General features: G+C 44.6%; 4 protein-coding genes across 8 annotated transcripts; 3 read left to right on the top strand and 1 right to left on the bottom strand.

The window, feature by feature from the left end:
- The first annotated feature begins 25,881 nt into the window (after nt 1-25,881).
- Nucleotides 25,882-36,361, top strand: ATF3 (activating transcription factor 3). The gene is made up of 4 exons (XM_073671977.1): nt 25,882-26,105; nt 30,322-30,566; nt 30,790-30,897; nt 32,687-36,361. The coding sequence occupies exons 2-4, from the start codon at nt 30,327-30,329 to the stop codon at nt 32,903-32,905; spliced, it is 567 nt and encodes a 188-aa protein (XP_073528078.1). The 5' UTR covers nt 25,882-26,105; nt 30,322-30,326; the 3' UTR covers nt 32,906-36,361.
- A 99,473-nt stretch (nt 36,362-135,834) lies between these two features.
- NSL1 (NSL1 component of MIS12 kinetochore complex) lies at nt 135,835-212,802 on the bottom strand. Its single transcript, XM_073671976.1, has 9 exons — nt 212,236-212,802; nt 210,344-210,817; nt 208,415-208,490; nt 204,635-204,765; nt 201,860-201,914; nt 200,770-200,837; nt 195,926-196,203; nt 150,159-150,263; nt 135,835-135,976 (listed from the first exon to the last, which is right to left on the bottom strand). Exons 1-9 carry the CDS (start codon nt 212,632-212,634, stop codon nt 135,940-135,942), a joined length of 1,623 nt encoding a protein of 540 aa, XP_073528077.1. The 5' UTR covers nt 212,635-212,802; the 3' UTR covers nt 135,835-135,939.
- Nucleotides 212,803-213,030: 228 nt separating this feature from the next.
- Nucleotides 213,031-224,251, top strand: LOC141257441 (putative deoxyribonuclease tatdn3-B). 3 transcript variants are annotated; one of them, XM_073671975.1, is made up of 10 exons: nt 213,031-213,160; nt 214,026-214,058; nt 214,502-214,575; nt 214,661-214,745; nt 217,491-217,553; nt 218,478-218,587; nt 219,580-219,635; nt 221,595-221,707; nt 222,440-222,514; nt 224,089-224,251. In XM_073671975.1, exons 1-10 carry the CDS (start codon nt 213,098-213,100, stop codon nt 224,230-224,232), a joined length of 816 nt encoding a protein of 271 aa, XP_073528076.1. In that variant the 5' UTR covers nt 213,031-213,097; the 3' UTR covers nt 224,233-224,251. The 3 variants fall into 3 exon arrangements, with proteins under 3 accessions (XP_073528076.1, XP_073528074.1, XP_073528073.1); XM_073671973.1 differs by having other exon boundaries at nt 222,437-222,514; XM_073671972.1 differs by having other exon boundaries at nt 222,434-222,514.
- A 4,288-nt stretch (nt 224,252-228,539) lies between these two features.
- LOC141257439 (putative deoxyribonuclease tatdn3-A) lies at nt 228,540-278,361 on the top strand. 3 transcript variants are annotated; one of them, XM_073671971.1, is made up of 10 exons: nt 228,540-228,671; nt 238,310-238,342; nt 240,729-240,802; nt 246,032-246,113; nt 246,277-246,339; nt 247,025-247,134; nt 247,647-247,702; nt 249,844-249,956; nt 250,240-250,320; nt 277,526-278,361. In XM_073671971.1, exons 1-10 carry the CDS (start codon nt 228,600-228,602, stop codon nt 277,532-277,534), a joined length of 693 nt encoding a protein of 230 aa, XP_073528072.1. In that variant the 5' UTR covers nt 228,540-228,599; the 3' UTR covers nt 277,535-278,361. The 3 variants fall into 3 exon arrangements, with proteins under 3 accessions (XP_073528072.1, XP_073528070.1, XP_073528071.1); XM_073671969.1 differs by lacking the exon at nt 277,526-278,361 and adding an exon at nt 261,546-264,006; XM_073671970.1 differs by lacking the exons at nt 228,540-228,671; nt 238,310-238,342; nt 277,526-278,361 and adding exons at nt 240,974-241,110; nt 261,546-264,011.
- The last annotated feature ends 9,997 nt before the right edge of the window (nt 278,362-288,358 follow it).

Genomic DNA, 288,358 nt, shown 5'->3' with positions numbered 1-288,358 from the left:
TCAAAATTGCAAGTGACGCGCCCCCTGGGCTGTGGGGTACTCGGTGCCGGGCCGGTTGTTGCTAGGGGAGATGTCACAGTGGCAGTGACCCGGTCCGTGACCCAGGGTGGTCAATAAAAGGGGGATATTTACAGGGGATTTATAGTTCTTATAAACAGTTTGTGACGCCACCTGTGGTATGCGGCTAAAGGGAGCCGCCGCTCAAGGTCCTCTGGAGCTGGTGTGAATGCTGCAGAGTTGGTTCTGCTCTCCACAGGTAGAGCTTAGCTCCAGGGCAGTGTAGATGTTGCTGTTATGAAGTAGCACTGGTGTTGCAGTGTAGTGCAGGAGCGATGGCGCAGCAGCAATAACTGACAGAGACGGTGGGGTGCAGTCTTCAGGGTTTTACTCACGGTTTTCAGACTCCAAGTTACCAGGGCCAGGGTAACTTCCCACGTCGTCCTGTGCTTACTGTGCGGTTCAGCCAACCCTCAGGTACCTCCAGAGTACATAGCGGGACCCCCTTCTGTGTGTTCCTTCTGCCCGTCTCCCTGCACCTCACACCTAGTGTCCCAATCCAGTGACTACGGGCCTTGTCGGGTGACTTCTTCTCTGTCCCCTGGGTCCTCTATGGCTACCTTCTTGGTGAGACAGATGTGGATTGTGGCTGCAGTACCTGAAATACTGCAGCATCCGGTTTCCTAGTTGAGGCTTAAAGAACTCTGCTAGTTTAGGGACCGGACCCCTCTGTGTGACCTGACCCCTCCACCGCCTGGCAGATTCGGGCGTATGGGTGGTCTCCAAGCACTTCCCGTACCCCTGGGGTCCCTTCTACGTTCCTGGAGCCTCTCCTGCTCCTCTCTCCCTCAGTCTGTCCTGGGCCTCTCCTCAGGCCCTCCTCCTGAGCAGAGCTCCTACAGAGCTCCTGCTCCTGACTCTTCCTCTCACTGAAGACCCTTCTATATTGTTCCACCCTCTTTTTATATCACTCCTTTCAATGCTCCCCTGATTTACTTCCTCCACCCACACCTGCTACATGGTTCCCCCTACTTTCGTTCCCCCCACTCCAGCCAGGGACGGGGCTCAGCAGGGAAGCGATGCATCTTGCCCCTCCTGCTGGTCTGGAGTAGTGTAGTGTTGGATGCAGGTGTTAGAGTCCTGGGCTGTACTCCTTCCTTACCTGAGAGTGAGATACCACACCTCTGGGTGAGATGCAGTACCTCTGTGGCGACTGAACCCTCAGGGGCGCCACACAAGCATTTATATTCTGACATCGGGAAAAAAAATGTCAAACATTTTTAAAAAATACTTTTCAGTCAAAAACTTGATTTAAACAATAGGTAATTTTCTGGTGACAAATTTCCTTTACGTTCTGTTTTTATGTTTAAAAAAAATTTTTGTAACATTTTAGCATTTGTAATATTGCAACTATTAATATTAGGCTGACACTTATGCTATAAAGAGATCACTTCTCAGCAGTTATTGTATTATTATAACAGGCTGAAGCTGTAGGTAGATAATACAGGGTCCACCATTGACAATATACAGTGGTGGCCAAAAGTATTGGCACCCCTGCAATTCTGTCAGATAATACTCAGTTTCTTCCTGAAAATGATTGCAATCACAAATTCTTTGGTATTATTATCTTCATTTAATTTGTCTTCAATGAACAAACACAAAAAGAATTGTCCTAAAGCCAAATTGGATATAATTCCACACCAAACCTAAAAAAGGGGGTGGACAAAAGTATTGGCACTGTTTGAAAAATCATGTAATGCTTCTCTAATTCGTGTAATTAGCAGCACCTGTAACTTACCTGTGGCACCTAACAAGTGTTGGCAATAACTAAATCACACTTGCAGCCAGTTAACATGGATTAAAGTTGACTCAACCTCTGTCCTGTGTCCTTGTGTGTACCACATTGAGCATGGAGAAAAGAAAGAAGACCAAAGAACTGTCTGAGGACTTGAGAAACCAAATTGTGAGGAAGCATGAGCAATCTGAAGGCTACAAGTCCATCTCCAAAGACCTGAATGTTCCTGTGTCTTCCGTGTGCAGTGTCATCAAGAAGTTTAAAGCCCATGGCACTGTGGCTAACCTCCCTAGACGGAAAAGAAAAATTGACGAGAGATTTCAACGCAAGATTGTGCGGATGGTGGATAAAGAACCTCGACTAACATCCAAACAAGTTCAAGCTGCCCTGCAGTCCGAGGGTACAACAGTGTCAACCCGTACTATCTGTCGGCGTCTGAATGAAAAGGGACTGTATGGTAGGATACCCAGGAAGACCCCACTTCTTACCCCGAGACATAAAAAAGCCAGGCTGGAGTTTGCCAAAACTTACCTGAGAAAGCCTAAAATGTTTTGGAAGAATGTTCTCTGGTCAGATGAGACAAAAGTAGAGCTTTTTGGGAAAAAGCATCAACATAGAGTGTACAGGAAAAAAAAAGAGGCATTCAAAGAAAAGAACACGGTCCCTACAGTCAAACATGGCGGAGGTTCCCTGATGTTTTGGGGTTGCTTTGCTGCCTCTGGCACTGGACTGCTTGACCGTGTGCATGGCATTATGAAGTCTGAAGACTACCAACAAATTTTGCAGCATAATGTAGGGCTCAGTGTGAGAAAGCTGGGTCTCCCTCAGAGGTCATGGGTCTTCCAGCAGGACAATGACCCAAAACACACTTCCAAAAGCACTATAAAATGGTTTGAGAGAAAGCACTGGAGACTTCTAAGGTGGCCAGCAATGAGTCCAGACCTGAATCCCATAGAACACCTGTGGAGAGATCACAAAATGGCAGTTTGGAGAAGGCACCCTTCAAATATCAGGGACCTGGAGCAGTTTGCCAAAGAAGAATGGTCTACAATTCCAGCAGAGCATTGTAAGAAACTCATTGATGGTTACCGGAAGCGGTTGTTCGCAGTTATTTTGGCTAAAGGTTGTGCAACCAAGTATTAGGCTGAGGGTGCCAATACTTTTGTCTGGCCCTTTTTTGGAGTTTTGTGTGAAATGATCAATGTTTTGATTTTTGCTTCATTCTCTTTTGTGTTTTTTCCTTGCAAGCAAATTAAATGAAGATAATAATACCAAAGAATTTGTGATTGCAATCATTTTCAGGAAGAAACTGAGTATTATCTGACAGAATTGCAGGGGTGCCAATACTTTTGGCCACCACTGTACATACTTGCCAGCTTTCCTGAAATATGGGAGGCTCCCAGAAAAAGGGGAAACCTCTAAGACTCCTGGAAGAGTTCAAAAATCTTTTAGTTGACACAGAAGCTTCGTGGAAAGCAATGCTTCTGGAAGTTTTCTTCTACTTTAAACTAGGATGCTCCGTCATTAGATGGAGTCCAAGCATCTAAATGTACTTTCAGGAGATAGTTAACAAGTAAGAGGGGCATTGATAAGTGGCTTTAAAAACTTTATGTGCCATACTGAACATCTGTCACAAGGAGGTTTTCTCAAATATCACTAACTGTCATGGCGGCATCAGGGTCTGTGGATTCCACAGATTCAGACACTCCTCCTTGTGACTCCATAGATAACTATGGTCAGCACAGAGTGACTCGGGTGTCAACTTCTAGATCTGCAGATCCTAGGCAGGTTAGAATCTTTGCTGGACTTAGCTTGTTGATTGACTGTGATCACATTCTGCAGGAAAATCAGTCATGTCTGCTCTTTACGTATTTAAGCTGGTTCCACTGCTCAGGTAATGCTGGCAATAGTTCTCTATCCTGGTCTGGAGAGTTGGACACACCCTGGTTATTAGTGGTTATTTTGTACAGTATGCAGAGACCAGGAAAGGCTATCACTGTACGTTCTTTTGCACGCTGTTTTCAGTATTACTTTGTTGCCTCTCGGGCTATAATCACTTTATATTCCTGTGTGTATTTCCCTGAGAGACTGTTGTGTGATTGTACTTCTGTTTCTGCCCTGTCTGTCTTGTTTTGTATTTCCCCATACACTGCACAGACTAATGCTACTTAGGAAGGAACGAGGCTCAGGCATCTCCACCTTCAGGGGTAATCCTGGGACAGGGATAGCTAGGGACCCGTAGCCTGAGGGTCAGTATAGGTGCACATCTATTATCCCATAGTCTCACCGAGACAACATCCTCCCTGGCACCTGACTCAAAAAATTAAAAAGTTGACAAGTATGAGAATAGAATATGTCACAGATCTCCTCTTCTCCCTTCCTGCACAATGACCTCTGCACAGGTCACAGAGCATGCCCACATCACTCTCCCATAGAAGTAAATGAGTTGCCTCCAGTCTTCAAATTTGAGCACCTCAAGCTAGATGTCCGCGTTCCTAATCACATATAGAAAATAACATACAAAATCGAAAAAAAAAAAAACTGCTTAGAATAAATGATTGTGTCAGTAGCTGGTTTTGGTTAGTAAGAAAAACATAGGTGATACATTCCCTTTAAGATTCTGCAATAAACCATGAACATATGCTGCTTTTCTCCTGTGTCTGATGTATAGAAAGTGAGCACTGATGACCTTTTTCCTTACTGAAGTTAAAGGGGTTGTCCAGGCTTGAGGTTCAAGTCTGCAGTCACTCTATGTGACTAGAAACTTGTGAATCCTCACAGCGCAGAGTGTGCGTGCTGTCAGGATTCTCCTGCGGTAATGACACTGGGAGCGTGCGGGCATGTGAGCAATTTGCATACATGCGGTCACATGCCAACTAGACATGCGTAGCCTCGCTAAATAGAAGTGAATTGAGCGAGGTTGGACAAGTCTAGTCAGAATGTAGCCGGAAGAATGAAAATCTCAGTGTCGGAGAATCCTGACAGCATGTATTGTGCGAGCAGTGAGGATTCATATAAAGTGATTGCAGACTTGAGCCTGAAACCTGGATAACCCCTTTAAATGTACTTGACTGCTAATCTCCTTTAGCACAGTAAAGGCAGATGTGGTAATCTACTGTATTTTTGGCAAAGAAAACTATTGTTTCTCAGAAGTTCATTATGATAAGAAGGTGGGGAGACTTGATGTTAATCATATTGTGGTTAGCTTCTAATTTCCATAGAAATACACCCAGATTTAAATGTGTATCATTCACCATCCTTCTCAAAGCTTTCTGTCTTTGGTTGTGTCATGGCAGCTAGACAGGAGCACAGTGTGCGTTACCACCCGAATCTGGGACAAGGCAAGTATTTTGCATGACCTAACCTATGGTCTGTTGGCATTCCCTGAGTCCCTTCCACTAATCAACTAATGATCCTCTTATTGCACCAAGAAATGTATTATATTTTAAGAAAGTAATGATGGAATTAATTAGGTTACCCTTTTGTCCCTCTATGTTTTATTCTTTTTGCATACAGTTTTAAAAAGAAAAAGTTATACATTGTTATTTTTTCCACTTTTTATATTTATTATTACATTTCTATTTTTTTTTTACTCTAACCCTAGCCCTAGTTAGGGTTAAGAAAAAATAACATTATAATAAATTTGATGGCTTTACACACTTTTTCTAACTCTAACTAGCTGTAGGGTCAGTATAGAAACAATAGAAATGTGATAAAAAAATAAAAAGCAGAAAAAAAATTATAGCAAAAAAATAAAAAAATAACAATTGGACACTTTTTAAAATGTGTCACAGCAGGTTTCTGTTTCTCCTCTCACACTGCAGCACATGTGCCCAAAATTCTGCTCCCCCCACCCCAATAGAACTTGGTGCCAGGGACTACGGGTCTCTGTGCCCCTTTTCCAACGATACGCAACTGCTGCTAAGCACCAAAGAAGCAAGAAAAGTGGATGGTTTACATTAAATAGCTTTACCCATATGGACAGAGTAGTCCCATAGGTCTGGATCCCTCCATGTATTTTCTGCTTGTTCCCCAAATACATAATGACCACTCACTTTCTGCTAAATGTTTCCATATCTAACTGCATTTTCAGACTTTTTAATTGTTACAAAGACCCATTGATTGCTAAACTAGAAGGGCATTGGTCCATGACTGAAGACGGTCTTATTAGAAAGTCAAGAACCAGGAGAAGAGCAACACAAGGTTGAATGCTTCCTTTGTTTTAGCACCTTTTCCCCAATAGATCAAAACCTCTGACATGTCTTTATTACATTTCAAAACTTTATCTGAAAGGACAGTAACTTAAAAGTGAATCTTCATCTTTTATCATCCTGTTACTTTTAGGTCCACAATTTTATGCTTAATTTTTTTTTTAAATATCATGCAACCACCACTAGAGGGAGCTTAGGAGCTCACTGCATACTGTCTTCTATTGAGTGCAATGTACAGGGTGGGCCATTTATATGGAAATTAAATGGGAATGGTTGGTGATATCAACTTCCTGTTTGTGGCACATTAGTATATGGGAGGGGGAAAACTTTCCCAGATGGGTGGTGACCGTGGCGGCCATTTTGAAGTCGGCCATTTTGGATCCAACTTTATTTTTTTCAAATGGGAAGAGGGTCATGTGACACATGAAACTTATTGAGAATTTCATAAGAAAAACAATTGTGTGCTTGGTTTTAACGTAACTTTATTCTTTCATGAGTTTTTTTACAAGTGTATGACCACTTATAAAATGTGTTCAAAGTGCTGCCCATTGTGTTGGATTGTCAATGCAACCCTCTTCTCCCACTCTTGACACACTGATAGCAACACCGCAGAAGAAACGCTAGCACAGGCTTCCAGTATCCGTTGTCGTATCTTCACAGCATAGACAATTGCCTTCAGATGACCCCAAAGATAAAAGTGTAAGGGGGTCAGATCGGGAGACCTTGGTGGCCATTCAACTGGCCCACGCCGACCAATCCACTTTCCAGGAAACTGTTCATGTAGGAATGCTCGGACCTGACACCCATAATGTGGTGTGCACCATCTTGTTGGAAAAACTCAGGGAACGTGCCATCTACAGTGCATAAAGAGGGCAACACATCATCATAGAGCAATTTCAGATATCCAGTGGCATTGAGGTTTCCATTGATGAAGAATGGCCCCACTATCTTTGTACTCCATATACCATACCTTCAAGATACGAGACGTGCAGCATCTACAGAAAAGTAATGTATGTACTGAGGATTTGGAGCTCTTCATCTTGCTACCCGATCGCTATAAAGATATATCAGTAAATTGTTGATCCAGAATTTATTTTAAACCTAAATAGTTAAAACATAATGGTATTCACTTTAAGGGTATGTACGCACATTTCATACGATATGGCCCTTTTTGTTGTCACATTTTAACATGTTTTTGCAGCGTTTTTGCTTGCATTTTTTATCTTTTAATGTAATGGGTATTTTAGATAGTGTGTATCTTAGGGCTTTACTGCATTGTACAGTAGGTGCCGTTGAGAGATTTATACTTTTACTTTGTACTTTTATCTGCTCTATTAGTTCATTGTAAACTAATATGGTGCTCAATATGGCCCACATTTATCAAAAACAGGACCAATTTAGTAAAGTTAAAGGTATTCGCTAGGGTAATGATGAAATATCATCAGGGTATGCCATCACTTAATCCCTTCATGCTCCACGATCTACATATATAGAGTTGAAACCAGAAGTTTACATACACAATATAAAAAGACACATATGCATGCAGAATAAACCTTTCCCATTTTAGGACAGTTAGGATTACTATAATTTTTAATATTTGCCAAATGCCAGAATAATGAGAGAGAGAGAGAATGTTTTAACTGACCATCAGTTCCAAACACAAAACAGGTGTGTACAGGTGCTTACTAAGAGTAGCCATCTCCACATATAGCTAACAAATGAAGTAGCACTCTGTAGCGCTATAGTATGCAAACATGAAATATGACATTTGAATTGTATTACTGCTGTAAAAAAATAGGAAAAATTAAGAATACTTAGCGCGAATTTAAAATCGGACATGTGCACGGCCCCATAACATGGTCCGATGTTTTGTTGGATGGCACTTGGACTTAGAATACACTGGTGTGCTCGAGCCCTTATACTTAGTGGTTAGTCTGAAAATGGTAAGATTTTATTTTTTCAATATAGATAGGGATGTTGAAAATTGGAAAAAAAAAATACTTTACTACTAGTAGTTGTTAAGTACTTTAACAAAAAGTCAATTTCTAATGACTAAATCCCTTACCATATCCCCTTTCCGGCGAGGTCCATGTTGTAATATTTATGCTTTATTCATCAGTTAATTTTTAATGGAAATATAAAAATAATAATAAAAGAACTGTTAACCTGAAGTCAGGAACAAGTCCATATAAATATAGTAAGAAATACGAATACATAACTATCTGACTCCCCAGCCTGTGCCCAGCATTGGGGTTATTTCATCAATATCAAGCAGGAACATTCACAGCAGGAGCATCACAAAGTCAGTCAGTGTACATCAATTTACTCTCTCCACATAACATTTCTTAAGTGGTCTTTTAAATATATAGAAATGTTCCAGACAGTTTGATTACTGGTAACCAACAGTCAGGAATAGTACAGGGTGGGCCATTTATATGGATACACCTAAATTAAATGGGAAATGGTTGGTGATATCAACTTCTTGTTTGTGGCACATTAGTATATGGGAGGGGGAAAACTTTTCCAGGTGGGTGGTGACCATGGCGGCCATTTTGAAGTTGGCCATTTTGGATACAACTTTATTTTTTTCAATGGGAAGAGGGTCATGTGACACATCAAACTTATTGATAATTTCATAAGAAAAACAATGGTGTGCTTGTTTTTAACATACCTTTATTCTTTCATGAGTTTTTTACAAGTTTATGACCACTTATAAAATGTGTTCAAAGTGCTGCCCATTGTGTTGGATTGTCAATGCAACCCTCTTCTCCCACACTAGACACACTGATAGCAACACCGCAGAAGAAATGCTAGCACAGGCTTCCAGTATCTGTTGTTTCAGATGCTGCACATCTTGTATCTTGATGGTATGGTATGGTATATGGGGTACAAAGATACTAGGGCCATTCTTCATCAATGGAAACCTCAATGCCACTGGATATCTGAAATTGCTACATGATGATGTGTTGCCATCTTTATGCACTGAAGATGGCACGTTCCCTGACTTTTTCCAACAAGATGGTGCACCACCACATTATGGTGTCAGGTCTGAGCATTCCTACATGAACAGTTTTCTGGAAAGTGGATTGGTCGGCGTGGGCCAGTTGAATGGCCACCAAGGTCTCGCGATCTGACCCCCTTAGACTTTTATCTTTGGGGTCATCTGAAGGCAATTGTCTATGCTGGGAAGATACGAGATGTGCAGCATCTGAAACAATGGATACTGGAAGCCTGTGCTAGCATTTATTCTGCGGTGTTGCTATCAGTGTGTCAAGAGTGGGAGAAGAGGGTTGCACTGACAATCGAACACAATGGGCAGCTCTTTGAACACATTTTATAAGTGGTCATAAACTTGTAAAAAATTCATGAAGGAATAAAATGACGTTAAAACAAAGCACACCATTGTTTTTCTTATGAAATTCTCAACAAGTTTGATGTGTCACATGACCCTCTTCCCATTGAAAAAAATAAAGTTGGATCCAAAATGGCCACCTTCAAAATGGCCACCATGGTCACCACCCATCTGGAAAAGTTTTCCCCCTCCCATATAATAATGTGCCACAAACAGGAAGTTGATATCACCAACCATTCCCATTTAATTTAGGTGTATCCATATAAATGGCCCACCCTGTACATATTATACCGTCTTCTCCAGGTCCGGAAAAAAAAAATACAAGAAAAAATATAGAGATATTATTAACCCTTTTGGGAACCAGGCTATTTTTCTGTTTTTTCGCTTCTGTTTTTAGCTTCCCTTCTTCCAAGAGCTATAACTTTTTTCATTGTCATTCGACATAGCATAGGGCTTGTATTTTGCAAGAGAAGTTGTAGTTTAGGTTTACACCATTCATTTTACCAAATAATATTCTGAAAAATAGGGAAAAAAATCCCAAGTGTGCTGACATCATCAAAAAAAACAATGGCGGAATTGTGTTTTTCTTTTTCATTTCCTATTTATGGAGTTCATGGTACCATAAAAATGATCTGGTGAAATTATTCTCCAGATCATTATGGCTATGGAGATACCAAAATTATAAAAGTTTCCTTTTTATATTTTAGTGATTAAAAAAAAATTTGGTTTGCGCTGCAGTTTTCTGAAACCCGTAACTTTTTTATTTTTCTGTCGGTGAACTTGTTACTTGCGTCACAAATTTTAGTTTTTATTGGTATCATTTTGGGACACATCAGACACTTTGATAGTTTTTTTTTTACTGTATATTTTGGAGGAGATGCAGTAACCAAAATCCTGTGATTATTTGATCACTTGTACTATGTACTTGAAAACTTCTGTATTGCAGGACTTAGTAAAAATAATAAGCTCCTGGCTGGACTTCATAGGAGTACCAAGATGGCGGCAATGGGGGTATTGTGTTACCCCCAGTTACTCCCCGGTTATGTGTTATCCTCGGTCAGACCCTGGTTATATATTTTATCCCCAGCTATGTGAAATTCCCGGTTAGTCCCCGATTATGTGTTATCCCCTGCTATTGGCAATTCCCATTTTGTCCCTGGTTATGTGTTATCCTCGGTTAGTCCCTGGTTATATGTTATTCCCGGCTATGTGTAATTCACGGTTAGTACCCGGTTATGTGTTATCCTTGGTTAGTCCCTGGTTATGTGTTATCTTTGGTTAGTCCCCGGTTATGGGTTATCCCCGGTTATGTGTTATCCCAGGTTATGTGTTATCCTCGGTTAGTCCCCGGCTATGTGTTTTTTCCCGGTTATGTGATATCCTCGGTTAGTCCCCGGTTATATGTTATCCTCGGTTAGTCCCCGGTTATGTGTTATCCTCGGTTAGTCCCGGTTATATGTTATCCCCGGTTATGTGTTATCCTCGGTTAGTCCCCGGTTATGTGTTATCCTCGGTTAGTCCCCGGTTATGTGTTATCCCCGGTTATGTGTTATCCTCGGTTATGTGAGAATATATGTGAATCTAATGAAAATGTCCCTGTGGGTGGAGATAAGAGGAGGGGGAAAAAATAATAAATTACTGATAGGGGTTTGTTATAAGTCTCCAAAAATAATGGAAGTGTGGCGCCCCTGAGGGTTCGACCGCCACAGGAATGCTGCACTTCTTTAATGGAGTGTGGTGTTCCTCCTCTGAGGTAAGGCCGGTGTGATGGTAGTGACCTAGCCTTTTGCATCCAACACCACATTCCACCAGAGGGAGCTAGTAGGCACTAGGTGCTGCTCCCCTGGTTACTGGGAGACTGGGGAACACAAAGTGGTAGGAACCAGTTAGTGGGTGTGGGTGGAGAACAGTTAGTCAGTTACACTTCTAATTTCATATTTAATAGAATGCCATCTTTGATCTTGGTTCTTCGTTGGTCCTAGTTAGTTTTCTCTGCTGGTCCTTGTGGCTAGTGCTTGTCTAGCCTTTGCTAGTCTGTCGGCTGTGACTGTGCTGTCAAAATACTGTGTGTAATGTGACTTCCCTCTGGGAGCGCAGATCCTGTGTGGGCCTGCACCGGCATGGGACACAGCCCTCGTACCCCGATCTTTGGGACGAGAGGAAGGTTGCAGACGTAGGAATGTCTCAACCCGGCCGAGGACCAGGATCAAGAAGGCCCGGGAGCTTTAGAGTGTTGCTCCGTAGCAAATGGGTCCCGGGGAGGATGCAGACGGAGCGGAGCACGCCACCTGTCCACGTCTACCTGATCTATTCTGAGGGATTCCGGCTGCGAGAGGGGTACCGGCCCCCGACACCCGACCTTGTACTCTACGTCCAGGATGGGAAAGCCCGGTGAGGCCCTGAGGATCCTGCCGGGCTTCGGATGGAGAGGAATTGCCACCCGAGCCTTACACCTGAGAGGAGCTCAGAGGGAGACCCGGCCTATCTACACACGCACAGACGGGAAAGGGTGAAGTCTGTAGTGCAGGAACACTCTGGTGTAGTGTCGCTACCGAACACTGGACTTCCCCGGAGGTAGTCGGACCCCCGTCCCTGGTGGCCGCAGGACTCCGCGAGGAGCAGGAGTCGCCTTCCCGCTAATACATCTGAGTGAGTAAAGCCTTGGAAGTTGACCCCCTATGGCCTCCGGACTGTTCATTACGCGCCATACCACACGACGCGGTGCCCGTACTCTCCCGCGCTACTGCTACCCCCCTTCATCCTGCCTTGCCTGCCCTGAGGCCACGCTCCGCCTGTGGGGAGCAGTGAGAACTCTAGCCGCCATGACACTGGGCCTCAGTGGACTGCTAGCGGCGCTGGTGGCTCATCACCAGACACCACAGGTGGCGTAGTCGACAAATACCACTCAACCCTGAAAGCCCTTACATCCTTTTTAATGTGACGGCCCTGGGCACGGAACGGGTCCAGGCCACGGCTGCATCCCCCCCTTCAACATCTGACCCGGTTCCGAGTACCCCATCTTCCCAGGGCAGGGCTGCGAGCGTCACATCACTGGCGTAGTCGGCAGGATATCGTGCCCGCAGCAACGGAGAAGAGTGCCCATTGCTATCGGGTACTGTGTGCCTTACACCTTGAACTGTTGTTTTACACTTAAAATGGCGCCAGACCAAGAAGAACAGACGCCATAATGCTGAGAAAAGACTGTCTTTGAAAGCCTCCCATCGTGGGCTGGGCTCCCGCTTGGCGCCAAAAATGTGGACTGCCCCTTCCATCAGAGACTGTCCGCGGGGTAATGCCCGTCAAACTGGATGGGCTGAACGAAGGCGGGCCTGTCAGCATTCCGCCCAAGAACCGCCCCGAAAGAGGAGGAAGAAGAAGAAAAGCAACAAGGTGCGGCCATGTCAGTCGGAGCTTGGCAGTCAACGGAGGCAGACATGGATGCCTCTGGGGAGCAAGACCATGCAACTACTGAACCCGGTTCAGGCCCTTCACCCGGCAGAGAGCAAGGCGGCGGCGTGTTAACTCTGGGAGATATGGAGTTTCTCCACATGGAAGCTCCGGGACTCGCTAGGAGACAGAAAGAGGCCCAGGAGGCAGCCACGGCAGCATGGAAGGAGGAGATGCTGCAGCGTATCCGAGACTGCCGCGGAGGAGTAGAGGTTCCAGGACCAGTCGACTCGGAGACAGAGGTCGAGGGTGACCTCGCGGCGGGTGAGTGTGCAACCCCTGCCCCGCTGCAGAGCCAACAGAGACTATCCTGGACCTCATGGCAGAGTACATAGTCCCCCACGCGGTCACCTGGGAGCAAGCGCTAGCTCCTGCGCTGCAATCGGCAGCCGTCGGTGGGGACCTGCGATGCCGCCCAAATTCTGAAACGGAGGTGCCTGAAGCTGCGGAGGAGGCTACCGGCTCCAACCCGGACTGGTCCGCGTCAATCGAGGACTCGCAGCAACCCGTTCTCACCCTGCTACCTGCACCAGTGGTAACCTGGCCCGAGGCCGAGGAGTGGGCCTGGGAAAACCAGGGGGGCGACCTAATGGGCTTCCCGCGGGAGACCCGATCGGAAGCGCGAAGGAGGAGCCAGTGGTGCAGCGACCAGATCTTTCAACTTGCAAGGGAGCAACGTCGGCGGGAGCAGCGCTGCGAGCACCTCGAGGTCAGGACCAAGGCTGCAAAGACTTGGGCGCGTCAGGAGGAGGCGACCCGTCCCAGTCCCCGGTACGAAGGCCAGATCGTCTGATTTCACCATGAGGCGGGGTGGGGTTTATCCGGTGTCCCCTGTTCCAGGACGATGTGTTCGTCAGCCGACGGGACGTCGAGCCACGCCTTAAAAAGGGACACCCCGGCCTTTCCCAAGACGAGAGCCTGAAGTCTAAAGCAGCCCCCGGCTGCTGTTGTTGTTGTTGAAGTTTAAGTTCTATGCTGCTATTCTTGTGTTTTTTTCCTTTTTACAGAGACTTTGGTACCTGCGGACTATGGCAGGTGGCGGACTGTGCATTGTATATAGTTATGCATCTATTTAGGTGCTTCCTATTGGTTTTATGCAAAACCGTGCCTTTCTTTCTACCTGAGACCTCAGAAGCAAAACCTGTCTGGAGTGGCTTGTGTGGGGGTCCAGCTCCGGATCTTCATGCCCTGCAGCCACCCCAGGGCCCACGTAGAGGGTTTAGGGCAGGTCCCTCTTGCTACTGAACTGACCGTCGCCACTTTTTAACCAGTCTGCTGCCATTGTCTAAAGTCTCTTGTCTTAATTTATGTTTTATACTTTTATAATTTTGTACTCTATGCACTTTTATATTTTTGTACTTTTATATTATGTATCTTGTTATGCAACGTTACAAGAAATGTGTCTCCCATAAAGGGATGATAGTTTTACTTGTTATATAAAAATAAATTTTCCTGGGTGTTGCTTCCTTTGCAGCCCGCGGACGTGCTGTGTTTTACCAGGGGGGAATGTGGCGCCCCTGAGGGTTCGACCGCCACAGGAATGCTGCACTTCTTTAATGGAGTGTGGTGTTCCTCCTCTGAGGTAAGGCCGGTGTGATGGTAGTGACCTAGCCTTTTGCATCCAACACCACATTCCACCAGAGGGAGCTAGTATGCACTAGGTGCTGCTCCCCTGGTTACAGGGAGACTGGGGAACACAAAGTGGTAGGAACCAGTTAGTGGGTGTGGGTGGAGGAACAGTTAGTCAGTTACACTTCTAATTTCATATTTAATAGAATGCCATCTTTGATCTTGGTTCTTCGTTGGTCCTAGTTAGTTTTCTCTGCTGGTCCTTGTGGCTAGTGCTTGTCTAGCCTTTGCTAGTCTGTCGGCTGTGACTGTGCTGTCAAAATACTGTGTGTAATGTGACTTCCCTCCGGGAGCGCAGATCCTGTGTGGGCCTGCACCGGCATGGGACACAGCCCTCGTACCCCGATCTTTGGGACGAGAGGAAGGTTGCAGACGTAGGAATGTCTCAACCCGGCTGAGGACCAGGATCAAGAAGGCCCGGGAGCTTTAGAGTGTGGCTCCCTAGCAAATGGGTCCCGGGGAGGATGCAGACAGAGCGGAGCATGCCACCTGTCCTTGCCTACCTGATCTATTCAGAGGGATTCTGGCTGCGAGAGGAGTACCGGCCCCCGACACCCGACCTTGTACTCTACGTCCAGGACGGGAAAGCCCGGTGAGGCCCTGAGGATCCCGCCGGGCTTCGGATGGAGAGGAATTGCCACCCGAGCCCTACACCTGAGAGGAGCTCAGAGGGAGACCCGGCCTATCTACACACGCACAGACGGGAAAGGGTGAAGTCTGTAGTGCAGGAACACTCTGGTGTAGGGTCGCTACCGAACACTGGACGTCCCCGGAGGTAGTCGGACCCCCGTCCCTGGTGGCCGCAGGACTCCGCGAGGAGCGGGAGTCGCCTTCCCGCTAATACATCTGAGTGAGTAAAGCCTTGGAAGTTGACCCCTATGGCCTCCGGACTGTTCATTACGCGCCATACCACGCAACGCAGTGCCCGTACTCTCCCGCGCTACTGCTACCCCCCTTCATCCTGCCTTGCCTGCCCTGAGGCCACACTCCGCCTGTGGGGAGCAGTGAGAACTCTAGCCACCATGACACCGGGCCTCAGCGGACTGCTAGCGGTGCTGGTGGCTCATCACCGGACACCACAGGTGGCGTAGTCGACAAATACCACTCAACCCTGAAAGCCCTTACATCCTTTTTAATGTGACGGCCCTGGGCACGGAACGGGTCCAGGCCACGGCTGTATCCCCCCCTTCAACATCTGACCCGGTTCCGAGTACCCCATCTTCCCAGGGCAGGGCTGCGAGCGTCACAGAAGCAGCGGAGAATATCCTCGTAAAGCAAATAGATGAAGCAGCGACTCAAGGAGAAGTCATTATTATGGGGGACTTTAACTACCCTGAAACACATTGGAGAACAGAAACCTGTAGTTCAAGCAAAGGTAATAGGTTTTTGACAACTATGAGAGACAATTAGGGGGGCACTGCTAGACCTAATATTAACCAACAGGCCAGACCGCATATCAAATATATGATTTGGGGGTCTCTTGGGTAATAGTGATCACAAAATAATAAGTTTTCATGTATCTGACTCGCCCAGGGCGATACGGGGGAGACTCGGTACCCGGGCCTTGACGTTCTGTGGGATGTCACAGCAGTCGGCTCCCGGGCCCGTACCCTGGGGTCACTCTTTAAAAGGGGGTTTGTTAACAGGTTTTGTCTCGTGACGCCACCTGTGGTTCCCGGTAATGAGTACCGGCGCTGCTGCAGACCTCTGGAGGTGATGGGATGGCAGCTGGGATGTTTCTGCTCCCCACAGGCGGAGCGGGCCCCCAGGGCAGTGTAGTTGCAGATGGTGATGCTGGGCGTTGTAGTGCAGGCGCGGTAGCGTGGTGGAAATAACTGACAGAGACAGTGGAGTGCAGTCATCCGAGTTTTCTCACAGTTCTTTTTAGGTTTCTCGGGTACACTGTCCAGGTGTCAGACCCCCGCGTCACACTGCGTTTTCCAGGCAGGGGTTCATCACTCCTTCAGGTATATCAGAAGCACTTAACGGGACCCCCTTTCTTTATGTTCCTTCCTTGACCGACTTCCCGTGCTGGGTCTTCTCCCTCCTGCCCTGCGCTCCCCACACACAGTCCCAATCGGCAACCTGGAGTTCCCGGACTTACTTGGTGCCCCTCACGGCGGCTAGGGTGAGGCTGTGGCAACTGCACCATGGAAGTGCAGAAGCCTCTAGTTTTCCAGCGGAGACCTGGAGTAACACGGCTGGTCCAGGGACCGGTTCCCTTCTTGCGGCCTGATCCCTCTGACTCTTGGCAGATTCGGGTGTACGGGTGCCGTCATACACTCACCATACCCCCTGGGATCCCTTCTGTTCCCGGAGCATTCCTCCCTTGCTCCCCTCTCACTCCTGGGCCTCTCTTGCTAGGCCGCACTATGGAGCAGAGCTCCTGAAGAGACTTTGCTCCCCTCCTCTCCTTACTACTCACTGACTGAACGACTACCTCACAAAGATGGCTTCCCTTTTTATATCTATTTTCTAAGTCCTCCCCTGTTCTACGTCCTCCACCCACACCCACTACTGGTTCCCCCTCTCTTTGGTTTCCCCCACTCCTGCCAGGGACAGGGCAGCAGAAGAGGTGCATAATGCCCTTCCAGCCGGCCTGGAGTAGTGTAGTGTTGAGTGCAGGTGTTGGGGTCCCGGGGCAGTACTCCATCCTTACCTGAGAGGAGATGCCACACCTCTGGGTGAGGTGCAGTACCTCTGTGGCGACTGAACCCTCAGGGGCGCCACATATCCTTTAATAAGATGTGTAGTAGAGAGGTTACAAGGACACTAAACTTTAGGAAGACAAATTTCCAACGGTTGAGAGATGATCTTAGTGCAATAAACTGGGACGATATCCTGAGACCTAAAACTACACAAAGCAAATGGGAGACATTTATAAACATTCTGAATAGGACCTGTGCACAATATATACCCTATGGGAATAAACATTCTAGAAATAAGAGGAAACCACTATGGCTAAATAGAGCTGTAAGGGGCTCAATAAGTGACAAAAAGAAAGCATTTAGAGAACTAAAGCAAGTAGGTAGTGATGAGGCATTAAATAAATATAGAAAATTAAATAAATTCTGTAAAAATCAAATCAAGGCAACAAAGATTGAGACAGAGAGACTCATTGCCAGAGAAAGTAAAAATAATCCCAAAATATTCTTTAACTACATAAATAATAAAAAACGAAAAAATGATAGTGTTGGCCCCCTTAAAAATAGTCTGGGTAAAATGGTGGATGAGGATGAGGAAAAAGCCAATATGCTAAATGATTTTTTTTCAACCGTATTTACACAAGAAAATCGCATGACAGAAAACATGATTAGTGATAACAAAAATTCTCCATTAAATGTCACTTACTTAACCCAGCAGGAAGTACGGCGGCGTCTAAAAATCACTAAAGTTACCAAATCCCGGGCCTGGATGTGATACACCCGCGAGTACTGCAGGAATTAAGTAACGTCATAGATAGACCATTACTTTTTTTCATGGTTAGTACCTGGTTATGTGTTATCCTTGGTTAGTCCCCGGTTATGTGTTATCCTTGGTTAGTCCACGGTTATGTGTTATCCCCGGTTATGTGTTATCCCCGGTTATGTGTTATTCTCGGTTAGTCCCCGGTTATGTGTTATCCTCGGTTGGTCCCCGGTTATGTGTTATCCATGGTTATGTATTATCCTTGGTTATGTGTTATCCCCGTTTAGTCCTCGGTTATGTGTTATCCTCGGTTAGTCCCCGGTTATGTGTTATCCTCGGTTAGTCCCCTGTTATGTGTTATCCCCGGTTATGTGTTATCCTCGGTTATGTGTTATCCTCGGCTATGTGTTATCCTCGGTTAGTCCCCAGTTACGTGTTATCCCCGGTTATGTGTTATCCACAGTTATCTTCGGTTAGTCCCCGGTTATGTGTTATCCTCGGTTAGTCCCCAGTTATGTGTTGTCCCCGGTTATGTGTTATCCTTGGTTAGTCCCCGGCTATGTGTTATCCTCGGTTAGTCCCCGGTTATGTGTTATCCTCGGTTAGTCCCCGGTTATGTGTTATCCTCGGTTAGTCCCCTGTTATGTGTAATCCCCGGTTATGTGTTATCCTCGGTTATGTGTTATCCTCGTTTAGTCCCAAGTTATGTGTTATCCCCGGTTATGTGTTATCCTCGGTTATGTGTTATCCTCGGTTAGTCCCCAGTTATGTGTTATCCCCAGTTATTTGTTATCCTCGGTTATGTGTTATCCTCGGTTAGTCCCCAGTTATGTGCTATCCCCGGTTATGTGTTATCCTCGGTTGGTCCCCGGTTATGTGTTATCCTCGGTTAGTCCCCGGTTATGTGTTATCCTCGGTTATGTGTTATCCTCGGTTAGTCCCCGGTTATGTGTTATCCTTGGTTAGTCCCCGGTTATGTGTTATCCACGGTTATGTGTTGTCTTCGGTTAGTCCCCAGTTATGTGTTATCCCCGGTTACGTGTCATCCTCGGTTGGTCCCCGGTTATGTGTTATCCTTGGTTATGTGTTATCCTCGGTTAGTCCCCGGTTATGTGTTATCCACGGTTATGTGTTATCCTTGGTTAGTCCCCAATTATGTGTTGTCCCCGGTTATGTGTTGTCCCTGGTTATGTTTTGTCCCCGGTTATGTGTTATCCACGGTTATGTGTTATCCACGGTTAGTCCCCAGTTATGTGTTATCCTCGGTTAGTCCCCAGTTATGTGTTGTCCCCGGTTATGTGTTATCCCCGGTTATGTGTTATCCTTGGTTAGTCCCCGGCTATGTGTTATCCTCGGTTAGTCCCCGGTTATGTGTTATCCTCGGTTATGTGTTATCCTCGTTTAGTCCCCAGTTATGTGTTGTCCCCGGTTATGTGCTGTCCCCGGTTATGTGTTATCCGCAGTTATGTGTTTTCCTCAGTTAGTCCCCGGCTATGTTATCCTCAGTTAGTCCCCGGTTATGTGTTATCCTCGGTTAGTCCCCAGTTATGTGCTATCCACTGTTATGTGTTATCCTCAGTTAGTCCCAAGTTATATGGTATCCCGAGTCAGTCCCCCGCTATATGTTATATGTATATGTTATACATCCGTTATATGTTATACTCTGTTAGTTCCCGATTATGCGTTATCCCCGGCTACTGGCAATTCCCATTTTGTCCCTGGTTATGTGCTATCCTCGGTTAGTCCCTGGTTATATGTTATTCCCGGCTATGTGTAATTCACGGTTAGTCCCCGGTTATGTGTTATCCTTGGTTAGTCCCCGGTTATGTGTTATCCCCGGTTATGTGTTATTCTTGGTTAGTCCCCAGTTATGTGTTATCCTTGGTTAGTCCCCGGTTATGTGTTATGCCGGTTATGTGTTATCCTCGGTTGGTCCCCGGTTATGTGTTATCCTCGGTTAGTCCCCAGTTATGTGTTATCCTCGGTTATGTGTTATCCTCGGTTATGTGTTATCCTCGGTTATGTGTTATCCACAGTTATGTGTTATCTTCGGTTAGTCCCCGGTTATGTGTTATCCTCGGTTAGTCCCCGGTTATGTGTTATACCTGGTTAGTCCCCGCTTATGCATTATTCCCGGTCAGTCCCCACTTATGTATTATTCCCGGTCAGTCCTTGGTTATGTGTTATCCTCGGTTAGTATAAGGTTATATGGTATCTCCGGTCAGTCCCCGCTTTATGTTATATGTATATGCTATCCTCCATCCGTTATATGTTATACTCTGTTAGTCCCCAGTTATGCGTTATCCCCGGTCAGTCCCCGGTTATGTGTAATTCCCTGTCAGTCCCCCGCTATATCTTATCTTCGGTTATGTGTTATCCTCGGTTAGTCCCCGGTTATATGTTGTCCCCAGTTATGTGTTATCCTCGGTTATGTGTTATCCTCGGTTATGTGTTATCCTCGGTTATGTGTTGTCCCCGGTTATGTGTTATCCTCGGTTAGTCCCCGGTTATATGTTATCCCCGGTTATGTGTTATCCTCGGTTAGTCCCCGGTTATGTGTTATCCTCGGTTAGTCCCTGGTTATATGTTGTCCTCGGTTATATGTTATCCTCGGTCAGTCCCCGGTTATGTGTTATCCTCGGTTATGTGTTATCCTCGGTTATGTGTTATGCCCAGTTATGTGTTATCCTCGGTTATGTGTTATGCCCGGTTATGTGTTATCCTCAGTTAGTCCCCAGTTATGTGTTATCCTCAGTTAGTCCCTGGTTATATGTTGTCCTTGGTTATGTGTTATCCTCGGTCAGTCCCCGGTTATGTGTTATCCTCGGTCAGTCCCCGGTTATGTGTTATCCCCGGTTAGTCCCCGGTTATGTGTTATCCTCGGTCAGTCCCCAGTTATGTGTTATCCTCGGTCAGTCCCCGGTTATGTGTTATCCTCGGTTATGTGTTATCCTCGGTTAGTCCCCGGTTATGTGTTATCCCCGTTTAGTCCTCGGTTATGTGTTATCCTTGGTTGGTCCCCGGTTATGTGTTATCCCCGTTTAGTCCCCGGTTATGTGCTATCCCCGTTTAGTCCTCGGTTATGTGTTATCCTCGGTCAGTTCCCGGTTATGTGTTATCCTCGGTTATGTGTTGTCCCCGGTTATGTGTTATCCTCGGTTAGTCCTCGGTTATGTGTTATCCTCGGTTATGTGTTGTCCTCGGTTATGTGTTATCCTCGGTCAGTTCCCGGTTATGTGTTATCCTCGGTTATGTGTTGTCCCCGGTTATGTGTTATCCTCCGTTAGTCCTCGGTTATGTGTTATCCTCGGTTAGTCCCCGGTTATGTGTTATCCTCGGTTATGTGTTGTCCTCGGTTATGTGTTATCCTCGGTCAGTTCCCGGTTATGTGTTATCCTCGGTTATGTGTTGTCCCCGGTTATGTGTTATCCTCGGTTAGTCCCCGGTTATGTGTTATCCTCGGTTATGTGTTATCCTCGGTTAGTCCCCGCTTATGTGTTATCCTCGGTTAGTCCCCGGTTATGTGTTATCCTCGGTTATGTGTTGTCCTCGGTCAGTTCCCGGTTATGTGTTATCCTCGGTCAGTTCCCGGTTATGTGTTATCCTCGGTTAGTCCCCGGTTATGTGTTATCCTCGGTTATGTGTTATCCTCGGTTAGTCCCCGCTTATGTGTTATCCTCGGTTAGTCCCCGGTTATGTGTTATCCTCGGTTAGTCCTCGGTTATGTGTTATCCTCGGTTAGTCCCCGGTTATGTGTTATCCTCGGTTAGTCCCCGGTTATGTGTTGTCCTCGGTTATGTGTTATCCTCGCTTAGTCCCCGGTTATATGTTGTCCTCGGTTAGTCCCCGGTTATATGTTGTCCTCGGTTATGTGTTATCCTCGGTTATGTGTTATCCTCAGTTAGTCCCCGGTTATATGTTGTCCTCGGTTATGTGTTATCCTCGGTTATGTGTTATCCTCAGTTAGTCCCCGGTTATATGTTGTCCTCGGTTATGTGTTATCCTCGGTTAGTCCCCGGTTATATGTTGTCCTCGGTTAGTCCCCGGTTATGTGTTATCCTCGGTTATGTGTTATCCTCGGTTAGTCCCCGGTTATGTGTTATCCTCGGTTAGTCCCCGGTTATGTGTTATCCTCTGTTATGTGTTATCCTCGGTTAGTCCTCGGTTATGTGTTATCCTCGGTTAGTCCCCGGTTATGTGTTATCCTCGGTTATGTGTTATCCTCGGTTAGTCCCCGGTTATGTGTTATCCTCGGTTAGTCCCCGGTTATGTGTTATCCTCGGTTAGTCCCCGGTTATATGTTATCCTCGGTTATGTGTTATCCTCGGTTAGTCCCGGTTATGTGTTATCCTCGGTTAGTCCCGGTTATATGTTGTCCTCGGTTATGTGTTATCCTCGGTTAGTCCCGGTTATGTGTTATCCTCGGTTAGTCCCGGTTATATGTTGTCCTCGGTTAGTCCCCGGTTATATGTTGTCCTCGGTTATGTGTTATCCTCGGTTATGTGTTATCCTCGGTTAGTCCCGGTTATGTGTTATCCTCGGTTAGTCCCCGGTTATATGTTGTCCTCGGTTAGTCCCGGTTATGTGTTATCCTCAGTTAGTCCCCGGTTATATGTTGTCCTCGGTTATGTGTTATCCTCGGTTAGTCCCCGGTTATATGTTGTCCTCGGTTAGTTCCCGGTTATATGTTGTCCTCGGTTATGTGTTATCCTCGGTTATGTGTTATCCTCAGTTAGTCCCCGGTTATATGTTGTCCTCGGTTATGTGTTATCCTCGGTTATGTGTTATCCTCAGTTAGTCCCCGGTTATATGTTGTCCTCGGTTATGTGTTATCCTCGGTTAGTCCCCGGTTATATGTTGTCCTCGGTTAGTCCCCGGTTATATTTTGTCCTCCTCGGTTATGTGTTATCCTCGGTTATGTGTTATCCTCAGTTAGTCCCCGGTTATATGTTGTCCTCGGTTATGTGTTATCCTCGGTTATGTGTTATCCTCGGTTAGTCCCGGTTATGTGTTATCCTCGGTTAGTCCCCGGTTATATGTTGTCCTCGGTTAGTCCCGGTTATGTGTTATCCTCAGTTAGTCCCCGGTTATATGTTGTCCTCGGTTATGTGTTATCCTCGGTTAGTCCCCGGTTATATGTTGTCCTCGGTTAGTCCCCGGTTATATGTTGTCCTCGGTTATGTGTTATCCTCGGTTATGTGTTATCCTCAGTTAGTCCCCGGTTATATGTTGTCCTCGGTTATGTGTTATCCTCAGTTAGTCCCCGGTTATATGTTGTCCTCGGTTATGTGTTATCCTCGGTTAGTCCCCGGTTATATGTTATCCTCGGTTATGTGTTATCCTCGGTTAGTCCCGGTTATGTGTTATCCTCGGTTAGTCCCGGTTATATGTTGTCCTCGGTTATGTGTTATCCTCGGTTAGTCCCGGTTATGTGTTATCCTCGGTTAGTCCCGGTTATATGTTGTCCTCGGTTAGTCCCCGGTTATATGTTGTCCTCGGTTATGTGTTATCCTCGGTTATGTGTTATCCTCGGTTAGTCCCGGTTATGTGTTATCCTCGGTTAGTCCTCGGTTATATGTTGTCCTCGGTTAGTCCCGGTTATGTGTTATCCTCAGTTAGTCCCCGGTTATATGTTGTCCTCGGTTATGTGTTATCCTCGGTTAGTCCCTGGTTATATGTTGTCCTCGGTTAGTCCCCGGTTATATGTTGTCCTCGGTTATGTGTTATCCTCGGTTATGTGTTATCCTCAGTTAGTCCCCGGTTATATGTTGTCCTCGGTTATGTGTTATCCTCGGTTATGTGTTATCCTCGGTTAGTCCCGGTTATGTGTTATCCTCGGTTAGTCCCCGGTTATATGTTGTCCTCGGTTATGTGTTATCCTCGGTTAGTCCCGGTTATGTGTTATCCTCGGTTAGTCCCCGGTTATATGTTGTCCTCGGTTATGTGTTATCCTCGGTTAGTCCCTGGTTATATGTTGTCCTCGGTTAGTCCCCGGTTATATGTTGTCCTCGGTTATGTGTTATCCTCGGTTATGTGTTATCCTCAGTTAGTCCCCGGTTATATGTTGTCCTCGGTTATGTGTTATCCTCGGTTATGTGTTATCCTCGGTTAGTCCCGGTTATGTGTTATCCTCGGTTAGTCCCCGGTTATATGTTGTCCTCGGTTATGTGTTATCCTCGGTTAGTCCCGGTTATATGTTGTCCTCGGTTAGTCCCGGTTATGTGTTATCCTCAGTTAGTCCCCGGTTATATGTTGTCCTCGGTTATGTGTTATCCTCGGTTAGTCCCCGGTTATATGTTGTCCTCGGTTATGTGTTATCCTCGGTTAGTCCCGGTTATGTGTTATCCTCGGTTAGTCCCCGGTTATATGTTGTCCTCGGTTAGTCCCGGTTATGTGTTATCCTCAGTTAGTCCCCGGTTATATGTTGTCCTCGGTTATGTGTTATCCTCGGTTAGTCCCCGGTTATATGTTGTCCTCGGTTAGTTCCCGGTTATATGTTGTCCTCGGTTATGTGTTATCCTCGGTTAGTCCCCAGTTATGTGTTATCCTCAGTTAGTCCCCGGTTATATGTTGTCCTCGGTTATGTGTTATCCTCGGTTAGTCCCCAGTTATGTGTTATCCTCAGTTAGTCCCTGGTTATATGTTGTCCTCGGTTAGTCCCCGGTTATATGTTGTCCTCGGTTATGTGTTATCCTCGGTTATGTGTTATCCTCAGTTAGTCCCCGGTTATATGTTGTCCTCGGTTATGTGTTATCCTCGGTTATGTGTTATCCTCGGTTAGTCCCGGTTATGTGTTATCCTCGGTTAGTCCCCGGTTATATGTTGTCCTCGGTTATGTGTTATCCTCGGTTAGTCCCGGTTATGTGTTATCCTCGGTTAGTCCCCGGTTATATGTTGTCCTCGGTTATGTGTTATCCTCGGTTAGTCCCTGGTTATATGTTGTCCTCGGTTAGTCCCCGGTTATATGTTGTCCTCGGTTATGTGTTATCCTCGGTTATGTGTTATCCTCAGTTAGTCCCCGGTTATATGTTGTCCTCGGTTATGTGTTATCCTCGGTTATGTGTTATCCTCGGTTAGTCCCGGTTATGTGTTATCCTCGGTTAGTCCCCGGTTATATGTTGTCCTCGGTTATGTGTTATCCTCGGTTAGTCCCGGTTATATGTTGTCCTCGGTTAGTCCCGGTTATGTGTTATCCTCAGTTAGTCCCCGGTTATATGTTGTCCTCGGTTATGTGTTATCCTCGGTTAGTCCCCGGTTATATGTTGTCCTCGGTTATGTGTTATCCTCGGTTAGTCCCGGTTATGTGTTATCCTCGGTTAGTCCCCGGTTATATGTTGTCCTCGGTTAGTCCCGGTTATGTGTTATCCTCAGTTAGTCCCCGGTTATATGTTGTCCTCGGTTATGTGTTATCCTCGGTTAGTCCCCGGTTATATGTTGTCCTCGGTTAGTTCCCGGTTATATGTTGTCCTCGGTTATGTGTTATCCTCGGTTAGTCCCCAGTTATGTGTTATCCTCAGTTAGTCCCCGGTTATATGTTGTCCTCGGTTATGTGTTATCCTCGGTTATGTGTTATCCTCGGTTAGTCCCCGGTTATATGTTGTCCTCGGTTAGTTCCCGGTTATATGTTGTCCTCGGTTATGTGTTATCCTCGGTTATGTGTTATCCTCAGTTAGTCCCCGGTTATATGTTGTCCTCGGTTATGTGTTATCCCTGTCATTCCCTGTTGTGTCTTATCCCCGGTACTAAGCCGCCGCCGCTCATTGCCGGGTAACAGTGACACAAACACAATAACACGCTCAGCAGCGCCCTCTGCCTGCAGCAGCGCTCACTGTGGTGACCGCGGAATAACATATAAACACATGCCCAGCAGCGCCCCCTAGTAGCAGTAGTGGTGTACTGTGCGCTGTCCGCTCTCAGCAGCACATGCCGAGCGTGCAGCAGGAGTTAACAGCCCCAGCCCTGTTATGGAGAGAGGCTTCCCCTGTGCGCCTCCTCCGGGCTCCCTCCTCCTCCTCCTCCTCCTGGCTTGCATCACCAGCTCTCCCAGCTCACTCGTTTTGCTATTCTTGGAATGACGTCAGGCCGCATTCCTGAACTGCCCCTCCGCTCTGCTATATAAAGAGGTGATGCAACCCTGCCCGGGAGAGAGAGGCTCACACACTCAGCTCTGCCCGGCACACAGCTCTGCTGCTGCTGCTGCTGCTGCTGCACTCGGCTGCCAGCCTGCACTCAACACCAGGGACCCTCAGTGACACAATCACAGCAGGTAAGGGGCAGAGGGGCTTCTGCTACCACTCCTGGCAGCTCCGGGAACTTCTCCGCGGAACTTTTCTTTGTGCAGTTGTTTTCCCTCTTCTGGATCCTTTGTGTTTCTCAACTTTACTACTTCACTTGTGACTTTCTCATCTTCACTCATTCACTCACGGAAGTATCTATCTATCTATCTATCTATCTATCTATCTCTATCTATCTAAAAATCTCATATCTATAGATCTCTTCTTTCTCTCTCTTCTTTCGTTCTCTCTCTTCTTTCGTTCTCTCCCTTCTTTCTTTCGTTCTCTCTCTTCTTTCTTTCTTTCTTTCTTTCTCTCTCTTCTTTTGTTCTCTCTCTTCTTTTGTTCTCTCTCTTCTTTCGTTCTCTCTCTTCTTTCTTTCTCTCTCTTCTTTCGTTCTCTTTCTTTCTCTTCTTCCTTTCTCTTCTTTCTTTCATGTTTTCTATACAGGAAGAAACTTGATACATTGTTACTAATAGACAATAGAATGTTGTGTAAATATGTACAATGTGACACCAGTGATTCATTTATACGACCCTTATATATATGAATGGGAAATATACTATCCTTAACAGCTTTTATGACCCTTCTGCCACCAACTCCAGAACTTCCATAGGCAACTCCAAAAAGTTAGTCACTAGTCGGACATTTCTCAGTCACTTGGGCTACCTGGCTCCTGAGGTCTGTCCTTTCCTGATTCTTCATATAGACGCAGCGGAATAGTAATGGCACATCTATAGATAACCAATTGTTTTTATTCAATGGTTTCTTTTGTGTTTTTACCTATTATCTATACAACTATATGAGTTGTCACCTGCTCAGCTCTGCTATTTCTGTGTATAAATACTAAGTGCAGTATTGATCCTGGTACTATAGGATCAATATAAATTTTTATTAGATGCTCAATTCTGCTAATTCTGCCTATAATAATATTTGCTAGTGTATAGGAATAATTATTCTGTAGGGTTTCTATAACGCCATACTTCTGTGTATAAAGGGATAACTATACTATAGCGTTAATGTAAAACCATAATTCTGCATATTAGTTTATAGCAATGACTATAGGACTTGTATAACTATACTATATAACAATATAATTAATATAAATCCATATTAATACATTGTAACCTTTACTTTGACACCCTAAAAATAAAAGCAGCCCATGACGAGATCTCCCTTTACACCCAATACTGGAAGCTGTTCCCCTTCTTCTAATCAGACGTTGTGTAATTAATTTATTATTACTATTTTCTACAATGGCAGAGTTTCTATAGGATAATTAGTGGGGTCTTTATGTATGGGTATATAATGTACAGATATAGCAGAGGTGAGTTTCACATTCTACGTGACTCGTCCTAGTGTCCATGTGTCATAGTTGTAGTACCAGAACTTTATTATAAAGTTGATTTTATGGAATATGGTAGAGATGACTCATTGGTGGTCTCTTCTGCGCCAGTAGTGCCCGCCGTCTCTTTGTATGCGTGGCTTGGGAATGTGCGTGTAATTGAGCACAACAGGCGCACGAGGATCTCAGCCTTCTGATGAAACTGCCTGGTAATACTTTCAGTTCACTCTCTTGCTGTTCTGCTTCTTGCCTAGAGGAGGCAGTAGTGAGACATACCATGATTCACTTTCTGAGCCCTACACAGTAATGGTAGATGATGCAGTGACACGCGTATAATGAAGCACAGAAATAAAAGCGATCATATACAGTTTAGTAAATATTTTTTTTATAATAGGACTATTAAATATTCTGTACTATTGGATAACCGTAGAACTGTATAAGGGATGTGGAACGTCAGGGATCGGTCCTAACTAGGACTTGCAGTCTATTGCTCCCTTTTATCAGTTATTCCCTGCCTCCATCTCGTGTATACAATAAATGTGAATGGTAATAGGAGCTTGCCTTCTAACGCTGCTGATTTGGGGTTCACTGATATTTTAGGGAATGATCCCAGTGGTGTACCTTGAAGCTCGTCAGCCCAGTGCCCCCAACCATAATGGGTCTTTAATAATATTGGTCTTTTTATATGAGCCATAGGGACATTTTGGGCTCCCCCTAAACTGCAACCCTTGCACCCACTATAGTTCTAGGCATATTTATGATCCGCAGCGGAAGAGGTGCCAGGGGCACATACCGTAAATATGTAACCTTAGGTCAAAAACTGGAAAATCAGGGTCTCCCTACGTCTTATTTCTACCTTTCCAGGGGTGTATGGTGGTCCTATAAATAGACCTTAGGTACCTGCGGTGCCATATAGATCAAGCATCTACAACATTTGTTTTCCCCCCCCCAGCGCTGAAACTACAACTCCTATCAGGTAGAGCTTAATGTAGCCATAGAATTAAATCAAACAAATTCAGCTCTGCTACATCTGTACCTAATAAACGCCTTGCTGTACAGCGCAGCCCCTGTATTCTTGACATTTACCCCATTAAATTCACTGTAATGGCCATCACATGACCTTGTCCGAGGGGGGGGCTACATCACTTGTCACCGTCCTCACTGATGACCTCGGGCACGGTTGCAGGCGTGGGTTACACAACCACATGGCGCCTATTTCCTGGGGGAACATCACCTGTTTCCTGGTTTCATCAGAGGAAGGAGGAGATGGCGTCCTCCATGTAGAAATAGTAGTGCAATGTCAGAAAGCTCCAGGTCACTGCCAGGGCGCGAGGTTAACGATCCGGCTGACTATTTAATATTAACCCGATGTCGTCATTGCTTCTCATATGAGGAACCTGAATGATCGGATCATGTGATACCTCGCAACTCCGCTGGAGCGGACATAGAGATTGGGGGGGTAGTAGTTGTAAGGTGGAATCGTGAAAGTGTCGTATAATTAAATATCTATTTATCTATCTCCTATTTATCCTCTATCTAGCTATCGGAGACTTGTAGTCCCACAGGGACCCTGATGTGACCTATTAGTAAATTCTAACCTTTTAATTTATAATCTGAAAGTATAAATAGCGCGTGGCTCTTGTGTAATTATAAGCCACGAGATGCTATTTATATTTCTGGTTAACTTTGCACTTTGTAACATTAACTACAGCTCAGCAACATATTTGTGTTTCTGACGTATTTTATCGCTGTGTGCCGTGACAATTCTCAGTGCTTCCTCTTACAGCAGTTATCCCCATAAACCACAAATATCACCGATCCAGAGGAACGGTGACTGATAAATGGATGATCACTGGGGATCCAGCAGCCGAGACCCCCACCGATCCTAAGAAAAGGGGTCCCAAAGTCCCCTGTATGAATGTAGCAATAGTGCGCTCCATTCACTGTCTATGACTGGGGGCTGCACATCATCACTACCTCTCCATTTACACTGGAGACTTGGGCAGGGCTTGGGGGTTTATATATGTCCCCTATCCTCGGCCTCTTCCTCTAATATATGTCCCCCATCCTCGGCCACTTCCTGTTATATATGTCCCCCATCCTCGGCCACTTCCTCTTATATATGTCCCCCATCCTGGGCCCCTTCCTGTTATATATATCCCCCATCCTGGGCCTCTTCCTGTTATATATGTCCCCCATCCTCAGCCCCTTCCTGTTATATATGTCGCCCATCCTGTTATATATGTCTCTTGTATTCATATCCAGTTGAGCTGAAATATGCGCTGGCGTCAGCGATTTCCCCCCCCCCCCTTCCCGCATGGGCCCTGCCGCAGTCGCACCCTCTGCAACTGATCCTTATGCCCCTGCTTTAAGGGGCTTACTCACTTCTGCACCGGAGGTGAACCATGCCGATTGGCAGGTGTGTGGGGTCGTTACATCATCGGCACCGCTTACCTTGGATAACTCCTTTTACTTAAAAAGGCTAATCTGGAATACAAAATTATATTTTGTTTTTTTTTGTTTCTTATCCCAGAAACAGCGCCGCCCTATGGGTGTGCCTGGTACTGCAGCTCAGATTCCCATGAAGCTACAATACCTGGGCACAGCTCATAGACAAGGGTGGTGCCCTTTCCCCAGTAAAATAAAAATCTATTTTTAATTAGATCTTTTTGATTTATTTATGCATTGACTTGCCATTCAGGCATCTGGGAAAGCTGGATGACAAGTGCTTATTTGAGCTGTGGAGGTAGTTGAGCAAAACTTTCCAGCCTTTTGAATGTAGGACTATGTATACTCTTTCTTGTATGGATATAGATTACCCAGAAGTTGTGCAGGTTGATAATGTCATTGTTTTTCACTTTCAGTAAAAATGATGCTTCAGCACCCAGGTCAAGGCTCTGCAGCCGAGGTCAGCGCAACCGCCATTGTCCCATGTCTCTCGCCAACCATGGCCTTTGCCTTTGAAGACTTCACCAACTTGACTCCCCTCGTTAAAGAAGAACTCCGGTTCGCCATCCAGAGCAAGCGCCTTGCCACCCGGCCACTTTGCAGCCTGGACACTGTGGTGGTAGCAGATAGGCCAATCGAACTGACCATTGCCAAGACAGAGGTAGGTTATACAAAACCTGACATGTGACCCCTGAACATGTATTAAGAGATTGTACAGGGCTAGAAAATACGTCCTCAGGTTGTCTGGTTTTGCAGCTCCATTGAAGTGAATGAGGTTAAACTGCAATACCACTGACAACCTGTGGACAGGTGTAGCGCTGTTTTAGGAAGAAAGCAGTCATGTTTTTCTATGTACAGGTCCTTTAACCCTGTCTCCTTTTCAGTTTGTACCAGAGGAAGATGATAGGAAAAAACGGAGGAGAGAAAGGAACAAGGTTGCAGCCGCCAAATGTCGAAACAAAAAGAAAGAGAAGACAGAATGTTTACAGAAGGTAAGAGGCGACTATCTAACATGTTATACAAACTATTATTAATGTATTATTTAAAGTGGTTGTAGAGTATAACAAAAAACAAGTCTGCTTTCTTCTAAAAACAGTGCCACCCCTGTGGACAGGTTGTGTATGGTATTGTATTTCAGATCCACTGCCGTGAATATGGGTGAGCTGCAATACCACACACAACCTGTTTAACAGATGTGGCGCTGTCTTTTGGAAGTAAGCACTCCTGGATAACACCTTTTAAATAAAATAGAGGCACTTTATATAATACAGTATATTAGGGAATTGCATAAATAGCAACTTCCTAATTCGTGCGATTCCTTTTTAATATTCTTGAATGTGTCTGTAAAGGTGAAACTTTGTTTTAAACTTCTTCAGAGTTATGACTTCCTAAACAATAAAAAAAATTGTCAAAAAAACCCCTTAAAATGTGTATGTTTAAGTTCAGTGACTACACTAATGGCTTCTCCCAGCATGTGCTAGAACATATGTTAAGGCCAGATTTCCCCTTTAAATTTCCATATATGTGGTACAAGTCACATGCCCCATATAAAGACGCTCAAAGACGTCAGTCACATTTTCATTATGGCGGCCTCGACTATAGCTCCGCACTTAGTATTATCTGAGTTATCAGTTTTCTCCATCCAATATTATGATATTTATATAACTTTGCCCCTGCGAGAATAAAAGCCATATTATTCGTAAGGTTTATTTAAGGCCATGACCAAATACCTAATTTCGCCTAAATGAGTTCTTGCAGGAACCAAAAACCAGATTGTATTCATTCGTCACAGTCCAATTTAATACTAAATTCCAGAGTATATGATCCCATAGAAAACAATATAATCCAGTGCAGATAATTTGTTTCACATGTGCCAGTCAGTGCAGATGGTGGATATACTTCCATGTTGGCGGCAGTATATGATTTTACCATAGGATAATAAATATACAATGGGGCTCATAGAACACTTCTCGCCCTGAGAATTCAGTTTTTTACTTTTCTAAAATCCGCCATATGGTTCTAGAGATATGGACCTTTTTGTTAAGTGCTAATTTCTATGGTCTTTACTAAAGGGGCGTGATTCACAGGGTAATTATGCAGAGTAGCCTAAAGACACGCCCCAGAGGATCCTGTAAGCTCTGTCCCCTTGCCACTAAATAAAGGCTCATATCTCAGGAGCAGTATGGCGGATTTAAAAAAAACAAAACGGAATACTCAGGAGAGCAGTGCGAATAAAATAAGAGCTAATTTTGACTTGGTGAGAGAGGTCCTCTTTAATATTAAACATGTGCTGGTAATGGGCTTATATCTAATATGCCGCTCCAGTCCTGAGATATGGCCACCTTTTCCCTATATTAAATATATGTAGTCTTTTTTTCAGGTGGGTGTGGTCCTTAACAATTCTCTCTGGGAACGTTCTTGAGAACCACACCCACTTTGATAAAAATACTAAATCTATATGCAGGGAAGAGAGGGCCATATTTCAGCAATGGAGAGGCTCGGGAACAAAACAAAAACAACTCCAGATTCAGAAGAACAGCAGCATTTACACCGGGAGATAGATGGATATAGAAACATTACATATTTATGGCAAGTGACAGATCCTCATTAAACTCCGTAGTAGTGTCCCTAGTGGTGACAATGAGAATTACAGCCTTTAATTGACTTATTTACAGGGGTGTGCAGGTATTAGGATTCCTTTTTTCCATGTGTACCCCTCATTTGTCTGTCATCTAATGCTAGCTATACACTAAAAAAACAAATCACTTTTTGTTTTAAAAGGAGTCAGAAAAACTGGAATCGATCAATGCAGAACTGAAAGCCCAGATTGAGGAACTTAAGAATGAGAAGCAACACTTAATCTACATGCTGAACCTCCACCGACCCACCTGCATAGTCCGAGCCCAGAATGGCAGGACGCCAGAAGACGAACGCAACCTTTTCATTCAGCAAATCAAAGAAGGAACCCTGCAGAACTTAGTGACAGAGGGCGTAAACTGAGCAGCTCTCTAACGTACTATACATAAAACTTAAAAAAAAAAAAAATCCTCACTGTCGCCCTCTGGGGGCTTCATGTGTACCAGAGACACCCGAGCAGAATCCTTTGCAAGGAAAAAGCCTTTGATCTAGGTACCACCGAGTGGTTCAAGCGGAAGGATTCGGCATTGTGTTTCGAAAGCCACCACTGACATGCCGTGGTGTCGCTGCAATCTATCCACTTGCTATTAGTATTGTCTTATAGCAGCACGATAGGTTTTTACTTTACACTTTGTGCAATCTTTTTTTATATACGTTGCGGAATGCAAGAAGAAAGAAGAAGAAAAATCAGTGTTCAAGAGGCAATAAGGAGCGGCTGCACGAGCAGAAAAAGATGCTTTCTGCTGGCGCCCATCCAAAGCACCATGGACTGCCTTACCATTAATCTGAGGACGGGTCACCATTACTTTCCATTTATTTATAGTATTGTTGGCCTTGTGCTTTATTAAGAGGTCCAGTTATTAATAAGGGACACTCATTAATGAAGACCTGACACTTGCCATTGATTTTATTATTTTTACCTAATATAAAAGCCGCTGTTCTCCTGAATCCAGCGATGTTTTTCATTGGTTCCTGCGCCTCTCCGTTCCTTAGATATGCCCCCTTCTTCCTTGAAGATAAATCTAGCCTTGTTACCAAAGGGGTGTGATTTTAAGTAGACTCCTGCAGAGAAATTATGCATGTCACGCCCACTTGGCTAAGAAGACAAGATTTACTTACAGAGAAAAGAAGGCCATATTTCTGGAACGGAGAGGAGTAGGAACGAACGGAAAACAACGTCTGATTCAGGAGAACAGCAGCTTTCATGACTTTTAAAAATATTACATATTTATGGCAAGTGACAGGTCCTCACTAGGATGTAGTGAGGTGTGAGGCTCTTGATGCCTAAAACGCAATAGCATTGGGTCAATGTGTGAATGAATAAGTTCTAATTAATTAGCTCGACCTGCAAAATGGCAGCAGGTGGCACAGGAGCTTTCTAGTATAAACTGACACACTAGGCCTCATTTATCAAGTGTCTAAAAGAAGAACCAATGAGAAATCGGCTATAATTTTTAACAGCTCTGGTAAAATGAAGGCTGAGCTGTTCAAAGGAGTAGTCACCCAGATTTATGGAAAGATGGACAGACGTTTCATAAAGACACCTAAAGATTTTGTCACTGAAGCCTCCATTGTGTGTGATTAATTGTTGTTGTAGTTGCACTTTATGATTTAGCTCTGCTACATCTGCCAAAAAAAAGTATGTATAATATATATATATATATGTTGTCTTTGTTGTCCATAGCAACCAATCACAGTGCAGCTCTCATTGTACCAGAGCAAATGAAAAAATAAAAGCTGAGTTCGGATTGGTCGCCATGGGCAACAAAGACAATTCTGATAAATGAGGCCTAAAGTTAGGCCCTAATTAAGTAATGCATTATGTAAAATACTCCAACACTAAAGCTGGTCATAGACAGGAAATAATTGGCGAGCAATTAAGTTGGCAGATAACCCCCCCATTAACTCTATATTGAAATGGGTGGGGGGGGGGTTTATCTCTGCGAAACAATAAAAATCTCTACATTTCCCTATTCCCGGTCCAGAACCTCATAGACACTTCACATCCTTGCTGACTGTCTCCCTTAAACATAGCGACGGTTCCTACTTTGCTGCTCACCCTTTAACAAAACAAATGTCCTTCCCACTTCACCATCCCCTCACCTTCCCAAAAATAAGTATTAAACTAGAAGAAAAAAGTTGGTCATTTATTATTTCTGTTGTACTCCAACTCTCATCGTGTTTCATGTTATTCAGCAGACCGGGCCCTATTTAAAAGGGAAAATCCAAATCTAATTTCTAAGCACTTTTTTTTTTCACGACGCCACTTTGTCGGTATTAATGTCTTCACAGATTCTACCTAACATTTCATGTATTTTTCAACGTCGTTCACTTCACGTGTAATGACGACGAAGCCAAAATTACCTCAGAGAAGCGAACTCCACACACAAGCGCCATGTGCCGGTCTGACATGTATGACCTCTTTATATTCTGTAACAGAAATGCCGTATTAGTACATGTTAGATGGAAGTTTGTCGTTCTTTTACAATATGTCTGTCTGCGAGGGAAGGTGGGGGGTGGGGCGGGGGGAATTGCAGCGTTAAACTGGAACATTAAAATGTTAATGTTTTTTAAACATTAAAAAAAGAGCGATATTCATGCAGAATTTGTGTAACCGTATTATATATATATATATATATATATATATATATATATATATATATATATTTCTGCCTTCTGTTATAGGGGTGTAAGTAGTCATCCGGATGACCGATGAGCATTTATTGGCTCGAGTCTTAAAAGTAAAAAGTAGAGTCGTTGTAGAATAGTTTCAGGTGACTTTTATAATATCCTTAAAGGGCAATTCCATCCATTAATGAAATTGGCACTCGTCACTGTCCACTGGTTCAGACCGTGTAGTCACTATGATTTGTATCCAAAACTAGGAAAAAAACATGGCTCCTTTCTCCCCAACAACAGTGCCGCTGCTGTAATATAACTCTGCCACATTCACTTCAATAGATCCGAGTTGCAATACCAGACACAACCATTGGACAGGTGTGGCGCTGTTTCTGGAAAGAAAGCAGTTCTGTTTAGCTGCTTCTAATACACAATCTGTAGTGGACATGAATTACGGTATTTCCTAGGAGGGGGTACGAGACTTGGCATGTGATGGTAGTATTTGCAAAAATAACGAGTAAGGCAAGGTTAATATAGGGCAATAAAAAAAATAGCTCTTAAAGGGGTTTTGTAAAATTTGAATTTGAGATACCCTAATAATACAAAAATGAAAGGCGGAACTTTATTGGTTTCCATGGTGCATAAGGCACCATGTATTTTAGTTTTTGGGCGCCCTAAGCGTAAGTGCGCCCAAATTCACGTTTAATATAGGAGAATTGGATGGAGTTCTACATCCTCTGCAATCTGATTGCTATGTATCCGTATCGATGGATAGGGGAAATCTCGGGTGACGTCACCCATAAACTTGTTATTTACTGTTCTGATTCCCACTATACATATATAATGTATCCGGATGTATTACATGTGACGCAGGCGTCATGTTTATTTTTTTTTTTCTTTGGCTTTTGTTATTTCCATGCGTTTACTGGCATGTACGTTAATCATGTTAGCACTATGTATGTAAAAATATATTATTATTAATATTATTGTTTTTTCACTTTTGTGTAACATCTGCAGGTTCAATTATCGTTGTGGTACTAAGTTTTACAGCGCTCACGATATTACAGATGTGAGAGGAATTGCATGTTTTAATGTATGTTCTAATTATCAGAATACGGTACTTTATTACCATTCTTTTCTATTATGAGGTTTTTGCGTTTTGATACTTTAATAAATATGTGATTTGAAAAGAAAACAAAACAGTTTGCCTTTTCTTGTTCTTAAGAGAGCCTCTCACTTGTCATTACTACATCATATAAAAAAAAATTTTTTAACCCGGTGTAAATGCCCCTGTTCTCCTGAATCTGGCGATGTTTTTCTTCTGTTCCTACTCCCCTTCCTGAGATACTGTACGGAAAGTATTCAGAAAAAAAATGAACTTTTTAGAATTTACCAAATATCTGCAATGAAACAAAGAGTGAAAAATTTAAAGGAGTCTGAATACTTTCTGTACCCACTGTATATAGCCCCTCATCCCTGTATATAGTGTAAGTGTAGTCTTGCTAGTCAACTGGGAATTGTCCTCTTGAGGATGCCCACAGAGAAGAGTTGATGACAACGCCCACTTGGCTAAAATACAAAGTTTATATACAGGGAAGAGGGGGCTATATCTTGGGAATCTCTTGTCACATTTCGGGACACCAACAATGTCTGATATATTACGCAAAATGCTGGGTTCACCCATTAGGCCCGATTCATCAAGTGCGTTTTTTTTTTTTCTTAAAGTCCCTTTTGTTTTTTGACTTGCGGTTGTCGCTGACAATTATTACACCAAATTCATCAAAATGGTGTACGCGACTAACAAATTTTGCACAAAGCCCCAAATTGTTTTTTTTTTTTTTTTTTTTTCTGCCTATAACCGTTTTTGCGACTTTTTAGTGCAAGAAAATTTCACACTTTGCAAAAATGTCAAAAAATGTAACTTTTTAACTGGCATACATAAATTCACTCCAAGGGGAAGCAGGAGTAAAGTTGCACCAAATTTTGCAACTTTTGAAAAAAAAATTGCCTTTCATGATCAGTCTAAAACATCAGGAAGAGCAACACTGATGTAAAAATCAGAAAACTGAGGCTATGTGCCCACGTTGCATTTATGAAGCAGAAAATTTCTGCTGCATAAATGCAAGTCCTCTCCCGGGAAAAACGCATGCGGAATTCCACACGCGTTTATCGCGCATTTTACGCGCGTTTATCACGCGTTTTCCACATGCGGAATTGCCTTGCGTTTTTTATGCATTGGACAAAGGCAATTCCGCTTGCGGAAACGCAAAATTAAATGACATGCTGCGGATTTTTGAACGCGGCATAAACGCTGCGGAAAAATCTGCAGCATGTGCATAGAAGTTGCGTAAACCCATTGGGGATCATGGGGTGCGGGTTACCAAGCGTTTTACAAGCGTTTCCGCTGCGGAAATTCCGCATCAAAAACGCTTGTAAAACGCTACGTGGGCACACAGCCTTACTAAACAACAAAAGAATACTTAAAAGACGCAAATCATTTCATGAATTTGTCGCCAATCACAAAGTCACTAATTCAGAGGTATTTATTTACTCCAAATAACTGGCGTAATGCAAACATGAATTGAGCCCATTGTGTATCTGATGTGGATTTTACATCAACAAAGTGAATGAGTTTAAACTTAATCATATCTACATGCAGTTTTTGTGGGGGGTTTTTTGCACGGAAGAATGCAGAAATAGCTTTCAGCGCTTTTTTTTTTATATATATATGATGTATATCAATTACTGCTGTGAAAAAGCACCTTTTTGATGCAGATTTAATCCATCTATTTCAAAGGGGACCCTACATTTGCAGTTTAAACCTGACTTTGAAAATCTATAGAAATACACGCAAATAAATGCTAAAAATTAAGTGCGGATTTAAGTTTTGAAATCTGCATCTAAAATCCACACCAAATATGCAACATTTGGCCCAAGGCTAATAGGATCTCAAATAATCCAGCTCCTTTATTCAAGATTCCATACAGTCCAGAAAAAAAGGGGCAAATACGATGTTTTCAGTCCATTACAAGTAATCTTCAAGGAGTTAGGAGTTATAAAAGACCTTCTTGTGCTTCTCCTATACTTTGAAATTTTGGTTTACATTGGGGTCTGTTGTGTTTCGTCATGAAATCGACGATTTATAAGCTTATTCCCATCATTAAAAGTTATCTATAGAATAGGTGATAATAACTTGTCAATCAGCTGCGGGACTATCTCTGATCACTAGAACAATGCTTCAAAATGCTCCATCGCCGGGATTGAGTGGTGGCCGCGTATGTGCGCCAAAGCTTCACTCACCCCATATGGGGCTGCCAGAAATAGGCGAGAATGGTGCTGGACTATCTTTGACAGTCCCATAAAGAATAAATAGAGTGGGGGCCCTCTGCTATCTCCAGCATTGTAAGGGTATGTTCACACAGTTTTTGACCTGTTTTCCTCTGAGTCAAAAATATACAAAAAAAAGTCTCAAATATAAATTTTTTTTTGGGTGTGGGTTTTTTATACACTATCTGTATATGGGATGTTTCTTTTCTGTTTTATTCAGTAGTTGAATTTGAAGCCATTTTATAAGCATAAACAGGTCAAGAATTGACATGCTGTCTCTTTCGCTATGCTAAAAAGAACACATGCATAAAAGAAGCACCTTGTGCAAGATAGGCAGTAAGAAGCCTATTAAAGGAGTAATTTTGAGAGCTCTTTAATGTAGATTTTGAAGAAGAAATGGCTCAAATACAAGCCAAACAACTCCAAGTGAACAGAGAATAGAAAATAAATGGATTGGTGGTGCGCATGCCAGCGGTCTGACCCCCATCGATCTACAAGCTATTCTTTGGATAGGATATAACTTTTATTATTGGGAATAACTTTTTAAATAGAATAGAATTCTGATCTATTTGTTAATTTTTTTTCCCATCAAATATGATGGAATCTGCAATGGAGCTTACAAAGCCATCAATGCAGGTGTTACAGCCCCTGGCAAAAATTATGGAATCACCAGGCTCGGAGGATGTACATTCAGTTGTTTAATGTTGTTGAAAAAAAGCAGATCACAGACATGGAACAAAACGAAAGTAATTTCAAATGGCAACTTTAGGGCTTTAAGAAACACTAAAAGAAATCAAGATTAAAAATGTGGTACTCAGTAAGGGTAATTTTTTTCAGACCAAGCAGAGGGAAAAAATTATGGAATCACTCAATTCTGAGGAAAAAATTATGGAATCAACCTGTAAATTTTCATTTCCAAAACTAACACCTGCATCAAATTAGATCTGCTTGATAGTCTGCATCTAAAAAGGAGTGATCACACCTTGGAGAGCTGTTGCACCAAGTGGACTGACATGAATCATGGCTCCAACATGAGAGATATCAATTTAAACAAAGGAGAGGATTATCAAACTCTTAAAAGAAGGTAAATCATCACACAATGTTGCAAAAAATGTTGGTTGTTCACAGTCAGCTGTGTCTAAAATCTGGACCAAATACAAACAACATGGGAAGGTTGTTAAAGGCAAACATACTGGTAGACATCAAAGCGTCAAGACCAGAAACTTAAAGCAATATGTCTCCAAAACAGGAAATGCACAACAAAACAAATGAGGAACGATTGAGAGGAAACTGGAGTCAATGTCTGTGACCGAACTGTAAGAAACCGCCTAAAGGAAATGGGATTTACATACAGAAAAGCTAAACATAAGCCATCATTAACACCTAAACAGAAAAAAACAAGGTTACAATGGGCTAAGGAAAAGCAATTGTGGACTGTGGATGACTGGATGAAAGTCATATTCAGTGATGAATCGCGAATCTGCATTGGGCAAGGTGATGATGCTGGAACTTTTGCTTGGTGCCGTTCCAATGAGATTTATAAAGATGACTGCATGAAGAGAACATGCAAATTTCCACAGTCATTGATGATATGGGGCTGCATGTCAGGTAAAGGCACTGGGGAGATGGCTGTCATTACATCTTCAATAAATGCCCAAGTTTACATTGATATTTTGGACAGTTTTCTTATCCCATCAATTGAAAGGATGTTTGGGGATGATGACATCATTTTTCAAGATGATAATGCATCCTGCCATAGAGCAAAAACTGTGAAAACATTCCTTGAAAGAAGACACATAAGGTCAATGTCATGGCCTGCAAATAGCCCGTATCTCAATCCAATTGAAAATCTTTGGTGGAAGTTGAAGAAAATTGTCCATGACAAGGCTCCAACCTGCAAAGCTGATCTGGCAACATCAATCAGAGAAAGTTGGAGCCAGATTGATGAAGAGTACTGTTTGTCACTCATTAAGTCCATGCCTCAGAGACTGCAAGCTGTTAATAAAACCAGAGGTGGTGCAACAAAATACTAGTGATGTATTGGACTGTTCTTTTGTGTGTTTGTTTTTCATGATTCCATAATTTTTTCCTCAGAATTGAGTGATTCCATAATTTTTTCCCTCTGCTTGATCTGAAAAAAATTACCCTTACTGAGTACCACATTTTTAATCTTGATTTCTTTTAGTGTTTCTTAAAGCCATAAAGTTTCCATTTGAAATGACTTTAGTTTTGTGCCATGTCTGTGATCTGCTTTTTTTCAACAACATTAAACAACTGAATGAACATCCTCCGAGCCTGGTGATTCCATAATTTTTGCCAGGGGTTGTATATACATTTTATTGGTTTTGTATTTTTTTTATTACCGCCCTAGGGTCCATTAAGCCCCATAAGTATTGAATTTTAATCTATCTGCCAAAATTTAATAGATCAAACAAAAAATGATGGCATAGTGGTATAGAGTAAATTATTAAACCATATATTATAAAGTCTATACAGTACAACAGATGTATCAGTGACCCATTCACCTGTCACTTGTGTCTCAGAACATTGCCATATACAGTAGCCACATATTTACCAGTTCTGCCAGAATTTCCAGGAGGCTCCTGGAAAAAGGAGGACAACCTCCACAGCTCCAGGATTTGCTGGCAAATCTCCTGGATGTCACAGAAAGCTCACAGAAATCAGCACTCCCCTGAATGCTTTCTGTGCATTGCACCAGGATGCTACATCAATAGACTCTCATAAAGGGGGCTTAAACAAGGATTGGCATGCTAAAAAAAAAAGGTGATAATATTTTAAAATAATAATAATATTGGTGTCACGTGCTGCACTCTCAATTTTTCTGGAGGAGAATTTCCAAAAGTTGCCATTATGCAGTAAGAATATACACTGCTCAAAAAAAATAAAGAGAACACTCAAATAACACATCCTAGATCTGAATGAATGAAATATTCTCATTGAATACTTTGTTCTGTACAAAGTTGAATGTGCTGACAACAAAATCACACAAAAATCATCAATGGAAATCAAATTTATTAACCAATGGAGGCCTGGATTTGGAGTCACCCCCAAAATTCAAGTGGAAAAGCACACTACAGGCTGATCCAACTTTGATGTAATGTCCTTAAAACAAGTCAAAATGAGGCTCAGCATTGTGTGTGGCCTCCACGTGCCTGTATGACCTCCCTACAACGCCTGGGCATGCTCCTGATGAGGTTGCGGATGGTCTCCTGTGGGATCTCCTCCCAGACCTGGACTAAAGCATCCGCCAACTCCTGGACAGTCTGTGGTTCAACGTGACGTTGGTGGATGGAGCGAGACATGTTGTCCCAGATGTGCTCAATCGGATTCAGGTCTGGGGAATGGGCGGGCCAGTCCATAGCTTCAATGCCTTCATCTTGCAGGAACTGCTGACACACTCCAGCCACATGAGGTCTGGCATTGTCCTGCATTAGGAGGACCCCAGGGCCAACCGCACCAGCATATGGTCTCACAAGGGGTCTGAGGATCTCATCTCGGTACCGAATGGCAGTCAGGCTACCTCTGGCGAGCACGTGGAGGGCTGTGCGGACCTCCAAAGAAATGCCACCCACACCATTACTGACCTACTGCGAAACCGGTCATGCTGAAGGATGTTGCAGGCAGCAGATCGCTCTCCATGGCGTCTCCAGACTCTGTCATGTCTGTCACATGTGCTCAGTGTGAACCTGCTTTCATCTATGAAGAGCACAGGGCGCCAGTGGCGACTTTGCCAATCCTGGTGTTCTGTGGCAAATGCCAAGCGTCCTGCACGGTGTTGGGCTGTGAGCACAACCCCCATCTGTAGACGTCGGGCCCTCATACCACACTCGTGGAGTCGGTTTCTAACTGTTTGTGCAGACACATGCACATTTGTGGCCTGCTGGAGGTCATTTTGCAGGGCTCTGGCAGTGCTCCTCCTGTTCCTCCTTGCACAAAGGAGGAGGTAACGGTCCTGCTGCTGGGTAGTTGCCCTTCTATGGCTCCCTCCACATCTCCTGGTATCTGCTCCATGCTCTGGACACTGTGCTGACAGACACAGATACCCTTCTTGCCACAGCTCGCACTGATGTGCCATCCTGGATGAACTGCACTACCTGAGCAACTTCTGTGGGTTGTACTGTAGACACCGCCTCATGCTACTGTACCTCTAGGGGTGAGAGCAATGGCAAAATGAAAAAGTGACCAAAACAACAGCCATAAAGGATGAGAACATTGAAATGGTCTGTGGTCCCCACCTGCAGAAGCACTCCTTTATTGGGGGTATCTTGCTCATTGCTGATCATTTCTACCAGTTGTCTGCTCCATTTGCACAACAGCAGGAGAAATTGATTCACAATCAGTGTTGCTTCATAGCTGGACAGGTAGATTTCACACAAGTGTTATTGACTTTGAGTTACATTGTGTTGTTTAAGTGTTCCCTTTATTTTTTTGAGCAGTGTATAATGTGTGGACTCAATTGTAAAAGAACCAGTGTGCAATAATCAGTGATAAAGCTCTGCAGTGACACCTGCTGGTCAGATGGTAGTGAGGCTGCAAACCCTGAGCCATCAGCTTTTCTTATTTAAAAACTGGACACTTGCGCTAAGCAGCTAGTGGATGGACATGAAACAAAAAAAAGGATGTGCAATGATAAATAAATCAATAAAAATTGTTCAGATAACCCCTTCAAAAATCATGATAATTCAATTTTGCACACAGGTATTTATGATCCTATACATAGGAGCAAAGTATGGTGTTGCTGCTAACTCCGCAAATCTGGTGTTTGAGCTATAGGTCTTACATTTAGAATATAAGTAATTCACCAATTTCTTTCTATTAAAAAGTTTCAGTTTATAATGCTACAAATAGTTACCAACACAGACCTGGCATTTCAGCTAACAATCATACATGTGAAACATAAAGAGGAGTCACAAAAATAAGAACTACATTTTGCTGATATAGCGTCCTTGTGATAGTTCACTAGATATATAATAGATTATAAACAGGTTATATCTCAGGAGAACAGCGCCATTTACACCAAGTAAAAAAAAAGATATATTTATACTGTGTTCCAAATTATTATGCAAATAATATTTTCTCAGATTTTCCCAAATTACCTATATGAATTGCAGTCATTGTAATTTTCCAGTCAAATAACTATTACAGTACAATTGAAAGGTTTTTGTACAAACTGCCTATGATAACAGTATATTTTTAAAAAAATAAAAAACTCAAACTGCACTCAAAATGCATGTTCCAAATTATTATGCACAGCAGAGTTTTCAACCTTTTCATTTTAATAAAGAACAAAAAAATGGTCATTTTCGAAATTATAAGCATTAGCAGGTTATTACAAACTGAAATCAAACAGTTTTCAACTCAAAACTTTATTCTAGGTGATGTTACATTTGCACATAGGACCCCTTGTTCGAAAGGAGCTTCTGAACTCTCTCATCCATTGAATTTGTCAGGTTTTGGATGGTTTCTGCTTCAATTGTTTTGCATGAGGACAGAATACCCTCCCAGAGCTGTCGCTTACATGTGAACTGCCTCCCGCCAACATAGACACTCCTTTTGATGATGCTCCAGAGGTTCTCAATGGGGTTGAGGTCAGGGGAGCATGGGTGCCACACCATAAGTTTGTCCCCTTTTATGCCCATAGCAGCCAGAGATGCAGATGTGTTATGTGCAGCATGAGACGGGGCATTATCATGCATGAAATGATCTTGCTGCGGAATGCACGGTTCTTCTTCTTGAACCATGGAAGGAAGTGCTGTTTGAGAAACTCAACATACATTATGGAGTTCATCTTTACCCCTTCAGGGATCCTAAAAGGGCCGACAATCTCTCTCCCCATGATTCCAGCCCAAAACATTACTCCACCTCCTCCTTGTTAGCGCCGTAGCCGTGTTTGCATGGGGTGTCCATCAACCAGCCATCCTCCACTCCATCCATCTGGACCATCGAGATCATTTCATGCATGATAATGCCCCGTCTCATGCTGCACATAACACATCTGCATCTCTTGTTGATATGGGCATAAAAGGGGACAAACTTATGGTGTGGCCCCCATGCTCCCCTGACCTCAACCCCATTGAGAACTTCTGGAGCATCATCAAAAGGAGTGTCTATGATGGCGGGAGGCAGTTCACATCTAAGCAACAGCTCTGGGAGGGTATTCTGTCCTCATGCAAAACAATTAAAGCAGAAATCATCCAAAACCTGACAAATTCAATGGAAGAGAGAGTTCAGAAGCTCCTTTCGAACAAGCGGTCCTATGTGCAAATGTAGCATCACCTAGAATAAAGTTTTGAGTTGAAAACTGTTTGATCTCAGTTTGTAATAACCTGCTAATGCTTATAATTTCAAAAATGACCATTTTTTTGTTCTTTATTAAAATGAAAAGGTTGAAAACTCTGCTGTGCATAATAATTTGGAACATGCATTTTGAGTGCAGTTTGAGTTTTTTATTTTCTTTAAAAATATACTGTTATCATAGGCAGTTTGTACAAAAACCTTTCAATTGTACTGTAATAGTTATTTGACTGGAAAATTACAATGACTGCAATTCATATAGGTAATTTGGGAAAATCTGAGAAAATATTATTTGCATAATAATTTGGAACACAGTGTATAGTAAGTGACAGATTCTCTTTAAGGGGCTAGATGAGATTAGGATAGACCGTCACCCAGAAACAGCCCCACTCTTGTTTGTAGGCTGTATCTGTATTCAAGTACATATCTGCAATGCCAGTCACAGCCATTGTGCGGGAGTGGTGCTGTTTCTGGAAGAATAGTCATATGATAGCAATCTAATATGTATGTGAGACCCCTACTGCCCCCTGGTGTTTGCTGTTGGGTAACAGATTAACATGCCTGATGTATTCTCACTATGAAGATATTAGCTCAGGTCCCGCAAAGACATGACCTCTATGGCCAGATGACTTTCAGTAAAACATCCCTGTTAGGTGCCATGAATCAGCGTTTCAGAACTATCCCCATAAAAAGCCGTGAGAATTGTTAAGAAGTCGCCGTCACCTTAATTCCCCCTTGTCCTGAATTTGCCTAATAACTTATGACATGATTGTGGTCCCTGGTCAGCCTAGACGAGTCAAGTGGTCCTCATGTTTTCTCTTTCTGTTCCTCTAAAGAAGTTTTGCCTTCATTGTGTAATTCTACCTTCTCTCATTTTTAATATAAAGTATCACAGTTTCAGGAGGGAGGGGGTCACTTATTTTCTCCTATTTCTCCTCTAACTTGACTGGAAGAGACCAGCAAAAGTTGTAATGTCTTCTCTTTGGGTCACCTCTAAGATATTCCTTCCATGTGAATATTCCAGGTGGAAAATCTGTAATGTATTCGACCAAATTTACAAAAATTTGTAAAAAGAAAGAAATCCATAAAATTGCATAAACCTTCTGCTCAGAAGCTGACCCATGACGCAGAGCTTAAATCCTCGGCAATGTCAATTTATGCTGCAGGTTTTACCTTTAGCAATGCAAAATCCACAACAAATCCACATGCAAATAAAGCAGATCTGGCTGTGTAGTCTTTACGTTCAGTTTATGGCCTATGCAGACATCCCCTGAGAATACAGGGCTTTTTTTCTATATTTCTGCAGTATTTGTGCAAAAAAAGAAATCTTATTAGATGAAAGTTTCTACTTCACTTCCAAAATTGAAAGAGGTTTTCCCATAAACAGGATGGAGGATAAGTATATGATCAGTGGGAGTCTGATCACTGCAACTCCCATTATTCACGAGAACAGGGGTCCCGTGTCGCCTGTGTAAATGGAGCGGTAATGCGCATGCACGGCGGCCACTGCTCCTATAGACAGTGAATGGAGAGGTGCCTGCACCTCTAGTCACACTTGAGACCCTATTCTTGTCATCGGTCTGAGTCCCAGTGATAAGAGCATTAATTAATTACCTATAAGGTGGAAAGGTATGAATGTTTTTCGTGGGTTCCCCCCCTCATTTTTTAGTGTTGGGAAAGATAGGGGTATAATATTTATTAATTTGTTAATTCTATTTTTCATTTTACGGGGTGCTCTGATGCAGGGGTTTTCTGATTTTGGAAACCCCCCCATCGACTGGCAGCAGTTTGTTTAAAAAAAAAAAAGTGCTTTACTCACCCTCACCGGGTCCAAAACTGAGTCTCTGTCGCTGCCCCCAGTGCCTGGTATTCACTGCAGCATTGACATCATATCGACAATGCTGAAGCCGCTGAGCTCACTGATTGGTTGCAGCACTATCTATGTGACATCAGCACTGCAGATAATAACAGACACTGGGGGCAGAGAATCAGTGCTGGACCGAGGGAGGGTGAGTAAAGCTCATTTTGTTTGTTTTTACAAAACTGGAAAAGCCTTTGAATATTGAGGCACTACATATATGCACCCCTTGTAACACACTGCAAGTACACGTCCTATTGTTTGATTTTGCTTTGTTGAAACTAGTTTTGTTTTTCAACACTTTTATAGGTAGATGCACCCCTGACATGACTCTAAGGCCACGGCCCCACTATCAGTATTCGGTCAGTATTTTTTCTCAGGCGTGGGATCCAAAACCAGATGAGGAACAAACAGAGAAAAGGTATAATAGAAACAAGTCACCAAGTCTGCATTTATCACCCACTCCTGGTTTTGACTCCCACTGCTGAAAAAAAATACTGACCGAATACTGACCAAATACTGAGAGTGTGGCCATAGCCTAAGGCCAGCCCACTACCCACTGACTTTTTTGCATTTCATTAAAAGTGAAGCGGGCACATATTATAAATATGGCTTTCAGTCTGAACAACTTTTTTGTCGTGTAAAAAAGTAGCAAATTAAATAATTCATGTTTACTTAATAATTTATGACTTTTTTTTTTACTTCTCGTCACTTTTGAGATGGAAATTGAAAAAAAGTCATTAAGGTTAGCAAGGGAAAGTTAAAGTGGAGGAAATTTCAGTGCAAATCAAAAGCTGTTCCTAGCGGGCACATTTGTCATTTTCTGTTTTCGAGACAAATCAACTTTATTATCTACCATGAAGTTTTTATATTTTTATAATTCATATTTGTATCTCTATTCCGGAACTAATAGCTCGTCTATTTTTGCATATGTGCGAATACAATACAAATGGCAGTTTCTACATGTATTCTGCCGAACATACAGATAATAAAGACTTTATTAATGTAATTAGGGGAAAAAAACACCCATCCCATTCTTTTCTTTTTTGTCTTCCTTTCTGCTTTAAGACATAATCTTCTAGCCTTCTATACATTAATAGTACATGTAACCGATGTGATAATAAAAAAATAAGTGGGAGTTAAATTACTGTGTTTTCTTTAATAAAATAAAATGTATTTTATTAAAAAAAAAAAGTGAATTGTCCTTTTTTTTTATTTATACTTTTATATACAATACTTTATATTTTTGTACTTTTTTCCTTAATCCAATACATTAATAACAAATTCTAAACAAATCATAAATAACTTTCATTAAAAGTATTATTTTTAACTACCATAGAGAGGCAAATTTGTAAAATTTTTATGCCCTAATAGACTTTTACAAGAGGTACAACGTGAGGCGGATCCCAGGCTGTATTCATAGTGATGGCAGCTCCAGTACAATCTCATGATCGGAGGCTTTATTGTGGTAATGAGAGGGTTAAGTGCCGAGTTCTCCATTTGTTTCTGATCTTGGCACTAACAGCGGGCGTGTGGCCATATATTAAAATTTTGTCTTCACTGGTCGGCTCAAAAAAAAAGAAAAAAAAAAAAGCTATAAATTCTATAATATTTCCATTTCTGCATTGTAATCTATGGCGGAAGTTGGAGTAGCTTTTGATGGGAATGGATACCAGAAGAAAGGATCAAGGATTGAAAACTCCTAAAATAAGAAAAAAATATTCCCTTCACTGGGCTTAACCTTTCTGATGCTGGTAAAAATGAACCTTTAGCAAATACAGTATAATAATAGTATTCTGCCACAAGATGGCGATCTTATCAAGTAATGGTTTCTAGTATGTTCACAATTTGGGGTAATTTGGATCATAAAAACATCAATATTCAAAATTTTTGTGCTGTCGTGTAATTTATATCTAATTATTTGCAACATTAAATAGATATGCAGAAAAAAATTGATCTGTCATACAATGAACCATAGGAAGATAGCTACATGCGGCAGATTTGTTGCAGAGATTTCTGTGACTGTCAAATTTATCTGAATAGGGTTGGATGAGAAAAAATGGACCAGAAATTGTCCAATGTCTGTAGTTGCTCTTATTGCCTACAGGTTCTTCTCTTTCCTGGTGATGTACTTCTGATGTATCAGAACATTTATATTCTCGCAGTGTCTAAAGGATAATTTATATAAAAAAGTTATTTCAAAGTATAACCTCTAATATAAATAATAAATGGTGGAAGTTACAAAAATCCTGATAGCAATTCATGTAATACAGCTACTAAAACCAGAAACTGGTGCCAGAAGGGAAGAAACACATTTCTGAAACATTGCAGTTCTCACATTGGCCACTAGGTGTCAGTACATATGAACCTACAAATGAAAGAGTCGCCCAAATATTTACCTTACCCCAACTCTGTGCCATCAATTAACCCCCTTCCTTCGTTGAAATCCACCCGCTGCTGTTAACAAGTTAAATGCCAACGTCAATCACTGACAGCGGCATTTAACACGCTCCAGGTGGAAGCGAGTCACAAGACCCACCCATCAGCACCCCTGTCACGAGATCGTGGGGCGCCGATGGGTTGTCATGACAGCTGGGGGTCTACAGAAGACCCCAGTGCCTGTCATTGTGGCTGGCATTCATAGGAGCATAAGAGAAGCCCTGCTATGTGTAGTACAGGTGATCGGATGATCGCAGCTTCAAGTCTCCCAAGGAGACTATTGAAGCCAGTAAAAAAAAAGTTTTAAAAAATATTAAAAAAATAAAAAAAACACAAAGATTCAAATCAACCCCCTTCAAAATAAAACAATTTAAAAAAAGAAAAAATACACATATTTGGTAACTCCGCATTCAGAAATGTCCGATCTATCAAAATATAAAGTAAATTAATCTGGTCGGTAAACGGCGTAGCGAGAAAAAAAATAGAAACTCCACAATAACGTTTTTTTGGCCGCCACAACATTGCAATAAAATGCAATAATAGGCAATCAAAACATCATATGTACCCCAAAATGGTATCAATAAAAACGTCTGCTCAGGGCACAAAAAATAAACACTCACCCGGCCCCAGATCCCAAAAAATGGCAACATAAGCAATTTTTTTTTTCTTACAAATTTCCGATTTTTTTTTTACCTCTCACTAAAAAAAGAACCTATAGATGGTTGGTTTCTGTGTACTCGTACTGACCTGGGGAATCATAATGGTAGGTCAGTTTAAACATTTAGTGAACATGGTAAATAAAATACCCCAAAAACAATTGTGGAATTGCACTTTTTTTTGCAATTTCACCGCACTTGGATTTTTTTCCCCCTGCTTTCCAGTACACAATATGGTAAAATCAATGGTGTCATTCAAAAGTACAACTTGTCCCCCCCCCCCCAAAAAAAAGCCCTCATACAGCCATATTGGCGGAAAAATAAAAAAAAAGTTATGGCTCTTTGAAGAAGGGGAGGAAAAAAACGAAAAATGGAAAATCGCCGGGGGGTGAAGGGGTTAAAAAAAAAAATTTCGTTTGTGTCACCATTTTCCAAGACCTATAACTTTTATCGTCCCATCGATGGAGCTGTGTTAGGGCTTTGGTGTTTTTGAATGGTGAGCTGTTTTAATTATCTTTTATTTTATTTTTTGGGGAGAAAGTGCGATGACCGAAAAACGACAATTCTGGTGTTTTTAATTTGTTTTCTACATGTTTACCTAATGGGTTTAATAATTTTTTATTTTCATAGATTGGACTTCTATGAACACGGTGATAATATATATATATATATATATATATATATATATATATATTTATATTTAATTACGCTATTGTTAATAGGGGGATTACATTTTTTTATTATTTTTATTTTTTAAATCTGTTTTTACTTTTCACTTATTTTTTCAGTCCCCATGAGTTACTTGAACCTGATAATGCCATTGCCACCATATATCTCCACAACCTTTGCCTTATATGTTTTTTTTATAGAAAAAAATCTTCAATTTTGCAATATATATTACAAATCACAGTCTCCTATGAAGCCCAGCCACTGGCTGGACTTCACATAAGCACCAAGATGGCAGCGAGGTAACATAGGTGCTCCTATGAAGATGAGCCGAGGAATTTTCCTATATATTGCAACATTTGAGCATGGCAGTATAAAGAACAAACAATCAAATGATTGCAGGTTCCACTTTTGATACTTCATACACTTGATACAGTGTTTTTCAACTTGTTCAATTATGTCTTGCAGGGAAGCTAAACAATAAAGTAAAAATGAAAAAAAAAAAAAAAACATTTTAAAAAAATCTAAAAAAAAAAAGATATTAAAGTGTAAATCACTCACCTTTCCCTGGTTCAAAAATAAAGAGAAATAAATAAATAAAAAAAAATTGTTATTCTCCTGTCCATAAAAATATGATCCATCAAAATATAAAATTATTTAACGTCTTAACAACCGGGCGATTTTTTTCATTTTTTTCCTCCATTTATATCAAAAGCCATAACTTTTTTCTTTTTCCATGGACATAGCCGTATCAGAGCTTATTTATTTGTGGGACAAGTTGTAGTTTTGAATGATAGCATTGATTTTATCATATGGTGCACAGGAAAGCAGTAAAATAATTCAAAGCGTGGCGCAATAGCTAAAAAAAAAGGGAAATTCTTGAATTTTTTTTATTATTCACAGCATTGATTTTACAGTTAAACGGACCTGACAATATGATTCCGCAGGTCACTACGATTTTGCAGATATCAAACATGTACAGTTTTTGTTTTATTTAAGAGATGAAAAAAATTCAGAAATTTGTAAAAAAAAAAATTTGCTTGTGTTGCCATTTTCTGAGAGCCATAATGTTTTCAATTTTTGGGATCTGGGGCTGAGCCAATATTTTTATTTAAATCATTTTGGGGTAGATATGATGTTTTGATCACCTGTTATTACATTTTTTTCTGTTGTTGCAGCATCAAAAAACTGCAATTCTGGTGTTTTGAATTTTTTTTCACTACTCCATTTACTGATTGGATTAATTTATTTTATAGTTTTATAGATCAGACTTTTATGAACGCAGCAATACCAAACGTGTGTTTTTCTTTACAGGAGGGTGATTTAAACTTTTAGATATTTGAAGATTAAATGATCTCTAAAAGGCCTAAAGTTAAAGATGACCCATTTCCTTTTGTATTTTAGGCAAAAATAAAATATATATATTTTTTCATCTTTTACATTTTAAAAATTACAAAAAGGAAAATCGGCCAATGCAAAAGTTTGGGCACCCTGCATTCTTAGTACCTATTAGCGCCCCCTTTGGAAGGTTTCAAAGCTTGTAAACGCTTTTTGTAGCCAGACAAAAGTCTTTCAGTTCTTGTTTGAGGGATTTTCATCCATTCTTCCTTGGAGAATTCTTACAGTTCTGTGAGATTCCTGGGTCGTCTTGCATACGCTGATATTTGAGGTCTGGCCACAGATTTTCAATGATGTTCAGATCAGGGGACTGTGAGGGCCATTGTAAAACCTTCAACTTGCGCCTTTTGAGGTCGTCTATTGTGGATTTTGACGTGTGTTTAGGATCATTATCCATTTGTAGAAACCATCCTCTTTTCAACGTCAGCTTTTTTACAGATGGTGTTATGTTTGCATCAAGAATTTGTTGAAATTGCATTGAATCCATTCTTCCCTCTGCCCTTGAAATGTTCCCCATTTTATTGGCTGCAACACAACCCCAAAGCATGATTGATCCACCCCCATGTTAATGGTTGGCGAGATGTTCTTTTCCTGAAATTCTGTGTCCTTTTTTCTCCACACATACCTTTGATCATTGTGGCCAAAGAGTTCTATTTTAGCCTTATCAGTCCATTTCCAAAATGCATCAGTCTTGTTTAGATGTTCTTTTGCAGACTTCTGACGCTGAATTGTATACTGAGGACGCAGGAGAGCTTTTCTTCTGATGACTCTTCCATGAAGACCATGTTTGTGCCGGTGTCTCTGAACAGTAGAACAATGTACCACAACGCCAGAGTCTGCTAAATCTTTCTGAAGGTCTTTTGCAATCAAGCGGAGGTTCAGAGTTGCCTCTCTAGCAATCCTACGAGCAGCTCTCACTGAAATTTTGCTTGGTCTTCCAGACTTTATCTTGATCTCCACTGTTCCTGTTAACTGCCATTGCTTAATTACGTTTCAAACTGGGGAAAAAGAAAAGCGTTTTCAAGCTGCCATCTTCTTATAGCCTTCTCCTGCTTTGTGGGCCTCCACCATTTTCAGTGCCAGGCAGCTGCTTAGAAGAACCCATGGCTGCTGTTTTTTCGCACACAGTTAGAGGAGGCTGGGTTTTTATAAAGCTGGGAAATTTGCATCACCTGACTTTTCCTAATGGTGATAGTGAACAAGCCATAACCCTAACGGGCTAATTAAGGTCTGAAACCATGGTCAAAGTTATCTGACCACACAAATCTCCAAGGGTGCCCAAACTTTTGCATCGCCCTTCAGTCTCGGGCATCTGATGAATGTCCCTCACTGCCAGCGCCCCTCTGACAACTCCTCCTGCCAGGGAAGAAAGAAATATGTTGCCATTTCAGAGTTTGCTTTTGAATGCGTCTTCTGAAAAAAAAGCATGAATAAAAAAAACACTGTTGCATTTTTAAGAGCAGAATCAAAGCTTTTCAGTATTATTTAAAAAGTATTAAAAACTATGCTTCATATCTGCACCAAAATTGCATCAAATAAGGGGAAAACACATAAAAGAAGCGCAGAAACACCAATAATCAAAGAAGATTGTTACTGTGCTGTGCGGTGCAGACACCTGCAGAAAAAAAGCAGCAGAAAGAATCCAACATTTAAGCTGTGTGCACACGATACGTTTTTAATGCGTTTCTGCAGCGTTTTTGCAGCTGCGGAAATGCATTAAAAACGCATGGTAGAAGGGCAGCAATGTTCCCCAATGATAATCCGCATGTGCTGTGCACATGCTGCGGAAATTTCCGCTGCGGATTATCATTGCGGAAAAAAACGCAGCACTACCAATTATTTTGCGGAAATGCTGCGTTTTCGCCGCCATTGACTTGCATTAGAACGCGCCAATTCCGCAAGACTGCTTCTGTACTTGCGTAATTGGCGCGTTCTAATGTGCGGATGGTACCCGGGTGGAGAGGAGAGGAGAGTCTCATCCACACCCAGGTACCATTAAAAAATCTGTGAAAAAAAGAATAAAATAAAAAATAAATGTATACTTACCTTCTGGCGGCCCGCGCTGCGCTCCTCCTTGCTTCCCGGCACTTTGCAGTGGATTGAAGGACCTGCGCTGACGTCAGAGTCATGTGACGGGTCACGCGACGCTGATGTTGGCAGGTCCTTCAATCCACCGCTGCCGGCAGCCGGGACGGTGAAGCAAGACAGCGCGGGCCATCGGAGGGTAAGTATATATTTATTTTTTTATTTTTAACCACTCTCTCGGGTCACACTATATAAATCCATGCAGTTTCCATGGATTTATATAGTGTGACCTAGTTGTCACAAGCACTTTCCAAGTGATGCTAATCGCTTGGAAAGCGCTTGTCAATCCGCATGCGGAAATGTCAGTGAATAGCGCTCCATTTCCACATGTCCCTGGCAGGAAAACGCATGTACAATCTGCAAGTACAAGCCGCATGTACAATCCGCATGCGTTTTTTCTGCCAGGGAGATGCAGAAACGCTCAGGAAAAAATCCTGAGCATTTCTGCATCGTGGGCACATAGCCTTACGCTACATGTGAACATTGCCTCAGCATTACAGCTTTACTACATTTTTTATGGGTTTCATAGAGAAAAAATATCAATCATACAATATTTTTACATCATTTACCGATCCCTGTAAATAATCTGATCGCTGTGTTGTGCGGGTCGTTACGAATACAGGGACACCAAATATGTCCGTATTATTTGCCATACAAATCTTGCCCTCAGGGTGATTATATTTGGCCCCTCGATGCTGGGGACTATGTGGGCCCATTATACTGTATGGTGGACTGTGTGGAGCCCATTATAATGATGAGCGAGCATGCTCACTACTGCTCGGTGCTCACCCGAGCATCTCACTGCTTGAGATGCTCGGCGCTCCCCGAGTATTTCCGGGGTTAGTCGGCGGGAGCTCGGGTCTCTATTCTGCATGATTGGCGCTCTTTACAGAGCCAATGAACATGCAGGGATTGCCTGCCACTCACTGTAATGCCGTAGCCATGTTGGTTGTGGCATTACAGTGATTGGCTGGCCGCACAGCGTCATCAGGTGTATATAAGACCGGGTGCTGCCATGTTTGTCACAGTCACTCTTGAATCAGACAGTGTAGGGAGAGGTGCTGCTGAGCTAAGGAGAGATTTGCTTGTTTTTAGTTAGTGTAGGTATACCAAACTATATTAGAGACACATATTTGACTCGCCCCCTGGGCCGTGGGGCACTCGGAACCGGGCAATAGGGAGATGATGGGGGTAGTAGTGGCGACCCGGTCCCGTGGCTCAGGGAGGTCAGACCAGTGGCAGTCTTTTAGATGTCTTAGATAATGTCCGACTACGCCACCCGAGGATTGCGGTTATTAGGGACCGCCGCTGCAGGGCAGACTGCTGGGGCCGATGATGTATGCAACTGGGATGGTGTGACTCCCCACGGGAAGAGTGCGGCCCCAGGGCAGTGTAGTGGATGGTGGGAGTGATGGTGGTGAGAGTCCCAGTACCGGTAATGCCGGAGGAGCGAAAAAGCACACAGACAAAGTACTGCAGTCCAGGGTCTTTACTCACGGTTAATATCCAAGTCACTTCTGCAGGGAATGACTGCCCGAGCCGTGCTGCGTCCTCCAGGGGAGGGGCTCGGTCAACTCCCAGGCAGCTCAGGAGTATGGCTCAGGACCCCCTTTAATCCTTCCTCTGGCCTGCCTCACCAGTGACCCACTTTTGTCCAGCTACCGCGGACTTGTGCGGTTAAACGTGGGCCCCGTCCTCCGCTGTCCTATATGGTGCCTTCCTAGCAGGTTTGATGAGGTGTCACACCAATAAATGATCACGACGTCCGGTCTTTGGCTGAGGGTAGTTTCTCCTCCACCAACTTGGGATCCGGCACCCTTAATCTGCCTGACCCTGCACCCTGGATTCTCGTGGGTTCTTAGGGTCCCTTCCACCTTCTTGTTCCTGAGCCCTTCTGTTTCTCTGTCTCTCCTCCTTCTTTCCTGTTCCTTCTTCTCCTCCCTTCTCGTGGAGCTGGGCTGAGGTGACACCACAGCTCCCCTTCACCTCCTCCTCGGCCTCTCACTAGGCCCTCCTGGAGTAGAGCTCCTACAGAGCCTCTACTCCCTGTCTTCTCCTCTCTGGACAGGACTTCTCTCAGAGCTAAGATGGTGCCCACCTTTTATACCTCCCTCTAGCCATGAGCCCAGGTGACCAGCAACCAATGGGCTCCTACCTACGCTCAGGAACCAACCCCTATCTGCCCCTACAGCACTGGGTGTTCCACCCCCCTCCCCACTCCAGACAGGGACATAGTCGGTCGTGCCTGCACTTCTGTCTAGTGGGAACACCGTTGAGCTGTCCCTCGGAAATGGGGTGTGTGTGCTGTATGCAGCTAACTAAGCCCTGGTCCATACTCCATCCTTACCCGGGAGTGGAATATCACACCTCTGGCAGAGGTGCAATACCCCTGTAGCGGCCGAACCCTCGGGGCGCTACATTCCCCCCTGGTAAACCACAGCAAGTCCTCGGGCTGGAAAAGAGCAAAAACAGTTAATTACAGGACATGCAAAAACTTTTTCAATAACCTTTTACATTTAGAAACGGACGACACAGTTCAGTTCCCTTTATGGGACACACTTTTCTTTTCACTAAACATTATAAAAACATTTTCAATACTTCCGGAACTCTTTTGTATAAAACACCTTATAAAACTCTTGCATTATCACCTAGCGGCATATAAAACTTTCTTATGTCAAACATTTTTAAGTAAAGCACATTCTTAGATTCTTGGGTCATGGCCGCGGTGCAACTTGCGACCAGGTGTTCTTTCTTTTTAAAGGTGCAACAGTCCAGTAAACTTGTCTTGAGGTAGACGTTGCAGTCTTTTTTATAAAACCAGTAGGGGGCGCTTTAGGAAGCCAACTATATACAAGGGATTGGCCGTTCCTAGTCCTCGGCCGGTTGAAAAGGGGGAATGGCTGCTCACAGTCCTCAGCCTGTTAAAGGGAAGAGGGATGGCTGCTCTCAGTCCTCAGCCAGGTTACCTAGGGGATAGGGCAACAGTCAAACAGTCCTATATCAGTCCCAGCGGGGACCACACTCAATTTGAAACAGTCCCAAACAGTTCCTTTGTACCCTGACGGGTAACTATTTACACTGGTATGCTACTGTTTACTGGTAGCGATAACCTCCAGCCGCTCCTTGCTCCTCATAGTCTTCAGGCCCGTCCGGGCCCTCTTGGTACTCAGAGTCCGAGTAGTGCTGTTCCTCCTCCTCTACTACTCTGTGGACGTGGAGGGCGTACCATCCCTTCAATCCTTGGTGTCGGGTGTAGGACACCACGTCTCCTGGATATAGATCCCGCCATCGATGACCTTCTGGCAGGTGGCTCTCTACATCCCTCCTAGTCACGAACACGTTGCTGATGGTCTCAGGATCTTTAATGAAACCCCAGCCATGTTCCATGTGAAATTTCACGACAGTCCCGGTGACTCGGGGACCGCGGGCAGCTCGGGGATCTCGCCGGGTCTTCATCTTCTGCTCCGCACTCTGGACCTGCAGCTTCTCCTGTTTCATGCGCCGCTCCCGATGCTCCCTCTCGAACATCTCCAGCTGTTGGCGGCAGTACTCCCGTCGACGGGCGGCGTCCGGGGGCGCTAGGCCTTGCGACCGGGCCTGCGATTGTGGTCTGCTGATCATGCCCGGGGTCAGAGGGCACGGCGTGGGGCGGGGCTCGCTGGCGGTGTCGATGGCCTGGGAACCGGTTGGTAGCGGTGGAGGCACGGTGTCGATGGCGGGTTCAGGTATGTTGGGCTCCGCAACAGGGTGCAGGGGCAGGTCGGCGGCCCCAGGGTTTGGGGTAGGGGCGTCTCCGTTACCTGCCTCTGCTGTCGAGGTCTCCTCCGCGGTGTCGTCCTAGGCCTCCGCTCTGATTTCACTGCCCTCGGTGGCTGGTGTGCCGCTGGATGTCGACGGCGCCTCCTGCTGCAGGATCACGGCCCGCCGGGCCATTTCTTCTTTCCACCCGGCAATCACGTCCCACTTCGCCTGGACCATCCTCCGGTCCAGCTCCTCCAGCGCAGCCCGCACATACTCGGGGTCTTCCTTGGGGAGGTGTGCTAGCAGCTCCTTGAAGCTGCATGGGGATTCGGCCTGCAGCAGGCCACGCGCCAGGGCGCTGGAGCTGGTTCCTGTCTCTATCTTCGGGTGCGGCCTGGCCAGACGGATCCAGACCATCCCCTGCCCCGCAGTTTTCTTCTCTTTCCGCCCCCATGGGGGGTGGTCCTGGGGCATTCTGCTGACAATCACTCTCAGGGGCAGCCCCCCCACGTTGACGGACATTTCCACAGCCGTACTCATGGCTGTTGGGGGCGGACTCTTTCTTTGGCGCCATTCTGGGACCTGGCCCACGATGGGAGGTGGCTTCCTGTGGTCTTTTGGCGCGCACATTATGGCGCTCGTTCTTCTGGGGCGGGCGCCATCTTTAGTACAATGAAACAGTCTCTTTTCAGGCGCGCAGTACCCGTTGTTAGCGGGCACGAAATCCTGCCGACTACGCCAAAGCTGACTCGCCCCCTGGGCCGTGGGGCACTCGGAACCGGGCAATAGGGACACGATGGGGGTAGTAGTGGCGACCCGGTCCCGTGGCTCAGGGAGGTCAGACCAGTGGCAGTCTTTTAGATGTCTTAGATAATGTCCGACTACGCCACCCGTGGATTGCGGTTATTAGGGACCGCCGCTGCAGGGCAGACCGCTGGGGCCGATGATGTATGCAGCTGGGATGGTGTGACTCCCCACGGGAAGAGTGCGGCCCCAGGGCAGTGTAGTGGATGGTGGGAGTGATGGTGGTGAGAGTCCCAGTACCGGTAATGCGGAGGAGCAAAAAAGCACACAGACAACGTACTGCAGTCCAGGGTCTTTATCACGGTTAATATCCAAGTCACTTCTGCAGGGAATGACTGCCCGAGCCGTGCTGCGTCCACCAGGTGAGGGGCTCGGTCAACTCCCAGGCAGCTCAGGAGTATGGCTCAGGACCCCCTTTAATCCTTCCTCTGGCCTGCCTCACCAGTGACCCACTTTTGTCCAGCTACCGCGGACTTGTGCGGTTAAACGTGGGCCCCGTCCTCCGCTGTCCTATATGGTGCCTTCCTAGCAGGTTTGATGAGGTGTCGCACCAATAAATAATCACGACGTCTGGTCTTTGGCTGAGGGTAGTGTAGCACCCTGAGGATTCGGCTGCTACAGGGGTATTGCACCTCAGGCCAGAGGTGTGGTATTCCACTCCCGGGTAAGGATGGAGTGTGGAACTGAGCTCAGTAGGCTGCATGCACTACATACATCCCATTTCCGGGGGACAGACCAATGGTACTCCCACTAGAGAAATGTGCAGGTACGACAGTGTCTGTCCCTGGCTGGAGTGGGAGGGGGGTGGAACATCCCAGTAGTGTAGGGGCAGATAGGGGGAGCAGTCTGGGTAATGCTAGGAGCTCATTGGGTGCTGGTCACCTGAGCTCACACATAGAGGGAGTATATAAGGTGGGCACCATCTTAGATCAGGGTCAGTCTGTCAGAGTTGAGTAAGAGAAGCAGAGCAGCTCAGCCAGCTCCAAGGCCAAGAGAGAGAGAGAGGAGAAAGAAGGACCCAGAGGGGGAGAAGAGGGAACTCCAAGAACCCTAAATTAGACCAGAGGGTGAAGAGTTGGCACAAGGGTACCGGATCCCAAGCTGGTGGAGGGCCCTAATCCTTAGCCAGAGACCGGAGGTCGTGGGCAGGATCTGCCACGACCACCCACTAAATCCACCCGGAAGGCAAACCGTGAATAGGGTCAGGGAACCCAGAGACAAGGGTTTTACCAACAAGAGGCCCGAGGGAGCCGGACTTAGGTGGATCCCTGGTGGGGAAGGCCAGAGAGAAGGACAAGTCAGAAAGGGAGCTCAGGACCACGCTCCAGAATCACCTGGGGGTTGGCCGAGTCCAGGACCTGGTGGACGCAGCACGGCTCGGGCGGTCACTCAAGGCCGGAGTGACCAACACAAAAGCAGTAAGTAAAACCCTGAACTGCACAGCCCGACTCGGAGTCTTATTACCACTCTCACTGCACCACCACAACCACCACCCTCTACAACTGACCCCCTGAGGCTATACCCCTCCCGTTGGGGGTTATACTACCTGAGCTGCACACACACCACCAGCCTCAGCGGACCCTGCTGCAGCGGCGGCCGTAGTGACCGCAAATCAACGGGTGGCGTAGTCGACACTAAAGAACATCCAGTAATATCTGTAGGACTGCCACACACTGAGCTTGACACCCTGGGCACGGACCGGGTCACCGCCACTCGGAGACTACAACCCCCATCTGATCCGGCTCCGGGTATCCCCCAAACAACACTGGCCCAGGGGGCGCGTCAACTTTGGCGTAGTCGGCAGGATTACGTGCCCGCAACAACCGGGTACTGCGTGCCTGAAGAAAAGTTCACCGTTACCTCAAAAAGAAGTCTCCCGCCGGTTCCGGAGGGTCCCCGCCAACGGACCCCATCACAGGTCGTTTCCCGCCGGTTGTCCGCCATTTGCAGCTTTTTCCCGCCATCCATGGAGTTTCCCGCCACTGGGAGACGATTCCCGCCATTTCCAAAGATTTCCCGCCTTGGAAGAGCGGACGCCATTATGGGCGTGCCAGAGGGTGGCAAGAGGCCACCTCCCATCGTGGGCCAGGTCGAAGAATGGCGCCAAAAGCGGAAACCGCGCCCACCAACAGAGACTGTGATGCTGGAAGTGTCCATCAGCGTAAGAGAACTGCCCCTGGAACTGACAATCACAAAGTTGCCCCGGGACCACCTTCAATGTGGGCGGAGACAGAACAAGAGAACGAAGATGGGTGTCGCCTGGAGCAGTCTGGAGAGAGCGCACCCGGAGACAAGAAGTCTGGAGAGGAGTCCAGAGAAAGCCTACCCGGAGATGGAGGGAGAGTCAGGCAGCACCGACCCAGTGGTCAGGAGCCTGCTACAAGCCACAACTCCACTAGGCCTAGTGGAGGTCCTGGCACAGCTCCCCTGAGACCGGGAGTGTGCACAGACTGCGCTGGAGGGCCTCGCACGGAGGATGGCCCGGGTGCAGTGAGAGACGTTGGCGGAGTGGAGCCGAGAGATGGCCCAGCAGACCGGAACCCGTCAGCGGAGCACGCCACTCGAGACGAGGAGACAGACCGCCTCTGAGGATGGTGCAGGAGGACTCAAGGCCGGAGACGGCGCCGAGAAGGGAGCTGTACGGACGGAGGCAGGTAAAGGGGACGTCTCTACCCCGAGCCGGGAAACCGTGTACCTGCCCCAGCTCCCCGTCGCAGAGCCCGAAATTCCCCCTGCCGTGCCCGTCGCTGCATCGTCACCGCCGCAGACTAGGCCTCAACCGGAAACCGCGGCCGCGACCCCTGTGACGTCACGCGCTTCGACCCTGAGCGCGGCAAAGCAGGAAATACCATCGGCCTGGTCGCAAGGCCTAGTACCCCCGGGCGCCGCCATTCCAACAGCGCCCCCTACCTCCGCGGAGCCACCAGCCTGGTCGCAGGGCCGAGTAACCACGGGCGCCGCCGTTCTTACGGTGCCCTTTTCCTTTAGCGTGCCCCAAGCCGGGTCGCAAGGTCTGGTCAACCCGGGCGCCGCTACCACCACAGCGCCCATAACACCTAAAGTACCGCACCTGGGTGAGGACCTGTTCGCCCAGCATACGTGCCCGGATGGGCAGCCCTTCATATGGCCACCGGAGTTTCACCATCCCCGACTCCGGAAAGAAAGACCCCTAGATGAACCCCTGATTCCGGTTCCGAAGCCCGTCAGGAGGACCCAGCCCCCGCTAGAGGAGGCACAGTTTGAGTGGGACCCCACCGGAGGAGACCTCATGGGGTTCACTCAGGAGACTCGGGCGGCCGCAGCGAGCGTGCAGAGTGCTGCCGCCAGCAGCTCGAGGTCTTCGAGAAGGAGCGGAGAGAGAGGCGGGTCCGGGAACAGCAAGCACAGATAAGGAGCGCGGAGCAGAAGAGCCGGACCAGGAGGAACCCCCGTGCAGCTCATGGTCCCCGTACCACCGGGACTGTGATTAAATTCAACCTGCAGCATGGGTGGGGCTTCATAAAAGACCATCATACCCCCGGCGACGTCTTTGTCACATGCAGAGACGTAGAAAGCCATCTGCCGGAGGGACACAGAGGTCGTGACCTGTACGTAGGGGACGAGGTCACCTTCACCCGGCACAAGTGTGCCAAAGGACCCTACGCCCTCCATGTACATCGCCTGACGGAGGAGGAGCTGCGGTGTGAGGAGGAGCAAGAGGACCCGGACGGGTCTGAAGACAAAGAAGGAGCAGGAGGACGCCGTCGTTAAAGTACGGTAAAGAGACTGTAAATAGTTACCCATCGGGGTACAGTGAACTGTTGCTGCTTTAAATAAGTCCCCGTTGGGACAAGAGTGAACTGTTAACCCGTGTGTCCCTATTCCCATTACCTGGCCGAGGACTGAGAGCGGCCATATTCCCCTTGTATATAGTTGCGCTTCCTAAGGCGCCCCCTACCGGTTTTATAGTAAACTGTTGTTTTTTCTTAAAGAGACTGTCGCGCTTTTCCCGGTCACAAGTTGCACCGTGGCCGGAGGAGCAAGAGTGTTTACAAGGACGTTAATTATGAAGAGTTTTTATGAAAAGTTTTATGTGATGTTTTATATGTTTATGTTTATGAAAAAAAAAAAAAAAAATTGTATGTTTTGGATGTTTTTATATCTTACAGCCCGAGGACGTGCTGTGGTTTACCAGGGGGGAATGTAGCACCCTGAGGATTCGGCTGCTACAGGGGTATTGCACCTCAGGCCAGAGGTGTGGTATTCCACTCCCGGGTAAGGATGGAGTGTGGAACTGAGCTCAGTAGGCTGCATGCACTACATACATCCCATTTCCGGGGGACAGACCAATGGTACTCCCACTAGAGAAATGTGCAGGTACGACAGTGTCTGTCCCTGGCTGGAGTGGGAGGGGGGTGGAACATCCCAGTAGTGTAGGGGCAGATAGGGGGAGCAGTCTGGGTAATGCTAGGAGCTCATTGGGTGCTGGTCACCTGAGCTCACACATAGAGGGAGTATATAAGGTGGGCACCATCTTAGATCAGGGTCAGTCTGTCAGAGTTGAGTAAGAGAAGCAGAGCAGCTCAGCCAGCTCCAAGGCCAAGAGAGAGAGAGAGGAGAAAGAAGGACCCAGAGGGGGAGAAGAGGGAACTCCAAGAACCCTAAATTAGACCAGAGGGTGAAGAGTTGGCACAAGGGTACCGGATCCCAAGCTGGTGGAGAGCCCTAATCCTTAGCCAGAGACCGGAGGTCGTGGGCAGGATCTGCCACGACCACCCACTAAATCCACCCGGAAGGCAAACCGTGAATAGGGTCAGGGAACCCAGAGACAAGGGTTTTACCAACAAGAGGCCCGAGGGAGCCGGACTTAGGTGGATCCCTGGTGGGGAAGGCCAGAGAGAAGGACAAGTCAGAAAGGGAGCTCAGGACCACGCTCCAGAATCACCTGGGGGTTGGCCGAGTCCAGGACCTGGTGGACGCAGCACGGCTCGGGCGGTCACTCAAGGCCGGAGTGACCAACACAAAAGCAGTAAGTAAAACCCTGAACTGCACAGCCCGACTCGGAGTCTTATTACCACTCTCACTGCACCACCACAACCACCACCCTCTACAACTGACCCCCTGAGGCTATACCCCTCCCGTTGGGGGTTATACTACCTGAGCTGCACACACACCACCAGCCTCAGCGGACCCTGCTGCAGCGGCGGCCGTAGTGACCGCAAATCAACGGGTGGCGTAGTCGACACTAAAGAACATCCAGTAACATCTGTAGGACTGCCACACACTGAGCTTGACACCCTGGGCACGGACCGGGTCACCGCCACTCGGAGACTACAACCCCCATCTGATCCGGCTCCGGGTATCCCCCAAACAACACTGGCCCAGGGGGCGCGTCAGGTAGTTTCTCCTCCACCAACTTGGGATCCGGCACCCTTAATCTGCCTGACCCTGCACCCTGGATTCTCGTGGGTTCTTAGGGTCCCTTCCACCTTCTTGTTCCTGAGCCCTTCTGTTTCTCTGTCTCTCCTCCTTCTTTCCTGTTCCTTCTTCTCCTCCCTTCTCGTGGAGCTGGGCTGAGGTGACACCACAGCTCCCCTTCACCTCCTCCTCGGCCTCTCACTAGGCCCTCCTGGAGTAGAGCTCCTACAGATCCTCTACTCCCTGTCTTCTCCTCTCTGGACAGGACTTCTCTCAGAGCTAAGATGGTGCCCACCTTTTATACCTCCCTCTAGCCATGAGCCCAGGTGACCAGCAACCAATGGGCTCCTACCTACGCTCAGGAACCAACCCCTATCTGCCCCTACAGCACTGGGTGTTCCACCCCCCTCCCCACTCCAGACAGGGACATAGTCGGTCGTGCCTGCACTTCTGTCTAGTGGGAGCACCGTTGAGCTGTCCCTCGGAAATGGGGTGTGTGTGCTGTATGCGGCTAACTGAGCCCTGGTCCATACTCCATCCTTACCCGGGAGTGGAATATCACACCTCTGGCAGAGGTGCAATACCCCTGTAGCGGCCGAACCCTCGGAGCGCTACATATTCATCTCAACAAACAGTCCTTCTGAGGACTAATCCATCTCGAGATATCAGGCAGGCAGCGTATATAGGCAGACAGGATATATAGCAGACTGCAGTGTACATAGCACAAGAGGCTCCATTCCAGTTATGTCGGCTGCTGTTAGATATTTCTAGAAATAGGCCCAAGTCTCAGGGGCCAGGAATAATTTTTTTTGTCTCTTAATCCTCATTATTTGCTTAAAAAGCAATCCAGAGAACACCGTTGTTCTGTGCCATTTGCTTGTTAGCACTGCAGAATACAGCCAGGTCCTTTCAATATTACAGCGCTAAAAATCCAGCTATTTAAAACTGTGGTTTGTCCGTCACACAGATCACATATGATTGCGCTAAAAATACTGCCATTTCTGGCATCCATTAAAAATTTGTTTCAGTGTGTCAGTGAAGCAATTGACACCAGTTTGCTGTTCAAAATAGTTACCTACAGGCCAGGTATTTAAAACTGTGTTTTCTCCGTTACACGGATCACATATATGTTTTCAGAAAATACTGCGATTTCTGGCCTCCATTAAATTTTTTTTTCAGCGTGTCAGTGAAACAATTGACACCAGTTTCCTGTTCAAAATAGTTACCTACAGGCCAGGTATTTAAAACTGTGGTTTGTCCGTCACACGGATCACATATAAGTTCGCTCCAAATTCAGTCATTTGTAGTGAGCGTGGAAGATATTGTCCTCCATTTAAAATGAGCAAGGCACGTGGCAAGGGACGGGGAACTGGACATGATGGTGATGGTGCATGCAGAGGCCGAGGCCGTCAGCAAGCTGAAATTGTGCCACAACAAACACCCAAATCTTCTCGCTCGACCTTCCTATCCCAATTAATAGGGGACTGCAGAACACCACTATTGAATACAGAGCAGTGTGAAAAGGTTATTGGTTGGATAGCAGATAATGCTTCCAGTCACTTAGCCACCACCACCACCACCTTGTCTTCCACACGGTCAAGTCTCAGTATCTGTGAGTCTAGACCGCATATTCCTCACCCTGAACCTCCTTCCTCCCACCATGCCGAGTGCCAAGAGACAACTGATCCCACACTTGGACACTCCGAAGAGCTGTTCACTTTTCCATTTATAGATTCGGGCTTCTCGTCCGGTCCACTTGAAGCGAGGCAAGAGGAGATCGCGTGTAGCGATGCCCAAAGAGCAGCCACGGTCACACGAAGGCGACGGTGGGAAAGTGTCACAAGAGGTGGACATTGATGAGACACAATTGCAAGAAAGTCAGGAGGCGGACCAGAGTGCGTAAGTGGAAGACGAGGTGGTGGATGATATAGTAACTGACCCAACCTGGCAGTAGGACCTGCAGAGCGAGGAAAGCAGCACACAGGGGGAGAGAGGCAGAGCACCTCAACAGGCAGGAAGAAGTAGTGTGGTGGCCGCAGAAAGAGGGCAGGCAACCGTTCCCTGTAACACCAACACGAAGGAAGTTGCCAGTACAACTGATAGGTCTCCCCGAGTCTGGTTGTTTTTTACAGACTCTGCCGATAACCCCAAAAAGGCCATTTTCACCATCTGCCAGGCCAGCATCAGCAGAGGTGGCAAAACTAGCAGCCTGACCACCACCAGCATGATCAGGCACATGGCAGCAAAGCACCCGACTTTGTGGGCCGAACCCCAGGGTCCAGGAACTGTGTCTGCGGGTGGCACCACTGCTTCTTTCGCTGTTGTGCATGCAAGTCAATCCCCTGTCCATGGTGCATGCGAAGATGCCTCCTGCCCTGCACCTGTCATTACACACTCTCAAGTAGCAGCATCAGGAAGCACGTCCACGTCCTTGTCCCAGTGCAGCGTTCAGTTTTCCATACCTCAGTCCTTGGAACGCAAGTGACTCACCCCCTAGGCCGTGGGGCACTCGGATCCGGGCAATAGGGAGCGATGGGGGTAGTAGTGGCAACCCGATTCCGTGGCTCAGGGTGGTCAGGCCAGTGGTAGTCTGTTATGTGCTATTGATAATGTCCGACTACGCCACCCGTGGATTTGCGGTCATTAGGTACCGCCGCTGCCAGGCAGACCGCTGGGGCTGATGAGGTGTGCAGCTGAGATGGTGTGACTCCCCACGGGAAGAGTGCGGCCCCAGGGCAGTGTAGTGGATGGTGGGAGTGATGGTGGTGAGAGTCCCAGTACCGGTAGTGCTGGAGGCGCGAAGGAGCACACAGACAATAGGTTGCAGTCCAGGGTCTTTACTGAAACAGGTAAACTGACCCACAAACAGTCCCAGCTAGGAGGGGACCTGGATGTCTGAGAGCAACGGGGAAATTGGCCCTGGTCAGGGTGAGGGTGTAGGCCTACCGTGCTTTCTGCGCTCCTTCTGGCTATCTCCTCGTTATAGGGTAACAGCCCACGTTTCCGAGCTTTCCGTGTATTCTCGCCTGTATGGCCTGCGACGTGGGTTCCTTTCTGCTCCCAGCCTTGTACGGCTTTACTGGTCCCTTCGGTTGTGGCAGGGCCTCCAGGCTTCTTAGGCCAAGGAATATACAGTCCCTTGCGGACTGGTTCTCTGCTGGAGGATGTAGAATCCTCCCAGCCTCAGACACCAAAGTCTGGTAAAGTCAGTCTCTTATCTGCCAAGACAGGCTTGCTTCGCCTCTTGTCTCTGGCTTGTGGCTCTCCTCCTGCCACACTTCCTCTTAGGTGCAGTGCAACTGTCTGTCCCTGCTCTGCTCTGGGATAAGTCTCAGTGCTGAGACAGGCCATCAAGTTCTCCCTAACCCTGCCCCCAGCACCAGCTTTTATAGGGGCAGCCAGCTCCCCCTACTGGCCTGAGACAGGAGGCATTGCATGCTAATGTTCCCCTGACTAGAGAACCTCCCCCTTGCTCTCAGACACAGCTTTAATTACACTTGTGGCATCCAGGCCAGGGTGACACATTCCCCCCTAGTGAAATTTAGTACTCCGGGACTAAACAGTAAACAAAGACAATATGCATACCATAAAACATTAACAGACAGACGACGCACAGATTGAGTTCTTTAGGTCACAGTGTGGCCTGTGATCGGGTGTCCATATCACCAACACAACGGGGAGCCTTAACCAGGTGGGGGTCTGTCCTACCCCAAGTCCTTCACAGTCTTAGTTCATTCCTTGGTTAGGCTCCGAACGCAGTCCATACAAGGTCCCGGTTATAAAAAGTCCATAACCTTTGAGTCCTTACGGTAGCTGCAAGAAACTGAAACACAGAATTACCAAACATGCATGTAACTTTGCAAACAATTCAACATTTGGCAACAGGGTTATTTACAATCTAGTGCATCCTATATTCTCCAGCGAGCGGGTATCTGCCCCTTTGTGCTCCTGGTTGACCTCCTTAACCCACTGTCTGGTGGTGGACCGACTTGGCTTTCCCCACTAGCGTTAGGGGTACAGCTACCAGCTGGGTGTACAGGTAGGGCAGGCAGCTGTCTGCGGGTTCTTTGGCTTACCGCAGGCATGGCAGGCTCACTGTCAGCAGAGGGTTGACTCTCCTGGGCTGCTGGTACAGGCTCTTCTGCCTCTGGAACCGCTTGCTCCTCTTCACCTTCCGGCTCTGGTGTTGGTTGTTGCTGTGCCGGTTGCAGGAAATGCAGGATGGGTACCACTATGGCATCATTTATGCGAGTCCAGGACTGAGGGAACTCTCCGAGAATGGTGCTGATCATTTCTTCCTTGTCCTCTGCGGGTTCAAGGTCACTCTGATCCTCTTCTGCACTACGGAGTTGCTCGGGGCATCTTTTGAGGTGGTCTCTGGAGACGACACTAGTGGTTTCTCCTCCGTCCTTGGTGATTACGCACACCTTTGGGTTGTCGTGGTCAGACTGCAGTACGGTGTAGGGTTCCCTTTCCCACTGGTCGTCCAACTTATGTAGCCTTCTCTTCCGCTTCAGGACTTGCTCACCAGGTTCTAGGGGACCAGCAGGGGCGTGTTGATTGAAGAGTTTTTCTTGCCTTTTTCTCACCTGGGCCAGGCTCTTCTCCACACTCTCCTGTACCTTCTTGTACTGCAGTTGCCTTTCCGTATCCCAGTCCGCATCCGGGGAGGTGTCCTCAGGCGTTAGGACTCCCATCTCCAGGTCTACGGGCAGCTTACCTGGTCTAGCTCGCATCAGGTAAGCCGGGGTGCAGTTTGTAGCATTCACCGGGATATTGTTGTATAGGTCTATCAGGTCCGGCAGTTTTTCTGGCCACAGGCTGCGTTCCTCCAGGGGCAACGTCTTCAGGAGATCAATGACTATATTGTTCATCTTCTCACACAACCCGTTAGTTTGGGGGTGGTAAGGCGTTGTACGAATCTTCTTACAGCCATAGAGGTTGCAGAACTCCTGGAAGATTTAAGCCTCGAACGCTGGACCCTGGTCTGTCAGGACCTGTTCCGGATACCCGTGTGGACGGCAGAAATATTGCTGGAAGGCTCTGGCCGCTGTTTGGGCTGTCAAGTCCTTTACCGGGACCACCACTAGAAAACGGGAATAGTGGTCCACGATTGTCAGGGCGTAGATGTATCCGGACCGGCTTGGAGCCAATTTGACATGGTCCAGAGCTACCAGCTCAAGAGGCTGCGTGGTGACGATTGGCCTCAAGGGTGTCTTCTGGCTGGCACGGTCCTTCCTCCTTAGGTGACAAGGGCCACAGTCTCTGCACCACTTTTCTACAGCTCCTCTCATGCCGACCCAAAAGAACCTTCCTCTTAGCAGGAACTCCAGCTTCTTCCAACCGAAGTGTCCCGCTCTGTCATGGTAAGCTCCCAGGACCATAGCTGCATCCCGCCTTGGAACCACGACTTGCCAGGTCAGCTCGTGTGTCCGGTGGTTGATAATCCTTCTGCACAACTTGCCTTCGTAGAGGAACAGCTTGCTCTTCTCCTTCCATAGCTGTCTAGCTTCCTCTGGAGCATCCGGATTCATGCGGGCGTCTTCCTGGGTCAGCAGTTCTTTCACCAGATGGATGGCAGGGTCACTATCTTGGGTCTCGGCCCAGCTGTGGTGAGGTAGGGGATTGATCATCACGGTTGTTAGATCCTCCTCTTTCACGCGGTGGGAGTATTGAGCGGCTCCATACCGGTGAAACGCGGGGAGTTCTACCTCCTCCAGCTCTTCTGGGTCTTCGTCACCTTCAGGTAAGTGAGGCATCCTCGACAGGGCGTCTGCGTTGGCATTGGTTTTGCCGGCCCGGTACTTGATCACGAAGTCATAGTTGGAGAGACGGGCCATCCACCGCTGTTCTAGGGCACCCAGTCTTGCATTGTCCAGGTGTGTCAACGGGTTGTTGTCCGTGTACACGGTGAACTTTGCGGAGGCCAGGTAATGCTTGAAGTGTTCCGTCACGGCCCACACCACCGCCAAGAATTCTAGCTTGAAGGAGCTGTAATTCTCCGGGTTCCTCTCGGTGGGCCTCAGCTTCCGGCTGGCGTATGCGATCACCCTTTCTCTGCCCTGTTGGTTTTGGGACAGTACGGCTCCCAGTCCCACATTACTGGCGTCTGTGTGGAGAATAAAAGGCTGGCCATAATCAGGGTAGGCCAGGATCTCATCCCCCGTGAGGGCCATCTTCAACTGGCGGAAGGAATCCTCTTCCGGTTTATCCCACTTGAAGGGTGGCTTTTGACTTCTGGACTTAGACTGTCCGATCAGGAGGTCCTGCATAGGAGCTGCCATCTTGGTGAACCCGGGGATGAATCTTCGGTAGTAGCCTACCAACCCGAGAAACTGTCTCACCTCTTTGATGTTCGAGGGGCTTGGCCAGCTCTTGATTGCCGTGACCTTGTCAGGGTCGGGGGCCACTCCTTCCACGCTTACCACGTGCCCTAGGTACTGGACCTTTGGTTTCAGCAGGTGACACTTCGATGGTTTCACCTTCAGGCCATAGCCTGCCAGGGCTTCGAACACCTCGGCCAGGTGCTTCAGATGGTCCTCGTAGGTCTTCGAATAGACGATCACGTCGTCCAGGTAAAGGAGGACCGTCTCGAAGTTTCGGTGCCCTAGACAGCATTCCATCAGCCGCTGGAAGGTCCCTGGTGCGTTGCAGAGCCCGAAAGGCATGCAGTTGAATTCGCTCAGTCCCATCGGGGTGGTGAAAGCGGTTTTCTCCTTGTCAGCCTCTGCCACAGGAACCTGCCAGTACCCGCTAGTAAGGTCCAAAGTAGAAAAGAAGTTAGCTGATTTTAGTGCGGCTAAAGACTCTTCTATTCTAGGCAGTGGATATGCGTCTTTGTGGGTGATACGGTTGATTTGTCTATAGTCGACGCACATCCTCATGGTGCCGTCTTTCTTTTTCACCAGAACCAAGGGGGCTGCCCAGGGGCTACAGCTGTCTCTAATGACCCCAGCTTCTTTCATTTCTCTTAGCATGCCCTTGGCGTTCTGATAATGTGCAGGGGGTACAAGTCGGTGTCTTTCTTTTATTGGTGGGTGGCTCCCTGTGGGGATGTGGTGTTCTATCCCCTTTACTCTGCCGAAGTCTAGCGGGTGCTTACTAAAGACTCTCTCGTACTCCTGTACCACCCGGTAGACTCCTTGTTTTTGGTGCAGGGGAGTGGAGTCATCACCCACGTGGAGTTTCTGGCACCAGTCCTCCTTTTGTTTCTGGGAGCCATTACTCTCCGCCTGAGGAGATGGAGGCAAGGGTTCCACGGCCCTGATAGCTTTGTGTTCGACAACAAACAGTTTGGCGAGTGTAGCGTACCTGAGTAAGTGTACTTCCCTCTCCCCAATGTTGAGGATGCGGACGGGCACCCTTCCATGACAGACATCAACCACCCCCCAGGCTGTCAAAATGGTGGGCCTGCTGTCTGAGTACACGGGTTCTACCATGACTTGGTAGTCTCTACCTCTCAACCCGATTGCAGTCCGACACCAGATCATCATTTCACTTTTGGGAGGCATGGAAATGGGGAATGGGTCACTCAGTCTTACGCTACCGATCTCACCACCAGACAGTTCTACCTGCTGCCGTCTCATCAGGGCTTTTATCTCCTTGTTGAGGACTCTCTGTTGGCTGGAACTAGCATTCACCGCCACCTGTTGTAGAATTACAATTACCTCTGAAAGACAATTTTCAATTATGTTAGTACCCACAGTTATTTTAGGGTGACTTTCACGTCGGTCAATGTCCACAATAATCACTCCCTGTGCCGGTAGTTCAACTTTACCAATTTTAATGGTCATCTCCTTGAACCCCATCTGCGGCACGGATAAGCCATTACTGGCGATGATGCTCAAGTTACTGTCTGGATACCGTGTGATATCAGCATCAGTCCAATACTGCTTAAAAAGTACATAAGGGATAGTGGTTACTTGTGACCCAGTATCCAGCAAGGCGCTCATGGGGATACCGTCCAGCACCACGGGTAAAACCGAGCGCCCCCCAACGTACTTATCACGCCAATTATAGGGGCCTGGTGATCTTATGCCTGGGGGTTGGCCCTCTGCCCCAGGTTGGACCCGTTTAAATTACAGTACCTGGAAATGTGTCCGGGCTGGTTGCATCGACGGCAAATGGGCTGTCCATCCTCTGCGTAGCGGTCTGTGGGCCTCCCTCGGAATGACGGGATCCTCCTCTGTCGACGCCACGGGACATCCTCCGGACTTGAAGCCAGCTCGATGGGTCTTGCCGGGTCCACTTGCAACGCCTGGACGGTCCTGGTCAACGCAGCGACGCTCCTGGTCAGCTCCTGGACTTGGTGGTGCAGGTCTTTCAACGGGGCTTGGTTCAGGGCTTGTGCATCAGCCCCCACGGGGTCCATAGAGGAGGGCGTCCCCTCCTGGTGGTAGGTGAGAGCAGGGCGCCGGGGGTTTATAGCGCCACTGGTTGCAGATTCACGGAGCACCCTTATGGCCCTGTCATTAAATTGGGCAAAGGTCAGGTCGGGGTTCTGAAAGAACATGAGGCGCAGTTGGGCCTTGTGGGCGCTAGACAGCAGACCTTCTATGAATTGTTCTGTTAGCAGCTTATCCGTTTCCTGCACACTGCCAGGGTCAGTTTGTTGAATAACCCTCAAGGCTTCCTGCAGATTTAGGGCATAGTCTCTGATGCTGTCCTGTGCCCGCTGCTTACATCCATAGAACCTCATTTTAATCTCAGCGGAGGTACGTGTGTCAAAGGTACCCCGCAGCCGGGCCAGAATACCCTTCACAGTCCTTTTCTCCTCAGTGGGCCATGATTTTACCTCCCTTTGGGCTGCGCCAGTTAACTGCCCTGTTAGTATGCTGACCTTCTGTTCCTCTGTCAGGGGATAAACCTGGAACAAACTGTATAGCCTTTCCTTAAAGTCAGTTAGGGCATGGGGCTCCCCTGAGTACTTGGGCAGCCAGGCCGCTCCAGGGATGTAGGGCAGGGAAAAGGGCATCACCGCTGCTGCAGCCGCGTTGGTGGTAGTGGGCGCCTCTGTGTCCGACATCTTCCTCCCCCCTAGTTAAGCGTGGCCTACCTTCCGACGATCCTCTTCTGTAGGCCGCGGCTCCGCTGCTGCTGCTATGGACGAGGACCTGGCGTCGCGTCCTGATGACGTCAGCGTCGCTCTCTCTCCCTTCCAGGACCTTGCGCAGCATCAGTGCGTGGGGCGGAGCTTCGGATCTCGCGCGGTTTTGACGTCCATGCCCTTCTTCTTCCGCGCGGCGTCCTGAAGATGGCGTCCGATGGCGGGAAACAGCTGCGGATGGCGGGAAGACGGCAGAAGACGGCGGGAAATGACTCCGGACAGCGGGAAACTTCGCCATAGGTAAGTTACAAAAGTCTTTTTTCAGGCACGCAGTACCCGGTGGTTGCAGGCACGAAATCCTGCCGACTACGCCAAAGCTGACTCGCCCCCTGGGCCGTGGGGCACTAGGATCCGGGCAATAGGGAGCGATGGGGGTAGTAGTGGCAACCCGATTCCGTGGCTCAGGGTGGTCAGGCCAGTGGTAGTCCGTTATGTGCTATTGATAATGTCCGACTACGCCACCCGTGGATTTGCGGTCATTAGGTACCGCCGCTGCCAGGCAGACCGCTGGGGCTGATGAGGTGTGCAGCTGAGATGGTGTGACTCCCCACGGGAAGAGTGCGGCCCCAGGGCAGTGTAGTGGATGGTGGGAGTGATGGTGGTGAGAGTCCCAGTACCGGTAGTGCTGGAGGCGCGAAGGAGCACACAGACAATAGGTTGCAGTCCAGGGTCTTTACTGAAACAGGTAAACTGACCCACAAACAGTCCCAGCTAGGAGGGGACCTGGATGTCTGAGAGCAACGGGGAAATTGGCCCTGGTCAGGGTGAGGGTGTAGGCCTACCGTGCTTTCTGCGCTCCTTCTGGCTATCTCCTCATTATAGGGTAACAGCCCACGTTTCCGAGCTTTCCGTGTATTCTCGCCTGTATGGCCTGCGATGTGGGTTCCTTTCTGCTCCCAGCCTTGTACGGCTTTACTGGTCCCTTCGGTTGTGGCAGGGCCTCCAGGCTTCTTAGGCCAAGGAATATACAGTCCCTTGCGGACTGGTTCTCTGCTGGAGGATGTAGAATCCTCCCAGCCTCAGACACCAAAGTCTGGTAAAGTCAGTCTCTTATCTGCCAAGACAGGCTTGCTTCGCCTCTTGTCTCTGGCTTGTGGCTCTCCTCCTGCCACACTTCCTCTTAGGTGCAGTGCAACTGTCTGTCCCTGCTCTGCTCTGGGACAAGTCTCAGTGCTGAGACAGGCCATCAAGTTCTCCCTAACCCTGCCCCCAGCACCAGCTTTTATAGGGGCAGCCAGCTCCCCCTACTGGCCTGAGACAGGAGGCATTGCATGCTAATGTTCCCCTGACTAGAGAACCTCCCCCTTGCTCTCAGACACAGCTTTAATTACACTTGTGGCATCCAGGCCAGGGTGACACACAAGCGCAAATATGCAGCCAACGTCCTACAGGCCACACTACTAAATTCCTATATTTCGCGACTGCTTGCGCTAGAAATGTTGCCTTTTAGGCCCGTCGAGACAGAAGCATTCCGCAACCTGATGGCGGTGGCCGTTCCTCGGTACTCCGTCCCCAGCCGCCACTATTTCTCCCTGTGTGCCGTCCCCGCATTGCACAAGCACGTGTCCCAAAACATTAGCCGTGCCCTCAACAATGCAGTTACCGGGAAAGTCCACCTAACCAAGGACACGTGGACAAGTGCTCGCGGGCAGGGATGGTACATCTCGCTGACGGCACACTGGGTTAAAATAGTGGAAGCCGGGACCCAGTCGGACCTTGGGACGGAACACGTCCTCCCGACGCCAAGGATCTCAGGCCCTAGGTCAATCAGGGTTGCTCCCATAGTCTACAGCTCCTGCACCTCATCCTCCTCAGCCTCCTCCTCCTCTTCAGCCTCCATCTCCGAAATGACCGCATCAGTCACAAAATGAAAGCACTGCAGCACTGCCTTGGCCATGCGTCAACAGGCTGTGCTGAAGATAACATGCTTAATGCTTAGGTGATAAACCGCCCACCACTGCAGAGTTGTTGAAAGCTGTAACACAGCAGCCTGATCTCTGGCTCTCACCGCTGAACATACAGACAGGCATGGTCGTGTGTGACAATAGGCGAACCTGCTGACGGAGAAATGACAGCCGGAGTAGATACGGTTTCCCTCTATGCCAGTCCTTTCACTGAGCTAAAGAATATGGCTGTGGTGAAATACAACTTCCACTGAGAAGCTGTTTCAGATTGAAAAACATTGGGCCCACCAGAGGATTTGATTCTGAGGGCCCACCTTTCAGCTGCAAAGTTAGCACCATCTTGAACTCTCCTGATGTAGAAGCTAAGGCACACCAGAGGATTTTCTGGTGGGACCGTCCAACCCTGCCGAGAAGCAGTCTTGGCTAAGAAAACTGTGTGGGAAGGTTCACGGACACTCTATGGCTGCTTTTTTACTGAGGTGGAAACCCACGCAAACACGTGGGAGAACATATAAAATTCTTGCAGATGTTGTCCTTGCTGGGATTTGAACCCAATATCCCAGCGCTGCAAGGCTTCAGTGCTAACCACTGATCCAATGTGCTGCCGTTCACCCTCTGATATCTAACAGGCTGGAGAAACTTGCACCTACTGCCACTCTATCTTCAGCTCCTTTGTGAGAAACTAATGTATTTGGGCAGCCACTCAGTCTACCAAATAAAATTCCTGAGAAGGAAATTGGGGATGGCTTCGCTGCTGGTACTGGGGGCAGTGCTAATACCATGGCGTTGTACCATAGTCTACTGGAAATATTCCAGGCTGGTAGGAGGCAAGCAGAGTCCCACAGAAAAGTATCAGCAGCAATGTTCAGGGACCCGCGCTTGTAGAAGGCGAAGACAACACCGGGAGAAATAGTGGCGGCTGGAGACCGAGTATGGACATGAGGTTGTGAAAAGCTTCCTCCTTCTCGAGCCTAAAAAGCCACATTTCAAGTGAAAGCAGCTTTAGAGGACTTCCCAGGAGAAATGACAGCTGGAGTAGATATGGTTTCCCAAGTCCTTTCACTAAGCTAAAGAATATCGCTGTGGTGAAATACAACTCAGCAAAAAAAGCTATGGACTGGCTCCGTACCCTCCCTGGCCACATTCACTTGACCACGTGTTTTTGGTTAGGCGGTCCTTCCCAATAAGTGCACTGGGGAGGGCATGGGTAATGTTGTGGGACCCATGCTTGTGGAAGGTGGAGACGACACTAGGAGAAACAGTGGTGGCTGGGGACCGAGTATGGATACCCGGTCGCCACCACCATAAGATTGTGGACAGCTTCCGCCTCCACGAGCCTAAAAGGCCACATTTCAAGTGCAAGCAGCTGTCAAAAATTTGGCAGTATAGTATTGCAGTCTGTGGGTTGGTGGGTGGCTGGCTGCACACTTGCGCTTGCATTCCAAGGAATGAGGTAGGGACAACTGAACGCTGCACTGGGACAAGGACGTGGACGGTGATTGTTGCAAGTCTGCAACAACAGGTGCATGGCGGGAGGCATCTTCGCATGCGCCAAGGATCACTTATGATGGGCACACTTTTAGGCAGTGACCTGAGAGCCAGAAATGCTTCCAGGGGTCCTCCCCATGCTGTTCCCATGTCTTTTCAGCACTGTATGCATGTGTCTGATGATATTTCACACACCACATGGCCAGATAAGGTTGTAAAATGTTAAAATGACATTTCCTGGTGAATGCATTTGTCTTGGTGGAAAGTAATACAAAAGTGCAAAAACGCATCAAAAACGCTACGTGTGAACATAGCCCAAGGTTTGGAGGAGCATTTTTGGTTTTGGTTATTTATTTTGCCTTATATACAAGTCATTACCCTGGAAAGGATGTTCCTTAACATATTTCCCAGGAAAATCCATTTTGGATTTGTTTTTGTATGTTTTATTGTGAGTCTGTAAAAGTGGCGTAATACCTCTGACAACGTTGTTTACAGCAATGACCTGGGAGTCAGAAATGCTTCCAGGGGTCTTCCCCATGCTGTTCCCATGTCATTTGATCACTGTTCCCATCGATTTGGGCAATGTTTAGGCCCTCTGCAGAGTTTCCCATAGACTTACATTGGGCTCGTTGCTCGGGTCGAGCACCCAGGTATTCCAATGTGCTTGACCCGAGCAATGAGCACCCGAGCATTTTAGTGCTCGCTCATCACTAGCCCATTATACTGTATGGTGGATTGTGTGTGGCTCATTATACAGCATGGTGGACTGTGTGGGGCCCATTATAATGTATGGTGGACTGTGTGGGGCACATTATACTGTATGGAGGACTGTGTGGGGCCCATTATTCTGTATGGAGCCCATTATTCTGTATGGAGGACTGTGTGGGGCCCATTATAATGTATGGTGGACTGTGTGGGGCCCATTATACTGTATGGAGGATTGTGTTGGGCCCATTATACTGTATGGAGGACTGTGTGGGGCCCATTATACTGTGTGCAGATCACAGTTGGGGCATCATACTGTGATGGGTCACCATACTTTGCTGGGGGGGTACAGTAGGAATTCACTGTGGGGCTATCAGGCTATGTGCCCACGATGCAGAAATGCTGCTAATTTTTTCTGCATCTCCCTGGCAGGAAAAACGCATACGGATTTTACATGCGTTTTTCCTGCCAGGTAGAAGCGTTTGTCAAGCGTTTTTGCATGCATTTCTGCATGCGGGTTATCAAGCGCTTTTCCAAGCGATTTTAGCATCACTTGGAAAGTGCTTGACAACTTGGTCACACTGTATAAATCCATGCAACTGGCATGGATTTATATAATCTGACCAAGTAATAGTTAAAAAAAAAGAATAAAAATGGTAAAAAATAAAAATAAAGATCATACTTACCTTCCGATGGCCCCCAGTGTTTTCTCCGCTACGTCCAGTCTGTTGTATGTCTCGCGGTGGTCTGAAAGGACCTGCGCTGACGTCATTTAGTCATGTGACAGGTCACGCGACTAAAGGTCGGAAGGTAAGTATATGTTTATTTTTTATTTTAAATTCTTTTTTTAACAGATAATATGGTACCTGGGTCTGGATGAGAGTCTCCTCTTCTCCAGACGCAGGTACCATCCGCGCATTGAACCGTATGTGCCCATGCGGATATTATGCGACTCAATGCAAGTCAATGGCGGTGATTACGCTGCGTGTCCGCAAAATTAATGGACATGCTGCGTATTTTTCCGCAATGATAATCCGCAGCGGAAATTTCCGGAGCATGTGCACAGCACATGCGGATTATCATTGGGGACCATGGGGCACGTATTACCAAGTGTTTATTTAACCGTTTTCGCTGCGGAAATTCCGCGGTAAAAACAGTTGAAAAACGCATAGTGGTCACGCAGTCTCATACTGTGTTTCGGGGGCACTTCTGTTGGCATCATACTTTATTATCTGTATTATTTATTAATTCAAGGTTTTTTATCCTTTGTTAATGCATATTTAAATTAGGCCATTGGGCCAAATGCTTTTTACTGCTCTTACATAACATAACATTCCAGTATGCCCCGTTTGTGATTATGTGCTGATTGTATTCTAAGATCTATTGATAAAATGTCATTTGTTCATGGGACAAGCCCTTTAAGTTTGTTTCCATAGGAAAAGTTCTATCATTATAGTTGATGATAAGGAAAAACTTTCTCAACTGTAGATATTTTTTTAATAAATATCAAGGTTGGCCCTTGACTTTGTCCAAGTTTTTAATTTTGGCCCTCTGTGTATTTTAGTTTGACATCCCTGCTCTAGAATACAAAGACACAGAATTCCACTGCTGTGCACAATGTATCAATACAATCTGCCTGTAGTCAGAAACTGCAATACAGATCAAGTACACAAAGTTCTCCTCATGACATCACTAGAGTTTGTGGCTCTGTATCTTTAACTCCTGCCTCTAATGTTAAAGTTGTGGGTTTGAGACTTGGGTACACTTTCACAAAAATTAAAAAAAATGACATTTCTGTAATTGCTTATTATTATTTTTACTAGTTTTATAAGAACAAACAAATATCTTTTTCTTAACCTCAGTATACAGGGACCATTGAAATACAATGTTATACACAATGTATCTCTATGGACATGTATAATTCGCTTCTGGGTTCACTGACTGCAGTACATGTCAAGATTACCAAATGCTCCTAGATAGAGCTACAGCTTGTGAACATGGAAACGTGAGTTTGACTCCCGGGGAGACCTAAGCAGAGAATGCAGGAAAAGTGAATAATATAATTTAATTTATGCACTGAGCAGAGAAAAGTGTCCCTGCCCCTGAGGAGGAGGAGCTCTGTCGCGATGAGGAGAGATGTGAGTATTTAGAAGCCAGGACAATAGCTTTAACGTGCCGTGAGCCCTCAAAGCTGGACAGCCCCGCAGAATCCAGGACAGTTGGTAGCTATGGCCACTAGTACTGTTCCTTCAGATATAGCATCCACATCTACATCCACTCCTGCTACCAATCATCCAGTTTCATCATTGCCTATTGCTGCTGGTGACATTTTACAAGAGGAAATACCCCAATCTGTAACAGTAAAGGAGTTTGCAATCCAGGAGACAGATCCGGGACAATAGATTGCTGGATTCGTAGTGGGCCCTCATCATATCAGAATCATGATAACAACATTTCAAACTCGCGCAGAGTATATAAAACAGTTGGAGTAGAGAATATGAAGGTATTTAAAAATCAATGTGTTCAAACGTGACTGCGGAGTGGCAAGTGTTTTAAACACGTGAATGTCTGCTCTATTCACCATCTCATGGTAGTTTGTCCTGCTTTGTATGATGCCTATTGTCCAAGAAAGAATCTCCCTTTGCTACATCGGGGTTCAATTACTGGAAGCGCAGCAATGTTATTATAGAACATGAAAATGGACAAGAACATGGAAAGTGCATGACAGCATATTAGATAAGGCATAAAGAAAGTGGAAGTGTAGATTCTTTATTACTTGAGGAACATCACTCAGAGCAGAAATATTGGCATAAAGTGTTGACACGTGTGGTTTCTGTATTTCACTTTCTTGCCTCCAGAGGTTTGCCGTTTTGTGGAGACAATCAGATTATTGGGTCAGCAAAAAATGTCAACTATTTAGGTATACTAGAGCTGCTGAGTGAATTTGACCCTTTCTTGGAAGAACATCTCAAAAAGTATGGAAATCCTAAAAAAGGGAATCCGTCATATTGACCTGCAAATATTTGAATTTATTTATTTAATGGGTCAACAGTAGTGTTGCGCAAGCGTGCTAGGTCAACCCTTTCACTGAGCACGATCGGGTGCTGCACGAGTATTTTCAGCGTGCTCGGCATCTATGCTCAAGTCGCTGCGGCTGCTAGACAGCTGTGACACATGCAGGGATTGCCTGTTTGTTAGGAAAACCCTGCATGTGTCACAGCTGTCTAACAGCCGCGACACATGCAGCCGCGGCGGCTCAAGCATAGATGCCGAGCATACCGAAAATACTCTGGCAGCACCTGAGCGTGCTCGGTGAAAGCGTTAACCAAGCCTGCTCGCACAACATTAGTGAACAGATTTTTTTTTACTATTCTTAAAGAAGTAAAAAAGTCAAATTATTATTCAATAAGTGTAGATTCCACTTCAGACATCTCACACACAGATCAACTGACATTTACTGTCCGACACATGAAAGCCTGTGAGCTTGTGGAATGTTTCTTGATGTTTATCCCCATCTTTTCTAATGGAGCAAAAGATCTAACAGACACTGTTGTGGATTTTCTTAATGAGAACAAAATTCCACTATCAAACTTCCATGGTCAGTCATGATTATGCCTCAAATATGTCAGGACGATATATTGGATTGCAAGCACGGATTCATCAACTTAATGAGTTTACCATCTATATCCCCTGTGCTGGACACAGCCTGAATTTAGTGGGAGTAAAAGCCGCAGAGTATTGTCTGCAGACTGTAACATTTTTGACTTTGTTCAGCATCTGTATTCATTTTTTGCTGCTTCTACTCATGTCTGGAATTAATTGAAATCATCGTTAGGGCTCATACCCATATGTGTGGAAAAAAACGTTCCATTTTCTGGACTGAAAAAACGGCCGAGTGTAATGCGAGTCCTATGCGAGTGCTATGCGATTTTCACTCACCCGTCTCTTTAAAAGCCAGCAATTCATCAGCCCCGTACAGTTACAATACATCGGTACCCATCAATTTAGAATAGAAAGAATAGATCTACACACATAGAATAGATAGAAAGATGTCAGTCACATATATCATTAGTACAGTGACAGTGTTGGTTACTGTACTTGTCATTTATTGTTAAATGAAACAATTTATTGAAAAAAAAATTGGCGTGGGGTTCCTCGTAATTTTATTCTCTAGCAGAGGTTAAGCAGACAGCTGGGACAGATGTTTGAAGCCTGGGAAAGGGGTAATACCCACGAAGCTTCCCAGACTACTAATATTAGCCCCCAGCTGAATACCTAGCCTTTACTGGCTTTTAAAATGGGGGATCCCCCAAAAAAAAGACGTGGGGTCCCCATATTTTAACAGCTAGCAAAAGCTATGCAGACAGCTGGGGACTGGTAGTAATAGCCTAGGAAAGGGCCATAAATATTGGCCCCCTCCGAGGCTATAAACAGGAGCCCTCAGTCGCCCCAGAAATGGCGCATCTGTGGCACCCCAGGGGTCTGGTTTCCACAGTAATAGCCATATTACGTCTGTGAGCAGGTGGGAGGTCTCCTGGTCAGGAATCCTAAGCATACCACACCTCCTGCCCAGTCCTGGGAGGGGAAGAACTTCCCCTATATAAAGCTGGGGCTGAGGCAGGGTTAGTGAGTAGAGTAGAGTAGAGTGAGAGAACACAGACAGAGACACAGTCTGGTCTGTAGTGGAGCAGCTTTAGGGAAAGAAAGATCAGGAGCTCTGTGGGAGCTGTGCTAAAAGAGATCAGGGGCTGGAAGCTGTAGAGCTCGCCCTGATTGAAGAGTTCTGACCGGACCCGGAGTCCGAGGCTGTGGGGACGAATCCTTACCCAGCAGCAGAAACCGACCGGCAGGGGATTTCAGGTCCTCTGGCCAAGAAACCCGAAGGCACGGTCACACGCAAGGGACCAGCACCGCCGTCGTGGAGCGGAAGCTACCAGAAGGCCCCGAGTCACCGGCCATACGGGTGAGCACCACACGGTACACTCAGGGACGTGGGCTACTTTTACCCGCCTCTAGCAAGGTAGCCAGAAGAGTACGATTAGTTGGGGAGGCCTACAACTCCGCCTGGCCAGGGGAGATTCCATCTGCTCACGGACTGACCAGGCCCCGATCGCTAGCCAGTACTCCGGGAGGGTCTACCTTTGCCACCAGTAAAGACCCTGAACTACACCGCACCGTCTCTGAGTGTTTCATCATCCACGTCCGCTGCCCTGAGGCCATACCCCTCCCGTTGGGGGTTATACCATCCACGCTGAACAACCGTACCACCGGCCTCAGCGGTCTGGCCTGCAGCGGCGGTCTCATAACCGCATTCAACGGGTGGCGTAGTCGAGCAATATAACATCTTCTGACAAGCACTGCCACTTAGTTTGACTCCCTGGGCACGGACCGGGTCACCGCCACGAAACTACTACCCCTATCAGATCCGGCTCCGGGTAGGCCCCCGCGTGCGCAACGCTACTCGGCACAGGTCCAGGGGCGCGTCACATCCATAAGATGCACCAATTCTGGCAATTATCCTCGCACTGCCCACTGCCCTGTAGAGGTGGCAGTGGGGTTATAGGGTTGGGAATGATGTCAGCTTATAATACCAGCTGTCATCAAGCCCAGGTTAGTAATGGAGAGGCATTTATAAGACTCCCCCATTACTAACCCCATAGTGGAAATGATATGTGGAAAAAAGACACTCACACCGTGAATAAAATATTTTATTTAAAATAAACACAGGCATCCTTTAATCTTCTAAATTAAACCCTACTTACCATGACGCCCATTCCAGCTGAAGCCATTGTCACCTGTAATAAAAGTAAAATATTTAACCAACCTCATCCTTACCTTTCCGACGTGAAGAACAGAATCCAAGTGTCCCGCGACGGCTCCAGCTCTGCTGCATCTAGATGGAAGGCTGGATCGTAGCTGGATGCGACCATAAAGCCTGCCATCCTGCAGAGACACTGAGGAACGCAAGCAATGCTCCTCAGTGTTTCGCTGTGACGGCATCAAGATGAGCTCAGTTCATGTCAAATGAACTCAGATCACCTCATTGACGTCACCGCGAGTGTGAGAAAGTTCTCACCGCACATGCACTGACGTTATTTGCCAGCAAGGCGAGTGTTGAGATTTCTCCCATGCTCGCGGTGACGTCAATGAGGTGACCTGAGTTCATTTGACATGAACTCAGCTCATCTTGATGCCATCACAGCGAGACACTGAGGAGCACACGCATACACTCCTCAGTGTCTCTGCAGGATGGCAGGCTGGATGGTTGCATCCCGCTACGATCCAGCCTGCCATATAGATGTAGCAGAGCTGCAGCCATCGCGGGACACTTGGATTCTGTTCTTCACGTCGGAAAGGTAAGGATGAGGTTGGTTAATTATTTTACTTTTATTACAGGTGACAATGGCTTCAGCTGGAATGGGAGTCATGGTAAGTAGAGTTTAATTTAGAAGATTAAAGGGTGCCTGTGTTTACTTCAAATAAAATATTTTATTCACGGAGTGAGTGTCTTTTTCACATATCACTTGCACTATGGGGTTAGTAATTGGGGTGTCTTATAGACGCCTCTCCATTACTAACCTGGGCTTGATGTCAGCTGGCATTATAAGCTGACATCAACCCCAACCCTATAACCCCACTGCCACCGCTACAGGGCAGTGGGCAGAGCGAGGATAAGTGCCAGAATTGGCGCATCCTGAGTAGAGATGAGCGGTGTTCGACTAGAACTGTTCGCCAATCTCAAATTCGAGCTGTTTTGGGTGGTGTTCGAGTTGTTCGACGAACCCGAACGATTTGCAAAAAATTCGGCTGTTCGAGGTTATGTTCGATAACTGTTCGTGCACCAAAAGCGTGTCCTGCATGTCTGGCGCTATTTAGAGCACCAATCATGCAGGGATTGTCTGCCACTCACTGTAATGCCACAGCCATGGTGGTTGTGGCATTACAGTGATTGCCCAAATCGATGGGAACTGTGCTCACAGTGAAACATGAAAAGCCGGCAATTCAGCAGCGGCATACACCGGTACCCGACAATTTAGAACCGAAAGAATAGAGCTTCACACATAGATTAGATAGATAGAAACATGTCAGTCACACATATAAGAAGCACAGTGACAGTGTTGCTTACTGTACTTGTCATTTAGTGTAAAGGATTTATCAAAAAAAATAATAGTGTTTTCATGCACCGTCTCTTTAAAAAAGCCGGCTGGCAATTCAGCATCTGTACCCGACAATTTAGAATAGAAGGAATAGAGAATCACACATAGATTAGATAGATAGAAACATGTCAGCCACATATATACGAAGCACAGTGACAGTGTTGCTTACTGTACTTGTCATTTAGTGTAAAGGATTTATTAAAAAATATAATAGTGTTTTCGTGCACCGTCTCTTTAAAAAAGCCGGCCGGCAATTCAGCAGCGGTACCCGACAATTTATAACAGACAGAATAGAGCTTCACACATAGATTAGATAGATAGAAACATGTCAGTCACATATATATGAAGTACTGTGACAGTGTTGCTTACTGTACTTGTCATTTACTGCAAAGGATTTATTAAAAAAATATTAGTGTTTTCGTGCACCGTCTCTTTAAAAAAGCCGGCCGGCAATTCAGCATCTGTACCCGACAATTTATAACAGACAGAATAGAGCTTCACACATAGATTGGATAGATAGAAACATGTCAGTCACATATATAATAAGTACAGTGACAGTGTTGGTTACTGTACTTGTCATTTAGTATTAAAATAAAGGATTTATTATTAAAAAAATTGGCGTGGGGTTCCCCGTAATTTTAGTCTCTAGCGGAGGTTAAGCAGACAGCTGGGGCAGATGTTTGAAGCCTGGGAAGGGGGTAATACCCACGGAGCTTCCCAGGCTACTAATATCAGCCCCCAGCTGAATACCTAGCCTTTACTAGCTATTAAAATGGAGGACCCCCCCAAAAAAATGACGTGGGGTCCCCCCTAATTTAATAGCTAGCAAAGGCTAGGCAGACAGCTGGGGGCTGATATTAATAGCCCAGGAAGGGAGCCATGAATATTGGCCCCCTCCCAGGCTAGAAGCACCAGCCGTCAGCCGCCCCAGAAATGGCGCATCCATAGGATGCGCCAATTCTGGCACTTAGCCTCGCTCTTCCACGCTGCCCTGGTGCGGTGGCAGGGGGTAATAGGGTTGGGGTTGATGTCAGCTTATAATGCCAGCTGACATCAAGCCCAGGTTAGTAATGGAGAGGCGTCTATAAGACACCCCCATTACTAACCCCATAGTCAAAGTTAAAAGAAAACACAAACACCCAGAATAAAGTCCTTTAATTGAAATAAACACACATTCCTTTATTGTTCTAAATTAAACCATACTTACCATCACGCCCATTCCAGCTGAAGCCAACGATCTCCTGCAATAAAAGAAAAATAATAAAGCAACCTCATCCTTACCTTTCCATGGTTCCCAGGACAGCTTCAGCTCTGCTACATCGAGATGACAGGCTGGACCGCAGCAGAACGCTGCCATCCAGCCTGTCATCCCGCAGACACTGAGAAGCGCAGGCATGCTTGCGCTCTGCAGTGTCTGGCTGTGACGGCATAAAGATGAGACGAGTTCATGTCCAATGAACTCGGCGCACCTCATGCACGTCACTGACAGCGTGGGAGAATTCTCACGCTGTAGCGCTGAGTGCAGGAGAATTTTCCCACGCTGTCAGTGACGTACATGAGGTGAGCCGAGTTCATTGTCGGCTCATCTGGATGCCGTCACAGTCAGACACTGAGGAGCGCAAGCATGCCTGCGCTTCTCAGTGTCTGCGGGATGACAGGCTGGATGGCAGCGTTCTGCTGCGGTCCAGCCTGTCATCTCGATGTAGCAGAGCTGAAGCTGTCCTGGGAACCATGGAAAGGTAAGGATGAGGTTGCTTTATTATTTTTCTTTTATTGCAGGAGATCGTTGGCTTCAGCTGGAATGGGCGTGATGGTAAGTATGGTTTAATTTAGAACAATAAAGAATTGTGTCTTTATTTCAATTAAAGGACTTTATTCTGGGTGTTTGTGTTTTTTTTAACTTTGACTATGGGGTTAGTAATGGGGGTGTCTTATAGACGCCTCTCCATTACTAACCTGGGCTTGATGTCATCTGGCATTATAAGCTGACATCAACCCCAGCCCTATTACCCCACTGCCACCGCACCAGGGCAGCGTGGAAGAGCGAGGCTAAGTGCCAGAATTGGCGCATCCTATGGATGCGCCATTTCTGGGGCGGCTGACGGCTGGTGTTTCTAGCCTGGGAGGGGGCCAATATTCATGGCTCCCTTCCTGGGCTATTAATATCAGCCCCCAGCTGTCTGATTAGCCTTTGCTAGCTATTAAATTAGGGGGGACCCCACGTCATTTTTTTTGGGGGGGTCCTCCATTTTAATAGCTAGTAAAGGCTAGGTATTCAGCTGGGGGCTGATATTAGTAGCCTGGGAAGCTCCGTGGGTATTACCCCCTTCCCAGGCTTCAAAAATCTGCCCCAGCTGTCTGCTTAACCTCCGCTAGAGACTAAAATTACGGGGAACCCCACGCCAATTTTTTTTAATAATAAATCCTTTATTTTAATACTAAATGACAAGTACAGTAACCAACACTGTCACTGTACTTATTATATATGTGACTGACATGTTTCTATCTATCTAATCTATGTGTGAAGCTCTATTCTGTCTGTTATAAATTGTCGGGTACAGATGCTGAATTGCCGGCCGGCTTTTTTAAAGAGACGGTGCATGAAAACACTATTATTTTTTTTAATAAATCCTTTGCAGTAAATGACAAGTACAGTAAGCAACACTGTCACAGTACTTCATATATATGTGACTGACATGTTTCTATCTATCTAATCTATGTGTGAAGCTCTATTCTGTCTGTTATAAATTGTCGGGTACCGCTGCTGAATTGCCGGCCGGCTTTTTTAAAGAGACGGTGCATGAAAACACTATTATATTTTTTAATAAATCCTTTACACTAAATGACAAGTACAGTAAGCAACACTGTCACTGTACTTCATATATATGTGACTGACATGTTTCTATCTATCTAATCTATGTGTGATGCTCTATTCCTTCATGTCTAAATTGTCGGGTACCGGTGTATGCCGCTGCTGAATTGCCGGCCGGCTTTTTTAAAGAAAGCGTCTTCTGAGCAGTTTGTCAGCTTTTGGACACCTTTGAAGGTGTTTTCTATGTGTTCCTATGTGTTTTTGTTTGCCTGCCATTGGTTTTAACGGTGTTCGACGGTGTTCTAAGGTGTTCGACGAACAGTTCGACGAACAGTTCCTCGAACATCCCGGTGTTCGACGAACCGAACCGAACCCGAACACTACGGGGGTGGCTCAACACTAATCCTGAGGGCTGCTGTTTTTAGCCCAGGCTTCAAACATCTACCCCAGCTGTCTGCTTAACCTCTGCTAGACTATAAAATTACGGCAGACCCCACGACATTTTTTTTTTAAATAAATTCTTTAATTTAACAATAAATGACAAGTACAGTAACCAGCAGGGTCACTGTACTAATGATATATGGGACTGACATATTTCTATCTATTCTATGTGTGTTGCTCTATTCTTTCTATTCTAAATTGTCGGGTACCCATGTATTGTAACTGTACGGGGCTGATGAATTGCCATTTTTTTTAAAGAGACGGGTGCGTGATAATCGGACAGCACTCACATGGCCCGAGTGCCGTGCGATTTTTTTCACGCACCCATTGACTTGCATTGGCGAGTATCGTCCGTGATACATGGCAAATTGCAGCATGCTGCGATTTTTTTCTCAGCCCGATTTCAGCAGAAAAATAATCACAGATGAGATGTCACTCATTGAATAACATTGGTCCAAGTGCAATCCCTTTTATCAGACTGCACTCGTCCATTTTACTTGCAAGTGAGTATGAGCTCTTAGGGAAAGATTTTGTGTGCAAGCGTTTGTCTGACACACAATGGTCAACACATTTTGATTCTGTTCATGCTGTGTATGGGTGTTTCGAGAAAATAAAACACGCGCTGGATTCTCTATAACTTGACAATGCACAGCAAGTGAATACAAGGCGAAAGGCAGAAGGATTGAGTGAAAAAAATCAAAAACTGGAAACAATCTTTCTCACATCTCTTTGGAATGACATGCTTGAAAGAATGAACAAAACAAGCAAAGTCCTGCAATCAAAGGATGTGAACATCCTTGTTTCCACGAATCTTCTTGAGTCTATGAAAAACAATCTTCAGGAAACTAAAGCCGGGAGTATGAGTTCAGATACAGATTACAGTGATGGGAAAAACCTTGAACGAAAACGAAGTGTGCGTCTTAGATATGATAATGAAGGATCATCAGAAGAAGAGGAACCTCTGAGTAAACCTGAAAAGTTTAAGGTGTAAACTTTCCTCCCTATTCCGGACACTAATCTTTGACCTGACAAAACGTGCAGAGGCTTATTCACAGATTGGAAATCTGTTTTCTTTCCTCAGTGAATTGAAAACCATTGTTTCTGATGCACTAAAGAAAAAGTGTGAACATATGGCTAATATGTATCACAAAGATCTGACTTATGATGACCTCTTAAATGAATGTGAGAATCTCAAGCACTACATGGCTCTTGCTGAAAATTGTGAGGCTCTCCCTGCAATAAATATACAGTATTTTTAATATTATCGACCATTTATTTTTATTCCTGTGAGAGGTTGTTGTAGGGGTGCCAGCACACTGGTCTAACCAGGTGCCCAAAATGCTGTCAAGACGGCCCTGGTTAGAGGCAGATGATGGCTGAATATCACAGCCATCATCTGCCCGGAAAAATACTGGATTGGCGTGCGAGCCCACATCAAAGTCAGGGAGCCGACATACGACAGACATATTCTGTCCTAAATTGTTAAGGGGTTAAAATGCAAGTTATGCTCCAAAAGTATAAAAAAAAAGAAACAGCAAAATGCCAGAATTCCGTTTTTAGTTGCCATACTTCCTTCAAAAATGCCTTAAAAAGCAATCAAAACCTCATATGTACCCCATAGTTGTAGCGATAAAAACATCAGCTCCAATGCAAAATGCAATCCCCCAAACAACTCCTTAGACGAAAAAATAAAAAAGTTACTTGTCTCAGAAAATGGCAACATAAACCAATTTCTTTTTGTACAAAGTTCTGAACCACTAAAATATAAACAAAAACTTTCAAACTTCTAAGTTACAAAAAATTCCAAGATTTGGTATCGCCTTAATAATATTGACCTGAAGAATCATGTTGCTGGGTCATCTTTGTTATACAATGAATGCTGTAAAAGCAAAACCCATAAAACAATGGCAGAATTATATTTATTTTTTTTCACCATTTTACCCTAGTTTTAATTTTTTTCCCAGTTTCCATAAAATTTTATGGTAAAACAATAAGTATCAAAACTACAACTCGTCCTGCAAAGAAAAAAACAAGTCTTAATACAGCTACGTAGATGGGAAAATCCCCCCCCCGAAAAAATTATGGCTTTTGAAAGAAGGGGGAGAAAAAAAGTCCTAAATCTCAAAAATGAAAATTGTCCGGGTGCTTAAGGAGTTAATAAACTTGTCCCTGCAACATTATTAGCAAATCTGTCCCAATGTCTTTACAAATAGTCATTTCTGTATGGCGGGACAGTAATATGAATCCAAATGTGATTTACTGTCGCCCCATAATGTGTCAGTAAGCTTTTCCCATCCCGAATCACTTTTATTTTCATTTTCACAATAAGTCGATGTGAAGCCTGAGAGTTGTTGAAGGTCAAATGACGGCAGTGACAGTAAGTGACAAGTGGAAGCAGAAGTTGGCATTTCCTATTTCTTCTAAACATAGTGCGGCCGTATAGGGGCGATTGTCAGTAATCTCTCCTCCTGAGGGGCAGAATACCTCGGCTTCTCATGTTCTCCTTGTATGTGTCAGAGTAACTTCTCTTTTTTTTTTCCACTTTTTTTTTTGATTTCAGATCCCCCCTGATCATCCAGAATCATTTCCCCCTAATCACCAGTAAACTGTATACAAATTCTTCAGTCATTCTCGCACTGCTGTACGTGTGGTCAGATGTTTCCTGTCACTATCAGTTTATGGGAACGTTCAATAAGAATCAGTGCTGCGGCCAGGGCCTGATTATAGCACTGGCAATATGGACAGTTGCCCAGAGACTTGTACCATGTGGGACCTCTGCTCCACTCATGGTCTAAACCTAAATGATAGCAGCCTGTAGTAATATTTAGGCACTGGATGGGCTCAATGTATGGCGCTATTATGTAGGCACTATATAGGAATATTATATCTTCACTTTATGGCACTATTATGTAGGCACTACATAGGAATATTATATCTTCACTTTATGGCACTATTATGTAGGCACTACATAGGAATATTATATCTTCACTTTATGGCACTATTATGTAGGCACTACATAGGAATATTATATCTTCACTTTATGGCACTATTATGTAGGCACTACATAGGAATATTATATCTTCACTTTATGGCACTATTATGTAGGCACTACATAGGAATATTATATCTTCACTTTATGGCACTATTATGTAGGCACTACATAGGAATATTATATCTTCACTTTATGGCACTATTATGTAGGCACTACATAGGAATATTATATCTTCACTTTATGGCACTATTATGTAGGCACTACATAGGAATATTATATCTTCACTTTATGGCACTATTATGTAGGCACTACATAGAAATATTATATCTTCACTGTATGGCACTATTATGTAGGCACTACATAGGAATATTATATCTTCACTTTATGGCACTATTATGTAGGCACTACATAGGAATATTATATCTTCACTTTATGGCACTATTATGTAGGCACTACATAGGAATATTATATCTTCACTTTATGGCACTATTATGTAGGCACTACATAGGAATATTATATCTTCACTTTATGGCACTATTATGTAGGCACTACATAGGAATATTATATCTTCACTTTATGGCACTATTATGTAGGCACTACATAGGAATATTATATCTTCACTTTATGGCACTATTATGTAGGCACTACATAGGAATATTATATCTTCACTTTATGGCACTATTATGTAGGCACTACATAGGAATATTATATCTTCACTTTATGGCACTATTATGTAGGCACTACATAGGAATATTATATCCTCACTTTATGGCACTATTATGTAGGCACTACATAGGAATATTATATCTTCACTGTATGGCACTATTATGTAGGCACTACATAGGAATATTATATCTTCACTTTATGGCACTATTATGTAAGCACTACATAGGAATATTATATCCTCACTTTATGGCACTATTATGTAGGCACTACATAGGAATATTATATCCTCACTTTATGGCACTATTATGTAGGCACTACATAGGAATATTATATCTTCACTGTATGGCACTATTATGTAGGCACTACATAGGAATATTATATCTTCACTTTATGGCACTATTATGTAAGCACTACATAGGAATATTATATCTTCACTTTATGGCACTATTATGTAAGCACTACATAGGAATATTATATCTTCACTTTATGGCACTATTATGTAGGCACTATATAATAATATATAATAATATTTTTTTTTATTTATATAGCGACAATATATTCCGCAGCACTTTACAATTAAGTAGGGACATGTACAGACAATATAAACAATACAATGTATCATATTTCAACAGTTACAGGAGTGAGGGTCCGGCTGTTCGCAAGCTTACAATCTATATGGAAATGAGGGGACACAATACGAAGAACATGGTCTAAGGGCATTTACCGTGTGCTATTTGGTGCATGGAGGATGTGGAGACAGATGAATACGCAGAAGCAGTTTAAGATTAATATTTAGGAGGGAACAGGGGAGAGTTAGGTTAGTGAGTTGAGGTGATAGGCTTGTCTAAACAGATGTGTTTTAAAGCACGTTTTAAGACATGGGGGCTAGGCATCAGTCGGATCGTTTCGGGTAGTGCATTCCAGAAAACTGGTGCGGCACGAGAGAAGTCTTGGAGACTGAGGTGTGAGGTTCGGATCAAGGAGGATGTCAGTCTTAGATTAGTTGCAGAATGGAGGACACGGGAGGAGTGATAGACAGAAATGAGGGATGAGATATAGAGCAGTGCAGAACTGTGGAGAACTTTGTGGGTGAGAGAGATGAGTTTGCATTGTATTCTGTGGTGAATGGGTAACCAGTGCAATGACTGGCACAGGGTAGAGGCGTCGGTGAAGCCAGGGGCGGACACAGACTGTAGTGGGCCCCTGTGCAAGAAATTTTTTGGGGCCCCCCCCCCTGCGCTTCATAAGGCAACAAAGTTATGTAAACATAACCCCCCCATGTGCAGCTCTCATCCCCCCCATGTGCAGCTCACCCCCCCGATGCATCTCTCATCCCCCCCGTGCATCTCTCACCCCCCCATGTGCATCTCTCACCCCCCATGTGCATCTCTCACCCCCCCATGTGCATCTCTCACCCCCCCATGTGCATCTCTCATCCCCCCCATGTGCATCTCTCATCCCCCCCATGTGCATCTCTCATCCCCCCCATGTGCATCTCTCACCCCCCCATGTGCATCTCTCATCCCCCCCATGTGCATCTCTCATCCCCCCCATGTGCATCTCTCACCCCCCCATGTGCATCTCTCATCCCCCCCCATGTGCATCTCTCATCCCCCCCCCCATGTGCATCTCTCATCCCCCCCATGTGCATCTCTCATCCCCCCATGTGCATCTCTCATCCCCCCCATGTGCATCTCTCATCCCCCCCATGTGCATCTCTCATCCCCCCCATGTGCATCTCTCATCCCCCCCATGTGCATCTCTCATCCCCCCCATGTGCATCTCTCACCCCCCCCATGTGCATCTCTCATCCCCCCCACTCCTAGTTAATTAATTGTATTTAAGAAAAATAAAACTTGTTATACTTACCCCCATGCGATCCCTGCAGAATCCTGGCACTCGTCCATGTCGCTGCCACCAGGTTCTCCTGACGTTCGGCCATGTGACGGTGCCACATACATAGCCAACAGCTTTTGTTTTGGCCAAAAGATTTTTAAAGCCGCCACCACGATAAGGTAGACTCTTCTGGCCGGGCCCTACTCTAACCTATTAAAATTTTCTTAAAATATCCAATACTCTTTTTAGATATATTTTTATTTAGTTTTCTTTAAGGGAATGTGTCATATACATTTTTTTTTAAAATGACCAATAATACCACATACAGGGAATACCGCCACACCATCACCAGACCACATATTACCACAACATAGTGACCGAATAATACCACACAGAAGGGAGAAAACTGCCACACCATGACCAGACCACATATTACCACCACATTACTAATATTACCACCACATTACTAATATTACCATAAGTGTCATTATACACGGGAGCTCTATACATGGTATGTATAATGTAAGTGTCCAGGTAATCTAGTGATCACCAGTGACATTATACACAGGAGCTCTGTATATAGTGTCAGTGTACAGGTAATACAGTGATCACCAGTGACATTATACACAGGAGCTCTGTATATAGTGTACAGGTAATACAGTGATCACCAGTGACATTATACACAGGAGCCCGGTACATAGTATATAGTGTAAGTGTACATGTAATGCACTGACTCACTGGTGACGTCTCTAGGTGAAGTCCTTCAGCTACGCTTTTCTCCTTCATCCAGCACAGACCGCCATCACGTCTTCCAGCCAGGACTCGTCTCTGCATAAAATAACACAGTTATCTAGAGCACATTCCCCAACTTCTACATTACGCAGCTGAATACAGACGTGCATCCACCATCAATATATGGTTAGTTATTATGCAACCTACCATTCCAAATATAAATTGTAATCCACCACGGTGCCCCCATTAACTGTAAATAGGCACTTAATATATAATTTAATTAGAACTTCTACTCTATACTTCCTGCTCCCCGCATTCATTATTTACATGCACCCCCTGCCCCAATTCATTATATCATGTCCGTGCTCTCCCCACCCCATCGTCATTTATCATTTACTCTCCCCCACCCCACATTCATTATGTGCAGCTCATTATCCCCCTACTCCTAATTCCCCGATGTGCAGCTCATTTTCTCCCAATTCCCCCATGTGCAGCTCTCACCCCCCCATGAGCAGCTCTCACCACCCCCCCATGTGCACATCTCTCATCCCCCTCCCCCACATGTGCCCCTCTCTCATCCTCATCCCCCTCCCCCACATGTGCCCCTCTCTCATCCCCCTCCCCCACATGTGCCCCTCTCTCATCCCCCCCATGTGCATCTCTCATCCCCCCCACATGTGCACATCTCTCATCCCCCTCCCCCACATGTGCCCCTCTCTCATCCCCCCCATGTGCATCTCTCATCCCCCCCACATGTGCACATCTCTCATCCCCCTCCCCCACATGTGCACATCTCTCATCCCCCTCCCCCACATGCATCTCTTATCTCCCCCCCATGTGCATCTCTTATCCCCCTCCCCATGTGCATCTCTTATCTCTCCCCCATGTGCATCTCTTATCCCCCTCCCCCATGTGCATCTCTTATCCCCCTCCCCCATGTGCATCTCTTATCCCCCTCCCCCCATGTGCATCTCTTATCCCCCTCCCCCATGTGCATCTCTTATCCCCCTCCCCCATGTGCATCTCTTATCCCCCTCCCCCATGTGCATCTCTTATCCCCCTCCCCCATGTGCATCTCTTATCTCCCCCCATGTGCATCTCTTATCTCCCCCCCATGTGCATCTCTTATCCCCCCCACATGTGCATCTCTTATCTACCCCCCCATGTGCATCTCTTATCTCCCCCCCATGTGCATCTCTTATCCCCCCCACATGTGCACCTCTCTCATCCCCCCCACCCCATGTGCATCTTTTATCATCTCCCCCCCCACGTGCACCTCTCTCATCCCCCTCCCCCCACGTGCACCTCTCTCATCCCCCTCCCCCCACATGTGCACCTCTCTCATCCCCCTCCCCCCACATGTGCACCTCTCTCATCCCCCCCACCCCATGTGCATCTTTTATCACCTCCCCCCCCATGTGCATCTCTTATCTCACGCACACACACACACACACCTCCCATTCCCCCCACTCCTAGTAAATTGTATTTTGAAAAAAACAAAACTTGTTATACTTACCCCCATGCGATCCCTGCAGAATCCTGGCACTCGTCCAAATCGCTGACACCAGGTTCTCCTGACTTCCGGCCATGTGACGGCACCGTCACATGACCGGAAGTCAGGGGAATCATGAAGGCGCAGCGCTGAGATGTCCCGGACCGGCGCTTAGCATGGGGCCGGGGGCCCCATGAGGAGAGAGACTCACAAGAGGGGGCCCCCAACGGGGCTCCAAGGGGGCCCCTACCGGCTGGGCCCCACACTGGAGTCAGGGCAGACATGCCCTGCTGGAGCCTGGAGGGGCCCCTCTCCCTCGGGGCCCCCGTTCAATGAACGGGCTGCACGGGCGGTAGTTCCGCCCCTGGGTGAAGCAGCTTCATAGAAATACAAACCTGGCTACTGCATTCAGGATGGATTGGTGACGAGAGAGTTTGTTTAGAGGGAGACCGATCAGAAGAGAGTTGCAGTAGTCCAGACGAGAGTGAATGAGAGCGACTGTAAGAGTTTTTGCCATATCAAAGGTGAGAACAGGTCGAATTCTAGAGATGTTTTTAAGGTGCAGGTGACATGAGCGAGTGAGTGATTGAATATGGGGAATAAAGGAAAGTTGTGTGTCAAATATGACTCCAAGACAGCGAGCTTGCTGCTTGGGAGTTATGGTGGCACCACCCAAGGAAATTGAAAAGTCAGGTATTGGTAGTTTAGTAGAGGGAGGAAAAATAAGGAGTTCAGTTTTGGAGAGATTCAGTTTCAGATAGAGGGAAGACATGATGTTAGACACAGCAGACAGACAATCCTTGGTATTTTGTATTAGAGTAGGGGTGATGTCAGGTGAAGAGGTGTATAGTGGGGTGTTGTGAGCATAGAGATGATACTGGAACCCAAATCTGCTGATGGTTTGCCCAATAGGAGCAGTATACAAGGAGAAGAGGAGGGGACCTAGGACTGATCCTTGTGGAACCCCGATAGTAAGGGGAAGGAGAGAGGAGGAGCTGGCAAAAGATACAGTGAAGGAGCGATCAGAGAGATAGGAGGAGAACCAGGAGAGAACAGTGTGCTTGAGGCCTATAGAGCAGAGCATAGTGAGCAGGAGCTGGTGATCCACAGTGTCAAATGCTACAGAGAGATCCAGGAGAATCAGCAGGGAGCAGTGACTATTAGATTTAGCTGTTAGTAGATCATTAGAGACGTTAGTGAGGACAGTTTCAGTGGAGTGTAAAGAGCAGAAACCAGATTGTAGAGGGTCAGAAGAGAGGATTAGATGGGAGTGGCCAAGCATTCCAGGAGTTTAGAGATGAAGGGAAGATTAGAGACAGGTCTGTAGTTAGCAGTGCAGTTCTCGTCCAGGAATGGCTTTTTAAGAAAAGGAGGGGTTATGATGGCATGTTTGAATGAGGAGGGAAAGATACCCAAAGAAAGAGAGAGATTAAATAATTTAGTTAGGTGGGTAGTGACAGCTGGGGAAAGGGACTGAAGGAGATGTGAGGGAATAGGGTCACTGTTGCATTTTGTAGGGCGAGAAGAAGCGAGGAGTCTGGTCACTTCTTCTGTGACCGGCTCGAAGATGGAAAGTGAACTTGAGGTGTGGGAGGGAAGGGGATCCAGACTCTGAGGGGATTGTGCAAGAATGTCTTGATGGATAAGATTGATTTTTTGTAGGAAATAAGTGACCAGATCTTCAGCACTTAGGTTGGTGACCGGGGTCTGTACTTTAGGGCTCAGGAGGGAGTGGAAGGTTTCAAAGAGTCGTTTAGGATTATTGGCTAGAGTTGTGATGAGAGTGGTAAAGTGGACTTGTTTAGCCAGATGGAGAGCAGAGTTATAAGTTTTGAGCATGAACTTATAGTGGATGAAGTCTTCGGCTGAAAGTGATTTTCTCCACAGACGCTCTGCACACCTTGAGCAACGCTGGAGAAAACGTGTTTGCATCGTGTGCCAGGGCTTCCGTCTATGCCGGGTCATTCTGCGTGTAGCAGGCACTACATAGGAATATTATATCTTCACTGTATGGCACTATATAGGAATATTATAGCTTCACTATATGGCATTATTATGTAGGCACTACATAGGAATATTATATCTTCACTGTATGGCACAATTATGTAGGCACTACATAGGAATATTATATCTTCATTGTATGGCACTATTATGTAGGCCCTATATAGGAATATTATATCTTCACTGTATGGCACTATTATGTAGGCACTACATAGAAATATTATATCTTCACTGTATGGCACTTTTATGTAATTATATAGGAATATTATATCTTCACTGTATGGCACTATTATGTAGGCACTACATAGGAATATTATATCTTCACTGTATGGCACTATTATGTAGATATTACATAGGAATATTATATCTTCACTGTATGGCACTATTATGTAGGTACTATATAGGAATATTATATCTTCACTGTATGGCACTATTATGTAGACATTACATAGGAATATTATATCTTCACTGTATGGCACTATTATGTAGGCACTATATAGGAATATTATATCTTCACTGTATGGCACTATTATGTAGGTACTATATAGGAATATTATATCTTCACTGTATGGTACTATTATGTAGGTACTATATAGGAATATTATATCTTCACTGTATGGCACTATTATGTAGACATTACATAGGGATATTATATCTTCACTGTATGGCACTATTATGTAGACATTACATAGGAATATTATATCTTCACTGTATGGCACTATTATATAGGCACTACATAGAAATATTAACCCCTTCACGACTGGGCCAATTTGCGTTTTTGCGTTTTCATTTTTTCCTCCCCTTCTTCCCAGAGCCATAACTCCTTTTTTTCTGTCCACCTAGACATACGAGGGCTTGTTTTTTGCAGGAAAAGTTGTACTTTTGAATGACACTATTTATTTTACCACATAGTGTACTAGAAAATGGGAAAAAAATCCAAGTGCAGTGAGATTTGGGCAAAAAACGCAATTCTGACTGTTTTTTGGAAATTGCTTTTACGGTGTACATTTTGTAGTGAAAATGACCTTGCAATATGATTCTACGAATCAATATGATTACGGCGATACCAAATATGGCCATTTTTTATTTTTTTATTTTAGTGGTAAAAAAAAATTAGAAGTTTGCAAAAAACATTTTCATTTTTTGAGCGATGGAGCTGTGTGATTGCTTATTTTTTGCAGGATGAGACAACATTTTTATTAATAACATTTTGGAATAGATGTGACTTTTTGATCGCTCATTACAGCCATTATTGTGCATTGAAAAAAAGTAATTTTGGCGCTCTTGATTTTTTTCGTTTACGGTGTTTACCAATTGGGTTAATTGTTTTTATATTTTGATAGATTGGACTTTTCTGAATGCAGCAATACCACATATGTGTATTTTTTTATTTTTTTTAATATCAATGGCAGAAAAGGGGGTGATTTGAACTTTTTTTTTTTTCATATTTTTTTAAACATTTTTTTTTTTTACTTTTCACTGTTATTGTTAGCCCCCTTAAGGGACTTGCAGATGCGATCATCCGATCGTTTGTGCTATATACAGCGATACGACGGCCACAGGCACGGTTTCAAAGGAGCTCCGTAATAACAAGCACGGGGGTCATTAGCCGACGGGCGGAGAGAACAGTGCTGGCGCATGTTAAATGCCGCTGTCAGGAATTGTTAGCAGCAGGTCCTGGCTGTAGTACACAGTCGTCACCTGCCGAGTATGGGGCGAGCTGCTCACCCCCTGAGCCAGGTCCATACACCTTCTTCAACTTGCGCCGTACATGTATGGCAGATGTCATGAAGAGGTTAAATTTTGACTGTATGGCACTGTTATGTGGGCATGTATTATATGTACATTATATGGCACTATTGTGTAGGCATTATATGAGAATACTATTTTTTTATTGTATGGCACTATAATATAAGCTATTTACATGAAAACTTTATGTTTGCGTCATTTCACTATTATGTAGACATTATATATATATGTGTGCATGTTCACTAAGTGACATTAATATGTAGGCACTGTCTGTAAATATTATATTTTCACTGAATGGCACTATTATATAGGCACTAATAGCAATATTTTATGTTTACTGTATGGCACTATTATATAGGCACTACATAGGAATATTTTATGTTTACTGTATGGTAATCTTTTGTATGCACTATTTGGAAATATTTCTCCACTGTATGACACTAATATAAAGACACTCTATGTGAATATTATATGTTCACTATAAGGGATTGTTATGTATGCACTGTGTGGAAATTGTATATATTCACTGTATGGCACTATTATATAAGCACTGCATGGTGATATCATCATTGTACAGCACTATTTTGTAGGCACTGTGTCAACATTTTATAGGCTTTGTATAGAACTAGTTTGCCACTATATTGTATACATTACACATTTTTCTGGATAGCCATCCCTGATGTCTCCCATTACATCCCCAAATACTGTAGATTGTCAATCAGATTTCCCAGACATATGACTAGAGGATTTGGTTCAGAACAGAAGTAAAAGCAAATAATGTTGCAGTCACAGGTGTTTTTTAGGCTGCAGCCTCCATTGGGCTGTTTACTGTTCTGATGATCCTGGAAATCAATCTACTACAATGTGTAAGCATTCTCTCCTATTACTGCATTATACTTTGACTAGTCTGTCATTTCCCAGAGATTTTACTTGACATCTCGTTTGGAAAATAAAATCTTTATTGATTATTTATTAAACGGCCTTTGCCTCCATCACGAGCAATGGCGACTTGATGGATGAACGATCTGTAGGAAGATCGATCTTGTGCAAGCATAAATAGGTCCACCAGGGTCTTCTCTGTCGTTATCTTGATTGTATGAAGCCATCGGGTTGCTGGTCTTCCTCTTCACCTTGTTCCTTCTATTCTTCCAATTTTAATATCCTTCTTTAGGGTGCCCACGATCAGACTATAGCAGCGCTAAAGCGTCCAAAGCTCTGCGTCCAGTCCCGCAGGTAAATCCATATGTGTTCATTGAACACATGCAGATTTACCACTCCCTATCCATTCTATTGTGGAAATTTCTGTTGCAGAGACTGGCGTCTCTGCACCAGAAATTGTCATACTGCGTCTCTTAAAGCCGCAGCCACAAACGCACTTGGCACAAGCTGCCCAGCTTGAGGGCCGGGAATATTCTTCACCCAGCTCCCAGTAAATGGAAGGGGGACTTTGGCAGAGCCCTTCCCAAGCCCACTGTCGCCGACAGCTGGCGTCTGGTAACGTGGCCGATGCATAGTTAAGGACCAGGTGACTACCTCTGCAAGAACCCCAGGAAGTGTAACCAGAAGAGGAAATGAGAAAACCCCTGAAAAGATAGCAACACCAATGTTAGCACCACTCACCACCACAGCACATAGGAACTGCAATAAACAGCAAAGAACTGAGCAGGTAGCAGGGTTAAATAGCCCCAGAAAACCACTTCCTGCTAGCTTGCACAACAGAATGAACAAAATACCCACACTGCCTAGTGCCAGACACAGCAGCATCCTGCTTTACCTGGGAAATCAGTGAGAGACACAGTGTCCCACGCTCTCACACATCCTACAACACCAGAATGCAATGCTCCATAAGATTGAGGTGGTTTCCCTGCACGTGTAGTAGTTCTGCCTCCAGGGTCAGGACAATGGTGGTGCCTGTGACTGGAGTAGCGTAGCATCGTACCAGATCTATTCCCAGGTGGGAGCCCAGAACCACACTTCCTAACAAAGTCGTAGCTCGGTGATCCTTGCTTATAGTGACATGTCTGACTTGATTTGTTCCAACATTGATTTGTTTGTTCTTCTTGCCATCCATGATATTGATAACATCCTTCTCCAGCACCACATTTCAAAAGCATCGATTCTTCTTCTGTCTTGTTTCTTTATCGTCCAGATTTCGCACCCGTATATTACAACAGAACAGACCAAATTATGTATGAGCCGTGTCTTCATCGCCAGTGAAATGTTCCTTGATTTGAAGACCTTGTCCAGTAACTTCATTGTTGATTTGTCCATAGCTATTCTCTTATTGACTTCCAGAGTCATTTGATTTCTATAAAAAATTGCCACTTCTGCTTCAGTTCATCACTATTTTCAACATCTATATAAAAGATTAACTCACTTTTTGCCCAATGACCCCAATTGACAGCTCCTCGATGTCCCTTACCCTGGCTACTGAATCTCCCGCCACCTAGCCTGACTGACAGTTTCTCAGTGTCCCTCCGGCCTGCTGAGATCTCACACTGCTCAGTACAAGCTGCAGCTGTCAGTCAGGCTGGGTGGGTGGAGACTGAATACACATGGGCTCAAGGCAGACTCTTCTGGCCGGGCCCTACTCTATTCTAACCTATTAAACATTTCTTATAATACCCAATACTCTTTTTAGGTATATTTTTATTTATTTTTATTTAAAGGAATGTGTCACATACATTTTTTAAAATGACTAATGATATCACATACAAGGGACAAATACCAACACACCATGACCAGACCACATATTACCATTACATAGTGACAGAATAATGCCACATACAAGGAACAAATACCACCACACCATGACCAGACCACATATTACCACCACATAGTGACCGAATAATACCACATACAAGGGACAAATACCACCACACCGTGACCAGATCACATATTACCACCACATAGTGACCAAATAATACCACGTACAAGGGACAAATACCATCACACCATGACCGGACCACATATTGCCACCGCATAGTGACTGAATACTACAATACTGATCATTAATAAAAAAAAACACAATATTAACATTACCATAAGTGCCATGATACACAGGAGCTCTGAACATAGTATACAGTGCATAGTGTAAGTGTACAGGTAACACACTGACTCACCGGTGACATCTCTAGTTGAAGTCCTTCATTTTCGCTTTTTTTGTTCAGACCGCCATCACTTCTTCCAGACAGGACTTGTCTCTGCATAAAATAACAGTTATCTAGAGCAGTTTCCAGAGCACATTGCCCAATTTTTCCCCAACTTCTACACTACACCAGATGAAGAAAAAAAAGCGACATAGTGTCACCCTGCACATTAACAGGACCCCCCACTGAAAACAGTATTCTCAAAAATAAAATACATCACAGCAGTAATAATATCCTTTAATTAGTCCCTACAGTAATAATGTCTCCATCCTGTCCGACATATGTCTCCATTCTACCCCCAATGTCTCCATTCTGCCCCAATGTCTCTATCCTGCCTCATGTCTTAATTTGTCTCCATCCTGCCCCCATGTCTCCATCCTGCCCCCAATGTCTCCATCCTGCCCCCATGTCTCCATTCTGCCCCCATGTCTCCATCCTGCCCCCAATGTCTCCATTCTACCCCCATGTCTCCATTCTGCCCCCAATGTCTCCATCCTGCCCCCAATGTCTCCATTCTACCCCATGTCTCCATTCTGCCCCCAATGTCTCCATTCTACCCCATGTCTCCATTCTGCCCCCAATGTCTCCATTCTGCCTCCCATGTCTTTCCATTCTGCCCCCATGTTTCCATTCTGCCCCCCATGTCTCTCCATTCTGCCCCATGTTTCCATCCTGCCCCCATGTCTCTCCATTCTACTACCAATGTCTCTCCTGTCCCCATGTTTCCATTCTGACCCCCATGTCTCTCCATCCTTCCCCCATAGTTCGGCTTTAAAAAAAAAAAAGTAAAAAAAAATAAAAGGTTTCTCCTTACCTTGCCGCGCTCCAGTGGCGCCGGGATCTCCCATCACCCGAAGCACAGTCGCAGGTTCATGATAGTGACGTCATATGCCAGTGACTTGCGCGCTGATGTCAGCTGCCGGCCTGTGATTGGCTGGCTGCTGTTAATTATTGCCATGCGGAAAGCTTCCCGCACGGCAATAGATTGCTAGTGAACGTGCGTCCAAGGACGCACATTCACAGTAAATTTAATGGCAGAATCCTGCTGCTGGGGCCCGGTGAGCAGAACGGGGGCCCCATACGCCAGTAAGGGCAGTAATGCTCGGATGGCGGACCTGACAGGGGGTGTCTGGTGTCAAAATTTATTTAAGAGGTTTGATTTGATTTAGGGTTTCTTTTCATTTAGGGGACTCTATTTATTCAGGGAATCTGTATTTATGTAGGGGGTCTGTATTTATTTCTTGGGGAGTGATCTGCGGCCTTTGGGTATTTCTGGATGTCATGAAGAAAGTCATATGTACTATTTGTATTTTATTCAAATTTTGCACAACTTCTTTTTCATCTTTTTGGAATTTCCCTGATGTCACTTTCCCCAAAAAATTGTCATAAAAGGCGTAAAAAAAGATAGGAATAACCCTCCCGACAAGTTTCAGTTAATGAAAATGTCTTGATGGCAGGTGGTATGGATTAGTGATGATCGCTCTGACCATGAAATTAGCATATTCCCCAAAACTGAAATAATGAATCATCATTCCCTGAATCTATCGCTGTATGTAATGAGGTGCAAGAAAGAGCAATATACATTTGTACAGGAAGCTAGAAACACAGCGGAGTTCTCTAAACATCGGCTTCTCCTGAATATTGATTATTTTTCAGTTTTGCACATTTCCAGCATGTGAGCTTACACTCTTTGGACCATGTATGACAGAGAAAACAAGTCATTAAACGAGGCACATCTCTGCTACTAATAAAGAAGTGATTCAGAACAAGCAATCACAGGTGCAAATTTCCAATGGGGATTAAAAAATAAAGTAAAAAAAAAAAGTTTTCTTAAAAGTATTAAAACTATAATTGATCATAAAAAATTAAAATCGCCCCCCTCCTTTTCTCCATCCACACAAAATAATAAAAAAAACTTGCATCTTAGGTATCGATGCATCCCTATAAATACGATCTATCAAAACGTAAAATCATTTAAACCATAAGGTAAAGATCATTAAGAAGAAAAAAAATCCAAATTCCAGAATGGCCATTATCCTGTTGTCACACCTTCACAAAAAAAAGCAATAAAAAGTGATTGATCAAAACATGTATTGCATCGACAAAAAAGTAAAAAATTATCAGTCTCAGAAACTGACGACACAAACCAAATTTTTTTTTTTACATTTTTTTCACCATTTCACTTCATTAGGAGTTTTTTTCCTGATTTCCAGCACATTATATGGTAAAGTGAATGATGTAATTCAAAATGACAACTAATCCAACAAAAAAAAACAAGCCCTAGTGCGGCTATGTCGACGTAAAGAAAAACAAAAGTCATGGCTCTGGGAAGAAGGGGAGGAAAAAAATGAAAGCACAGAAGAGTAAATAGGATGTGTCCTTAAGGGGTTAAAATGGTTACAATGAAATGAATGGATTTCTTCCAGAAACAGTGCCACTCTTGTACATGGCTTGGTCTGGTATTGCATCTTTGCCCTATTTAAGTGAAGCAGTTCAGATATATACAGTGCAACATACAGTGCTTCATCCTCAACAGTTAGGGGCGCTCTCCACTTGCACTAGAAGGTGAAGGTCCCCCAATGAGAGACCTCTTTATATCCTATGAATGGAGTTTCCAAGCCAGACAATCCCTTACAATTAAACACTAATATAATCTAATATGATAGGAGTGATGTTTCTAGAACTACTGCAAATTATTAAATTCATAAAAATAATGAACCATATTACACCTCTTACTCTGTTTTTTTTATAGCAAAGTCCATGAATTTGTCTCTGTGCACTACTTTTTTTTTCATCATTATTATTATTATTATCATTATTATTTCATTTTTATATTTTTGCAATTTTAGATTTAGCTCATTTTACAAGGTCAGATTCAGATCAAATAAAATATATAATAGAAAATAAATACAAAATAATAAAATGTAAAAAATGATAATAAAATTAAGTAAATGAAACCTTGTGTTATTTTGGTAAACTGAAGTCTATATATACATATATATATACATTTATACTGTATATATTCAGTTACTTTCATTTTGGCTGGAAACAGTGCAACTTTAACTTACTGTAAGGACTCAGATACTTATACGTAACTTTCTAATCTGTAGGCGTCTGCTCGTTGTTCCTGCGAGTGTTGTCACTGTAAATTTTTTGTGGTAATTTTCGCAGTGAAGGTTTCCCGCCTGCCCTCGACGACGTCTTCTGGGAAGCTGAGGAGGAGGATATAGCACGACGGTGCACAGCTGGACATATGTTATCGATTACATGAAAAAAAAAATCCTAAAACTGAAAAAAACAATTCCAGGCTTGATCATGCTCAGTCAGTTATTACATATTTTAATCGTTTTTAATGAAACAAAAAAAAAAAACCTTCTTTTTTTCCATTCTCTCAGGTGGAAACCCGAGAGGCATAAAAAAAGTATTTAAAGCAAAAACACAAAAAGATTTGACATTTTTACTATTCAAGTAATACTGCATACCTATTCCTTTAATTTTATTGTCGAATTTTAATCTGATAGAAAGTAATCAATATTGGCAATTTATTGATTGTAATAGTAATATTAATTGTTTTCTCTATCTTAATCAATATAGCTATCATAATCTATAAGGCTGCATGCCCATGATCAGTTTTACTAGCCTTCTGGATGCTGCAAATTTTTGCTGCGTTGTACAGTACAAGCACAGATAGGATTAATAGTAATCTCATTCATGCCCACTGTGCTTCTTCTTTACGCTGCGTAAATTGACCTGCGGTGCGTGCTTCCAAGCCGCAGCATGTCAATTTCTCTTGCGTAGACGCTGCGTCTTCTGTGTGGAATTTCCCCATAGACTTGCATTACATGCGGAAAATCCACAGTGTAAACGCACCCAAAAAAACGCATCAAGACAAACATAACATAGGTACAGGCAGCAGAGCAAACAGGAAGTTGTTCATAGCAAATAGTTCAGTAAAGTAATGTCCCACCCCCTCTACACATACAGTACAGACCAAAAGTTTGGACACACCCTCTCATTTAAAGATTTTTCTGTATTTTCATGACTAAGAAAATTGTACATTCACACTGAAGGCATCAAAACTATGAATTAACACATGTGGAATTATATACTTAACAAAAAAGTGTGAAACAACTGAAAATATGTCTTATATTCTAGGTTCTTCAAAGTAGCCACCTTTTGCTTTGCACACTCTTGGCATTCTCTTGATGAGCTTCAAGAGGTAGTCACCGGAAATGGTTTTCACTTCACAGGTGTGCCCTGTCAGGTTTAATAAGTGGGATTTCTTGCCTTATAAATGGGGTTGGGACCATCAGTTGTGTTGTGCAGAAGTCTGGTGGATACGCAGCTGATAGTCCTACTGAATAGACTGTTAGAATTTGTATTATGGCAAGAAAAAAGCAGCTAAGTAAAGAAAAACGAGTGGCCATCATTACTTTAAGAAATGAAGGTCAGTCAGTCCGAAAAATTGGGAAAACTTTGAAAGTGTCCCCAAGTGCAGTTGCAAAAACCATCAAGCGCTACAAAGAAACTGGCTCACATGAGGACCGCCCCAGGAAAGGAAGACCAAGAGTCACCTCTGCTTCTGAGGATAAGTTTATCCGAGTCACCAGCCTCAGAAATCGCAGGTTAACAGCAGTTCAGATTAGAGACCAGGTCAATGCCACACAGAGTTCTAGCAGCAGACACATCTCTACAACAACTGTTAAGAGGAGACTTTGTGCTGCAGGCCTTCATGGTAAAATAGCTGCTAGGAAACCACTGCTAAGGACAGGCAACAAGCAGAAGAGACTTGTTTGGGCTAAAGAACACAAGGAATGGACATTAGACCAGTGGAAATCTGTGCTTTGGTCTGATGAGTCCAAATTTGAGATCTTTGGTTCCAACCACCGTGTCTTTGTGCGACGCAGAAAAGGTGAACGGATGGGCTCTACATGCCTGGTTCCCACCGTGAAGCATGGAGGAGGAGGTGTGATGGTGTGGGGGTGCTTTGCTGGTGACACTGTTGGGGATTTATTCAAAATTGAAGGCATACTGAACCAGCATGGCTACCACAGCATCTTGCAGCGGCATGCTATTCCATCCGGTTTGCGTATAGTTGGACCATCATTTATTTTTCAACAGGACAATGACCCCAAATTTGACCAAGAAGGAGAGTGATGGGGTGCTACGCCAGATGACCTGGCCTCCATAGTCACCAGACCTGAACCTGATCGAGATGGAGAGGCGTCTATCAGACACCCCCATTACTAACCCAGTAATCAAAAATAAAAACACACACAAAAAAATACTTTATTTGAAGAAATACTCCTCCACTATCCCTCGTTCACCAATTTTTTGAAAATAAAAAAATTCCCATGCAGGTCCACTGTAATCCAATGAATCCCATATAGTCCGAAAATGGATACCTGAAAAACATAAAAAGACAGAAAAACAAGAGACAGTCCATCTTTCACCAATTTATTACCAAAAATGTTCCCATAAAGCTCTGTTGTAGTCCAAGTTCCCCGAATCCGGCTCCGGCCACTGTGAATAGTAGTAAAGTGACCGCTATTCACAGGCGCTAGGTAGTGACCACAACAATCATCAGCGTCGCTGGCTCTAGCTGTGCTCAGTGAGACCCGGCGGCTCTGAAGAGCGTTGTCGTCAGTATACTTTACTGCTAGTCACAGTTGCTGGAGCCAGATTAGGGTAACGTGGACTATGATGGAGCTTCGTGGGAAATTTTTGGGTAATAAATTGATGAACGAGGGAGTGTCCCTTGTTTTTCTTTCTGTCTTTCTATGTTTTTCAGGTATGCTGAAAAAGAGGACGATGCTCACACTGCTGTCCAGGCTTTCTTTCTGATCTAATACTGGAGATACCAGTGAGTCTGAGGTAAGAAGAGGCTGCTCACACTGCTGACCACCCTGTTTGTCTGATAATACTGGATGGATTTATTATTATAGGGGAAATTCAGAATATTAAATGAGGGCTGAAGGAAATGTTTTTCTGTAGTCATTTTTTAGTTAGTTAACTATGGGCAGCACTCCAAGGTAGATGCAATGTTTCAGTTCCTAATACAAAGACTTTTTCAAGCCTTTCTAATTAATGAACCATATATGAAGATTTAATCTGGCAGTATTCTTGTTATTCATGGCGGTGTATGACTCAAGATCACTGAGCTCACTGATTAACTCCAACTCTCATATTCTGAGAAGTAAACAGAGATTGGTTGGTAGTATCTAAGTGAGAGACATATAGTATAGAGGGCACCACCTAATACCAGGGATCAGCCTGTAGCATGTGAAGAATAAGCCATTTACCAAGAAACTTGCTATGAATTAAAGGATCACCAAAAATAGAAAATATTTTATTGAACCAAACAACAAACAATTAAAAACATGTAAAAAGTAAAAAATGACACGAGGATAACAATTTTAACCCACAATAAGGCTACTGTAAGTAGCCCATACATCTCGACCGCCAACCAAGAGGAATCTGAAGAATGGATAACAATAGAGCAATATAACACTTTGAGGAAATTCGCATATGTTGTCAACAGTTTATGCTTGTAAATATATAAAGAACCAGATAGAATCACAACGTCAACATATAAAGCATAAATTCAAAAATAGACTGTCGGGAATATATGTGAACATGCGCGAATAAAGTCGACAACTAAGTGAGTCAAACGCAAATGCGTCATCAGTGTGCGCATGCGTGGTAACACCTTCTCTTCTTTATTGTAATACAGCAGTCTGGGGCATGCGCATGTGTTTCTTCGATCGGGCTGACCTTGATAAGTCAAAACAGCTGATTTTTATCTCTCTTTGATTTTCTGTTCATTTAAACCGTGACCCATACGGCTGATACACAGACCCCTGAGAAAGCCACAGGCTGAGTGACGACACGCGTCGGGCACCTTTGCCCTACTGTTCTCCTCCAACCATCTCTTGAATGAGGATCTCGCTATGGAATCTAAAGGTTTTTGATTTTTGATCCTTGACACTATTACGTGTCTTAAAACTATCTCCAACTGTTTTGATAGTCCTCTTTTGATATGTGCCTTTACTTTTAGCACATGCTACATTTTCTTTATTGCTCTACTATTGGAGTGAGTAGGAACTTTGCACTTTAATTTATTTTGTATTTTGATTTTGAGAAGCTGAGGTGGACTATTCATATATCTCTTTTATGTTGGTACCTTGTTGTCAACTCTAAAACTATCCACAATTTGTATAGAGAGTCTATTCCTGACAGTCTATTTTTTACTTTATCCTTTATATGTTCACATTGTGATTCTATCTCCTTCTTTCTATATTTCCAAGCATAAACTGTTGACAACATATGCAAATTTCCTCATAGTGTTATATTGCTCTATTGTTATCCATTCTTCAGATTCCTCTTGGTTGGCGGTGGAGATGCATGGGCTACTGAGCCTTATTGTGGGTCAACATAATTATCCTCATGTGATTTTTTACTTTTTAAATGTTTTTAATTTTTTGTTGTTTGCTGTATGGTTCAACAAAATATTTTCTATTTTTGGTGATCCCTGTATTCATAGAATGTTTCTTTTGGGTAAATGTAGTAAAAGTTGTTGCACTGGAAAAGAGGGGGAATTTATGAGTTATTTTATGCATTTTACTACCTTTAGCTGAATTTTTGCCGATCTTAGAAAATCCCTTTAAATGGCTAGGTCAGAACTTTTTCCGATCCTGGTAGTTCCTGGATGATTTCAGACAAGCGTTGTATGGAACTTTTCTGAACCTGTATTCTGGTTATGAATCCTGGCCTAAATATGGATGCAATAACCTGAACTAACAGTACTATGATGCTTTATGTTAGGCATTTAACCCTCTGTTGGGCTTGGATATGCATCTGTAAGAAGGTGCGACATAAGAGACAAGAATGCCCAACATTGTGCGGCATTTGTGCAAGAAGACTGCCCTCTACTGTCCAAACGAGACTCTGTGGAACCAATCAAAGGAGGGAGAGTTTCTGGGAGGAAGAGTTTGAATGGAGCACCAGGTCAGGTGAAAGGATAGCACGCCAAAACGGGAGGAGATTTGGCGCCAAGTAAAGGAACTGGCAGGACATGTATCAATGAAGACATTGAGGTTGATGTGACAGGCTGTGGCAGAAGGCCTGAGGCAGTAGACTGTGGCGCCCCTGTAAGCAGAACCCGGACGGCAACAAGTGTATTCCGGAATCCAAATGACGCCGGTCAAACGTGAAGACCCGATCCATGCCAGGCAACTTCAGGAGCCCAGACGACGGCAGTCAAAAACTGATACCCGAACTGCGCCCGTCAAAACTCGGAGTCCAGACTACGCAAGTCAAGAGCCGAGGCTCAGCCCTCATCCCATCGGGTACCAGAGACATCCGCCGTCGGTCAAGCACCGAAGATCCGTGGGAAAACTCTGCTCGAGAGAGGACGCCCATGGCGCGAGTGAGCCGGGCCGTGGCTTCCAGCACCGACATACGGTACAGGGGTTAGTCTGGGCTAGTGCAGCAGACTGGGCAGTGGCTGTTTGAAGCGAAGATGGCCCAGTGAGCCGTGTTAGACTTTGTCAGGAGGACTTGCGGCCTAGCAGTAAGAACCAGAGACCCCCACTAGGGCCTGTGTTAGAAGAAGAGGTAATATAGTGACTTTTCCTACTACCAGTATCATCCCCTTTGTCAGAGGTTGTAAGAACATTTAACAAGAGACTGTTATAGCAGGTAGAAAGAACCTGAGTTCTTTCTACCTGTATAATTGTATACTTATTAATATATATATTTCCTGCCGTAATTACCCTGTTTATCAAAGTTTGTTGTTGCTGTAGTTACCACAATTCACGCCATATCAGGGAAATAGTTTTGGTGGTTACTTCCACCCAGTAGTGTAGCTACCGGGCAGGCAGAGGGGGCGGTCGCCCCGGGCCTTGCGCTCTGAGAGGGCCCACCCGGAGCTATGCTGTGCAACTGTATTGGCGTGCACAGCACGCCTTTACAGTTACATTCCGGGCAAAGCAGGGAGACTCAATGTCCCTGCACTGCCCGGCGGCCAATATGCGGCCCTTGAGCAGGAGGGGGGGCCCCGAGGGCAGCATTGGGCTCCCCTGCCCTTCACCGCTGCAAGTTAACTGATGACAGAAGGAGCGCAACGCTCCCTCTCCCATCAGTCCCCCCTCTGCGTCTGACGTCAATGACATCATCACCTGGCGCCCGGCCGCTGTGCTGAAGATGTGTGCGGGCCGGGCGCTCGGTGCAGCGAGGGAACGAGGAGGAGAGGTGAGTATTGTGTTTATTTATTTATTTTTCCTATTGGGGGGATATTATGCTACATACTTTGCTTATGGGAAGAGGAGATTATACTACAGACTGCCTATGGGGGGGGAGATTATATCCTATGGTGGGGATTATGTTACAGACGTCCTATGGGGGGGATTATACTACAGACTGCCTATGGGGGGGATCATACAGTGTGGGAAATAATGTGGGGTCTTTGTATAATGTGGGGGCCATCATACAGTGTGGGAGATAATGTGGGGTCTTTGCAAAGTGTGGGGGCCATCATACAATGTGTGAGATAATGTGGGGTCTTTGCACAGTGTGGGGGCTTTCGTACAGTGTGGGAGATAATGTGGGGTCTTTGTATAGTGTGGGGGCCATCATACAGTGTGGGAGATAATGTGGGGTCTTTGCACAGTGTGGGGGCCTTCATACAGTGTGGGAGATAATGTACTGTGTAGAGGGGAGCTCTACATGGGGGGAGACTCAGGACATTAGTAAATGTTAAGTGGGCTCTTATTGTTATAGGGGAACTCAGGTTATTATGGCTGTCAAAGGGACACAGAGGGCACTATTACTTTTTAGGTGGCAAAATGTGGGCACTGTTTTCTAGGGCACTTGCACACGGCATTACTATATTCTAGAGGGCGCACAGCAGGTGCAGTAATATGGACATGTACAGCAACAGAGGCTCAGTATTGGGGTATCATCAGCAGGATGAGGAGTTTGTGCAGGTTGGGAATAGATGGGGACGGTGCCTGAAATGTAAGGAGTCAAATGTGTCTTTGTTGTGATCTCTGCAGACCTGAGACTGAGTCCTGGATGGAGAAGTCGTCGTGTCGGTCTGGGCCAGATGGAAAAGACGGGAAAAATGAACAATTTAATCAGAAAGAACGTCAGCTGTAAGTTACTATATATAATTGTACTGTAATCTCTTATATATTCTGCAGGACTGGTATCTATCAATATATGTCACCATATGGCGGTAGTATCAGTGTTGGCCATTGTATAGAGATTTCTTTAAGTAACAGCGCGGTCATCTGCTGAGGTTTTTCTACATCCACTATCTGGGTGCGCCACCATAGCTGTAATCAGGGTTACCTGGTTAGGGGCCCACTCAGAAGTTTCGCCCCCCTGAACCAAAACCCTAGCTACGCCTCTGCTTCCGCCTAGTTCTTTCTCTGTGCGTTGCATCCGGTCACCTGATTACACATCCATAATACCAGTGCAAAAATCTCACTATTTTAGATTGTACCCCGAAAGACCGTGTCTGCAAATTGAGATTTTGGTTTGGCTTTTATCCTAAGTCATGTGGCACGGCTCGTTAAAGTGTCGATAATGACTGTTAGGATTGCTACTTCCAATAGATGGCACTACAGTCGTTTTCCTCTCAGAAGAGACAATTTGCATATTTATATTTATTTAAAGTCTCCTCACCTTGGCATGCCAGGCTTGATATGTCACTCTCCGCAAGGAGTAATGTTACCCCTTGGATTACTATTTTAGATTAAAACTCCATTTGAGATTTTACCTTTTAACAGTTTCCAATCTGATCACATTAGGGGATTACATCAATTTAGTCCTTATCATTATTACTACACAATGCAGTAGGAGAACGTGTCCTCTGAGCCTGTATTTTCTTTGCACGCTCATAGAAACCTCATTGACTTTCCCCATTTCAGAAGAAGCTTACTGTGTAGTGAGTCAAATGACACAAAGACTTCCTGGCCTCCCTGGAGACTTCATAGCCCGGCTGAAATGGAACTGCATTCATAATGAGAGTCCTCTCACTTCTCTTATTACATATTTCATACATATTTCATTGACTTGTGCTTGAAAAAAGCCTCTTGTTAAATTATTATTTTGGCTATTTTACTGTACAGGGAAAAAATTGTTTTTAATTATATAGCATACTTTATCAAAATTTAGACCACACTCAAGCACCTCTGAAGTTGAGTCTTCTGTAGGGATGGAAGTTCGGGTACCAGAACAATACCCAAACTTCAAACGCCATTAAAAATAAAGGTTAGCCGAACTGTGAAAGAAAAATAATCTCTCTCCGATGCTTTGGGTGGTATGTCAGGATGCTTTATTCAAAGTTGTCAGTAGCAGTAGTATAACTGGAAATGCATAGGCCCTGATGCAAAATGTCCAATAGGACCCCCAACTATTATGGGTCCTTAACAATACTGTTTTTCTCCTTTTGGTCCCCCCGCCCAGGCTCCAGGGCTGGGGTTTGATTGCAACCCGTGTAGCCATTAGAGTTACACCCTTGCCAACTGCATTGACTATGCATTTCAATAGAAAAATATACAAAAAAAAGATAATACAACATTCAATACATTTTCCATTGTTTTTAATATATATTGATTCTTTGTTACCCAACACTATATTTTTCATTAACTAGGTAAATTGCATTCTGAGATATACTAGAGAATTAATCATTTTAATATTATTATTATTATTTAAAAATAAAATTACATTTTTTTTTAAATTAATAAAAAACACAATTTACATTGCAATGTCAGTCAATATTTTTGGTTATGTTTTAAGGTGTTTTTTTTAGATTGAGATATATATATATATATATTTTTTTTAAATAAACATTTACAGGAGTTTTTACCTCTTCTTTTGCACCACAATGTGCAGTTCCACAGTATATGATGACACAACCTAAACTAATATTATCAGTAATAGTGAAAAGCCAAATTTGAAAACAATTTTAACAAACATTCCAAAGAATATATGATAGAATTAAGGGGTTATTCTCATCTTCATAGATACACACGTGGCCAAAATTGTTGGTACCCCTCGTTTAATGAAAGAAAACCTACAATGGTCACAGAAATAACTTGAATCTGCCAAAAGTAATAATAAATTACAAATCTATGAAAATGAACAAATGTAAGTCAGACATTGCTTTTCTGCTTCCACAGAATTAAAAAAAAAAATTAAACTCATGAAATAGGTCTGGACAGAAATGATGTTTTTTCTTCACTTAATATTTTGTTGAACAACCTTTTGAGGCAATCACTGCAATCAAACGATTCCTGTAACTGTCAATGAGACTTCTGCGCCTCTCGACAGGTATTTTGGCCCACTCCTCATGAGCAAACTGCTCCAGTTGTCGCGTGTTTGAAGGTTGCCTTTTCCAGACGGCATGTTTCAGCTCTTTCCAAAGATGCTCAATAGGATTTAGGCCAGGGCTCATAGAAGGCCACTTCAGAATAGTCCAATGTTTTCCTCTTAGCCACTCTTGGGTGTTTTTAGTTGTGTGTTTTGGGTCATTATCCTGTTGCAAGACCCATGACCTGCGACTGAGACCAAGCTTTCTGACACTGGGCAGCACATTTCTCTCTAGAATCCCTTGATAGTCTTGAGATTTCATTGTACCCTGCACAGATTCAAGACACCCTGTGCCAGATGCAGCAAAGCAGCCCCAGAACATAACAGAGCCTCCTCCATGTTTCACAGTAGGGACAGTGTTCTTTTCTTGATATGCTTCATTTTTCCATCTGTGAACATAGAACTGATGTGCCTTGCCAAAAACTTCCATTTTTGTCTCATCTGTCCATAGGACATTCTCCCAGAAGCTTTGTGGCTTGTCAACATGTAGTTTGGCAAATTCCAGTCTGGCTTTTTTATGATTTTTTTTCAACAATGGTGTTCTCCTTGGTCGTCACCCATGAAGTCCACTTTGTATCAAACAATGACGGATGGTGCGATCTGTCACTGATGTTCCTTGAGCTTGAAGTTCACCTTTAATATCTTTATAAGTTTTCCTGGGCTCGTTTGTTACCATTCATATTATCTGTCTCTTTGATTTGTCATCAGTTTTCCTCCTGTGGCCACATCCAGGGACGGCTACAGTCCCAAGGATCTTATATTTCTGAATAATATGTGCAACTGTAGTCACAGGAACATCAAGCTGCTTGGAGATGGTCTTCTAACCTTTACCTTTAACATGCTTGTCTATAATTTTCTTTCTAATCTCCTGAGACTACTCTTTCCTTTGCTTCCTCTGGTCCATGTTGAGTGTGGTACACACGATGTCACCAAACAGCACAGTGAGTATCTGTAGCCCTATATACAGGCCCACTGACTGATTACAAGATTGTAGACACCTGTGATGCTAATTAGTGGACACAACTTTATTTAACATGTCCCTTTTGTCACATTACTTTCAGGGGTACCATCATTTCTGTCCAGGCCTATTTCATGAGTTTAATTTTTTTTCAGGGTTGAAAAGCAATGTCTGACTTTCATTTGTTCATTTTCATAAATACTTAATTTATTATTACTTTTGTCAGATTCAAGTTATTTCTGTGACCATTGTGGGTTTTTCTTTCATTAAAACAAACAATTTTGACCACGTGTGTAGGTAATGTTGGATAGTGCTTGAAAAAAATAAGTACTTTTGCAATTTACTGTTTATTAACATTTTCAGCCGTTCTAGAGATATTATCACTTCTCTTTTGTTTATAGCCTGTATCCTAGGAGACCGACCACTACTGCTATATAGCAGCGGTGGCACATCTTGTACAGTGGTTACAAAGTGCTGCCTTGAAGCTGTCCGGGATTGATAGAATACTCTGTTACCTCCTAATCCCGGCCAGCGTCAGCACTGTGCTTACAAGATAGACAGCAGCGGTGGTCGGTCTCCTAGGCACTGAGTTGTAAAGAAAAGAAAAGTGTTAATATCTCAAGAATGGCTGCAAATTTAATAAACAGTAAATTGCAAAAGTGCTTGTATTTACATGCACTATAATACCAATGTGTAAAGATAGGAATAACCCTTTAACTCTTTTTGTTTGTATAGTGTAACTCTGTAAGTAATCTTGATTAAACATTTTCTACAGTTTTGGGTCCACAGCTCCTTCGCAAATTAATGTTTCTATAGTAACAGACTACAAACAAACCCAATATATTCTGAAGCTACAATCATACTCCCTTCCACTTCCCTACTTTTTGCTAGTATGCATTTGATAAAAATTAAAGAAAAAAAGTAGTTGCAATGATTTACATACAATGTCTTTTTTTTTTTTTTGCTTTTTCATATTTCTGCTGGTCTAAATTATCTAAAGTGAAAAAGTTTGTGTTCATAGTACTGGGAAACAATGCATGTGTCCGTAAAACCAGGTTTACATGTTCGGTATTTGTAAACCAAAACCAGGAGTGTAATAATCAGAGGAAAAGTATAATAGAAACGCGTCACCAGTTCTGTATTTATCACCCACTCCTGGTTTGGCTTACAAATACTGATGTATAAGGGGTAACTTTTCTCCTTGTGGAGTGTGACATACCAGCTCCGGCATGCCAATGTAAGGAGGCTTATTCGCCGTGCAATGCTCCTCTGGGAAATTTAATAGGCAAATTGCCCCTTCAGAGAGGAAGAGGACTAGAATTCTATAACCCCACCTGTTAATTTCCCAGAGGAGCATTACCCGGCGAATAAGCCTCCTTACCTTGGCATGCCGGAGCTGGTATGTCACTCTCCAGGTGCTTACTAGGAGCCGCTACCTCCATATACAACTAACAAACAAAGCAGCACACTGCAACACTAAGTATGCGAACATGAAATATATGAAATATGAATAGCATTACTGCTGTAGAAAAATAGAAATAAATGAGAAATCTTAGCGCATAAATTGGCCAATTCATGTGGACCTGGTAGCCACGTTAAGGCGTTTCTCAAAAATTCCAGGACCCTATCAATGTGAACTCCTCTCTAAGTGACTATGTCTGCTTGTGTGTGGGATAATAAGATCCTGCTGCAATTAAAATCGCCTGTGGCCTAGAGGCGGAGGGCTCAGTCAAAGCTTATACATAGAAACATTTTCTACAGCAGTAATGCTATTCAAATTTCATGTATTTCATGTTCGCATACTTTGCGTTACAGAGTGCTGCTTTGTTTGTTAGTTGTATATGGAGGTAGCTGCTCCTAGTAAGCACCTGTTCACACCTATTGTTTTGGAAGTCCCGGTCAGTTTTCTTTGTTTCTATGTATAAGCTTTGACTGAGCACTCGGCCTCTAGGCCACAGGCGATTTTAATTGCTGCAGGATCTTATTATCCCACACACAAGCAGACATAGTCACTTAGAGAGGAGTTCACATTGATAGGGTCCTGGTATTTTTGAGAAACGCCATAACGTGGCTACCAGGTCCACATGAATTGGCCAATTTATACGCTAAGATTTCTCATTTATTTCTATTTTTCTACAGCAGTAATGCTATTCATATTTCATATATTTCATGGTCGCATACTTAGCGTTACAGTGTGCTGCTTTGTTTGTTAGTTGGGCTTTTTTTTGTTAGTTATGAGTGGCTAGTAAGATTAAAAACAATCTTATGTGCATGGTTGCTAATTCAATGGGCATTAGAAATCATTTAACGTAAAATATCCTATATTCACATAAAGTGCCCAACTCAGGTTAGTCTTCTCATTGATAGGTAATTTTCATAGTGTCATAGTTTTTTAGGCAGAAGGAAGACATAAGTCCATAGAGTTCAACCTACAACCTGACATGTTGATCCAGAGGAAGGCAAAAAAAAACAATGAGACAGATACTAATTTCCCCATATTAGGGGAAATATTCCTTCATAGAATCATAGAATGGTAGAGTTGGAAGGGACCTCCTGGGTCATCTGGTCCAACCCCCTGCTCAAAGCAGGATTCACTAAATCATCTCAATAGAATCATAGAATGGTAGAGTTGGATCATAGAATGGTAGAGTTGGAACTCCACATACGGCAATCAGACTAGTTCCCTGGATTACAGAATCTAGGACTCAAAATGCAACATCAACATGCAAAAGAAAAACTCCAAAAATCATGATGAGGAATGAAATAAAAAAAGTATTTATTATAAAAACTAGGATTGTTTTTATTATTAGATTTATACTAATTGTGTTACTATTGTGTCAAAATTTCTTCTTCATGAATGTAAACTGGTTGACTTTCCCCTCCACCCTGTAAGAGTCTTTAGCCAATATATAATAAGGTATTTTTGAAGTTTTTGAAAGTGGCATTTCTGTATTCAAATTTCTGGCAAGTGACATCTTAGTGAAATTCGGCTATTTTTGTATGGTAATTCTTTGTATGATACCAAAAATGTAGAATTTTTTAAGTTGGGAATTTTCCACCAAAAGTCAGTAAACTATGAAAAAGAAGCTGCAGATTTTTCTCAGTATGAATCATTTTTACCAAAGACCCCGAGATGAATGAGATACACAAAGTGCATAAAACACGCATGTGAAAAACAGGAAATAGGGATGATAAAACATCAGCAGTTCATGAAACTGCAATAATAAAGTTCGTGTAATTTTATTATTCTAATCTTCCTTTAATAAAAAGGATTTGTCACTTCTACTGATATTTTTGGTTTAGTATATTTTTTTTTATATTCCTGATGAAAATACTATTCGGATTTGTGTAATTCCTCTGTAAATCCTCCTGGAAATATATGGATACATAATAGAGTTGAGTGAATCAATTCGCAGGACCCCTGGTTCAACCCTCGTTCAATGTGAGCTCTTCTGATTTCTTGACGTCATCTGTACATTTAATTTCCAGGATATGTCGTTTTTTTTTATCAAAGGGCATTGAATTGGTCGCTGACCCCCACTGATCTGAAGAATGTGGCTCTGAAGGACCCAATCTGAGTGGTGCAGAGTTCTAGCATGCGCACGTCTACTCTCTACGAGTCTGTCGGAGACAGTAGAGAACATACTTGATCTTTGCTCAGTTCAGACGGATCTCTTTGGAGCCCCGTTCTCGGGATAGGTGGGGGTACCAGTAGTTGGACCATCAGCAATCAATAACTTATCTCCTATCTTATTGATAGATAATAACTTATTAACTTAGTACAACCCTCTTATAGTACAACTCAAAAGTTTTACAAACTTTCTAAAAGACTCAATTTTTCTATTTTTCACTATTTTCAAATTCTGTGTTTGCTGTCAGTGAATGAGCATTCTTGTTTATATTCAGAAGCAGTAAGCCTATACTTTTCTATTCCTGCTCTCAGCTTGAGGGCTCATCAGCGTTTAAAACGGACGTGTGCAATCCGATAAAAAAAATCGGATTGCAGCCCGGCTAATGTTTGTCAATGTTTCCCTGTTTCTCTGCGATTTTTTTCCTCAGCTCGGATCGGACTAAGAAAAAAATCGCAGCATGCTGTGAGTGGCCGCCCCTATCGGACGAGGCTCACCAATGCAAGTCAATGGGTGCGAGAAAAAAATCGCACGGCACACGGACCATGCATGTGCCGTCCAATTTTTACACACCCATCTCCTAAAAAAGCAACATTTCATCTGTCGCCTACAGTAAATTCACAGCCGTCAGAATAGATTAGAGAGAATAGATATATACATAGAATAGAAAGATGTCAGAGACATATAAAATTAGTGCAGTGCTTGTGTAGTTTAATGTTCAAGCATTTAGCTAATAATTCACAAAATGTAAGAAAAAAATGGCGTGGGGTTTCCCGAATTTTTATTAACCATCTGAGGGAAAGCTGACAGCTGGGGCTGCTGTTTTAGAGCCTGGGAAGGGAGTAATATACATGGAGCTTCCCAGGCTGACAATACAAAGCTAATATCAACCCCAATACTATTACCCCACTTGTCACCGCAACAGGGCAAGTGGGAGAAGAAGGCGGATGGATGTGCCATTTCAGGGGCAGCTGAGAACTGATGTTCTTAGTCTGGGAGGGGGACAACATCCATGGCCCCTTCCTAGCCTATTAATATCAGCCTACAGCTGTCGCCTAGCCTTTGCTGGTTATTAATTATAGTGGCAATTCACGTCATTTTTTGGGCGGTCCCTCATTTTAATAACCAGTAAAGGCTAAGTATTCAGCTGTGAGATAATATTAATAGCCTGGGAAGCTCCATGGGTATTAACACCTTCTTAGGCTATAAACATCAGCTCCCAGCTGTCGGCTTTGCCTCAGCTGGTTAATAAAAATTAAGGGGATACCAAGCCATTTTTTCATTAATTTATTTATGATTTAAATACATGTCTATGTATTGAATAATATTTACTTAGAACACTATCTTTAAATGACAGAGTATTACTATGTAAAACCTAATGTTAAAATCGCATTGCATACAGATAGCATACGCAAGTCATTCAGATGTCATACGGATGCTAAGTGTGAAAAATCACATTGTACTCGCATGACATTCATCTGACTTTACAGGAACAACATTGGACCGATTTTATTAACGCAGATGAATGAGAGCACTGAGACGTAGATACAATTGTTTTCATTCTAGATGACAATGCTCTGTGAGCTAGACAGCCAGGACCCCAGACTTACAGTTTCATAGAGACTGAAGATGTAAAGGGGGTTTCTGCCTCTATTGAAAAGCTAACAGAAGGCAGGGATCTCAATGAAAAAAAAAATAGCAAGACTTACCATTGAAATCCTCCTCCGGTACAGCGCTGATAGTCTCAGTCTGGACCGGAAGTGATAACATCCTGACCACATAACAGCTGAGGCTACTGATTGACTGCAGCGGTCAGATGACTAGTGGTCGGGATGTCATCACTTCTAGTCTCAACAGAGACTATTGGAGAGGTGGCGGATTCAAGAGATATTTCATCTTTTTTTCTTTTATAAGGATCCTTACCATTTCTTATCACAGGAGACAAAAGCTCCAGCCAGAGGGCGCACACAGAGCGGAGTATGAACGCAACAGAAAGTATAAGTACACAGAGCGGAGTGCACATACAATAGTAAACATAAGTGCACACAGAGCAGAGCTTGAATGCAACAGAAAGTATAAGTGCACACAGAGCAGAGCTTGAATGCAACAGAAAGTATAAGTGCACACAGAACGGAGTACATATACAATGGTAAGTATAAGTGCACACAGAGCGGAGTACATATACAATGGTAAGTATAAGTGCACACAGAGCGGAGTACATATACAATGGTAAGTATAAGTGCACACAGAGCGGAGTACATATACAATAGTAAGTATAAGTGCACACAGAGCGGAGTACATATACAATAGTAAGTATAAGTGCACACAGAGCGGAGTACATATACAATGGTAAGTATAAGTGCACACAGAGCGGAGTACATATACAATGGTAAGTATAAGTGCACACAGAGCGGAGTACATATACAATAGTAAGTATAAGAGCACACAGAGCGGAGTACATATACAGTTATATGAAAAAGTTTGGGCACCCCTATTAATCTTAAGCTTAATGTTTTATAAAAATTGGTGTTTTTGCAACAGCTATTTCAGTTTGATATATGTAATAACTGTTGGACACAGTAATGTTTCTGCCTTGAAATGAGGTTTATTGTACTAACAGAAAATGTGCAATCTGCATTCAAACAAAATTTGACAGGTGCATAAGTATGGGCACCTCACCAGAAAAGTGACATTAATATTTAGTAGATCCTCCTTTTGCAAAAATAACAGCCTCTAGTCGCTTCCTGTAGCTTTTAATGATTTCCTGGATCCTGGATGAAGGTATTTTTGACCATTCCTCTTTATAAAACAATTCCAGTTCAGTTAAGTTTGATGGTCGCCGAGCATGGACAGCCCTCTTCAAATGATCCCACAGATGTTCAATGATATTCAGGTCTGAGGACTGGGATGGCCATTCCAGAACATTGTAATTGTTCCTCTGCATGAATGCCTCAGTAGATTTGTAGCGGTGTTTTGGATCATTGTCTTGCTGAAAGATCCATCCCCTGCGTAACTTCAACTTTATCACTGATTCTTGAACATTATTGTCAAGAATCTGCTGATACTGAGTGGAATCCATGCGTCCCTCAACTTTAACAAGATTCCCAGTGCCGGCATTGGCCACACAGCCCCAAAGCATGATGGAACCTCCACCAAATTTTACTGTGGGTAGCAAGTCTTTTTCTTAGAATGCTGTGTTTTTTTGCCGCCATGCATAATGGCTTTTTGTTTGACCAAACAACTCAATCTTGGTTTCATCAGTCCACAGGACCTTCTTCAAAAAAGAAATTGGCTTTTCCAAATGTGCTTTTGCATACCTCAGCCGACTCTGTTTGTGGCGTGCTTGCAGAAACGGCTTCTTTCGCATCACTCTCCCATACAGCTTCTCCTTGTGCAAAGTGCGTTGTATAGTTGACCGCTGCACAGTGACACCATCTGCAGCAAGTTGATGCTGCAGCTCTCTGGAGGTGGTCTCAGGATTGTCCTTGACTGATCTCACCATTCTTCTTCTCTGCCTTTCTGATGTTTTTCTTGGCCTGCCACTTCTGGCCTTAACAAGAACTGTCCCTGTGTTCTTCCATTTCCTTACTATGTTCCTCACAGTGGAAACTGACAGGTTAAATCTCTGAGACAGCATTTTGTATCCTTCCCCTGAACAACTATGTTGAATAATCTTTGTTTTCAGATCATTTGACAGTTGTTTTGAGGAGCCCATGATGCCACTCTTCAGAGGAGATTCAAACAGGAGAACAACTTGCAAGTGGCCACTTTAAGTAGCTTTTCTCATGATTGCATACACCTGGCTATGAAGTTCAAAGCTCAATGAGGTTACAAAACCAAAAAAAGTGCTTTAGTAAGTCAGTAAAAAGTAGGTAGGAGTATTTAAAACAAGAAAATGACAAGGGTGCCCATACTTATGCACCTGTCAAATTTTGTCTGATTGCAGATTGCACATTTTCTGTTAGTACAATAAACCTCATTTCAAGGCAGAAACATTACTGTGTCCAACAGTTATTACATATATCAAACTGAAGAAGCTGTTGCAAAAACACCAATTTTTATAAAACATAAAGCTTAAGATTAATAAGGGTGCCCAAACTTTTTCATATAACTGTACAATAGTAAGTATAAGAGCACACAGAGCGGAGTACATATACAATACTAAGTATAAGTGCACAGAGAGCGGAGTACATATACAATAGTAAGTATAAGTGCACACAGAGCGGAGTACATATACAATAGTAAGTATAAGATTCACTTGTAAAATGTCCAGCATTCCACTAATCTGTATCTCAGGATATCTGTTTCTCTGGAGTATCTAACCATTGTTCCAACAGCCAATAATCTCATTAGGTGAGTGTAGATTGTAGACACAGACGAGCCGTCACCACAGGGTGTCTTACATGCAGTCTCAGATGAAGGCTTCTAGAATATTCTTCATTGTTTTTAGCTAACAGTAAATGCTTAAGGGGGAGGGTGATCACTTCTGACCTGGGAGGGGACTGATCCCAGCGAAAGAAAGGACAGACATGTTTTAGAAAAGAGTTGTGTGGAGGATTGAAGGAAGAGGATGGAGTCCGTGGGCTTGGAAGGATAAATGGATAAACATGTTACCATTATGGATTATGTCGTTTGGATTTAAACTTTCTTAAAAGGACTGCTGCTACTGGATACCTGTGCTTTCATTGTTTTATCTGCCGTCTAGAGGATCATGGACTGTGGCTACAGACTATACTGGCTGGAGATACGAAATCTGTGGGCCAACCAAAAGTTGGGAGACAGTGGGTATCACCTGATACAAAGCCAGTGGAACTACTGATCCCAGGTTTAGAACTTAAGGACTGAGAGAACTATATTTTGGCCATTTACTTGGAATTGCTGCATTACCATGGAGGTGATTAATAAAATATTGCTGCATTGTTAACTTTTCTAGGTGATTACTTACAACCCACAACCTCAGATCTCTACATGTATGTTTTTTGATACTTAATAAAATCTTGGCTATATATATTGTGTATTAATATTATTGTGTATTTGGTGCCATATATACACCATTATCTCCCTTTTTTCAAAATGCCCGGATATAATAGTAAGCCTAAGTGCACACAGAGCGGAGTACGGGTATAATAATAAGCATACGCTTCTATCCATACTCCACTCTGTGTCCTGAGCTGTGCACTTCTCAGGGAGGTTGGGGGCTTGAGCAATCAGTGGGTTTCTCAGGACCTAGATCTCCACCGATCTTCTTGCAATTAAAAGAGAACACAAATATATTTTTAAAAAATCCCAAAAGTTTAGTGACTCTTTAAGGAGAAGCTGTGGTGTTTCTTGACATGTCTGATCTGTATTCCACATGTTGGTGTGCTGTTCCTCTGTTATTCCTCCCTGAAGGGTATGAATAAATTGATAACTGGGTGTCCCAACTAGTCATCACCAACTGGATGGTGTCAAACAATGCAGGATCCAACAGTGTAATACCCAGTTGTCAAGTTATTCATAAATATGAATGAGAAATAACAAAGGAATCTCATAACGCAGAGATCCAAGTAAAGATTATCTAGAATTCAAATATTATGGGGAATACAAATGTGGCGCCCCTGCGGGTTCAGTCGCCACAGAGGTACAGCATCTCACCCAGAGGTGTGGTACCCCACTCTCAGGTAAGGTAGGAGCACTACCCGGGACCCACACACCCACATCCAATACACTCCACTTCAGGAGGGATGGGCGAGGTTGCTCCTAAGGGAGAGCACAGTCCCTGGTCCCTAGGTGGAGGGTGGAACTAGGTAGAGGAGGTGGGTGGAGGAAGTAGATCAGGGGAGCACAGACAGGAAAGGAATAAGAAGAAGGGGAACCATCTAGAAGCAGTGAGTTCAGTCAGAGGGAGAGTTCAGAGCAGGAGCTCTGCTCAGGAGGAGTGGAGAAAAGAGCAGGACCCGGTGAGAGAGGCCCAGGAGAAGGAAAGAGAGAAGAGAGGAGCAGTGAGAAGGGCTCCAGGAGGAACAGAGGGGATCCCAGGGGCACGGTGAGTGCGGATGCCAACGGTGCGCCCGAATCCACGCTGACGAGGAGGCATCAGGCCGCAGAAGGGGACCGGCCCCTAACCAGGCTCAGCTAGACAACCGGAGGCTGCTGCATTTTCAAGGTGCTGCAGCTAACAGCCACAATTATATCGCTGAAAAGGTGGCCACATAGGGTCCAGAGGATTGCAAGTCGCCCGACAAGGCCCGAGGTCACTGGCTTGGGACACTGATTGTGAGGCGCAGGGCAGGAGGGTGAGAGCCAGCGCAGTGAGACGACCGAGGAAGGTACATAGAATGGGGTCCCGTCCAAGTGCTCCTGAGGTACCTGAGAGATTGCTGGATCCCTACCCTTTAGGACACAGGACGACGTGGGCGATTATAATACGGAAAATGTAACCTGAGGAACTTAACAACTGTGAGTAAAACCTGAAGACTGCACCCCACTATGTCCTGAAATTATTGCTGCGCCATCACCAGCCCTGCACTACACAGCACCAGCAACATCTACCTCACAACATCCCTATTACCTGCCCTGGAGCTAAGCTCTACCTGTGGAGAGCTGAACCAACTCTGCTGCGTCACCATCAGCTCCAGTGGATCTGCACCGCAGCGGCGGCTCCATATAGTCACATACCACAGGTGGTGTCACGAACATTATTATCATAAAAACTTTATTCCCTTTTACTTTTCCTTTAATTGACCGCCCTGGGTCACGGACCGGGTCACTGCCACCGTGACATCCCCCAACACCAACCCGCCCGGCTACCGAGTACCCCACGGCCCAGGGGACACGTCACAAATATTTACCAAAAAAAACAGAAAGGATTTGTAAAAGGGTTGGACAAAAAGTCACTATGTATGGGAACACTGATCATTGCTGCTCGTCAGCGGTAGCTATGGTGCCCACCTGTATATTTAGATGCCAGACCCCAAAATGAAAGTGACAGTAAAACCAGTATAAATGTATAAACCAGACAGAACTTCCTGTGACCACTTCTGTATATGACAGGAGGTGGTCACTCAGACAGGAGGTGAAGTAGTTGGCAATCTGAGCTAAGAGTCCCTTGAGAATACTCTAAGTGGAATCTTTGAGAACAGAACCAAACATATAATGTAATATTAAATGACTTTTAGTACATCTTTTAAAAAAGACAAATGAAATTTAAAGCCACTTCGACTTTAAAGCAACTGCCACTTGCCAAAACTTTTCATTTTTTATCTGCTGTAAATGCTGCTTGTCAGGGTTTCACAGGGACGACACCAGGGAGATCACACAATATCTCACTGCTGCCATCACTCAGGGATTCGCGCCCACATGATCCCGAGTACTCACTACGTAGGTATCGGCAAGCGCGCAGTGAGCATATGGCATATACACCTCCGAATCCCAACTCATGGAATATGTGTATATGCCCCCAATCACTGCTAGCTTCACGATAGCCCACTTATTATTATTCGCTGTCACCACCTACCAAATTTGAAATATAATACAGGCCTGGTCGGACGCCTGCGTTCTGGTAGAGTATATGGCTTCGGGGGAGGGAACGATTACAGAGCAAAAAAAACAGAACTATTAAATTTTATATTTAATCCAAAAGGGAGGCAGTGTTTATGAAAAATATACAAAGATTTTACAAATGGCGACACTTACAGTACAGAATATACAGTTACACATATAAAATAGGATGAAAGAAGAAATTACTATAAAGATCGCAGAGACGACTCAGTATAGTTGGAGGGGAGGTGCTCACATGCACGTTCAGCAAACGTGACCCCTTGCTTATAGAACCTATACCTCCCGGCAACAAGTACTGACCCATCTTTGGTCGAGTTTTTATGCCGAAGGGGGGCCTGCCCACACACTCCCCTGTGATCATCTCACGTGGGCTGGATCCAGCCTTCATATTATTATTAGCATATCTGGTTTCTGCGATAATTTCTTGCTTGTTGATCGCAAAAGCCCGAATGTGATACCAAATTTTTCATTATGAATTTACTTTTCTCCAGAGACACATGATATAGCTGCGGTCTGTCATTCTGCACTTTTGCGTTACTGCTCCCTGGAGGGGCGTACAGCTACGGAAAATTATCCATATTGATCCTTGGCAGACCCTGCCACTAAAAATGTGGGTCCCATTATTATCGGGAGTATGGAACTTCAGATATTCCATATTTTGTGCCGGTGCCAGTCAGACTAAAGATTTCTGTTGAATTCTTCTGAAGTTCTGGGAATACAACCTTCTCACATAGATGTAGATTTATCGCAGGTCTGTGTCACTGGAAACACTCGTATGTTAATTGGGTTTGCCGCCTCTCTTGGTACTGACATCTGCCTCTTAGCCACTTTTCCTGTGTGTGCTAATTTGCATAGAAGCCACTGGCCAAAGTGTCAGCTCATTAGATTGTCAGCTCTGACAAATGATATATAGGAGGGGAATGAGGGTTTTCAGGGGGAGAGAGAAATTCTTAATATTTTCTTAATGTCTAGGACAGGGAAGAAGAAAGATTTTCAAGATTTCCATGACACTCCTGCTCTCCTGAATCCAACGATGTTTTTCTATTCTTCCTGTACCTCTTCATTCCTCGAGATATGGCCCCCTCTTCCCTGTATGGAAATCCAGTCTTGTTATCCTAAAGGGTGTGGTCTCCCATAGAGAAGAGTTAATTACCACACCCACTTGGAAACCAGACTAGATGTTCATACAGGGAAGAGGGGGCCGTATCTCAGGAACGGAGAGGCGCAGAAACAAAAGGAGAACGGCTCCAGATTCAGTAGAACAGTGACGTTTACACTACGGGAAAAGTAATAATAATACATGTCTATGGCAAGTGACAGGTCCTGTTTAATCAGGTGGTATTTCCAGATATAGAAAACTAATATATACTGTATGTGAATGGTTGGCGACATTTTTGTTTTGATTTTTGGTGGTTTTTCTGGTTACTTTGAATGATCAAACACATCACTATCAGTAAACACTTCCTGTACGTGTGCACAAAAAGGTCACAAAAGCTCCTGTATACCTCATCGTGGCGTCACTGATCAGGTCGTTCAGTCTATAGGTTCAGACTATATCTGTCCCAGTTTTGCACTTCTGAGTGGTGAAGACTAATTAGGTCGTATGATGCTGGGAATAGATTTTTCTAAGTGACATTTCCCATCAGTGGCAGCGAACTCTGTGACTTGTGGAGGGAAATTCTGCAGCGGCATCTTCTGTCTTCAGTTATCTCGTGTTAACACTGGTGCAATGCAAGGGGGGGAAAAGCACCGGTAGATTCCCACAAAATATTTGTATATGTCTTACTGTTAATGACCGAAATCTGTGCGATCATTAAAGGGTGTGTAGACTTTTGCAACCACATTTTTATTGCTCTATTAGAACTCACACAGGGCTTCTTTGTAAGTGTCTGGCCCAAGATAACCTACGGTTATATCACTAGAGTGTTACAGTCAGGTACACAATTGTGACAAACAATTGTGTTTCTGCATGCTATGGGACATCAGGAGAGGGCTTCATTTATGTAATCGTCTGTGTGATTCCTTTAGGTAAGCTGCTGTGACATCACAACTGTGCTTCCTTTAGGTAAGCGGCTGTGACATCACAACTGTGTTTCTCTTAGGTAAGCTTCAGTGACATCACAAGTGTGCTTCCTTTAGGTAAGCTGCTGTGACATCATAACTGTGATTCTTTTAGGTAAGCTGCTGTGACATCATAACTGTGCTTCCTTTAGGTAAGCGGCTGTGACATCACAACTGTGTTTCTCTTAGGTAAGCTTCAGTGACATCACAACTGTGCTTCCTTTAGGTAAGCTGCTGTGACATCATAACTGGGCTTCCTTTAGGTAAGCGGCTGTGACATCACAACTGTGTTTCTCTTAGGTAAGCTTCAGTGACATCACAACTGTGCTTCCTTTAGGTAAGCTGCTGTGACATCATAACTGGGCTTCCTTTAGGTAAGCGGCTGTGACATCACAACTGTGTTTCTCTTAGGTAAGCTTCAGTGACATCATAACTGTGCTTCCTTTAGGTAAGCTCCTGTGACATCATAACTGTGATTCTTTTAGGTAAGCTGCTGTGACATCACAACTGTGCTTCCTCTAGACAAGCTGCTGTGACATCACAACTGTGCTTCCCCTAGGTACGCTGCTGTGACATTACAGCTGTGCTTCATTTAGGTAAGCTGTTGTGACATCATAACTGTGTTTCCTTTAGGAAAGCTGCTGTGACATCACAACTGTGTTTCCTTTAAGTAAGCTTCTGTGACATCATAACTGCACTTCCTTTAGGTAAGCTTCTGTGACATCATAACTGTGCTTCCTTTAGGAAAGCTGCTGTGACATCACGACTGTTCTTCCTTTAGGTAAGCTTATGTGACATCACAAGTGTGCTTCCTTTAGGTAAGCTTCTGTGACATCATAACGGCACTTCCTTAAGGTAAGCTGCTGTGACATCACAACTGTGTTTCCTTTAGGAAATCTGCTGTGACATCACAACTGTTCTTCCTTTAGGTAAGCTTCTGTGACATCACAAGTGTGCTTCCTTTAGGTAAGCTGCTGTGACATCATAACTGGGCTTCCTTTAGGTAAGCGGCTGTGACATCACAACTGTGTTTCTCTTAGGTAAGCTTCAGTGACATCACAACTGTGCTTTCTTTAGGTAAGCTGCTGTGACATCATAACTGTGATTCTTTTAGGTAAGCTGCTGTGACATCACAACTGTGCTTCCCCTAGGTACGCTGCTGTGACATTACAACTGTGCTTCATTTAGGTAAGCTGTTGTGACATCATAACTGTGTTTCCTTTAGGAAAGCTGCTGTGACATCACAACTGTGATTCCTTTAAGTAAGCTTCTGTGATATCATAACTGTGATTCTTTTAGGTAAGCTGCTGTGACATCACAACTGTGCTTCCTTTAGGTAAGCTGCTGTGACATCATAACTGTGATTCTTTTAGGTAAGCTGCTGTGACATCACAACTGTGCTTCCCCTAGGTACGCTGCTGTGACATTACAACTGTGCTTCATTTAGGTAAGCTGTAGTGACATCACAACTGTGTTTCCTTTAGGTAAGCTTCGGTGACATCATATCTGCACTTCCTTAAGGTAAGCTGCTGTGACATCACAACTGTGTTTCCTTTAGGAAAGCTGCTGTGACATCACAACTGTTCTTCCTTTAGGTAAGCTTCTGTGACATCACAAGTGTGCTTCCTTTAGGTAAGCTTCTGAGACATCATGACTGGGCTTCTTTTAGGTAAGCTTCTGAGACATCATGACTGGGCTTCTTTTAGGTAAGCTGCTGTGACATCACAACTGTGTTTCCCTTTTGTAAGCTGCTGTGATATCACAACTGTGCTTCTTTTAGGTAAGCTGCTGTGACATCACAACTGTGCTTCATTAAGGTAAACTGCTGTGACATCACAACTGTGCTTCCTCTAGGTACGCTGCAGTGACATCACAATTGTGCTTCATTTAGGTAAGCTGCTGTGACATCACAACTGCGCTTAATTTAGGTAAGCTGCTGTGACATCATAACTGTGCTTCCTTTAGGTAAGCTGCTGTGACATCATAATTGTGCTTCCTTTAGGTAAGCTTCTGTGACATCATAACTGTGCTTCCTTTAGGTAAGCTTCTGTGACATCATAACTGTGCTTCCTTTAGGTAAGCTTCTGTGACATCATAACTGTGCTTCCTTTAGGTAAGCTGCTGTGACATCACAACTGTGTTTCCTTTTGGAAAGCTGCTGTGACATCACAACTGTTCTTCCTTTAGGTAAGCTTCTGTGACATCATAACTGTGCTTCCTTTAGGTAAGCTTCTGTGACATCACAACTGCGCTTCTTTTAGGTAAGCTTCTGTGACATCACAACTATGTTTCCTTTAGGTAAGCTGCTGTGACATCACAACTGTGCTTCCTCTAGGTAAGCTTCAGTGACATCACAACTGTGCTTTCTTTTAGATATGCTTCTGTGACATCACAACTGTGTTTCCTTTGAATAAGCTGCTGTGACATCACAACTGTGCTTCTTTTAGGTAAGCTTCAGTGACATCACAACTGTAATTCCTTTAGGTAAGCTGCTGTGACATCATAACTATGTTTCCTTTGAATAAACTGCAGTGACATAACAACTGCTTCCTTTGAATAAGTTGCTGCTGTGACATCACAACTGTGTTTCTTTTAGGCAAGCTCCTGCGACATCACAAATGTGTTTCATTTGAATAAGCTGATGTGACATCAGTTTCTTTTTCCATCAAGTACGTGATTTTGACATAAAAAAGTGTTTTTAAGTTAAACTATTGTGAGTTTCTGCCAGCTGAACAGCCATGACATCACAAATTAATTTTAGTCAGGTAAGCTATTGTGACATCATAAATTAGTTTCCATCAAGCAACTACTGTGACATCATAACTCCTTCAGTTAGGTGAGCAATTCAAACATCACATATTTCCTTTAGGTAAGTTGCTGTGACATCACAAGTGACTTTTAGACTTCTCTGACATCACTATACATTTTAGCTAGGTCACCAATGTGGCAGCGACATCACAACAGTTTGAATCAAGAAAACTGCTGTGACATCATAAATCAGTTTTAGTAAGGTGTCTGCTTTGTGACATCTTTGTGACAATTATTCTGTTTTGGTATATTATTAAAACATTACACGTCTTTTCAGCCAGGTCACATTTGTGAAATCACAATTACATTTCCATCATAAAGACATAGTGCCAGTTTACTTCTTATCGACTTTTTCCTTTTTTTGCCTCTGAGTGTAAAGTTTGCCAGTTTGAATTTTTAGAAACACTGGCTACACTACCTGAAAGTGGCAGAAAGAGGAAGCTGTAACCAGCTGCCATCAGACTCTCAGGAGGAAGGTGGTCAAAACCCACTAGTGACTGCAAAAGACCTGCAGCAAGAGCTGGTGCAGCCGCCTCTGAGGGTTCAGTCTGCACAGTAGGGTGCACACTAAACCCTGAAGATCTCCATGCCCCAACTCTAAGGCTTCCCTTCCACTGACCAAAAAGTGCAAGAAAAGTCATCTCCAATGTGCTCTAAAACATGTACAGTAAATGAGCCACAGAAATTTTAGGATTCTGTACCTTTGCTGCTATCTTTTATTTTTTTGCTGCAACCGTTTGTCTTGTTTTGCTGCTATCTTTTCTTTATGTGCTGCTATCCTTTCTTTTTTTGCTGAAATCTTTTGCTGCAATTTTCCATATAGACAAGTCAATTTGACAGTGTTTTTGAAATTTGCAGCCAAAAAATGCATCAGGAACACAGCCTAAAAAATGTACAGGGTTGGAAAAACATGGCTGCTTTCTTGTTAAACCAGTGTCATACCCGTCCAAGTGTGGCATTGCAGGTCAGCCTAAGTTACTTCAATGTTATCTTATTGCTCCCTTTGACAGCAAGGCAGGTGGGACATACAGTATTCTCTATTATATAAAGTATTTATGTAGTTCCAGGGAACTGTCTTATACATCAAGATTTACGACATGTAGCAACTGAGGCAGAAGGTACAAGAATATGACGGCGTCAATTCACCTAAGTTTGCACAGGAGCTGTACATACTAAACTGTAGAATTCAATGTAATCATAAATATTAGCATTTTTATTGAACTTTGGGGACTTTGTTTTATATATATATATATATATATATACAGTACAGACCAAAAGTTTGGACACACCTTCTCATTTAAAGATTTTTCTGCATTTTCATGACTATGAAAATTATACATTCTTACTGAAGGCATCCAAACTATGAATTAACACATGTGGAATTATATACTTAACAAAAAAGTGTGAAACAACTGAAAATATGTCTTATATTCTAGGTTCTTCAAAGTAGCCACCTTTTGCTTTGATGACTGCTTTGCACACTCTTGGCATTCTCTTGATGAGCTTCAAGAGGTAGTCACCGGAAAAGGTTTTCACTTCACAGGTGTGCCCTGTCAGGTTTAATAAGTGGGATTTCATGCCTTATAAATGGGGTTGGGACCATCAGTTGTGTTGTGCAGAAGTCTGGTGAATACACAGCTGATAGTCCTACTGAATAGACTGTTAGAATTGGTATTATGGCAAGAAAAAAGCAACTAAGTAAAGAAAAACGAGTGGCCATCATTACTTTAGGAAATAAAGGTCAGTCAGTGCGAAAAATTGAGAAAACTTTGAAAGTTTCCCCAAGTGCAGTTGCAAAAACCATCAAGTGCTATAAAGAAACTGGCTCACATGAGGACCGCCCCAGGAAAGGAAGACCAAGAGTCACCTCTGCTTCTGAGGATAAGTTTATCCGAGTCACCAGCCTCAGAAATCGCAGGTTAACAGCAGCTCAGATTAGAGACCAGGTCAATGCCACACAGAGTTCTAGCAGCAGACACATCTCTACAACAACTGTTAAGAGGAGACTTTGTGCAGCAGGCCTTCATGGTAAAATAGCTGCTAGGAAACCACTGCTAAGGACAGGCAACAAGCAGAAGAGACTTGTTTGGGCTAAAGAACACAAAGAATGGACATTAGACCAGTGGAAATTTGTGCTTTGGTCTGATGAGTCCAAATTTGAGATCTTTGGTTCCAACCACTGTGTCTTTGTGCGACGCAGAAAAGGTGAAAGGATGGACGCTACATGCCTGGTTCCCACCGTGAAGCATGGAGGAGGAGGTGTGATGGTGTGGGGGTCCTTTGCTGGTGACACTGTTGGGGATTTATTCAAAATTGAAGGCATACTGAACCAGCATGGCTACCACAGCATCTTGCAGCGGCATGCTATTCCATCCGGTTTGCGTTTAGTTGGACCATCATTTATTATTCAACAGGACAATGACCCCAAACACACCTCCAGGCTGTGTAAGGGCTATTTGACCAAGCGGGAGAGTGATGGGGTGCTACGCCAGATGACCTGGCCTCCACAGTCACCAGACCTGAACCCAATCGAGATGGTTTGGGGTGAGCTGGACCAAAGAGTGAAGGCAAAAGGGCCAACAAGTGCTAAGCATCTCTGGGAACTCCTTCAAGATTGTTGGAAGACCATTTCCGGTGACTACCTCTTGAAGCTCATCAAGAGAATGCCAAGAGAGTGCAAAGCAGTGATCAAAGCAAAAGGTGGCTACTTTGAAGAACCTAGAATATCAGACATATTTTCAGTTGTTTCACACTTTTTTGTTAAGTATATAATTCCAAATGTGTTAATTCATAGTTTTGATGCCTTCAATGCGAATGTACAATTTTCATAGTCATGAAAATACAGAAAAATCTTTAAATGACAAGGTGTGTCCAAACTTTTGGTCTGTACTATATATATATATATTCCAGTTCTGTAAGACTTTTTAGCAGTCTCAGTATCATAGCATACATGATTCAAGGGCAGACATATCATTGGTGGTCCTCCATATTTATGAGCTGTGTATAACCCTGCCACACCACTGATTGGCAGCTTTCTGTGTGCACTGTGCATAGGCAGAAATCTGCCAATCAGTGGTGTGGGTTATACAGAGCTCAGCATTCAGAGAACTGATGGATCTGCAGCAGATACGACAGGATTTTATCAAAACTGCAACAAGCAGCCCAGTAAGTGACACATTGCTAGAATCAATTTATGCACTAAGTATTCTCAATTTTTCCTGTTTTCAAGAGCATTTCTAGAACATTTCATGTTTGCATACTATAGCGATACAGAGTGCTACTTTATTTGTTAGTTATATATGGAGATGGCTACTCTTAGTAAGCACATGTACACACCTGTTTTCTGTTTGGAAGTGACAGTCAGTCTTTTGATAATTGCTGGAATCAGGGCCTCTGCCCCTACATCTTGCTGCTCTAGGATGAGGTAGCAAAAACCTAGTGACAGATTCCCTTTAAATTATATTATTTTATCTCCCACAGCCACCACTAGAGGGAGCTTAAGAGAACACCGCATACTGCTTATACATTGAACTTAGTGCTAAAATAGGAATGAGGTTTTCATTTTTTTTACTTAAATGCATGTATTTGGGAATAAAAAACTGTTTTTGCAATTCAGTTTTATTAAAAATGTTTGCACTTTTTTTAGGCTCTGTTTCTCTGCATATCCAACTTTGATTCTGATGTGGAGAGGAACTCAGACAAATATTTGAGTTACAAATGCTCCTATTGGACTGTAAGAAAGATCTCACTGATAGATTCTCAGTTAACTCAATCTGTAGTCAGTAACAGGCTGTGCAATACAACACACAGGCTTTAGAAGGCAAACAGTGCAAAATTATCAATGAAACCTAATTAAAAAAATGATTTTTAACCAAAAATACGTGCATTTCAGTAAGAAAAAAAATGTCCTTAAAGGTGGACAAATCCTTTAAGCTCCCAGCACCCCCTGTTGGTGGCTGCAGGTAAGGTCAATGTTGTCATTTGATGCTATGTCTATGCAGCTCCGTGTCACAAAAAACAGATCTCATACCTCTTATAAGGACATATAAGGGACTTAAAAATGATGTTCAAAGTAAGAGATTCACTTTCAGTTGTTAGATCAATTATATATTCAGAATATTAACTTATTACAAATACTATTACGTAGAAAGACATAAATTAGGCAGTAGTAATCATCCACAGGACAACTCCCATGTTAAACCACAACATGGAGGGATTCGCACGAAGTCCTGAAATCTTCACAGCGTATTTCTGATCCCGAGGGTAAATCCGTAAGAGGAACCTCATCAAAAGGAATATTTCCGGGGAAGGAATAGTCTTGGTACAGGGATGAGAGGTCATCGGGGCAAGCAGCCGGCCACAGCGTCTGTCACTCTAGGCACGGTCACAAAGTTCACCGGGCAGTGGAGATACGGACATATCTGTTCATGGTCCTTCAGAATCTGACTTAAATGTTTGAGTTCATCGGTGAGCTTCCCAATCTCCTTTTTCAGTGAAGAGTTTTCTTGCTCCAGACATTCATATTCCTGTCACATGGAAGAAATCATATATTTTATATTACATCAGCCAGTGTACAGTTACAATGAACATCATTCACCTCCATTGCAAATTTGGTTTATTAGCAAAATCTACAAACTTTTTGCAGTTTGCAATAAATCAATGAAACAAAAACAATTTAAAGACAAGTGGTTTCTCAAAATTCTACACAAAATGCCACTTTTATTAACTACCTCAGTCTCAGAATTATTCGACCCCTTCATAACAAGAGTCTTAAGTACTAAGCAGACCTCCTCTGGCTGTTATGACCTGCTGTAAATATGATACATAACAAGACATTGGCTTCTGGTAGCATTCCTGAGAGATCTTAGTCTATTCCTTATGGGCAATGACCTCCAGGTCACTAATATTCTTGTTGTCTGGCTGTGTCTGGTTATGCATTACATTTGTAGCAGGTTATAACAGCTACAGGTGTTCTATTAAGTACTAAAGATGCTTGTCATGGAGTTGTGAATAATTCTAAAACTGCAGTAGCTATTATAAGTGGCTTTTTGTGTTGAATATGGAGCAACCACTTGTTATATACGAGCAGCGCGGTGGCTCAGTGGTTAGCACTGTATCGTGGCTCAGTGGTTAGCACTGCAGCCTTGCAGTGCTGGGGTCCTGTTTACAAATCCCACCAAGGACAACATCTGCAAGGAGTTTGTATGTTCTCCCCGTGTTTGTGTGGGTTTCCTCCAGGTTCTCCGGTTTCCTCCCACACTCCAAAGACATACTGATAGGGAATGTAGATTGTGAGCCCCAATGGGGACAGTGCCGATAATGTCTGTAAAACTGTCTGGATTGTAAAGCGCTGCGGAATATGTTGGCGCTATATAAATAAAAAGATTATTATTATTATATTATTTGTGTTGAGCTATTGATATTGTTCTTGTTCCATTGCAAACAGCAGAAAGTTTGTCAATTTTGCTAATAAACAGAATGTGCAATGAAGTTGAATAATAAATATTTAGTCAGTATACCTCCATTTAATATTAGATACCATCATATCGCCAACATATAGCAAGTATTTCCTTTTATATCCTCACACCCCAGACCTTACTCAGTGGTGAGAGACGTCTATTTATGGCTAAAAAAGGTGGGAACAATAGAAAACTGAATCAAAGAGGTTAAATGGGTGCCTCCACCAAATTTTTGGGCCATGAGTCTTCGGCCAACCTTTATCTAATTGTGATCATTAAAGAGGTTGTCCGGTACTTTAACACTGATGTCCCAACTCTATAGCGGCCGCTATTCAAATCAATAGGGGACGAATGTGCAGTTACCAGCCATGGCCACTATTCCGTCAACGGAGTTCAGCTCCATAACTGAGCAGTTCTGGCTGCTGCCGACAACAGGAACAGCTGATTGGCAGAGTCGCCGGGTGTCGCATCCCCACCGATCAGACATTGATGATCTATCATAAGGACAGGCCATCAACGTTAAAGAAGTTGTCTACTACTTGGACAACTCCTTGTCATACCCCACGCTTGGCCCTGATAAAATAAAAAAGCTTATACTGACCTCCCATGCTGGCACCGTTCCTGCGGTGTCGGCACTCGCTGTCCCGAGGCTCTCATGCTGCATGCTGTTGTGACAAGTGACCCCGGCGCCCAGTCAGTGCTGGCGTCACTGTCCCCGCGTCCTGTCGAATTGAACTTGAAGATGAAGTCAGAGATCAACCACAGCCCGGACTTCCTCTTCATGTTCGATTTGTCCGAAGGCGGAGATAGTGACCCAGAGCTGATTGGGCGCTGGGGTCACGTGTCACAACAACCGCACGAGAGCGCTGGGACCGCGAGTGCAGACACCACTGGGATGGCGCCAGCACAGGAGGTGAGTTGAGTACAAGCTTTTTCATTTTATCGGGGCCAAACATTCAGATCAAGAAAGGATTGTCCAAGTAGTGGACCTCTTTAATATATATTCAGATCACTTTGTAGGCATTTCCTTCTCCTGTCTCAACCAAGACCTATTTTAGGGGATGACAAACTGGGCAATTGCCCAGGGCAGCTAAATACTAAAGCAACCTAGTATTATTTATAATATTTGGGAATTGCAGAATTATGCGGCAACTATACGGCAGTATAATATGGTCTGTTAAAAGGAGTTTCATGTAAATATTACATATTATTTAGACACTATATGGCAGTATTTTGTTAGTTGAAATTAAACAGAAACATTTTTATTTTTTATTTTGGGCAATGGGTTTTTTTCACACCACAATCTGTATTAAATATTAAAAATAGAAATCTTGTAATTTTCACACTGTCCACTGTGGCTTTTTTTTTTTTTATTTTAGTTTCCTATTGTTTCAGGAAACAACACATGTACATTAGCTGCCCTGACCCTATCTTTATATTCAAGTGTTTAATGAGCGTGTGCAAAGGTCATTGTAGAGAGAGGGGGAGCTGGGTCACCTGTGACATCGCCTATTGTGATTAGTAGATCATGTGGTATCAGCGGTGTATAGCGGTGTTGCCTGTCACTGTAATCATGCCTCTGATGATAAGGAGCCTGCTGAACACTCTTCCTGGAAGGATAGGAAATATGCGCCTAAAAAAGTTATAGTGGCAAGTGTGAAAATTGCAAAATTACTACTTCTTAATAAAGATTGTGAAATGGAAAAAAATGCATTTTTTTTTAAAATACATAACATGCAAAAACCTGATTTAAACAATGGATCATTTTCTGATGATAGATTCCCTTTAAGGAAAAATCTACTAAAATAGTTAGTGAAGGGTCCTACTACTACACCTAAAAACCCTTCTCAGTTGTTACTGCAATCCCCATCAATACTTCCCAAAACTGTACAGCACCAGCTATAGAGAGGAATACAGGAAGGTCTCTCCCCGGAATATATGTCATTACGACATGGCCCAGATATCACTTTTTATAGACTCTTCTTTTGCTTTCACATTCACTTCCTACCTTATATTTACACATATTCTTTTGGAGAAGTAGATGTAATGAGTGGGTGTAACAGGCAGATTGACCAACATACTCTATTCTCACAGTGCACAGCAATACATGCAAATGAGCAATGTACAGAACAGAAGTAATATTCCATGGCAGCAACCGGAGTGCAAGCAGTAAGGCAGCCACCATGCAAGGTGCAGACCCCAACCATTAAAAGCAACCCCAAGCAAAAGTATAACTGATCCTATGTGGTGGCTCACTTATTTTTCATTGTTCCAATGCAAACTTATGTAACTTTGCAAATATAAAAAATCAATTACCACTTTGTGTCTACAGCTCCTGTGCAGACCTATTTGTCTCTGTGACATGTGACTTATGTCACGCCGTAAACGGCAAAAACAGGAGATGGCTGAGAGTTGGGACCTGGACCTGTCCCTGCCACACAAGGGGGGCCCTGACTCTCCCTTATCTCAGGGGTACCTCTGAAGGAGAGGAGGCCAGCGTCTCCCTATCTCCTGCACAGGCCCTGTCAGTGACCCCCTTTCCCCCAGGAAGGAAGACAGTACAAATAGAATGATACTGTAACAAGACAGGGAAAACAGACAGGGAAACTGAAGAAGAGCAAGCTCATCAAAAATACACTCAAAGCCACAAAGGAAAACTCAGGGAAAGAGTAGGTAGGAAAACTAAATGGGAATGAAGAAAGGAGAACACACAGCCAAACAGCAAGCAGCAATCCCAAGGTAAACCTCCAACTGCTCCAGACAACAGACTCCTTCTCCTCACTCCTGGTTAGGCAGAATGAACTGAACACCAACATCAACTGAAGGGGCATGTGACTATTTATAGGGTGGAGCAAGAGATCACATTCCCATCAGCTGAACAATCAACACACCAAGCTTAGCAAGGAAAACTGACATTAACCCCTGATTGCCCAAAGGAAAACACAGCATTTAAACAGCAAAAACGACAGGGCCGTCACGAATCATTTAATATTTCGTGACAGTACCCCCTCTTCTACGAGTGGCCCCAGGACACTCAAGACCGTATTTATCCGGAAAATGACATGCAGAAGTGACACTTCGAATGCCGGAGGTCACTTCAGCAATCACATGGTCCCCATAGTCATCATACACTAATAAAGGTGGAAGACGCAGGCTCCGAAGACCCAACTAAGCGATGTCCTGTGGAAAACATTATGGCATGGTATCACCAAGGGTAACTCCACCTGAAAGGTCATAGGGCTGAGTATGGCCGAAATCCTATATGGACCAATCTCCCGAGAACCTCGAGACCCAGATGAATACCTCCACTTGATATTCCTAGTGGACACCCATACGTGATCATTCACACACAGGTCCGGACCTGAACGTTTATTACCACACACTCGACTGGGAGTAGATGGATCTCCCCTTGAAGGACCGACAAAGGAGGAGTTTCCTTTTATCAGAGAACTCTTACCCACAGGAAGACTTCTGGCAACTCCCACCCCCACATGGTCACACCTCCCAGGAGGGCCCTGCAGTCTAGACAACCAACAGGAGATTAGACCCCTAAAATATAACTTTTATTCGAATATGCTAAAAAGGACTCAATAGTCACCACAACAACAAACACAAAAACAAGACAAAATGCCAGGGAACAGGGATAAGTCACACATCAGTCAGGAAGGATAACGGGCTCTATCTGTCCCTATTTTGTCCCTAAATTCTCTCCCTTCCTGACAGCGGAGGTTGGCACCCTAATTTTTGCTTTTTGTCTTGTTTTTGTGTTTGTTGTTGTGGTGACTATTGAGTCCTTTTTAGCATATTCGAATAAAAGTTATATTTTAGGGGTCTAATCTCCTGTTGGTTGTCTAGTTTTGTAATTGGGCCCCGCTTATACATTCCTTGTTCAGGGGCCCCGCAGTCTGCCTTTAACCAGGGGTATGGGAAGAGACTCACCCTTAATCTCTAGCTGCACCTTTGCCACCCTCACCAGAGAACGAGTAGAATTCCTCAGGACAGTAGAAATAGTGGTTGCCCGGCAGTTTTTACCACAAAAATTGCCCCAACTGACTACCCTACTAGACCACCAATCAATGACCGGGTTGTGTTTTTTCAGCCAGGGAAAACCCAAGACAATGGGCGCAGGCAGACCCTCGAACACATAGCACGACATGGACGCACTATGGTCAGAACTCATGTGCAAGTTCATACCATGAATCACATGAGTCAGACTCTTCTGGCTGAGAGGAGCTGAGTCAATGGCAAAGAGTGGAATAGGACTTGCCAGAACCTTAGATGTTAGACCCATAGTCTGAGCAAGGTGAGATTCCACCAAATTGACTTCAGCACCACTGTAAACAAAAACCCGGATGGTCTCGGTCTTCCCTCCAACAACAATTTCTCCTGGAATGGAAAATGCCAACCGGTTAATGGAGGAAATGTATACACTCTGATCGTCTCCCTCCAAATGACCAGGGGAGTGTGACTTTTGAGATGTAGTAGCAGCCTTGACACGAACCAGGCAGACGTTAATATAATGGTCCGAGTGACCACAGAAAAAACACGCTCCCTTTCTCCGGGGAACCGCAGGCATCCCAGTACAAATGGAGGTACACCCCAACTGCATGGGTTCCTCAGGCGACTCCTGTGGGTCCTCCACCCTAGGGCCAACAACAGAGGGCAATGTAGGTCAAAGTCTCTCCCTGAGGTGTCTATCCACCCTGATATCTAGATCCATGACGTCCTCCAATGAACCTGGAGTAGCGCACTGAATCAGAGAATCCTGCAGCCTACCTGACAGATCCTGAATAAACTGACTCCTCAAAGCAGGATCATTCCACTGAGTGTCAGTGGCCCATCTCTGGAACTACGAGCAATACTCCTCAGCTGGCCGCGCATCTTGCCTGATCTTACGGAGTTTGGATTCAGTCAGGGAGACGCCATCAGGGTCACCATAATGTTAGAATCTATGTTGTTTTACTATCGGCCATCTTGTTGTGGTTTGCTGGCTTCTAGTATTTTCCTCTGGTGCTGTGTTTCTTGGTCACGTGATCTCTGCACTCTTTATTACTCAGCACCTGGCCCCCATTCCCTGTTGGACATCAGTGTTGTAATGCTCATGCTCTGGCTAAGTAGCCTGGTTTAGTTCTTCTTGCTTTGGACTATTGTTATCCTGGGACTTCTTGTTCCACCAGTTTTGTTTCCTTTAATTTTTGTTTCTGCAACTAACTTTTCTGTTAGGAGGTCTCATGCTTTTGCTCCCAGTCCTTAGATCTTTTAGGGACCCCTTTCCCTTTCCTACAGGTCTTTGTTTGAGTTCAGTGCAGGAGTGGGGCTATTCATAAGGAATAGGGCACCCACCCCAGCGTAGGGTAAAGCTGAGTCTCAGTGCAGGGACAGCTTTTCCCTCCTATTCCTTAGTTCTAAGTTGCAGAACATAACAGTATGTCCAGCCATGTTTAAAAAAAAAAAAAATCCTCTTCCTGGATTTTCTGCAGTATGAGTACCATCCAGGAGCTTACTCAATGCTTGCAAGGGCTGACTCTGGAGGTTGCCGATCTTCAGCAGTACATGAGTAAATACTATGAAGAACCTAAGGTAGGATTACCTGAGTGTTTCTCGGGGAAACAACAGGATTTTTTTTCATTTAAAAATGCTTGTTTGTTGTATTTTCGGCTCAGACCTAGATCTTCTGGTAGTGAACTACTATGTGTAGGAATTATTATGTCTCTATTGCGTAAGGAACCTCAAATCTGGGTATTTTCCTTGTCTCCTGATGATCATTGTCTGAGGTCTGCGGAGGCATTTTTTGACGCCATGGGTTTGCTATAGGATGATCCTGATTGGGTTGCATCAGCTGAGGCAGAGCTCAGACATCTCAAACAGGGTTCTCTTGCTGCTGAGAATTATTGCACACTGTTCAGACGATGGTCTGCAGAGGTCAGGTGGAATGACCGTGCACTCAAGTTTCAGTTTCTGGCAGGCTTGAGTGAAAGGGTTAAAGATTTGCTCATTGCATTCCCTGCACCTTAAACTCTGCAAGTTGCCATGCATTTAGCTATCCGTGTGGATAGAAGGTTGAGGGCTAGACAGAATGAGGAGAAGTTTCCGGTATTGTTGGATTCTGTTTCTCACGATATTCTTGCTGACACTGGGGAACCTATGCAGGTCGGGGCAATGTCATCCAGTTCCAGGGAGAGGGACAGGAGGTTCTCTGAGGGACTTTGCTTGTATTGCGGTAAGGCTGATCATTTTTTAAAGCAATGTGAGATTCGCTTAAGGAAAGAAAAAAAAATAGTCAGTAGAAATAACACTCCCGTTCGCATTGCGTTTTTACTTTCTGCTGGGGTGTTTTTTCCTGGTAATACCACCTGTCAGGGTCGTTTGATTGAGTTTCAGGTTATGGTGGATTGTGGTTCTGCACTTAATTTGATTGATCCACTATTTCTTGAAAAGTATAAGTTTGATTCTGAACCTTTGTCGTCTCCTTTTCCTGTGGTGGTGATTGATAATACTCCCCTGGAGCATGAGAGTGTAATGACCGGAGTTCCGAGAGGAATCCAGTGAGTCACAAACTGAGACAGAGACAGAAATACACAACACTTTCTTTACTAAAACAGGAATTAGACTAAAATTCAGTATTGCATGAATCAGTCTCAGGTTCTACCTGGGACACTGTCTCTACTAACTACACACATTCAGCAAAAGCTGAAATCAATGTGCCAATCTCAAGGTTCCCAGTTTATGTGAATTATTCTAAAGATCTGCAACAATTTTACCTAAACACTCTGTCAATCTTGTGAGGGTGTTCTATAGGGACCCCTGAGATGGCACACTGAGTACAATCCTACCACTATTAACAATAACAATGCATGAAACTATACCAATTGCTCTTATTCCCTTAGTATAGGGATACCCGGGTATCTTAAAGTTACGGTACCGTTAACCTCAGATGTGGTCTATCACAGGCGTGTGAATCGCGGTGGCTGCAGCTAGTCCCGGAAAACTTTGGCGCCAAATAAAAAGCAACGTTCACAGAAACAGCAAAGGTTCCTTGTCTTGTTGGCCGATGCCAAGCCCACGCGCCGGGGACTTTAGTCCTGTAGCCTCAGGTTAAGGTCTGGGAAGAACTCTTCTCAAAGCTTGTCAGAATCCTCTCAATGTGAATGGCACCGGACCCCTTCTCTCCTCTCGCAGTCACTCACTGTTTTCCAGACCACCGACCACGCACTCCGTCACAGAGATGATATCCTAAGTCTCTTTCCCTCTCACTCGACACTTGGCTCCTTCAGCAAAAGTCTCTAGTCACTCAGCATGGACTTCCACAAAACTCCAAAGAGCCACACAGCTTTCCGCGGCTCAGCACTTGTTCTTAAGCAGGGACACAGCATCACCAGGGCCAGGGGTTATCAACCCCCACAGGAAAGCTTGTAAAGAGAGAGTCTTATTGCAGTTCAGTCCTTGCAGTTCTCCTCAGACGCCCCCTCCAGGTCTCACACAGCAGACCCCCTCAGAACACACAGGATCTCCTGCTTTGCCCCTGCTCTGAGCTCAGGCAGGCAAAACTCACAGGGTCCTAATGCTCTCCTGCTGCTATCACAGTTCACACTCTCACAGGAGCATTCTTCGAAAGGTCACTGGGTTTCCGATTACTGTAAATATGGAACATCAGGAGCAGATTGACTTATTTGTACTTGCTAAATTGCCTTCCCCGGTCGTCCTGGGGTTGCCCTGGTTAAAAGTGCATAATCCTTTGCTGGACTGGTCGTCTGGTTGCATAAGATCCTGGGGTCAGGGGTGTTATGGTAAATGTTCACATTGCGGCTGTTGTGAAGGGGGGGTTACCTGAACCCATTCAGGATTTTTGGAGGGGTTTTTCGGAGGTGGAGTCGAAAGCTTTACCACCTCATAGAGATTACGATTGCGCTATTGACTTCGTCCCTGATGCTAAGTTCCCTAAGAGTCGGTTGTTTAATCTGACAATTCCCAAGAGGGAGGCTTTGAAGGAGTACCTTCAGACTAGTTTAGCTGCAGGTCACATAAGACCCTCTAAGTCTCCTGTGGCAGTTGGGTTCTTTTTTGTCAAAAAGAAGGATGGGGGTCTTAGGCCATGTCTAGATTTCCGGGAGATTAGTAAGATCACTGTGCGCAATCCTTACCTGTTACCACTTATTCCGAATTCGTTTAACCAATTGACTGGAGCTAAATGGTTTTCTAAGATTGACCTTCATGGGGCATATAATTTGCTGCGGGTGAAGGACGGAGATAAATGGAAGACAGCTTTTAACACCCCGGAAGGACATTTTGAGTGTTTGGTGATGCCTTTTGGGTTTACTAACACCCCTGCATTTTTTCAAAATTTCATCAATGACATTCTGAGACCCTTGATCGGTAGTAGTGTTATTGTTTATCTGGATGACATTTTTATTTATTCATCGGATCTTGAGTCTCATTGGCAGAGAGTCCGCGAAGTTCTTCAGATTCTGAGAGATAACACACTCTTTGCTAAATTGGAGAAGTGTCAGTTTGCGGTCCAGAAAATTCGTTTTTTGAGTTACTTTGTCTCTTGTGATGGTTTTGAGGTGGACCTGGTGAAAGTTCAGGCTGTGCTGGAGTGGCCGAGGCCTGAGGGTTTGAAGTCCGTACAGAGGTTTTTGGGGTTTGCCAATTATTACAGGAAATTCATAAAGAATTTCTCTGTCATCGCTAAACCCATTACTGATCACACCAAGAAGGGTGCTAATACAGTCCAATGGTCCACTGAGGCTATTGAAGCTTTTGAGTATCTCCAGGAGAGGTTCAGCTCTGCTCCTGTTCTTATCCAGACGTATGAGACCAAGCCATTTTTGGTTGAGGTGGATGCCTCATCTATAGGCGTAGGGGCAGTTCTGTCCCAGGAGGGTGAGGATGGGGTGCATCCCTGTGTTTTCTTTTCAAAAAAATTTTCTGAGACAGAGCTCAACTATGATGTTGGGAATCGTGAGTTGTTGGCTATTAAACGCGCGTTCGAGCATTGGCAACATTTTTTGGAGGGGGCTCGACATCCTATACAGGTTTTCACTGATCATAAGAATTTGATTCATCTGGACGCAGCTAAACGTTTGAATGTCTGTCAGGCTAGGTGGGCACTGTTTTTTGCCTGGTTTAATTTTTTCGTAACGTTTGTCCCGGGGACAAAGAATGTTAAGGCTGACGCTTTGTCTCGTTGTTTCTCTCCAGCGGTGAATGCTGAGATGGAGGAGTGTATTTTGCAGAGAGGGGTGGTGGTGGCCACATTGGATTCTGAGTTGGAGAATAGCATCCTAGGAGCTCAGAGTGTGGCACCAACTAACACTCTGTGTGGTAAATTTTTTGTGCCTAGAGCCTTGAGGAGAGCGTTGTTTGTTGAATGTCATGAGTCTCGGTTGGCGGGTCACCCAGGGAATTCGGAAACTAGGAAGTCTATTGGTCGGAGTTTCTGGTGGCCAGGGTGGCAAAGAGAAGTCATCAAGTGGGTGCGTCAGTGTACTGTGTGCGCTAGGGCGAAGGCCTCTCACGCTTCGGCTGTGGGGTTGCTATGCCCCTTGGAAGTTCCTAGTTTGCCATGGACGCACATTGCCATGGATTTTATCACCAATCTGCCTTTATTGGAGGGTTTTGCTGTCAACTGGGTTGTTGTGGACCAGTTTAGTAAAATGTGTCATCTGGTTCCGTTCAACAAGTTACCTTGCGCCAAGACTCTTGCTAAGGCTTTTGTGAAGGAGATTGTCAGGCTCCATGGTGTTCCCACGGACATTGTTTCCGATAGAGGGCCACAGTTTGTAGCTCGCTTTTGGCGTGCTTTTTGTGGAAAATTCATTTGTCATTCTTGTCGGGGTATCATCTAGAGTCCAATGGACAGACTGAAAGGAAGAACCAGAATGTCGAGCAGTTTTTGAGATGTTTTGTGGCAGACAATCAGGAAATATGGTCAGAATTTCTACTACTTGCAGAGTTTGCCCTTAATAATCATACTTCTTGCTCGGCTGGTTGTTCTCCTTTTTTTTGTTGTACTGGCAGGTATCCATCTTTTGGTCCATTTTCCAAAGTTGGGGCTGCTGTACCGGAGGAGGACAATTTTTCTGGTGATTTGGAGAGGGGTTGGACCAGTGTACGCCTGAACCTTAAAGAGGCTAACAGGAGATCAAAAAGGTATTTTGACAAAAAAAAAGAAAGGAGTCCTTGTTTGCTGTTGGGGATATGGTTTGGTGGTCCTCTAGGAATCTTCGTTTGAAAATTCTTTCTAAAAAACTGGGGCATAAATTTGTGAGGTTGGATATTCCCTCGTCCTGGAGGATTAATTCTGTGTTTCATGTGTCGTTACTTAAGAAGGGGCACATGCCTGATAAGCAGGCGAAGCCTACTGTTCCTCCTGTTGATGAGGACGGTGAATTTGAGATTTCTCGCATTTTGGATTCCAGGTGGCATAGAGGAAGATTACAGTATCTTGTGTCCTGGAGAGGTTTCGGCCCCGAGGATAATTCCTGGGTGAAGGCCGAGGACGTCTCGGCCTCAAGGCTAATTAAAGCTTTTTACAGGAGATTTCCTGGTAAGGCTCCACCTAGAGGATCCATAGGATCCTCGTAAAAGGGGAGGTACTGTTAGAATCTATGTTGTTTTATTATCGGCCATCTTGTTGTGGTTTGCTGGCTTCTAGTCTTTTCCTCTGGTGCTGGGTTTCTTGGTCACATGATCTCTGCACTCCTTATTACCAAGCAACTGGCCCCCATTCCCTACTGGACATCAGTGTTGTAATGCTCGTGCTTTGGCTAAGTAGCCTGGTTTAGTTCTTCTTGCTTTGGACTATTGCTATCCTGGGACTTCTTGCTCCACCAGTTTTGTTTCCTTTAATTTTCATTTCTGCAACTAACTTTTCTGTAAGAAGGTCTCCTGCTTTTGCTCCCAGTCCTTAGATCTTTTAGGGACCCCTTTCCCTTTCCTACAGGTCTTCGTTTGAGTTCAGTGCAGGAGTTTCGGTGGGGCTATTCATAAGGAATAGGGCACCCACCCCAGCGTAGGGTAAAGGTGAGTCTCAGTGCAGGGAAAGCTTTTCCCTCCTATTCCTTAGTCCTAAGTTGCAGAACATAACACATAAACCAAGGCCAAAGGCGCAAAAAACTCATCCACCGACCGTAGGGATGGCGAATCGGTCGGCAGAGAGAAAGCCCATGACTGGGGTTCCCCCCCACAAGGAGGGAGACCACAATCCCCACCCGTTGTTGCGTTGTACAATTTTTCAGGCTTCCTTGAACACCAAAAATGTATCCCTCCCGCCACGGAATTTATCTGCGAGAGAGATCTTGGGTTCAGGTTGAGCCTGGGCATGAGCTGTGACCCAATACCCAGAAATAAGCTGAAGTTGTTGCACCACCTGAGATCTTAACTCAGCAACATCATCCTTGAGGAGCTGGAGCAGCTGAGCAAACGCTTGAGCCTGAGCCATAGGGACTCAGAAAATACAGTGACGGTTGGTGTTACTGTCACGCCGTAAACGGTGAAAAATGGGAAATGGCTGAGAGTTGGACCTGGACCTGTCCCTGCCACACAAGGGGAGCCCTGACTTTCCCTTATCTCAGGGGTACCTCTGAAGGTGAGGAGGCCCGAGCCGCCGGCGTCTCCCTATCTCCTGCACAGGCCCTGTCAGTGACCCCCTCTGCCCCCAACGAGGAAGACAGTACAAATAGAATGATACCGTAACAAAATAGGGAAAACAGACAGGGAAACTGAAGAGCAAGCTCACAAAAAATACACTGACAGCCACAAAGGAAAACTCAGGGAAAGAGTAGGTAGGAAAACTAAATGGGAATGAGGAAAGGAAAAAACAGCATTTAAACAGCAAAAATGACAGGGCCGTCACGAATCATTTAATACTTCGTGACAGCATACTAAAATAAAAGTCTAATCCTGCAGTCATTTTGACATCTATGTGTCCAATATTTCTTGATAAAAGTAGAAAAAAAATAGTGGACAGATGAATTACTTTGGATGGAGGAAAGTATGATTGCAGAATCAGACTACTTTGAGTTTGTAGTCTGTTAGCATGGAGACGCATAGATCTGCCTATGAGCTGTAGACAAATAACGATAGATTTTTAATTAAGTCAATCTGCAAAGTTGCAGATTCTTAAAGGGTTTTTTCCATCATTAAAAATAAAACATTACAGACAGTCGAGGGTTTGGCTGCTTGGACCTCTGTAATGCTTTGTCAGAATCTCCTACCCCTGTCAGATCTATAGAATAGAAATTGCTACCGTTACTATTCCACTGGGGCATTTCAAAACCTCGTTTTTGGGATCTGCAAGTTATCATTTATCTCTTGAATAGGGGATAAGTTATAATGATGCGAAAAACAATTTCACTTCAATTCATAAATCCGATTTTTCAAGAATTCTGGAGTAAAATAGATCAAAATGTCATCATATTTTTGCACAACTAGAATTTCTACGTCAACTTTTTGAAACGCAAAAGGAACTTTGCCAGAATGGGGAACCAGTGAGCGCAGCAGAGAAATTCATCATAATTTACAAAGGTTTTGTAAATGGCAACAGAATTGTTCTCCAGTCCTTGACTGGATCAGATTTCTTATGCTGGATCTGGGCAGCTGAAAAAAGCTCTGGATTCTTTAAGAGACGCAAGACTCTTAATGAATTTGGCGCATATTACTCCAAAGCAATGTTCATCAAGATAGGGGTGCAAAATGAATAATTTTCTGTAAACCAGGATTTTAGTCATAGATCACAAATCAAAATAACACGATATATTGTTGGAAATGAAGGGAAAAAGAAAAGCTGAATGCAGCACATAGCGTGATACTGTTTACACCTTTGTTTTTTTATTTACTTATATTTACTTTTTAATTACTATTTTATTTACTTTTTATTTAATTTTATATTTACTTTTTATTCACTTTTATAGTTACTTTTTATTTACCATTTTATTTAGTTTTATATTTACTATTTATTTACTTTTATTTACTTTCATATTTAGTTTTTATTTAACATTTTATTTACTTTTATATTAACTTTTTATTTACTTTTATCTTTAATTTTATTTACCTTTTTATTTATTTTTATATATTTACTTATTTATTTACTTTATTTACTTTTGTATTTACTTTTTATTTACTTTTACTTTTTAGTTACCATTTTATTTAATTTTTATTTACTTTGATATTTACTTTTTATTATAGCTCTGGCCTGCGTTCCTTGATGATATTGACAACCTGTCCAATATCTAAAAATGTCCTTTACCTCGTGTAGCTTGTCCGCTTTCTGTGTCTGTTTTTTGCGGCTTCTCTGGGCGGCCACTCTGTTTTTTTCTCTTCTTCGCACTTTTCTATCACATACATCTGAACCCTGGAAAGAAATATAGATCGTAATACATGCATTAACATGTGTTTTACCCTTTTTCAGGTAATTTCCATATGAAATAGCCATTTTTTTGTTATGATGTATGAAAACTTGGGTTGTGTTAGGAGGATTGTGTCCAGGTGGACTGGTGAGAAAGAGCTGGAGAACACCCTAATACATTTGCCATTGCATTTTGCATTTTTAGAGATTATCAGCTCCTTAAAAGCTCTTTTGGTACAAAATAATAAAAAAAATAATACAAATAGACCACAGCAATTCCCTCTCATCATGGGTGGGGAGTGGAAATGGTAAGTATAATTTTTATAATAAAATATATAACATAATAAGATCTGCCATCATTAAAGAGTATCTGTCGTTTCAAGTGACTTTTCACAATAAGCTGTCATGTGTATGTACATGAGGTATAACGCTATATCTGGCTATTATATCACGTGTATCCTGCGTTTTTCATTTGTTTTCCCCTCTGTAGGCTCTATCTAGGATTTTCAGTTGACTCTGAGCTGGTGGGGAGAAACTAGCTGCTATAACGTTTCCCATACACAGCACGCAGACACAAAGGATTCCTGCTCTCCTGTCTCTGTGTAGCACATATTCAGAAGTAGCAGAAGCCTGGAAGACATAACACAGAAGTACTGAGCAGTGTATGTGGGAATCCAGCTCTGGGGTGAGATAAATACTTACTAGAAATCAAAGCATCTTGTAAAACACTATGTATCTCTGTCTATTTTATTCTGATCTTCCCTTCTCCCTGTCACGGGAGTATCAGATGTGACAGACAGTCGTCCTGCAGTTGGTTGCAGAAGATCTCTTCTTTTGGCATTACAGACACCTTCTTAGCTGTTTCACTCTAGGACCCAGCGGCTACCGCCTTCCTGCTAATTGACACCCTGGCCTGGGTGTTTAAATAGTTTCACTTTGTAGCAGGGTGCCGGTGATACTCACATGTTTCCTTGTGAATGCTTGGAGCTCTCAGACTGCTATCTTCCTCTGTTGTGCTAGGAGGACGCTTGGAGTTATCTCTCTGTAGTCGGCTAAAGCTAAGCTACTTTCCCTCATGTTTGTCTCCCTTGTGGTCTTTAGTCGTTAGTGGGGATCGACTAGTGTTCATCCCTCCCTTCCCTATCCAGGGCCAAGCGCTAGGGAAATACAGGGTTTAGGTTCATGTGCGGCAATTTGTGAGGACCCAATATAGGAACGTTAGTGGAGACAGGGTGATATCAGATCAGCCTATGAGGTCTCCACTCCCCCCTTTCCCTAGAGTCTGGGCTCCCTTTCCCCCTTTCCTTTGTGTTGCACTTAGTCTTTCACACACCTTGCGTGACACTCCCCCCTTGTCCTCTCCATAGACTTCAATAGGCAGCTGTAATCTGAATTACCAGTTTTTCAGAGGCAATGATGAGATTAGGTGGAGGAAAAGTGAGCGAAGTGGCTTATGAGTGGAGTATGAAGCCTATTTTTCTGATCACACATGGAAACCATCTTTATATATTTTTTCTTTTGGGGAACTTGCCTCTTAATTATTGCGTAGATACAGAAAGGTTTCTTAAAGGAACAGAAACCCTTCTACATGTCTTGTGATGAGCATGAAGAAATTATGTTAATGCCTTTAATTCATATTCTATTTTAATAGAGTCTGTGCTGAATGTGGACAACACACGCACACACTCAGGCCATGTTCTCATGTGTGGAAACACTGTTTATCTGCTGCTTTTTCGTGTTTTACAGCTTTTTTATGTATTTTTGGTGCAAATTGGACGCAGTGAATTGTTATGCATTTTTTTAGTACAGAAATCCTGCAAATCTGCACTTAAAGGAAACCTGTCACATCGAAAAATGCTATTACCTACAGATATAGGGTTAGTCTGCACGTCCTTCTGGGAGCTGCCAGCTTCATGGGGTCATGCATGAAGCAATTACAGTCATCATTCACAGCACTGCTCACTATACTGTGAGCGCAGCTGTAAGTACGTCCCTGCACTTTGATTGACAGCTCTCTCTGCACAGATAAGTTGCAGAGCCAGCTATCAATCAAAGTGCAGGGACGTACTTACAGCCGTCGCTCACAGTATAGCAAGTGGTGACTTTATCTGTTCTGTGCTAAAAGCCTGCAGCTTCTGGTAGGAAAGAAGTTCATTTTCTCCCAGTAGCCGCCACACTTTTAGTAATGTGGCTGGAAAGCATTGTAATGCTATTTACCTGCAAATTAACCCTAAAACAGCATTTACCGAGCTGACAGGTTCCCTTTAAGTGCAGACGGCTAGCATTTTTGGTACTGAAAAAAAACACATAAAAATGCAAAAAAAAAATTCAACAATGGCTATATTCACACATCCATGCGCACATCCTAGCGCTGGGCATTTTTTTCTCAGACAGCGCACCGAACCATAGAGTTTCATTGATCCATTACTGCATTAGTTTTAAAAATTGATCCGTGTCTCCGATCCGTGAGTTTTAGCTCAGGTGTTATTCTTTTCTGTTTTTTGGCCATTAAAGCCTATGGCATATAAAAACGATGACACACTGAAGACAGACTGTGGACTTCAGTTTTCCAAGTTTCAACTGTTTTTATCTGACCCATTGTTAAGAGTCAATGGATATAAAAATGTTCACACAGTCTGTCCGCTTCAGTGAAAAAAATGGATGAGAAAAAAAAAGCAGAAGCAACCATGGATGACACCTGAGATAAAAAAATAGTCATTCTAGATAAGATGACTGAATGGGCAAACACTTGGCAGATGAGGTTTAATGTAGATAAATGTAGAGTAATGCACCTAGGACGGAGTAATCCTATTGCTGCATATACATTAAATGGGAGTATACTCGGGACTACAGAAAAGGAGAAGGACTGGGTTAATCTGTTTACAAGTAAACTGAGCAGCAGTACTCAATGTCAAGCAGCAGCCACAAAAGCAAACAAGATTTTAGGATGTATTAAAAAAGAAACAAAATCCCGCGATCCAAACGTATTATTACCCCTTTATAAATCACTGGTGAGGCCACATCTAGAATATGGTATCCAGTTTTGGGCTTCACATTTTAGAAAGGATATTCAGAGGTTAGGCCGGTTTCACAAGTTTGTATATTTCCGACACCGGAAAAACCGGTACCGGAGATATCCGTGTCCCGTGTGTCCGTGTGTGTCACAAGTGTGGCAACCATGTACCACTTGTGTGCCGAATCAGGATCACACGGACCAACCGGTGGGAATCAGTGCTACAGTTTGTACTGTTCCCAAGCTCCAGGTGCTGAACACTGCCTTCATCATGGTTCCCTGCCGGCGCTGCGATCAGCACCAGCAGGGACAATGGATGAGGGTAGTAGTGTCTGTTTCCTGTGTAAAAATAAGAATAAAATTATAAAATCCTTATACTCACCTGTCCGGAGATGTCCACTGCTGTAATCCTCTAACGGCTGACACCGAGGAGACGGGGAGAATGAGCCGCTCCAGCGAGCGGGACCGGGAGCTGCGCTGAGCTCAGGAGCAGTGTCCTGTTACTCAGTGAGTGCATCTCCAGAGCGGATCATTCTCCCCGGCTCCTCGGCGTCAGCGGTCAGAGGATTACAGCGGGGGACATCTCCGGACAGGTGAATAAAAGGATTTTATTATTTTATTCTTATTTTTACAGAGGGACATGCGGGAGCAGACTACTACTACCCTCATCATTGTCCCTGCTGGTGCTGATTGCAGCGCAACAGGGGATAATGATGAGGGCAGCGTTCACCACCCAGTGCTTGGGAACAGCGCTAACTGTACTGCTGATTCCCAGACGCCGGTAAGTGTCACACAGATGACACACTGACATGTGCACAGACCCATTCATTTGAATGGGTCTACGTGTGTCAGTGTCTCCAGTACGTGTGGAAACTGTCACCACACGTACTGGAAACACAGAAAGAGCTCTTAGAGTCAGTTCAAAGGGGCAACTAGATTATTACAAGGGATGGAGGCCTCATATGATGAGAGGTTGAAAAAGTTGGGCTTGTTTAGCTTAGAAAAATTACGCCTCATAGGAGATCTCATTTACATGTACAAATATAAGTGTGGTCAGTACAAAGGACTAACCCATGACTTATTCCTTCCAAAAACTATACTAAGGACCAGGGGTCACTCATTACGGGTGGAAGAAAGGTGATTCCGGCACCTAAACAGGAAAGGGTTCTTTACAGTCAGAGCAGTCAGACTGTGGAATGCCGACCACAAGAGGTAGTAATGGCCGACACTATAACAGCTTTTAAAAAAGGGCTGGATGATTCCCTCGATAGACATAACATTGTGGGTTATAGTTAAATTAGACAAAATTTGATGGAGAAAGGTTGAACTTATGGACCTAGGTCTTTTTTCAACCTATGTAACTATGTAATTCAGATGGTATGTACATCTTTATCAGGCAGATTCCCCATTGAACCTGCCTAAAAAAGCGCAAAATAAAAAAAAAAAACACCAAAATGAAAAACATAATGCACAGCAAAGTCAAAACGACTTGTTACATATAGTTACATAGTTACATAGTTTATAAGGCCGAAAAAAGACAAGCGTCCATCGAGTTCAGCCTATTTCTTGTGCACTGCAGCTATTCCGCAGCGTTGATCCAGGGGAAGGCAAAAAAAAAACCATGCGGTATAGGCCAATTTACATCATTGAGGAAAAATTCACTTCCCGACTCCAATCTGGCAGTCAGATTAAATCCCTGGATTAATTAACTATCACTAAGCATAAGATGTAATTTTATTGTTCTCCAGAAAGGCGTCCAGGCCTCTCTTGAACTCATTAAGTGAGTTGGACATCACCACTTCCTCTCCCAGAGAGTTCCAGAGTCTCACGGCTCTGACCGTAAAGAATCCCCTTCTATGCTGGTGCAGGAACCTCCTTTCCTCCAGACGCATAGTGTGCCCCCTCATCTTTGTCACCATCCTTGGTATAAACAGGTCATGGGAGAGATCTCTGTACTGCCCCCTGATGTATTTATACATGTTTATGAGGTCTCCCCTAAGCCTTCTCTTTTCCAACGTAAATAGGCCTAATTTTGACAACCTCTCTGGGTATTCTAGTCCCTCCATTCCCTTTATTACCTTAGTCGTCCTCCTTTGTACCCTCTCTATCTCCAATATGTCTTTCCTGAGCACCGGAGTTGTTGTGCACATGTCTTGACTTTTGTCACTTCTTTCAACCGTATCAGGCTTCAAAAGCCAAGAAGTGGCTAAAAGAAATGACCGTCTATTCTTCTGGGGACTTCTGCTTGGAATCCACCATTATCTTGTATATGAAATAAAGAAAAAGCCGCTGCAAAAACAATGCAGAAGATGGTAAAGAAGAAAACATTAATACTGTTTTTTCTGAAGCGTTTTCATATAGCGAAAATAATGCAGGTCCGCCGGCTTCTAACCTATGTCGTTCACATACACATGGAGCCACCTGGCAACATGTGTCGAACAACATGAAGATCATTATATTGACCCACAACCTAAAGCAACTGAATCAGGGTCTCTGCCCCTACATTATGTTGCCCTCAGATGGGGTCACCAAAACCTGGTGACAGATTCCCTTTAAAAGCAGTCAATTGTCCCTTCAGAGAAAGAGGACTTGAACTCTAGCGCCACCTATTGGAAGCAGCGATCCTAAAACTCACTATCGACTCTCTAACGAGCCTTGTCACATGACTTAGGATATTAGTCAGAACCAGAATCTCAATTTTCTGACACGGTGTTTCGGGGTACTGCCCCTCGTCAGTGCAAAGTGTGAGATCTGCTTTGGCTGGATGACAGGCGTCTGACCAGGATCTCCTTGCGGAGAGTGACATGTTAAGCATGTCAAGGTGAGGAGACTTGAGGAGCATTGCAGCTTAAAAGTCTCCTCACCTTGACAAGCTTTACATGTCACTCTCCGCAAGGAGAAACGTTACCCCTTGGATAACCCTTTAAAAGAAGTGACATTCAATGTCTTGGCAATTTTCAAAGCCTGAAGACCCACCTTCACACCAAAAAAAAAACAAAACCATAACATGTGAACAGCAAAGCGGTTTTCCAATAATAATGCACAGGAAAAGTCTTTAAATCTTTCTTAAAGAGATTTTTCAGGTATTATTTTGGACCAACCTGTTACAAAAAAAAGTCTTTAAAAACTTCTGCATGTGCATATCCTAAACGTTTGCGTTACATACCCCAGTTTCATCATTTTTATATAGGACACGGTTCCTCCTAGTGACTGCTCTGGTGACATATTATGAAGTCTCTGTGCCGTGTAGCATGTAAATATCCAAAATGAGGACAGTTGCGTACCGCCAATTGCGTCAGGCCACACCACTTATGGGGCGCGTGAGCCATGGGGGCCCCGATGCAGCGGGGGAATGAGGAGGATAGGTGAGCATTGTATTTATGGGAGGGAGGTGAGGTTGCGGCAGTGGAGGAGCGGGCAGTAGCCGCTGCTGCAGCTACCATGTGTGCCCACTGCTAAAGGGAAATGAATATTGCCTCTTCTCCACTCCCATGGGCGTGGAGAATATTCATTCTCTTTAGCTCCTGCTAACAGTGACCGCTACTAAAGAGAATGCATATTCATTCTTCTCCACGCCCATAGTCCCGGAGTGGAGAGGAGTGAAAATGCCAGCAGTTCACATCAGCGTCTGAGTGCACATGCTGCTCAAATGCCAACATGAGCTGCTGACAGACAGGATGCATCGCTGGGGCAGAGGTGAGGAAGGAAGGTGAGTATAAGTGTTTATTTTTTTATGTGTGCAGTGATTGGGCCATGTATACCAGGATTGGTGGATGAGGGGGCCACACATACCAGGATTGGGATTGGGGGATGAGGGGGCCACACATACCAGGATTGAGGGATGAGGGGGCCACACATACCAGGATTGGGGGATGAGGGGGCCACACATACCAGGATTGGGGGATGAGGAGGCCACGCATACCAGGATTGGGGATGAGGGGGCCACGCATGTCAGGATTGGAGGATGAGGGGGCCACACATACCAGGATTGGGGGATGAGGAAGCCACACATACCAGGATTGGGGGATGAGGAAGCCACACATACCAGGATTGGGGATGAGGGGGCCATACATACCAGGATTGGGGGATGAAGGGGCCACGCATACCAGGATTGGAGAATGAGGAGGCCACGCATGCCAGGATTGGAGAATGAGGAGGCCACACATACCAGGATTGGGGAATGAGGAGGCCACACATACCAGGATTGGGGGATGAGAGGGCCACACATACCAGGATTGGGGGATGAGGCCACGCATACCAGGATTGGGGATGAAGGGGCCACACATACCAGGATTTGAGATGAGGGGGCCACACACACCAGGATTGGGGGATGAGGGGGCCACACATACCAGGATTGGGGGATGAGGGGGCCACACATACCAGGATTGGGGGATGAGGGAGCCACACATACCAGGATTGGGGGATGAGGGGGCCACACATACCAGGATTGGGGGATGAGGGGGCCACACATACCAGGATTGGGGGATGAGGGAGCCACACATTCCAGGATTGGGGGATGAGGGGGCCACACATACCAGGATTGGGGGATGAGGGGGCCACACATACCAGGATTGGGGGATGAGGGGACTACGCATATCAGGATTGGGTCTGAAGAGGCCATGCATACCAGGATTGGGAGATGAGGGGGCCATGCATACCAGGATTGGGGGATGAGATGTGCCACGCATACCAGGATTGGGGGATGAGGAGGCCAAGTGTACCAGGATTGGGGTGTGAAGGGGCCATACATACTAGGATTGGGGGATGAGGGGGCCATGCATACCAGGATTGGGGATGAGAGATGCCATGCATACCAGGATTGGGGGTTGAGGAGGCCATGCATACCTGAATTGGGGGATGAGGGTGCCATGCATACCAGGATTGGGTCTGAAGAGGCCATGCATACCAGGATTGGGAGATGAGGGGGCCATGCATACCAGGATTGGGGGATGAGATGTGCCACGCATACCAGGATTGGGGGATGAGGAGGCCAAGTGTACCAGGATTGGGGTGTGAAGGGGCCATACATACCAGGATTGGGGGATGAGGGGGCCATGCATACCAGGATTGGGGATGAGGGGGCCATGCATGCCACGATTGGGTTTGAGGGGGCCATGCATACCAGGATTGGGGGTGAGGGGTGCCATGCATACCAGGATTGGGAGATGAGGGGGCCACACATACCAGGATTTGGGGATGAGGGGGCCATACATACCAGGATTGGAGGATGAGATGTGCCATACATACCAGGATTGGGAAATTTACCAGTAGCTGCTGCATTTCCCACCCTAGGCTTATATTTGAGTCAATACGTTTTCCCAGTTTTTTGTGGTAAAATTAGGGGCCTCGGCTTATACTCAGGTCGGCTTATTTAAAATATACGGTATTTTTAAATCATCGAGTACGTGGTGCCCATAATACTGCAGGACTGTGGGGTGCATTATACTATATGTGGGCTGCATTTTACCCTATGGGGTGTGTAATATACTGTATGGAGGACTATGGGGAGTGCATTATATTCTTTGGAGGACCATGGGAAGTTCATTATACTATACGGAGGATTATGGGTGGCGTATTATACTATATGGAAGGCTATGTGAGGCCATTATAATATTTTGAGGGCTATGTGGGGGACCATTATACTGTATGAAAGCAATTATACAGTGTGAAGGGTTGTGTGGGGTCCATCATACTGTTTGGAGGGCTGTGTGGGGTCCATCATACTGTTTGGTGAGCTAGTGTAGGCCATTATACTGCATGGAGGGCTCTGTGTGTGTTACAGTTGGGGGATCATACTGTGTTGGTGTCACCATACTTTGCCTTCGGAGTTGAAGTGGGGTACTGTAGGGTCATTACACTGTGCATGTGGAGGCTAATGTGGAGGAATGCACCATGGGGGTATCATACTGTGCTTGGGGGGCACTTTTATTGGCATCATACTTTATTGGGGCAATTAAAGAGGAATCTAGGACTTCAGCAGGAGGAAAATTACTGTGTAAAGGCTGGAAAGTTGTGATATCTGCTCTTCTGTGACACAGACAAATATTTATCTATTTTTTATGGGGGGCCCAATTAGAGCTTCTGCTTGTTAAAATATCTAGCCGTTCTTGAGATACTAAAGGGTTTGTCCAAAAATAAAAAAGGGAGACAAGCACACATAGGACAATAATGTATAAAAAGTGAAATCAGGGGTAAGAAGTATGTGACAACTCCAATAAATGCCTGTAGATTATTCAGCTGCTACAGTCACGTCTGCAGAAAAAAGAGGATCTTCTTCTGCATGTAGATTGAGGAGAAGTAGGAGATAGACGTTCTGGTAGACCGCTGTGAAAAAGGAGTAGTTCCACGTACGGTAATACTACAAGTAGATTTTATTATCGCATTTCAGGTTCAGTTCAGTTTTGACAAAAAGGTTCAGTACGAACCTGAAACACGTTATTAAAATATTCGTGGAATATTACCATGCGTGGAACTACTTCTTTTTCACAACAGGGCGGTCTACCAAAATGTTTATCTCCTTCTTCTAAAGGCATTGTCCAACACATATACAGTAATGCCCTTTGTAAATATCTTTCTTTAAGCCCTAAACACTTTTGCAATTTGCTTTATTTTCAAATTCCCTACCACTCTCCCTATACAGAAAATCTCTTTATCTGTAATTTTATTTCTTTACTTCCTGTGATGTTCTAGAGGAAGGAAATCTCAAATGAGACATCACAGGAGGATGGTCCTGCAGTCACTTCCCCCAGGAACCAGGACATCATCAGGGGGGGGCACTGCAGTCACTTACCCCAGCTTCTGTCACTGCTGTCCCCTGATGACGTCCTGTTTCATGGGGGGTGATGTAAAAGTCACTGCAACTTCAGTGGCCGTTGTCACACTTCATCTGTGCCCTCCACCCACATCTTCAGTGGCCGTTGCCACGGACCCTGCTTCTGACACTGCTGACAGTTTCGCTGAAATGAGACATCATCAGGGAGCGGTGCTAGAAGCTGGGTAAGTGACAGCAGCGCCATCCTCTGCTGATGATTTGTTTGAGAACAGTGATAGGAGCTGTGGGGCAGTGCTGCTGTCACTCACCCATATATATATATGCATGCATGCATATACAGTTATATGAAAAAGTTTGGGCACCCCTATTAATCTTAAGCTTAATGTTTTATAAAAATTGGTGTTTTTGCAACAGCTATTTCAGTTTGATATATGTAATAACTGTTGGACACAGTAATGTTTCTGCCTTGAAATGAGGTTTATTGTACTAACAGAAAATGTGCAATCTGCAATCAAACAAAATTTGACAGGTGCATAAGTATGGGCACCCCACCAGAAAAGTGACATTAATATTTAGTAGATCCTCCTTTTGCAAAAATAACAGCCTCTAGTCGCTTCCTGTAGCTTTTAATGAGTTCCTGGATCCTGGATGAAGGTATTTTTGACCATTCCTCTTTACAAAACAATTCCAGTTCAGTTAAGTTTGATGGTCGCCGAGCATGGACAGCCCTCTTCAAATGATCCCACAGATGTTCAATGATATTCAGGTCTGGGGACTGGGATGGCCATTCCAGAACATTGTAATTGTTCCTCTGCATGAATGCCTGAGTAGATTTGGAGCGGTGTTTTGGATCATTGTCTTGCTGAAAGATCCATCCCCTGCGTAACTTCAACTTTATCACTGATTCTTGAACATTATTGTCAAGAATCTGCTGATACTGAGTGGAATCCATGCGTCCCTCAACTTTAACAAGATTCCCAGTGCCGGCATTGGCCACACAGCCCCAAAGCATGATGGAACCTCCACCAAATTTTACTGTGGGTAGCAAGTGTTTTTCTTGGAATGCTGTGTTTTTTTGCCGCCATGCATAATGGCTTTTTGTTTGACCAAACAACTCAATCTTGGTTTCATCAGTTCACAGGACCTTCTTCAAAAAATAAATTGGCTTCTCCAAATGTGCTTTTGCATACCTCAGCCGACTCTGTTTGTGGCGTGCTTGCAGAAACGGCTTCTTTCGCATCACTCTCCCATACAGCTTCTCCTTGTGCAAAGTGCGTTGTATAGTTGACCGATGCACAGTGACACCATCTGCAGCAAGTTGATGCTGCAGCTCTGTGGAGGTGGTCTCAGGATTGTCCTTGCCTTTCTGATGTTTTTCTTGGCCTGCCACTTCTGGCCTTAACAAGAACTGTCCCTGTGTTCTTCCATTTCCTTACTATGTTCCTCACAGTGGAAAGGTTCCTCACAGTGGAAACTGACAGGTTAAATCTCTGAGACAGCTTTTTGTATCCTTCCCCTGAACAACTATGTTGAATAATCTTTGTTTTCAGATCATTTGACAGTTGTTTTGAGGAGCCTATGATGCCACTCTTCAGAGGAGATTCAAACAGGAGAACAACTTGCAAGTGGCCACTTTAAGTAGCTTTTCTCATGATTGCATACACCTGGCTATGAAGTTCAAAGCTCAATGAGGTTACAAAACCAAAAAAAGTGCTTTAGTAAGTCAGTAAAAAGTAGGTAGGAGTATTTAAAACAAGAAAATGATAAGGGTGCCCATACTTATGCACCTGTCAAATTTTGTTTGATTGCAGATTGCACATTTTCTGTTAGTACAATAAACCTCATTTCAAGGCAGAAACATTACTGTGTCCAACAGTTATTACATATATCAAACTGAAATGACTGTTGCAAAAACACCAATTTTTATAAAACATAAAGCTTAAGATTAATAGGGGTGCCCAAACTTTTTCATATAACTGTATATACAGTGGGTACGGAAAATATTCAGACCCCTTTCAATTTTTCACTCTTTGTTTCATTGCAGCCATTTGGTAAATTCTAAAAAGTTCATTTTTTTTCTCATTAAAGTACCCTCTGCACTCCATCTTGACTGAGAAAAAACAGAAATGTAGAATTTTTTGCAAATTTATTATAAACGAAAAACTGAAATATCACATGGTCATAAGTATTCAGACTCTTTGCTCAGTATTGAGTAGAAGCCCCCTTTTGAGCTAGTACAGCCATGAGTCTTCTTGGGAATGATGCAACAAGTTTTTCACACCTGGATTTGGGGATCCTCTGCCATTCTTCCTTGCAGATCCTCTCCAGTTCTGTCAGGTTGGATGGTGAACGTTGGTGGACAGCCATTTTCAGGTCTCTTCAGAGATGCTCAATTGGGTTTAGGTCAGGGCTCTGGCTGGGCCAGTCAAGAATGGTCACAGAGTTGTTCTGAAGCCACTCCTTTGTTATTTTAGCTGTGTGCTTAGGGTCATTGTCTTGTTGGATGGTGAACCTTCGGCCAAGTCTGAGGTCCAGAGCACTGGAAAAAAGTGGAAGAGGTTTTCATCCAGGATATCTCTGTACTTGGCCACATTCATGTTTCCTTCAATTGCAGCCAGTCATCCTGTCCCTGCAGCTGAAAAACACCCCCATAGCATGATGCTGCTACCACCATGTTTCACTGTTGGGATTATATTGGGTAGGTGATGAGCAGTGCATGGTTTTCTCCACACATACCGCTTAGAATTATCACCAAAAAGTTCTATCTTCGACTCATCAGACCAGAGAATCTTATTTCTCATAGTCTGGGAGTCCTTCATGTGTTTTTGAGCAAACTCTATGCAGGCTTTCATATGTCTTGCACTGAGGAGAGGCTTCCGTCGGGCCACTCTGCCATAAAGGCCCAACTGGTGGAGGGCTGCAGTGATAGTTGACTTTGTGGAACTTTCTCCCATCTCCCTACTGTATCTCTGGAGCTCAGCCAGTTATCTTGGGGTTCTTCTTTACCTCTCTCACCAAGGCTCTTCTCCCACAATTGCTCAGTTTGGCTGGACGGCCAGGTCTAGGAAGACTTCTGGTGGTCCCAAACTTCTTCCATTTAAGGATTATGGAGGCCACTGTGCTCTTAGGAACCTTAGAGTAATGCAGAAATTCTTTTGTAAACTTGGCCAGATCTGTGCCTTGCCACAATTCTGTCTCTGAGCTCCTTGGGCAGTTCCTTTGAGCTCATGATTCTCATTTGGTCTGACATGCACTGTGAGCTGTGAGGTCTTATATAGACAGGTGTGTGCCTTTCCAAATCAAGTCCTATCAGTTTAATTAAACACAGCTGGACTCCAATGAAGGAGTAGAACCATCTCAAGGAGGATCACAAGGAAATGGACAGCATGTGACTTAAATATGAGTGTCTGAGCAAAGGGTCTGAATACTTATAACCATGTGATATTTCAGTTTTTCTTTTTTAATAAATTTGCAAACATTTCTACATTTTTGTTTTTTTTATTCAAGCTTGGGTACAGAGAGAAAAAAAATGAACTTTTTAGAATTTACCAAATGGCTGCAATGAAACAAAGAGTGACAAATTTAAAGGGGTCTGAATACTTTCCGTACCCACTGTATATTATACACACACTCAGTACAGTATATAAATATACACTATATACTGTGTATGCGTGTATACACGCATACAACTAACCTCCCTTGAGGACCGGTCACTCCTCACTTTACAGGTCCTGATTCACTAATGTCTGATCACAGGACAGTCATGGAGGGGGACAGACATCACGAAGAGAAGGGGGACACAGGACAGACTGGACTGAAGACAGTTTTCTATCCTGTTTGCACAATACCATGCTGTGAGCTCACTCCTTCCCCACTCTTAGCTTCTGACCTGACGCTGGAGCTCAGAGTAACATTCTGGCAAAATGTAGGATGCACAGCATCAAGGGTCTGCAGAAGTAAGGGGTCCCCTTTGTGGCTGGGGGCTCTGGGAAAGTATCTAGTTTGCGTCCCCCTAACACCGGACCTGGTTACCACATTCATTGCTGTGTCCCTGAAGATATATTAAGAAATGATTATGAAAAATAATTATGTTGAAGGTTGGACATTCCCTTTTAGTTTTATGATTATTTTTATTGCTTTCCGCTTTAAAAGCAAATTTCACGTGAAAACTCAGTGTCTGATTACACAGAAACATTCTTTTTTTTTCACAGGAAACAAACATGAAAGCAACAGAGCAGGAGGCAATTACACCGACCTCAGGAGGCCGAGCTGAATGAAAGCAGTTTGTGGTGCGGATGTGGGACTGTCCCCGGCACCTGTTAGACAGATGAAATCTTTGATAGTGAGATCATTCATAGAAGTATGTGCGCACATGGAAAATGGTGGATTCAAGGAAGAGATAATGCCGTCAGTTGTGAGTAGTGGAGGTGACGGCTTCTGAAGAATTCTGTGACTAATTCTTATCTACGCTTTCCAGATTCTATTAAATTATTTTTATTAAAAAAGAGGACCTTTGCTATTGCATCTTAATCTAACTAATTAATTACCCCCCAAAAAAAAATCAGTATACATGTAAATCATAAATATATGGCATTTCTGTAAAATATAGAACATGGCTCAGTGGTTAGCAGTGCAGCCTTGCAGCGCTGGGGTTCTGGGTTCAAATCCCACCAAGGACGACATCTGCAAGGAGTTTGTATGTTCTCTCCGTGTTTGCGTGGGTTTCCTCCGGGTTCTCCTGTTCTCCAAAGACATCCTCATAGGGAATGTAGATTGTAAGGCCCAATGGGGACAGTGATGATAATGTATGTAACGCGTTGTGGAATTAATGGTGCAATATAAGTACGTAAAATAAATAAATAAAAAACTAATTTCCCAAGTTATAACCATCTTACCCAGGAAAAGAAGAGAACCGTGAATAAAGTATAAAATCCAATACGTTTATTGATCAAATATAAAAACGTGATAAGTTAAAAAATATATATAACAGGAGATGCCTCGCTGAAAATGCCTCACAGAAAGGGACACAAAGTATACCTGACATTTAATAAGAAGTGATCAATTGGCAGGATGGCATAGTATAGATAGCATAGGTGAAATCATTACAGACCTTGTGTCTATCAGTAGAATAGCTACACTCCACCTTAGTAACACCTGCCAAGTCACAATAAGCCTGTGTAAGAAGTATAAGCTTATGTATAAATATAAATTGGTACAATTACCTAATACTGAAATGATCACCAGTTTACCGGGAGTTCCAGTCATAGTGTCCCTTCACCCCAACGCGCGTTTCGCCTCACTTGTTCTAACATCTGCCTCTAACTGCCTCTGCCCTCAGTTGTTAACCTGTTAAATGCCATAGTCAATCTCTGACAGTGGCAATTAATACGCGCCGGCATAATTCCATGCGTGACGTGATCGCAAGGCACCGATAGTCGCAGTGAGAAAAAAATGTTTTTAAAAATATGAAAATTATAAAAGAAAACAAATGTTCAAATCACCCCCCTTTTGCCACATTAAGAATAAAATGTAAATGTATGTCATATGTCGTGAATGGATTAAAGGGGTGGTCCGAAATACAAATTAATTTTCATCCTAAATCTCTATTTAGTGCCATAATCTAATCTATTTTCTAATGTACTTTAATTAAAAATTCCCTATCCTTCCCTAACTACACTACCTAACAGCTTTTCCTTTTTACAATTTCCTTTTTGATAACACTTTGTTTGAGAATCCCAGAGCTTGCTGGGATACTCAAATGAAGCGTCAACAAGGGGAATAGGCTGTGGTCACTGCTGCTGCCTCTGCCCCCTCTCTGAACCAAAGTGTCATTGTGACCTTCGTTTCAGGGGCTGGGCTAGTCCCTGCTCTGTCACTGTGCGATGTGTACAATGACAGTGCACTCTCTCGCCGGCATAGATGTGTAGAAACAAGCCGGCAATAGAGTGTACTGTCAGCGAGTATCGAAGCATCATAAAAAAGTAAGTTGTAAAAAAAAAAAAGTAGTTAGGGAAGAATAGGGAATTATTAATTAAACCATATTAGAACATGTATTTGGAATTTTCTTTAATGGTGACAAACAAGGGCACTGAGCTTTTCAGTTACGGAATATGGCATAGATGCTTGGTGCTTACACTCTATTGTTACAGATGCTTGGTCGTTGCACTCTATAAAGTTGCTTGGCGGTTACAATCTATTAGTCTAAATGCTTACTGGTTATAGTCTATTGGTTTAGATCAGTGTTTCCCAAACTCCAGTCCTCACGGCCCCCCACAGGTCATGTTTTCAGGATTTCCATAGTATTGCACAGGTGTGAGAATTACTGATGCCTTGATGATACCTCCACCACCTGTGCAATACTAAGGAAGTCCTGAAAACATGACCTGTTAGGTGCCGTGAGAACTGGAGTTTGGGAAACATTGTTCTAAATGCTTGGAGGTTACAATGTATTGATGCACAGATGCTTGGTGGTTACAATGTATTGATGCACAGATGCTTGGTGGTTACAATGTATTGATGCACAGATGCTTGGTGGTTACAATGTATTGATGCACAGATGCTTGGTGGTTACAATGTATTGATGCACAGATGCTTGGTGGTTACAATGTATTGGTACAGATGCTTGGTGGTTACAATGTATTGGTGCAGATGCTTGGTGGTTACAATGTATTGGTGCAGATGCTTGGTGGTTACAATGTATTGTTACAAATGCTTGGCAGTAATTGTGGATGGCACAGAAGCTTGGCAGTTATGGCATTTGGTACAGAGGATTGCTGGTTATTGTCATGGGTTTACTGCGACAGAGAGGAGCCAGAAGACCGCGCCATCTGATTTATACTACTCCTGCATTGACTAGAATCACTTCTTCATATTAAATGGTGCAAGTTTCTTCCAGCAGTGCAGGAGTTAATCTGCTCAGTTGAGAGCTCCTGGAAGCTTACTTGCATTAAGACTCTTAGCTGTTTACTGCAGGCCACTCCTCCCCCATAATAAATATATATATATATATATATATATATATATATATATATATATATATATATATATATATCAGTACAGACCAAAAGTTTGGACACACCTTCTCATTTAAAGATTTTTCTGTATTTTCATGACTATGAAAATTGTACATTCACACTGAAGGCATCAAAACTATGAATTAACACATGTGGAATTATATACTTAACAAAAAAGTGTGAAACAACTGAAAATATGTCTTATATTCTAGATTCTTCAAAGTAGCCACCTTTTGCTCTGATGACTGCTTTGCACACTCTTGGCATTCTCTTGATGAGCTTCAAGAGGTAGTCTCCGGAAATGGTTTTCACTTCACAGGTGTGCCCTGTCAGGTTTAATAAGTGGGATTTGTTGCCTTATAAATGGGGTTGGGACCATCAGTTGTGTTGTGCAGAAGTCTGGTGGATACACAGCTGATAGTCCTACTGAATAGACTGTTAGAATTTGTATTATGGCAAGAAAAAAGCAGCCAAGTAAAGAAAAACGAGTGGCCATCATTACTTTAAGAAATGAAGGTCAGTCAGTCCGAAAAATTGGGCAAACTTTGAAAGTGTCCCCAAGTGCAGTTGCAAAAACCATCAAGCGCTACAAAGAAACTGGCTCACATGAGGACCGCCCCAGGAAAGGAAGACCAAGAGTCACCCCTGCTTCTGAGGATAAGTTTATCCGAGTCACCAGCCTCAGAAATTGCAGGTTAACAAGCAGCAGCTCAGATTAGAGACCAGGTCAATGCCACACAGAGTTCTAGCAGCAGACACATCTCTACAACAACTGTTAAGAGGAGACTTTGTGCTGCAGGCCTTCATGGTAAAATAGCTGCTAGGAAACCACTGCTAAGGACAGGCAACAAGCAGAAGAGACTTGTTTGTGCTAAAGAACACAAGGAATGGACATTAGACCAGTGGAAATCTGTGCTTTCGTCTGATGAGTCCAAATTTGAGATCTTTGGTTCCAACCACCGTGTCTTTGTGCGATGCAGAAAAGGTGAACGGATGGACTCTACATGCCTGGTTCCCACCGTGAAGCATGGAGGAGGAGGTGTGATGGTGTGGGGGTGCTTTGCTGGTGACACTGTTGGGGATTTATTCAAAATTGAAGGCATACTGAACCAGCATGGCTACCACAGCATCTTGCAGCGGCATGCTATTCCATCCGGTTTGCGTTTAGTTGGACCATCATTTATTTTTCAACAGGACAATGATCCCAAACACACCTCCAGGCTGTGTAAAGGCTATTTTATCAAGTGAGAGAGTGATGGGGTGCTACGCCAGATGACCTGGCCTCCACAGTCACCAGACCTGAACCCAATCAAGATGGTTTGGGGTGAGCTGGACCGCAGAGTGAAGGCAAAAGGGCTAACAAGTGCTAAGCATCTCTGGGAACTCCTTCAAGATTGTTGGAAGACCATTTCCGGTGACTACCTCTTGAAGCTCATCAAGAGAATGCCAAGAGAGTGCAAAGCAGTCATCAAAGCAAAAGGTGGCTACTTTGAAGAACCTAGAATATAAGACATATTTTCAGTTGTTTCACACTTTCTTGTTAAGTATATAATTCCACATGTGTTAATTCATAGTTTTGATGCCTTCAGTGTGAATGTACAATTTTCATAGTCATGAAAATACAGAAAAATCTATAAATGAGAAGGTGTGTCCAAACTTTTGGTCTGCACTGTAATATATATATATATACACTGGACTCTGACAAGCCCTCATTGCCAGAGCTAGCTTCATTGCTGCATGGTTCAGGAGTTGGTGAATTGTTGTTTGAGAAGGTGTTTGGTGGATTTTTATCTGAGACTATCGCGTGGTTTTGGTTGTGTGCAAATCCTCTCATTCTCCTACTTTGGTTTTTCCCCCATCCTCCATTCCGCGCTGTTTTCCTCTTTTGTTTATGTGTGCATATTTGTATGATTGGTATTTTCCTTTATCCCTGTTCGTATTACCTTGTAAGTCTGGTTGGTGTATTGCCAAACACTACTAGTTCCCTCTTCCCTGGGTGGGGGGAGGGAACAGACTAAGGGCAGATTCAGGAGCTCAGAAGGCACGGGGCCCCGGCGTTTTCACCATTAAAAGTAATTCGGGGAGCAGGGATAGTTAAGGCACTCCCTAGTGTTAGGGACATGGAAGGAGCCCCTGGACCAGGGACACACGACAACAAAGACATGACAATTACATTCTGTTTGAACAGATGCTTTTCAGTTCTAGTCTATAGACACAGATTCTTGGTGGTTACAGGCCCTGGATGATGATGCTTGGTGGTAATAGTCCATTGGCACAGATGTTTGGCAGCTACACCGGAAAACACTGGGCACACTGTAAGCTCAGTCTTGGTCTCTGGTCAAAATTGATGGCAGGGGCAAGAGGCTTCTGCCCATTGTCGGTCGAACTGTATTAGAAGTACCCCACACTTACTCAAAATTTATCGTTATTAACTTTAACCCCTTTCTGGCCAAAGGCATACTAATACGTATTTGCGCCCTGGGCTTAACGGGCCAGCAACGTATTAGTACGCCCTGGCGATTTCGCCCGCACACAAGCGGTGCGGGGCGATCGCCGCCGGGTGTCAGCTGATTGTCATAGCAAGTGGGGAGGTAAGCGCCAATACTTACCTCCTCTCCGGCGTCCCGTTGTGTCTCTGCCGGGTTCCGGATAGTGTCATGGTGACCCAATGTCATCATGACAACATCCGGGTCACCAGGAGGCAGGAAGTTGCTTTGGTCTTGCGCAGTGCACGACCAAAGTAACTTCTGCCTGTGCAGCACTGACAGGCTGCATAGCACAGGGATGGTGCTGCAGCCGATCAGAATGTAAAAAGTGAAAGTACCACAGTGGGACAAAGTGTAAAAGTAAGAAAAGTGTCAGAAAGTGAAAAAAAATAAATTGTAAAAATATTTAAAAAAAAATGAAAAAAATAATCCCCAAAAAATAAAAATATATTGTACCCATAAATAAGTAATCTTATGGAAAAAAAAATAAACCAATAAAAGTACACATATTTGATATCGCTGTGTCCAGAACGACCTGACCTATAAAACTGTCCCCCTTTTGTGAAAACGGTAGAAAAAAAAAAGCAAAAATGTATGCTTTATCATCATACTGCCAAACAAAAAAATGGAATAAAACGCGATCAAAAAGGCAAATGTAATTAAAAATGGTACCGCTGAAAACATCATCTTGTCCCGCATAAAAAAGCCGCCATACAGCACCATCAGCTGAAAAACAAAAAAGTTATAGCTTTCAGAATAAAGCGATACAAAAAAATTATTTTTATATCAAAGTTATTGTGTAAAAGCTCCAAAACATAAAAACCTATATAAATGTGGTACCACTGTAAATGTACTGACCCGAAGAATAAAGCTGCCTTATCAATTTTACCACACGCAGAACGGCATAAAAAAAAGCCAATAAAAACAATTCCTGAATTGTTGTTTTTTTTATTCTGCCTCCCAAAAATCGGAATAGAAAGCGATCAAAAAATGTCACGTGCCCGAAAATGGTACCAATAAAAACGTCAACTTGTCCCGCAAAAAACGAGCCGTCACATGACTCTGTCTGCTGAAATCTGGAAAAATTATAGCTCTCAAAATATGGCGATGCAAAAACTAGTCTGCAAAAAAATAAAGTTTTTTAGTGTGTGACAGCTGTCAGTCATAAAAACCTGACCTCAATCTGGTATCGCTGTAATCGCACCAACCCCAAGAATAAAGTTGTCTAATCATTTATACCGCAAGAGCAAAGGTGTAAAAAATAAACTCTAGGGTTAGGGTTGGGGTTGGGCTTGTATTAGGGTTGGGATTTTTTCAGAAGTAAAGAAAAAAATGATGACGATATGGCGACCAGTGTTGAGTGCAAGCGCTCGCTACTTGAGTTTGCATCGGGTGCTCGGATATGCACTGAGTATCGCGGGTGCTCGAGTCTCCGCCCCATATGCTTCGTGGCCAAAAAAAAACCTCTCGAGGATTGCCTGCCATGCATGAGCGATCCCCGCATGTTTTTTTTGGGGTGTCTCACAACCATGAAACATGCGGGGCGGGGACTCGAGCATGTCACTCAAGCACACGCTGTACATGGTGCATACCCGAGTACCTGATGGAAACTCAAGTAGCGAGCACTTGCACTCAAGACTAACGACAACTTATGCAATATGATGAGCTAATGTTATCAATTTCTGTGTCGTAACTCTGGGTTCAAAATGTTCACTATACCCCTTGATAAAATCCTTGAGAGATGTAGTTTCCAAAATGGGGTCACTTGTGGGGGGTTTCCACTATTTAGGCACATCAGGGGCTCTCCAAACGCAACATGGCGTCCGCTAATTATTCAAGCAAATTTTACATTCAAAAAGTCAAATGGGGCTCCTTCCCTTCTGAACCCTGCTTTGCGCCCAAACAGTGGTTTTCCCTCACATATGGGGTATCGGCGTGCTCAGGAGAAATTGCACAACAAATTGCATGGTGCAATTTCTCCTGTTACCCTTATGAAAATGCAAAATTGGAGGCTGAAAAACATTTTTGTTGGAACAATGTGAAAATTTTATTTTCACGGCTCCATGTTATAAACCTCTGTAAAGCACCTTGGGGTTCAGGGTGCTCACCACACATCTAGATAAGTTCCCTGAGGGGTCTAGTTTCCAAAATGGTGTCACTTGTGGGGGGTTTCCACTGTGTAGGCACATCAAGGGCTCCCCAAATGCAACATGGCGTCCGCTAATTATTTAAACAAATTTTACATTCAAAAAGTAAAGTGGCGCTCCTTCCCTTCCAAACCCTGCCGTGCGCCCAAACTGTGATTTTCCCCCACATACTTCCAAACCCTGCCGTGCTCAGGAAGAATTGCACAAAAATTTTGGGTTCCATATTTTAATGATAGCCTTGCGAAAATAAAAAAATTGGGGTCTAAAGTAATATTTTTGTGAAAAAAATAAATGTTCATTTTTTCCTCCACATTCCAAAAATTCCTGTGAAGCACCTGAAGGGTTAATAAAGTTCTTGAATGTGGTTTTGAGCACCTTGAGGGGTGCAGTTTTTAGAATGGTGTCACTTTTGGGTATTTTCTGTCATAAAGGCCCCTCAAAGTGACTTCTAATGTGATGTGGTCCCTAAAAAAAAATGTTTTTGTAAATTATGTTGTAAAAATGAGAAATTGCTGGTCAACTTTTTAACCCTTATAGCTCCCTAACAAAAAAAAATGTGGGTTCCAAAATTGTGCTGATGTAAAGTAGACATGTGGGAAATGTTATTTATTAACTATTTTGTGTGACATATCTCTCTGATTTAAGGGGATAAAAATTCAAAGTTTGAAAATTGCAACATTTTCAAAACTGTCGCCAAATTTCAGTTTTTTTCACAAATAAACGCAAGTGATATAGAAGAAATTTTACCACAATCATGAATTATAATATGTCACGAAAAAACAATCTCAGAATCAGGGGGATCCGTTGAAGCGTTCCAGAGTAATTACCTCATAAAGTGACAGTGGTCAGAATTGTAAAAATTGGCCTGGTCATTAATGTGCAATGAAAAGGCACAAGATCTGGAATCAAACATGTTGGTCGCACAAGGAAATATGTAGCACTGGCTCAAGTAACCATAAACACAGACTAGCATAACACTTTACATAACAGCGTTGACCTATTAGCTTCACTGGTGGCAACAATAGTCCATACTCTACTGCAAAAAGGTCATGGTTACGTCACATTCAGTATTGGGCTGGGACGCCATTTTTCTGGCTCATTTCTGTGTGGCTGCACAGGATGTCCATCCCTGATTACACTTTTATCCAATGCATTTTGTAAATTCTACTTAAAAGTTATAAGGCTGACCTGGAATAATCCCCAGTTGTTGAAAGGAAAATAAAATTGGTCAAGATATTGATAAGGGTAAACTTATAATTAATTACCTATAGTCATAGGCAAAAAAAATAATTGTAACAAACCCAAATAAAACTTAACTTTTAATCAATACTAAAAGTTAAGGACATATGAGGTATATATATATATATATGGAATGATTGTAATATTACCACTCACTAGGAGACTTATCACAAAGTACAATAGTACCATTTAGGGTTCAAATGTGTCTTTTAATTGTGTACTTTAAAGAGAATCTGTCAGCAGGTTTTTGCTATGTAATCTGAGAGCAGCATAAAGTAGGGTCTGAGACCCTGATTCTAGTGATGTGTCACTTACTGGACTCTGATATAATCCCTATTTTTTCTGCTGTAGATGAAGCAGTACTCAGAATGCTGAGCTGTGTATAACCTCGCCCCCACCACTGATAGGCAGCTTGATGACAGTGTACACAGGAAGCTGTCAATCAGGAGTGTGGGCGTGGTTATACACAGCTCGGCATTCTGAGTACTGCTTCCCTAAATGGTACTATTGTACTTTGTGATAAGTCTCCTAGTGAGTGGTAACATTACAATTATCCCATGACCTTAATTATTAGTATTGATTAGTTACGTTTTATTTGTGTTTGGTTAGAATGGGTTTTTGGCCTTCGGGCTATAGGCAGTGGTGTACCGCCAATTGTGGCAGGCCACGCTACTGCTATGGGGTCCTTGAGCCGGGGGGGCCCCATAGCAGTCCAGGGGCGGACATACCGCCAGTGCAGCTGCACCTGGGCCTGGAGGGTCAGTGGGGCCCTTGCCGGGCGGCAAATATTGAGGGCAATCTGGCCTGATTCTCGGAGCTCCGGGGGCCCATGGCCAGTTTGCCCTCATCACACGCAGTGGGCAGGGAGAGATCCCTGCAGCTCCGCTACTGACATGAGAAAATGGCAGCGGAGCTGGTGGGATCCGTCCTCTGCTTCCTGGAGCTGGGGAGAGCAATGATGGGAATAGTGGAGCTGAGGAGAGCAATGATGGGGCTGGGGAGAGCAATGATGGGGCTGGGGAGAGCAATGATGGGGCTGGTGGGGCTGGGGAGAGCAATGATGGGGATGGGGAGAGCAATAATGGGGATGGGGAGAGCAATGATGGGGATGGGGAGAGCAATGATGGGGGTGCTGGGAGAGAGCAATGATGGGGGTGCTGGGAGAGAGCAATGATGGGGGTGCCGGGAGACAGCAATGATGGGGGTGCCGGGAGAGAGCAATGATGGGGGTGCCGGGAGAGAGCAATGATGGGGGTGCCGGGAGAGAGCTATTATGGGGGTGCTGGGAGAGAGCAATTATGGGGGTGCTGGGAGAGAGCAATTATGGGAGTGCTGGGAGAGAGCAATTATGGGGGTTTCACTTTGCTTGTACTGTGAAGCCTTGTATGTTTTCCGTGTGCACATAGCCTTACAGTTAATTGGGGAGAGTCACAGAGACTGAATAATTTATATTATTGGCCAGTGGAGATTATAGTTAATGGGGGGCACAGTGCTGCTTATCACTTTATATTTTGATTACTAAGTGGCTAATAGTATATTAATGGGGGGTGGTACATATCTGTATTCAGGGGCGCAGTGTGGGGGACACACATGTATACATACAATATGTGACCTTGTTATTTTCTAGGCTGGAGATCATCGTGACAAGATGAGTCGTGGCTGGGAGATGTCGACATGAAGTTCTGACCAGATGGAGAAGAAGCAGCAGAAACCGACTCTGATCAGATGAGACATCAGCGGTAAGTGTCTGGATGTAAATATTATTCTGTATCTGCACTGTGTGACTTGGACTGATAATGTTATCTGTAAAATCCCTTAGGCCACATTCTCACATTTGTGTGAAATGTCCGTGTGCAGCCAGATCTTTTTATCGGATGGTCCACGGACTCGTACAGTTTTATAGATCCATTCACACATCCATGAAAATCACGGATCTGAGAATGAGATCTAAGAGGGTCAGAGAATGTCCTGTTCTGATCCGATTTTGAGGATTAGAATAGGACATGCTCAATGCGTCTGTAAAACAGGGCAGCACACCGACACTGCACACAGATACAGGAATGTAGCCTTATTATGTATAGCACAGTCCCTTAGTATATAGTGTACTCACTTATTATGTATAGCACAGTCCCTTAGTATATAGTGTACTCACTTATTATGTATAGCACAGTCCCTTAGTATATAGTGTACTCACTTATTATGTATAGCACAGTCTCTTAGTATATAGTGTACTCACTTATTATGTATAGTGTCGTCCTTAGTTATATAGTTTCCTCTTTTATTATGTACCATCTTCTCTAGCTCTGGGGGTCACATTTGCGGGATCATACTGTGTTGGGGCCAGCATACCTTGCCCTGGGAGTGGGCCAGCATACCTTGCCCTGGGAGTTGAGGTGGGGTACAGTAGGATCATTATACTGTGCATGTGGAGGAATTCACTGTGGGGGTATCATACTGTGTTTGGGGGACACTTTTGTTGGAATCACACTTTATGGGCCAATGAAATAGGAATCTAGGACTTCAGCAGGAGGAAACATTACTATGTAAAGACTGGAAAGTTGTGAGATCTGCTCTTCTGTGACCCCGACAATTATTTAATTTTTTTGGGGGTGCCCAATTAGAACTTCTGCTATGGGGCCCCATGATTCCTATGTACACCCCTGCTTATATGTAATTAATTTCTGGAAAGGTATAGCTGTTTGGTGATTATTTCACTAATGGGATTTCCAGCCATCACCTGTGATCTGTTGGGAAATTTAGTAGCAAGTGTTCACTTGCCCAGCAGCGCCACCACAGGAGAAATGAAGTATTATACCATTTCTATTGAACTTAATGATACATATATTCGCTGGGTCTCCCAGAGCAGGACACTCTTTTTGTAGCTGGTCTTCACTCTAGTAATAGATGAACAGGTGAATTCCCTTTGGTTATTTATTTTACTCTCTTATGTGAAGCTATTCATTTTCACAGATCTTTACAGACATCATCATCATCATCATCATCATCACTGTCCCCATTGGGGCGATTTCTACACAAGTTTTCTAAAGTGGACAATCCCTTTGAAGAGTGTTTGGCATGTATGAATCCAACAAAAACCAACAAAGACAACAAACGCAACAAAATGGCTCCCCACCACATATGGGACTACATATCGCTCCTCCTATTTTATTTATAACATGTTGTTCTGTATGATTTTTGGAAATGGTAGCTTACGATATCTATATATCACATGATGCATGTATATTTCATACCATCATATGATGTAATGCAATATAATATAACAAAACATATAATTCACATGCTGCACAGTCTTATCCCGTCAGATGCCTGGCATTCTCCTACATTAAGCTGCTGCGCTGAGAGTGGTCTTTTGGCCTCTTAAAGGGCCAGTAGCACTAACTGCTGCTCTCATCAGCCAATGTCCAGTTACTCTGGATCTTATAAGAAAGCGTGCCTCATAACTCTGGGTCTAGGGATTTGGTACCTACTCTATGAAAAGATGATTATTACCAATACTCTTGTTACCTTTCCAGCTTAAATATTTGACCTAATGACCTTTCTACCTGTTGGCTGCCTGACCTGAATTTCGCTTGACTACCGTTTTTTTACTTAACTCTGCAAGAACACTTTTTCTTACTCTAAGACTCCTTCCTGCTGCATTGGTTTTGAGTCCCAGTGTCCACTTCTCATCTATGCACTGTAGCTGGGCCAGGTAGGACAGGGTTAAATACTAGCATTGCAGGTCTTGATTAGATACACATGCCTAGTTTTGACTAAGAACAAGGGCCTGTGTTCACTAGGTGTTTCAGTCTGCTGGATGTTGAGCAGTCGAGTGTGCTGCTGGTGAGTGTCCAACCAAAATGTGATCTATAGCTGGGAGAAAGACATTCCAGGGACTCTCTCTGAATTGAGACTGCATGGGTCAGCTAGGAAAGCTGAGCAGTCTGTGTGTTGGAGCTATAGAGTAACATGTGGAAGCTGCAGCCTGTTCAGTGTGAACTGTGCCTGGATTTGAACACTTTTTGGTACTGGGAGCTGCTGAAGGTGATACCAAGACCGTACATCTTCTGTATATAAAGTTTGTTCCGGAAAAAAAGGACTGTAATCTCTTCAGGTGTGCTTCACATGTGCCCTACTAAATGAACTGTTTGTGAGCTGTGATATCTTTGTGCCCAGAAAAGGCTATTTTTTGGTTTTGAATCCCTCAGAGTTTTATGAAAGCAATAAAACAGCACATGTTTGGTCCCAAGCAAATTGCCTGTGTGAACGTTACCTAATGCCTACCTGACAGTGAATCCCTAAAGCACCAAGTGATAAGAGAGACAAGTCTGTGGATAGCGACCTGGGCATTGCCATTGGCAAAGTTCATCCACTTGCAGGAGTTCAGGATAAAGGACTCACTACTATCCCTTAGACTCTCCTCCTTGGTTTAGCGCTAAGCCAAATTAGTTAGTAACCCAGCGGGTCCTCATCACCTGTATAATTTATATATACAGTATATAAAATAATTTACCAGTAATATAATATATGTATATAATTATATATAAACATATATAATATGTATATAATGTAATATAGTATTATAAACAAACAACCAGTAATATATCAATCTTTCAGCAATATAATATACCAATAATAGACCAGAAACATACTATAACATTAATGTACAAGAAATATAATATACCTATAGTATAATATACCAATAACATACCAGTAATAAAATATACCAATAATATAAAATATAATAAACCTATAGGATATCAAAAACATACCAGCAATATAATATATCTATAGTATTATAAACAACCAGCAATATACCAATAACATACCAGCAATATAATATATCTATAGTATTATAAACAACCAGCAATATACCAATAACATGCCAGCAATATAATATATCTATAGTATTATAAACAACCAGCAATATACCAATAACATGCCAGCAATATAATATATCTATAGTATTATAAACAACCAGCAATATACCAATAACATACCAGCAATATAATATATCTATAGTATTATAAACAACCAGCAATATACCAATAACATGCCAGCAATATAATATATCTATAGTATTATAAACAACCAGCAATATACCAATAACATACCAGTAAATTTCCAATAGTCTAATATACCAATAAAATATCAGTGATATCTTTCAGAAACATAATATAACAATACAATAATATACCCATAATATAACTATAGTATATTATACCAATAATCTATCAACAATATACCAATAACATAATATACCAGAAATATGATGTTAATAATGTACAAGTAGCACAATATATCAATAGTATAATATGCCAGTAACAAAACATCCTAGTAATATAAAATGCCAACACTAGAATAAACCAATCACATGCCAGTATAGACAGGATACACTGGTACAATAAACTAGAAGCATAATATACAAGTAGTACAATATAATCAATAGTAGAATATATATGTAATATAATATACCAAAAAACATCCTAGTAATATATAATGACAATAATACAATAAACCAATCACATGCCAGTACAGACAGGGTACACTATAATAAACATGTAACATAATATACCAGCAGTATGAGAATACAATATAGAATATTATAGAAATACCAGTAATATACCAAAAGTGGTGAGGTTTTTTATGTGAATTTTACTGGCAGAGAAAAATATAACGTGGAAACCATATTAAAAAAAAAAAAAAAAAAACATGCAGAAGAAGGACGGGCAGGAAAAATAACGCTCCATATGAATTATAGGCACATTTCACATTGCAATCAATTGAAACCTTATATTAATTGGATTTTGATTGTTTTCCTGGTGCAGTTGTAATCAGAACCTGCATCAAAATTTACGTTACAAAACTCATTGTGAACATGATCTGATAAAGCCGGGCATACCTGAGATAGGGCATCAGCTTCTGATCCAGACGTGTTGTGTGCACTCCTCGGGTAAGAACTGCTGGTGGAAGGTGACAGCTGTGACATCCTGTCTAGATGAAGACGCTCAGAAGTCAACGAGACCACATGAGATGACTTAAGGACCAGTAGACCAAGGATGGGAGGAGACAGAGGTGGTACTCACAAACAGTTGATGATCAGTTGATGATTGCATGCAACTTCCAAGAAAACTGAAGACCAGCATCGAGATGAAACCAGGGCCCTCAGTCAGAGACAGATGGTGCAAAGGCCATTCTTATAATCCAACCTGAACTCTGCCAGGTATGGAATTGCCCAAATTAACCTCAATCTGTAAGAAGTAATGGCAAAAATGTCTGCTATAGATTCCAACAGATAGTAAGTGCTGGCACCACAAGGGGCGCAGTAACGACACCCTAACAACCCAACTCTTGGGGTTACAGGCAGCGCACCAGGTAAAGCAGTGTGTGTGTCTGTCATGAGAGGTCCGTGCTTTATCAGTGAGGCCGCTGCTTCTTCTTGGAATGGAGACTATAGATCATTTCAAGTAAGTCACGTGGAAACCCTTTGAAACGTAGAGGAAACCACAGTTGTGAGTGACAGGGAACTGAGAGAACGGTGCTCGGCCCTCGGCACTAACCTGACAATTACTCACTTTCTTTGTGTTGTTATGTGGATTGTAAAAAAAAAACAGAGTTAGACTGAAAGTCCCCAAACGTGGTGAAACGAGCGCACATCTCGTACCGATACCAGGGTACTAGCTGCCTTCACGTTCCTCTTTATTATGTTTGTGGAAAGTCAACAGTTTCTGTTGGAGCTTAATAAAAAAAATGTAGCATCCAAAAGAAATGTTATACGTTCCCTTTAGCGATGACGTGGAAAAAGGGGACCATATGTAAGGAGCACCATTGGTTCATGTTAACATACATACTGTTATGGGTCACTTGGTGAGGTGGATTCGCAAAGTCATAGGCCTGATCCAGATCAGCAAGAACCGGAGGGATTGGTGCAGCGAGCTATTGTGGAGTTGAGCAAGCTGGATGACACATGGATCAGGAAAGCTGGTTATGCAGGACAACACGGGGATCAATGTGAAACAATTGAGCTGGGTATGCTGGATGGCAAATGGAACTTGAAACAGTGGAACAAAGTCCATGGACAAGCACCCTGGAACAGCAGAGCTGATTGTGCAGGCAAAAACCTTGGAACAGCAAAGCCCAGTGAGCAGACAAACACATTAGAACAGCAGAACCAAGTATGCAGACAAGCACCTTGAAACAGCAGAGCCAAATACACAAAATGGCACCACAGAACAGCAGAGCCAAGTGTGCGGACAAGAACCTTGAAACAGCAGAGCTAAATATGCAGATTGGCACTTTGGAACACCAGAGGCGAGTATGTAGGCAGGCACCTTGGAACAGACAGCAAAGCCGAGTGTGCATACAAGCACCTTGAAATAGTAGAGCTGGGCATGCAGACAGGCACCTTGGAACAGCAGAGCTTAGTGTGCGAACAAAAACCTTGGAGTAATAGAGCATTTGGTATAGCAGTGATGAGTTTGTCAGGAGAGATACTTTGGGAGATTTGTAGTAGAGCCCAGAAATTAAGGAGAGCTGGGTTTGTCTTGTGACATACAGGGTTCTGGAACAAGTTAGCCAGCATGGATGGTGAACGACCTGAATACTCAGGCAGCAGACTACTGCATCAGCCTAAAATGGCCAGAGGAGTGGTATCAGAGCTTCATCCTGGGTTATTATGGGAACCAATGGGCATCGCAGCAAAAGGAGCCAATTACTGGGGAAAGAGAAAGCAGAGCCTGATGCTGGAACCAAATAATGCGAGTAACATATGATACAGGTCAACAGGGTCGTAAATAATATTTGTATAAATATCAGTCTGATGACAAAACATGAGGAGTGCACAGAGGTGATACAGAAGCGCTGCTCATCAGCTGTAACCAATGTCTGACTGCCATCTAGTAATGTCTCTTTTTAGATATGACTTTGTACTGCAGCTGCAGTACACATTAACCCCTTCACCCCCAAGGGTGGTTTGCACGTTAATGACCAGGCCAATTTTTACAATTCTGACCAGTGTCACTTTATGAGATAATTACTCTGGAACGCTTCAACGGATGCCCCTGATTCTGAGATTGTTTTTTGTGACACATTGTACTTCATGATAGTGGTAACATTTATTTGAGTTTACTTGTATAAAAAAAAAAAAAAAAAAAAAAAAAAAAAAAAAGGAAATTTGGTGAAAATTTTAAAAATGTTCCAATTTTCAAACTTTGAATTTTTATCCCCTTAAATCAGAGAGATATGTCACAAAAAATAGTTAATAAATAACATTTCCCACATGTCTACTTTACATCAGCACAATTTTGGAACAAATTTTTTTTTTGTTAGGAAGCTATAAGGGTTAATAGTTGACCAGAGATTTCTCATTTTTACAACAAAAGTTACAAAATCATTTTTTTTAGGGACCACATCATATTTGAAGTGACTTTGAGGGGCCTTTATGACAGAAAATACCCAAAAGTGACACCATTCTAAAAACTGCACCCCTCAAGGTGCTCAAAACCACATTCAAGAAGTTGATTAACCCTTTAGGTGCTTCACAGGAATTTTTTGAATGTGGAAGAAAAAAATGAACATTTAACTTTTTTCCCAAAAATGTTACTTCAGACCCAATTTTTTTGTCATTAGTCTTGAGTGCAAGTGCTCGCTACTTGAGTTTTCATTGGGTACTCGGGTATATACCATGTATCGCGGGTGCTCGAGTGACATGCTCGAGTCCCCGCCCGCATGTTTCACGGTTGTTAGACACCCAAAAAAAACATGCGGGGATCGCTCGTGCATGGCAGGCAATCCTTGAGAGTTTTTTTTGGCCGCGAAGCATATGGGGCAGAGACTCTAGCATGTCACTCAAATATCCACGATACTCAATGCATACCAGAGCACCCGATGCAAACTCAACACTAGTCGCCATATCGTCATCATTTTATTCCCAACCCTAACCCTGGCACAACCCTAACTGTAACCCTAGCGTTTATTTTTTACGCCATTCCTCATGCGGTATAAGTGATTAGACGACTTTATTCTTCGGGTCGGCGCGACTACAGCAATACCAGAATCATATGGGGTTTTTATGACTGACAGCTGTCACACACTAAAAGACGCTTTTTTTTTGCAAACACTAGTTTTTGCATCGCCATATTTTGAGAGCTATAATTTCTCCATATTTCGGCCGACAGAGTCATGTGACGGCTTGTTTTTTGCGGGATGAGTTGACGTTTTTATTGGTGCCATTTTCAGGCACGTGACATTTTTTGATCGCTTTCTATTCAGATTTTTGGGAGGCAAAATAAACAAAAACCAACAATTCAGGAATTGTTTTTTTATGCCATTCTACGTGTGGTAAAATTGATTAGGTAGCTTTATTCTTCGGGTCAGTACGTTTACAGCGGTACCGCATTTATATCATTTTTTTTATGTTTTAGCGCTTTTACACAAAAAATATTTTATAGAAGAAAGAATTTTTTTTGTATCGCTTTATTCTGAGAGTTATAACTTTTTTATTTTTCGGCTGATGGAGCTACATGGCGGCTTGTTTTTTGGGGGACAAGATGACGCTTTCAGCGGTACCATTTTTATTTACATTCGTCTTTTTGATCGCGTTTTGTTCTGTTTTTTGCTTGGCGGTATGATGATAAAGCATTGATTTTTTGCTTCGTTTTGTGTAATCATGACGACATTGGGTCACCATGACAACTACCAGGACGACATACTATTACTGAGCACGTCAGAAAAGGGTTAATACACACCTCAGTCGCTGCCGAATCTCATAATACACACCTCAGCTGCTGTAGAACCTCATATTCTACAATTCAGCTACTACAGAATCTCATAATACACCTCAGCTGCTGCAGAATTGCACAATACAGAACTCAGCTGCTGCAGAACCTCATAATACATCTCAGCTGTGTACATACAATACATTAGTGATCCTGAGTTACATCCTTATTATAAAAATGAAAAACATAACAAAAATAATAACAGAAACATAACAAAAATATCAACCAGAAAATAATCAATGTAATGAAACTGGTCCAGCCGCTCACTCTCCTCACACACATATTATACATATATACACAATAATAACAACTACTTACACTACGACATCTGGTCCGGTTACCAAACAAAATAACTACACTAAACAACAATAAATAAACAATAGCCGGCAAAAATATATACAAACTAATATATACATATACTTTTTTTTTTTACATTTTAATATAAAATAAACACTAACTATACAAATATATACAAGACTAAACTAAGCACCCCACACTCAAGCCCACCATTCCCAACCCCGGCACTGACCTGAGAGCTCGTCCTGCGTATCATGCCTCAGTCCATGTCCAACGTCCATAGGCCAGATCAGGCAGTGCCAGTTTTTCAACCAAATAACCAGTGTCCCAAAGTCCCATAAGATGAACCCACCTCCCCCCTTTTCCCACCACCCAACCTAACACCTACACCCAAATGCATATCCTTATATACAATAACAAACAATACAATAACCACAACTGACAAAGCCCAAGTTCGGTGCCTGCAGCCCTACATCACTGTCTACTACTCAAAACAAAACAAAAATCTATGGTGTCAGCAGCAGCCCACCACCAGGAGAGGAGATGACCAGACTAGGGCACACTAAAAGAAAAGCCCCTCCAGAGGAGAGCAGCCCTCCGTGTACCCAGTCTCTCATACTCCAGAGAACGCACCTTCACCAGGTCACCGAGTATGGTCCTAAACACATCGTCCACTGGGAGGATTTTCCGTTGCGTCGATACTAAGCACAGTGCGTTCCACGTCAGATACCTAACCACTGCGCTAACTAGAAATGAGGTGCCGCGGTCCCGACCACCCAGGTCTCCAAATGCTCCATAGGCCCATTCCGCATAAGAGAGACCAGCCAGCTGGAGCCAGCCAATGGAGGCGCCCACCCTATTGTACACCTCTGTGTTAAAGGGACAATGAAGCAGGAAGTGGTCCATGCTTTCCAGCATGGTACCACAATGCTCCCGAGGACAGTTCATGTCCTCAGAGCTCCTACACTTCAGATTGTCCCTCACATACAGTTTCCCATGGAAGCAGCACCAAGCCAAGTCCCAAAACTTGGAGGAGAACCTGATAGAATTCCAAAGATGCAGACCCACCCCAAGATCCCGACTTGGGCAATCCTTGATTGCCAGAGGCTTCTGGAAATGGGTCAACAGAACCCTTTTGTCAAGAAGCTTCCTTGGCAGAGTCCTGTCCTCTCACATTCCCAGACGCCACCAGTAAATCACCTTCAGAACCAGGGTAGCGTAAGCCGGAAGATGTCCAAGCGGTGTACGTAGATCCTTCAATTGCCCTCCTGTCTCCCATTCCTGGAAGAAAGGCTGAAACCATCCCCTACAGGAGAATACCCACGGAGGAGCCGTCTCTATCCAGAGGTTTGCAATATTGATCTTAATGAAGGTATTCACAAGGAATACCACAGGGTTGACCATACCCAACCCTCCTAGTCTCCTCGTACAGTAAATAACCACCCTCTTGACCAGGTTCAGTCTATTCCCCCAAAACAGTTGGAAGAACAAACTGTAGACCAGAGTCCAGAGAGGCTCCGGTAAGATGCACACACTGCCCAGACAGATCAGCAAAGGGAGCAGGTAAGTTTTGATCAGGGTTACCCTTTCCCTTAGGGTCAAAGACCAACTCTTCCATTGGTTCACCTTCTGAGTGGCGATCTCTAGCCTGCTGTCCCAATTTTGTTTTGGGTAATCCCCCTGGCCAAAATCGATGCCAAGAACATTTGCAGAGACTTTAGGTCCTGGAAGAGTGTCAAGGAGATCAAAACCAGGATCTCCTCCTCCCATCCAGAGTCTTTCACTCTTATCCCAGTTGATCTTAGACCCGGATGCTTCCGAGTAGCGATTTACCTCTGACATCAGCCACTCTGCCTCCCCATCAGAGGAAACAAAAACGGTGACGTCATCGGCATACGCCACTACCCTCAGAGTGGCTTCCGGTGCTGCCCGGTCCATACCGATCCCAGCCAATGGTCCACGCTCCACCCTCCTAAGAAGTGGGTCAATCGCAAACACATACAGCAGCGGGCTCAAGGGACAACCCTGGCAACACCACACCCAACCTCAAAAGAGCTGGCAATCCAACCGTTCACAAGCAGGAAACTCTCTGCCCCAACGTAGAAGGTCTTAAGCCAATCAACAAACCCCCCGGCAGGCCATACCTCAGAAGTACAGACCAGAGGTACTCATGATTAACCCGACCAAACACTTTTGCCTGTTCCAATGACAGCATGTACCCCTTCCAGTGGCCAGCCCTACCCCGCTCCACCGCCTCTCGGACACAGAGCAAAGCACTAATTGTACTGCGGCCCGGAAGAGAGCTATGCAAATTTCACCAGCCGATTAAACAGCACTTTTGCCAAAACCTTCCGGTCTGCATTGAGAAGCGCTATGGGACGCCAATTCTCAATGCAAGATGGGTCCTTACCCTTTGACAAGATGATTAGGGCAGACCTCCTCATTGACTTCGGCAGAGTGCCTGAGGAAAGACACTCAATGAATACCTCAGTCAAGAGGGGAACCAAGGCATCATTAAAGGTCTTATAGAATTCAGATGCTAAGCCATCTGGACTGGGAGATTTCTTTAGGGTAAGCCCTTCAATTGCCAACTTAACTTCCTCTTCCCTGATCATCGCTGTCAAAATGCCAAGAGAGGGATCTACCCCTGGTTCGGGGACGGCTTCAGCCAGGAAAGCCGACATCTCATCCCAATCCAGATCCGTCTTCACCAAGAGGTGTGAATAGAAGGATCTGACAACCTCCAGGATCCCTGATTTGGAACTTCTCAGGGACCACGCAGTGTCAACCAGTCCTGTAACAACTTTACTATTCACTGACATCTTGCAGTTTCTGTAAGGGTCGTGCGAGCGGTACTTCACGTGTCTATCATACTGACACCTCATTAGCAAAGATTTCACTCTGGACATCTCCTCGCGGCTACCTCCTGTTGAGACAACATGCTCGAGTTTTCTCCTCAGGCCCTGGTACAGGTGGTACCTGTCCAGACTCCTGAGGCTCGAGAGCTGGAGGAAGAATCTGGCCACCCTTTTCTTGAACATCTCCCACCACTCTGACTTACTACTACAAAGATCCAGTAAGAGCACCTGGCTCTGAAGAAAATCCTCAAAAGGACTGTCTTATCTCTGCTTCTCCAAGAGAGACGAACTGATCCTCCAAAAGCCTCTTTCTATCTGGGGGGGTCTCTGTAGCAGAGAAAACAAAATCAAACAGTGATCGGAGAACTCCACCTCAACAACAGACACTGCTGAAGAGACGGCTTCCTCCTTTAAATAAAACCTGTTTATTCTGGACCTACAGTTACCTCAATGATAGGTGAACCCCTCGTGGCCTGGCGTGTGCCAGATGTGGACATCCACCAGGCATGCCTCACTAGCTATAGTATTAAGAGCAACGCTATCATAAGTCAGCTTGTCTCTAGAACCTCCTCTATCCCGGGGCCTCGTGACAGTGTTGAAGTCCCCTACAAAAATGACCTGCCGACTCGTAAAAAGGTAGGGCTTGATCCTCATAAAGAGACACTTCCGGTCCCACTTACATTTGGGACCATAGATGTTAATGAGCCAAAGCTTCTGTCCCTTCATGAGGACATCTAATATCAGGCACCTCCCCATTTCTAACTCAATAGCCCGTCGGCATTCTACCGGTGCGGTAAAAAGGACTGCCACTACGCTATACAGCTCAGCCGCAAGAGACCGATAGGAGGGCCCGAGTCTCCACTCCCTCTTAGTGTTAAACATCTCTGCCATGTTTGGCAGCCTGGTCTCCTGCAAAAAGAAAATGTCAGCTTCAACCAGGCTGAGAAAAACAAAGGCCGCAAATCTAGCCGTATTTGACTTAATGCTGGCGACATTAATGGACGCCAGCATCAACGGATTGGGTAACGCCATCATTGGTGATTGAGTTAGATGGCTTTCTTCTTCCCACTCCCCTTATCCTCTGCCTCACACGAGGAATCCTTCCCCCTCTTTAATGAAACAGAGGTGTCCATTCCCGCATTTTTCCTTTTTTCGTCCTCGTCTCCAGACTCTGGGCCAGTCCCCTCCCCTCCCCTCCCCCCCCCCCCCCCCCAAGAACCTTGCATCCCCAGGAGAAGGAGACTTGGCACCCCCTGTAAGCTCTGCCGAAGCCAGAACCTCACACTCAGCCTCCTCCTCAGAGGAAGAGATATTCTTAAGGGCTTGGAACCGGTTAGAAAGACCAACCAGAGGGGAGTCAGTTTTACCTTCCTTAGGTACCTTGGTCAGAGCGGGAGATGTTTTATCGCCCTTCTTTCTCTTCTTTTTGGTGCCGAGCTTACGGTTGTCCTCTAGCCACAGCTTATTATCCTCATCCATACTTTCATAATGGGAGGATTCTGAGGCAGAGGCGGTTTACTCCCTGTGGATCCTCCTGACCTCCTCATCAGACTCATCATCCCTCGGGGCCTCGGCAGCAAGACTGGCATCCAGGACAGGAGCCGCCCCAGTAGCCCGGGGCTTGCCCAGCTCCCTCTCTTGTCTGCGCTTGTTTAGACGCCTCAGCTGGGCAGACGTCTTTTTATTGCTTTTCTTCCCTGGCCCCTCACCTCCCTCACCCCTGCTACTCCCTTCCCCAGCAGAATCGACCTCACGGCTTTCTCCCACCGGGGTCACGACCGCATTAGCGAAGGAGCAAGGACAACGGCTGAATGGGTGACCTAACTCACCACACAGGTGGCACCTAATCTCCACACAAGATGCAGCAAGATGGCCAACACCCCCACACAATGCACATTTTTGCACAGTGCAATTTGCACTGAAGTGTGTGGGGTCGCCGCACCTGAGACAGAGCTTCGGTTCGCCTGGTAGAAGACCAGGATACGATCTCTACTCAGGAAGGCAGATGATGGAATTTGGGCAACCATACCACCAGAATGCTTAACTTTTACCATAAACGTCCAGGCCCCTAACCAGATACCAAATTCGTCGCGTTTTTTCTTTGGCATTTCTACCGCCTCTCCATACCGACCAAGCCACGTCATGATGTCATAACAAGAAAGCGACTTGTTGCGAATCATCATGGTCACTTTCTTGACTTGGTTTTGGCGAGACACTGCCTGAACGGCAAAGTCTCGCCAGCTGGGCTCATTTTTTGCTAACTCATAATTCGACCAGAAGAGCTCAAGCCCCTCCGGCCGAACAAAGCTGACATCAAACTCAGGCGTGGAATAGGGATGTATCAAGGCGTAGATGTCAATCGCCTTGAAGCCCATCCTCAGCAGGAGCTCCACAACTTTAGACCTTGGAGGACATGCATCACTGCCCCTCCACAGAAGACAGACCACATTCCTACGCACACTGCCTGGCCCGGCTGTTGGGAGGGACCACAATGTATCCCCCGCTTTTTGCTCTCGGAAGGCCCCAAGGCCATGCCTCTCTATCCAGAAGGATAGATCAACCTCTCGACCCTCTACTATTAGTGATCTCTCCCCCTTCTTCAGAGCCTTCAGGAGACGCTGCTGCAACATGCCATCCCCAGAGCCTGGAGATGAAGAGGATGCCCTATTTTCCCCGTAGGTGACACTGGCATAACTTTAGACAGCCGTTGCCACCACCGGGGGGGCAACCGGACCAGTGGCTACATCAGCCCCAACAGCATCACTATTACCCACCTCCATCTCACCCTCCACCAAACCAGTAACCACACAACTAGACAATGAATTGGCCTCATTCACACCCACCACCACATTCACTCCTGCTGGACCAGTAATAATGGTGGGTGACATTTTGACCTCAGCATCATCAGGCACAAGGGGCTCAGTCACCTCCATAGAACTGGAGGCGACCTCAACCCTGGTCCTATGTGTGCCCTCCACATCATCAGTCGGTAATTTCCGCTGTTTTACATTTGTAGCGATGTGCCGCTGATCCTTAGCTGTTGTGAGGCGCCGCTGATGTTTAGCATCAGGATCTTTGGTGGGAGGACGGACCGGAACGCTCAGCCTCGACAACCCCCTCACACTGCAGCTACTCCTCAACTAAGTGATCAGCAGCAACAGCATTCAGAGGCACCGAGGCTACCGGAGCTGCCCCTGACACTCGGCTGCTCCCCCACTCCCACTGAGGAGCGCACCACAGCATCGTGGCCTGACCGAAAGCCCGCTGCCGGGCTGCCCAGCCTTTCGGCTGATGCACCTCCTGCTGCCTCCCCGCTACTACAAGCAGAGACGGAGCTCTGCGCCTCACTACCTTGCTTTGTAATCTCCCTGCGCCTTTGCATCGGATCCACAGCAGAACCCGGGCTGGGCAACGGGGCTTATACAGCAAGCTGACCCTGCAGCCGACTCAGGGGGTACAGGGAGGGGGGCATATATGTATCTTACCACTTCCTGCAGCTTTGGCTCGGTCTTCTTAGCCTTTTTCTGGCCCCCAGGGGCCTCTTCTGGCAGATCATCACCAAGATGGAAGTTCTGGAGGCACACTGGGGACTCCAGGAGCTTTATCTCTGCCATTAGCGCCCCTCCCTGGCCACTACTGTCACTGTCCTCCCCAGAGCCGGCAGAACTGCGACCGGATGTCATTGTCGCCTGTCCTGCAGGGAGCTCACTGCACGTTCCCTGCAGGGGACTTTGCAGGCTGCCAGGTGGGGTTTTCTGCTGGTCATCGTCACTCTCATTATCCACCTGGCACTCAGGCTGCAGACCCATCTGCCTTTGCTCTCTGTTATCAGACACATCTCTGAATCGGACTTCATTTATCAGTTTTTTCTTGAAAGGACCACTCTGCTCTCTGAGGAATGCGTTCCTTACCTCCAGCTTGTTTATATCCATTTCCAGTCTCTTTACCTCCGCCTGGAGCTTTGTCTTCCTCGTTTCTGAGGCACCTGCAGCTTTGGCGCTTGTGCAGCACAGCTCCTCCCGGAGCCTCCTGACAAGCTTTCTTGCATCTTTATACTCACGGGGGTGGCTCATGACTCGGGAGGCATAGGTGGACACAGACTCCAGGGGTCTCTGCAGCCCCCAACCTTCCTCAATGAGGCCGGCCTCACCTCTGTGAGCACTCAGCTTTCCTCCGGAAGGAGCGTCATCATGCACGCTGTCAGGCTTTTCCTCCATGTTGGAAGCCTTCCGGCTTCTTTGAGTCTCCACAGATGCGGGGGGAGTAGGAGCCACATTGCTACGACTCCTGGTGGAGCGTCTCACCCCCGAGTCCTCTGATGTGCAGGCCAGTTGCTGGTTTCTTCTGCTCCTCGCAGGCCTGGTTTGGGGAACAGAAGCCTGGGACTTGGCACCATCGCTCATCCTAGGGAACCCACTCCCTCCCTGGATAGGAGATAAGAGAAGGTTCTCAGGTGGAGAGGTCTTGCTTCCCAGGAGCACACAGCAGGATCTGCAGCCACCACACTCACAATCAGCACAGTGAGCAACAGCTGATCAGAGCTGCACTCACTATTCTGCTGGTGCAGTCACTGTGTACATACATTACAGTACTGATCCTGAGTTACATCCTGTATTATACTCCAGAGCTGCACTCACTATTCTGCTGGTGCAGTCACTGTGTACATACATTACATTACTGATCCTCTACTGATCCTGAGTTACATCCTGTATTATACTCCAGAGCTGCACTCACTATTCTGCTGGTGCAGTCACTGTGTACATACATCACATTACTGATCCTGTACTGATCCTGAGATACATCCTGTATTATACCCCAGAGCTGCACTCACTATTCTGCTGGTGCAGTCACTGTGTACATACATTACTTACCCTGTACTGATCCTGAGTTACATCCTGTATTATACTCCACAGCTGCACTCAATATTCTGCTGGTGCAGTCACTGTTTACATACATTACTCATCCTGTACTGATCCTGAGTTACATCCTGTATTGTACTCCAGAGCTGCACTCACTATTCTGCTGGTGCAGTCACTGTGTACATACATTACATTACTCATCCTGTACTGAGCCTGAGTTATATACTGTATTATACTCCAGAGCTACATTCACAATTCTACAATCTTCAGAGCTGTAATCACTCAGCAGCTGCTCTGAGTCTGCAGTTATGTCAGTAATAATCCTGTGTAAGTGTCACTACATGTAGTTTCTATCCTCCGTTCTTATCACGTTGTGACCTGAGGAAGGGAGCAGTTGTTATAAAGTATTTTTAACACGAGGCGACGTGAGGTTCTCTCCACCACTTCTCCTCATATCACAGAAAAGAAGCTTGGTCAGATCTGTGGTCAGACTCGGTCTCGTCGTACAACATGCCTGGGCTCATATTAACTCTCTCAGCTGACACTCCTCTCATTTTTTAGATATCAAAATGATATTTTCTGAAAGTGATTGTCCAGAATTAGAACAACACTGACGATTTTTCTCCAGAACAGCACCGCTCCTGTCCACAGGTTGTGTGTGGTATTGCAGTACTGTCTTATTCACATCAATGCAGCTGAGATGCAAGACCAGACACAACCCACAAACAGGTGTGGCGCTGTTTCTGGATTAGAGCAGCTAAAACTGTACTTCTTTAGTCAGTGGCGTACCGCCAATGGCGGCAGGCCACGCCACTGCTATGGGGCCTGTGAGCCGGGGGGACCCTGAAGCAGCGGAGGAATGAGGATAGGTGAGTATTGGGGGGGAGGGAGGTTGCGGCGGCGGAGGAGCGGTGCACATGCGGTAGACGCTGCTGTAGCTACCACGTGTGCCTGCTGCTATAGGGACATGAATATTCCCTCTTCTCCACTCCCATGGGTGTGGAGAAAAATGAATATTCATTCTCTTTAATAGCGGACACGGAGGAGCGGCTCCTGACAGTGCCTGCTACTAAACAGAATGCATATTCACGCTTCTCCACGCCCATAGTCCCGGCCTGGAGAGGAGTGAATGTGCCAGAAGCAGCAGCAGCTCACCTCGGCGTCTGAGAGCGCGCGCTGCTCAGATGCCGGCATGAACTGCTGGCAGACAGGACGCAGCGCTGGAGCAGAGGTGAGGAAGGAAGGTGAGTAGAAGTGTTTATTTTTTAAAGTGATTGGGACACACATACCAGGATTGGGGGGGGGTTTGATGAGGAGGCCACACATACCAGGATTGGGGGTGGGGAGGTGAGGAGGCCACACATACCAGGATTGGGGGTGGGGGGGTGAGGAGGCCACACATACCAGGATTGGGGGTGGGGGGGGTGAGGAGGCCACACATACCAGGATTGGGGGTGGGGGGGGTGAGGAGGCCACACATACCAGGATTGGGGGTGGGGGGGTGAGGAGGCCACACATACCAGGATTGGGGGTGGGGGGGTGAGGAGGCCACACATACCAGGATTGGGGGTGGAGGGGTTGAGGAGGCCACACATACCAGGCTTGGGAGGGGTTGAGGAGGCCACACATACCAGGCTTGGGGGGGGGTTGAGGAGGCCACACATACCAGGATTGGGGGTGGGGGGTGAGGAGGCCACACATACCAGGATTGGGGGTGCCACACATACCAGGATTGGGGGGGGGGTGAGGGGTGCCACACATACCAGGATTGGGGGGGGGGGATGAGGAGGCCACACATACCAGGATTGGGGGTGGGGGGTGAGGAGGCCACACATACCAGGATTGGGAGGGGCGATGAGGAGGCCACACATACCAGGATTGGGGGGGGGGGTTGAGGAGGCCACACATACCAGGCTTGGGGGGGTTGAGGAGGCCACACATACCAGGCTTGGGGGTGGGGGGGTGAGGAGGCCACACATACCAGGCTTGGGGGTGGGGGGGTGAGGAGGCCACACATACCAGGCTTGGGGGTGGGGGGGTGAGGAGGCCACACATACCAGGCTTGGGGGTGGGGGGGTGAGGAGGCCACACATACCAGGATTGGGGGTGGGGGGGTGAGGAGGCCAAACATACCAGGATTGGGGGGGTGAGGAGGCCACACATACCAGGATTGGGGGTGGGGGGTGAGGAGGCCACACATACCAGGATTGGGGGTGGGGGGTGAGGGGTGCCACACATACCAGGATTGGGGGGGAAGGGGGGGGGCTACACATACCAGGATTGAGGGATGAGGGGGCCACACATACCAGGATTGGGGGGGATGAGGGGCCATGCATACCAGGATTGATGGGGGGGTATGAGGAGGCCACACATACCAGGATTGGGGGGGGGGTAGGATGAGGGGGGCCATGCATACCAGGATTGGGAGGGGATGAGGACACCATGATTCAAAGAATTGTGGGGCGGGGGATGAGGATGCCATGCATACCAGGATTGGGGGATGAGGACGCCATGCATACCAGGATTGGGGGATGAGGACGCCATGCATACCAGGATTGGGGGATGAGGAGGCCAATACATACGAGGATTGGGGGGAATGAGGGGGCCATGCATACCAGGATTGGGGGGAATGAGGGGGCCATGCATACCAGGATTGGGGGGGCCATGCATGCCAGGATTGAGGGGTGAGGGAGCCATGCATGCCAGGATTGAGGGGTGAGGGAGCCATGCATACCAGGATTGAGGGGTGAGGGAGCCATGCATACCAGGATTGAGGGGTGAGGGAGCCATGCATACCAGGATTGAGGGGTGAGGGAGCCATGCATACCAGGATTGGGGGATGAGGGGGGCATACATACCAGGATAGGGATTAGGGAACAATGCGTACCAGGATTGGGGATGAGGGGTGCCATACGTACCAGGATTGGGGGATGAGGGGGCCATACATACCAGGATAGGGATGAGGGAACAATGCGTACCAGGATTGGGGATGAGGGGTGCCATACGTACCAGGATTGGGGGATGAGGGGTGCCATACGTACCAGGATTGGGGGATGAGGGGCAATACTTACCAGGATGGGGAAATTTACCAGTAGCTGCTGCATTTCCCACCCTAGGCTTATACTCGTGTCAATAAGTTTTCTGTTTTTTGTGGTAAAATTAGGGGCCTCGGCTTATACTTGAGTATATACGGTAGTTAAAAAATTATATGTATAAATTAAATAAAAATATAATTATGTACACAATTTATTATTTTACAACATATAATTTTTTTTAACTAAGTTAAAAAATGCACATTTGTTTACTTTTATTTTTTTTCTACATATAATCATTTTTCTTACATTTTGTAAAACACACACACATATATATATATATATATATATATAATCTATTAAAAAAAAAAAATATGTATAAAATAAAATATTTCTACTTTTTTTACTACAGATTTATATATCTATATATAGATCTATAGAAAAAAAATTAAAAATATATATTTTTTACATATATAAATTAAATAAAGAAAATTATAAATGTTTTTATTTAATTTATAATTTTTTTTTAAGCGCTGTGGAATATGTTGGGGCTATATTAAAGATTATTATTATTTTTATATAGCAATTCTGATTTTTTATGCTTTTATAATTGGATGGTTAAATAGTTTGGAAAGCATATCTTGATACCAAATTATTATTATTTTTTTTCTTATGACTGGTCTGGAGTGGGGATGGTGGCTATTTTGGTGTGAGTATATATATAGTCACATCGCCTTCCAAAAAATGGAATATAAAAATCAGAAGGTCATATAGAACTGTGTGATTTATTTAAAGAACTTTTCTTTTCTTCGGTTTGTTGTATTCCATGACTCTCAATTCTCCAAAACGGTGCACGAAATTCATTGGTTCAGCGCAAAATAAAAAATATATATATTTTTTGTCTTTATGCGACTTTTCAGCAGTAAAAGTCGCAAATCCTTTTAAAAAGAAATTTGCAAAAATGCACCAAATTGAAATCTCCTCCAGAAACCCTACTCCAGGCACTGGATTGAGATGTGCAAAAAAATGCGAAATTTGGTAAAAGTCGCATTTCATGACTGTCTAATACACAAGGATACGCAAAGTTTTTGAGGAATAATGAAAAAAAAAACTAAAGTGGTGCGAAACATACAGAGAATAAGGCGCAAATACAAGAGCCACTAAAAAAAAATAATAAATTACTCCTGAAAAGAGGAGAAACAGCAATGATGAATGGGGCACTAGCGTTTCCACTAGGTGGAGCCCACTGCAGAGATTTCTACAGTTCCCATTGAGTCCAGTTGTAGTTGAATAAACTGAGCTCCCCCTAGTGGTGGCTGCAGGAAATCCGTTCTACCATCTATAGTTTCAAGTGAACAGAAGGGGTATTTGGAGTAGAGTGAGCAAAGGTAGAAGTGGTATGAAGATTGGAGCTATTTTGCATTTTATTATGAGTCCCGAGGACTCATCTGCACAACCGTCCCTCCCTCCCCCCATGCACGCTCACAGTACAACTTATAGTGTGACAAGTAGTCTATAAAAACCCATCAAAATAAGTGAGGGGAAAAAAAAAACTCCAAATAAAGTCCCATCTTTAATACACAAGGAAAGATGAGGGGAAAAAAAAAATCAATATTACAAAATGGCACAAAATGCGTATGTACAAAAATACAGCACTAGAGGGACTATATAATAAGAGGGAGATTGATATATGGTTTATAAAGGAAAGTGATCAATAGCGTGCGTGTGGGAAGGATTGGTCGGTCATTGCTTACCAGTTGTGCTTCCTACATTTTGGTTATGCCCATGTCTGGTACGGCCCTATTCTCTTGAACTGCAATACCAGACACTACCACAACACAATGAATGGCACTGTACCTGGTAGAAAATAACGACAAAGCGGCACTCGCTTCAATCGGGCGATCACAGGGTGCCATGAGTTTGACGCGAGCTGCTCTCATATTGATTAGCCTGAGATCATTAATCACTTTTTGTTAATTATTGCACGTGTTAAAAAAGGCAGAAATACATCTATGTCTACCAAAGCAGAGCCGTCCACAATGGACAGTCACCATATGATGTGTGATCAGCACTGACCACGGCGGCAAACGTCCATCATGGAGACCGGTATAGCATATGTAATAAGTTACAGCTGAAGAATCGCTGGCATCGGACTGTCAGCAATATCCGCCCTCACCCCTCCAGGCTGATCTTCCGCTTCGGTCTCAGAGGATACAAGTCACTTCGGGTTGCAGAACTCAGAAGTCTCTTCGAGCTCCGCGTCGGTACGATGTTTGCCGCGCGCTCGTTCTCACGCGGGGTAGTTTCTAACTCTTTCGGTAACGTTTTTTGCAAGTCTTGTAATACGACTCGACTTGAAAAGATATCTTGTCTTAAGCGGGATTTCTGCAGCACTGGCTGAAGGTTCAGAACTTGGGAAAATCCTTCAGCTTTTTCCAGATGAGCTGGGAGGGCCTGGAAAAAAAACCATGTGTGAGCGCAGAAAGGAGACTGAGCGGATATTACACCATCTGCCAAAAACTAATAAAGATATACAGGTGATAGCGCCATCTGGTGGCTGGAATATGATCATGCAGCACATGGCATTTCTGCACAAGGTTAGCCGCTTCATTAAAATTTACAGGAGAGAAAACTGCAGGTTACAAAATTTCGGCATGAATGATTTAGCAGGCAACACCCCTATACTAAGGAATATGGTGTCAGAGAAAACCTTGTGCTGTGCTCAGCTCCCTCCGTACCATAGATGATGAGCCCGATGCATGATGACACCCACCTGCTGGATTCAGAGCTTTACTCCTCATGTGCCGTTATCAATAGCAACCTACACCGACAGAAGGGGATCTCTCCTGTCACTTCACGGCTAGTCTGGCTGCCCCCTCCAGTCACCCCCTTACAAGATCACCGGGAGCCGATGGGGTGCGATGTAAGGTGTAATGAGTGCTGACAGGACAATGTGCTGCTGATATACAGAAGTAGTGCGCCACACTGAGCCGGCAATCAGGTGATCACATATTTAAGACTAGACATGACTCGAGTGGGGGGAAAAATAAAAATAAAATTTAAAAACCTTTTCAAAACTTATTTTTTTTAATTTTTTTTTGAAAGGTTTAAAATTGTCTTCTTTTTCCCCATTCATCATGAGATTATAGAAGTTGTCCACTACTTTTCCATTGATGCCTTATCAGTAGGATAGGGCATCAATGCTGATCAGCTGGGGTCCCGCACCCGGCACCCCTGCCGATCAGCTGATATCGGTGCCTGCGGCGTACATACATATACATACACACATTATATATATATATATATATATGTATGTATGTATGTATATGTATGTACGCCGCAGGCACCGATATCAGCTGATATATACACACACACACTGCTCAAAAAAATAAAGGGAACACTTAAACAACAGAATATAACTCCAAGAAAATCAAACTTCTGTGAAATCAAGCTGTCCACTTAGGAAGCAACACTGATTGACAATCAATTTCACATGCTGTTGAGCAAAGGGAATAGACAATAAATGGAAATTATTGGCAATTATCAAGACACACTCAATAAAGGAGTGGTTCTGCATGTGGGGACCACAGACCACATCTCAGTACGAATGCTTTCTGGCTGATGTTTTGGTCACTTTTGAATGCTGGTTGTGCTTTCACATTCGTGGTAACATGAGACGGACTCTACAACCCACAGAAGTTGCTCAGGTAGTGCAGCTCATCCAGGATGGCACATCAATGCGAGCTGTGGCAAGAAGGTTTGCTGTGTCTGTCAGCGTAGTGTCCAGAGGCTGGAGGCGCTACCAGGAGACAGGCCAGTACACCAGGAGACGTGGAGGGGGCCGTAAGAGGGCAACAACCCAGCAGCAGGACCGCTACCTCCGCCTTTGTGCAAGGAGGAGCAGGAGGAGCACTGCCAGAGCCCTGCAAAATGACCTCCAGCAGGCCACAAATGTGTATGTGTCTGCACAAACGGTTAGAAACTGACTCCATGAGGATGGTATGAGGGCCCGACGTACACAGATGGGGGTTGTGCTCACAGCCCAACACCGTGCAGGACGCTTGGCATTTGCCACAGAACACCAGGATTGGCAAAGTCGCCACTGGTGCCCTGTGCTCTTCACAGATGAAAGCAGGTTCACACTGAGCACATGTGACAGAGTCTGGAGACACCGTGGAGAGCGATCTGCTGCCTGCAACATCCTTCAGCATGACCGGTTTGGCAGTGGGTCAGTAATGGTGTGGGGTGGCATTTCTTTGGAGGGCCTCACAGGCTAGGGGTAGCCTGAGTGCCATTAGGTACCGAGATAAGATCCTCAGACCCCTTGTGAGACCATATGCTGGTGCGGTTGGCCCTGGGTTCCTCCTAATGCAGGACAATGCCAGACCTCATGTGGCTGGAGTGTGTCAGCAGTTCCTGCAAGATGAAGGCATTGAAGCTATGGACTGGCCCGCCCGTTCCCCAGACCTGAATCCGATTGAGCACATCTGGGACATCATGTCTCGCTCCATCCACCAACGTCACGTTGCACCACAGACTGTCCAGGAGTTGGCGGATGCTTTAGTCCAGGTCTGGGAGGAGATCCCACAAGAGACCATCCGCAACCTCATCAGGAGCATGCCCAGGTGTTGTAGCGAGGTCATACAGGCACGTGGAGGCCACACACAATACTGAGCCTCATTTTAAGGACATTACATTAAAGTTGGATCAGCCTGTAGTGTGTTTTTCCACTTTAATTTTGGGGGTGACTCCAAATCCAGGCCTCCATTGGTTAATAAATTTGATTTCCATTGATGATTTTTGTGTGATTTTGTTGTCAGCACATGCAACTTTGTACAGAACAAAGTATTCAATGAGAATATTTCATTCATTCAGATCTAGGATGTGTTATCTGAGTGTTCCCTTTATTTTTTTTGAGCAGTGTATATATATATATATGTATGTATATACATATACAGTGGGTACAGAAAGTATTCAGACCCCTTTAAATTTTTCACTCTTTTTCATTGCAGCCATTTGGTAAATTCTAAAAAGTTCATTTTTTTTCTCAGTAAAGTACACTCTGCACCCCATCTTGACTGAAAAAAACAGAAATATAGACATTTTTGCAAATTTATTAAAAAAGAAAAACTGAAATATCACATGGTCAGAAGTATTCAGACCCTTTGCTCAGTATTGAGTAGAAGCACCCTTTTGAGCTAGTACAGTCATGAGTCTTCTTGGGAATGATTCAACAAGTTTTTCACACCTGGATTTGGGGATCCTCTGCCATTCTTCCTTGCAGATCCTCTCCAGTTCCGTCAGGTTGGATGGTGAATGTTGGTGGACAGCCATTTTCAGTTCTCTCCAGAGATGCTCAATTGGGTTTAGGTCAGGGCTCTGGCTGGGCCAGTCAAGAATGGTCACAAAGTTGTTCTGAAGCCACTCCTTTGTTATTTTAGCTGTGTGCTTAGGGTCATTGTCTTGTTAGAAGGTGAACCTTCGGTCAAGTCTGGAAGAGATTTTCATCCAGGATATCTCTTTACTTGGCCGCATTCATGTTTCCTTCAATTGTAACCAGTCGTCCTGTCCCTGCAGCTGAAAAACACCCGCATAGCATGATGCTGCCCCCACCATGTTTCACTGTTGGGATTGTACTGGGCAGGTGATGAGCAGTGCATGGTTTTCTCCACACATACCGCTTAGAATTATCACCAAAAAGTTCTATCTTCATCTCATGAGACCAGAGAATCTTATTTCTCATAGTCTGGGTGTCCTTCATGTGTTTTTGAGCAAACTATATGCGGGCTTTCATATGTCTTGCACTGAGGAGAGGCTTCCATTGGGCCACTCTGCCATAAAGGCCCAACTGGTGGAGGGCTGCAGTGATAGTTGACTTTGTGGACCTTTTTCCCTTCTCCCTACTGCATCTCTGGAGCTCAGCCACAGTGATCTTGGGGTCCTTCTTTACCTCTCTCACCAAGGCTCTTCTCCCATGATTGCTCAGTTTGGCTGGACGGCCTGGTCTAGGAAGACTTCTGGTGGTCCCAAACTTCTTCCATTTAAGGATTATGGAGGCCACTGTGCTCTTAGGAACCTTGAGTAATGCAGAAATTCTTTTATAACCTTGGCCATATCTGTGCCTTGCTACAATTCTGTCTGTGAGCTCCTTGGGCAGTTCCTTTGAGCTCATGATTCTGATTTGGTCTGACATGCACTGTGAGCTGTGAGGTCTTATATAGACAGGTGTGTGCCTTTCCAAATCAAGTCCTATCAGTTTAATTAAACACAGCTGGACTCCAATGAAGGAGTAGAACCATTTCAAGGAGGATCACAAGGAAATGGACAGCATGTGACTTAAATATGAGTGTCTGAGCAAAGGGTCTGAATACTTATGACCATGTGATATTTCAGATTTTCTTTTTTAATAAATTTGCAAAAGTTTCTACATTTCGGTTTTTTTTTTCAGTCAAGATGGGGTGCAGAGTGGACTTTAATGAGAAAAAAAATGAACTTTTTAGAATTTACCAAATGGCTGCAATGAAACAAAGCGTGAAAAATTTAAAGGGGTCTGAATACTTTCCGTACCAAGTGTGTGTGTGTGTGTGTGTGTGTGTGTGTGTGTGTGTGTGTGTGTGTGTGTGTGTGTGTGTGTGTGTGTGTGTGTGTGTATATATCCATCTATCTATCTCTATATGTGTGTGTGTTACACAAATTATAGCACTCCACAAATCCAGTAAAATAGTTTATTATAATTTTTTTTTATATGGAAGAATAAACAATTTTACTGCATTTTTGGAGGCCTGCAAATATTTTCAGAGGATCTGGTCGAAGATTTTTGGGATTGTCACTCATTTATTTGCTGCTATGGTATATGTATGATGTCGGGCCGGGCCTAGTAATCAGAAGAAGTGGCGGCAGATAGGAGGAGGATTGCAGGGCTCCTCTCCAGTGGTTATGAACTACTGATTCATTTGCTCATCCCCATTAGAATCGTTCACCTCGCAGGACAAGCACTTTATACACTTCAGACTTTCTTACTTTCATGGTTTCTTTGATCTGCTGAGAGATGGACGCCGTCGTAGTAGTTTGTTCGGTCATGCGGGATTCTAAGAAGCAAATAAAAAAAAAAAAGAATGATCTGGATTATATCTGCAGATTCCCACCATAGAAACAGCAAATAACACAGTTTTCCAAGCACTGACGTTTTCTTTAATCTGATATTGACCCAGCGCAGCCATCTATGAGAGGAGGCACAATAGAGATGAGGTCTAGTGGCGATCTCTGGTCACCCAGTATTACTGGAGCATTTGGAAGACCCAGGAGCAGATACAGAAAACTGTTGTGACTTTGTTGTACATTTCAACCAACCACAGAGCAACATTTGTTTTCCAAAGGCGTAAAAATAATAAAATATGGAAGCTGTGCGGAGAGTTGATTTTTTTTCTTTTAGGCTTTGTTCACATGTCTGTTTGGACGCTGTCTGTTCCGTATTAGGATCCGCTGCCCAAAATGGATCCATTCGCTAACTGACGGAAGCAGAGGGACCCCATTAATTATTATGGGATCAGTCTTGGTTCTGTTTGGTATCAGTTTTTAGAACAGAAGTAAAAGTGAAGCATGCAGAACTTTTTCTTCCATTCTAAAGAAAAAAAAAAAAAGACACCTACCAATCAATAATAATCCTGAAAGGGAATATAAAGACAGAGCTTCCAAACAGACATGTGAACACAGTCTTAGTAAGTCTCACCCTTAAAGGGGTTGTCTCATCTTCTTAAAATTGCAACGAGCTTGTAGAAAACAAAGAACTTTGCAAATTACATCTTGTTAAAATTCCTCTCTGTTCTCAAACAATGGAGGGACTTTTAATGCTATGGTTTGCTCCTCATTGTCCAGGTTACTGGCCAGTCTATCAGCGGTGGTGGTTGGTGTCCTAGGCAATGAGCGCATGGCTTACAAGCTCTTTGCTATAGAGTTTGTAAGCATTTCTTGCATCTCCGGATGTAGCAAGGTCTATTGAGGCAAAGTAGAGTCTGCATCAGCGTCATCGGATCCTGCAGTTATTTGCTTCCGCCCCCGTCCTGCATTCATTAGGGAGAACCCTGACTATAACTTGTGGCCATGCACTCACCAGAATTTGGATCAAGCTTTAGCTCCGTTGGCTCCACGACCAGTTTTAAGCCATTCTGTAGATAAAAAGGAATTATATAATCACAGATGTAGAAATACATAGCAGATCTATAAAGTTACTGGCACAGTATCTGACATCGCTAACTCTTGTGTTCAGGCTTTTTCTAGCTTAGCTGCTCTAACTGTAAAGAACCCTTTCTTGTATTCATGCCTCTTCCACATGAATGTCTCCTAGTCCTTAGTACGTCTCCACAGTTCTTTACATTGACCACAGGTAAATGTGATCACTTTTGAGACCGGCCATACACATTAGATACAGCCATCGCTATCTCCAGCACTGTATCTGTTCTGAATGAGGAGAGGAGCCTTATCTTACATGAGAACAGAAGGATCAGGCATATTGTAATGCAACTGCTCGATCCTTCTTTCCTGCAACACCCGTCATTGGGGGAGTCGGAAGGTCCCCATACATATTAGATGATGGTCTCATCATGCAGATATTACTCTTACGTGTACAGACAGCTTTTTCTTCTCAGCCTGAACAAGCCCAACATTTATAGTCTCTCATTATTAGAGACCTCCCATCCGGGGTAATTAATCGAGTTGCCCCCCCTTTGAGCCCTCTGTTGCTTTCCTACATCTTTTTCACAAAGTAGAGCTTAAAATTGAGTGGTATATTCAGGATGTGATTTTCTAAAGAATTTATAGTGGTAACATTACACTGAGATCTCGATATGATTTTAGCAGGTCTAAAAAGATAAAATATTTACTTTTGCAGCTGCTGCCTGGCATTGAGCGCTGCTGCTTAGATTACCAGAATATCTAAGTTCTTCTGTTCTCTCGAATCAGGGATAAGGCTGTGTGCCCACTATGCGCTTTTTAAGCGTTTCCGCAGCGGCAATTCCGCTGCAGAAACGCTTAAAAAACAATGGTAGATGGTCTGCCATGTTCCCCAATGATAATCCGCATGTGCTGTGCACATGCTGTGGAAATTTCCGCTGCAGATTATCATTGCGGAAAAATAGGCAGCACTACCAATTATTTTGCGGAAGCGCGGCGTTTTCGCCGCCATTGACTTGCATTGGAACGCATGGAATCCGCATGACTACATCTGTACATGCGGATTCCATGCGTTTCAATGTGCGGATGATACCCGGGTCTGGAGAAGAGGAGACTCTACTCCGGACCCGGGTACCATAGAACCTGTAAAAAAAGAATAAAATAAAAAATATACATTATACTTACCTTCTGATGGCCCCCAGTGTCCTTGTCTCGGCTTGCCGGCAGCTCGCGGTGGACTCAAGGACCTGCGCTGACGTCATTTAGTCATGTGACGGGTCACACAACCGCTGACGTCGGCAGATCCTTTAGTCTACCGCGATCTGCCGGCAAGCGAGGACGCATCGGATAAAAGACACCGGGGGCCATCAGAAGGTAAGTATAGATTTATTTTTTATTTTTTATCATTCTTTCGGTCAGACTATATAAATCCATGTCGGTTGCATGGATTTATATAGTGTGACCAAGTTGTCAAGCACTTTCCAAGTGATGCTAAAAATCGCTTGAGAACCCGCATGTACAATCCGCATGTACAATCCGCATGCGTTTTTTTCTGCCAGGGAGATGCAGAAACGCTCAGGAAAAAAAATCCTGAGCATTTCTCCATCGTGGGCACATAGCCTAACTGTTGGACCAAATTTGTAAGGGAAACTTCTTGGAAATGTTTAAGATTTTATAAAACTGGGCACATACTTGTTATCTAGGTTAATTCTGTGTAAAAGTGGTGGAGTAAGAGCTGACTTCCACAACGTCACTATCACTTTCCGTGCATAGAAAAGAAATAGGCAAAAAAAAAAAAAAAACCTATTGTTTATAGGCTCCCTGTACCAGCACTTTTGTAGGATCACTTGAGAAAGGGGGGAAATTCTTGGAAAATCAAAGTAAATTTGCATGAAACAAAAAACATCAGACCACATTGGACTAAGCTGGAAACATGACCAGAAGGCGTCCATATAAGACCCCGGAAGCATTAATCGGAGGTTGAAAACCTCATTCTTTTAAGGGCTCGCTCACACTGCCGTATAACACAGCCGAGTGCTCATTGATGTTTTATCGGTTAGCACTCGGCCCAATGTTATTCTATGGGGCAGTGCAGATCTGCGATTCATTTTCTCATGCCGATTCGGCAGCATGCTGCGAGTGTATTCGATACGCAGATCGAACTCACCCATACAAGTCTATGGGTGAGTGTGAAACATCAGACTGCACTCAGATGTCATCAGAGTGCATTCCAATGTACTCGCACAGAGCCAATGGAGAAGATGGAGAAATTACATTCTCCATCTTCCCCGCACCTGTGCTGTGATTCTCTCATGCGAGACACTGGGATCACACTCGGATCTAACTTGGACAGAGTTTGATCCGAGTGTCAATAGCACAATCAGCCCAATTCCCTTACGTGAGAGAATCTACAGCAGTGTGAGTGAGCCCTAAGCCTCACTGGAGTGTAATGTACCCCAAGAATAAAAAGAAACTGCATTAAAATTTCTCTGGAGCTGGCTAGAGTAGATAGGAATGAGCCCACCACCTCCTCCCAGTCCTGATATGTAAGGTGTGACAGGTCCTCTCCTCAATTAATTAGAGCCCCCTCAAAAAATTTAACAATAGAGTACTGTAACCCAGGTATCAGATCAGCTCATTGTTGGGGTCAGACCCCATAGGGCAGTCAGTACTTGGTCTGTTTTAAAGAACAATTAATACATAGTTATCCACATACCAAAATTTCCCTTTCAACTTTCAGCGCTTTTACAAGTTGATGCAATATTTTCTGGGGGTAGCGTTTTCGTTTATATGCGGTCTCTACGATGGTGTCGTCAAGTTGGTCTTCAAGAATTCTAATAACAGATTCTAAGGGTGAAAAAATACACAACAGATTAAGTCTCCACTGTGTGCGTATAGCGTATATTGTAATATAAATATATATAAATATATATATATATATATATACATATATACACACACACATATATATATATATATATATACACATACGCGCACACGCGCACACACACACAGTACAGACCAAAAGTTTGGACACACCTTCTCATTTAAAGATTTTTCTGTATTTTCATGACTATGAAAATTGTACATTCACACTGAAGGCATCAAACTATGAATTAACACATGTGGAATTATATACTTAACAAAAAAGTGTGAAACAACTGAAAATATGTCTTATATTCTAGGTTCTTCAAAGTAGCCACCTTTTGCTTTGATGACTGCTTTGCACACTCTTGGCATCTCTTGATGAGCTTCAAGAGGTAGTCACCGGAAATGGTTTTCACTTCACAGGTGTGCCCTGTCAGGTTTAATAAGTGGGATTTCTTGCCTTATAAATGGGGTTGGGACCATCAGTTGTGTTGTGCAGAAGTCAGGTGGATACACAGCTGATAGTCCTACTGAATAGACTGTTAGAATTTGTATTATGGCAAGAAAAAAGCAGCTAAGTAAAGAAAAATGAGTGGCCATCATTACTTTAAGAAATGAAGGTCAGTCAGTGCGAAAAATTGGGAAAACTTTGAAAGGGTCCCCAAAAGCGGTTGCAAAAACCATCAAGCGATACAAAGAAACTGGCTCACATGAGGACCGTCCGAGGAAAGGAAGACCAAGAGTCACCTGTGCTTCTGAGGATAAGTTTATCTGAGTCACCAGCCTCAGAAATCGCAGGTTAACAGCAGCTCAGATTAGAGACCAGGTCAATGCCACACAGAGTTCTAGCAGCAGACACACCTCTACAACAACTGTTAAGAGGAGACTTTGTGCAGCAGGCCTTCATGGTAAAATAGCTGCTAGGAAACCACTGCTAAGGACAGGCAACAAGCAGAAGAGACTTGTTTGGGCTAAAGAACACAAGGAATGGACATTAGACCAGTGGAAATCTGTGCTTTGGTCTGATGAGTCCAAATTTGAGATCTTTGGTTCCAACCACCGTGTCTTTGTGCGACGCAGAAAAGGTGAACGGATGGACTCTACATGCCTGGTTCCCACCGTGAAGCATGGAGGAGGAGGTGTGATGGTGTGGGGGTGCTTTGCTGGTGACACTGTTGGGGATTTATTCAAAATTGAGGGCATACTGAACCAGCATGGCTACCACAGCATCTTGCAGCGGCATGCTATTCCATCCGGTTTGCGTTTAGTTGGACCATCATTTATTTTTCAACAGGACAATGACCCCAAACACACCTCCAGGCTGTGTAAGGGCTATTTGACCAAGAAGGAGAGTGATGGGGTGCTACACCAGATGACCTGGCCTCCACAGTCACCAGACCTGAACCCAATCGAGATGGTTTGGGGTGAGCTGGACCGCAGAGTGAAGGCAAAAGGGCCAACAAGTGCTAAGCATCTCTGGGAACTCCTTCAAGATTGTTGGAAGACCATTTCCGGTGACTACCTCTTGAAGCTCATCAAGAGAATGCCAAGAGTGTGCAAAGCAGTCATCAAAGCAAAAGGTGGCTACTTTGAAGAACCTAGAATATAAGACATATTTTCAGTTGTTTCACACTTTTTTGTTAAGTATATAATTCCACATGTGTTAATTCATAGTTTTGATGCCTTCAGTGTGAATGTACAATTTTCAAAGTCATGAAAATACAGAAAAACCTTTAAATGAGGTGTGTCCAAACTTTTGGTCTGTACTGTGTATGTATGTGTATATATATATATATATATATATATATATATATATATATATATATATATATATATATATATATATATATATATATATATATATATATATATATATATATATATATATACACACACACACATACATACACACACATACATATATATATACATACACACATACATATTATTATATTAAAAAAAGGTTCACGTTGAGAAGCCAGGCGACAGCAGCTGCTTTCTGCAACTCCCATAGAAATAAATGGGAGCTTTGGTAAATAAGCAAAGCTCGGCCACCTTCATCCACTTCTGTAGCTTCGATACCGGTGGTTGGAGCTGGATGAACTTTTATCTGTTTCAGACATAAAAGTCTGAGATGGGAATAACCCCTCATAGGGTGTTTGCCGCTTTATATGAACCCTGTTCTAAAAATCTAACATATCTATATATATTTCTCAAAAAATGTGCAGTATTATCTTCAATCTGAAATTTCACTGATTCACAGAATGGGGGATTTCTGTCTCCCATTTAAATGCAGTGGCAGCTAAAAGTGTGCTTTATTAATTCATTATGTGGATTGCTGCTTGTAGCTGAGCTATCTCCACCAGTCCAAAAGAAAACGAGCGGAGCAGCAGAGCACACGCTCCTCTGCTGCTTTATGTAAACTGGAGACAAAAGCCTCTCGTCCTGGCGGTAATGGGCGTTTCGGCATTAGCCCTCTACTCATCGTTATTACCGTATTTTTCGGACTATAAGGATGCACAGTTCCATAAGACGCACCTAGGTTGTAGAGGAGGAAGAGAAAAAAAAATTGAAGCAAAAAATGTGGTCACGATGCACTGTTATGGAAGAGGGGGGTCTGCTGCTAACACTGTTATAGGGGTAATTCCCCCAATTTTGCTAATATCCCCCACCCTGGTATGCATGGCACCCCCCCCATCCCCTTCCTGGTATGCATGGCACCCCTCATCCATATCCTGGTATGCATGGCATCCCCATCCCACTGCACACAAAAAATAAAGAATTCTACTCACTTTCCTTCTCTCTGCACCAGCGCTGCGTCCTGTTCTGTTGCCAGCAGCTGATCTCACCGTGTGAGCAGCGCATGACGTCACTGCCTTGCACCCTCGCATGGTGAGATCAACTGCCGGAATAGTCCCTGCTCCCCATGCCGGGACTATGGGCGTGGGGAGTAGTGACTTTACTCTTCTTAATAGCAGGCGCACAATGTATTCACAGCAGTGGCTCCTGCAGCAGCACGGCGGTCACGTGTGCCTGATATTAAAGAACATGAATATTCACTACTCTCCACGCCCATGGGAGTGTTGAATATCCATGCTCTTTAATAGCAGGCACACGTGACCGCCGAGCTGCTGCAGAAGCTGACGGCTGCGGCTTCAGTGTGCGCCCGCTATTAAGGAGAACGAATATTCAGTGCTCCACGTACCCATGGGCGTGGGGAGCAGTGAATATTCATTTTCTTTAGCAGGGGGCACAGTGTGGGCTGCAGGAGGCGGCTCCTGTCTCCTCCGCCCCGCTCCTCCGCTGCCGCTCCCCCCACCACCCACAGTATAATATAGTACATTCGGACTATAGGACGCCGCCACCCCCCCCACCCACACACACTTTACTCCAAAATTTTGGACAAAAAAAGTGCATCTTAAAGTCCGAAAAATACGGTACTTCTTACTCATATACAGATTTGAGGACTGTAGTGATTGTAATGTAGGGTAAGAAATAAACTCCACTTATTGCAGATATTGTGGCGCTACTTCTCTAAACATATCATAACCAATATGTAGGGGACATTTCCCTTACCTGACACAGTGCAGTAAAGTTTCACATTTTGAGGGCAATACATCCTACTTACCAGTTTCGCTGTCCACGGCTTCGTCCCACGACTGTCCATTAATGCTGACGTTATCCTGAAATGTTGTTTCGAGGTTCTGAAATGGAACAAATGAACACATTACTTTGAAGTCTATTCAGACGCTCCACAAACATGAAATAATTAAATCATAAAGGAGATAAAACAAAAAAAACATCTGGTGAATAATTATTTTGCAACCAGTCACAGCTCTTTGGCCAAGTCCTTTAGAAACAGGACAACTTAAATCTGCATTTTCACTAAGCATCATAGGCTCAGCCCGCAGGAACGGACATGATGTCTCTCTGTCACCAGATTTTGCCTTAAGGCCCCAACACACATAACGAGATCGCTAGCGAGATCGTTATTACGTCACGGTTTCGTGATCGCTGGGGAGCTGTCAAACATGCAGAACTTCCCAACGATTTCGGCCGCCCCAGAGATCTAACTAACGATCTCGGCGGTCGTTGGGACGCTTTCACACAGCAGCTATTTCAACGATCCACACCTTGATAGGGACTGTACTGTGTCACAAAGGCGTGCATAAAATTATGCTAAATCAGGACTCAGTCGAATGAACGGACATCAACAGGCCGGAGAATTCTGCTAGGATCTGCAATCCAGCACGAGGTCAGAAACAAAGGATGGAATCGCTATTCTGTTGCCTTCTTTATGCACGGCGGAAAATGAGAATGCTGTAGCGACCACCAATCGGGGACGAGGGGCGCGGAAAAGTCCAATTTATGCACGCCTACGTGTCTCAGTTCTGAATCGCTAACGAGGTCGCTGATAAGGTGTCAAATACAGCGATGCACACTGCCCAGCGGAAGCGCAACGACCCAGGAATGGTCCAGGAAGCTTTGTAACGATCAGCGATCTCACAGCATGGGCCTGATCGTTGCTACCTGTCAGACATAACGAGATCGCTAGTAAGATTGCTATTGCGTCACAAAAACCGTGACGTATCAACGATCTCGCTAGCGATATCGTTATGTGTGACGGGGCCTTTACTCGGACATAACGTCACCATGTGCCATCATAGACAAGAACCCGTCACAAGTGAGGTATATAATCAATCGGGTACCTACATTACATTCTGCTTTCTGGAGTTTGCTGCCTCCATAAGAAGAAAACGAAAATATATGGGGTTTTTTCCCCGTCCAAGAGAAAGATCTCTAGCTAGTACCACCTACCGGAGGATGCTACCCTCTAGGTCAGTGTCTGATCTCTTCACAAGCCTTGCAACATGACCAGGTACATTAGCTAAGACGCATAGGTCCTTGCTCCTCATCAGCGCAGAGCAGGGTTTGGCTGTCCTTCTTGCAGCTTTGGTGATATGGGGGGCTTAGCTCCTCCTAAGGAGACCAGGTACATAATTAATATTTATTGTCAATGCTTGCTAGTAGAGGTAGATTCAGCCAGCCAAATCCTGCTCTGCGCTGATGAGGAAGAAACAACCCGAAACAGTTGTAGCTGAGTGTCTGACCTGGTGACATTATTATACAGAGTAGCTGCATTTAGTCACCGCCACTAGTGAGATAATTTTCATTCTCCATTTAAGGCAGGGCCAATTTAAAGGGATGTCCAACTCAATACACAACACCCTGCGAATGATATAAAACAACCAACTAAACACTACTCATTTCTGATGTTCCTGCAGTCCCCATAGTCTGTCCAAAAGATGCTAGTAATTGAGCACTGCAGACAATCAGTGGCCTCAGCAATCACATCCCATACTACCGGCATCACCAGACAGTGATGGAAGCCATTACATCCCGTAATACTACACGTGACTGGCCACAGGCTTAAACAAAAGTCTGGGAGACAGTCAGATCGTTGGCACCGGATCGCTTTTTTTTTTTTTTTTTTTTTTTTTAAATAAAATCTACAAGGTTACATGTGAATAACAAGACTTAAAGGTGTTGTCCTTACCAAGATAAAGTTCCTGTGCTCCTGCTGCTTCTGCTCCGGGTTCAGGTAATTCTGACTCTGCAGAATTTCTTTGCTGAATTCAGTGCACATCCCCAGCATCTCCTGTAACAAATGCTTGGAGGCGCAGCGCACCCTACTGTCTCTCAGGGGAGCAGTGGCAGAAGTTCCCTGATCAGGGCTCTTGGTAGCACATAGGGGACGCGTGGATGGACTTCTAGAAGCGTTTGCGTTATCATTGCCCCGTGAAGACCTGGCACTCTCCTTGCTGGCTAGTGAATCCACACCCGAGGGCCCAGCCACTTCCACATCAGTTCTGATCCTGTCCATAGCGGGTCCTAATTTCTCCCCTTTTGTCATCTTGATTGGGCTGCAGGATGCTCTTACTTCATGGGTGAGATCCTCAGTCTTTTTACCTTTTTCTTCGCTCTCCCGGCAGCACCCGGCTTCTCCCGCATCATTTCTTTCTTGCTTAGCCTATAATGGCAAAGATAAAATATTCTCTTTAGCATTCCCTAATATACGTCAGTGTATAGGCATACATCAGTCAGTTACACAGAAATCACCGAAGGCAGAAACGCACAGATCAGCTCTACAGAAGGGGTTAATAAGGTTGTCCCCTTTCAGAAAACTTTCTTCTTTAAACAAATATTACTTACCCTCCCCAGGTCCAGTGCCAGATCACTGAGGCTGAACTCACTGATATGGCTGCAGCGTAGTCAACGCTGCTGAAAAAAGACTGCGGTGGCGTCAGGCAGACAGCTGGTGCTGGACCCAGGGAGGGTAAGTAACTCTGTGATTGGCTGCAGTGGTCACATGTTATAGACAGGACATTACCGCTGCAGCCTGTCATTAAAGAGAGGCAGAGAGCAGAGGAGAGATGATACTGGAGTGACAGGGGCGTCCACAAGATAAGTACGCTTATCTGTTACTTTAGAGCAGTAGCCCAGTTGTTTATGAAAACAGAAGACCCCTTTCATATTATATGCCTCAAGGTAGAGACTGCAACATCTCTGCTCCTACGTCCCCATGCCAACACTTCCTGTGCAGCTCATCTTATAAAACATTTGACATCACAGTGACGTATAAGACTCGATCACTGAGGGAAAAGGGGGTGAAATGATGACCTGATTGCTGTGCCCAACGCTGCTCTGGGAGAAATGCATGAGCTCATGGAAAGTCTGAAGGCTTAAACACAGCACTGAACATTTAAAGGGGTAGTCCCAAAAGGGGGGTGCACCTGAGACCCCCAGTGATCCCGTGGAACCGGTCTCTGCAGCCTCGTCTTGAATGTACATCCTCCGCTCCATTGATTGTCTATGGGACTGCCAGATGCAGCCGAGTTCAGCGCTCCAGTCCCATAGACAATGAGTGGAGCAGAGGCCAGTTCCTGAGATCACTGGGGGTCCCAGCGATCAGTAAATTATCCCTATCACTTGAGCCTTGCAATAATTAGGGGGTCTTCTCCCGCAGACCCATCCATCTTTCTAACGTGTCTCCGCCATGCCACACATCCAGGTCACCGCTCAAATCCGCTGTCAGGCAATCTATGCCTTAGAGCACTGTATTGTGCCGTCCCTCAGTTATTCCTCCTGGAAATATATATAATATGAATATAAATTGACCACCTGATGTTACCATCGCCCTCGTCATTGCTGCGTATTCCTGCACCGTCTGTCGGGCGTCCTTCCACACCCAGCTGTAGTACAACTACAACCCTCAGCATGCCTGGGACACGTAACGTCACCATGGGTGGAGCGCTGCAGGTTGTTGACTCCTGATCCACTAAGGAGGTCCAGGATACATTTCCAGGAGGAACAACAGAGGAACAGAACAATGCAGAATGTAAGAAAAGCTTTCCAGAGTTATTATTATGTGACGTCAGTGTTACCCACCACAGCAGGGGCCGCTCCTCCGTCCTTACGCTCCAGTCGGCCATCGTCCGGGCCATCCTCTCCACTTCTTCTCGTCTTTACGGTTTTCTTATGGGATTTGTCATCAGAACTTCGCCCTCGGTCCTCTCCTGATGTCCAAACCTCAGTGCTCCCTGCTGATGGATTCCCCTTAGCTCCAGCACTGCTGTTATTAGCGAGGTCCTCCACTTTCTGTCCCTTGGACCTCCTCAAAGACTCTGAATCATTCAGTTTACCACCAGAAAGCCGAGTTCTGGGGCTTGATGTCCGGCGGCCATTGCTGGGCCCCTTAGGGCCCCGGGAATCTGGTGTCACAGTCTCATGACTTTGTCCCTGCAGCCGTAAACTTCTCCGATTCGGACTATCAACATTTGCCGCCATTTTCAAAATTCCGGAAGTGGGCGCCGGAAGTGTTCCCCAGCCAAACCTTTCCCGATGGGGAACTAAGCAGCTCGAACATTAGTTCCGCATTACTAAACCAGGATAGAGGATGTCTATCGTTTGAATTACAGCATATTTTACCTCAGAAACCATCATCACGACCATTTCCCTATACACAGAAGCAAAATAAAACCACACTGTCTCGAATTCCGTATAACGGATGTGTCAACGTCATCTTAGTACTCCCAAAGCGGCCTTGTTAGGTTTCCTAAATTTATATTTTTTCCTCATATTCAGTCATATACTGAAAATAGGGTCTTTATTTAATTATGATTCTTTTAAAAATATCATTTTTCTTTCGTTTTGTATTAGAACGAGGTGTACAAAGATGGCGGAGATTGACTGACAGTGCAGCTGCGCATGCGTGTTGCGGTCCTGGAGCCTGCTGTGCTTGTAGGCAGTCATGGACTGGAGCAGGGGGTTTGTGGACTGTCACTGTCACCTGTCTGCGGCAGAGTTCAGCCATGTAAGAGGATTGGAACCAAATGTCATGTTTTATGTAGTTGTGAAATCTCTGCAGTGTGTCAGACTGCAGCTGGTGCTTCCTGTGCTGGAAAATATAGTATGGTGGCACCTTGGGGCCACTGCACAATAGAGGGGTGGTATTGGGGTTGTGCACCTTTGGGGACATTTATTTTCTTACTAAATCGGTTGTATTTGGGGCTAAAAATAATTTTTGCAATTGGGTCTAATTAAAAATTTTGCTCCGTCTGATATTTACAGTCTCTTTGAGGAGCTCAGAAAAAGTAAGATAAGAGAGTTACAAACCCTCTTTCAGACCATCAATGCGGGCTCACTGACAGATCCCCTGATAAATAAATGCTGTGGAAGGCAAACTGCAAACGTTTTAATGAATCCCACTTTCAGAAATGATTTTTTTGCCCCAAATACATGCATTTAAGGAAGAAAATGAACATTATCCACCTCCGTTGTAATTTAGTTGTTCCTCCTTATCTCTGTGCCATGTCTTTGGATGTTGTCAGGGTTGTTTGCTAGTGAGGTGTAGCGCGCAAGGGTTGTCAGAGTATTGACACTGTTCAAGCTCGTGGTTATGGATGCTCTGATGCAGAGGAAAACTACATCCTACAGGGCAGAAAGGGAAAGCGCCGTAATGTAGGGCAGAGTGAGGCAAGTGCCGTATTTCTGGGCCGAAGGGGAAAGCGCCATACTGCAGGGCAGAGGGAGAAAGTGCTGCAGAGGGACTGAACACTTATTGCTGGGAAGCCATCTAGCAAAATTATCAATAAAGTTTGAAAAACAAATTGAGGTCGTTCCCAACTTTTCCCCCTGTATTGATTATTGTATGTTATTTCATTCTTCATCACTTGCAGGACATCGATCTTGTCTTGGATGAAGCCAGAGCGGTAAGTTTTGATCTGATTTTTAAAGAGTTTTTTCTCCTGTAAATAGAGATGTTATCAGTCAATGCAATCCTGTCTGTGATGATAATGAAACTGTTGAAAAATCCTCTGTATAGAAAAGGAAGAATGCACAGATCTCTCGCTATAGAAGAGACCTGTCAATCACCTCTAGCTGCGAAGGGAAGAACCGACCGGGTACAGTGCTGGACTAGTCTTACTTCTCCAGAGCATTTCAGAGAAGAGTGTACTCGGCAGCCAGGCTCTGGTTCATGCAGTCCTTGATCTGGGTACCATGAATCAGATGACAGGTTCCCTTTTAAGAATTATTACTGACTTTTTTTTTCTTTGGAAAGGGGATTTTCTTTGTTTTGTTCCTTGTAGCCGCTTGTCCTTCCATTTACGATTTTGCGCTTACTTTACCCTTATGCGATACTGGTCCATTTTAGGTCGGTGTCCGGGCTCTGGTCGCCGTCGCAGAACATTCAGCAGAGTTTGAAAAAGTAATGAATCTTTCTAGGCGGTGAGTGAATGATAATGATGTACACGTGACCTGGTCTATGGGCTGTGTGGGATGGCTAATAACACCATGTATCGGGCACGCTCAGGTATCCACAGCTGGTTTTCCCGTGTCTCGGAGTGCACCCTGTACAGGCCTCAAATCCAGAACAGCAACACAGTGCCACACTTCAGGTAAGATGGAATCAAAGGATATAAATCTGGTTATTAACTGTTACTGAAATTACATTTCTCTACCCAAAAAATTGCAAGAACAAAACAAATCATTGATTTCTTCTGTAGCGGCAATGGTGCAACAGTGCAACACTACTACTGCACTATGTACTGACATGCATTGTATATCTTGGCCTCTGTTGCACCATTGTGTGTGTCTGTAATCTAAGTAGACAAATCCTACTCAGAGAAAAAGTGAATAAACACTAGACATAATGAATATAAAATGTAATTTTTATTAATATACCAAGATAAAACTAGAAAAAAAGGGGGTTGGGAGAGGAGATTATTCGGGACATACATTTTCCCAGAAAAGCATATGGGGTTGTTGGTACATAAAATAAATAAAGGTTTGCCCTGGATATGTACAATAATTCAGTGTCACGACATATATACAGTACAGATGAGGGCGGTCCTCATGTGAGCCTGGTTCTTTGTAGCGCGTGACGGTTTTTGCAACTGCACTTGGGGACACATTCAAAGTTTTCCCAATTTTTCGAACTGACTGACCTTCATTTCTTAAAGTAATGATGGCCACTCGTTTTTCTTTACTTAGCTGCTTTTTTCTTGCCATAATACAAATTCTAACAGTCTATTCAGTAGGACTATCAGCTGTGTATCCACCAGACTTCTGCACAACACAACTGATGGTCCCAACCCCATTTATAAGGCAAGAAATCCCACTTATTAAACCTGACAGGGCACACCTGTGAAGGGAAAACCATTTCCGGTGACTACCTCTTGAAGCTCATCAAGAGAATGCCAAAGCAAAAGGTGGCTACTTTGAAGAACCTAGAACAGGGGTCCTCAAACTTTTTAAACAGGGGGCCAGTTCACGGTCCCTCAGACCATTGGAGGGCCGGAATATAGTTTTTTTAAAAAAACTATGAACAAATTCCTATGCACACTGCACATATCTTATTTTGTAGTAAAAAAAACAATACAGGAACAAATACAATATTTAAAATGAAGAACAAGTAAAGTTAAATCAACCGGTATTTCAATAGGTAGCTAACTGTACCCAATAGGCAGCATAGGTCCTCAATAGGCAGGTAAATGTCCCCAATAGGCAGCATCGGTCCTCAATAGGCTGGTAAATATCCCCAATAGGCAGGTAAATGTCCCCAATAGGCAGGTAAATATCCCCAATAGGCAGCATAGGTCCTCAATGGGCAGGTAAATCTTCCCAATAGGCAGGCTGTTTCCCCCTTATAATGCCATATGCAGGCTGTTCCACCCCTTATAATGCCCCATGCTGGATGCCACCCCCCATATAATGCCCCATGCAGCATGTCGCCCCCCCCCCATATTATGCCCTATGCAGCATGTCACCCCCCCATATTATTCCCCATGCAGCATGTCACCCCCCCCCATATTATGCCCCATGCAGGATGTCCCTTCCCCCCCCCCCCATATAATGCCCCATTCAGGATGTCACCCCCCATATAATGCCCCATGCAGGATGTCACCCCCCATATAATGCCCCATGCAGGATATCACTCCCTTGTCTTTATAATGCCCCATGCAGCATGTCACCCCCCCATATAATGCCCCATGCAGCATGTCACCCCCCCCCATATAATGCCCCATGCAGCATGTCACCGCACCCCATATAATGCCCCATGCAGGATATCACTCCCCTGTCTTTATAATGCCCCATGCAGCATGTCACCCCCCCATATAATGCCCCATGCAGCATGTCACCGCACCCCATATAATGCCCCATGCAGCATATCACTCCCCTGTCTTTATAATGCCCCATGCAGGATGTCACCCCCCCATATAATGCCCCATGCAGCATGTCACCGCACCCCATATAATGCCCCATGCAGGATATCACTCCCCTGTCTTTATAATGCCCCATGCAGCATGTCACCCCCCCATATAATGCCCCATGCAACATGTCACCCCCCTCCATATAATGCCCCATGCAGGATATCACTCCCCATATCATGCCCCATGCAGGATGTCACCCCCGCATATTATACCCCTTGCAGGATGTCACCCCCCCATATAATGACCTATGCCTCCATACATTAAAAAAAAAAAAAAAAAACTCCAATACTCACCTCACTTGCTGCCGCTGCTCTGGACTCCAGCGTCGCGGCGGCGTCGTCCCGCTCTGCGCTGCCTGTGACGGCACTCGGGAGGGCGCGGTGTAAAGACGTCACCGCACCCTCTGACCTGAGACGTCACAGGAAGCGCAGAGCACGGAAGACAGCGGATCTGCAGAGGCACGGGGAGAGGTAAGTATCCGCCTGCCGGGGCCCTGAGCAAGCGGGGGGAAGGGCGGGCGCTGACACCGCTCCCCTCTCCTCCGCGCATAGCCCGGCGGGCCGGATAAAAGTCCTCCGCGAGCCGCATGTGGCCCGGGGGCCGTAGTTTGAGGACCCCTGACCTACAATATAAGACATATTTTCAGTTGTTTCACACTTTTTTGTTAAGTATATAATTCCACATGTGTTAATTCATAGTTTTGATGCCTTCAGTGTGAATGTACAATTTTCAAAGTCATGAAAATACAGAAAAATCTTTAAATGAGAAGGTGTGTCCAAACTTTTGGTCTGTACTGTGTGTGTGTGTGTGTGTGTGTGTGTGTGTGTGTGTGTGTGTGTGTGTGTGTGTGTGTGTGTGTGTGTGTGTGTGTATATATATATATATATATATATATATCTGTTGTTAATTTGCCCTGTGTATATCTTGCAGGATTTAAATGATGCTCTGCCTTTGATAGAACAGTACAGAGATAACTTGGTGGCTATTGGAGAGGTAATGTATATTGTTGCACTATTGTACACTTGTTCTTGTGTATGATGTTGTACTTGATCTCATGTGATAAACGGAAAACATGCAAATCATTTTATTTATAAATTATTATGATTTCTTATCCCTGAAAAGTCATTGCAAAGTGCTGGCCACTATGTTCCATCTCTAGCAGCTGAAACACTCAGATGGACTACTGGAAGTGGTGGCTGGTCTTTGTATCCCAATAGGAAGTGGGGGCAGGTCTTTGCCTCCCTATAGGAAGCTATAGGAAGTGGGGGCTGGTCTTTGCCTCCCTACAGGAAGTGGGGGCAGGTCTTTGCCTCTCAGCTTTCGCTCTCCTGTCTGTCCAACTCATACCAGAGAGTCAAGTTTTCAGTTCAGGCCAGGCAAAGCATTGGACAGTGCCTGGGGCAATGCATACTGGGAGGTAGGGGAAAGTAAGTTCTTGTACCTCTAGTGCTGGCAGAATGCTGATTAAGATGAACTGCCCACTCAAATAAAAAAAAAAAAAAAGTGGATGACAAGTTACAGAGCTTGAGAATCGGGGCGAAAGCAGTTATAACTTTTTTGTGAGGTATGAGGGCAGCAAAGTTGTGCTTTTACTCTGGTTTTGGATGATTGGACAGATACACATTAATTCGATGTCTGTGCAGGGGATTTGGAGCTCTGTGTCAGAAGCACAAAGCTTCAGCTTCTATCAGAATCCTTCTTCATTGCTTAGAAAACCTTTTTAATGAGTTCAAAGGGAAATCTACCTAAATGAGGAAAGTTTTATTTCTGCGAATCCTTCTCCGTTGATGTCTCTCACGCTGACAGTTTTGATACGTTGGTTTTCTCGATATCACTTATATCTTTTACCATATGGTTATATGTGGCATCAGTAATTTTTAAGTTTCGGAATATTATTTTGTCCTGTTTTCTTCTCAGGTGGGTTTAGATTTCACTCCACGGATCGCAAACACGGACGATCAGAAAGAAGAGCAACGTCAAGTGTTCATCGGACAGATTCAGCTGGCCAAGCGGCTCGGCCTGCCCCTGTGAGAGCCCAGCACAATAGCGTCATTCATTTCTGGCGATTAACAGCTTTAATTTCCCTTTATATTAATATTAAATATTTCATAAACGTTTGGGTGGGATTTTCTATAAATCCTATTCATATTTCTCCTTCCAGACAGAAATAGGTGCATGCTGTGTATATATGGAACTTGGCAATATACAGAAAGCCCTTAAGACTCCTCTTGTTAGTGGCAACTGCAGGCATCCAGAACTTAACGGGTTATTCCGAAATTGGGAAGATCTTTGGTGGTCTGACCTGTGCTTGTCTTGTAAGACAGTGAATGGACCGGAGGTCGAGCATGTGCTCTTCTCCTCTATCCAAAATGGGGCCTGGTTTTTTTAAATTGCTGGTAGTCCCAGCGATCAGTAAATTATACTCTATCCCATGGTTAAGGCATAATTTGATATTGGAGATAACCCTTTAAAGAGGCTGTCCAGGATTGGAGAACCATGCTCCTTTCTTCCAAAAACTGCACCCCACAAGTGTTGCTTGAATTTCAGAAACAAATGATAATGTTTTTCTAATTCTGGACAATCCCTTTAATCCCTTCCCATAATCTTACATCATTGATCTGAGGACTGAGCCCTTATTATACAGGGCAGGTGCCGGCTGTGTTTTACAGCCAGCACATGCTTCTAACAGCATCGACCAGAGCTGTCTGACCACTTCCATGCTGCTGTCAATCTCTGACAGTGGCCATTAATTGGAGCGTTCTGTTCAGGCGCCCATCTTTCTCAACCCAAAGTGATCGCAGGATTCCAAGAGAGCGAAGGGGCTGTTGAAGACCACCATTACCCTCATCTTTGTGTTCCTATGGAGCCCAGGCACGTGCATGACATCCTATCGGTTATTTTATGCTTTTGCAATCACTTTATAAACTTTGCAGCTGGAAATTATTCATTATTGTGTCTGATAGTAATCTGAACTTTTTTTAAATTTGTTTTAAGTGTTATTTCTTTTATTACTTTGCAGAAATGTTCACTCCCGTTCAGCTGGAAGACCAACTATTAACCTTTTAAAGGAGCAAGGTAACATAATTAACAAATATTAATGGGGCCCTCCACCTCCTCCTCATTGTAAATGTGACTATTTACTTCTATACCTAATGTCTTTCCTTAGGGTGCTGCCTCTTTGACATCAATGCTCCATCTTTTTCTCCCAAATTGCAGCTCTAGAGCCATGGGGAGCGCTGTGGATAGGAGAGCCATGGGGAGCGCTGTGGATAGGAGAGCCATGGGGAGCGCTGTGGATAGGAGAGCCATGGGGAGCGCTGTGGATAGGAGAGCCATGGGGAGCGCTGTGGATAGGAGAGCCATGGGGAGCGCTGTGGATAGGAGAGCCATGGGGAGCGCTGTGGATAGGAGAGCCATGGGGAGCGCTGTGGATAGGAGAGCCATGGGGAGCGCTGTGGATAGGAGAGCCATGGGGAGCGCTGTGGATAGGAGAGCCATGGGGAGCGCTGTGGATAGGAGAGCCATGGGGAGCGCTGTGGATAGGAGAGCCATGGGGAGCGCTGTGGATAGGAGAGCCATGGGGAGCGCTGTGGATAGGAGAGCCATGGGGAGCGCTGTGGATAGGAGAGCCATGGGGAGCGCTGTGGATAGGAGAGCCATGGGGAGCGCTGTGGATAGGAGAGCCATGGGGAGCGCTGTGGATAGGAGAGCCATGGGGAGCGCTGTGGATAGGAGAGCCATGGGGAGCGCTGTGGATAGGAGAGCCATGGGGAGCGCTGTGGATAGGAAAGCATGGGGAGCGCTGTAGATAGGAGAGCCATGGGGAGCGCTGTGGATAGGAGAGCCATGGGGAGCGCTGTGGATAGGAGAGCCATGGGGAGCGCTGTGGATAGGAGAGCCATGGGGAGCGCTGTGGATAGGAGAGCCATGGGGAGCGCTGTGGATAGGAGAGCCATGGGGAGCGCTGTGGATAGGAGAGCCATGGGGAGCGCTGTGGATAGGAGAGCCATGGGGAGCGCTGTGGATAGGAGAGCCATGGGGAGCGCTGTGGATAGGAGAGCCATGGGGAGCGCTGTGGATAGGAGAGCCATGGGGAGCGCTGTGGATAGGAGAGCCATGGGGAGCGCTGTGGATAGGAGAGCCATGGGGAGCGCTGTGGATAGGAGAGCCATGGGGAGCGCTGTGGATAGGAGAGCCATGGGGAGCGCTGTGGATAGGAGAGCCATGGGGAGCGCTGTGGATAGGAGAGCCATGCCTCCCCTGCATGTTCTCTGCTACGGGGTGCACTCAGCACTGTCTTTATCGGCACCGGTCCATCCTAAATTAGTAGAAAGCAGGGGCAGAATGAGTGTATATTAGGAAAAGATAATTGCCAGTTGAATGAAATGAGCCATACCTATTTTGTTTTTGTCTCTTAAAGGGGATATCCAATACTATTTAACTTTTTTACTACGAGCCTAAGGACTAAAAAGCAGGTAATTGATAACTACTTGCCTGATGTGCCCGGTGCCGATCTCCGCAGTCACAAATCGCTTCTGCCGACAATTCAGCGGCTTCCGCTGACGTCATGTTGACAGAGCAGATGCTTCTCTTTTGATCTGCTCTGTTGACGGAGCTTGACTGCTGATGTCATGCTGATTGACAGCCGGCTCCCCGCTGCATAACTGCTGGGAGCCGGCTGTCAATCAACATGATGTCGGGAGTCACGCCCCGTCGACAGCAGAGCAAAAGAGAAGCATCTGCTCTGTCAACTTGACGTCAGCGGAAGCCCGGCAGGAGTGGTCGGTGACTTCTCTGTGCCGGCGTCGCATAGAACAGGCAGGTAGTTGTGTATGTTTGCCTGTTAGTTTTTAGACCCATAGTAAAGAAAAAAAATAGTCCTGGATAACCCCTTTAAGGCAGGAAAAGGGCACTAACTTTGTAATAATTACAATGTTGGAATCCAGTTTCTTAGGGATTGGGGGGGGGATTAGACAATGGCTCCTACGGTCTTCTTATAAGGGTTGACTTCTAACGTCCTATTTCATTTTTCAGGTGCTGAATGTGTCCTCCTCCATGCATTTGATGGTAAGCCATCGGTGGCTATGGAAGGGGTTAAAGCTGGATACTTCTTTTCCATTCCCCCATCTATCATCAGGAGTGAGCAGGTATAGTAAGAGGAGAGTGGCTCTTTAGTTTTGGAGCATGGCTGCCATCTGTTATTACTAGACTACAATCCAAATTGGAGTGTAGCAGGGGCATTGGTACTTGGTTTTTGCAGCATTAACTATCCACATGGTGCCAGAGCATTGCCCACATCATTGCGTCCTTCTTCCCATAGTGAATCCTGATGCCATCTCTACTCCGGGTAAGTGACGCACGCGCATCAGGCCGTCCACATGATGGAACAGAAAACGTGATTCATCACACTAGACTTTCTGCTTATATTATACTCCAGAGCTGTTTTCACAATTCTGCAGCTTGCATTAGGAAGTTATTTTAGTTCAAGGTTACTGAAACTTACTTGACATAGGTTAAAAGTCTGCCGGTCCAGCGCCAGGCGGCCCTTAGCCCGAGTGATTAGGAAATCATCTTCTTCAGATAAGGACACTGCGCAGCTTAGGCCTTTAGCGGGAAAACACAACTCCACCATCTGCAAGGCTGCAGCAGTCCAGCTGGTAGATTTCAGCTCTGAAGCCTGCAGTATGCTAAATACAGACTTGGACTTTAACACAGACTGTAATGCAGGATCACTGCTAATGAATAATACAGTAAAAATCAGAAACTATTTGTTCCAGTCTGATGTTCCTCTAGTTTATACTACTTGTAAAGGACATAACTTGTAGAACAGCCGCCATCAGTATTATACGTCATTTATTTCTAATTTGTTTAAGAAGCAGAAACTTGTGAAGCAGCTTCCGCTAGAGAACATCTGCTTGGAAACAGACTCCCCCGCCCTAGGACCAGAAAAGCAGGTATGGAAGGGGCTATTGGTGCCATATATACTCTATATACAGTAGGTAACATACGATCCACTATTCACAATAGGTGATGTCACAGCTCACCTCCTCCTCCTGTACAATGACTGATAACACCTCTATATACAGTAGATATCACAGGATCCACCATTCACAATAGGTGATGTCACAGCTCACCTTCTCCTCCTTCTGTACAATGACTAGTAACACATCTATATACAGTAGATAACACAAGACCCACCATTCACAATAGGTGATATCACAGCTCACCTCCTCCTCCTGTACCGTGACTGATAACACCTCTTTATACAGTAGATGTCACAGCTCACCTCCTCCCTTCCCTTCACTGTAACCTTTGCCATTGCTCGCCCCAAAAAACTTTTGTAGCTATTGTTTACTATAATTTCTGATGGCTTTGCCTTGTTTCTATAAGCATTCGTCTACTTTTTTACATGTCTCGGCTTCTGATTTTTCATTACTGCAGAATAACTATTATTTCCTTGTGGTTATTTTGACTTGCAAAACAATATAAAGCAGTCTGGATTATCTCCATCAACAATATAAACAATGCAGTGACCACAGAGACGTGTCTAATAACTGGAGAGCTTAACCCTTCCAGGATCATGTAGAAAAGCATTGTCTTTCTCATCCCCCAGTAAAAGATAAAACTGCTTTTGGTGAATATGCCAGTCTAATATGTGCAGGAACTGCCCATGATATGTATCTTGCAATTCGCTCCTTTTCAACCAGTGATAAATTTTCATCAGCATCCTGCCAGCACTATAGGTGCTGGAACTTATTTTCTCTCACTTCTCAGCATTGTGCTTTCCAATGGACTTGAACTAAAAGCTTATTTCTACTGTACATAGGTTTGACTAATAGAAAACTAGGGGGGATATCCCAGCAAAACTAATACATAAAACATCACACTTAATAATTCCTCATTTTACAACAGAGTTTCTAAAAAAGGGGGACAGCTTGACCAATGCTTTTCCAACCCATATGACTTAAGACCCTCTAATAGATTGGAAAAACGTTGGAAAAGTGTTTTTTTTTTTTCTTTTTTTAGGAACGTCTCTTTGTTTTTAAGGAGGAATTATTAAATGTGATGTCTTATGCTGGAGTAGTGCTGGAACATGCCTCCTAATTTTCTATTTTCCGGGAGATGATCCTTTCTGTTGCTAGTTTATATTGCCTCTCTGCTCCTTTTCTCCTGTCTCCCAATTCCTGTAATCCATCCAGTCTTCTGGACGGATTACACTTTACAACAGGCAGGGGGACAACAAGTTACATAGAAGGGAGACACCTAGTGGCCAAAACGTTTGTAGTGATTTTTCAGGGATAAGATAATTTATAAATGAAGTGATTGGCAGATTGTTTATAACATTAGATCAAGTTGTTCTAAACCACGAGGACCATCTAAAAAAAACATTTTTTTTTTGTGGGAATGGAATGAAAAGTTTGTGAGCTTGGCCTTTTAGAAAAACTTTGGAAACTTTAAGATGTGTTCACATTTGCATGTTCTATGACACAAAATCAGGGCAAAAATAAACATAATTTCCACTTTTTAGGTTAGAAATGAACCAAAGAACATCACGTATGCTGCGGATTACATTGCCAAGGTGAAAGGAATCTCACTAGAAGAAGTTATTAATGTTACTACTAAGAACGCCTTAAGACTGTTCCCCAGATTGCTGCACGTCGTACAGAAATAAAAATACTTTTTTTAAGTAATGTTTGGCGTTTTCTTCAATTATGAGGCGGTAGTTACTGGTGACGGAGACAAGTCTACAAAATCAATTCTGTATCAGGGAACCAAAGGTGTCACTAAATATTAAAGGTTATAGTGGACCCCTTGTGGAATATTTTTTACTAAAATCAATGTATTTGAGGATGAAAAAACAATAATTTTTGGATTTGATTTACAATTTCGCAGTCTTTGGTTGTATCTTTCCATGCACTTTGCTTGTTGCGGAATGAGTTTTCTGAGAATCTGTCAGTGAGCTCCTTATGAAGTCAGAGTCTGTTTTATTTGTATTTTTCTGAGCTATTCGGTTGATTTATGACCACATCAAAGTTCTGCTTTGATGTAGTCTGTGATCATATATCAGCTGTAAGGAACTTCGAAAAAAAAGACAGCTAAGAGTTATAAAGTTTTCCGTCAAAATGAGCTCACTCTGATTCAATGATGGGAGTTTGCAACTCTTTTATCTGTCTTTTTCTGAGCTCCTCTCAGCTGATTCATGACAGCAGATCACAACAAAATTGGATGTGAAGTGTAACATAGAACCTGTAAAAGGCAAACGGTGTAACATTTTTAATAAAAACCCCATTGCAAAAATTATTTTTAGCCCAAATACACTTAAGGAAAATCCACATTAAAACTTTAAGTGGAAAAAGTTCTCAAAACTTTTACAATAGAAATGAATAAAAAAAGAGTCTTTCAAACGTCTTTGAAACAAACGACCTGCTGCAAATAAAAACTGTGTGTGAACTGCCGAAAAGTTGTCATGTTGGGCCAAGCTGGAAAAATCAAAAGAAAAGCCGCGGATTCTGGCAGGTAAAATGGCCCCGATTCATCAAGACTTGTGTTTTGTACTCCAGTCTTAATGATGGGAGCGCAGGAGTAAGATGCGGCACATTAATTAATCGGGTGTCACTTAATGAATTGGATGCAACTTTAAACTGTTGTGCGCCACCGGCAAAAATTTGCAGGAGCTGCAAAAAATATGGCATGAAATTGTTGTTGTTTTTCACTGATACAACATGTAACCATTCTAATTTATGCTGCTTTTCACGGACCGTGTGTTTGTTCAAAACTCACGTACATGTGTCCATTTTTTTTCCGGTATCACAGATGAAAAGAGCCAATATAAGTCTATGGATCCGTTAAAAACACGTCCAGCGCACGGAGGCCATCAGTGTATAATCCGTGTGCTGTACATATGTAATATTGCAAAGTATAGGAGAAGCTTTGTCTTATTTCTTTCTTTATCCATCTGTAAAAACCACTGATGGTAAAAACAGACACAGTGTTGACACCGGTACCATTATTTCACGAATGTGTTTAAATATGGATGTGTGAATGAGGCCTTTAGTTTTTTTTGCATCTGTCTTTATATGTCAAATCCAGGAGTGGAACTTACATAAAAAAATATATATAATTGAAAAGTTGACACCTGTTCTGTATTTTGGAAACACTCCTGGTTTTGGCATACAAATACTGATGAAATACTGATCAAAAATACTGACATGTGAATGAGGCTTTACACAGATGAGAAAAAAAAACCTGCCTCCCCCATCCATGGCTGATGTTCCTGAGGTCCCAGCTCGTACACAGCAGCAGTTGTGACGCGCGAGTATTGAATATTGTCATTTCCGCTGTAATGTAAATTCCTGCACTACCCCTTTAAATGCACTATATGGTAAAGTAAGTGCCCCCTCCACATTACACCTACAGGAGCATTTCTGACCTTCCATTCTACATCTATAGACAATAATATGCAGCCATTACAGCTCCCGCTCTTCTGGGAAGACTTTCTACAAGATTTTGTAGGTGTCTGTGGGAATTTTTGCCCATTTATCCAGAAGAACATTTGTGAGATCAGACCCTGATGTTGGGGGGGAGGCCGGGATCATAATCTCCGCTCTAGTTGTTGTATGGGGTTGAGGTCTGGGTCATGTTCAAAATGACTGTATGGAGCTTGTGCGCTGGGCACCATCATGGGGAATAGAAAAGGGTCTTCTCCAAAATGTTCCCACAAAGCTGGAAGCTACAATTGTCCACAATGTCTTGTGCTGAAGAATTAAGATTTCCCTTCACTTGAACTAAGAGGCCGAGGCCGACCCCTGATAACAGCCCATAGCATTATCCTCCACCATCTGTACAGCGCACAATGCAGTCAGGGGGTAACGTTCTCCTGGAATCACCAGACCCAGACTCCTCCATCAGACGCCAGATAGAGAAGTGGGATCCGTCACTACACAGAACACGTCTCCTCCAGAGTCCAGTGGTGGCGGCTTTACACCACTCCATCCGCCGCTCGGCATTGTGCTTGGTGATGTATGGCTGCATGCAGCTGCTCGGCCATGAAGCTCCCGGCGGGGGTGCAGTGTTTGTACTGATGTTATACCAGAGGAGGTCCAGATTCTGGAGTTATGGAGTCAGCAGAGCGGTGGTGACTTTTCTGCCCTCTCCTCATCAGCACTCGGGCCCCCCACTCTGTAACGTTACAGGGTCTCCACTTCATGGCTGAGTTGCTGGGGTTCCTTCCACTTCTCAATAATATCACTCACAGGTGATGGGGGAACATTTAGGAGGAAGAAATGTCATAAACGGACTTGTTACACCGATGGCTCCTATTACAGGACCGTGCTGGTATCAGTGAGCTCTGCACCACCAGCCGATCTGTCACATGTTAGTAAAGGCAGACGACATGGCGGGGGGCCGAAGGTTATACACCGGGGGCGATGGGGCCAGATGTTATACACCAGGGGAGAAAGTGAGGGGGGCAGAGGATACACACGGAGGGAGGTTATACACCAGCATAGCCTCCAACCACCCCATATTCGGCGGGACTGTCCCGATTTGAGAGCTCAGTCCTGCATCCCAACACGGCTGTTCTCCCAGCAAGTGCCGGGGCCCTGAGGAAGCGGAGGCACACTTGCTTTCGGGATATGGGCCCGGTGAGTCGGGAGAGCCCGGTGCCAGTGCCCGCGAGTGGGGGAAGACACTGATATGTCCTGACCTGCTGTCAGGAAGGAGAGGTAAGTGTTTGATTTTTTTTTTATTTTATATACGGGGCCCATACTGAATGGACCATTATATGGGGCTCATTATTCTGTATGAAGCATTTTATGGGGCTCATTATTCTGTATGGAGCATTTTTTGGAGCTCATTATTCTGCATGGAGCATTATATGGGGTCCATTATTCTGTATGGAGCATTATATGGGGCTCATTATTCTGTATGGAGCATTATATGGGGCTCATTATTCTGTATGGAGCATTATATGGGGCTCATTATTCTGTATGGAGCATTATATGGTTCTCATTATTCTGTATGGAGCATTATATGGGGCTCATTATTCTGTATGGAGCATTATATGGGGCTCATTATTTTGTATGGAGCATTACATGGGTTCCATTATTGTGTATGGAACATTATATGGGTATGTGTTCCATTATTCTGTATGGAGCATTATATGGGAATCATTATTCTGTATGGAGTGTTATATGGGGTCCATTATTCTGTATGGAGCGTTATATGGGGCTCATTATTCTGTATGGAGCATTATATGTGGCCCATTATTCTGTATGGAGCATTATATGGGGCTCATTATTCTGTATGGAGCATTATATGGGGCTCATTATTCTGTATGGAGCATTATATGGGGCTCATTATTCTGTATGGAGCATTATATGGGGCTCATTATTCTGTATAGAGCATTTTATGGGGTTCATTATACTGTATGGAGCATTATATGGGGCTCGTTATTCTGTATGTGTTAAAGGGGCCCACTGAGACTCTTTCGCCCCAGGGCCCACAAAAACCTGGAGCCCACCCTGGGAGAAAGAAAGGGTAAATGGGCGTGCATTAGGGTATGGCCAGGGGCGTGGCCACAATTTGCCGCAGGGTGTGCCCCTCTTTCTCTTCTTCCACAGTTGGGTGGTATGACACCAGTGTCTCCTCCTACAGGACAGCGCTGGTATCACTGAGCTCTGCACCCCGCCGCTCTGTCACATTAGTAATAGCTGGGGACACAGCACTCGGTGACGTTGTGGGGTCGGTCCAGATGTTTATTAGGGCCGTTGACAGGCGGTTGTCCAGTAGTGGAGCAGTCCAGTAGTGGACAATCCCTTTAAGAGGCGACTGTGGGTGTTATGGAGATGAGTTCCAAAGAAAAAGACTTTTGTTTTGTGACTTTTTCATCCCTTATGACATAGACTGCAGCGACAGGATTCCGGTACAATGAGACGTCACGTTACACCCGAGCAGTCAGCCTGATATAACACGTGATCTATTCAGAGCTCCGCCTCTAGTCCCCGCCCATTGTACGAGTGATTGAAGGCAGCGGTCGCCATGTTGGGTGCGGGTGTGGCGGGTCGCTATGTGGACTGTCACTGCCATATGACAGCCGAGCAGTTCTCCCAGGTAATAATCACCGAGCTGTAGTTATGTGCCCTCCTCACAAGTCCACAGACTACAGGGCTCCTGTCCATCCTGACAGCGGCGGCCATTTTGTTGTAGCCCATCGCTGGAGACATCCGCTCCTGGGATTCTAGTGATGGGTGTGGCTCCCCTCATACTTTCCTATGGTGACAGGTAACATTACCTGGAGAGATGTGATGTCAGGAGACATTACAGGGTCTGATGTATTGTGCTGTTTGCTGCCTCACTGTTTGGTAACCCCCCTGAAATGTGCACCAAAAAAAAAGATCTCCAGCTCCCCTGGAAGGGCAGAGGTCTGGTGTAAAGCCTGTAGTGACAGCGGGGGACTGGCACTGGTTATGGGGGTACTTTGATTATAAGAACACTGCTAATAGGGGCTCGCACTATGGGGAATGCTGGTTATAGGGGATCTCTGACTCCAGGGTATGTGCAGGGTGAGACCACCAGAGAATCCTTCTTCAGGGACATCCATAGCAGCAGAACCTTTGCAATTGCTATGGGGCAGGTGCAATGGCGTCACTCGGGGGTCATCGTACTGTGTATGGGGGTATCGTGTGTGTGGGGAGAGGGTGGATTTTGGGGGGCATTCTACTTAAAGGAAGGCATGAAAGAGGTCTCCTAGTATGTGAATACACTAATGGCTCCTCAGTGCTAATGACATTGATGTGTTATCCCTCGGTTAGGTCACACTTCAGGAAACAAAAAAACTCTCCAAAGGAAAGACTTTTCTTCAATTTATTCCCTCTAGAATGGTCAATTTGGGACATGTTAAAAAAAGCTCAGAGTGAACCTGGCCTTATAGAGATGTATCAAATAGAGAACTCAACAGAGTGTATGGGATAAAATATACATGATCTTTATTTAGAAAAATTAGATATATCACACAACATTATTATATAAATATTACACAATATACAAAGTAAAAGAAAACAGAAAGCCACTGGTCAAACACTGATCCCACCTGGTATATATACGATCAGCCTGTCAAGATATACAACATATATTGGCAGGAGGTGTGTGGCATGACAGGCTATGCAGCATATAATATATTCAGTTATATCCACACTGCATGAAAATATTAAGCCCATATGCTATAGAGCATGGTCAGGTACATATATGAATTGACATTTCTTGTATCAAAGTATCACTGCCTATGTAAATAAATCCCACAGATATGCCTATGCTCATGTTTGTAAAGCACACCGCCAGATACCAAAGTGGGAAAAGGGGACGCCAGAAAGACTGCCTCGACGCGCGTTTCACCGCCTCCACTTGCGGCTTCGTCAGCTCAGAGTGAACATCGCCTTATAGAGATGTCAGCCAGGAACTCTCCTCATAGGGGGATACCCAAGCGTGGGGGGATACCCAAGCGTAGCCTTATCTAAAAGACCCCAAATATCAACTTGTCAGGCGGGTAACAGGAATCAGAGCTACTGTACTACTGCAGCCAGGTATATCATTCTCTGAAACGCTCCACCGGCTCTTCTCAGCGCTGCTGGAAGTGATTGACAGGTTTCTTGTAGTTATCCATCGATGTCTTCTGCTTCCAACACGGCTCCTCTCCTCTTCTGCACCACGTGATCGCTCCTCTCTGCTTTCCTCACACAATGGACTGTTAGATGCTTTTGCTTAATGTAAGTCTATGACACCTTTGTTCTGTGGTTCATAAAGAAAGTGACTTTTGGTCCAGACAGGAGACGCAGGGTGAGCCGGCTGATCACACGGTGCATTATAATCTGCGGGGCTGAGCACATGTCCTTGTTTTCAAACGGATCGTGTGTCTGTGTGACCCACACGTAGTTTTTTTCCGGCAGCACGGATGTCAATACCTCCCGCACACGGATGATATAAAGTGTGATATTCCTGTGTCGTCCGTGTGACACAGACCCGGAATAGAAATTACAGATGTTTAGGTGTTAAAGATGTGCAAAAGATAGAGATAGATATCCGTGAGATATATATAATTAGTGCCTTACATGTGTAGCTTACGGTAAATGTATCAATCTTATAAATTAATGGAAAAAAATGGTCCCCCTTATTTTTGATAACCAGCAAAGGTAAAGCAGACAGCTAAGAGCTGATAGTATCAGGCTGGGAAGGTCCCTGGTTAATGGGTCCTTCCCAGCCTAAAAATACCAGACCACAGCCAGTAACCTTACTGCTCATCAGAATCACCGGGTCTTACTGAGAGCAGAGCAATTATATATCTATTATCTATGTATACATCTATCTAATATCTACTCTATCATATCTATTATCTATAATAATTAAAGAAAATTTGGCAGCACTACCAAAAGAAGCCGGGTGCAATAAAACCTGTTGAGGTGATGTCCAAACCTTCCACAAATAGAAAATTAGAAAAAAACAGGCAGCACTCCAAAAATTAAAGTGAAAAAACCGTGGCTTTACTGATCCATTAGGAGCAACATTTTTGCAGAATTCGGCAGAGATATCTGCCGAAATGTTGTTGCTAATGGATCAGTAAAGCCACGGTTTTTTCACTTTAATTTTTGGAGTGCTGCCTGTTTTTCTAATTTTCTATCTATTATGTATTACAGGTGCATCTCACAAAATTAGAATATCATCAAAAAGTTAATTTTAGTTCTTCAATACAAAAAGTGAAACTCCTATATTATATAGAGTCATTACAAACAGAGTGATCTATTTCAAGTGTTTATTTCTGTTAATGATGATTATGGCTTACAGCCAATGAAAACACAAAAGTCATCTCAGTAAATTAAAATAATTAAAAAACACCTGCAAAGGCTTCCGAAGCGTTTAATAAGGTCCCTTAGTCTGTTTCAGTAGGCTCCACAATCATGGGAAAGACTGCTGACTTGACAGATGTCCAGAAGGCAGTCATTGACACACTCCACAAGGTCCCAGAGTTCCAATTTTCATTTGGAAATCAAGGTCCCAGAGTCTGGAGGAAGAGTGGAGAGGCCACAATCCAAGCTGCTTAAGGTCTAGTGTGAAGTTTCCACAATCAGTGATGGTTTGGGGAGCCATGTCATCTGCTGGTGTAGGTCCACTGTGTTTTATCAAGACCAAAGTCAGCGCAGCCGTCTACCAGGAAATTTTAGAGCACTTCATGCTTCCCTCTGTCGACAAGCTTTTTAGAGATGGAAATGTCATTCCCCAGCAGGACTTGGCACCTGTCCACACTACCAAAAGTACCAATACCTGGTTTACACACAACAGTATCACTGTGCTTGATTGGCAGCAAATTCGCCTGACCTTAACCCCATAGAGAATCTATTATAGAGAATCTATGGGGTATTGTCGAGAGGAAGATGAGAGACACCAGACCCAACAATGCAGAGGAGCTGAAGGCTGCTATCAAAGCAACCTGTTCTTCCATAACACCTCAGCAGTGCCACAGGCTGATCGCCTCCATGCCACGCCGCATTGATGCAGTAATTGATGCAAAAGGAGCCCGACCAAGTATTGAGTTCATTTACTGAACATACATTTCAGTAGGACAACATTTCGGATATTAAAAACATTTTTGAAGCTGTTGTTATAAAGTATTCTAATTTACTGATATAATAACTTTTGTGTTTTCATTGGCTGTGTAAGCCATAATCATCAACATTAACAGAAATAAACCCGTGAAATAGATCACTCTGTTTATAATGACTCTATATAATATACAGTACAGACGAAAAGTTTGGACACACCTTCTCATTTAAAGATTTTTCTGTATTTTCATGACTATGAAAATTGTACATTCACACTGAAGGCATCAAAACTATGAATTAACACATGTGGAATTATATATTTAACAAAAAAGTGTGAAACAACTGAAAATATGTCTTATATTCTAGGTTCTTCAAAGTAGCCACCTTTTGCTTTGATGACTGCTTTGCACACTCTTGGCATTCTCTTGATGAGCTTCAAGAGGTAGTCACTGGAAATGGTTTTCACTTCACAGGTGTGCCCTGTCAGGTTTAATAAGTGGGATTTCTTGCCTTATAATTGGGGTTGGGACCATCAGTTGTGTTGTGCAGAAGTCTGGTGGATACACAGCTGATAATCCTACTGAATAGACTGTTAGAATTTGTATTATGGCAAGAAAAAAGCAGCTAAGTAAAGAAAAACGAGTGGCCATCATTAATTTAAGAAATTAAGGTTAGTCAGCCCGAAAAAATGGGCAAACTTTGAAAGTGTCCCCAAGTGCAGTTGCAAAAACCATCAAGCGGTACAAAGAAACTGGCTCACATGAGGACCGCCCCAGGAAAGGAAGACCAAGAGTCACCTCTGCTTCTGAGCATAAGTTTATCCGAGTCACCAGCCTCAGAAATCGCAGGTTAACAGCAGCTCAGATTAGAGACCAGGTCAATGCCACACAGAGTTCTATCAGCAGACACATCTCTTCAACAACTGTTAAGAGGAGACTGTGCAGCAGGCCTTCATGGTAAAATAGCTGCTAGGAAACCACTGCTAAGGACAGGCAACAAGCAGAAGAGACTTGTTTGAGCTAAAGAACACAAGGAATGGACATTAGACCAGTGGAAATCTGTGCTTTGGTCTGATGAGTCTAAATTTGAGATCTTTGGTTCCAACCACCGTGTCTTTGTGCGACGCAGAAAAGGTGAACGGATGGACTCTACATGCCTGGTTCCCACCGTGAAGCATGGAGGAGGAGGTGTGATGGTGTGGGGGTGCTTTGCTGGTGACACTGTTGGGGATTTATTCAAAATTGAAGGCATACTGAGCCAGCATGGCTACCACAGCATCTTGCAGCGGCATGCTATTCCATCCGGTTTGCGTTTAGTTGGACCATCATTTATATTTCAACAGGACAATGACCCCAAACACACCTCCAGGCTGTGTAAGGGCTATTTGACCAAGAAGGAGAGTGATGGGGTGCTACGCCAGATGACCTGGCCTCCACAGTCACCAGACCTAAACCCAATCGAGATGGTTTGGGGTGAGCTGGACCGCAGAGTGAAGGCAAAAGGGCCAACAAGTGCTAAGCATCTCTGGGAACTCCTTCAAGATTGTTGGAAGACCATTTTCGGTGACTACCTCTTGAAGCTCATCAAGAGAATGCCAAGAGTGTGCAAAGCAGTCATCAAAGCAAAAGGTGGCTACTTTGAAGAATCTAGAATATAAGACATATTTTCAGTTGTTTCACACTTTTTTGTTAAGTATATAATTCCACATGTGTTAATTCATAGTTTTGAAGCCCTCAGTGTGAATGTACAATTTTCATAGTCATGAAAATAAAGAAAAATCTTTAAATGGGAAGGTGTGTCCAAACTTTTGGCCTATCCTGTATGAGTTTCACTTTTGCATTGAAGAACTGAAATAAATTAACTTTTAGATGATATTCTAATTTAGTGAGATGCACCTGTATTTATTTTCTATCTGTACATAGTTACATAGTTAGTAAAGCCGAATAAAGACTTGCGTCCATCAAGTTCGACCTGTTAGTTCTGTAATTGCTAAAGTTGATCCAGAGGAGGGCAAAAACCCCAAATGATTTAGCCAATCTTCACCTGAGGAAAAATTCCCTCCCGACTCTGAAACCAGCAGTCAGAATAAATCCCTGTATCAACCTACTATTTTATTCTATTTTTAAGTATATGCAGAAATCTGCCTGGTATCTAGAAATGCATCCAGTCCCCGCTTGAACTGGTTTAGTGAATCCGACATTACCGTCTCCTCACTCAGTGAATTCCATATTCTCACTGCTCTTACCGTAAAGAACCCCTTCCTATGCTGGTGCTGAAACCTTTTCTCTTCCAGTCTTAGTGAATGCCCTCTTGTTACCGTAATATCCCTCCTTTTGAACAAATCCCGGGCAAGGTCTCTATACTGTCCCCTAACATATTTGTACACATTTATTATGTCCCCCCTCAACCTTCTCTTTTCCAGGCTGAATAGTCCTAGTTTTGCCAACCTCTCTGGGTATTGCAGTCCCTCCATTCCCCTTATTAATTTTGTTGCCCTCCTTTGTACCTTTTCAAGCTCATTTATATCCTTTCTATATATTGGGGCCCATAACTGAGCACAGTATTCCAATTGTGGTCTGACCAGTGCTTTGTACAGTGGAAGAACAATGTTCTCATCCTTTGCAGCTATACCTCTTCTGATACATCCCATTACCCTGTTTGCCCTTACAGCAGCGGCCTGACTTTGGGCACTCCAATTTAGTTTGCTATCAATCAAGATGCCCAAGTCCTTCTCCATCTCTGAATTCCTCAATGATTTCCCATTCAGTGAGTACTGGTGACTTCCATTTTTCCTTCCCATATGTATGATCTTACATTTCTCCTCGTTAAACCTCATTTGCCATTTAATGCTCCACCTACCCAGCTTATCCAAATCCCTCTGTAGGTCTGCACTGTCCTCTTTTGTATTAATTGTTTTACATAACTTTGTGTCATCTGCAAATATTGATATTTTACTATTTATCCCGTTGACTATGTCGTTAATAAAGATATTAAATAACATTGGGCCGAGTACAGACCCCTGTGGTACCCCACTAGTGATGCTTACCCAATCTGAGTATATTCCATTTATAACCACCCTCTGCCTTCTATCCTTTAGCCAGTTAGCTACCCACTTGCAGACATTTTCCCCCAGCCCCATCATTCTCATTTTGTATACCAACCTATTATGTGGCACGCTATCGAACGCTTTTGAGAAGTCGAGATACACGACATCCACTGGTTCCCCCTGATCTACTCGAGAGCTAACCTCCTCGTAGAAGTCAATCAGGTTAGTTTGGCAGGAGCGATTCCTCATGAATCCATGTTGGTTCGGGGTTAATAGATTATTAGCATCAAGATGCTCCGTAATTGCCTCATTAATAAAGCCTTCAAAAATTTTGCCCACAATGGACGTCAGACTCACCGGCCGATAGTTTCCGGCGTCACTTTTTGCTCCCTTTTTGAATATTGGCACTACATTCGCCTGTCGCCAATCAAGTGGTACAGACCCAGTCTCAACAGAGTCCTTAAATATAAGATATAACGGTCTGTCTATCACATTACTTAGTTCCCTTAGTACCCGTGGGTGTATGCCATCAGGTCCTGGTGATTTGTTTATTTTAATGTTACTGAGGCGTTTCTGTACCTCAGCTGGGGTTAGATTTGTCATACTTAGTGGAGGATTAAGCTTGTCACTTCTCATTTCTCCTGTTAGTTCTTTTTCCTTTGTGAAAGTTGATGAAAAAAAGTTATTTAATAGATTAGCTTTATCCTCATCTTTCTCTATGATTTTGCCTTCATCACTTTTTATCGGTCCAATATTATTCGATTTAATCCTTTTACTATTTATATACGTAAAGAACAGTTTGGGATTTGATCTACTTTCCCTAGCAATACGTCTCTCTCTTTCCTCCTTTGCTATTTTTATTTGTTTTTTGCAGGTTCTCGTTTTTTCCTTGTAACACATTAGTGCCTCCTTACTGTTTTCCTGTTTTAATCTCTTGAATGCCTCTTTTTTGCTATTTAACGCCCCTTTTACGTTCTTGTTCAACCATATTGGTTTCCTCTTATTTCTGGCCCTTTTATTCCCATACGGTATATACCTCTCGCACTGAGTATTCAGAATTCTTTTGAAGGTTTCCCATTTACTATTCGTATTTCCTTGATTAAGAACTTTGTCCCAGTCTATAAGTTGAAGGTTTTCTTTCAGCTGATCAAACTTCGCCCTCCTAAAGTTTAATGTTTTAGTTGTTCCCTTATTGATAACCCTACTGAAGGGCATTTTGAAGTCGATAATATTATGGTCGCTATTACCTAGGTGCCCCCCTATCTGTACCTCAGTTATTCTATCAGGCCTATTAGTCAATATTAAGTCCAACACGGCCTTCCCTCTCGTTGGTTCCTGCACTAGTTGGGAGAGATAATTATCCTTGATATTTGTCAAGAACCTTTTTCCTTTCTGAGATCTACAGGTTTCTGTTTCCCAGTCAATATCCGGGTAGTTGAAATCCCCCATTACAATCACCTCATTATGTTTTGCTACTTTGTCTATTTGTCCTAATAGCAGTTTCTCATTCTCCTCTGTTATATTGGGTGGCTTATAGCAGACCCCCAGTAATATTTTATTATTATTTTTAGTTCCCTTTATCTCTACCCACATGGACTCGACCCCCTCTTCTCCCTCTCCTATATCTTCCCTTAGTCTGGGCTTTAGACATGACTTTACATATAAGCAGACTCCTCCGCCTTTCTCCTGTTTCCGGTCCCTTCTAAATAAACTATAATCTGTTAAATTTACCGCCCAGTCGTAGCTATCGTCTAGCCAAGTCTCTGTTATACCTCCGATGTCATACCTCTCCTCCGATATAAGCGCCTGCAGCTCATCCGCCTTATTGGTCAGGCTTCTTGCGTTGGTCATCTATCTCTTTGTACATCTTTAACACCTAAAAATCTGTCATCTCTATTCTGCATCCTATACCGGTATGTGTCACACGGATGGCACACGTATGAGGCACATGTACATATGGATACAGATAATACCGGTACTGATTTTTTTTTTTTTCCCCAGTACCGGTAAAATCAGGACATGTGAAGGAGACATAAGTCTGATTTCATAGACTCAATATTGGCTGCAATGTCCGGACTGTCCCCATGTCTTCTTTCCTGATCTCAGCAGCCTCATAGATGTCTATCAGACTGTTGAGTCCCGTGGACGGTCCAGAGATCACCACTCACCCTTCGTGTCTTATGTTAGAAATTGCACTTTGCTCAGAATCAGGGTGACAGGGTGATCGAGGCAAGACAAGGAGAGATGATGACTTTGATTATGGGGACACTATAATCCTATCTATGGGCACCCATCCACTTTTGCAGAGCCTGAGCATCCATGCATATAAAGTCGATGTCTCACCACTATTCAAACTACAAAACTGCATTCGTTATTAAATTGATCTTTTATTCCTGATGAGGCTGGTGTATTTACTCTGAGAATCATTGTCAAAAGATGTCCAAAAAAATAAATCAGTAGTACACATGAAAATAAGCAACTTTGTAATAGATCTTATCGGAGAAATCTGCTTCTTTCTCCTCCTGGACGGATCTTTCATTCTCAATTCATGGGTAAAATGTGTAAGATCTGTACTCAGTGAAGACAGAATGTCACATTACGGAGATAGGAGATGACAGTTAGTGCTTATAAGAGTCTATGAATATAGGATGGCCTAGAAGCTGACAGTTACAGTTCTCCATAGAACTTTATAAGCTCCAATTGTCATCTCCTATCTCAGTAATGGGGAAATGTGTATTCACTAAAGACAGATTTTACCCTTAAATTGAGAATTTTGTGAATGAATGATCAACCCAGGAGGAGAAAGAAGAGGATTTCTCTATTAAGATATATTACAAGGTTTCTTATTTTCATGTGTATTATTGATTTATGAGCGAAAAATAAAAACGACTCTTTAAAGTCAGGAATACCGCCATGCGGTGCACTTCCTGTGTAGTAATGAATCAATTCCCTTGAGGCTTCTTTTTTTACACATGTATTTCCTAGAGAAGAACTCCGTATCATCAGGAAATAAGAGGAAAAAAAAGAAACAAATATTTCTCTCTGTGATCTATTGTCTGCCGTCCTGCTGCTATACATTTCCTCTCCATTCATCAAATATCTGAATATTGCAGGATACAGCGGAAATTCTGGAAAGATCAAGAAAAGTAGGTAGAGCGTATTATTATTATTATTATTTTTAATTATTTGAGGGTCTTCTAGTTTTAAGAAGTAAAGGGGGGGAGATTAATTGCATTCTTCACTCCAGTTTTCTGGAAAATTTTGGCTCAATGTGCAGTTGGACAAAAAAATTGCGCCTCTTTACATCTGCCCCGTTACTGTTCAGATACACTATACTTTATGGCAAAAAGTGGCGTAAGTTATAGCAGAAATTTTCTCCTCTTCATAGCTGCAGTCGACTTCTGATTTCGATGCACCAGAATAATTAAAGGGAGTCTGTCATCAGCTTTTTGCTATGTAATCTGAGAACAGCATGAGGTAGAGGCTAAGATCCTAATTTCAGGGATGTGTCACTTACTGGGCTGTTTTGCTGTTTCAATAAAATCAGTGTTTTATCATCAAGAGATTATCACTACAGGACTAGGTGCCTACTGCTTCATGGACCAACCACACCCCCCGCCACTGATTGGTAGATTTCTGCCAATGCACAGTGTATACAGAAAGCAGCCAATCAGAGGCGTGGGCGGGGTTATACAGAGTGCAGCATTCCGAGCTCTGCTAGATCTACAGCATAGAAAACAGGGATTGCATCACAATGACATCATGCAGACCTGTAAGTGATACATCACTGGAATCAGGGTCTCAGCCCCTACATTATGCTGCTCTCAGATTACATAGGAACACATGCTGAAAAATGACCTTTAACCCTTTCACGACATGCACCGTACATGTACGGCAACATGGCGTGTCTTCTCCTTTGGTGCGGGCTTCGGCGCTTAGCCCGCACCTTTCCGGGCACATAATAGCTGATCTGATCAGCTGTCATGTGCCCCTAACAGCCGAGGGTGGAATCACGATCCACTCGCGTCTGTTAACATGTGAAATGCCGCTGCCAAACTCTGACAGCGGGATTTATCATGATCACGCCAGATTCGCATCATTATTTCCTCCCATCGGTGACCCCATCACATGATCACGGGTCGCCAATGAGTTGGCATGACAACCCGGGGTCTGCAGGAGACCCCTGTGGTTGTCATTGGCGGGATGCTATGAGTTCCGCTCAGTGGTCGGCGCTCATAGAAAGTGAGCAATTCTGCTACACACAGGCGGTCTGCTCATCGCCTGTGTGTATCACAGAGATCAGACAACTGCTGCTTCTAGTCTCTCAAGGAAACCATTGAAGCAAGCAGAAAGTGTAAAAAAAATGTTTTCAAAAAAATATTAAAGTTTAAATCACCCCCCTTTCGCCCCATTCAAAATAAAACAATAAAAAAAATCACATACACTTATTTGGTATCGCCGCTTTCAGAACCGCCCGATCTATCAATATAAAAAATATGAATTAATCTGATCGGTAAACGGTGTAATGAGAAAAAATAGCAAAACACCAGAATTATGTTTTTTGGCCACCGCAACATTGCAATAACGGGCGATCAAAATATCGTATGTACCCCAAAATGGTATCACTAAAAATGTCAGCTCAGGGTGCAAAAAATAAGCCCTCACCCAGCCCCAGATCCTAAAAAATGGAGACACTATGGGTCTCGTAGAAAGGACTTTTTTTTTAACAAAATTTGGATTTTTTTTCACCACTTTAATAAAAAAGAACTTATACATGTTTGGTATCTACAAACTCGTAATGACCTGGAGAATCATAATGGCAGGTCAGTTTTAGTATTTAGTGAACATGGTACAAAAAAAAAGTCCTAAAAAAAAACCTGTGGAATTGCATTTTTTTTGCAATTTCACCGCACTTGGAATTTTTTCCATTTTCCAGTACACGATATGGTAAAACCGATGGTGTCTTTCAAAAGTACAACTCGTCCCGCAAAACTCAAGCCATTACACGTCCATATTGACCAAAAAATAAAAAAAGTTATGGCTCTGGGAAGAAGAGGAGTAAAAAACAAAAGCGCAAAAACGGAAAAGGCCCGCGGCGTGAAGAAGTTAAGAGTGCTGCAGACTTAAGAAACACCAGTCTCTATTACCTTAATTCCCCCCTGTACAATATTTTTATTGCATAATAAAAAATACAATTATGAATTTCTGACTGTTTTCAAGGTCACTGTTTGCTGTCATTCAGGAGACACATTTTCTTTTTTTAATTAATTGCTAAAAACATCCAGGACCACAACACGGCTCGGATATCTGCGCTGTAATGAGACATATCCTTTGGAAGTAAAGAATATAGGTTTCTATTGGGTCACAGCAAGCAGAGAAAACGGAAAGGAATTGATATATAAATTACACTGGAAATTATATACCTCTGAAATATACAAAAAAAAAAAAAATCACATTTGTTTACTTAATTTTGGAACAACCCCTCTAAATGCTCAAATCAGTCATTTTAGAAGTCATTGCTGTATTTTCCAGGGAGGAGTTGGGGCGCTCGTATCGGTCACAGAACACGCAGGAGAGTTGGAAAGTCTCCTACATCTATCAGAGAGGTTTGTTTCTAATATTAGGAATTAAAACGTTTCTATTTCAAAATGCTTTCCGTATTTGCATTGCATTTGTACTGTCAGAGAGGGCTTGTAAAAACAAGGACTTTTGCAATTTACTGCTTATTAAAATCTGCATCCGTTTTTGAGATATTAATACATTTCTTTTGTTGACAGTTTGTTGCCTAGGAGACCGACCACCGCTGCTGTCTAGCTTGTAAACTCTGTACTGAAGCTGGCCGGTATTAGGATGTAACAATGCGCTCCAGTGATCCTGGCCGGTTTCAAAACAACGCTTACAAGATCAAGAGCTGGTAAGCGCTGTATATGTTCTGCTGTCTAGCATCGATGCGGTGGTCGGTCTCCAAGGCAACAAGCTGTAAACAAAAGAAACATGTTAGTATATCAAGAAAGGCTGACAATTTTAATATTCAGTAAATTGCAGAATTGTTCTATCTGATAATATCCATTTGTAAAGATAGGAAAAAACATTTAAAGGGATTGTCCACTACTTGGACAACCCCTTCTTAAATGTTCGAGTTCCGTGAGTAAAATAAGAAAAGCTTACATCGCCCGCATCGGCTCTGCTCTACAAGTATTTGAGTGACATTGTTATGTAATGTGAACGCTGCAGCCAATCAGTCACTAATGGGCTGAAGCTCTATTCGCTTGTCCAAGGGAAGTGTGAGAATTGCAACCGATTAGCGACTGATTGGCTGCAGCGTTTGTGACATAACAACGTTATTCGAGCACTGGTAGAGTGGGGACCTGCATGAGAGAAGTGAGTAAAAGCTTTTCTTATTTTACCTAGGGGGCTCAGGCATTTAAGATGGGGTTGTCCAATTAATGGACAACCCCTTTACTTACATTTCTTTCCCATTTATTTGAATGGGTGAAAAATGCTGAAAGAATTGGCATCCTGCAGATTTGAAAAAAAAACAAAAACAACGCTTTGGGTGTGCGCACATGTGTGACGCAAAAACGTAACATTTCTACGCCTAAAAAAAGTCTTTTGGCAGGAAAAACGCTACTTAAAACATGTGCATTTTTATGCGTTTTCTTCCCCATTCATTTGAATCGGCGAAAAACGCTGCAAAATTGCTGAAAGAATTGACATGCTGCTTCAAATTTGCAAGGAAAAATAAGCTGCGTGTGCGTGAGACTTCAGAAATCTCATTCACTTTGCTGGTACTACGTTTTTTTCCTGCAGCAAAAATTCAGCGTGTGAACCAGCCCTTAAAGGGGTATTCTTAGCTACTACAGTAGTGTTCAAAATAATAGCAGTCCAATATGACTAACCAGACTAATCACTGTTTTTGGTATAAACTATAGCACCACATGTCAAACAATTTAACAGTCGGTTCAGTAGATTCTAAGAAAACCAACCGACTCAGCATTCATGATCTGCAGGTTTTTGAGTTTGTGTATTGGAATAATTATTGTGTTCAAAATAATAGCAGTGTGGAGTTCAATTAGTGAGGTCAATCATCCTGTGAAGAAACAGGTCAGGTGTGAACCAGGTGGTCCTTATTTAAGGGTGAAGCCAGCACATGTTGTACATGCATTTCTCCTTGAAAGCCTGAGAAATATGGGTCATTGGAGACATTGTTCAGAACAGTGCACTTTGATTAAAAAGTTGATTGGAGAGGGTAAAACTTATAAAGAAGTGCAGACAATGATTGGCTGTTCAGCTAAAATGATCTCCAATGCTTTAAAATGTAAAGCAAAACCAGAGAGACGTGGAAGAAAACGAAAGACGACCATTCGAATGGATCAAAGAATAGCAAGAATGGCAAAGGCTCAGCCAATAATTTGCTCAAGGATGATCAAAGACAGTGTCTAGTTACCTGTGAGGACTGTGACAGTTAGAAGACGCCTGTGTGAAGCTAATCTCTTAGCAAGAAGTCCCCGCAAAGTCACACTGGTAAAAAAAAAGACATGTACTGAAGCGGATACAATTTGCCAAAGAACAAATCAACTGGCCTAAAGAGAAATGGAGAAACATTTTGTGGACTGATGAAAGGAAAATTGTTCTTTTTGGGTCCAAGGGCCCCAGACAGTTCATCAGGCGACCCCTAAACTCTGCATTCAAGCCACAGTACACTGAAGACAGTGAAGCATGGTGGTGCGAGCATCAGGATATGGGCAGGTTTCTCTTACTATGGTGCCGGACCTATTTACGCGTACCAGGGATCATGGAACAGTTTGCATTTATTAAAATACTTGTAGAGGTCATGTTGCCTTACGCTGAAGAGGATATGCCCTTGAAATGGGTGTTTCAACAAGACAACGACCCTAAACACATCAGTAAACGAGCAAAATCTTGGTTTCAGTCCAACAAAATTAAGGTTATGGAGCGGCCTGCCCAATCCCCGGACCTTAATCCGATAGAACACTTGTGGGCTGAAATCAAAAATGCTGTTTCTGAGGCAAAGCCAACTAATGCCAAAAAATTGTGGGATGTAGTCAAAGCATCCAGGGTGGGAATAACAGTTGACAGGTGCCAGAAGTTGGTTGCCTCTATGCAACATAGATGTGAAGCAGTTCTAAAAAACTGTGGGTATACAACTAAATATTAGGTTAGTGATTCACAGGAATGCTAAATCCTCAAAAAAAAAAGAGAAGACATATTGTGAGTTTGTAAAGACAAATGCAGACACTGATATTTTGTAGAACAGCCCAATACTCATTTTTTGTTATTTTCTGTAAAGTACTTAAAAATTATATACATTCCTTTTCATGTTTTGAATTAGAAAACAGTGTGCAATGTGCCCAATGCTGGAAATAAAAACTAGTATAAAGATTTTGTGCTTAACTCGTGTTTTTGAACACACTGCTATTATTTTGAACACTACTGTACATATAAATGTATGAGAGATGTGGCGCCGTATCTTGAGAATGGGTCTCTGTCAGTAAGGGCTCATTCAGACGTCCATGCAGCACGCTCCTAGCTGGGATCACAATGTACGGACTGGCCGCGGCACCCCCGACCTGAGCATGACCTGCAGCTAGTCCGTGCTTGGACCGTGTTGTACGGACATCTGCCTGAGCCCTAGAGAAGTGGCTGCGCATCAGTGGCTCTCCCATTCATTTCTGTGGGTAGTTTTGATAACTGGCATGTGTGCCCACCTCTTCGCTGACAGTGGCACGTCTCCGAAACGCGTTTCTGAGACAGAAGTGGGTCCCAGTGGTCAGATCTGCATTTATTGTACTTTTATGATATATCCGGTAAATACAGGCGTTGAGTAGAATGATTTACAGGACCCTAGTCCTGCCTCCACATCAGTAGCCCACGAGTTTCGGACAGGAGCCCTGTGATCCTCCTCCTTCTTGCTGGCTATTTCTGATTACTATATTACAATGATGGCATCATGCCGGACCTACTAATCATAAGGGATGCCGGAGAGATAGGAGGAGGATCACAGGGCTCTGATCTGGTAGCAACGGACTGCCAACATGGCCACAGGACCAGGTCCCTCCTGCAACCTCCTGGATGCGGCCACCTTTACTTATATATCAGTGGTTAATGGACCCCCTTTAATAGGACATATATGACATACAGTACAGACCAAAAGTTTGGACACACCTCAATTAAAGATTTTTCTGTATTTTCATGACTATGAAAATTGTACATTCACACTGAAGGCATCAAAACTATGAATTAACACATGTGGAATTATATACTTAACAAAAAAGTGTGAAACAACTTAAAATATGTCTTATATTCTAGGTTCTTCAAAGTAGCCACCTTTTGCTTTGATGACTGCTTTGCACACTCTTGGCATTCTCTTGATGAGCTTCAAGAGGTAGTCACTGGAATTGGTTTTCACTTCACAGGTGTGCCCTGTCCGGTTTAATAAGTGGGATTTCTTGCCTTATAAATGGGGTTGGGACCATCAGTTGTGTTGTGCAGAAGTCTGGTGGATACACAGCTGATAGTCCTACTGAATAGACTGTTAGAATTTGTATTATGGCAAGAAAAGCAGCTAAGTAAAGAAAAACGAGTGGCCATCATTACTTTAAGAAATGAAGGTCAGTCAGTCCGAAAAATTGGGAAAACTTTGAAAGTGTCCCCAAGTGCAGTTGCAAAAACCATCAAGCGCTACAAAGAAACTGGCTCACATGAGGACCGCCCCAGGAAAGGAAGACCAAGAGTCACCTCTGCTTCTGAGGATAAGTTTATCCGAGTCACCAGCCTCAGAAATCGCAGGTTAACAGCAGCTCAGATTAGAGACCAGGTCAATGCCACACAGAGTTCTATCAGCAGACACATCTCTTCAACAACTGTTAAGAGGAGACTTTGTGCAGCAGGCCTTCATGGTAAAATAGCTGCTAGGAAACCACTGCTAAGGACAGGCAACAAGCAGAAGAGACTTGTTTGGGCTAAAGAACACAAGGAATGGACAATAGACCAGTGGAAATCTGTGCTTTGGTCTGATGAGTCCAAATTTGAGATCTTTGGTTCCAACCACCGTGTCTTTTTGCGATGCAGAAAAGGTGAATGGATGGACTCTACATGCCTGGTTCCCACCGTGAAGCATGGAGGAGGAGGTGTGATGGTGTGGGGGTGCTTTGCTGGTGACACTGTTGGGGATTTATTCAAAATTGAAGGCATACTGAACCAGCATGGCTACCACAGCATCTTGCAGCGGCATGCTATTCCATCCGGTTTGCGTTTAGTTGGACCATCATTTATTTTTCAACAGGACAATGACCCCAAACACACCTCCAGGCTGTTTAAGGGCTATTTGACCAAGAAGGAGAGTGATGGCGTGCTACGCCAGATGACCTGGCCTCCACAGTCACCAGACCTGAACCCAATCGAGTTGGCTTGGGGTGAGCTGGACCGCAGAGTGAAGGCAAAAGGGCCAACAAGTGCTAAGCATCTCTGGGAACTCCTTCAAGATTGTTGGAAGACCATTTCTGGTGACTACCTCTTGAAGCTCATCAAGAGAATGCCAAGAGTGTGCAAAGCAGTCATCAAAGCAAAGGATGGCTACTTTGAAGAACCTAGAATATAAGACATATTTTCAGTTGTTTCACACTTTTTTGTTAAGTATATAATTCCACATGTGTTAATTCATAGTTTTGATGCCTTCAGTGTGAATGTACAATTTTCATAGTCCTGAAAATACAGAAAAATCTTTAGATGAGAAGGTGTGTCCAAACTTTTGGTGTGTACTGTATATAGTGGCACATAAATTTATTTATTTAGGTATTTTGCCTGTTTTCCAGGTACCCACGTTACATTATGCCATGTTTTGGAGTGCACCCTATCCAGAGTGGAGCAGACGGGTGTCGCAGTGTGACATTGCAGGTAATGACACCTCGATCATGTAGCTCCACATTGGCGAGCAGTTTTGCACTAATCACGATTTTGCAGACATAAACGCTCTTAGGTTATATCTTATTGTTTTTTTTTACTGAGCTCTATGTGCTAATACTTACATTATACATTTATTGTCTTCTTTTGATTGCAGGACCTGGAACCTGCTCTTCAACAGTTTGAAAAGTACAAGGATCACCTCGTCGGCATTGGAGAAGTAAGGGTTAAATCACTACTTTTTGCCCATACAGTCGATTTTTAGCCCTCTGTGAAACTAAACAGACCAATGATAAGATAATATCAGGGTCGGTCTGAGATAATCATTTGCACTCACACTTATAATTCCTACTATTGCCCAAGTCACTGATTAGACATTTGACGCTGTCATGGCAGCTGTCTGTAGCCACCACCAGGGGGAGCTCAATAGGTAAAGATTTGAGTCCTTCACTAGCTGTATTCATTCATATACAGTGAGCTCCCCCTAGTGGTAGTTGCTTGTAACTAGATTTTTATCATTTATCAAGACAAAAAGATAGAACTTTCCAATACTGATATATTTATTCAAATTCCAATAAAGATGGACATTACCTTTTGATCGAGGTATAGTATATTCAGAAGGAAGTTGGGTCCATTCTAAGTTTTATTATTTCAATGTACACCCAGCAGGTAATAGAAATCAAGTGCTAAGACCCCCATCTGTTTTTTAATGAGCCAGCATCACTACAGAACAAGGTCAGCAGAAGCTATATAGGTAAACTGCTTAGGCGAGCATCGCAGTCCTCTTATTCCGGCCATAAGTGGGGGGGGCTTAGTGTCCGAAAATATCAGATAATCTGAAAATAGGCACATTTATTTAGTATCTGTGTCACTAACGAATTTACGGACTTTTTCTTCCTGTACAGATTGGGCTGGACTTCACCCCCTGGCTCACTCCCACCTCTAAGGAACGAGAAGAGCAGCTGAGGGTCTTTCAGATACAACTGGACATTGCGAAACGATTGGACCTACCAGTGTCAGTATACAGCAGGGGCAGTGCTAATACTTTGCCTTGTTAAAAGTTTTTTTTTCTTCTTCTCAGACATTTATGGCATATCCACAAGATATGCTGTAAATATCTGATAGATAAATGCAGGCCCCACCTCTGTGACCACCACTTATCTTCAGAAAGGGGGTCCCGACGCGCACCCAGCTCTGAAAGTTGTCCCTCTCAATTCACTTCTATAGGAAACTGCCATCCAGAGGTAAATGAAGATCTGCATCATCTCTGCATTTACCACTTAAAGGGAATTTGAGCATTTATTCCAAAATAAGAGGGATCAGCCACCTGCCGTCTGTTAGTTGGCCTTCTCCGTTCTACAGAAGATCCTCATTCAGTAAAAAACAGTTGATATTGGGGGAATCCCATTAGCAGGACCCCTTATCTCAATCATCTGACCTCCTGGGGATCTGTCATTCAGGAGGGTGTTAAGCACGAATGACTTTGTTCTTAATTTTAAAAGGATAAATATATATATTTTTTTACAGAAATGTCCACTCTCGATCCGCAGGAAGACAAACTATAACTTTTCTTAAAGAGCAAGGTAGGAACGTAGCAAAAAACTATTGAATTAGTGGAGATCTCCAGATTCCTACTTCCTAAATGCCCTCATACATATAATCTTTTAAGGAGTATGTGATGTGTATGCGGGCCTCCCGACTCTTCCTTGACAGATGATGTCGGAGGAGAGAAGGATCGGGACGATGATTTTCAGCATTTCAGTATCTTGTCGGAACAGATATTTGCTCTGACAAAATAGTGAAGGCTGCAACCAATCAGTGGCCGCTGATTGGCTGCAGTGGTCACGTAACATAACACTGTCACACGACCGCCAGAAACCACTGTGCCATCATTGCAGGAATGGTGCTGGTCCGCGAGGTATAATGTTTTGCGTTGCGGACTTTTTAAGAAGGGGCTGTCCAGTAGTGGACAACCCTTTTAAGCTTCTGCTTTATACAGTTATATGAAAAAGTTTGGGCACCCCTATTAATCTTAAGCTTAATGTTTTATAAAAATTGGTGTTTTTGCAACAGCTATTTCAGTTTGATATATGTAATAACTGTTGGACACAATAATGTTTCTGCCTTGAAATGAGGTTTATTGTACTAACAGAAAATGTGCAATCTGCATTCAAACAAAATTTGACAGGTGCATAAGTATGGGCACCCTTATCATTTTCTTGTTTTAAATCCTCCTACCTACTTTTTACTGACTTACTAAAGCACTTTTTTTGGTTTTGTAACCTCATTGAGCTTTGAAGTTTATAGCCAGGTGTATGCAATCATGAGAAAAGCTACTTAAAGTGGCCACTTGCAAGTTGTTCTCCTGTTTGAATCTCCTCTGAAGAGTGGCATCATGGGCTCCTCAAAACAACTGTCAAATGATCTGAAAACAAAGATTATTCAACATAGCTGTTCAGGGGAAGGATACAAAAAGCTGTCTCAGAGATTTAACCTGTCAGTTTCCACTGTGAGGAACATAGTAAGGAAATGGAAGAACACAGGGACAGTTCTTGTTAAGGCCAGAAGTGGCAGGCCAAGAAAAACATCAGAAAGGCAGAGAAGAAGAATGGTGAGATCAGTCAAGGACAATCCTCAGACCACCTCCAGAGAGCTGCAGCATCAATTTGCTGCAGATGGTGTCACTGTGCATCGGTCAACTATACAACGCACTTTGCACAAGGAGAAGCTGTATGGGAGAGTGATGCGAAAGAAGTCGTTTCTGCAAGCACGCCACAAACAGAGTTGGCTGAGGTATGCAAAAGCACATTTGGAGAAGCCAATTTCCTTTTGGAAGAAGGTCCTGTGGACTGATGAAACCAAGATTGAGTTGTTTGGTCATACAAAAAGGCGTTATGCATGGCGGCAAAAAAACACAGCATTCCAAGAAAAACACTTGCTACCCACAGTGAAATTTGGTGGAGGTTCCATCGTGCTTTGGGGCTGTGTGGCCAATGCTGGCACCGGGAATCTTGTTAAAGTCGAAGGACGCATGGATTCCACTCAGTATCAGCAGATTCTTGACAATAATGTTCAAGAATCAGTGACAAAGTTGAAGTTACGCAGGGGATGGATCTTTCAGCAAGACAATGATCCAAAACACCGCTCCAAATCTACTCAGGCATTCATGCAGAGGAACAATTACAATGTTCTGGAATGGCCATCCCAGTCCCCAGACCTGAATATCATTGAACATCTGTGGGATCATTTGAAGAGGGCTGTCCATGCTCAGCGACCATCAAACTTAACTGAACTGGAATTGTTTTGTAAAGAGGAATGGTCAAAAATACCTTCATCCAGGATCCAGGAAATCATTAAAAGCTACAGGAAGCGACTAGAGGCTGTTATTTTTGCAAAAGGAGGATCTACTAAGTATTAATGTCACTTTTCTGGTGAGGTGCCCATACTTATGCACCTGTCAAATTTTGTTTGAATGCAGATTGCACATTTTCTGTTAGTACAATAAACCTCATTTCAAGGCAGAAACATTACTGTGTCCAACAGTTATTACATATATCAAACTGAAATAGCAGTTGCAAAAACACCAATTTTTATAAAACATTAAGCTTAAGATTAATAGGGGTGCCCAAACTTTTTCATATAACTGTATATGGCCTACGCATTAATTTTGGTCTCTTTATTTAGAGGTTAAACTTGGTGTTTTGTTTTGATTGTGGACTTTTAGGTGCTGAGAAAGTTTTGCTGCACAATTTTGCTGGCCGCCCCTCCGTTGCATTGGAAGGAGTGCAGGCGGGATATTTCTTCTCCTTTCCACCTGCAGTCGCAAATAATGATCAGGTAAGTAAAAGTATTCCATATTCATTAAAGGGGGTCTCCAATATCAGAAGAAATTGGTCCAGGGATGCCATAAATAGGATTTGATAATCGCTGATGGTCGTGTATCTCATTTGTGTATTTTCTACCAAAAACTGAAGTAGATCCGTCAAGTTTTCCTACTTTGGGCTGGGATCTCCTCTTGTTTTTGGCTGTGTGAATACGTTGTCAGACACCTTTGTGACGTCTATTCTTCTGATATTATTTTATTATAATTGATTTTATTCTGAATTTGCACAAACTCCAGAGGGAGAAGCTGATAAGACAGATCCCACTGGAGAACATCTGCCTGGAGACTGACTCGCCGGCTCTCGGACCAGACAGACAGGTATGAAGAAGGCCATGACTGCTGCGTACGTAGATGCGGAAGTGACACGGATGATAAGCCAACCATCAGTGATGGTATAGAGGATATATATGTGACAGGCAATGGAAGGAAACCTGAATTTTCCTCTGGCCGCGTTTTATGAGTATTATATGGCACCAGGACCATTATATTCAGGGATTGCTACTTACCCATATCACATACACTCTGTCACTTAAAGTGGCCGATTTCCGCTCATAAACAAGCTCCGATCAGCTATACACCAGTTGATTAACGCTCATTTAATTCTTTCATAATTCGGCCATTTTTCTTTTTTTTTTTTTTTCTCCCCTTCCAATAGCAATACCTTTTTTCTTTTTCCATTTCCATTCAGTACACATTAGACTAACGTTGGCCGATATTGGCTGGTTCGTCTAAAAGTCTAGTGTGTATGGGGACCCCTGACTGTTCCCCGGCTGATGATGTCAGGGGGAGATAAGGATCCGGTAAGTCTCATTTCGGACCGTCGATCCTTTTGTTCTCGGTGAGATAAGCCGCCAGCGGAGGAGTCTGGGAGCGGCTTTTTCATAGAAAATGTTACAGGGCCGGGTGGTGGAACCTCTGTGCCGAGGTGCAAGGAGGGACCCAGAGGGGCGTGACTAAGTATCAACCCGAACCGACCCTGGTCGTACGGCAGCTAACGACACCGTGACCAGGGAGGATCTGGGCTGAAGGACCAGGTGTTACTCTGGGGACGACCTTGTAAGAGAGCAGGTGGCTCCCACGGGTCAGATGGCTGGGACTGACCGGTATGGCGGATGGACACGGCAAGCAGGCGGAAGTCTCTGGTAGCTGGCAGGTGGACACATTTCAAGAAAGCAGGGCAGGTAGCAGTTGTAGCATCGGCGTCTCTGCCTCCTGCTAGGCAGAGACGCCGTCCCTCTCACCTTCCTGTTCAGTGCGCGGCGTCCTCCTGCGCTCCTTCCCTCGCTGCTGCAGGCGCGCGCTCCTTCCCGGGCATTGTGCTTAGGGCGCGCGCGCGCTCCCCCTCTCTTAAAGGGGCCGCGCGCGTCGTCCTAAGGAGTCCCCGGCCAATTGCCGGAGGACTTCCCATATATAAGGCACCTCCTCCAAAATGGAGGTGCCCGAGCAAAGTTGTTTGCACTGTGTCTCACCTGTGCTTCAGCCCTCAGGTTCCGCTGCTAGCCTGACTCCTCGTCCAGGCTGCCAGCCTGTTACCTGCCTTGTCAGTCAGACCGCTCACCTGGGAGCGTCCTCCAGTTATCTGCCTGTTACCTGCCTTGTCAGTCAGACCGCTCACCTGGGAGCGTCCTCCAGTTACCTGCCAGTTACCTGACTGTTCCTGCCTCGTCTGCCAGACCGCTCACCTGGGAGCGTCCACCAGTTACCTGACTGTTACCTGCCTCGTCTGTCAGACCGCTCACCTGGGAGCGTCCCCCAGTTACCTGCCTGTTACCTGCCTCGTCTGTCTGCCCGCTCACCTGGGAGCACCCGCCTGTTACCTGCTGTGTCCGTCAGCCTGCTCACCTGGGAGCGCCCACCAGTTACCTGCCAATTACCCACCTCGTCTGTCTGCCCGCTCACCTGGGAGCACCTGCCTGTTTCCTGCCAGCCTGCCTGGAGACCCTGCCGTCACTTGCTGTGACCATCTTCCTGGTAAACCTAAAGACTGTTACCTGCCCTGCTTTCTCGAACTGTGACCACCTGCCAGCTACCAGAGACTTCCGCCTGCTTGCCGTGTCCATCCGCTATACCGGTCAGTTCCAGCCATCTGATCCGTGGGAGTCACCTGCTCTCTTACAAGGTCGTCCCCAGAGTAGCACCTGGTCCCTCAGCCCGGATCCTCCCTGGTCACGGTGTCGTTAGCTGCCGTACGACCAGGGTCGGTTCGGGTGGATACTTAGTCACGCCCCTCTGGGTCCCTCCTTGCACCTCGGCACAGAGGTTCCACCACCCGGACCCCGTAACAGTTTGCTCGGGCCATGGAACCCGGTGGCACCCAAGCTCCCTCGCTCTCTGACCTATACCAGGAAGTCTCCCATCAGAGATCCCAGCAGGAGTCCATCCTGAACCACCTGTGGAATGTCCACTCCCGCCTGGACACACTGACTGCTCCACCTACAACCTCCGCTAGTTGCACGACTCGCACCGCGACAGCGCCGCTGCCCATCAATACCATGGCATCCTGCTCTGGACCCCGGCTTTCTGCACCTCCTCATTTCGGAGGCGACCCCGCTCAAGCTCGGGGCTTCATAAACCAATGCACCCTGCACTTTGAACTCCTGGCACATCACTTTTCCACCGACCGGGCCAAAGTGGCTTTCATCATGTCCCATCTCACTGGAGAGGCACTGGCTTGGCTAAATCCCCTGTGGGAGAGAGGGGATCCCCTAGTATCCAACTTGTCAGCTTTCCTCACTGCTTTCCGGAAAGTCTTCGATGAACCGGGACGAAAGACCTCGTCAGCCTCCTCTCTGCTACGTCTCCGCCAAGGGAGTCTCACCGTAGGCCAATATGCCATACGGTTCCGTACCCTCGCTTCTGAACTTGCCTGGGATAACGAGGCCCTGCTGTCCGTCTTCTGGGAGGGTCTTTCCGGTCGGATTAAAGATGAACTTGCCGGTCGGGACATCCCTACCACCCTGGACGACCTAGTGTCACTTGCTACCCGGATTGACATCCGGTTCCAGGAACGTACCAAGGAAACCACCCGTGAGAGAAAATTTCCCCGCCTTGCTCCTAACTTCCAGAGACCTGTCTCTTTTTCAGTCACTCCCCGGGCGCACTCACCCGAGCCCATGCAGGTCGACCAGACCAAGTTGGTCAATTCCCGCCAGGAGTCACGCCGGGCCGAGGGGAGCTGTTTCTATTGTGGCAGCAAGGAGCACCTGATCTGTTCCTGCCCGGAGAGGCCGGGAAACGCCGGTGCCTAGGATCGTTCGGAGAGGTCGTCCTAGACAAAAGTAAGTCCTCTCCCTCCCTGACTTTGTCTGTCTCTCTCCTGTAGAGAGGATTGGCACTTCGAAAACGCTCACCTGGATTCTGGAGCGGCTGGGAACCTCATCTCCCAGTCCTTAGTTGAAAGACACCGTATTCCCACCAAGCCTCTCACTGAACCTTTGTCAGTTGCCTCCGTGGATGGTAAACTCCTTCCAGTACCCATCCTGCTCGTCACTGAACCCTTAACTCTGCAGGTGGGAATGCTGCACTCTGAGAAGATCTCCTTCCATGTGCTATCTGGACTCTCTCACTCCCTGTTGCTAGGTCTACCTTGGCTCCAGACACATGAACCCGTATTGAACTGGCGATCCGGCGAAGTACTCCGGTGGGGTCCAGACTGCCATAGGACCTGCCTGGTTCCGGTCCGCCCAGCTCACCCTCCGCCTACTCCAGCTAATCTTCCCGGTCTCCCGGCTCCATACTGGCCCTATGCTGACTTCTTCGGTAAAAAGGAAGCAGAGACGTTGCCACCCCATAGGCCATATGACTGCCCGATCGACCTGGTACCTGGTGCCACTCCTCCCCATGGGCGTATCTACCCGTTGTCTGCGGCCGAAACCCGGGCCATGTCTGAATACATTGAGGAGAATCTGGCTAGGGGATTTATCCGAAAATCTACCTCCCCGGCTGGAGCCGGATTCTTCTTTGTCAAAAAGAAAGACGGCTCGCTACGTCCCTGTATTGACTACAGAGGACTCAATCTAATCACTATAAAAAACAAATACCCCCTGCCGCTCATCTCCGAATTGTTTGACCGTCTCAAGGGCGCCAGGATCTTCTCCAAGTTGGATCTACGAGGGGCATATAACTTGGTCCGTATCCGTCAAAGAGACGAGTGGAAGACAGCATTCAATACCCGGGACGGTCACTATGAGTACCTTGTGATGCACTTTGGTCTCTGTAAAGCCCCCGCTGTCTTTCAATAGCTGGTCAACGACATCTTCCGTGACCTCTTGTACTCCTGCGTAGTGGTTTACCTGGACGATATCTTGGTCTTCTCTCCGGATCTCCCCACACACCGGAGGGATGTTCGTCAGGTCCTGCTTAGGCTCCGGCAGAACCACCTCTATGCCAAATACGAGAAGTGCCTCTTCGACCAGACCTCCCTTCCATTCTTGGGCTATGTTATCTCCCAGACAGGTCTACAAATGGATCCGGAGAAGCTCTCTTCTGTTCTAAAATGGCCCCGTCCAGAAGGTTTGAAGGCGATACAGCGATTCCTGGGCTTCGCTAATTACTATCGTCTTTTCATCCCACACTTCTCGTCCCGGACTGCTCCCATATCTGCGCTTACCCGTAAGAGGGCAAATCCCAAGGTATGTTCACCTGAAGCCGAGGAGGCCTTCCTTTCCTTAAAGAAAGCCTTCGCCTCTGCCCCCGTCCTGCATCGTCCGGACTATAATAAACAATTCTACCTGGAAGTTGATGCCTCCTCCTCCGGAGCCGGAGCGGTACTCACCCAAAAATCTTCTACCGGGAGAATGGTAACCTGCGGCTTCTTCTCCAAAATCTTCTCCTCGTCTGAGCGCAACTACTCCATAGGAGACCGTGAATTGCTAGCCGTCAAATTGGCACTGGAGGAGTGGCGCTATCTGCTAGAAGGGGCTCTCTACCCGGTAATCATCTACACGGATCACAAAAACCTGGCATATCTCCAAAATGCCCAGAGACTCAATCCTCGCCAGGCCCGGTGGTCGTTGTTTTTTGCCCGCTTCGACTTCATTCTTCATTTCCGCCCGGCGGACAAGAACGTCAAAGCTGATGCCTTGTCCCGGTCCTTCCTGTCCTCCGATCTAGAGGAGGAGCCTACGCACATCATTGACTCCTCCAAGGTGATGAATGTGGCCCCCTTGGATCTGACTCGTCTTCCACCCGGTAAGACATTTGTAGCAGTATCAGATCGAGAGAGGGTTCTTCGCTGGGGACATTCTTCTAAACTAGCTGGCCATACTGGCCAAAAGAAGACCTTTCAGCTCATTTCCCAGCATTACTGGTGGCCTACCCTGCGTAAGGACGTTGTAGACTTCGTCGCGGCCTGTTCATCCTGTGCCCGTAACAAAGTTCCCAGACATCTACCAGCTGGCCATCTCTTGCCCCTGCCAGTACCTGCTGCTCCATGGCAGCACATTGCTATGGACTTTATCACCAATCTTCCTGTTTCTGCCGGTTGTACAGTGATTTGGGTGGTCGTTGACCGCTTTTCTAAAATGTCCCACTTCATTCCCCTGCCTGGTCTCCCATCTGCACCCGAGCTGGCTAAAGACTTTATCCGCCAGATCTTCCGTCTCCATGGCCTACCCCTCCACATCGTGTCGGATCTTGGGGTTCAGTTCACCTCACGCTTCTGGAGAGCCACATGTAAGAGGCTAGACGTTACCCTGGATTTCTCCTCCGCTTACCACCCACAGTCCAATGGTCAAGTGGAGCGAATCAATCAGATCCTGACCAGCTACTTCCGGCACTTCGTTAATGCCCATCATTCTGATTGGGTGGATCTCCTACCATGGGCCGAGTTCTCTTATAATAATCATGAGAGCGAATCCTCTTCCCAATCCCCGTTCTTTATTGTCTATGGCCAGTACCCCTGGATTCCAGTTCCTGTCTCCGCTTCTGTGGACAACCCTGCCGCAGAGTCTCTTGTCAGCGAGTTTTCTACTATTTGGGAGAATACCAGGTCCGCTCTTCTTCAGTCCTCCGAGTGGATGAAGAGATTTGCTGATAAGAGACGTCTGGATCCACCTCAATTCCGCGCGCGCCCTAAGCACAGTGCCCGGGAAGGAGCGCGCGCCGGCAGCAGCGAGGGAAGGAGCGCAGGAGGACGCCGCGCGCTGAACAGGAAGGTGAGAGGGACGGCGTCTCTGCCTAGCAGGAGGCAGAGACGCCGATGCTGCAGTACCCCCCCCTTTAGGCCCCCCCTTTTTTAGGCCAGAGAGAAGTTTCTCAAGGAGAAGCGGAGCGTTGATGTTCTCCCTGGCTTCCCAAGTTCTTTCCTCAGGACCAAACCCCTTCCAGTCCACCAGACAAAAGGTTCTCCCTCTTACCCTCTTGGTGGCCAGGATACTCTCCACTTCAAAGACGTCCTCAGCAGAAACCGGAGTAGGAGGAGTACCTGGATTATCGGAAAAAGTGTTAAGGACAATGGGTTTGAGGAGGGATACGTGGAAGGAGTTGGGAATGTGTAGGGTGGCCGGGAGTTTTAATTTGTAGGCCACTGGGTTAATTTGCCTGAGGACTTCGAAGGGTCCGATGAACCGAGGACCCAACTTGTAGGAGTACTTTGAGCCGCACATATTTGGAAGAGAGCCAAACCTTGTCCCCTGGACGGAATTGAGGTGGATCCAGACGTCTCTTATCAGCATATCTCTTCATCCGCTCGGAGGACAGAAGAAGAGCGGACCTGGTACTCTCCCAAATAGTAGAAAACTCGCTGACAAGAGACTCTGCGGCAGGGTTGTCCACAGAAGCGGAGACAGGAACTGGAATCCGGGGGTACTGGCCATAGACAATAAAGAACGGGGATTGGGAAGAGGATTCGCTCTCATGGTTATTATAAGAGAACTCAGCCCATGGTAGGAGATCCACCCAATCTGAATGGTGGGCATTAACGAAGTGCCGGAGGTAGCTGGTCAGGATCTGATTGATTCGCTCCACTTGACCATTGGACTGTGGGTGGTAAGCGGAGGAGAAATCCAGGGTAACGTCTAGCAGCTTACATGTGGCTCTCCAGAAGCGTGAGGTGAACTGAACCCCACGATCCGACACGATGTGGAGGGGTAGGCCATGGAGACGGAAGATATGGCGGATAAAGTCTTTAGCCAGCTCGGGTGCAGATGGGAGACCAGGCAGGGGAATGAAGTGGGCCATTTTAGAAAAGCGGTAAACGACCACCCAAATCACTGTACAACCGGCAGAAACAGGAAGATTGGTGATAAAGTCCATAGCAATGTGCTGCCATGGAGCAGCAGGTACTGGCAGGGGCAAGAGATGGCCAGCTGGTAGATGTCTGGGGACTTTGTTACGGGCACAGGATGAACAGGCCGCGACGAAGTCTACAACGTCTTTACGCAGGGTAGGCCTCCAGTAAAGCCGGGAAATGAGCTGGAAGGTCTTCTTTTGGCCAGTATGGCCAGCTAGTTTAGAAGAATGTCCCCAGCGAAGAACCCTCTCCCGATCTGATACTGCTACAAACGTCTTACCGGGTGGAAGACGAGTCAGATCCAAGGGGGCCACATTCATCACCTTGGAGGAGTCAATGATGTGCGTAGGCTCCTCCTCTAGATCGGAGGACAGGAAGGACCGGGACAAGGCATCAGCTTTGACGTTCTTGTCCGCCGGGCGGAAATGAAGTCGAAGCGGGCAAAAAACAACGACCACCGGGCCTGACGAGGATTGAGTCTCTGCCAGGTTTTTGTGATCCGTGTAGATGATTACCAGGTAGAGAGCCCCTTCTAGCAGATAGCGCCACTCCTCCAGTGCTAATTTGACGGCTAGCAATTCACGGTCTCCTATGGAGTAGTTGCGCTCAGACGAGGAGAAGATTTTGGAGAAGAAGCCGCAGGTTACCATTCTCCCGGTAGAAGATTTTTGGGTGAGTACCGCTCCGGCTCCGGAGGAGGAGGCATCAACCTCCAGGTAGAATTGTTTATTATAGTCCGGACGATGCAGGACGGGGGCAGAGGCGAAGGCTCTCTTTAAGGAAAGGAAGGACTCCTCGGCTTCAGGCGACCATACCTTGGGATTTGCCCCCTTACGGGTAAGCGCAGATATGGGAGCAGTCCGGGACGAGAAGTGTGGGATGAAAAGACGATAGTAATTAGCGAAGCCCAGGAATCGCTGTATCGCCTTCAAACCCTCTGGACGGGGCCATTTTAGAACAGAAGAGAGCTTCTCCGGATCCATTTGTAGACCTGTCTGGGAGATAACATAGCCCAAGAATGGAAGGGAGGTCTGGTCGAAGAGGCACTTCTCGTATTTGGCATAGAGGTGGTTCTGCCGGAGCCTAAGCAGGACCTGACGAACATCCCTCCGGTGTGTGGGGAGATCCGGAGAGAAGACCAAGATATCGTCCAGGTAAACCACTACGCAGGAGTACAGGAGGTCACGGAAGATGTCGTTGACCAACTCTTGAAAGACAGCGGGGGCGTTACAGAGACCAAAGGGCATCACAAGGTACTCATAGTGACCGTCCCGGGTATTGAATGCTGTCTTCCACTCGTCTCCTTGACGGATACGGACCAAGTTATATGCCCCTCGTAGATCCAGCTTGGAGAAGATCCTGGCGCCCTTGAGACGGTCAAACAATTCGGAGATGAGCGGCAGGGGGTATTTGTTTTTTATAGTGATTAGATTGAGTCCTCTTTAGTCTATACAGGGACGTAGCGAGCTGTCTTTCTTTTTGACAAAGAAGAATCCATCTCCAGCCGGGGAGGTAGATTTTCGGATAAATCCCCTAGCCAGATTCTCCTCAATGTATTCAGACATGGTCCGGGTTTCGGCCGCAGACAACGGGTAGATACGCCCACGGGGAGGAGTGGCGCTAGGTACCAGGTCGATCAGGCAGTCATATGGCCTATGGGGTGGCAACGTCTCTGCTTCCTTTTTACCGAAGAGGTCCGCATAGGGCCAGTATGGAGCCGGGAGACTGGGAAGATTAGCTGGAGTAGGCGGAGGGCGAGCTGGGCGGACCGGAACCAGGCAGGTCCTATGGCAGTCTGGACCCCACCGGAGTACTTCGCCGGATCGCCAGTTCAATACGGGTTCATGTGTCTGGAGCCAAGGTAGACCTAGCAACAGGGAGTGAAAGAGTCCGGATAGCACATGGAAGGAGATCTTCTCAGAGTGCAGCATTCCCACCTGCAGAGTTAAGGGTTCAGTGACGAGCAGGATGGGTACTGGAAGGAGTTTACCATCCACGGAGGCAACTGACAAAGGTTCAGGAAGAGGCTTGGTGGGAATATGGTACCTCTCTACTAAGGACTGGGAGATGAGGTTCCCAGCAGCTCCGGAGTCCAAGTGAGCATTTTCAAAGTGCCGATCCTCTCCCCAGGAGAGAGATACAGACAAAGTCAGGGAGGGAGAGGACTTACTTTTGTCTAGGATGACCTCTCCGAGCGATCCTAGACACCGGCGTTTCCTGGCCTCTCCGGGCAGGAGCGGATCAGGTGCTCCTTGCTGCCACAATAGAAACAGCTCCCCTCGGCCCGGCGTGACTCCTGGCGGGATTCGACCAACTTGGTCTGGTCGACCTGCATGGGCTTGGGTGAGTGCGCCCGGGGAGTGACTGAAGAAGAGACAAGTCTCTGGAAGTTAGGAGCAAGGCAGGGAAACTTTCTCTCGCGGGTGGTTTCCTTGGTACGTTCCTGGAACCGGATGTTAATCCGGGTGGCAAGTGACACTAGGTCGTCCAGGGTGGTAGGGATGTCCCGACCGGCAAGTTCATCTTTAATCCGACCGGAAAGACCCTCCCAGAAGACGGAAAGCAGGGCCTCGTTATCCCAGGCAAGTTCAGAAGCGAGGGTACGGAACCGTATGGCATATTGGCCTACGGTGAGACTCCCTTGGCGGAGACGTAGCGGAGAGGAGGCTGACGGGGTCTTTCGTCCCGGTTCATCAAAGACTTTCCGGAAAGCAGTGAGGAAAGCTGACAAGTTGGATACTAGGGGATCCCCTCTCTCCCACAGGGGATTTAGCCAAGCCAGTGCCTCTCCAGTGAGATGGGACATGATGAAAGCCACTTTGGCGCGGTCGGTGGTAAAGTGATGTGCCAAAAGTTCAAAGTGCAGGGTGCACTGGTTTATGAAGCCCCGAGCTTGAGCGGGGTCGCCTCCGAAACGAGGAGGTGCAGAAAGCCGGGGTCCGGAGCAGAATGCCATGGTATTGATGGGCAGCGGCGCTGCCGGGGTGCGCGTCGTGCAACTAGCGGTGGTTGCTGGTGGAGCAGTCAGTGTGTCCAGGCAGGAGTGGACATTCCCCAGGTGGTTCAGGATGGACTCCTGCTGGGATCTCTGACGGGAGACTTCCTGGTATAGGTCAGAGAGCGAGGGAGCTTGGGTGCCACCGGGTTCCATGGCCCGAGCAAACTGTTACGGGGCCGGGTGGTGGAACCTCTGTGCCGAGGTGCAAGGAGGGACCCAGAGGGGCGTGACTAAGTATCCACCCGAACCGACCCTGGTCGTACGGCAGCTAACGACACCGTGACCAGGGAGGATCCGGGCTGAGGGAACAGGTGCTACTCTGGGGACGACCTTGTAAGAGAGCAGGTGGCTCCCACGGGTCAGATGGCTGGGACTAACCGGTATGGCGGATGGACACGGCAAGCAGGCGGAAGTCTCTGGTAGCTGGCAGGTGGACACAGTTCGAGAAAGCTGGGCAGGTAGCAGTCTATAGGTTTTACCAGGAAGATGGTCACAACAAGTGACGGCAGGGTCTCCAGGCAGGCTGGCCGGAAACAGGCAGATGCTCCCAGGTGAGCGGGCAGACAGACGAGGCGGGTAACTGGCAGATAACTGGTGGGCGCTCCCAGGTGAGCGGGCAGACAGACGAGGCAGGTAACAGGCAGGTAACTGGTGGACGCTCCCAGGTGAGCGGTCTGACAGACGAGGCAGGTAACAGTCAGGTAACTGGTGGACACTCCCAGGTGAGCGGTCTAACAGACAAGTAACAGGCTGGCAGGCAGGACGAGGAGTCAGGCTAGCAGAGGAACCTGAGGGCTGAAGCACAGGTGAGACACAGTGCAAACAACTTTGCTCGGGCACCTCCATTTTGGAGGAGGTGCCTTATATACGGGAAGTCCTCCGGCCATTGGCCGGGGACCCCTTACGACAACGCGCGCGGCCCCTTTAAGAGAGGGGGAGCGCGCGCGCGCCCTAAGCACAGTACCCGGGAAGGAGAGCGCGACGGCAGCAGCAAGGGAAGGAGCGCAGGAGGACGCCGCGCGCTGAACAGGAAGGTGAGAGGGACGGCGTCTCTGCCTAGCAGGAGGCAGAGACGCCGATGCTACAGAAAACACAGGAGCGCTTGGCAGAGAGAGCCATCCTACGTATGGAGGTGTTGGGTGAGATATCATCGTTTGGCCGAGCGCAATCTAAAGTATATGGGAGGCGTACCGGCCGGCATGGACAGTCTGACCAGCTGACATGTCTACACGGGTGATGATCACCTTCTCTTGATTGCTTCTTTGGGCCCTTAGTGATACATTTTTATTAATACCATTATGCTCTTGATTTTAGGAAAGGAATACACCCTCCAACATCTTCATCCCCTGTGAATACATTGCTCGCGTGAAGGGCCTTTCATCTGACAAAGTCTGCGAAGCGACAGCTCATAATGCTTTACGGCTTTTCCCAAAGATTTGTTTCAAGCTGAATGAATAATCTGTATAAATTGGTTTCCAGGAATACAATAGCCCATCAATATCAGATTGATTGGGATCTGGCTTCTGACGATCAGCTGATCAAGGAGGCCAAGCTAGCGTCATTACTTACTTGACACAGTGCCATGTATTTTCTAGTGGCTGCGTCTGGTATTGCAACTCTGAGCTGCAATCAACTGATCGGCGGTGCTCCCACCAATCTGATATTGATGGGCTATTAACCCTTTCGCGACATGCGCACTACATATACGGCGCATGGCGTGTCTCGCCCTTTGATGCAGGCTCCGGCGTTGAGCCCGCACCTTTCCGGGGATATGACAGCTGATCTGTACAGCTGTCATGTGCCCCTAATAGCCGCGGGTGGAATTGCGATCCACCCACGGCTGTTAACATGTTAAATGTCGCTGTCAATTTCCGACAACGGCATTTAACATGGCCGCGCCGGAAGCGCGACACTAATCCCGCTCATCGGCGCCCAATGCACATGACCGCGGGTCACCGACGAGTTGGCATGACAATCCGGGGTCTGTATTAGTCTCATAGCAAGTGAGCTGAGCATTTTTGCACAGGTAATCGGATGATCGCAGCTTCTAGTCTCCCATGGAGAATATTGTAAAAAAATATTTTTAAAAATGTTAAAAAAATAAAAAAAATATAAAAGTTCAAATCACCCCCCTTTTGCCCCATTCAAAATAAAACAATAAAAAAAATCAAATATAGACATATTTGGTAGCGATGCGTTCAGAATCACCTGATCTATCAATATATAAAAATAATTAATCCGATCGGTAAATGGAGTAACAAGAAAAAAAATCAAAATGCCAGAAATCCCTTTTTTTGGTCGCCGCAACATTACAATAAAAGGTAACGGGCAATCAAAAGATCTTATCTATCCCAAAATGGTATCAATAAAAACGTCAGCTTCGGATACAAAATATAAGCCCGCCCCAGATCCTGAAAAATGGAGATGCTACGGGTCTCAGAAAATGGCGCCATTTTTTTTAACAAACTTTGGATTTTATTTTTTTCATCACTTAAATAAAAACTAACCTGTACATGTTTGATATCTACGAACTTGTAATGACCTGGAGAATCATAATGGCAGGTCAGTTTTAGAGTTTAGTGAACATGGTAAAAAAAAAAAAAACAGAAAACAACTGTGAAATTGCACTTTTTTTTACAATTTCACCACACTTGGAATTTTTTTCACATTTTCCAGTACACTAAATGGTAAAACTGATGATGTCATTCAAAAGTACAACTCATCCCGCAAAATATAAGCCCTCACATGGCCATATTGACCGAAAAATAAAAAAGTTATGGCTCTGGGAAGAAGAGGAGCAAAAAACAAAAGCGCAAAAACGGAAAAGGGCCGCGGCGTAAAGAAGTTAATATCATGGTTTTGGAAACCCCCTTTTAAACAAGTCTATTTGGTTATTTATGTCAATGATTATGTGTAATATTAGTAAATGAGTTGAAAGGACGTCTGTAATATCAGTCTGTGTGTTCTGTTTTTTTAATAAAGTTATTTGACATTTATATTATCTATTTTATTTGGCACCAACTATTTTGGGTTTCACTTTATATCCTTAATATTTCCATGTTCTTTAACCTCTTCCTGCTCAGCCAATTTTCGTTTTTGTGCTTCAGTATTTTCCTCTTCTTCTTTTTTATTTTTCTATCAACGCAGCTTTTAGAGGTCTTGTTTTTTTCAGGATGAGTTTCCGTTATCAAAGACACCTTTCACTTTTCCATATAAAGTACTAAACCTGTATAAAATCCAAATGGGAGGAAGTGATGAAAAAAAAACAGCAATTCTGCCATTGTTTTTTGGGTTTCATTATTCATGGTCATCTGAGGAAGGCTCTGCTGCTGAATGTACTTGAGGAAATCATCAAGGTCCGCTGCTGGCAGCTCCCTGTTTCCATAGCTTCATCATTTGCAGACACGTCTATTAATCCTGTGATTTCCATTCCACGATTTTCACTTCTTGGTGTTGCAATTCCAATGTTGAGAGGAGTGTATTTAGATATTTTGCAGCATCACACGATCATGATGCTGAAGGGTGGGTGATCTGTATATCAGAAGTGACTTTTCCCCCCTTACCTAACCACTTACCTGACCACTGTCATGATTGACATCTGTTTCTAAGAAATTAAACTGTTGGAGCTGGTGCCATCTGTACAACACAGCAGGCATCTGCACTGTATAGAGTAGGCTCAGCTGCTAAGCCCGCTCCGTATTGTGATGGTGCACATCACCAAGGAGATAAATGATCAATATTGACATCTAGGATTGCTGCCTCTTATACAGTGGGTACGGAAAGTATTCAGACCCCTTTAAATGTTTCACTCTGTTTCATTGCAGCCATTTGGTAAATTCTAAAAAGTTCATTTTTTCTCATTAAAGTACACTCTGCACCCCATCTTGACTGAATAAAAACAGAAATGTAGAAATGATTGCAAATGTATTAATAAAGGAAAACTGAAATATCACATGGTCATAAGTATTCAGACTCTTTGCGCAGACACTCATATTTAAGTCACATGCTGTCCATTTCCTTGTGATCCTCCTTGAGATGGTTCTACTCCTTCATTGGAGACCAGCTATGTTTAATTAAACTGATAGGAGTTGATTTGGAAAGGCACACACCTGTCTATATAAGACCTCACAGCTCACAGTGCATAAAACCAAGCAATGTGAACTGAGGTCTAAGATGGTACACATGCAAGAAATAGGAGCATGTTCACACTAGCAAAAAGAAGCAAAACCTACAAAAGACAAAAAATATATCTCATAACCTACCATCATTATATATAAATGTAAAGCAAAGTTGCATATTAAATATAGGGTACTTAGTGAACTATTTTTGATCAAAAAAAGTATACAAGCCGTCCCACCAGCGGCAAGGTGACCCTAAATTGGGACGGTACCTACACTGAAAATAGTTCACTAAGTACCCTATATTTAATATGCAACTTTGCTTTACATTTATATATAATGATGGTAGGGTATGAGATATATTTTTTGTCTTTTGTAGCTCACAGTGCATGTCATACCAAATGAGAATCATGAGCTCAAAGGAACTGCCCAAGGAGCTCAGAGACAGAATTGTGGCAAGGCACAGATCTGGCCAAGGTTACATAAGAATTTCTGCATTACTCAAGGTTCCTAAGAGCACAGTGGCCTCCATAATCCTTAAATGGAAGAAGTTTGGGACCACCAGAAGTCTTCTTGGACCTGGCCGTCCAGCCAAACTGAGCAATCGTGGGAGAAGAGCCTTGGTGAGAGAGGTAAAGAAGAACCCCAAGATCACTGTGGCTGAGCTCCAGAGATGCAGTAGGGAGAAGGGAAAAAGGTCCACAAAGTCAACTATCACTGCAGCCCTTCACCAGTCGGGCCTTTATGGCAGAGTGGCCCGATGGAAGCCTCTCCTCAGTGCAAGACATATGAAAGCCTGCATAGAGTTTGCTCAAAAACACATGAAGGACTCCCAGACTATGAGAAATAAGATTCTCTGGTCTGATGAGACGAAGATAGAACTTTTTGGTGATAATTCTAAGCGGTATGTGTGGAGAAAACCAGGCACTGCTCATCACCTGCCCAATACAATCCCAACAGTGAAACGTGGTGGAAGCATCATGCTATGGGCGTGTTTTTCAGCTGCAGGGACAGGACGACTGGTTGCAATTGAAGGAAACATGAATGCGGCCAAGTACAGAGATATCCTGGATGAAAACCTCATCCAGAGTGCTCTGGACCTCAGACTTGGCCGAATGTTCACCTTCCAACAAGACAATGACCCTAAGCACACAGCTAAAATAACAAAGGAGTGGCTTCAGAACAACTCTGTGACCATTCTTGACTGGCCCAGCCAGAGCCCTGACCTAAACCCAATTGAGCATCTCTGGAGAGACCTGAAAATGGCTGTCCACCAACGTTCACCATCTAACCTGACGGAACTGGAGAGGATCTACAAGGAAGAATGGCAGAGGATCCCCAAATCCAGGTGTGAAAAACTTGTTGCATCATTCCCAAGAAGACTCCTGGCTGTACTAGCTCAAAAGGGGGCTTCTACTTAATACTGAGCAAAGGGTCTGAATACTTATGACCATGTGATATTTCAGTTTTTCTTTTGTAATAAATTTGCAAAAATTTCTTCATTTCTGTTTTTTTTTTCAGCCAAGATGGGGTGCAGAGTGGACTCTAGTTAGAAAAAAAATGAACTTTTTAGAATTTACCAAATGGCTGCAACGAAACAAAGAGTGAAAAATTTAAAGGGGTCCGAATACTTTCCGTACCCACTGTAAGTGGCGCTAGAGACCCGATTCTCAGCCTCTTATAAGAGGCTCTTAGCATATCCTTTTCTCAGGGAGCATTGATTGGTCTACGCAGACTTGTCACTTTTTCAAGGAGAGACTTTACCCTCCATTAATATCTCTCCAACAGAGGCTTAAAGGGGTATTCCCATCACCAAGATCTTATCCCAATATATAATAGGTGTAATAATAACAATATTAGCAAATAACTCTAATTCGAAAAGTAGTATAGTTCTTCTGATTAGCTATGTCGCTTACCCCATGTGCAGGGCATTGCAGAAGCTTAGATATCCATGGTTGCGACCATTGATTTAGTGACAGGTAGTTGTTAGTGGTTGTAACCTTAGATACCCAAGCTACTGCAATGCTCTGCACATGGGTTAATCAGAAGAACTATCCTACATTTCTAATTGGAGTTATTCGCCAATATTATTATTATTATTACACTTACTACATATTGGGATAGGATCTTGGAGATGGGAATACCCCTGTAATGTAGGACTATATATTTTGTGCCATACGATCAATGTGTACAGCACAGATCTATACACTGTCCTCCATTTGGGGCCTTCTTGTAGCCCTGATCCTGATTTCCTCTTGTTGTGACTTTGGCGTCTACAGAGAAAACAAACATCTTATTGTTCCCATCTGCCTTCCTTGTTGTGATAACCTTCACCGGAATATTTGCAGCGTTTCATTCTTAATGTGACTCCGAAAGTTTCTCTCTGAACGCAGCGTTAACAGCGGGAGCAGGAAAAATCCGAGAACGAGCGGCCTGAAGGCTTCCCAAGTAAAACAGGTGGAGATAGATGTGTAGGGAGAGAACTTTTCTGGAAAGATGCTATTTTTGTCTTGAGAATTACAACTTGCAAACTTTCCACCGCTAATTGCCGATGTTCTATTTAAAGGGGAAGTCCACCCTGAAATTATCAGAATAATATGTTGGGATGTTAATGGATTCCTGTTTGAGCTTCAGTCAGGGTCTAAGCATAAATGGAAGGATGCAACAATGGAAATCTCTTTTAGTGTTACTTTCAGTGGACTAGTTAAGCAGAAATGGTGCTGGAGACCTTTTAGCAAGAGGCTGAAGAGACAACTGCACCTTTATTTTAGGAAAGAGTTTGAGCTCGCTGATTTTCACCTGTAGCATCTCCTGACCTATCAGCTGCATTTACCCTAGGAGCGTCAACAGCTCCCTAGCCGGAGCACTCCTAAAAGTTGTATTCCAACTACAGTTGAAACCAGAAGTTTACATACACTATATAAATAGACACATCTGCATGTTTTTCTCAATATCTGACATGAAATCAGAATAAACCTTTCCCGTTTTAAGTCAATTAGGATTACCATAATTTTTAATATTTGCCAAATGCCAGAATCAGGGGCGTACATAGGAATCATGGGGCCCCATAGCAGAAGTTCTAATTGGGCCCCCCCAAAAAATAAATAAATATTTGTCTGTGTCACAGAGGAGCAGATCTCACAACTTTGCAGCCTTTACACAGTAATTTTCCTCCTGCTGAAGTCCTAAATCCCTCTTTCATTGCCCCATAAAGTGTGATTCCAACAAAAGTGCCCCCCAAACACAGTATGATACCCCCATGGTGCATTCCTCCACATTAGCCTCCACATGCACAGTATAATGACCCTATTGTACCCAACTTCAACTCCCAAGGCAAAGTATGGTGACCCCAACACAGTATGATCCCCCAACTGTGACCCCCAAAGCTCTCCATACACTATAATGTGCCTACATACAGTATAATGGCCCGCACTAGCCCTCCAAACAGTATAATGGACCCCACACAACCCTTCATACTGTATAATTGCTCTCATACAGTATAATGGCCCCCCACATAGCCCTCAAAATATTATATGGCCCCACACAGCCTTCCATAGAGTATAATACACCACAGATAATCCTCCATATAGTATAATGCCCCCCCCCCATAATCCTCCATATAGTATAATGAACTTCCCATGGTCCTCCATAGAATATAATGCACTCCCCATAGTCCTCCATACAGTATATTACACACCCCATAGGGTAAAATGCAGCCCCCATATAGTATAATGCACCCCACAGTTCTGCAGTATTATGGGCACCACGTACTCACTGATTTTAAAATACCATATATTTTAAATAAGCCGACCCGAGTATAAGCCGAGGCCCCTAATTTTACCACATAAAACTGGGAAAACTTATTGACTTGAGTATAAGCCTAGGGGGAGAAATGCAGCAGCTATTGGTAAATTTCCCCATCCTGGTATGTGTGTCACCCCCTCATCCCCCAATCCTGGTATGTTTGGCCTCCCCAATCCCCCAATCCTGGTATATGTGGCCTTCCCCGTCTCCCAATCCTGGTATGTGTGGCCTCGCCAATCCTGGTATGTGTGGACTTCCCAGTCCCCCAATCCTGGTAAGTGTGGCCTCCTCAATCCCGGTATGTGTGGCCTTCCCAGTCCCCCAATCCTGGTATGTGTGGCCTCCTCAATCCCGGTATATGTGGCCTTCCCAATCCCCCAATCCTGGTATATGTGGCCTTCCCCGTCTCCCAATCCTGGTATGTGTGGCCTCCCCAATCCTGGTATGTGTGGACTTCCCAGTCCCCCAATCCTGGTATGTGTGGCCTCCTCAATCCCGGTATGTGTGGCCTTCCCAGTCCACCAATCCTGGTATGTGTGGCCTCCCCAGTCCCCCAATCCTGGTATGTATGGCCTCCTCATTCCCCAATCTTACTATGTATGGCCCCAATCACTGCACACATAAAATAATAAACACTTCTACTCACCTTCCTTCCTCACCTCTGCTCCAGCGCTGAGTCCTGTCTGCAGCAGCTCATGTCGGCATCTGAGCTGCGCGCGCTCTCAGAAGCTGAGGTGAGCTGCTTCTGCCGGCATATTCAGTTCTCTCCAGGCCGGGACTATGGGCATGGAGAAGCGTGAATATGCATTCTCTTTAGCAGCAGACACTGACAGCAGGAGCTGGGGCTCAGCGCTCCTCCTTGGCCACTACTAAAGAGAATGAATATTCCCTCTTCTCCACACCCATGGGAGTAGAGAAGAGGGAATATTCATGTCCCTATAGCAGCGGGCACACGTGGTAGCTGGAGCAGCGGCTACCGCGTGTGCTCGCTCCTCCACCGCCGCAACCTCCCTCCCCCCAATACTCACCTATCCTCCTGGTTCCCACGCTGTTTGGGACCCTTCCGGCTCACGGGCCCCCCGTGGTCACGGGCTCCATAGCAGTGGCGTGGCCTGCCGCCATTGGCGGTACGCCACTGGCCAGAATAATGAGAGAAAATGTTTTAAGGCGTTTTTATTACTTACTGCAAAGTCAAACGTTTCCATACATTTCATTAGTATTTGGTACCATTGCCCTTACACTGAATGACTTGGGTCAGACCTTTGGGATATCCTTCCAGAAGCTTCTCACAATAGTTGTTTGGAATTTGGACCCGTTCCTCCTGACAAAACTGGTGTAACTGATCCAGGTTTGTAGGTCGTCTTGCTCACACCTGACTTTTCAGCTTTGCCCATAAATTTTCAATAGGATTGAGATCAGGGCTTTGTGATGGCCACTACAAAACATTGACTTTGTTATCCTTAAGTCACTTTGTTACCATTTTGGCAGTATGCTGAGGGTCATTGTCCATTTGGAAGACATAATTCCGCCCAAGCTTTAACTTCCTGGCTGATGTCTTGAGATGTTGCTTCAGTATTGCCACATAATCTTTTCTCGTGATGCCATCTATTTTGTGAAGTGCACCAGTCCCTCCTGCAGCAAAACAACCCCACAACATGATGCTGCCACCCAAAGGGCTTCCGACGTTTAATGGCGACAAAGCTACAGATGTATATATAGCCACACACACATATATACCTTTTACATAGCCTCCTTTATTATGTATATTGTCGCCCCTTATTACCCAGTGCCCTCTCTTGTTATGTACAGCACTGTCCCTTACATATTGGATTATCTATAGCGCCCTGTTCTTTATTACATAGCGTCCTCTCTTGTTAGATATATAATGCAATGACGGCTGATGGAACAAGGGAAAGCTTATTTTCTGATGGAGGAGCTGATGGGCTGGTCTTCTGGTCATCGGCTGCTCCATCGGCAGTCATTTTATATCTAACAAGAGACGACTATGCAATAAAGAGAGGGCGCTGTGACTGACAAAAATGACAAGAATACACTATGTAAGGGACAGCACTGTACATAACAGCAGAGGAAGTTATATAATAAGAGACGGCACCATATATAATTAGAGAGGATGGTACGTAATAAAGGAGGGTGTTATACATAATAAAAGAGGAAACTATATAAGGACAGCACTATACACAATAAGTGAGTACACTATATACTAAGGGACTGTGCTATACATAATAAGTGAGTACACTATATACTAAGGGACTGTGCTATACATAATAAGTGAGTACACTATATACTAAGGGACTGTGCTATACATAATAAAGCTATATTCCTGTATCTGTGTGCAGTGTCGGTGTGCTGCCCTGTTTTACAGACGCGTTAAGCATGTCCTATTCTAATCCTCAAAATCGGATCAGAACAGGACATTCTCTGACCCTCACAGATCTTATTCTCAGATCCGTGATTTTCATGGATGTTTGGATGGACCTAGAAAACTTTACGAGTCCGTGGACCATCCCAAGAAAAAATCTGGCAGCACACGGACATTTCACACAAATGTGAGAATGCTGCCTAAGGGATTTTACAGATAACATTATCACTCCAAGTCACACAGTGCAGATACAGAATAATATTTACATCCAGGCACTTACCGCTGACATCTCATCTGATCAGAGCCGGTTTCTGCTGCTTCTTCTCCATCTGGTCAGACCTTCATGTCGACATCTCCCAGCCACGACTCGTCTTGTTACGATGATCAGTGCAGCCCTAAAAATAACAAGGTCACATATATTGTATATATACATGTGTGTCCCCCACACTGCGCCCCTGACTACAGATATGTACCCCCCCATTAATATGCTATTAGCCACTATAATCTCCACAGTACAAGCAAAATTAAACCCCCATCATTGCTCTCTCCCAGCACCCCCATCATTGCTCTGTCCCAGCACCTCCATCATTGCTCTCTCCCAGCACCCCATCAATGCTCTCTCCCAGCACCCCCATCAATGCTCTCTCCCAGCACCCCCGTCATTGCTCTCTCCCAGCATCCCCGTCATTACTCTCTCCCAGCACCCTTGTCATTGCTCTCTCCCAGCAACCCCTGTCATTGCTCTCTCCCAGCACCCCCGTCATTGCTCTCTCCCAGCACCTCCGTCATTGCTCTCTCCCAGCCCTCACATCATTGCTCTCTCCCTGCACCCCCATCATTGCTCTCTCCCAGCACCCCCATCATTGCTCTCTCCCAGCAACCCCCGTCATTGCTCTCCCCAGCCCCACGATCCTCATCATTGCTCTCCCCAGCCCCACTATCATCATCATTGCTCTCCCCATCCCCACCATCATCATTGCTCTCCTCATCCTCATCATTGCTCTCCCCAGCCCCATCATTGCTCTCCCCATCACCACCATCCTCACCATTGCTCTCCCCATCCTCATCATTGCTCTCCCCATGATTGCTCTCCCCATTCCCATCATTACTCTCCCCATCCCTATCATTGCTCTCCCCCACCTCCCCTCATTCTCTTGGGCCTCTCCCCAGTGTATCAGTAAAAAAAAAAAAAAAAACAATTTACCTCTCTGCTTGTTCCCCACCAGCATCCTCGTTGCTGGCAACTTTATGTTTGACCCAGGAGCGCTGCATTATGACGTCATCAAGCCACATGTGCCTGTGTCGGGCAGGAAGCAGAGGATGGATCCCTCCAGCTTCGCTGCCATTTTTCTCCTGTCAGCAGTAGTGCTGGAGGGATCTCTCCCTGCCCGCCGCACATGATGAGGGCAATCTGGCCATGGGCCCCCGGGAGCCTGGGGGTCCGAGAAGCAGGCCAGATTGTCCTCATTATTGTTACGCTCTCGCCTGGACTAACTGGCGTGAGCGTGGTTAGTGATCCCACTGGACCATGAACCGAGGAGTGCCTGGAGGGGCGTGACTAAGTATCAACTCGGTCCAACCAAGGTCGCTCGGCAGCTCAGTCGACTCCATGAACCAGGGAGGAACCGAGCAGAGGGATCAGGTGCTACTCCACGTCAGACCCTGGTCACAGCTGTTGACCCACACTGGGGAATGCAGGAATGGGCAGGCACAGCTGGTATGCAGACAGGTAGGTACTGGCAGGCACGGCTGGTATTCAGACAGGCGGGTACTGGCAGGCACGGCTGGTATGCAGACAGGTGGGTGCTGGCAGGCACGGCTGGTATGCAGACTGGCAGATACTGGCAGGTATGAACGCAGGCTAGATAGGGCCCAGTACAGAGTGGGATATACGAACAGAGCCGCGGGTGCGGTGGACTAGCAGAGCAGAACACAGGAGGTAGATATGGAGGCTGGGAAATGGGACAAGCAGAACTAGATACAGTACAGACCAAAAGTTTGGACACATCTTCTCATTTAAAGATTTTTCTGTATTTTCATGACTTTGAAAATTGTACATTCACACTGAAGGCATCAAAACTATGAATTAACACATGTTGAATTATATACTTAACAAAAAAGTGTGAGAAGAGAATGCCAAGAGTGTGCAAAGCAGTCATCAAAGCAAAAGGTGGCTACTTTGAAGAACCTAGAATATAAGACCTATTTTCAGTAGTTTCACACTTTTTTGTTAAGTATATAATTCCACATGTGTTAATTCATAGTTTTGATGCCTTCAGTGTGAATGTACAATTTTCATAGTCATGAAAATACAGAAAAATCTTTAAATGAGAAGGTGTGTCCAAACTTTTGGTCTGTACTGTACATACAAGGTACTTACAATGAAGTAGCGAGTGGACACAAAACTCACAAACAGAAGTACAGAGACAATGAGTTGGAGTTAGGTGCAGGTTCAGACACTGCAGGAAAAGGGAAGGTACGGACATAGAGACAAACAGGTATCAGACTAGGGCACAGTTCAGACCGGAACTGAACCAGGAACAAGATACAGGAACGAGCCTGAGAACTCAGCCCCCAGGATGGTGGAAACAGACTAGAAGTCACAGATACAGGTAAGAGGTCTGGGTATACAGCCCCCAGGGTGACGGGAACAGACAAGATACAGGACAGGACCTGGCAACTCAGTTGCACAGAACACACTGAAAGAAAGTGTTGCTCAGGCACCTCCTACTGGGTGGAGGGGGTTTAAGTATCCAGTGACCCATAGCAATAGGCAGGGGAGGCATTAGGAGTGCGCACACAGTAACTATAAGAATCAGGCAGTAACCGTGCCGCCGCCCTAAGCAATCAGACAAGAGACACAGCAGGTACTGGAGCAAAGTGTGCAGCCTGGACTGATAGGTGAGATGGCTGTCTTGCATGGTGGGAGGTGGTAAGCCATGCCAGCACGCCCCCAGGGATGTTACAATTATCAGCCACCCGGCAAGGGCCCTCCTGACCCTCCGGGCTCCGATGCAGTTGCACTGACTGCACTGGCGATATGTCTGCCTCTGCTGCCACCCCCATGTTTCACAGTTGGGATGGTGTTCTAAGGCTTTCAAGCTTCTCCCTATTTCCTCCAAATGTAACGATGGTCATTATGCCCAAAAAGTTCATTTTTAATTTCATCAGACCACAGGAATGTCTTCAAAAATGAAGGTCTTTGTTCCTGTGTGCATTTGCAAACATTAATCTGGCTTTTTTATGTTTCTTTTGGAGTAATGGCTTCTTCCTTGCAGAGTGGCCTTTCAGCCCATGTTGATACAGTATTCGTTTCACTGTGGTTATTGACACAATCTTACCAGCTTCCGCCATCATCTTCACAAGGTCTCTTGCTTTTGCCCTTGGGTTGATATGCACATGTCGGTCCAAAGCACGTTCTTGTCTGGGACACAGAACCCATCTCCTTCCTGAATTGTATGATGGCTGGACAACTTGTTTGTACTTGCCTATAATTGTTTGTACAGATGAACGAGGCAACTTCAGGTATCTTGAAATTGTACCCAAGGATGAGCCAGACTTGTGCAAGTCCACAATTCTCTTCCTGATATCTTGGCTGTTTTATTTAGACTTTCCCATGATACTACACAAAGAAGCAGTGTGTTTCAGGTGTGCATTAAAATACATCCACAGGTGTGTCTCTAATTAACTCAGATGTTGACAAAAAACCTATCAGAAGCTTCCAAACACATGACATCATCATATGGGCAGTCCAGACTTATATAAAGGCATAGTAATCTTAGTGTATGTAAATTTTTGACTTTGCAGTAAGTAATAAAAATGTCTTAAAACATTCTCTCCTCTCATTATTCTGGCATTTGGCAAATATTAAAAATTATGGTAATCCTAATTGACCTAAAACAGGAAAGGTTTATTCTGATTTCATGTCAGATATTGAGAAAAACATGTATATGTGTCTTTTTATATAGTGTATGTAAACTTCTGGTTTCAACTGTGCATACTTTAAGGGTATATCCCTAGGATGTGCCCTAAGTGTCTGATCGGTGCGGGTTTCACCCATATTTCCAAGTTTTGTGAACAAGAAAAATATAAAAACTGTTGCAAGGAGCTAAATATACACACATCAAATATACGCAGGTGACTTTATGATGGTTGGGTCCACCTCTCTCCAATCTTAACAGCAAAGGATGAAGCGTTCTCTGCCGCGACGCTCCATCCAGGCCCAATGTCCAGCTGTTTAGATATTCACTAAATTAGTTTTGGATGATTTCAGGGAAATTTCTACACAACGAAGACACAGCAACCTTACTTACAGACAAAGACAAGCCTTGAGAGAACTACAAGCACTTGATGATGTAGTTTTCAAGGCTGCGGACAAGGGAGGAAACATTGTCATCTGGCCAATAAATAAATATGAAAAGGAGGCTCTCAGACAATTGAGAGACAGAAATACCTATGAAAGACTACCTTTCTCACCTCTTGCTTCTTTTTCGGCTCAGCTGCACTCCATACTTTGTGGGGCTTTAGATTAGGGTATTATTACAAAACAAATTTTTGAGGGACTAATGACTAAATATCCAAAAGTCCCAACTTTCTACATTCTTCCAAAAATCCACAAGGATCCCGTCGACCCTCCTGGCCGTCCGATCGTGTCAGGAATTGATGGCTTATGCGAACCAGTGTGTAAGTTCATAGATTACTACTTGAAACCTATGGTGGAAACTTTACCATCCTTTGTGAAGGACACGACGGACGTACTAAGGAGGGTGGACGGGATCTTTGTGGAATCAGATATGTTATTGGTCACTGCGGATATAGAATCCCTCTACACTTGCATTGATCATGAGGACGGTCTTGGAGCTGTCCGCTTCTTCCTGGGGAGTTCAAACTGGGACAGCCAATAGGGTGATTTTGGTCCTTGAGTTGCTCCGGTTCATATTAACACATATTTTTTTTGTTTTTAATGATGTTTTTTATTTGCAGAAACGCGGCACTGCCATGGGGGCGGCCTGTGCGCCCGCGTACGCAAACCTTTTCCTGGGTTACTGGGAGAGGTGTTTGTTTGGTGATGCGGGGGCGCAGGCCGCTAACAATGTGCAGTGTTGGCTGCGATATATTGATGACCTTTTTATTATCTGGCAGGGTAATGCCTATGGACAGGAGCAATTCATGAACCTACTCAATGATAACCCCTTTAATATTAAACTGACCTTTCAACAAAGTGCGAAAAAAATAGATTTTTTGGATATCTCACTTGAGGTGGATGAACAGGGATATATTCAAACTGACGTCTACTGGAAGTCTACATCGGTGAATGCACTATTACATGCTGATTCAGCACATAATGCTTCTACGGTCAGGGCTGTCCCAGTTGGACAATTCCTCAGGATGAAGCGGATATGCTCCTCAGAGGCGAGATTTGAGGATCAGGCCACAGACCTCACCGGGCACTTTGTAGAGAGAGGCTATAGTAAGCGATGTGTGAAACAAGGGTACAGGAGAGCAAGGGTTACCCCACGTAACAAGTTGTTGAGCTCTACAATAAAATCAAAGGAAAACTTTGAGCCACCGAGATTCATTTCCACTTCTAATCAGGATTGGTCACTTATCAGAACTATCTTGCAACGGCATTGGCCTGTTTTATTGACTGAACCCTCTTTGGCTCCCCATATCTCGACATCTCCTCTTATGACCTCAAGAAGATGTAAAAATATCAAAGATATTCTAGTCAAAAGTCATTATATTCCGCCTAAGCCTAATCCATTTGGGTCAAGGGGACCAATAAAGGGGTGCTTCCCATGTGGTCACTCTGTGGCATGCACCAATGTCTCTCGCAGTTTTGAGTTCTCTAATTCCTCTAGAAGTCGTCACTATAAAATCAATGAATATATATCTCATGTGGGACTTCAAATGTGATATATTATGCAACCTGTGGCTGTGGAAAAAAATGTATATATTTTTTTCTTTTTCTTCCATAGCTTTATTAATAATCATGCGGTATGAATCAATATCATCTCTCAACATATGAATTCACACCATTTGGATTGGACCTAATAATGTCATCAATACGAATGTATATTTTGTGATATCTATATATATATATATATATATATATATATATATATGTGTATTATTGTCACAAACTTCTCTCAAATGGTGTGCGCGTGCATGCTGCGCTGTCTGATGTCCCCGCTTTGCCCCCGGCATCTTTATGGAGCCTGCGTGTTGTCTGGGAGCCATGGTTACTTACCATGGTCTTCGTGACATGCGCGGTTTGCCTTGATGGCTGTGGGTGGTGCGGCTGATGCACACGGCGGAGTGCGCATGCGCTGATATACCATGATATGATTTGTCCATCGCGACCATGTGACCGCAGGTCCTGATCACATTTAAACATGCATGGAAGGTCCTTTTCTGTATTCCCCCCAAGGAAGCTGTCAAATACACCACGCGAAACGCGCGTTGGGGATTTTTTCTTGTTGGGCTGCTACTTTTAAGCAATGAGTATGAGTGCAATATTATGATTTATGTGTTCATGTGCTGACACAACCGTTACATTATTTTGCATAGACAATGAATTTATTTATGGACTCAGATTGTCGTATGTAGCACTTAAACAGCTATCCCACTTGGGAATAAGCACTGCTGCACTTTTTCCATTGAGATTTCTATCTTCTATGAGTATCAACAATATACTTATGTATGCTGCCCTACTTTGGTGCCGGGTTGTTCCTTGCTGTACGTAATTTGTCCTAAGTGTTTAATAAAATATTCTGTCAAACTTTTGCCAAAAAACTCCTGTTTTTCGTGTTTGCATATATATTAGCTTTATGGAGTGGCATAAATCTCCACTTTTCCTATATTTGGGACCTTACTCTGCTTAGAGTGTTTTTTTACAATGTACCTTATGAATATATGGTTATTGAGGTACAAGGGGTGTCCAGTCCCCATATCTTCAGGACAGTCAGCAGCGTCTTCTTCTTCTTCACCAGATCTGCTAGTCGCTGACTCGCTGTGCGCTGAAATCTCCGAAGGAAGAGAAGCGGAGGCAATGTCCCCACACAGTCTCGATGATTGTACCAATGATCTGGCTTCAGGTACCACCCCACCTTGCAGACGTGTCATCTCAGAAACCAGACTGAAGTTGGTCCCTAAGCAAGGATCCTCCATCTCTAATAAATCTGGCAATAAGTCCATCAAGGCGGTGGCTACCTACAAGTCTCTGCACCCCTCCAACCAGGCGGAAGACTTCCAGTTGTCTCCTGAATCCTCCGGGGTGCTACCTGATAACAAATGGAGAGAGACTTTTCTGCACCCTGTACCTGGTACTTCGCCCACCTCATCCAATAAGCTTGGCAAAGTGTACGTCAAGGCGGTGGTTACCCCCGAGTCTCTGCACCCCTCCAACCCGGCGGAGGACTTCCAGTTGTATCCTGAATCCTCCAGGGTGCTACCTGATAACAAATGGAGAGAGACTTTTCTGCACCCTGTACCTGGTACTTCGCCCACTTCATCCAGTAAGCTTGGCAAAGTGTACGTCAAGGCGGTGGTTACCCCCGAGTCTCTGCACCCCTCCAACCAGGCGGAGGACCTCCAGTTGTCCCGTGAATCCTTTGGGATGCTACCCGATATTAACAAATGGAGAGAGACTTTCCTGTGTCCTGTTCCTGGTACTTCACTCACTTCATCTGTTGCTGAGGATGGCTCGATGGGAGGAAGCATCCTAGTTACCAAGATGGTGAGACCAGTTTTGTTCCCTCTAATGGACAGAAGAGGTAATCTTCTTGAAGAGAAGGATCGGCCTCCAAATTCTCTGCAGAAAATCCTTGCAGGCTTGAAGAAGAGGGGGCGTAAAGGGGGGGGTACTGTAACATCACACATGCTGCACTTTTTCCATTGAGATTTTTATCTTCTATGAGTATCAACAATATACTTATGTATGCTGCCCTACTTTGGTGCTGGGTTGTTCCTTGCTGTACTTAATTTGTCCTAAGTGTTTAATAAAATATTCTGTCAAACTTTTGCCAAAAAGCTCCTGTTTTTCGTGTTTGCATATACCCCTTGTACCTCAGCAGTCCCCCAGGAAACACAATGCAGGATCTCCAGACCGAGCGGGCACTAGATCTCTCAGCTCTGGACGACCTGTGGGTAAACCAGACAGCACCTGGAATGTGAACTTCTTCATGTGTAATGCTCCAATCTGGAGCTTAATTTGTACAGACATATTTTGACTGTTTCTCTGTAGGGCTCGTCCTTCTGCTGACAATGCCCAAACCAGATTCTGGAGTTGTCGGACGAGAATCAGACACCGACTCTCCAAGGCTTTATGCCGGAAACTTCCGGTTAATCCGAGGCCTTCACTTGCTACGGAGACAGTCACGGTCTTCTGTGGAGAGGAAATACTAACGCCAAGGGCAGCCTCTCCTACAGGCCTAATGTCTTGGGATTCTCCAACCTTTGCTGGACAAAGACCCCCAGGGTGTCCCAAACAACCGCAGCGGGACCGCAATCCGATTTTGTGACTGAGTTCCGGCCTCTGCTTTGCCTGACGAACATGGTCATCCTTCATGGATTCTGTACGGGCAGCTGCCTCTATAGGCTGGGGAACAGGAGGTCTTTGGGAGGACAGAACCTGGTGTGATGGTTCACCTCTACGCCTTGCACGTCTGGACTGCCTCTTGAGGTTGGGAAGAGAAGTATTCTGTGGAGCATTGTCATCCTGGGTGGATTCTGTGTGGGCAGCAGCCTCTTCTGGCTGTGGGGAACTAGTAGGCTACCTACACTCATCACCCATCGGGACTGCTCCAGGATATTGGGAAGGGAAGCTTTAGCAGAAGCTTCAGGGTTATGGTCATCGAAGACCATTAGAAAGGCCATCAGGAAGGCCTGCAGGTCAGAGACGATAGGATCCCATGCTTCCCATAGGAGGGTGATCCAATTCAAAGCATCACCCGCTAGGTAGGACATCAGAAATGCTACTTTAAACCGTTCAGTGGGAAAATAGTGAGCATAGAATTTGTAATGCAGCATGCATTGCTCCACAAATGCACGGCTTTGTTTTGGAGCCCCATAGTACCATGGTGGATCCTCAGGAACGAGTGCTGATAGTTCCATTTGGGCTGGTGCGTAAATCGCCTGGACTTCAGCTTGACCAAAAAATTTTCCTTGGTGCTCGTATTCGCCAGACGAGGATTCAAATGTCTCCGAGAGTGAAGGGCTGTGGGATTCAACGGGGACCATGGCCTGAGCAAACTGTTACGCTCTCGCCCGGACTAAGTGGCGTGAGCGTGGTTAGTGATCCCACTGGACCATGAATCGAGGAGTGCCTGGAGGGGCGTGACTAAGTATCAACTCGGTCCGACCAGGGTCACACTGCGGCTCAGTCGACTACGTGAACCAGGGAGGAACCGAGCAGAGGGACCAGGTGCTTCTCCAGGTCAGACCCCGGTCACAGCTGTTGACCCACACCGGGGAATGCAGGAACGGACAGGCACAGCTGGTATGCAGACAGGTAGGTACTGGCAGGCACGGCTGGTATTCAGACAGGCGGGTACTGGCAGGCACGGCTGATATGCAGACTGGCAGATACTGGCAGGTATGAACGCAGGCTGGATAGGGACAAGTACAGACTGGGATATAGGAACAGAGCCGCGGGTGTGGTGGACTAGCAGAGCAGAACCGCAGGCGTGGAGGACAAGCGGAGCATAGCAGAGCGAAACCGCAGGAGCGGTGGACAAGCAGAGCAGAGCGAAACCGCAGATGCGGTGAACAAGCAGAGCAGAGCAAAACCGCAGATGCGGTGAACAAGCAGAGCAGAGCAAAACCGCAGATGGGGTGAACAAGTAGAGCAGAGCAGAGTGAAACCGCAGGTGCGGTGGACAAACAGTGCAGAGCGAAACCGCAGGTGCGGTGGACAAGCAGAGCAGAGCGAAACCGCAGGTGCGGTGGATAAGCAGAGCAGAGCGAAACCGCAGGTGCGGTGGACAAGCAGAGCAGAGCGAAACCGCAGGTGCGGTGGACAAGCAGAGCAGAGCGAAACCGCAGGTGCGGTGGACAAGCAGAGCAGAGCGAAACCGCAGGTGCTGTGGACAAGCAGAGCGAAACCGCAGGTGCGGTGGAAAAGCAGAGCAGAGTGAAACCGCAGGTGCGGTGGACAAGCAGAGCAGAGCGAAACCGCAGGTGCGGTGAACAAGCAGAGCAGAGCGAAACCGCAGGTGAGGTGGTCAAGCAGAGCAGAGCGAAACCGCAGGTGAGGTGGACAAGCAGAGCAGAGCGAAACCGCAGGTGAGGTGGACAAGCAGAGCAGAGCGAAACCGCAGGTGCGGTGGACAAGCAGAGCAGAGCAAAACCGCAGGTGCGGTGGACAAGCAGAGCAGAGCAAAACCGCAGGTGCGGTGGACAACCAGAGCAGAACAGAGCAGAAGGTGCAGGCAGACAGGACAGGGCTCTGTTCACATGGAACAGACTGTAAATACAGGAAGATAGTTATAACACAGGAGGTAGATGCGGAGGCAGGGAAACGGGACAAGCAGAACCAGATACATACAAGGTACTTACAATGAAGTAGCGAGTGGACACAAAACTCACAAACAGAAGTACAGAGACAACGAGTTGGAGTTAGGTGCAGGTTCAGACACTGCAGGAAAAGGGAAGGTACGGACATAGAGACAAACAGGTAACGGACTAGGGTTCAGTTCAGACAGGAACTGAACCCGTAACAAGATACAACGAGCCTGGGAACTCAGCCCCCAGGGTGGCGGAAACAGACTAGAAGTCACATATACAGGTAACAGGCCTGGGTATACAGCCCCCAGGGTGGCGGGAACAGACAAGATACAGGACAGGACCTGGCAACTCAGTTGCACAGAACACACTGAAAGAAAGTGTTGCTCAGGCACCTCCTACTGGGTGGAGGGGGTTTAAGTATCCAGTGACCCACAGCAATAGGCAGGGGAGGCATTAGCAGTGCGCACACAGTAGCTATAAGAATCAGGCAGTAACCGCGCCGCTGCCCTAAGCAATCAGACAAGAGACACAGCAGGTACTGGAGCAAAGTGTGCAGCCTGGACTGATAGGTAAGATGGCGGTCTTGCATGGTGGGAGGTGGTAAGCCATGCCAGCACGCCGCCAGGGATGTTACAATTATCAGCCACCCGGCAAGGGGCCCCCTGACCTTCCAGGCTCCGATGCAGTTGCACTGACTTTTTTTTTTAGTTTCATCAGACCACAGGAATGTCTTCAAAAATGAAGGTCTTTGTTCCTGTGTGCATTTGCAAACATTAATCTGGATTTTTATGTTTCTTTTGGAGTAATGGCTTCTTCCTTGCAGAGTGGCCTTTCAGCCCATGTTGATACAGTATTCGTTTCACTGTGGTTATTGACACAATCTTACCAGCTTCCGCCATCATCTTCACAAGGTCTCTTGCTTTTGCCCTTGTGTTGATATGCATATGTCGGTCCAAAACACGTTCTTGTCTGGGAAACAGAACCCATCTCCTTCCTGAATTGTATCATGGCTGGACATCTTGTTTGTATTTGCATAAATTGTTTGTACAGATGAACGAGGCAACTTCAGGTATCTTGAAATTGTACCCAAGGATGAGCCAGACTTGTGCAAGTCCATAATTCTCTTCGTGATATCTTGGCTAATTTCTTTAGACTTTCCCATGATACTACACAAAGAAGCAGTGTGTTTCAGGTGTGCATTAAAATACATCATGCATGAAATGATCTCGATGGTCCAGATGGATGGAGTGGAGGATGGCTGTTTGATGGACACCCCATGCAAACACGGCTACGGCGCTAACAAGGAGGAGGTGGAGTAATGTTTTGGGCTGGAATCATGGGGAGAGAGATTGTCGGCCCTTTTAGGATCCCTGAAGGGGTAAAGATGAACTCCATAATGTATGTTGAGTTTCTCAAACAGCACTTCCTGCCATGGTTCAAGAAGAAGAACCGTGCATTCCGCAGCAAGATCATTTTCATGCATGATAATGCCCCGTCTCATGCTGCACATAACACATCTGCATCTCTGGCTGCTATGGGCATAAAAGGGGACAAACTTATGGTGTGGCACCCATGCTCCCCTGACCTCAACCCCATTGAGAACCTCTGGAGCATCATCAAAAGGAGTGTCTATGATGGCGGGATGCAGTTCACATCTAAGCAACAGCTCTGGGAGGGTATTCTGTCCTCATGCAAAACAATTGAAGCAGAAACCATCCAAAACCTGACAAATTCAATTGACGAGAGAGTTCAGAAGCTCCTTTCGAACAAGGGGTCCTATGTGCAAATGTAACATCACCTAGAATAAAGTTTTGAGTTGAAAACTGTTTGATTTCAGTTTGTAATAACCTGCTAATGCTTATAATTTCAAAAATGACCATTTTTTTGTTCTTTATTAAAATGAAAAGGTTGAAAACTCTGCTGTGCATAATAATTTGGAACATGCATTTTGAGTGCAGTTTGAGTTTTTTATTTTTTTTAAAATATACTGTTATCATAGGCAGTTTGTACAAAAACCTTTCAATTGTACTCTAATAGTTATTTGACTGGAAAATTACAATGACTGCAATTCATATAGGTAATTTGGGAAAATCTGAGAAAATATTATTTGCATAAGAATTTGGAACACAGTATATATCTATAGATCTTTCCATTCTGGAAGTCGCTGCTGGCAGTGGCCAATTCTTATGTTTCACATTCAGAAGTTTATACCAAATGTCCAGCACCTGAAAAAACAAATATGTAATCAGTCAGCATGCATTGTATATAATGTATATTCTGGGCTGTATACGGTGCACAATAACAGGGCCACGTCTGGGCAATTTACACGCATTTCATCCAACTTCAACACAATTACTGCACAACTGAATTTAGTCCATATAAAAGCTGTTCACTGCCATAATAATAGTGCCATAAGTTTCTCCTTGTGGAGAGTGACATTCCGACTCTGGCATGCCAAGGTAAGGAGGCTTGTTTCACCGCGAATAAGCCTCCTTACCTTGGCTTGCCAGGGCCAGTATGTCACTCTCCACAAGGAGAAACGTGACCCCTTAGACCTCAGTTCAGAGCCTCTCACCTAGCCCAATCAGTTTTCATACTTTGCACTGATGAGGAGCAATACCCCGAAACATGTGTCTGTAAATTGAGATTCTGATTTGGCTATTATCCCAAGTTATATTGCCAGACTCGTTAAAGGTTGATAATGACTTGTAGGATTGCTGCCCTTCCATCAGGTGGCACTCTAGAGTTCAACTCCTCTTCCTCTCTGAAGAGGCTATTTGCATAGTAGTAATGGTACCATACATTGCAGCCAATAATGCCACACTGTGTCTATATATGCCATACAGTGCACTAGAAGTAATAGTGCCATACAGTGCTAGCAATAATTCCACATCGTGTCCATATATGCCACACGGTGCAATAGTAGTAATAGTGCCATACAATGCACTAGTAGTAATGGTTCCATACAGTGCACTAGTAGTAGTAGTAGTAGTGCTACACTTCGCCACCTGGTTGTCTTCTGCTCACAATTGCAACTTTATTATATTTTGACTGTCACATTTGTCACAATTGCTCTGAGGTCGCCAAACCAGGGGTGGACATACCGCTGGTGCAGCTGCACCATGGTTCGGAGGTGGAGGGGGTCCCTTGCAGTGCGGCTAATACTGAGGGCAATCTGGCCTGTCTTTACTCGGAGCCCGAGGCTCCGGGGGGCCCATACCCAGTTTGCAGCGGGCAGGGAGTGATCCCTCCAGTTCCACGGCTGACAGGAAGAAAATGGAAGCAGAGCTGCAGGGACCCATCCTCTACCTCCTGCCTCCGGCCCGGCACTTTCTCCCTGACACAGGCTCACGCGGCTTGATGACGTCAGCACGCAGCGCGCCTATGTCAGGGAGAAAGTTGCCGGCAATGACGATGCTGCGGGGGAACAAGCAGAGAAGTGAGTGTTGTTTTTTTTTGTTTGTTTTTTTACTACTACACTGGGGAAAGGTCCAGGACAATGAGGGATGGTAGGGGAGATGACAATGATGGGGGTGGGGGAGATGACAATGATGGGGATGAGGGAGGAGAATGATGTTGATGGGGGAAACAATGATGGAGGTGGGGGAGATGACAATGATGGAGATGGGGGAGAGGACAATAATGGAGGTGGAGGAGATGACAATGATGGAGATGGGGGAGAGGACAATTATGGAGGTGGGGGAGATGACAATGATGGAGGTGGGGGGGACAATGATGGAGGTGGAGGAGATGACATTGATGGAGGTGGGGGAGATGACAATGATGGAGGTGGAGGAGATGACTGATGGACATGGGGGAGAGGACAATGATGGAGGTGGGGGAGAAGACAGTGATGGATATATTTTGATTGGTGCCTGGCTAATAGTATATTAAAGGTGGGGTACATATCTGTATTTAGGGGCGCAGTGCGGGGGAGACACTTGTATGTATACAATATACAATATATATGACCATATTTTCAAGGCTGTGGTTATCATCGTGACAAGACGAGTCATGGCTGGGAGATGTCGACATGAAGGTCTGACCAGACGGAGAAGAAACAGCAGAAACCGGCTCTGATCAGATGAGACGTCAGCAGTAAGTGTCTGGATGTAAATATTATTCCGTATCTGCACTGTGTGACTTGGAGTGATAATGTTATCTGTAAAATCCCTAAGGTTGAATTCTCACATTCGCGTCATATGTCCGTGTGCTGCCAGATTTTTTTTTATCGGATGGCACACCGACTCGTAGTGTTTTCTAGGTCCATTTACACATCCATGAAAATCACGGATCTGAGAATGATATCCGTGAGGGTCAGAGAATGTCCTGTTCTTGTCTGATTTTGACGATCAGAATAGGGCATGCTCAGTGCGTCTGTAAAAGCGGGCAGCACACCGACACTACACACAGATACAGGAATGTAGCCTTATTATAGCACAGTCCTTTAGTATATAGTGTACTCACTTATTATGTATAGCACAGTCCCTTAGTATATAGTGTACTCACTTATTATGAATAGCGCCATACTTAGTTACAGGTGCATCTCACTAAATTAGCATATCATCCAAAAGTTAATTTATTTCAGTTTTTCAATACTAAAAGTGAAACTCATATATTATATAGAGTCATTACAAACAGGGTGATCTATTCCAAGTGTTTATTTCTGTTAATGTTGATGATTATGGCTTACAGCCAATAAAAACACAAAAGTCATCATCTCAGTAAATTACAATAATTAACAAAAAAAAACCTGCAAAGGCTTCCAAAGCGTTTAAAAAGGTCCCTTAGTCTGTTTCAGTAGGCTCCACAATCATGGGGAAGACTGCTGACTTGACAGATGTCCAGAAGGAAGTCTTTGACACACTTTACAAGGTCCCAGAGTCTGGAGGAAGAGTGGAGAGGCCACAATCAAACTGCTTGAGATCTAGTGTGAAGTTTCCACAATCAGTGATGGTGTGGGGAGCCATGTCATCTGCTGGTGTAGGTCCACTGTGTTTTATCAAGACCAAAGTCAGCGCAGCCGTCTACCAGGACATTTTAGAGAACTTCATGCTTCCCTCTGCCGACAAGCTTTATGGAGATGGAAATGTCATTGGCAGGACTTGGCCCCTGTCCACACTGCCATAAGTACCAATACCTGGTTTACACACCACAGTATCACTGTGCTTGACTGGCAGCAAACTCGCCTGACCTTAACTCCATAGAGAATCTATTATAGAGAATCTATGGGGTATTGTCAAGAGGAAGATGAGAGACACCAGACCCAACAATGCAGACGAGCTGAAGGCTGCTATCAAAGCAACCTGGGCTTCCATAACACCTCAGCAGTGCCACAGGCTGATCGCCTCCATGCCACATTGCCGCATTGATGCAGTAATTGATGCAAAAGGAGCCACGACCAAGTATTGAGGGCATTTACTGAACATACATTTCAGTAGGACAACATTTCAGATTTTAAAACATTTTCAAGCTGTTGTTTTAAAGTATTCTAATTTACTGAGATAATGACTGTTGTATTTTCATTGGCTGTAAGCCATAATCATCAACATTAACAGAAATAAACACTTGGAATAGATCACTCTGTGTGTAATGACTCTATATAATATATGAGTAAACTGAAATAAATTAATTTTTTGATGATATTCTAATTTAGTGAGATGCACCTGTATGTCTGTAGCTTTGTCGCCATAAAAGGTGGGGAGGCCTAGACACATCTCTTGCACAGGGGCCCCAATCTGTCAGTGTCTGCCTCTGCCCCAAACTATTTAAGCAGTTTCATAAATCTTCACTTACTGTATATCATTAGCTGCATGAGAGAATATAGAGCGACAGAGAGGAGGAGATGGGGGGAGGGGAGGTAGGAGTCTGAGAGCTGCCAGGAGGGATAAGTGATGACGTCATCACGTAGCTCACAGGAAGTCAGAGACTGACTTCCTCTCTACACATTAGCACACGCACATGACAGGTGGTCAGACCAGAGATCACACAACCCAATTTCCTATAATGAATGAAGGAAATGGATAGATATAACTGAGAGCGCTTCTTTAAAGATAACCTATAATTTATTTATTTTTTGATCCGCAGGATCTTACGACCTGCACCGATTGCTCAAAAAGTCTCATTGAAACTCTTCTTGTCAGGCAGAAGTGATCAGCATGCACACAGTGGTGAATGGGTTGAATTATAGAAAGTTTATGAGCCTGTCTAGAGTGGAGTACATGCTCGTAGACTTTCTATTTCACCCGTAAACTCACACTCACCTCTGATGCCCATGTCAGGGGGGTTTGAATACCCACCACCACTTTCTGTCCCTAATGTCCATCAAGATAGCTATCAGATCATTGTGAACCCCTAGTTGGCCACCCTTTCTGTTGTGCCCTAGGCAGCCACCTACTACGTCCACCACTCATTGCGTATAGTGTATTCTCTATCGATGGTCCACCATGCGGCCATCACCATGCAGACTCCAGGTGTAACATCTTCTTACCTGCACCGGTATAATGCCGTTTCTCCCGATGTCTTGGCGTTATATTGGTCCATGTGCTTCTGGACTCCATGGATGGCGCCGGACTCTTACTGAGGACACTCTGCAAGTGTTGGGGGAAGTGTCTCCTCTCTCGTCGGCACCAGTACTGGGTGGGATGTCTCTCCACCAGACACCAGCTCTCTCTCTTCTCGTAGACATCCTGCAATCTTCCTTCTTCTTCCTCAGACATGTGGACCGGTGTTTGCGCTTGTCACCGAGATGATCTGTAGATAATCTGTCTAGAGTTACCCGGCGCAGTGGACAATGAGTCTTGTTACCATGGTAGTGAAACATAAGCCTCTCCATGGCAACCTAGAACTTCTCACCATTTTTAGAATGTCTAGATATTGTGGGTCATCTCCGTAATAACATAAAAAAAGGGATATCTTATTTTATAAATATTTATTTGTTTATTTATTTTTTATGTAATTTATTTATTTTATCACTTTTCTATATGATCTAGTGCAGGACTATTTTTTTTAGTAATTTTCCTCCACCCTCCCCCTAATAAAAATTAAAAATAATCACAATTTTTATAGACAAATTGGAACATTTTAACCCCCATAAAGAGATATTAAGAAATTAATAAGCAACAGAATATTGTACCCATGTATAGAAGCGAAATGGTGACGATATTCACTACAGATCCTTTTAACCGGGCAGAATCGGTCCTGATTATTGGTACTGGGAGACCTGCTGCCATTCGCTCATCAGGCGATCGGATGCTTTACTTTGGCGTAAAAATCATTACAGTCGTCATAACAACATGATGATGTATAAGGATAGATCA

This window comes from Phyllobates terribilis, unplaced genomic scaffold (genome assembly GCF_046119375.1).
Source record: "Phyllobates terribilis strain yellow unplaced genomic scaffold, ASM4611937v1 Scaffold_3__8_contigs__length_932513732, whole genome shotgun sequence".
NCBI lineage: Eukaryota > Metazoa > Chordata > Amphibia > Anura > Dendrobatidae > Phyllobates > Phyllobates terribilis.
This window is presented reverse-complemented; position numbering and strand designations above follow the sequence as displayed.

Coding starts and splice junctions, on each gene's coding strand:
- ATF3 (XM_073671977.1), top strand. CDS start 30,327: ATGATGCTTCAGCACCCAGGTCAAGGCTCTGCAGCCGAGGTCAGCGCA. Junction 30,567..30,789: donor TGACCATTGCCAAGACAGAG/GTAGGTTATACA, acceptor TCTCCTTTTCAG/TTTGTACCAGAGGAAGATGA. Junction 30,898..32,686: donor AGACAGAATGTTTACAGAAG/GTAAGAGGCGAC, acceptor TTGTTTTAAAAG/GAGTCAGAAAAACTGGAATC.
- NSL1 (XM_073671976.1), bottom strand. CDS start 212,634: ATGGCGGCAAATGTTGATAGTCCGAATCGGAGAAGTTTACGGCTGCAG. Junction 196,204..200,769: donor AGATCAAAGAAACCATGAAA/GTAAGAAAGTCT, acceptor TTTTTTTTCCAG/GCCCTCCCAGCTCATCTGGA. Junction 135,977..150,158: donor AAGCGGACAAGCTACACGAG/GTAAAGGACATT, acceptor TCCATGTGACAG/GAATATGAATGTCTGGAGCA.
- LOC141257441 (XM_073671972.1), top strand. CDS start 213,098: ATGGACTGGAGCAGGGGGTTTGTGGACTGTCACTGTCACCTGTCTGCG. Junction 214,576..214,660: donor GTAATGAATCTTTCTAGGCG/GTGAGTGAATGA, acceptor GGGCACGCTCAG/GTATCCACAGCTGGTTTTCC. Junction 218,588..219,579: donor AAGCGGCTCGGCCTGCCCCT/GTGAGAGCCCAG, acceptor ATTACTTTGCAG/AAATGTTCACTCCCGTTCAG.
- LOC141257439 (XM_073671969.1), top strand. CDS start 228,600: ATGTTGGGTGCGGGTGTGGCGGGTCGCTATGTGGACTGTCACTGCCAT. Junction 240,803..246,031: donor CTCCTACATCTATCAGAGAG/GTTTGTTTCTAA, acceptor CCTGTTTTCCAG/GTACCCACGTTACATTATGC. Junction 247,703..249,843: donor AACTTTTCTTAAAGAGCAAG/GTAGGAACGTAG, acceptor GTGGACTTTTAG/GTGCTGAGAAAGTTTTGCTG.